The 285564-nt window shown below is 38.0% G+C and overlaps 12 protein-coding genes and 1 non-coding gene across 21 annotated transcripts; 8 read left to right on the top strand and 5 right to left on the bottom strand.

Annotated features, from left to right (window-relative positions):
- Positions 1-9797: 9797 nt before the first annotated feature.
- sumo3b (small ubiquitin like modifier 3b) lies at positions 9798-13703 on the bottom strand. Its single transcript, XM_059499800.1, has 4 exons — positions 13547-13703; positions 11403-11531; positions 11215-11286; positions 9798-10662 (listed from the first exon to the last, which is right to left on the bottom strand). The coding sequence occupies exons 1-4, from the start codon at positions 13565-13567 to the stop codon at positions 10600-10602; spliced, it is 285 nt and encodes a 94-aa protein (XP_059355783.1). The 5' UTR covers positions 13568-13703; the 3' UTR covers positions 9798-10599.
- Positions 13704-14336: 633 nt separating this feature from the next.
- Positions 14337-17233, bottom strand: pttg1ipb (PTTG1 interacting protein b). The gene is made up of 7 exons (XM_059499799.1): positions 16981-17233; positions 16198-16250; positions 15953-16061; positions 15565-15667; positions 15300-15365; positions 15131-15177; positions 14337-15015 (listed from the first exon to the last, which is right to left on the bottom strand). Exons 1-7 carry the CDS (start codon positions 17072-17074, stop codon positions 14972-14974), a joined length of 516 nt encoding a protein of 171 aa, XP_059355782.1. The 5' UTR covers positions 17075-17233; the 3' UTR covers positions 14337-14971.
- Positions 17234-22793: 5560 nt separating this feature from the next.
- Positions 22794-95617, bottom strand: myo10l3 (myosin X, like 3). 2 transcript variants are annotated; one of them, XM_059499797.1, is made up of 40 exons: positions 95324-95617; positions 78819-78917; positions 65788-65946; positions 64540-64727; positions 63332-63466; positions 63100-63238; positions 62899-62983; positions 62664-62770; positions 62198-62327; positions 61111-61229; positions 59308-59454; positions 59111-59211; positions 56933-56999; positions 55688-55780; positions 55287-55355; positions 53006-53088; positions 50411-50519; positions 49266-49346; positions 45726-45850; positions 45360-45474; positions 39417-39523; positions 38025-38468; positions 37870-37903; positions 36151-36987; positions 32983-33106; positions 32601-32844; positions 32357-32452; positions 32107-32200; positions 31960-32015; positions 31678-31820; positions 31318-31512; positions 31079-31236; positions 30548-30671; positions 29702-29999; positions 28713-28920; positions 28244-28380; positions 27933-28053; positions 26658-27116; positions 26326-26517; positions 22794-24597 (listed from the first exon to the last, which is right to left on the bottom strand). In XM_059499797.1, exons 1-40 carry the CDS (start codon positions 95342-95344, stop codon positions 24493-24495), a joined length of 6348 nt encoding a protein of 2115 aa, XP_059355780.1. In that variant the 5' UTR covers positions 95345-95617; the 3' UTR covers positions 22794-24492. The 2 variants fall into 2 exon arrangements, with proteins under 2 accessions (XP_059355780.1, XP_059355781.1); XM_059499798.1 differs by having other exon boundaries at positions 36151-36984.
- A 12878-nt stretch (positions 95618-108495) lies between these two features.
- Positions 108496-117586, top strand: glb1l (galactosidase, beta 1-like). The gene is made up of 16 exons (XM_059499796.1): positions 108496-108751; positions 109064-109230; positions 109318-109468; positions 111591-111651; positions 111723-111817; positions 112226-112406; positions 112526-112584; positions 112683-112804; positions 112950-112990; positions 113082-113200; positions 114216-114290; positions 114382-114471; positions 114674-114787; positions 116583-116714; positions 116814-117029; positions 117126-117586. The coding sequence occupies exons 1-16, from the start codon at positions 108689-108691 to the stop codon at positions 117327-117329; spliced, it is 1890 nt and encodes a 629-aa protein (XP_059355779.1). The 5' UTR covers positions 108496-108688; the 3' UTR covers positions 117330-117586.
- A 141-nt stretch (positions 117587-117727) lies between these two features.
- Positions 117728-126389, bottom strand: ankzf1 (ankyrin repeat and zinc finger peptidyl tRNA hydrolase 1). 2 transcript variants are annotated; one of them, XM_059499794.1, is made up of 16 exons: positions 126265-126389; positions 125831-125994; positions 125660-125754; positions 123868-123970; positions 123597-123778; positions 123007-123119; positions 122746-122899; positions 120795-121017; positions 120611-120709; positions 120375-120533; positions 120145-120294; positions 119516-119801; positions 119301-119412; positions 118684-118851; positions 118521-118591; positions 117728-118400 (listed from the first exon to the last, which is right to left on the bottom strand). In XM_059499794.1, the coding sequence occupies exons 2-16, from the start codon at positions 125961-125963 to the stop codon at positions 118277-118279; spliced, it is 2172 nt and encodes a 723-aa protein (XP_059355777.1). In that variant the 5' UTR covers positions 125964-125994; positions 126265-126389; the 3' UTR covers positions 117728-118276. The 2 variants fall into 2 exon arrangements, with proteins under 2 accessions (XP_059355777.1, XP_059355778.1); XM_059499795.1 differs by lacking the exon at positions 126265-126389 and having other exon boundaries at positions 125831-126230.
- A 336-nt stretch (positions 126390-126725) lies between these two features.
- si:ch211-167j6.3 (uncharacterized) lies at positions 126726-128564 on the bottom strand. Its single transcript, XM_059499793.1, has 5 exons — positions 128409-128564; positions 128207-128295; positions 127648-127785; positions 127162-127301; positions 126726-127076 (listed from the first exon to the last, which is right to left on the bottom strand). The coding sequence occupies exons 1-5, from the start codon at positions 128529-128531 to the stop codon at positions 126985-126987; spliced, it is 582 nt and encodes a 193-aa protein (XP_059355776.1). The 5' UTR covers positions 128532-128564; the 3' UTR covers positions 126726-126984.
- A 274-nt stretch (positions 128565-128838) lies between these two features.
- trnak-uuu (transfer RNA lysine (anticodon UUU)) lies at positions 128839-128911 on the top strand. The gene has a single exon. It is a non-coding gene; the product is annotated as a tRNA-Lys (tRNA).
- hce2l2 (high choriolytic enzyme 2-like 2) lies at positions 128854-131035 on the top strand. The gene is made up of 8 exons (XM_059499349.1): positions 128854-129189; positions 129263-129314; positions 129389-129451; positions 129759-129908; positions 130001-130118; positions 130202-130380; positions 130463-130544; positions 130625-131035. Exons 1-8 carry the CDS (start codon positions 129121-129123, stop codon positions 130755-130757), a joined length of 846 nt encoding a protein of 281 aa, XP_059355332.1. The 5' UTR covers positions 128854-129120; the 3' UTR covers positions 130758-131035.
- A 626-nt stretch (positions 131036-131661) lies between these two features.
- hce2l1 (high choriolytic enzyme 2-like 1) lies at positions 131662-133810 on the top strand. The gene is made up of 9 exons (XM_059500780.1): positions 131662-131763; positions 131849-131900; positions 131982-132041; positions 132122-132265; positions 132355-132472; positions 133070-133248; positions 133323-133404; positions 133592-133716; positions 133797-133810. Exons 1-9 carry the CDS (start codon positions 131704-131706, stop codon positions 133808-133810), a joined length of 834 nt encoding a protein of 277 aa, XP_059356763.1. The 5' UTR covers positions 131662-131703.
- A 2333-nt stretch (positions 133811-136143) lies between these two features.
- On the top strand, positions 136144-156166 carry si:dkey-230p4.1 (centrosome-associated protein CEP250). The gene is made up of 23 exons (XM_059499792.1): positions 136144-136286; positions 136952-137105; positions 137204-137341; positions 138600-138677; positions 138751-138821; positions 138904-139069; positions 141264-141370; positions 141962-142210; positions 142423-142603; positions 142690-142833; positions 143024-143172; positions 144056-144205; positions 144345-144501; positions 145762-145908; positions 146102-146211; positions 146695-146848; positions 147645-147838; positions 148147-148274; positions 148391-152460; positions 154429-154632; positions 154707-154766; positions 155358-155429; positions 155510-156166. Exons 2-23 carry the CDS (start codon positions 136965-136967, stop codon positions 155735-155737), a joined length of 7098 nt encoding a protein of 2365 aa, XP_059355775.1. The 5' UTR covers positions 136144-136286; positions 136952-136964; the 3' UTR covers positions 155738-156166.
- A 1410-nt stretch (positions 156167-157576) lies between these two features.
- Positions 157577-224025, top strand: bmpr2b (bone morphogenetic protein receptor, type II b (serine/threonine kinase)). Of its 3 annotated transcripts, none has more exons than XM_059499790.1 (13): positions 157577-158461; positions 188925-189113; positions 193345-193515; positions 209148-209258; positions 209349-209440; positions 209548-209778; positions 213660-213774; positions 216582-216742; positions 216910-217057; positions 217826-217962; positions 218396-218568; positions 219521-220827; positions 221823-222473. In XM_059499790.1, the coding sequence occupies exons 1-13, from the start codon at positions 158383-158385 to the stop codon at positions 221960-221962; spliced, it is 3054 nt and encodes a 1017-aa protein (XP_059355773.1). In that variant the 5' UTR covers positions 157577-158382; the 3' UTR covers positions 221963-222473. The 3 variants fall into 3 exon arrangements, with proteins under 3 accessions (XP_059355773.1, XP_059355772.1, XP_059355774.1); XM_059499789.1 differs by lacking the exon at positions 221823-222473 and adding an exon at positions 222482-224025 and having other exon boundaries at positions 157578-158461; XM_059499791.1 differs by lacking the exons at positions 157577-158461; positions 221823-222473 and adding exons at positions 167067-167215; positions 222482-224025.
- Positions 224026-226472: 2447 nt separating this feature from the next.
- Positions 226473-267164, top strand: fam117bb (family with sequence similarity 117 member Bb). Of its 2 annotated transcripts, XM_059499787.1 has the most exons (8): positions 226473-227252; positions 236971-237140; positions 248303-248395; positions 250273-250386; positions 263373-263516; positions 263658-263892; positions 265142-265265; positions 265442-267164. In XM_059499787.1, the coding sequence occupies exons 1-8, from the start codon at positions 226619-226621 to the stop codon at positions 265698-265700; spliced, it is 1773 nt and encodes a 590-aa protein (XP_059355770.1). In that variant the 5' UTR covers positions 226473-226618; the 3' UTR covers positions 265701-267164. The 2 variants fall into 2 exon arrangements, with proteins under 2 accessions (XP_059355770.1, XP_059355771.1); XM_059499788.1 differs by lacking the exon at positions 248303-248395.
- Positions 267165-270905: 3741 nt separating this feature from the next.
- carf (calcium responsive transcription factor) lies at positions 270906-277298 on the top strand. 4 transcript variants are annotated; one of them, XM_059499784.1, is made up of 14 exons: positions 270906-270992; positions 271593-271698; positions 272026-272199; positions 272398-272509; positions 272632-272749; positions 272907-272988; positions 273202-273391; positions 274219-274339; positions 274421-274564; positions 274655-275147; positions 275235-275304; positions 275653-275765; positions 276588-276873; positions 276995-277298. In XM_059499784.1, the coding sequence occupies exons 2-14, from the start codon at positions 271636-271638 to the stop codon at positions 277030-277032; spliced, it is 2004 nt and encodes a 667-aa protein (XP_059355767.1). In that variant the 5' UTR covers positions 270906-270992; positions 271593-271635; the 3' UTR covers positions 277033-277298. The 4 variants fall into 4 exon arrangements, with proteins under 4 accessions (XP_059355767.1, XP_059355768.1, XP_059355769.1 ...); XM_059499785.1 differs by having other exon boundaries at positions 270920-270992; positions 271625-271698; XM_059499786.1 differs by having other exon boundaries at positions 270954-271698; positions 274655-274909; positions 274991-275147.
- The last annotated feature ends 8266 nt before the right edge of the window (positions 277299-285564 follow it).

Below are 285564 nucleotides of genomic sequence, written 5' to 3'. Positions count from 1 at the left end.
ACGACCTCAGGACATAACCGGACTGGCAGGAACATTTTACATGACTTTAACTTGACAGGCAGGAACACCATCTACAGCCTTGACTCAACTGGCAGGAATGACCTCTGTAGGTCTAACAGGACAGGCAGGAACACTTTACATGGCCCAGATGTGACCAGCAGGAACAACACTTGAGAACTTGACAAGACAGGAACAATCTCTATGGCCAAACAGACAAAGTAGCTTGGGGAAACCGCTGAAGGTTTGATCTCTGGACACTTGACAACATCTGTGGACATGACAGGAGTAATCTCTGGACACTTGACAACATCTGTGGACATGACAGGAGAGATCTCTGGACACTTGACAACATCTTCTGGACACTTGACAACATCTGTGGACATGACAGGAGTGACCTCTGGACACTTGACAACATCTGTGGACATGACAGGAGTGACCTCTGGACACTTGACAACATCAGTGTGGTTCGTCACCTCTCGCTGAAGGCTATCCAACCGTGTGAGGAGTTCGAAGACTCGGGCACTAAGAGCGTCCACATCCTGCGCAATATGAGAGCCAAGCGAAGTGGATCAGATCTGAATCCATAATTGGCCAGACTGTTCTGTCAGGAAAAACGGGCTGGGTTCAGTTGCAGGTTTACACAGAGCTTTATTGAAAGCAGATGAGACAAGGCAGATGAGTATTGTTCCACAGTTTAGCTCGTTCGACAGCCGAGACCCAGATAAATGAGAGCTGGAATCTTCTAGGAGTACTGCATTCGTGAGAACAAGAGGCAGAGCAAAACAGCAAAAGACACTGGAGCCTAAAGACAAGACAAGACAAGGTGAGTACACAGACCAGCTCGAGCAATTGGTAAGAGTTACAACAGTCTGGCAATAGACAAAGAAACACAGGGTTATTAAAGGGAAGAAATTAGAAGAACATTGAGAACAGGTGGCGAACAATTAAGGTTAACAACGGAGAAACAAGGAGGGCGGGGAAAACTCAAATCAAACAGGCAGACGCAGTGAGCTGTCAAACCATCCAAACACACATTCACAACCCCAAAAGGCAGGTGATTAGCCCCGACAGTCATCAGTCCGAGATGCAGACAAGCATGACTCCTAAGTGATTGAGGTGTTTAGTTCTTGGATGTAATACTGAACATAACAGTCATCATTTACTCGACTGAAATCGCAGAGGATTAACTTACGTTTGGATCTGAAAGTAAAGAGCCTTGATCTACTTAAATGCGTTTATGTTCGTGCACGAATCAATCATTCATGATCCAGCCTCACCTACAGAAGCAGTGAGTATAATGTATTTTAATGAATCATTGCAAATCACCTTTCCTAATGTGCTAATTAGGAAGTTTCACTATGAATGTGGCTGAAGTAAACAGTCCCTCAGAGAAAGATAAGGGCGGGGTCAGCAGAGCTCATTAGCATTAAAGGAAAATTCCACAAACCAGCGTGTTTTGAAAAGAGCTGTTTTTTACAGGGTAAAAAATTGTTTTTTATACTACCATTGAGAAATTTTAAACAAACTATGTTACAGACTTTTCATTAAGAGCCTTAAGAATCATATAAACTTGTGGAATGGGCATTATATGACCCCTTAAAGACTTGTCCACACCCTCCTAAAATGGCTCGTTTAAACACGCCCCCAAATGTCTACGTCACTGTGAAGAAAGATTTGCATAATGCCACCCAAATGTTAACACAAAGAAGGAAGGCATAACTTTTATTCTCGCTGTAGTATTGTTGTTGTTGCTGCCGCTATGTCGCGGAGACGCTGTGTGTTTCATTGTGAAAGTAATACTACTTTCGTTGGTCTTCCAAAAGAGGGCACAACTAGAAATCAGTTGTTAAGTTGTATTTACAACACTGTTCCAGAACAGTTCAACCCAAATATTCAGATGTGTGCAGTGCATTTTGTGGAGGACGAGGACTGTTTCCTGAGAGATTAGCCTACAATTTTAGCTGTTCGGACTCACAGCCTGTAAGTATGTTTGCATATAAGAACTTGCCATTGTTGATGCAAATGCAAGTTTTGAGCAGTGTAGAGTAGAGCTTGTTGTTTATCATTTCTCCGGTCACAAATGCAGACATGGTTTTATGTTTACACAGCACGATACACAATGCAATGCATACAAAGACATGCAAGTCATTATAATCAGTAATTATGTCCCCACTGGATGCAACAAAAGCCTAGTTTGTAATGGGTTTTATTGGTTTTGTCTCGTCACCGGGACATGGCATCACAGTATGGCGAGGGGCGTAACATTTCCATCACATGCTTGAGGCATTCGGCCAATCACAATGCACTGGATAGCTGGCCAATCAGAGCACACCTCACTTTTCAGAACGATGAGCTTTGTAAAAATCAAGAGGAGAAACAATAATGTACATTATGTGAAAAATAATGTGGTTTTTTGACCTTAAACCGCATAAACACATTGAATTACACCAGGGTTATTCGAATCTTGCCCTGGAGGGCCAGTGCTCTGCAGAGTTTAGCTCCAACCCTGATCAAACCCAGATACCTGTGATTTTCTAATGATCCCAAAGACATTGATTAACAGGCTCAGGTGTGTTTGATCAGGATTGGGGCTAAACTCTGCAGTGCACTGGCCCTCCAGGGCAAGATTTGAAAAGCCCTGCATTACACCAAATGCACAACATGATGTTCTTTTTTAGCAACATAATATGACCCCTTTAATTTATTTTAAAAACTAATGTCTATGTGGGACATTTAATTTGAAATGTTATTTGATGTTAAATAATTTTTGCTTTTAAAAAATTTATGATCAGCTGATAAATTTAAGTCTTAATTAAATAATGTTCACTATGCATTTTAAAACATTGCATTACCTGACAGTGATATAATCCTGTGAAGTAGCTGCCAGCGATAGAAAATATCTGAGATTTGTGTGTCTGTTTAGCCACCAACCCAAAGATAAAATAGATATACATTTAAACTGAGCAAAATCATAACTTGCATGATGAAACTCTTAAACATGTAAAAATACAAATTTTTGAACAACTTTTAAAATCGAAGGGATTGATCATCCAAAAATGAAAATGATGTCATCATTTACTCACCCTCATGTTGTTCCAAACCTGTATGAGTTTCTTTCTTCTGTTGGACTTTGGAGGTCAATGGGGACCAGCAACCGTTTGGTTACACACATTGTTTAAAATATCTTATTTGTGTTCAGTTGAAAATTGTGTGTGCCTCAGTTTCCCCTACATTTTATAAAAAATTATACATCAAAGCACTACGGCAATAATAAGAACACTCTGTGCCCTATTCACCTGTGCCGTATTTTGTCTTCAATTTCCTTCCTCAAAGCTGCTCAGTCTTATCTGAAAATCTGTCATGCATTCTGAAGGTGTGAAAAAGACATAGATTACACTAAAAGGAAACGAGAAAAGTCTGATTAAAATAACAAACAATTACACAAAAAACTAAATACATTACAGTAAATCTAATGCAAGATATTGCACACAGGGTCAAACAGTAATCCAGTCTTCCATGTTATTGTGTTAGAGATTGACTTGATAGAAAATGTTCAAAGGAGAATAAAACAGAAAGCACAACACAAGAGAAAATTATCTTACAGGGTCAACATTAATCTGCTCTCTTTTGTTGATGCTGGCTAAAAAACTCCTTACAGGTTCTGCGCAGCGATGCCAAAGATAAATTGTGTGTAATACAGCATAATGGATACAACTCTGCCATGTAAACATACGTCAAATAGTGTTAAGTCCCAGCAGTTAACCCCTAAATAATTAGGAAACTAAAACCATAAGAGATTATACAAAAAGCAGCAGCAGTGAAGCTCATTTCTTCTTTTCTATGGAAGTAGGAGCTCTTACATTTCTGTTTTCGTTTCATTATCAGTGTGAGGAAGAATCCTGGCGTGTTTGGGCAGGTGAATAACCGATCAGTGCATGTGAGAAATGACAGCTACTGTTTGCATTTGAACATCTTCTGCCCTCTGGAGCGGAACACCCTACAACTGTGACATCCACAATCTAAATACAAACAACATTGTGTTCTTATTTTACAGGCTGGACAGTGAATAAAAAATAAAAAAAACAACCAAACTTCAAGAACACTCCTAACATTTTCTATTAGTTATTTTCTTTACATAGTGACAAAAACTATTAAAAGCAAACAGTGGATTTATCGTTCAGCCTGAGGGCTGTGAGGTCAGCTGGCTGTGATATTTCCCTCTAATGCATTGTAAAAGGGCAGCTAATAGTTGGGCGGCTACATTGACACTCGCAGTAAGGCTGTAATCAGGAAGGGAAGCAGCCCCAGTCATTACTGTTGCTCTCTGCCTCAACCAGTCCATCTCACCTACTCATTAACCCTCCAACTGACCACCTGACCTCAGAAAACACCCAAATGCCTGAGCCTGACCCCATGACTGCATGCATGAGGATGTCATACTCTTATTATATGAGACACAGCGGATCTAATGACTTCAGAGAAACATTCGCATTACACTTCTATTGATATGAATGATTGTACTAGTAATGTGTGGCATTTTTTAAGATAGCTAAATGAAACGTTTACATACATAGAGTTTGTTTCAGATTTTTTTCTGAATATCAATATTTGTTATATTTATTTTCTTGTGGTGTCATGTGCTTTGTTTATGTAATTTTGGCTTTTTCTACATTTGATAATTCAATCAACCTCTAACAGAGAGTTTGTGTGACAAATGGAAGCTGCAAAGGATATTAGATTTTACAAAAGTTTGGACACTTCAAGTATAACCTTGGTTTAACTCTTTGCCTTTTTTTTTCAAAGACTAAAATAACATTTATGTTTTGGCACAAGTTGTGTCCTGTGTCTATCACATGTATTCTCGTGTAGTATCCAGTGTACAGACAGAGGGGAAATGTATCAGATATGCAGCATCTCTGTCAGTGGCTTCATTGTGTGATCAATTCTTTTGTATTCTGAGCTTAAAGTGTCATCTGATCCAAAGAGCCACAAACAATCAAAAACTATCAGCACTATGGCCCAGAGCGATAAAGGTGGGTAACTAAGAATCACTCTTTAAAAAGTTTAAAATGGGGTTTTACAGAACCTTTATAAGTTCCACAAAGAATGTCTTTTGTAAACCTTATATTGACTGGTGCTTTAAACAACCCAGAAACTACACTGACCTGAAGAACCTATTCACCTCAGTTTTAACATAAGAACAGGCCTTGCTATTTTACTTTGAATGTGCGAGGCTTTCAGTGTTCCGGTTCAAACACTTCCCTGGCAATTTTTTTTTATTGTGTTAAGATTTTTTTCTGAAGAAAGGCAAACATAAATTGTGATGAGAGCCAAAATATTAAAAGTAATGGAAGAATAAAAGTAATACACAATTGTATCTAACTTTTGAAGTTCTATTTTTTAAGTTTGCATGCCTGTATCTCCAGAAGAGTTTAAGATGTGTTGATATCCTTTCAGTTTTTGGTTCTTAACATTTCTTTTGGTATCTTCATTTTTAAAGGCCTATTAGGTTCAGTTGTAGACATATTGGGATCTCAGTGTGGCTCCATGAGTAAACTGGTAACTTGTACACATTTTAAATGAGGTAAATTGGTAACATTATTAAGATAATGAGATGAGAAGGATTGTTTGCATCAGCATGCTTTATGAAGAACAATAGCATATTTGCATAGCCTGATTTTATAATTCATCTAATTAATAACAATGGAATCCCCACACAATTTACATGGTTTAGCTGTGAGCTAAATAAAGCAGTATTTACATTTCAATTTGCACTTATATCAAAGCTGTTTATTGGTCTCAATGTGTCTACATTAAGTCTGCATAGGGATTCAAGCAGAGAAGTCCCACTGTGCTAATGAGTGAGTTCACAGTATGCTGGAAAACACCTCCCCCTTACACTGTAACACATTTTGCAACAGAGAGATCAGAGAGGAGCAGCAGAGAAGTGTGTTTATCTCAAGTATTTAACTTGAAGCACTCAGTAATCCCCTCTAAAGGCGGATGAATTACCTCCTGACCTGCCCGTACATGTGGAGAGTCAATGAGGGTACAAAGGGACATTTACCATCCCAAAGATTCAGTGGGAATGTCGCGGTTTGGAAACATTATTCATCTCTCTTTTTGAAAGATTTCATAAACATTGTACAGCGAGGTTGTTTGATTATACTCCCTACACAAAAATCGACTTCATTGTCTTTTCACAATCCCATGTTGACATGTTTTGCCTACATGATTGTTTCTCATTCCCACTCTTGAGCCACAACATGACGGCTAATGCTAATGGTAAATGGATAAAAAAACGTTCACTGGAAGGTTCTTTGGGGCACAGAAATGGTTCTTCTATGGTATCACTGTGAAAACCCCCCTTTGGAACCTCTGTGATTTCATTTTGCATTACAACATTTCTAAAAATAAAGGTTCCAAATGCAGGTTTTGATGTCATAGAAGAACAATTATGTGCTCCCCAAAGAACCTTTCAGTAAACAGTTCTTAAAAGAACCATTTTTTTTCTTGGGGTGAAGAGTAATTTGATCATAGCCTTCCGCTATAAAGAACCTGTGATGGACAGGTTCTATGGATGTTAAAGGGTCTTCATGGAACCGTATGCCAATAAACAACCTTTATTTTTGAGAGTGAACCAAAGACGAAGTTGCTAGTTTTTCCATCTTTGCACCTTAAATGTCAGTCGCTATTGTCTATATTTCCTTAGATTTGAAATCACAGTTCAAATCTGTTCACATATTCTCATCCTAGGCCTGTGGTCTTTCAGTTTTCATGCTGTTTGGAGGCTTCTGACAAAGGCCATGTGATGAACTGCGTTAGATAAAAGTTGTCTTCAATGGCAGCAGGTGAAGGGCTGCAAACCTCTTACAGCCCACATCAAGGCCTAATAGGATATTGACTCACATTAAAGCGCTGAAGAGCATGTTGGAAAATGCCACGACATTCTTTATCCCTTCATCTGAATGATGGTGTTATTTGATATGTGCAGGTGTTTGTTACACTTATAAAGATTAAAACTTTAAGGATACATGCTGGTCTTGTGGAAAGCATCAGTTAGCGTAAACAGAATGATTATGCTGGATTCACATTCGAAAATCCAAGTGTGTTGCTTATATTTTCACTATTTGCACATAATTGACTCATAGATATGATTACAGGACTGTCACTGTCCATGTGTGTGTGTGTGTCTGTTTCGGTCTCTGAAATGTTTGTCCCCAGAGTCTCTGGTGCTGCTGTGGTAAATTGGAGAGCAAGGTCTGATCTCACATGAGGAATGCTGTTCTGTGTGAGCTGATGAGCGGTTCGCTGGTCTGATTAAAGGCTCCCGCCGCTCTGATGTATCTCACGTGTCAGACAACCATCAGTCTGGACACAGACATAAACATGCTGACCTTATTTCAGCTATTGTGTCATGCATTCAACAAGCCATTTAAGACAAGTGTGAAAAAACAGCAGTGTATGTGGGTGGGGGAGTTTTGTGTGAGACTGAAACTAACTTGAATACAATTTTTACTGCATTTAAAACCAATTCTGTTTTGTATCTTTGTTTTTAATTAATTTTCTGGTAATAATATTGATGCAATTACTGATCCAAGAAATGGTTCAGTGGGAATTTCTTGAAATGGAATAAACTTTTAGGGTTAGTATAAGAGAAAAAAGTAACTAAAGCTACCACACTACTAGCATAACTACATTTTCAGTTGCGTGACAGTATAAATATTGTACACACACACACAAAATTGTTTCTTCAGCGGTTCTTTGGGGTGGTTAATGTGCTATATAGCACCACTGCAATACAAAGAACCTGTTAAGCCACTTTATAGTTCTTTAACTCTATCTTAATTATTTAGTTTAGCTGAAGAAAGAATTAAAAACGACATTAAAATACATTGTATTTCCTGAAAATAACAACATTTTTGCCCCCAAGGCCTGGAAATATTCCAGGGCCCCCACATGAGACTTCTTGACCTCAGAAAAGCTTAAAAGTGATTCAAAACAGCTTTTGCCTTTGTACTAAATCCCCATTCATAGCAAGAGTGCAGCAACATATCCAAAATCTGGGGAGGAGAATGGGGTTCCACTTATGGTTCTGCTGTACATAGCACCATTTGAAAAAGGTGCTATATAGCAGTTAAAGTGGTTCCTCTATGATTACGGGCCAATTAATCACTTACTGCTATTTAGCACTATTTTTTTAGAGTGTTAGTGTAGCGTTCAGAATTCCAGTTAATTCTAGTGAGTCAGTTTGTTAAATTTGCAAAAATGATTCACCTTGCCCGCTTGGACAAAACACCTCTTCTGTGTCCATGTAGTATCAGGCCTCAGAGTTATGTAACACGTCATTACACACATTTATCTTCCCAGTGATTATATCAGCAAATCATTCCCCCTTGCCCCTCATATTCTCCCCAAAACACCTCAGGGTAGAGCATCACAGAGCTGCTGGTGGTTATCTGCTACTGTAACTCTTTGGCTGCTCACCATGCGCTGAGGGGCTCTTGAGATGTGAAGAGCCGTTGGATCAGGGAAACATTGAGCCTGATAAAGTGTTTCCTGTGTGGAGGAGCGCATTATCTGCCCTGCTGGAGGAGTTATCAGATGGTTATCAGTCTGTGTCTCAGCCTCTAGATCAGGCAGGGTGGCAGAGCTTGGGTACTGGGGCGGCAGATAGCATCTATGGTATAGCTGCAATACATGCTATGAATACATGTAGGATTTGTCCTGACGTAGGATGGGATCTTTTGATCTTCGACTTGTGTCTCAGTAAGTAGCCTACAGCAGATGGTATTGATGGAGTCGATATTTCAGTTTCAGCGAATCGTGTTTATAGTAAATCTCTTTACCACGCATTTCAATCCTAATGTGTGTAACGAAAGAAATAGTTACCCAAAAATGGGTAATACCCAAAAACTAAAATCCTATTTTCTCCTGTAGCTCTCAGATCTCATTCATGCTTGTGCATATTCAAAATTGGCATTTTGAGTTTGGTTTAAAGACACATGAGAACCAAAATTGTATATCACCTTTTTAAAACTGTATAGGATTCTTGAATTTCCATTCCTTGTCAACTCATTCAAAGGTTCCCAGCTGAATACATAAATGAAGAAGAAAGCAATGGATGAACTGACCATTTAACGGTCAGGCATCAATGCTTAAATTCATATGTAACATATGGAACACTTATTACCCTGAGGTATGAAAATCCATAACTAAAACATGTCACACTTGTTTTATGATTCTGGGGCTCAGACTTTTACAGATCCACAATAAAGAGCTTTCTCTAGATTGATCTATTCTGTGGCATTGTCAAACATTCACATCACAGTAAAACTCCTAAAATTGCAATCAAAATTTTACAGTAAAGCAAGACGATACTATATTAATGTTATGTTTATTCTTTATGAATGTTAGCCACATTTTGTTGTTGTATTGTAGCACTGGAGATTACTTTAAAGAAAAAAAAAAGGATTCCAGGATTCAAAGAGTGTTGTAAGAAATTCCTGTTAACTTAAAAAAAATAATTCTACATATGGCAATTTGTTTCCGTATAAACTAGACATTGAGAGAATCAGTGTGCTGAACTCATTCAAACAATAGACTCTTACTAATACTGTTCCATTAAATGCAGTGGCAGAAATTTTAGGATTCAGTTGGTAGAAAATATTTCAGAACTGCATACAATCTCTCTCTAAAAACTAAGGAAAAAAACCCTGCAGTTACTCCATCTAGTGGCAAACCATTGCAATCTTGAACTGACCTTTATACAGCCTGAAGAACAAGACAAATGCACATCAGTATCAAAGTATATTTATTATTTACAGTAGTAAATGGCCCAACATAGGATCGTCTCCTCACCCAAACAGCCCTGCCATTCCTATTACATATTGATTTTGCTTGAATTCACTGTGGAGTTGTAATTACACCAGTATAGAGTTTAATACTGTTGATTTGCCAGAAGGGCTAAATGAGAGCGATGTGTCTATATGACATATTTGCAGAGGGCAAACTATGAGACGATAAAATTAAGGGGAACACTTAGTTTAGATCATGAAATTCATAGCAAATAGCAAACTTTTAAAGACATATGCATCAAAGCTTTTAAAATAAAAAAAAAAATGTACCACAACCACAATCTAGATTTATCAAACCTGAGGTTTCAGAAAAACACAATGTCACTGTTCGAAACGGTTCATAAAAAGGTTGTCTTAAAGTTTAGTTGTTTACCGCAATTAAAGAAATTCTGGGACTACACTAAGGTCACAAACACCCTCTTTCACAAAACTTCCCTCCTTGTATGTAAAAATTGATGGGGGAGGTGCAAACATACATAATACAAAAACATATACAACAGGCATACAATCTCCAAAAGGGGTAAAAAATAAAAAAACATTAACTGTCAACTCAACTTAGTTCAGGGACAACATTGCAAAAACGGAAACGTTTAACGGTCTTTAGATGATTCAAAAAAATAAAAATTAAAAAGAAGAGAGAGAGCGCTATTAACTTAAACAGATTTGATTTCCAAAACCTTTTCCATTTCAGCCCTGAACTGCAGTGGAAGTGAAGAGGAGCACAAATAAACCAGCTTTATCTTTAGCAGGTTCCTCCCGTCTGCTGCTGGAATACATCGATAGTGTCCTCATCTTCCATTTCCAGCTGAAAATTCACAAAAACATACACGGAGTACATTTACAACTGAGGCCTTATAACAGTTTGTGTGCGCCAAGCTCCAGGTATGCAAATACACTATGACAAATGCAGTTTTTTTTTAAGCAGTTTTTATGGATTGCTTAAATTTAATAATTTTTTTTTGGACAAAGTCTGCATCCTCGATGAGAAATTGAGGTGATTAAATATTACTGAAAACAAAAAAGGAAAATACAGTCCACATAGCGAGACACCAAACATGTTTATTCAAAAAATATTACTAAAAATAGTGTGAGTTGTGATGTTCGACTCTAGCTGTTTGTGCTCTCATTATGACAGCACCCATTCACTGCAAAGCAGCCACTAGTGAGCAAGCGAGACAGCGCTAAATTGATCCAAATCTGTTCCAATAAAGGAAGAAGTCTATATCTTGGATAAGGCCTCAGGGCAAGTGTATTTTCTGCAAACTATTCAGGAAACCGTGAACTATTCCTTTAATCGGTTAACATATTAGAAGCTGCTAACATCTGTACCAACAAATTCAAAAATAAGAGTGCAAACCTGTGCAGGCGTATCAGTCTCATTGATCGGCTGACCATCAAACCTGAACCTAATTTGCCTGATGGATAAACCCTGAAAGAAAACAAAAAGTTATAGATCTGCTGCATATCAACATAACGTCAAATGTGCAAAGCTTGGTGTGTGCAGATGTCAGGGTGACCGGAGCTCAAGCTGCAGTCTAGCCTCACCTGTCTTTCGCAGTAGGCCTTCATCAGTTTGCTGAGGGGGGTGTGCCTTTTAATTTTGAACTGGACCACAGATCCATCCTGACCCGCCACTTTCAAGTTGATGTGGTCGTTTTCAGTCTTCACACCCTCCTGAAATGAAATATGCAGTGTGTGTGGTGTAAAAGGAACACTCCGACTTTTTTGGACTTTAGCTTATTCACAGGATCCCCCAGAGTTAGAGAAGTCCATACATACCTTTTTCATTTATGTGCGTTCTGCAAGTGTTTTTTGACGCACCCACCGCTAGCCTAGCTTAGCACAAAGACTGGATGTAAATGGATAATGGTAGCATAGTAATCCCAATAAGTGACAAAATAATGCAAGCATTTTCCTATTTACATGTTGTGATCTGTATAGTGACAGCGTGTACAAATAACAAGGCTATAGGAGACAGACTATTTTTAATCGTATAAATACTGGGAACTATATTCTCACTAAGCGTAGGAGTGATTAGCGCAGCACACGAGACGCCCTGTTGATGGTTCCGTAAACAAAACAAACGTGACTAACTAGCTAGACGTGACTCGTGATCATGGCTGACTTTGAGGAATTGTCAGACTCAGAAGAATTTTACTGTGTATCAAACCAAGATCTAGAACCATATAGATTTGAGCCAGAATACACAGACGAGGAGTTACGAAGCTGTAAGACAAGAGCTGTAAGACAAGAGCTGTAACAGTGCCGAACATGGCACTGTTACAGTATGGCTAATGTTAGTCATCTCAAAACATAACGGAACACTTACCGCAGCAACAGGTGATCCAATTTGTCCTGTCTTTATTATCGATGGGATGGCTGTATCCTTTAGCACACGTTTCATGGTCCGTGTGGCAACTTGCATTTTTTCAAAATAGTCGTCTACAGTAAAATGTTCAGAGCAAACGAAATACTTCGTGATGGTGTTTACAGGTGTGTTTGGATCTATACCCAGAACAAGTAGCCATCTATTCATCAGGTCAGCGTTTTTGGTTGGAATTCTATGAAACATCATAGTATTACCTAGTCTCCCCTGTTTATTGTCGAAGCTCTTTACAATACAGCGAACACCCATGATTGTAAACTATAAATTTACTATCTAGTAATTGCTGTCTCTATTAAGTTACTCCAACTCTGAGCGAACTCTCTGCTCCTCACCACGGCGCGTCTCGTGTGCTGCGCTAATCACTCCGCCCAAGTAACGTTAGCTGTGCTCCTACGCCTAGTGAGAATATAGTTTTTATACGATTAAAATGGTCTCTGTCTCATATAGCCTTGTTATTTGTACACGCTGTGACTATACAGATCACAACATGTAAATAGGAACATGTTTGCATTATTTTGTCACTTATTGGGATTACTATGCTACCATTATCCATTTACATCCAGTCTTTGTGCTAAGCTAGGCTAGCGGTGGGGGCGTCAAATAACACTTGCAGAACGCACATAAATGAAAAAGGTATGTATGGACTTATCTAACTCTGGGGGATACTGTGAATAAGCTTAAGTCCCAAAAAGTCGGAGTGTTCCTTTAAACAAAGATGAATCATGAACATGCACTGTTGTGAAGGGTCTTAGTCACACATCAGGTAATGTTAGATAATTTTAGTTAAAACCACCTAGTGCTTTATATGCAGTCCCTGTATTAAACATTAACGTTAGATGTTCCTGTGATACGGAGTACAGAGATGAACAACGCGATAAAACAGCCAGACTTGCGTCTATATCATCAGCATGTGTTAAAACACTAACGTTAGAGTTATTGGAAAAAAAGGACTGCGTAAACAACTGTGCGACGCTTTCGGATGCAACTGCGTTTGGCGCAAAGTTGAAGCAACTAACGTTAACGAATGAAAACCAATCTGAGCACCTCGTTGATGCTGAAACGAAGCAAAATACTGCCGATTTCATTGTTAGCGACAATAAATGTATTGATTCTCCATCTAGTTGGAAGGATTGCTCAGATACATGGCCATATGCAGAAAATGCGCAAAATCTTTGTTGAAAACCTCTTTGTTTCCGCGCATATTAAGTGCAGGATCCCGGCAATCTATAATCACACATTATAATCACATCAAAATACACCCCTACGCGCTGCAATAGCTCGGAGCACAGAGACATGCATGTACCTTTGGCTTCTCGTCTGACATTTTTGTAGAAATTTAGGATTCTCCCGGTAGATCTGGATGTGACGGTAACACGAGTGCTGTCCTCCCCGCGCTCTGCAAGAAAGCGCAGACTGGATTCCCACGTTTGATTGGCCCGGGTAAAACCACGTGACGCCTAGCAGGGCGCTGTAGATCCAGAACGCGCAAAATCAACTCGTCCATTTTATTGGACAGTATGAAACCACGTGACCAATCCTCATGTTCTGGTTAAGGTCTGAGGTTAAAAATTACTTTTAATTATGAACATAATTTCACCATGATAATGTGTTACTTTTGGTTGATGAAGCAACGACTAAAACACATTTCTTCCTTCTTTAATAGGCCCTTTAGCAATGTCTTATTCTAATTTTGTTTTAACTATTTGTATATACACACACACACACACACACACACGTGTGTATTAAACATTTCTACATGTACTGCATTAGGCTAACAGGCTTGTCATAGCATTTGCATATTATTGCTCTTACAATGTAAATTTATTGTGCTTCTTTGGGGTCTCATGCATAAAAAAACAAAAACATGATTAAACATGATATACATTTAAAAATGTAAATATATATAAACTACCTTTAGTTTATTATAACTAAAATATTAAAATATATAATAAATTAACTGACATTGCTACAAATTTTTTTTGATGTTTAATGTTTCAAAATTACTAACAATATGATTTAAGTCAAATCTATTTAAAAGCAATTTAACATTTTAATGATGTATATTTGCTTCCTGTTTATGGTAAAATATTCACTTTTATTGATAGCTTTCTCACATTTTATTGGACTTTTGCAAATTGCACTGACAAATCACCCCTTTGGTAAATACAATATAAGCTAGTGATCAAAACATTCAAAAATGCAGCACATAGACAATTTATATTGAAATGCCAACAAATTAGCAAAGGCATGGACAAATCGATTTATCAATTTGAAATGTGTGGGACATTAATCTATAAAGCGCACTTTATTATAGCACATTTTCTATATGCCCTAGTTTAATCAGAGTAAAAAGCTACACAGCTAAAATTAGCTAAGGCTAAATAAAAATAAATTGTACTGCCAACTAAAAGTCCAATGCAAACTCAGAAATCAACATGTCTTGCTTAATTTGGTTGATGCTTATTTGGGTTTGCAAATGTTATCCATGAACTATATTTACAAGGCTTCATATTGTGGTTTGCTTAAAGATTCATTGAAAAATCCAGGTGTGAGTTAATTTTAATTTCAAGCCAGAGAAAAAGTATGTTTGTGTGGTCAGCAGCTAACTGGTAAATTCAGTGTCTTTCAAACTCAAAAAAAAAAAATGGAGTGCTGGCTATGCAGGAAACCGTGTTCACTTCTATAATAGGTGTGAGGTAAAAGAAAAGACAACATCATCACAAGTTTCTTAGCTGTTCTCAAATCTGGAGTACTGGTTATCCTTTTTCAAACCTAAAACAGAGTAAGCAACGATAAAACTATGAAACAGTGTAATTACTATTTATCAGTGAACTATAAAGCGAATACAATTTATTTTATATCATATATGATGAAAGGGAAGTCTTACCGTATTTCAATCTCATTTCTTCATGTCTCTGCCTCATCTCTGCTTTCCTGCATTCAAATAAGAACTTTTTTCTTACTGGCCACTATTTCATCAAAACATCTCCACAGTTCTTAAAATAATCAAAATGTATGCAATTTTAATACATTTATTTTCTCAAAACATATCGTACCTCTCCTCTTGACGGAACTTTCTCAGATGAGTTTGTCTCTCCATTCGCTCGTCACTCCTTTTAGACCTTTTGAATTTTCAGGAGAAATTAAATGTAACAATTTTTTACATGTTCCAAAATTTAAGTGATTTGTTATTAATAATTAATAGCAGTAAATCACAATATATTTTCACTGACAAGAATACATTATGAAGATAAATTTGTACAAATTAATGGCTGATGGTGATGTCACAAACTCTAACAAGTGCTGTTTTTTTTATCTTACCCAATGTTTTCACATTTACAGCAGCAGAAGCAGCAGACAAATATGGCGATGATGATCACCCCCGCGATCACAGAGATGGTAATGATGAGTGTCTGGAAATTCACTGAGATTCAAACAACACAGAACAGATGAACGTTCTTGTGCAAAATCTCACTGCTTGTTCTCAGTCACAGGCAATAAATGTAAAGGTTAAACTGGCCTTGACATTTTACAAGAGTGTAAAGGTAATAAAGTGACAATCAAGATAAAGCTGCCATGAACTATGAATGTGACATATAAGAAGCTCTTCTTGTTTTTACAGTTCATTTCTTAACAAATGCATACAATACATCCATTAATAGTGTAAAGAGATGGCAAGATGTATCTTGTATGTCAGAGGCAGTCTTACTCCAGCATACTCCCCATCGTGCTTCTGAGAGCGCACAAACACTGTGAGAGGGCAGGATGCTCTTCACTGGATAGTCAATGCATTTCTGGCTTGAGATGCACCACAAACACTGAAAAAGAGATTTCAAAAGAAACGCATTACACACATTTTGTTTCACTAATTATTGCTGTCTGTGGAACAAACAGATTTTAGAAGTCTGATGATCACAATTGCTGACAGTGAATAAATAACAAATGATATCTTACCGAAACAATCATCAGACATTCTTCACAAGTAGTGTTGGTTTTTATAGTGCAGTCTGTGAAAATAACAGTTTGATATCAGTGACAACTGATTTTAACCATATCACTATTATAAATCTCAAACATTTTCTCAAAATTGATTTCAATATTTGAAAATCTAAACCATATGAACTCAGAAATCAGCATTGGTGAGATGACCTCTCTTATAAAACTCTTATACTGAACACAATATTCCTTTGTTTTCTAGCCGATCATGTGATTTAAAAGTCTCTCTGCCTAATAAACCACAGGAAACTAAATCTCAGTTTACCATGGTTACGGGTTACAGTTGACTCAAAACATTTTTCAAACACAACTTTAGACGTATTTTTTTAAAAGTATTTCAACTAGTAAAACGCTGCTTGGGGTCCAGATTTGTTTTACTGAGCCGAGTCATATGATCACTGCTTGAAGTCACTTCCAAGTTACACTGTCGTTAAACAGTTTGGTTATACATGACTTATTATTAAAACGTAACAATTTCCAAGAAACAGACGCTATGCTGGACGATTAATTCAATAAATGTCTGCTTGCCAGACAAACGAACTGCAAAAACATTGGCTGCGTTTCCTCGCGAGCTGCCTACACCGAGAGCATTTAGTCATAATGAGCGCGTTCTGAACCGATTGCGTGAAATTAGTTGATGCCCAAAATACCATCCAAGTACATTGTAAAGCCACAGCCATTGTTTGACCATATCTACGGTTAAACAGCTTGTAAACACACAGCAGTATGGATGAAACTTACTTGTTTCTGGACTTGTCGTCTGACCAAAAACTATCACAAAGCAGAAGACAAAGAAAACAAAAGTAAAAAGTAAAAAAGTCCGAGTTTGGATCATGATTGCAAACGCAGCGGATCTGTGTTGATTTCAGGCCTGGCTGCTGGTCATGTGTTGCTGGAAGCACTGAACGACGACTTTTACAAGATCCTCCCAGTTTCGAATTAGTGCTTTATGGTTAAGCAGGATTTGATTTGAGGCGCTGATTTAGTCGTTGTTTTCCTGACAAAGACTAATGTGGGTTTATTATTAAAAGTAAATTGCAGGCAAAAGTAGGCAACATTCAAATAAAACATGACGTCATTTTGGCTCCTAAAACATCATATGAAAAGTAAGAAAAAGAGTTCTGACTTTGAAAAACTTTTTTCTTTTTTCTGTTTTGCACTACTTTAGCGACCCGAATGGACATTTTCTGCTTATGGTCATTTGTTTAATCAACACTTTGGTAATACTAATTAATATCTATGTGTATAATAGTTCTCAATCAGAGAATGATCTACTGATTGATGCGATAGAAGATAAACTTCTGCTGTGGCTTAATCCATACCCAAATGCCTTAGTTTTCATTGGTGGGGACTTTAACCCTTTCATGCATGAATTATGATAACCTCAGGATTTTTTCCGTATGTGTTCTTATTGCTCTTAGAGCATGAAAAACAAGAATTGATTTTTTTATTTTTTTTTCAGAGATCTTCAGCGGTTATGGTTTCAACTGAAGATATACTATATTAAATACAGGTCCTTCTCAAAAAATTAGCATATTGTGATAAAGTTCATTATTTTCCATAATGTAATGATAAAAATTAAACTTTCATATATTTTAGATTCATTGCACACCAACTGAAATATTTCAGGTCTTTTATTGTTTTAATACTGATGATTTTGGCATACAGCTCATGAAAACCCCAAATGCCTGTCTCAAAAAATTTGCATATTTCATCCGACCAATAAAAGAAAAGTGTTTTTAATACAAAAAAAGTCAACCTTCAAATAATTATGTTCAGTTATGCACTCAATACTTGGTCGGGAATCCTTTTGCAGAAATTACTGCTTCAATGCGGCGTGGCATGGAGGCAATCAGCCTGTGGCACTGCTGAGGTGTTATGGAGGCCCAGGATGCTTCGATAGCGGCCTTAAGCTCATCCAGAGTGTTGGGTCTTGCGTCTCTCAACTTTCTCTTCACAATATCCCACAGATTCTCTATGGGGTTCAGGTCAGGAGAGTTGGCAGGCCAATTGAGCACAGTAATACCATGGTCAGTAAACCATTTACCAGTGGTTTTGGCACTGTGAGCAGGTGCCAGGTCGTGCTGAAAAATGAAATCTTTATCTCCATAAAGCTTTTCAGCAGATGGAAGCATGAAGTGCTCCAAAATCTCCTGATAGCTAGCTGCATTGACCCTGCCCTTGATAAAACACAGTGGACCAACACCAGCAGCTGACATGGCACCCCAGACATCACTGACTGTGGGTACTTGACACTGGACTTCAGGTATTTTGGCATTTCCTTCTCCCCAGTCTTCCTCCAGACTCTGGCACCTTGATTTCCGAATGACATGCAAAATTTGTCCAAATGTCTGGAATCGGTCCTTCTCCACAATCTTCCTCAGGGTCCGGTCACCTCTTCTCGTTGTGCAGCGTTTTTTGCCACACTTTTTCCTTCCCACAGACTTCCCACTGAGGTGCCTTGATACAGCACTCTGGGAACAGCCTATTCGTTCAGAAATTTCTTTCTGTGTCTTACCCTCTCGCTTGAGGGTGTCAATGATGGCCTTCTGGTCAGCAGTCTTACCCATGATTGCGGTTTTGAGTAATGAACCAGGCTGGGAGTTTTTAAAAGCATCAGGAATCTTTTGCAGGTGTTTAGAGTTAATTAGTTGATTCAGATGATTAGGTTAATAGCTCGTTTAGAGAACCTTTTCATGATATGCTAATTTTTTGAGATAGGAATTTTGGGTTTTCATGAGCTGTATGCCAAAATCATCAGTATTAAAACAATAAAAGACCTGAAATATTTCAGTTGGTGTGCAATGAATCTAAAATATATGAAAGTTTAATTTTTATCATTACATTATGGAAAATAATGAACTTAATCACAATATGCTAATTTTTTTTAGAAGGACCTGTATAAGACAATAATCAAACAGATAAAGTATGTGAATTTAACAAACTAATCAATACAATTATATCAAATCATATGAAAACTATAAAATATATACAAAAAAATATAAATGCGAAATATTGCAAAGGCTTCGTACAGCTTTATACGAGTTCCACTTTGCTTATCTTTGATATTAGAACATGAGGACATGATTCCATCAGAATTTTTTACTGCCTGTCAATGTAAAACTGTGGAAACCACTCAGACGCTCCCTCAAGTGCACCAGAGTATGGATATTTACCCTTATTAGCTGATAATTCTGATTATATTCAAGATGGACATGCACATTTCTATCATAGCCCTCTGAGAAAACCTAGCGATACGTTTTTTCAATCTCATCTGAAATGATCAGTGTTGGGGTAATGTGTTACAAGTAACATGCATTACCTAATCAGATTACTTTTTGATCTAACAAGTAAATAACTACAAGTAATGTGCATTACTGTCACGCTGTCTGGTCTCTGTTTCCCTGAGTCTCCACTAGTGGTCTCACTTCCCCATAGGCACCTCACCGTAGGCACTACAATTCCCACATAGCCTTGTCCCTTCATCACAGTAATTGCACTCCTGTTAATTGCACTCAGGTGTCTTCACTTGATAGTCATTACCCTGCCTATATTTACCGGTCTTTTCGGTTTGTCTTCATGGAGTCCTTTTATTCCGTCACCCAATTTCCTCGCCTTCCGATTGTCCTCGTCTTTCGAGTTTCCTGTTCCCTTTCTTGTTCCTTCCCTGTTTGTTTATTTTTGGATGGATTTATGGTTTTGACCCCGGCTTGTTGGATGCTGATTTGGATTACCCATTAAAACCCACACTGCAACAGGAACTCTTGTCTCCTGCGTTTCCCTGGGTCTCCTGTCGTAACAATTACCTAATCAGATTACTTTTTGATGTAATGAGTAAAGAAACCCATTACAAGTAACATGCATTACGTAATCCGATTACTTTTTGATGTTATGAGTAAGGAAACGCATTACAAGTAACATGCATTACGAAATCAGATTACTTTTTGATGTTATGAGTAAAGAAACACATTACAAGTAACATGCATTACGTAATCAGATTACTTTTTGATGTTATGAGTAAAAAAAATGCATTACAATAACGTGCATTACAAAATCAGATTACTTTTTGATCTACAACCCGAATTCCGGAAAAGTTGGGACATTTTTTAAATTTTAATAACATGAAAACTAAAAGACTTTCAAATCACATGAGCCAATATTTTATTCACAATAGAACATAGATAACATAGCAAATGTTTAAACTGAGAAAGTTTACAATTTTATGCACAAAATGAGCTCATTTCAATTTTGATTTCTGCTACAGGTCTCAAAATAGTTGGGACGGGGCATGTTTACCATGGTGTAGCATCTCCTTTTCTTTTCAAAACAGTTTGAAGACGTCTGGGCATTGAGGCTATGAGTTGCTGGAGTTTTGCTGTTGGAATTTGGTCCCATTCTTGCCTTATATAGATTTCCAGCTGCTGAAGAGTTCGTGGTCGTCTTTGACGTATTTTTCGTTTAATGATGCGCCAAATGTTCTCTATAGGTGAAAGATCTGGACTGCAGGCAGACCAGGTAAGCACCCGGACTCTTCTACGACGAAGCCATGCTGTTGTTATAGCTGCAGTATGTGGTTTTGCATTGTCCTGCTGAAATAAACAAGGCCTTCCCTGAAATAGATGTTGTTTGGAGGGAAGCATATGTTGCTCTAAAACCTTTATATACCTTTCAGCATTCACAGAGCCTTCCAAAACATGCAAGCTGCCCATACCATCAGAGATGCTGGCTTTTGAACTGAACGCTGATAACATGCTGGAAGGTCTCCCTCCTCTTTAGCCCGGAGGACACGGCGTCCGTGATTTCCAACAAGAATGTCAAATTTGGACTCGTCTGACCATAAAACACTATTCTACTTTGAAATAGTCCATTTTAAATGAGCCTTGGCCCACAGGACACGACGGCGCTTCTGGACCATGTTCACATATGGCTTCCTTTTTGCATGATAGAGCTTTAGTTGGCATATGCTGATGGCACGGCGGATTGTGTTTACCGACAGTGGTTTCTGAAAGTATTCCTGGGCCCATTTAGTAATGTCATTGACACAATCATGCCGATGAGTGATGCAGTGTCGTCTGAGAGCCCGAAGACCACGGGCATCCAATAAAGGTCTCCGGCCTTGTCCCTTACGCACAGAGATTTCTCCAGTTTCTCTGAATCTTTTGATGATGTTATGCACTGTAGATGATGAGATTTGCAAAGCCTTTGCAATTTGACGTTGAGGAACATTGTTTTTAAAGTTTTCCACAATTTTTTTACGCAGTCTTTCACAGATTGGAGAGCCTCTGCCCATCTTTACTTCTGAGAGACTCTGCTTCTCTAAGACAAAGCTTTTATAGCTAATCATGTTACAAACCTGATATCAATTAACTTAATTAATCACTAGATGTTCTCCCAGCTGAATCTTTTCAAAACTGCTTGCTTTTTTAGCCATTTGTTGCCCCCGTGCCAACTTTTTTGAGACCTGTAGCAGGCATTAAATTTTAAATGAGCTAATTAAGTGGATAAAAGTGTAAAATTTCTCAGTTTAAACATTTGCTACGTTATCTATGTTCTATTGTGAATAAATATTGGCTCATGTGATTTGAAATTCCTTTAGTTTTCATTTAATTAAAATTTTAAAAACGTCCCAACTTTTCCGGAATTCGGGTTGTAACAAGTAATGCATTACAAGTGTCATACATTATGTAATCACATGACTTTTTTCGATGTCAATGAAAATTACATTCTAATAATATAAATACATTTATTTACAGTAAAAAAAGTCACTGCAGATTAAGTTTTTAAGTTTCAAAAACAATATTCACATTATAATTTTTAATTGTAGCTGAAATATAGCAATTGATGCATGACGTCCACTACAGTGGACATGTGATTAATCAGAGTTTTCTCTCAATCTAAAATCAAAACTTGGAAAATTTTACTGTGATATGACTCATTAGATATTGCTTGTGGCTGCAGTATTCTTAATATAAAATAATTCTTATTTTTTTAATATAAAGTATATAAATATATAAATATATATTAATATATAAATAATCTTATTTATTATATTTATTTATATTAGCTTCATAGACAAAACGTCTGTTGTGTAGGAGAGCATATAAAAGAAAAGATTGATATCTGAGTAAAACATGACTTGAGAATTTACTGTCCAAAGATATTTTTGAACAGTAGTGTGCAGTAATCATTTTTCAAGCGAAGACATTTTGTGGTCACATCTTGCCTTGCACTGGAGAATCGAAGGCTCTTCAGGACCCTGACTCCTACTGTAAACATCTCTGATAGAAACAGGCTTTCAATGGATCACTATTTCTTCATAGGGAACAAAACTAAAATCCACAGCAATGCACTTTGTTCATCTTTATATATTCATCTTTAGATATTTTGTAACAAAGATGAATAGAAACCAACTCAGAAACCAAATATTTGTATTACAAGAGACTTAAATTAATGCTAGATGTAATGGATTTTATATCATGTGCATGAGACTGTGGGAAAGCTAGGAAGAAAGGAAAACAGGTAATTTTATGACACTTTTAAATAATCCAAACCAATTGGAATTGAAATAATTTATTAAACATTTTGTAAATCCAGTTACAAAAAAAACTAACAAAAAAAAAATCTTTGATTTTCATCCTCTACACAAACTTGAATATTATGACTCTAAACTAAAGATGATGAGATGCACTCTGGCAGTGAACTGACCAGCAGCTCACCAGATTTATTAATGGAGCAATCATGAACAGGACTTTGAATGAGGTTGTGGTAACACATAAATGAGTCTCTGATACCACAGTGACATCCTCCATTCATATTATCACTGTGTTACATCACTGATGTAGGGAGTCTGTACACGACATGCCATCAACATCACCATCCACACAATGACACTAACACTGAATAAATACCCAGCCCACCCATAATTATTCACTCTCTTTTAGGCACACAAAATCATCCTTCAGTTACAAGTATGCAGGCTTCCTTAAAAAAACATTCTTAAGAAAAAAGACAAGCATATTCCAAACATCAGTCTGAAATTTAAACTGAAATGGATCAATTTATCTTGAAAGTAAGAATTTAAAACTGACCTACTGTGTGAAATAGCACAGAGTCATAGCTTTTCTAAAAATATTTGTACAGCGGTATTCCACCAATTTCCTTTCAGATCTTTTTGCTATAACAACCAAAACACTGCACTGAAATGTTGAGATATTGCTTGTCTTTATACTGTACCTGAGCTTAACCCAGAAGGGGCCGTTCACATTTGATTTTATGTAAACATGCACTAGACAGACATGTTTGAATGATGTGTTTTACCTTGCATCTTTTGAGGCATCTCGCACGATACAGCATTCTAAAAAAGAGCAAGACGTAGAGTCTAGAGGCATGTTTAAAAAATTTTTTAGAACGCTGTGTCATTATGAGACACTGCAAAAGACGTGCCACATCTAGCGTATGTTTACATACAGTATAGAAATACATAATTGAAAAAGCAGTGCAGTTGAATGCAAAAAACGCTTTCTGTGTGAATAGCCCCTCATGCACAATACACAAGAGAATGCATGGATAAAAATGGCAAGACGGGTAAAAAAAACAACTTTTTCTCTCAACCCAAGAAACAGTAACAAAGAAAGCCATCTAAATGACACAAATCTGCACAGACCAGCCCTTGTGTGGAGTAAGGCAAATGGACAAGTTTTGACATGGCTGTTGAGGCCTTCAGTGTGTGCAATCATCTCAGGCTATTAGTCTTTGAAACCAAAGCTCTCAACAAAACATTGTTATGTGTGTAACATTTAAAACTGTGTTTTGATCTTTCCTCTCCAAAGAGTGTTCGAAACTGAAGCTGGGCAAAAGCAGAAAGGAGCACGTTGAAGCATTCAGGACTTTGAGGTACTGGCGATGAACATTTGCTGGTCAACTAGTACTGCACCACGTACTAACCAGACGTGATGGGATAAAGGAACGAGTGCTTAATTTAGCTTGGATGATTGACAGGACAGTCTGCATGTAGCCCCGCCCTCAGTGGAATCTCATTGGTCCAAAATGTTACTGTATATTACAGATCAATCATGATATGTTGTAATAGGGGTGGTTGTCTACACACATGCAGATTAAAAAAAAAAAACATGTTTGTCTTGTAACTTGTTCCTGTATCATCATCTTATATTCATCAATCCACATCCCTGCTGTTGAATTAATTTTTTCATCAGTGCGAAGGAAGTCTCTCTCGTCTTGATTGGTCAGCACTCATCACCTGATCCAGTTGCTGCCAAAGCTGGCCACTGATCTGACACTGCATCGTTTCTTCACTATCATGTTGATGTAGGCTTTCATTATTTTGGTGATCTCTCCAACCTGAAAAAAGCCACGGTTTATTCACAGTGAACAAAACTGAAGAAAGCAAACCAAGAAACACTTCTATTCAATTACATGTTGATTATGTATAAAGGGATAGTTCACCTCAAAACTGAAAACTATGTCATCATTTAATCGCCCTCATGTCATTCCAAATGACATGTGAAAACAAAACCTTGAAGCTTCAAAATTGTGAAATAGTTCTTATGAATCAAAGGTTTAATCCAAGTACAAACAAAATCATACAGCACATTAAATGTGGTGAATGGAAGCTCAACTTGAGAACTAACCACACTGGTTCTTGTGGAAGCTCAAGCGTGCTTGTTTGACGTGTAAGAACAAATCTTTCTGTAGTACATGTGAGTTTCCGTTTACTGTATTTGATGTGCTCTATGTATTTGCATTGATCAGTGTTTCAATGATGGGGACAGAAATTTTGAAGATTAAAGGGATAGTTCACCCAAAAATCAAAATTATGTCATTAATAACTCACCCTCATGTCGTTCCAAACCCGTAAGACCTCTGTTTATCTTTGGAACACAGTTTAAGATATTTTAGATTGTCCGAGAGCTCTCAGTCCCTCCATTGAAGCTGTGTGTACGGTATACTGTCCATGTCCAGAAAGGTAAGAAAAACATCATCAAAGTAGTCCATGTGACATCAGAGGGTCAGTTAGAATTTTTTGAAGCATCGAAAATACATTTTGGTCCAAAAATAGCAAAAACTACGACTTTATTCATCAGTCTTCTCTTCCGTGTCTGTTGTGAGAGAGTTCAAAACAAAGCAGTTTGTCATATCCGGTTCGCGAACGAATCATTCGATGTAACCAGATCTTTTTGAACCAGTTCACCAAATCGAACTGAATCATTTTAAACGGTTCGCATCTCCAATACGCATTAATCCACACATGACTTAAGCTGTTAACTTTTTTTAATGTGGCTGACACTCCCTCTGAGTTAAAACAAACCAATATCCCGGAGTAACTCGAGAACGAGTCAATCGTTCGTTCGTTATCTGGCTCTGCTCGGTGTTCATCTTCAGTTCTCTCTTCACAGCAGTTCAGTCAGTGTACTGTTTGAGTAAATGAATTACTCCGGGATATTGGTTTGTTTGAACTCAGAGGGAGTGTCAGCCACATTAAAAAAGTTAACAGCTTAAGTCATTTGTGGATTAATGCGTATTGGATACGCAAACCGTTTAAAATGATTCACTTCGATTTGGTGAACTGGTTCAAAAAGATCCGGTTACATCGAATGATTCGTTCACGAACCGGATATGACAAACTGCTTTGTTTTGAACTCTTTCTCACAACAAACATGGAAGAGAAGACAATGCTGAATAAAGTCGTAGTTTTTGCTATTTTTGGACCAAAATGTATTTTCGATGCTTCAAAAAATTCTAACTGACCCTCTGATGCCACATGGACTACTTTGATGATGTTTTTCTTACCTTTCTGGACATGGACAGTAGACCGTACACACAGTTTCAATGGAGGGACTGAGAGCTCTCAGACTAAATCTAAAATATCTTAAACTGTGTTCAGAAGATAAACAGAGGTCTTACGGGTTTGGAACGACACGAGGGTGAGTTATTAATGACGTAATTTTGCTATCTGGGTGAACTAACCCTTTAATGGGTTTGGAACGACATCAGGGTGAGAAAATGTCAGTGATAACAGAATATTATTTTTTTGGGGTGAAAAATCCATTTAAAATGACATTTGATTACCTGAGGTGTCTCAAAGAACATGTCCCTCCCGTCCACGGTGATCTTGTATGTGCTGGCGTGGGGAGCTCCAAAGAAGACAATGTGTTCATAGGGGAAAGTCTCCAGAGGTTTGGCCTCTCCTCGCTTATACACAGACACGTTCTCGGCACTCACGCTCAGCCAGAGATCATGAGGGAAACCACCTTCTTTACACTGCACACAGAATCACAACAAGCATCAGATTAGCCAATCCTGGATTCAAAATGCATGTTAATGTCAAGTGTAAAAGGGGGCACAGAGAGCTTTTTTTACCATTTCAATGAATGTAATCATCTCACATCCCCAGTTCTTACCTCCACATCAAACAGTGTTGATCCATACCCAGGCCACTCTTTAATGATGTTCATGTATTTGAGCATGGCTTGATGCTGATCCAGACCATGCAGCCGACTCCATTTCTCCATAATATTGGCTCTGGTGGCTGAAGTCTCTTCCTTGATCCACATTTCCATCATTTGTTCCTCCTGCATACTGCGCTGCTTCTTCATGGTGCCTGTCTTCAGCCCTCGCCTCAGCGTACCGTCCAGGAAGCTCGTCCTCCTCCTTTCCAGGGTTTGTCCTGATCCGGCTGCGCCTCCTACTTTGGTGAACTGAAGTATGCGGTTGCGCAGACGGCCGGTGGGGTAGACGCTGTCCAAGCTCCAGTTCACCCGAGACACATCCCCATACAGGTACTGCAGACGTAAAGCAGCCAGGTGCTGGAGGGTGTCCTCGTGGGCAGGAAAGTGACCGCTTATTAAACTTTCATGAGCCTGGAGAGATGGAGATGGAGACTCACATCTGACGACTTCTGTGTTTTTCATGCTTACAGATACCAAATTTTGAGAAAAAAACACTGCTAAATAGACTAAAATCAAGTGCAAAGGTGCAATACATAGAACAGAACTGAATTACAGGGGCTAATGTTTAGCATGTTAGCACTGTTAGCTAGTTAGCACTGCTGCTGGTAGATGCTGTAACCTGTAACACTTCAAGTATCTTTCTCCAATGATGACCATTCAGAATATGATTTTTTAAATTGAAACTCTATAGAAAGTGATTTGAACAGAATAAAGGCAAGAAGTGAAAAAATGAATTTCACTTCTTCAGCAACTTGCCCATGAACAGAGAATCTTTTTCTATTCCATATCTTAAGATGTGACTGATATCAGAAAATGTCACAAAATGCAAAATATTCTATGCACAGAATCAATACTGTTGATGCTAAAACTAATAAAATGTTTCAATTTAAAATTAAAACAAAATTAAAACAAATCTGAAATAAGATAAAATAAAACAAATATATATAATAGAATTATTAGTCTTATAAACAGCATAAATTAGAAATATTTTGGTTTATTAGCAAATAAGCAAATAAGTTTAATTGCTAAAATTAATAAAACTTAAATAGCATAAAAATATATATTTATATTTTAAACTAAAATTAAAAATATAAAAGTATTAAATCAGTCCAAGAAACCGCCAGTGAGCTGCATGGGAATGGTATGGATAGTTTCTCCAGGTATTACACACCTCCATGATTGACTTGAACAGAATAGAGGCAAGAAATTAAACTATAAATGACTGACCTGCTCAAACATGAAGACAAACTCCACTCCTTCCTTGGGCATGCTCTCCACATCCAAGAAACAATACAGTTTGAAGTACAGCTTCCATGGGCCGTCTACCTCCACTTCACTTCCTGCCAACCTGAGAAACAACCACCACCACAAACAATCGTTTTTGTGTTATTTCAGATTGGTTTTAGAGACTTTGGAGATTACATTTGAATATTACAGCTTTAATAACCAAGTGATGACACATGCATTTGGCAGCGTTTTGTAGGAACAGAGTTTAATTTCTGAGAGTGAACAGGCGCAGCTTTGTGATGTGATTTTACCTCTCGAACTTGGCAAGCACATCGGCCACAATCACCCTGCTCTCCACGGCCCGGTCGATTGAGTTGTTATGCTCGAACAAAGCAAACATGTTCCTACTGTCCTCCATAGCCAAGCCTCGGATCAGTTTCTCAACCACCTACACAAAGAACAGAAACAAACCTAAACACTGTCCGTCAGCATATTACACCACACATTCACACATTCCTGATTAAGAGCAACATAATATATATCTAGGCAAGATTTGTTCATCTGCAGTTTTCTGTTCTCTGTTAAAGCTCAGGTAGACTTTTATCCCCTCAATAGCCAGAGCTGAAATCATTATCTGTTATATCATTCTGCATGAAAAAGCATGATTACATTTGTAGGTGCAAAAGTGCAGTTCTGAATATATCTGATTATTCCCTTAGAACTCTGGGTTGTTGTATTATAAAATGTTTTATGATATTTCTGTCTGTTAGCATCCCTCACCTCTCCTGCTGTTGTGTGAGAGTTGATTGAAATCTTGCAGGAGCCTCCACCATGGCAGTAAACGGTGGTCGTCATCTCACGTCTCTGCAAAAGAGCGATGATCTCCTCTTGCGAAGGCACAAACTCCCGCGCTTTCGTCTTCTTCAGCGACTCGCCAATGAACACAACGAACATCTCTATTTCTGTCCCAGGGAACAACTCCTTTATCCTAAAAAGTCATGGAAATCAGAAAATATTCATGGCACCAAATGCAAAACGTTCTGTGCTTAGAATCAGTGTTGTTATTGCTAACTAAAACTAAAACTAATAAAAAATCTGCAATCGAAATAAAGCTGAGATAAAACATAAATAAAGATTATTTAATTAAAATAAAGATTAAAATTGTAGATGTAAAATTAGACAAGTTTTCTTGGAAACTATTTGAAATTAATAAGTTTAGTACAATTATTAAGCTTACATTTATAAAAATTGTTATTAAGTTAATAGAAATGTCAAACTAAAATTAAACTGAACTGAAAAAATAAACATAAAAGCCCATTTGAAATATGAATAAATATCATTATAATATATTAATAATATAACACTAAAATAAAAGTCTTTAGGTAAAATACCCCACAATTTTTAAGTTTCTTACAATGCTGTAAACTGATTGCTCTACGGAAAAATTCTTCATTTTTTGTCAAAACATGTCATTAACATAATTCATACAGATCAAATGTTGTGTTGCCACCCAACACAAATCCAGGATGGTCTATGTCACTGTTATAATTTTCAAAGGAAGCAATGAATTTGATTATTTTGGCTGATGTACAAGGGCTTGGGCCCGGCAGCTTTTCCCAACATCTTCCTGTATTTTCTTCACAAAGTGCACCACAATCCTTCATATATATGTTAAAAACACTAAATTCTTTATTAAAAGACCATGAAAATCTATGATTTAAAGAAAAGAAAAGACAGTAAATGTCATATTCAAAGAGCATCTACGACACCTTTTCAGGTGGAAGCGGAGGTATCTGAGGATGCCGCGGCTCGGAAGGAAGGTGCAGCTCATGCAGGTGAGCAGATGCCAGTGTGCACGGTTGGCAGGGCTGTTGGGCTGAGGCACGTGATTGGTTTGTTTGATCAGCTGACAGTACACTTCATCTCTAAGCTGCCGCAGATCTTGACATGTCTGTAAGATGCCTTGAATGATGGGCATTGGGTCTGACACAGCTTCCATCTCCTGTAATGAGTTAAAGATTTTGACTGCCTCATCTTGCAGGCTGGTGTAGCCTTTCTCCTTTTGCACTGCAGGAAGTGGGACAGAAAGAGCAGACAGATGGAGAAAGGGACACAGACACAAAGGATCAAATCCAGAGTTCAAAAAATAAAACTGTGCGTCACTGAGCAAATAAATCATCAGTGAACAATCCAACAATAGGGCCAAAATATGTCAACTGTATGAATGTGTGTGAACGATTAATAAAGGAATGCTAGTAAATAAACAGTAAGATAATATGAATGGCATAAGTGGCCTGCTCTCAATTGCCACAGATTATAATTTTGTCTTTTAGTTTGTAAAAGGGTAGTTGACATGCAATGACATGCATTTAAAAAAAAAATAAATAAATAAAAAAATAATAGCACTTCAGCTTATTTAAAAATTATTTACATTTACGTATTTATAAGAGGCTTTTATCCACAGTGACTTCATTTTCAGAGTCTGCATTTAGGGTACACATTTTGTTAGTTCATTACAGTACAGTTCATTCTCTGGGAATCAAACCCATGGCTGTGCTGTCATCACTATGCTCAGCTGAAACACAGGAGTAGATCAGTGTGAAGGAGAGACTCACAGCTGACATTGACCTCTCCGTACGGTAGAGGCAGCAGGGGCGAGTGCAGAGGGTGCTGCGTGTATCTCAGGATGGGGTTCCTCCAGTACATCTGCTCCACAGCCTCCACATTAAGACTGCTCTCCTGCACAACCATGAAAAGAACAAAGGCATTAGGGTTTGTTTATTCATGTAACACAATGCACATCCACTGATTACTGAAGATGGAAACACAGCACACAAAGGAATTCTGAGCTACATTTACATGACTGAAAATGACTCAAATCTGTTGCATAAATGTAGAACAGAAGCACGCAGAAATAATCAAATAAATAGAGAAATTAGAATAAAATAAGAGAAAACAGTCTGAGTGAACAGCACACAGAGCACCCATCCGTGTACCTCACTTAACACTACAGTTTTTGACCCTGAGGGACTGTCGGGGTTCGAGAGGTATCGGCTTCCCCAACTGAAACATGATTGTTAAGAAGATGAAAAACCTTACTCCATGTGGAATCGTGAATTCAATTTGATTTTTTAGGGTGACTGTACCTTGATATCTCGGATGAGTTGCTGGGTAGGTGTTTCAATGGGAACCTTGCTGTCAATGGCCACCTGAATGGCTGAAGCCCATCTCATGGCCTCGTTCAGTAGTTTGGTGTAGAGACGGTAAGAATGCTTTCTACCATGAACTATTATGTTCCAGTAACCTGTGGTGAACAGAGAAATTTAAAAAGGTCCAAAGATCATTTGAAGAAATCTTGTTTTGCAGAAGAAATGTGTGAACTCACCTGTCTCCTTGTAAACTTTCTCATCAGGTTGAACAACCGAGCAAAGGCTGTTGAGCACCAGTGTTCCCAGTTTAGAGGCGCTGCGCTCTGATGATTTATAATAATCCAGTGAGTTATTGGTCAGAACAAACCAGCGTTTCTTTAGCTTGAGAGATGTGCTCTTCCCACTGGACTTCATCTCTTTATGCAGCCAACCTGAAAAATTCAATAAAATTGAAATAAAACAGTGCTTGTGCATTGAGGACATGAATGACACCCATTTTTAAGTTTTTTTTTTACCAGGATTCGTTATGACCTCAATGATGTAGCAAGTATAGTGCTGGTAAATCTCTGTATCCTGTACAGACCGGTCTTACTCACCTCTCACTATGAACTCCTGGCCGTCTATTCTGGAGTCTCCTTTAGGCTTCTGCAGAAGGCCGATCCAGTGGTGCATTTCCTCAGGTGTGTCAGTGTTGCAATGGATCACACGGTTAGCAGTGATTATAACAAACGAGTTTGGCCTGGGGAAAATAAATCTTGTGAGTTTAAAAGGAAATGTTCTAAAATAATTCAAAATCAATAGGTTAAATATATATAGTACGGATGACACAGAAAATGTTATGTTTCTGGAATAATTTTAAGCTTGATAACACGCATTACCTGTCTGGATTGTCAGAGGCACATACAGAGTCAATAAGCCCAACATCCAGTGTTCCCTGAGGATGAAACGTCACATGAAAATATAATGTACATGTCACCTTTACATCACTTACAGGTGCTGGAAGTTAGATTAGTGTGAACACTCACGACTGCGTTCTTGGGGTTAGCTTGTTCGTGCTGCATCTGCAGAAGCTGTTCTGGAGTGGCACTGTGGACGCGGCTCAGCACATTGAACCAGCCACTGCAACACAAGCATGACAGGTATTAGGCAACAATACTTAATAAGTTTTAATGCTCCACAAGGGGGCACAACAGATGAATAGGAAAGTTGCACACATTGAATAAAGTCTATTGATCAGGCACATTGGAATAAAATACATATACATTTTAAATGTACCTTGCATCCTCAGGAGATTCTGCATAGATTTGGTAAGTCCTGTCCTCTGTCACAATATTCAGTGCATTCTCCTTCTCATGGTTGTCCACAATCTCCCTATGGGAAACACCACAGATTATCAGTCGATGAACATTAGAACAGTAAGCCATCAAATGGTCTTTTGCTTGTAAACATGAGGCAGACAGCCAGTTGCAGCAGCTATGCATTGCCGTTTGAACCAAACATCTGGGCACTGAGGTCTTACTTAGCAGCTCTGATGTCAATGGTTCCCTTCAGTTTCTCCTCACTGTCGTTCTCGAAATACATGAGTTTCGAGTCTCGGAGGACGAACCAGCGCATCTTCCAGTTCCTGCGGGACAGAGTGGACATCCCTCCACCTTTCTTGTACAGCCAGCCTGACTTGAGAGAATCCTGCTTCGCCCTGAACCACATGAAAGTCTCGTCTTTCAAAACACACCAGCGCCTGCGCCACGGGATCATCAGCCCACCTTAAAAAAGAAAAATAAGAAACGGCGCAATGAAACATTCATCTACTCTATCCATTGATACATTCAGTTTGAGCAATATCATCCAGTGATATAGCCATTAGCTAAACAGTAAGCAAGTAAATGGTAGGAAACACTCACTCTTCATGTACAGGTAGCTGTGGAAATAAGGAGGTCCACTTCCGTTTAGCAGATGCACTCTACCATTGGACACCTCCTCGTCTGTGTCCACATATCCATCATTCTCGTCATTGCTGTCAATGAACTGTGGGGGGAAAAGGATTGTGAATGTCAGTAAAAGGCTTGTACTGTACCTCTGTTAAAAAAAGTACAGACTTTACATTGTTACAAAATATTTATATTTCCAATGCTGTTCTTTAGAACGTTCTATTTATTAAAGAATCCAAAAAATATATCATGGTTTCAGACCCCAACATTTTGAATGCCAATGTATGTTTTGGCTAAAAATGGTTACACTGTAACCGTACACCCTGGAGCATTTTGCGTTTGCTGCAGTACGACATCTGTATTGCACAGTCTAATCCTACTAGTTAATGCAAACAAAAAGAGCATGACATCAGTAAATATCCTCCCATTGTTAACTGTCATGTCAAGTTTCACATTACACCCAAACAGAACCCGAATCAGGTTTCTGAGTTCAAATATTCTCCAAGAGTCAACAATCAAGCTGCTGCAGGACTGTGTTTGGAGCAGGTGTGACATGCATTGGCTAATCGTTGCACATTCTGGAAATACCCCGAAGGACAAAGACTCAATATATATCAAATCATATTCACCTGATCCCCTCATGCTGCTTTAGCAAATAAAACATGAATAGCTACAAGAAATCCAAAGCAATAATGCATTCATTATGGTATTATGCCAAGTTTAAAGGTCTTAAAAGAATTAGGACAAAGTGCTGAGTGTTTTTGTTTTGCTCCAGGCAATACCGGATCTCACTACCCTGACACTAAACTGTATAAATGTGATGAAATGCATATTCCTTTCATTCCAAATGCCTTACGAGGCGTTCACACTTTGCAGTGACAAAGCAGCTGGAAGTCGCTCATTTTAAGTGAAAGGCCACAAAGATGTTAAAGATGCCACAAAGATTAGCAGATCACAACTTTCTCAAAATCTCTAATCTTTAGTGACTACTAATGGACGTACAGACAGTGAAACGAACATGATCCAACAAAAATTGTGTAGAAACACAACAAACAACAACAGCCAGATTTGTAGGTCAACTAGTTGCCCATACTTGTGAATGTCAAAATTTAAGAGCAGCAGTGCTGTAAAGGAGATTAACTTATTCACGTGGGTTGTGACGCGCTGACTGTTAACATGCTGAGTTGGCACCAATAGCCTTCTGGGCAGCGCGCTGACATATTGCACCATTGCACAATGGGCATCCCGAGTTTAAATCGAGGATCTTTTCCCGTCCCCCCTCTTTCTCTCTCTCTCTCTCCCAGTTCGCTTCCTGTCTCCTCTACACTGTCATATCATAATAAAAACTAAAATGCCAAAATAAATCTTTAAAAAAAAAACATGCTGACATGTTGTCTTTAAAATCATGCCCTTTAAAGCACTGCTCCTAAGGCAATCCAAGCAGTGGTCAGACACAAGAAAAGTGATTCAGTTGTTACGCTAAATACATACACTGAAAAATAAATGTCTAATTAAGTAACTATAATATGGAGCCCCACACATGGCATGCTAAATTGCGTGCAGTATTTACCATTTTGTTGCCTCGGTTTAGAAATTATGCCCACGATTTACTTATTCGTTTCCTCGATTTGCTAAATCATGCACACGATTTATAAATCGAGAGAACAAATTAGTAAATTGTGCGCATGATTGGCAAATCAAGGGAACTAATTCGTATACTGAGGGAACAAAATAGTAATCATATGCACGTTTTAGTGCATCGAGGGAATTATTTCAATGAGCACAATTTATTTATTTTTTCCTGTCTGTGATGTGTGGGGTTCCGTACTGTAAGTTGCCTTGCCATATATAGCGAAACCGTAAAAAGGTTTAACATGTTGTACTGTGAAATACTGTCAAATTTGTTTGTTTTTTTTCCAAGTAAAAACACCATACCATATAAATACTTCTGGTGAGAAAAAGTAAAAGGACATTCCCAGATGTCCCTGTGTGAACTCACATAAGATTATATTTTATATTTATATTATAGTTATTAGTATAGTGTTTTATTTTGTCACATTTCCAGTCGTTTAGTTAATGTTTTTTGCATTACTTTAGTTTTGTGAGTTACCTTGATGTTGTTTTGTCTTTGTGTGTGTGACCCTGTGCACTCTCTCTACAATTATTAGTCATGTTTTATAGACAGGCCACTTACTTTGAACTCTGACTCATCATTTGGTTTTCTGTTTCCACTTGCAATATTATGGCGGTTATTGGTGTAAGGTATTAAGCAGATTTTGATAGTTCTAGTAGAATCACTTGAAATATAAAATTATAGGATATGTAAATTATGATGTTTGTTACAACTCCTGTTCTGTGTGTGTGTGTGTGTGTGTGTGTGTGTGTATATATATATATATATATATATATATATATATATATATATATATATATATATATATATATATATATATATATATATGCAAGTGTGTTTTGTCTATTTTATACAAAAGATACAATGCCATCCCATAATACCTGAAACGTTGCCAACATATTACACTTCTGGCAACCAAGCCTGCCATTTTCTTACAGTGTTCGTTTCCATGTGATGGAGGGGGAAGAATGAGATGGGAGGGAGAAAAATGCAATGCTTTTTCTTGCAAACATGTGCATCCTAAAAAAATAGCAAAACTAGTGCATTTACCTAAAATTAGGGGTGTGAATTGGCACTGGTTTCACGATTCAGTTCGATTACGATTATCATGTCAACGATAAAGTGCAGTGTACTACTTCAAAAAGTATTTAAATGTTAACAAATGTATACAAATTTACTTAATTTATAACCCATAATAAATAGTACAGTCTTCAAAACTAAAACTTTCTGGACAGCTCTAATATACAACATAAAATCAAATAAATATAAAATAATTTTAAACTCGCATGACTGAAACGCGTATATGCGAATGACGTCATAGGCTATAATCGATTAAGGTCTATTACTGCATCAATGCAGAATCGTCCACGTCTGCAACGATTAATTTCAACACCCCTACCTGAAATGATGCATTTGTTCAAAAAAGCTCTGAAATATACTGATGTATAGTGAAATAAAGTGGCTCTCAGTGTGAACGCACTGTCAAAGTGTGAAAAGAGTGAACTCACTGAGTCTGAACTTCCTCTAAAGGAGTCTGTGCTGTTGTAGGTATAGGAAGATCTATGTAGCACTTCCTCGTCAGTGAGGTGTCCGTCATTAGTACTTCCTGCATCCCCACAGCTCCCCAGCGCCTCCTCAAACTCCTCTTGGTCATAGTCCGACTCAGTGTCGGGCAGAATACTGAAGCTGGTTTCCTCCACTGGCAGTACAATCTCTGTTACCGTCTTCCTGGTGTTTTTATACACCACTCCATAATCTCCCGTGGTTGATGGCAGTGCAGCTGGAGGAGGGGGTGGAGCTGTAGTTGGAGGAGGGGGAATGTCTGAGAGTCTGTTTTGTTTGATGGAGGAATTGGATTTTGGTCGCTCCATCCGTGCAGGTGAGGATGTGGCCACCAGACCTTCAGCAAAGGCTGGTGGTGGAGGTGGAAGACTGGAGAGAATCTCTTTGTCCATGGGCATGGCAGCTGGGAGAGGGAAGTCAGGGAGTGGGATACACTCGTCCTCTGCGTGGAAGCCTTCATCCACCTCTTCCTCGGCCAGAGGTGCGGTGGTTTCTGACGGGTCGTGAAGGTTCTCCTCGCTAGAGAGCGACTGCTCCAAACCTCCGAAGTCTAGCATCTCCAGGAACTCAGTGGCCACACGTGAAGCCTCTTTCTCCAAGCGGTAGATCTCGGCGTCCCTCTTCTGCTGCAGGTCGTCTCTGGAGCTGTCGTTTAGCAAGGACACCCCTTCGTCTCTCTGTCTCTGCAGCCGTTCAATCTCTCGCTCCAGCCGCAGGATCGCCTCCATCTGACGACTCTCCTCTTCAGACGAGTACTGGCACAGGCTTTGGGACACGTCCTTCTAGAATATAGGGGAGGGATAGTGAGGACACGCCAAATATATAAAGTTCTTTCTGTCAATCCCAAAAAAATTTCAGATTCAATGAAAAAGCCCAATGCTTTAACATACACTATGGTTATTCCATGGTATTTTTTTTTTCAGTTTTGGTATTATGTAAACATCATGCTACATGAATATGGTAATCATTCACGTATATGAGTTAATGATATATTGTGTATTCATGTAAACTATAATAATAATAAAAAAAATCAGTTTGAAAAAAATATCATGTATAGCATTTCAAGAAAAGTTTAAAAACTCTAAAAATGTATTGTATGACTATCATGTAAAAAGAAATACAATCTTTTCTGTATATTTTGAAAATGTTAGTGTAGACAACTTTATTATTTCCAAAATGTTTTTAAAATATATTTTTCAAGTTAAAAAGTTAATTTAATTAATTTATTAAAAATACTATTAAGGTTTTGGGGATGTGCACCACATGACATTTTACAACCACAACTAACCTGACCATTTCCTAAAAGGGTCACTTTATCTGATTTTTGAGAGGCAGCTATCTGTATGATATATATAAAAAAAATAAACAAGAATTCTGCATGTTGGTCAGACCATTTAACTTAATAAAATAAAATAAAATAAAATAAAAATTAATAATCTACATATTAACAGGCATTGAAACAGTATTATAAAAATACTCTTACAAACTAGTTTCTCAAGAGGCTCTTTTTTAAAATCACCCTTGGATTTACCATTGTACTGTGATTTTACTACAGATTTTTTGTAAGTGAAGACAGAGATTTAGGATAATGCAAGGATATATCTTTCCAGGTTTTAAATCTCTCTCATAAGAATATAAAATCAAATGTCCAGTAGAAATAATACCTTGTGGTTGTGATGATTTTTCTCCACTAGACTCCTAATATGAGGCAAAACAGGAGAGAATCCTTTTAGACAGGGATTAAGCACAGTCCGGCAGCCAACACAGATTTTGGATGACCTAAATTAAAACTCAAACATTTGCCCGGATTGCGTTTTACCTGCTGTGCCCTGCCTCTCTATCCTCCAGTATCTGTTTGCTCTTCAGCTCTTCCTGCCTCCTGTTCGACTCTTCCTCTTCCTGCTGTATCCGTAAAGCCTCCTGTTCCTCCTCTTTCCTTCTCTGTTCCTCTTCTTGAAGCCTCTGTCTCTCCTCCTCCTCCCTCTTTCTCTCTTCCTCTTGTCTTAGTCTCTCTTCCTCAAGTCTCCTCAGCTCCTCTTGTCGTCTCTTCTCTTCTTCCTCTCTTCTGATTCTCTCCTCCTCTTCTCTCCTCTGTTTTTCCTCTAAGAGCTGCCGGTAGAGCCGTCGAGCGATCTGTCCGCGGATGTGTTTCTGGAGGACCAGGGCAGCGGAGCGGAAACGCTGGAAAGCTTGGCTCCAGAAGTGAGCGCGGTAGTTCTTTTGGATAGTGATGGTGCTGGTCCGGACTTTTTTATAGTTTTTTCTGGGAGAAGGAGAGTTGCAACATTAGAAAGCAAGCCTTTGAGGCTTCACCAGTGATTAGTTGACAGGATATAACAGTAATTATGAGTATATTACAGCTATTACTCAACATAATAAACAACTCTGTCATTAACACATCAGTAACTCATTTAAAAAGCAATCAGCATGACAAATATGAAAGAGGGTCATTAATATAAAACACTCTGGCTAGTTGGTGTCTGTGATAATAAAAGACATTTGATCTGTGTGAGCAGCTGTGCAACAGTTCTCATACATTAAGACCAGGCCACCTAAATCAGAAAATCTCAGATCTGACCTTTAATGCTAGACTTATACTAAACAAAGCCAAAACAGACACTTCAGCAATCCCCTAAACGACAACAGTAAAAGCAACCTGTTCGAAAACATCTTAAACTGGTTTGCTGGTCTTAGCTATAGTTCAAACTGGTCTCCAAGCCTTTCCCAGATGGTCTTAGTTTGTCAGCCAGATGTTTTTACAGATTAATCAGTTGACAAGTTCCCAAAATCCCTTCAAAAAAAAAAAACCCAGTAAAACTAAAACTAAACCACCATGGTTTAAGCATCACTTCTGAAACACAAAGTTGCATGTAAACCGACATAAAACCCCTGATTATGCCAAGACTGGCAAAAAAAAAAAAAAGATAAAAAAAACCATGTAAACAAATTCAGCCAGTATTGGCAGTGAAAAGAGTCTTCCCTCATTTATTTCCCTGCACTTTCATAATGATTCTAATCCACTTTGCATTGCTCTCAATTCACTGCTTCAGGCAGCCCTGCTAAATGATTTTGCTATGCAAACTTCCATCTCATTCACATATTCGATTATAGCAATCAAGTAACTCAAGTCACAGCCACAGTCTTTGGTAACTCCCCCGACCCCATTCAACAGAGCGTGTTTATACACAAACACATACAAAGCTGCACTAACCTTGCCACATAACTTAGTATGTGGGCCCGGATCACCATACCAGCCGCTGTGCGCACCTCCTCTCTTTCCTTCTCCAGCCTCTGCTCCAAAGCTTCCTTCAGGAACACCTGCAAGGCACCAAAGAGGAAAGACAAGGAGAGGGAAGTTTAGGTCAACTGATGGTTAACTCTCTCCAGGCGGTGTGAAGAGCACGTCTCCAGTGTGCTCAGCAGGCTACAGGCTACAGGGAGCTGAGCTGTGGAGCTCTGCCATTGTGCTGAAACCACAGCGCTCTGATTTCCTGTTACTGCTGCTGCTCGGGCTATTCCAGACAGACTGATGTGCACAGAGAGAGAGAGAGAGAGAGAGAGAGGAGGGGGAAAGAGTGGCTCTTGGCCAAAGAGCAGGCCACACCCTCACTCTCTCTCTGTCTCAGAGACAGAAGACATGAAGGTTTAACTCTTTACTCACTGACGCTGACTCATAGAAGAGAAACCTCTGAAACACTGGTGAATTAAAGGGATGATCTGCATAAATTCCTTCATAATGAACTCTAAATGTAAATGAACATTTATACTAAACAGTACTGGACATTGAGTAGTGTGACTCCAATTGAAAAAAGTTTTATACATTAAGGGATAGAGCAATCAAATCTCTGTCATCATTTGCTCACCCTAATGTTGTTCCAAACCTGTATGCATTTTTTTCTTCTGCTAAACACAAAAGATGATTTTAAAGAATGACCAAAACAGTTGATGGTGGCCACAGAACAAAGAAACTCGTACAGGTTTGAAACAACATGAGGGTGAGTAAATGCTGACAGAATTTTTATTTACAGGGTGAACTGTCCCTTTAAGTAATAAAATGACTTTTACTACAATGGTTTCACTCACAATAAATAAAAACTGTACTCAACATAGTTCAAATTTTATATTGTGCAGTTCACCCCTCTCAGTGTATTTCACTTGAAATGGCATGACTCGCTGTTTTTCACTGATGGTCGAAGAGTATCCTCACATTCATTGGCTGCCGCCTCTATAGATATGCTAGCAGAATTGTGTATCAGGTTATTTGAATAGAACAAATTAGACAATAAAAACACATTTTTTTTTATTATCCTTATCCAACAGAGACAATAGGAGAACTCAGTAAGAAAGAACATCAAAGGTAAAAAATATATATATACAAATTAAAATAAATCCTGAGTAGTGATGCCCAAGTTGATTTTCACACACCTTTCCACAAAAATAAGCTGGATGGTTAGATCATACAAGACTACAACAACTACTTCTAAATGTATGCACTGTCATAGTATGCACTGTTTTTCAGGAAATCTTCTCAATTAGTGTGCATGTTTTGTATTATGACTATAACTTGGACAAAATATATCCTCCATGTTGGCACTGTCATATGATCTACAGTCTCTGTTGAACGCCATTTATGAATGTGATGACTTCTTTCCCATGACTTCATACACACAGTAGGGCTCAAAAGTTTAGGGTTGGCACTATTTTTTGTTTGTTTGCTTTAAATGTCTTAAATATTTTAAATACAGTAAAACATTAATATTGTGAAATCTTCCTACAGTTTTCTATTGGAATACATTTCAAAATGTAATTTAATTATACGATGCAATGCTGAATTGGCATCATTAGGCTACTCCATTTTTCAGTGTCACATGATCCCTCAGAAATCATTCTATGCTAATTTGCTTCTTAAGAAACAGTTATTATTTATCGATGTAAAAATAAAAATGGTCATGCTTAGTAATTTTGTGGAAACTGTGATTATACCAACATGAATTGTCCATCAAAACCTGAGCTGAGTTGTTGCTGGTCACCTAGCATGGTCTTCATGCTTGAGCTGGTTTATACTGGTTAAGCTAAAAAGAAAAAGATTGATGGGAACACCAGCAAAGCAGCATCCGATATACATTATGTACTATAATGTACTTTCTGTACAGTCTATATATGGTGGCATTACCAGAATCATGAACACCGCATCATGTCTGGCCTCCCACAGATCTTTTAAGCTCATTGTGAGATTTCCTGAAACCGACGACCCAGATGTTCCTGTAATCAACGTCGCACAGCTGCAGACACACACACACACACACACAGGAGGAAGTTTCCTCGTCCACATCCTTCCACCATCCCATCCCCAAAAACCCTGAGCCCCGATCTAGGGATCACACTTCCTCAACACACAATCAGCATGGATATAATTACACACAGGTTGGTTTGTTTTGAGCAAGGAAACACAATCTCAGACCCCTTTCTTGATCTGAAGCCCCTCCCCTAACCTCCACCTCAAATTTGACACTCACGAAAACACCACGAACAAAAGCCAGCGCCACCGCTTAACAGGACCTGTAGTGAACACACATTCCCTGCTGATCACAATCACACACTCCTGAATGAAATCATAAAAGAAAACAGACCTCAAGCCATGATAACAACTATAACGACCCGCCGAACACGTACAGCAATGACGGCCGCAGTCATAGGTCACAGGCTGGAGCTTTGACTCCCAGCCTAGACTTGCTGGAATACATTAAACTGTTTTACACAAGAGAATGTATTTATATAGAAACATGAAACACATGTGTGGAACATATGTGTAAACACTGATCAAACAAACTCCTTTCAGCATTGCCTGATGTCTACTTCTAATAACGCTTCATGTGGCCCTATTACGACAGAATCCCAGAATCCTGACTACAATAGATCCCTGACTGAAAAAGACAAGAAGCACACAACCACCTATTCCCAACAGAACACAAGCTGGATATTAAAGATGGGTGTTTTTATTTAAATACTAAATAAGTGCCATATCTTTTATGTGTCTACCAATCTTGGCCCATGCTGGTTTAAGCTGGTTTATTGCAGGACCAGCTTAGCTATGCATTTCTTCCACAAAACTTACAGGGATAATATTTAAAAGAATGTTGGTAACCAAACAGTTGATGGTAGCCATTGACATCTATAGTATTTGCCAAATACAAAATAAATTGTTTTGTGCTCAACAAAAGGAAGAATCACATACAGGTTTTGGGCGATTTGCGGTTGTGTAAATGGTGATGGAAGTTATTTGAAGTTTATTTTTATTATAATGGAAGTACATATCCGCTTAGATAGCAGGACCTTCGAATGACTTGAACAAAGGGGGGCTGTGGAGTCCAAAGATTTGAGAAGCATTGCCAGACATGTTCTGTTCTTACTGCAAACAATTAATTGGCACACATTATTTCTAAGAGAGAATGTTTGTTTCCATATTCTTTGTTCAAAATGTAATAACTTGCTCTGCATCTCTATTGAAGTTAACCAATCGCCAAATAGATATTTAGGCAAACTCCCATAGATTAGGCTATATTTTGTAAATATCTAAATTTCAATATCAAGTTAATTCCCAATAGATACAAACCAGTTCATGACCTAAATTTTTTTCCCTCGCTGAATAGTTTGTTTCCATGAAAGCAAAACGAGTCAGGAAAGCTGATTCATGTTGACACTAAACTAGGTAAGATATCCTGTGTGAATATCCAAAACACAACATACTGTATGCTGGGAGCCAATTACACTGGTATTTTCAGAATGGGATAAACATAATCAACTGGTAACTGAGGGGAACAAATGCATGTAGGCCTGTTTCACAGACAGGGCTTAGACTAAGCCAGAATTAGCCCATTGTTCAATTAGGACATTTATGTAATATTTCATAAACGTGCTTTAGAAAACACATTACTGGTGTGCATCCTGAGCCAAAAGAAAGGCACTGATATATTTGAAGATCAGTCAGTGCAAGTTTCTTTCAGTTGACACAGCTCAGACTTACATTTTAGACTGGGACTGAAACCGGGGGGTAATGTTTTAGTGAAGTACTGTGTTGGGTGATCTGTAAGAGACTTTGAACTGTGCATTTTGGAATAAGATCTATGCATGGTCCATTAGACCAGATTCTGTCATGAAGACACCAGCTTTCTATGCGTCCATTAAGGGCAACAGGCTATTTAACAAGTATGATCATGGAGCCTGGTGGAGCAGTGAAAGCTGTAGGTTAAAGTAGCTGACCTTGAGTACATGACGTGCTGAGAACAGTTTGGAGCCATCCAGCTCTGACCCCACTGCTCAGAACAATGAAGCTATTTTACAGCTAAACAATTTGTAAAGCATGAGTCTATTCAACAGGGAGCGAGACTGCTTGTCCAGTGTGTGTATCTGAATTAATTTGTTTCACTGTCTTTATGCATGTGCGTGTGGGAGACAGAAAGCTAAATTCTAGGAAAAGGAGAAATAGTGCATTACGTTCAATCGTCTATTGAGGCCAATGATGAATTCAGATAAATTGTGCATTTCATGGCACATACCATCTGAAATTTTGCCTTAATGCTCCTTAAGTAGTAGAGCCTAACTGTGTACAGAAGTCATCTAATTGTTTGGTTTGAATTGGTTTTCCTTCATAATAACCCACATGGCATCTCATGACCGAAAGGAGCATTGACAGGTCATCACTGTTTCCATCTCAAGTTATTTGATTCAGGAGATCATTTCTCTGCTCCAAATAAAACCAAACCTAAAAACAAGTAATCACAGCAACACCGCATTAAGACCCCATCAAGCTTACAATGTGACCCCTGATAAAGAGATACCCAAATAAGCTTTCAGGAAAGCCAGAAACCACAAGACCGCAAAGGAAATAACACAGAGCATGCTGGATTCAATTAATTTAAAGAAAAGTGGTCTGAATCAAAGCACGCAAGAATGCCTTTTATTTACAGTGCCTTCCTGTTCCTTAGAAACCTCAGAGCTCCGCTTACTGTAAAAACAGACCGACTGAACTGCCATGCTTAATGTGTGGCAGAGACTGACTAAGGAGAGTGAATAACTGACTGATTACAAGATAAGAATGAATAGACACTGTTGAACAGAGAACAGAAAGTATTCTTTTCAGAGCTGCTGTGCTCCTGTTGCCAAACGCCCTTGAAGTGCTGAACTCTTGTTTCAGACCGGCTAGATCGGGATGAGTCATTTCAGTAAAGTGAGGGAGCGCAAAACTCCTTACCAAGATGTGGAGAGGGGTTTTTTGAGAGGGGTTAGAACAGAGGAAGTATGAGGAAGAAAAAGGAAAGAATGTAAAAAGGAAAGACAGAAAAAACACCATAAGACTGAAAAAATCCCCTATGAAAGTCCAAAAGTGTATCATCTGTGTGCTCGCTACAAAGAAGTCCCTCAGAGTACCATACTGGCAAGAATACGTTTGTGAATCCTTTGAAAATATCTGGACTTCAGCATTATTACTTATTAAATGTGTTCTGTCACAATTACAGACAAACACTAGTAACACAAACACTGTGTGATTGTTAAACAGGGCAGGGCAGTGTGGAAAATATAAGCGAATGACTAATTGGAGTCAATTAAGGAAGTGAGATTGGTAAAGTTAAAACATTAAAATAAAGGCACAAAAAACATGACTTCGACTAAATATATTCTTCTCAAGAATGACGGGTTAGTGTGAACCATACCTCGATCACAAAGGCTTTCACAGGACCATAACGAAGCATAACAGAGATGCACAAAGCTGAAAAAAGCAACAACTTGGATGTTCATTCATCCATGGTAGGATTCTACAAATGCTGAACATTCTGGACTGTTGCCACTCTCGCTAAGGCTGGGTTGACTATAACTGTAATATAATTAAGATCAGACCACATAATATGAGTTAGCAATGCAGAAATCTGGAAGTTTTCAAAGGGTTCACAGACTCTCCTTGCTGTAAAATGCCATGGTAATTAAACACTGTAATGTTAACACTGAACACTGTATGGTTTTTCCTTTTGCATTCAGATATAAATTCAAACGAATTTCAAAGAAAGTCTTTGCACTCTTGCACTGAGGTCTAGCACTGATTATTTATACTGGAACTTAAAACTATGTGTGTGAACATGTGTTGGTCACGCAACCGCACCTTAGTCTTTCCCAGCTGCCACTCTTTCTTTGTGACGTCATACTTCGTAAGCAGGTCTGTACATTTCTTCCTCTCGTCCGCCGTGTGGTTTTTGTCCCTCAGGATCATTGTGTATCTGCACAGGAAGTGGGCACAGTTTGAACACACATACATACATTCCACCTCACTCAATTCACTGCAAGAGAACAATGTACTGATAGATTCAGAAGAACTTCCCCGGTATTGTTCATTATGATTTCAAGAACTTTAACTTCACATTACCTTTCCAAAAACTGTGAGAGATCAAATATGTGCACCTGGAGCAGATTTTGTGCTTCTAACTGTATTTTGATGGACTGTCAGTGGTTTGTTGGCGATGTAGCTCACCTGCTGAGGAAGTCTTGGAAGGTTCTCCGTACAGGAAAGCCTGCTCTACGGATCTTCACTGTCTCCAGCATTCCGGAGTAACGAAGCTGATTCAGAACCACATCTGCATCAAATTTATTTGCGTTCTGGAAGAAGATCGAAGGAGATGTCCATCAGCACTGGCATCAACCGGCTAAGCCCAATATTACTTGAAACTGAATGGACCAAAACTCAATATTGAACAGTGGTCCTATTCCACTACTAGAAGTTAACATGAAATAGTGTTCATTATAACACATCTGATTTCTGTAAGCTGATGCAAGATTTTCTATTGGTTCTATGTATTGCTCTTTTCTCATTAGCAGTTTTTTTAAGATGAAGATGATGGATTTTGTGAGGTTTATGCTTAAGAGAAAACTGGGTAACACTTTACTTTATGCCTTAATGTATAATGCATTATAAAGGGTTATTAAAGGGTATTATAATTATTCATAATATGCTTTGTAATACATTATATCTTGTTGTAAATAATTTTAACAGAATTTACAATAGATAGTGTAACAATTAATTGATAAGTGTTATAATGTATTTACTGTGGTTACAATTATTCACAAAACAGTACAATGCATTAAGGTGCATTACAAGGCATAATTAATGCATAAAAATACATAAAGGCTCATTGTTAACAAAAAAGGACAAAAATCCCAATGGTATATTTTACAAAATGCATTCTCTGATAATAAATCTTAGTAACTTCTCTTAATTTAGTCAAATATATATATTTTTAAAAAGGCAAAAATACTGCTATAAAACATTGAAGAAAATATTTTTTTGGTAAGGGGAAGGAACTGAAAAGTAAGAGGGCTTGGTGATGTTTCACTGTTGCTGATGAAAGATTACAAAGACAAACATTTTATCTTCGGGATAACAAAGACCGGTTGAATCTTTTTCAATCTGACCAGGAATTTTTATAGGATCTATTTTGGTTTCATTCTGACTTTAACCATGACTTAAGCATGAGATAACAGAGATATGCTTGTTTTGATTTGTCACATAAAGAACAAAAGATTCCTTTGGGCAGAAAAAGGGGTCAAACACCAACGTCAGCCATGGGAGCTCTAAACTGGGATTTGATTATGTCTATTGTGTGAGGTGTTGCGTCATGTTTAGTGGCGATCTGTAGCTGGATCAGGAACGTCAGTGCCTGGTGTTCAGCTGCTCCCACACTGTCCTGTCTCATCAGGCCGTTTGATCGCTATGTTAGAGAGCGGGATTCGTTGTTGGTGGCCTGGACATCTGGTGCGTCTTAACAGCATGTTCCACTATTGCCATGTCCTTCATTTCAGTCAGCACAATCTGAACTGAAATGATCACGTCAGGCTAATGTGACAAGAGACTGAGGTGTATTTCTGGTCTGCCTTTGTAATTTGGACAGTTAACCTGGGTCAGGCATGAAGTATGCAGTACCACAGTTGTCTTTAAAGGGGCCCCAAAGTGAGGTGGGATGTGTTGTGTGGCATAAATGATAGAAAAATAGGTGTGGAATGACGGAGGAGGCCAGGCGCCAGACAAAGCCACAGCCGTGGTTCCCCTCCCTGAGGACAGTTATCACAGTTATATACAACAACCCCATCAGAAAAGCCAACCTGATCCTCTGCCCACTGAAACGAGAGTCATCTATGAATCAATGCAATCATAATGATTCCAGTAAATGAGCATTATTACAGCTCGATTGTGTCACATAATAAAGGGTAGAGGCTCTGCGTAATTTTCTGGCTGTTATCTCTACATTCCTCTGCTGCAGGTCAGGAGTGTGCTACTCCTCTCCGTGCCGCTGAAGTGGACAGCCGTGACCTCTGACCCCAGCACAGACAGGTTTGGGCTGCAGGAATGTGCTGGCGGTGGGGATGGGCCGCTCCAATCTGAGCAGATCAGCACAGTGACTCTATGTGCAGAGTGCTGCTGGCTGTACAGCTCCTCACAATGTGAAGATGCTAGATTGTCCTGTGTAGTTTCACTTTAACATAAGTAGAGGCCACTGCACTGATACTAATGATTTCTTAATCAGTCGTTTTTGACATGTTTTCCATGAGAAAAAAAAGTATTTCATTCGAAAACTTTATAAAGTTAATCCATTATAATTTCTTATGTTTGTGTGATTTCACCATTGTTATCCATCAGTTAGATATTTAATTCACATTTTAAGTCGTTGACCAGATTAACATTTCACTGAAAATTGCATTCTGCGTATAGAGTAACTGTGCATGTAACTAATAAAAATATCGAATCATAACATAAATCAGAAACAACATTATATACTGAAAACCAGTTAAAAAATTTGCCAGAGGCATATAAAACAAAATATGCTCATATTAAAGACACATTCTTTAAACACAAGTCTTAATATCTTATGCAGTGTTGCTTAAAGAAAATGTATCTTGTATCAAAACATTTTAGAAATTTTAAATTTTAGAAAATAAGACTTTAAAAAACTAATTTTTTTATTTGTTTGTTTGTTTGCAGGGGTTAAAAGTTTAAATAGCTGAATAGTTCACTTAAAAATCTAAATTCCCATTCATTCACCCTCATACCAAACCCATGTGGATTTTTAAAATTCATTTAACAAAAAAAAAAAAAGAAGAAATTGCTAATTATGTTCAAGGTGTTATTTGCCTGGCAATGAAAGCATATAGTGACCAGAGAAAGCCGAGCTTAAAAAAAAGTCACTGACAATCTCTCACATAGCTCTCAAATCTCATTTGCATTTATTTCTGCAAATTCAAATTAGGTGCATCAATATTTGGTTACGAGACAAGCAAGAACACTGCTGCTTGATGTTACTGACGCTAAACATTGCGGAACACATCTTGATGTGCCGGTATGATTATGCACATGCTTGAATATGATTCTGGAGCTACAGTGAAGGGGAAGGTTATTGGTGAATTGCAAAAATTTGGGTCTGTTCCACCAATAAATCTACTGTAAATGTGCGATCACTAATTGTCATTAACACAGCTCAAATCAAAGTAACTTTCAAGTGAAGCAGCTTTCTGTTGGTCAGTTTTTTTATTATGAACAAGCTGCTTTAACGTCACTTTTGGAAAATTTTCATGTTTTTATCAGCTGTTTGGACTGTCATTCTGATGGCACTCATTCACTGCAGGGAATCCATTAATGAGCAAGTGACGTGATGCTAAATTTCTTCAAATCTGTTCCAATAGAGAAACAAACTCATAGATCTTGGATGGCCTGAGGGTGAGGAAATGTTTAGCAAACTTTTATTTTGGGGTGAACTATAAGTTGCTCTTTGATTGTTGAAATATTTGGAAAGCATGAACATTCATTCAAATTTTCTTCTTTCGTGTTTGACAGAAGAAAGACAGTGAAACATGTTTGAAACAACATGATGGTGAATAAACAATGATGGACTTTCATTCTGGGTTGAGCTATTCATTTGAAAATTACGTTTTATAAGAATTCTTTTATTTTCTGGTTGATTCAGTAAAAAAAAGTAATATGCTTTGAGTGTGATATGGTTAGTACAAAAAGTGTCAATCCTACCTTCTCCATGTTAGGTTTGATGCAGCGCACAAAGAAAGGGTTGGAGGCACTTAAAGTGGCCATCAGTGCATGAAGAGAGTCCTGAAACACACAGACACAATAACACTAAATTACAGCCCTGCACAGGAAAGTAACAGCACCAAAACTGCCGTTCAGCAACCACAGCTGCTATTTGCTTGTCTGTCCCCTTGGCAAACACAGACAGTGACAGGGCTAGTATTTACTCGGTCACATCAAGGACCCTTCAACCTGGCACTCTGTCCCACAGTCTCAGACTGAGAGGCTCCAGTTCGGCTTTAATGACAGCGGAACAGGGGAACATGCACGGACCCTGTCAAACCCTTGTGCCTGGTTTGTGGGTAATCCCCTGGCTTTAAGAGCCACACTACAAGGGCAGCTGTCAAATCCCCTGCAAGGCAGTTATGACATGCAAAGCCCCGTAACCCCGCAAACGGGTAGATATACAGGGACATAGACAAGAGGACAAAACACACACACACACATTCATGCAAGGTACACACAGTCACACATGTGCAGGAAAATAAACAAAAAAATCACATATTTTAGCTCTGTTTCAAAACTTACTGAGCTGCCTTACTTACTTCTGCCTACTAAGGCAGCTGTCTTTTAAGGGAGCATCCTTAACCCAATAAGTAACTGACTTGAAACGTTCAACATAGGCTGCAATTCCTCGTGCCACACAAAAAGGACTTCACACATGTGATTTAACAACTGATTTCAATAGAGTGCACTTTCTAGAGTTTGATGTTAGCAAGTTGCTAAGCTAATAACACAATACTCAGATAGAAGTACATAACACATAAATGCTGAATCAAATAATCTATTTTTAATTACACTGAACTGTTTTGCAGATTTCTCACAGTATTAACTGAAATATGTTTTTCTTCATCCATCATCATGGATCTATTTTTTCAATGAGCGGTGTATTCTGGGAGTAACTGTTTATGTGAATCACGCCTTTTAACTTAATGAAAACTAGATATTTTATTATGTCTATAATGCCTTAAAATGCTAGGCTAGGTTTTAGGGCAGAACACGTCTCACAGCCTTCTTGTTATGATTCTTTATACGGTTGTATAAAAACATCAGATGGCACATTTATAGTATATCATCGATTGTCTCACCCTGAACTGAGAGCTGACGGTGGGTTTGCGGCGGGCAGTGCCCATCTTCAGAGTCTCGTCTCCATTCCTGCTACCAACACGCTCATACAGGTCATAGATGAAGTCAAGCCTGAGAGACACACACAACAGAGACAACATCTCTTACAAACATCATTCATATCAGAAGAAATGGAGATCAGCAACAACTGCTTTAGGGTAGCTGGATTTTTAAGTTCGAATTTAGATGAATGTATTTAGGAAAGTGTATATCTTAGACCCAGCAACTTTTTAAACAGCTTTTTGCCTTCATTACATGATTTTAAATGGTCCTTCAGTGTGTCAAATTTATTTTTAACTCTTTCCCCACCAAATACAGAATTTTCTGTTTCTGTGTTTTCCACATGCTTGGGTACATACAGTCATGGCCAAAAATATCGACACCCTTGGTAAACATGATCAAAGAAGGCTTTGACAATTAATCTGCATTGTTAATCCTTTTGATCTTTTATTTAAGAAATTCACAAAAATCTAACCTTTCATTTGGATAATAAGAATTTAAAATGGGGGGAAATATCATTATGAAATAAAGGTTTTTCTCTAATACACGTTGGCCACAATTATTGGCACCCTTTTATTTAATACTTTTTGAAACCTCCATTTGCCAGTTTAACAGTTCTAAATGTTCTCCTTTAATGCCTGATGAGGTTATAAAACACCTCACAAGAGAGCAGAGACCTTTCCTTCATCCAGAATCACTCCAGACCCTTTAGATTCCCAGCTCCATGTTGGTGCCTCTCCTCTTCAGTTCACTCCTCTTTTTTCTGTAGGGTTCAGGTCAGAGGACTATATAGCAGAAGCTTGGTTTTGTGCTCAGTGACCCATTTCTGTGTTGTTTTTGAGGATTGTGTTTGGATTACTGTATGGTTGGAAGATCCAAACATGGCCCATTATAAGATTTCTAACAGAGTCAGTCACTTACTGATTTTTTATCTGATGGTATTTGATAGAATCAAAGATGCCATGTGTCTAAACAAGATTTCCAGGACCTCCAGCAGAAATATAGGCCCACAACATAAAAAATACAGCAGTATATTTCATTTTACACACGGGGTACTTTTTATCTCTGTGTTCACCAAACCCATCTTAAGTGTTTGCTGCTAAAAAGCTCATTTTTTACTTTCATCTCACCATAGAAGCCATTCCCTTTAAAGTTCCAGTCATGTCTGATAACTGAATATGCTGGAGTTTGTTTTGGGATGAGCTAGGATAATTTTTCTTGAAGCCCTCCCAAACAACATTTGGTGATGTAGGTGCTGTTTGACTTTTTTTTTTAAGATTTCTGAACCCGAGACTCAACTATTTTCTGCAATTCTCCTGCTGTGGTCCTTGGAGAGGCCACTCAAACTCTCCTTCTCACCACACATTAGGATGATATAGACACACGTCCTCTTCCAGGCAGTTTCATAACATTTTCTGTTGATTGGAAAATCTTAATTATTGTCCTGATGGTGGAAATGAGAATTTTCACCGCTCTAGCTCTTTTCTTAAAGCCACTTCACTAATTTGTGAAGCTCAGTTATCTTTTGCTGCACATCAGAAATAGGTTCTTTGGTTTTTCTCATTTTGATGGATGATTAAGGGAATTTGGGCTTTGTTTTCCCTCCTCTTTATATTTCTGTGAAACAGGAAGACATGGCTGGATAATTTCATGTTTATAATCATGCTGGAGTGCTCAAAATTGTGAATATGAATGGGAATATACAGAGATATTTTACTCATAAGAATTTCTAGGGGTGCCAATAATTGTGTCCAAAGAGTATTTGAGAAAAACATTATTTCATAATGATATTTCCCCCCATTTTAAATTCTTATTATCCAATGAAAGGATACATTTTAATGAATGTTTTAAATAAAAGATCAAAAGGATTAACAATGCAGATTAATTTTCATAGCCTTCTTCGTTCATATTTACCAAGGGGCAGATATTTTTGGCCACTACTGTATTATCTATATCTCCTGAATAAGTCTAGAATGTGCCAATCAAAAACACAAATGAGGAAGATGCAGAAACTAGTAATCTTGTTTAAATGCACATGCATGTGAAAAATAAATAAAAAAAACAATAAAAAGCATATAAATGAAAACTGCCTAATACTCGAGAGTGAAATGTTAATCCATGAGTGGCAAAAGACAGCACAAGCTTTGGGGGTGCTGCATCTTAGCTTTTATCATTACACTGAACATGATCCAGACGTAGTATTTAATAAAATACAACTTTTTGCTCAAAATGATTTTTTTTTTATGAAACCTGTCTACATTCAAGTGTTGATAAAAAAGAATGTTTGAAGCTAGAATGAAGTAATATTATGGATAAAATTCCATGTAGTCTCTTAATTCAAATTTATTCATAAAAGCTTCATTAATGAATGATTTTAGATGCAGTATAGTATCACAACCCATGTCACAATGCTCAAAATATTTCTTAGCAATAGTTTTTGTAGTATGAGAAGCACCATTTACAGTTCATATATACATTATTGATCTCATGACAAGCTAAGGATGATAGGATCCACAGCACTGCTTAGAATAACAGAAACAAAGTGAATGATTTGTTACCTGCTGTCCTTCAGCATATTGAGAATATCATCTCTGAATGTGTCTCTGTTCTTCTCTAGAATGCCACGCACATCATACAGTACCTGACACACACAAATACAGTTACTAAATACATGTTCAATGACCTAATGATCATGCATACATTTATTTTATGGATGGAAAATATATTTTTAATTATAGATTATTTCATGTGTCTGTCCTAACATTTCAGCTGAAGAGAGAGGTTGATCGAGCTGCCGCATTTTAATGCAGTCACCTGTTGAGTATTACTCAGTCATGACCTCCGTGGCAACAGATTCCTCCACTGATCTTAACACAATGAAATAAACTCCTGAGCTGTAAAGTATGCAGCATCCACAACACATGCTGGTGGTATTTATAACGCCATCTTGATAATTACAATCTCTCATTTAAACAGAGAATTCATCCAAAGCTTATAGTCTAATCTTTCATTTGTGTTGGCCTAGAGAGCAGATGCTAAAGATATTCTCCACCTGAAAGCATTTGAAAGACTGGATACATATTGTGTGAAACATGCATAACATTAGACAGTTTGCACACAAGACTGTGGTGAAGACATCAGGCAAAATTAGATTTTTATACATAAACAATATATAAAAATCCTTAAAAGGAGATTGAGAGCAAAACTCCATGAGATACAAGTCTTAATACCCTATGCAATTTTAGATGTTTTACTGGAAAGCATGACTGATTAAAATGACTTTTTTGGAGAAGAGAGAGAAAGTAAAGAGTGAAATGCAAGTACAAGCGTGAATTAAAACTGTCAGGAAAAAAGAAAAGGCAACTAGAGAAGGAGCTGGACAGCATGCCAAATGCTTCTCGTGGGAGTGCATGTTAGGCGTGTGGTTTCCTGCACATTAAACTGTGGAGGATTCGTGTGGTGCCCATGGTGAAAGGGCAAACCAGCTCTTCACTTTCCATCTCTCTCTGTGCTTTTTTCAGCATACTGTTCTGACTGTTTTCTCTCACTCTCCTGAAAAGACTAATTCCTCTCTTAAAAGTATAGTTCACCCAAATATGAAAATTCTGTCATCATCTACTCACCCTCAATGGGAACCACCAGCTGTTTGATTACCAGCAATCTTCAAAATATCTTCTTTTACGTTCAACATAAGACAGCAACTCATACAGGTTTGGAACGGCATGAGGGTGAGTAAATGACAGAATTTTCATTTTTGGGTGAACTATCCCTTTAAAGTCTGAAACTGGTACTGTAGATGATGAGAGAAGGAGAAGACTGGGGAAGTCCAGTGTCACACCTGTGCAATAGTGATATGCAGGGATATCAGCCAATATTTGAGATTATAGGTCTCAGCAGAAATGGTCATGCCACCTGCTGTTGTTTCCAAAATGAACTGACAAACTTGTCTATGAATAATGCACATTTTATGTTTTACATTTAGTTTGAGTACTTGATTTATTAGCATTACCCGAGGCCTTGTGGCTACAGCTGGATCGAATACTCAGAACAACAGCAATCTTGCTCATATGACATTTTTTAAACATCTTTATAGTCAGTAAATATTGCGTAAAAGTAGTGTTAATTTATATTCAGCAATTTTGTGTACCATATTTTGTATTAATAGGTTATACTATTTTAGCCTATCTACTGCAGTGTTACTGTAAAACACAGAATAGTGTCACACTTCCACATGTGCATACATAAGTCTATATATGTGTGTGTGTGTGTGTGTGTGTGTGTGTGTGTGTGTGTGTGTGTTGGAGTCTGCCAACTCAGATGTCAATTAAATGCATTTAAACTGTTCTATAAATTTTGGCAGACCTTATAAAATCTTTCCAACCTCACAAATAATGCACCACAAAACCAATACTGTAAAATACTTTTGCTATACACTGCAATTTTCTTCTTCATACCTGGCGAGACACACTATAAATTCTAAGCTGCATCTTAAAAAAATTTTTGTTTCTCTCACATTTGTCAAACACTTGTTGACAGTTTACTAATAGTAAAATTTTTAATAGTAAATTAATTAATAGTAAAAAAAAATTGTAAATGCAAATGTTAACTTTAAAAAAATAAAATAGAAATAAAATAAAAAAATATTGCTGGACATTAGCTGAAGCACTAAAATCAAACACCACTAACTTACTAAAATTAAAAGTGAAATAAAAATAAGCTAAATATATATTTTTTAAAATAAAGTTTAAATAAAATTAACATTAAAACTGAAAAGAAAAAAGAAAAGCTGATTGAATAATATAAAAGTGCTAAAATAACACTGCTTGTTGATGTAATTACCTCTCCTGCATAATGTTTAATACCAAACTGGTGATCTGCCACTCTTGGTTTCACATAGTAAGGGTTTGTCTGCAGAGATAGAAACACATAGCACATTATATTTCATACTGATTATATTTGCAGTGAGCACACACAGAGGTACTTCAGTCAGGGCATACTGTATGTGTGTTCTCTGAGGACACACTCATTGTTCCTGCGCCCTGAGGAAAGCCTGCTCACGTTACTGTATTGTGCATGTGCATGTGAGAGGCTGTGGGGGTGTGACTGGGTGTTGCCTATTGGCTCAGCGCTGGCCTTTATCAGTGAGTTTAAAGAAGAATTAACTCTCTGTGATCTGAAATGAGATGGGGGAAAGAAACGCATACTGTATGTCTGTGAGTGTTTTCAAAAGAAGGACTTACGGCATGCCGGCTGTGGAGTTTCTCCAGCAGGGTGTAGTCCGTGCCTTTAGGGAATCTGCTCTCTTCATTGATAAGAGCCAACATGCCCAGTTTCTGAGGAAAGAGCACACTGATCTAAGCACACGCTCTCTTTGGCTCTCCACATTAACCACAGGGGTCTAGTTTGTGAGAGATGTTAATTATAATCACTTTAGTGGTGGGCCATCATTCTAGTGTCAAATACTGTCCCTCAAATTACACTAATATTTACTTGTAATGTCATGTAGCTTCAAGTCAACTTCAAGTTGCTGATGGATTTTTTTTTTACATATTGCCCTTTTTAGCCACTTGATATGGAAGCCCTGAGAGCATATGGGTCATACATCTTTTCGATTGCAGCTGGAACATGCAATTCTTTCTGAAACATAATATGCAATAATTTGCAATCTCTAAAGATTTCAGTGTTGAACATTCAGAATCTGTTTCTCTCCTTTTTTTGTTCATGCAAATTCACTGTTTTAGAACGTTTTGGAGATTTATGCTAATTATAATGAAACACTGTCCTGACCTCTTAGAGATTAACACCATTGTTCAAATGATTGGGTAAGCAAGATTTTTTTATTTATTTATTTTTATGCTCACCAAGCATAAAATAATTGCAATAATTGGAGCAAAAACACAAACAAAAAACAAGGGGGGAAATTATTACAATTTAAAATGCTCATATTTTAATATTTTATATTATAATTTAAATATTCACTGTCATATAATCTTTCAGAAATCATTCTAATTTCTTATTTAAGAAATCATTTCTTATTATTATCAATGTTGGAAGCAGTTGTGCTGTTTGATATTTTGGTCGAAACTGTGATTTCTTTTTAGGATTATTCTATGAACAGAAAATTCAAAAGAATTTATTTGAAACAAAAATATTTTGCAATAAAAAAACATTCATTTGCATTAAAACACTATGTAAATGAATATAAAAAAAATTTAAAGTAGTAAGTAGTGTAAATGATGCAGAGAAGAGACAGCATCATCACCTGTATGAGCATCATGGCTAAACTAGACATGAACCCTAATTATTTATAGTTTTTTTTTTATGATTGACAAAGCCTACAAATCTTCCTGAAAAAGGAATGACTACTGGAAATGATAGTTTGAAATTCTAAAATTGCTCATGTGCTAATAGTTATCAAAAGTGGAATGGTTTCTAATGAGCACTGCGTGGTCACAGTGAGAGCTGATTAAAGGTCAAAAGGTCACCTTTTCGATCAGATCCAAACACTCTGCGTTGTCCATCCAGTCGATGGCTTCCCAGTGTATCCCCTCCCTGCGCAGAGACACAAGAGAACCTCTTGAGCAACATCACAACACTACAAGTACACAAAGGTGGTATTATCCTCAGGGTTCATGTGATGAAATGAGCTGTGACCGGGCTCTGCTGACCCCCCTCAGCCATCACATTTCAACACAAGAACACAACTGTGTGGGAAAGAGGAGACCCATTCACACATCTGGCAGAGTGCCTCCATAGCCACTACAGCAAGAACAGGCTGAGAAACCCGCCCTCAGTTCATCTGCTATCTCTCCATCACTTTACCCTAAAAGAGATCACAGGATATCATGATCAGGTCGCACCTCCACCCTTCTATGCTATTTCACCCCGTTGTGTCCTGAGCTCTCTGCGACACCTGATAGTGTGAAGCTATGTGTCTACAGACGAGCCTGTATGGTACGCTTTGGGTTTCACGCAGCAATTTCATCTCCTGATGATGATGTAACAGTGAGGAGTGAGGACATAACGTACGCAGGGAGGCGCACGCACACAAATGCTCGGACAACATGTTGCAGTTGTGCAGTCCAGTCGTATACACTTATCCTTGCATTACTGTGGGTCAGCAACAGTCCTCAGTATTCAAAATGTGTTGTTATTCTCAGGAGTGGACTTAACATTTAAGCGAGGTAAATGGCCGCTTAGGGCCTCAGGGAATCAAGGGGCCCCATCTGATGGGGCAAAGCATATGTGCAGCACAGCAGTTTAGCCATCACTTTATCAATTTATCACAAACATATCTGTTGATTTCTTGAATGCAATGAAGTTGCTGAAGTGCTGAGTTCTGCAAGCTTGGGAATCCTCTCATTATGACGAAGTGTACAGTAGATACGATGTAAATAAGAGATTCACTGTGAAGTGTAGAGGGCTTATTAATGGATCACAATGAGATCACAATGAACTGAAGTGAGTGACAGCTTTTGATTATATGAGGGGGTGCTCTTTGCGTGCATTCTAGGCTCTATAATACTGTCTAAAACCAGATATATTAACCTCAGAGAGGAATCAAAATGTTTCAAAATGACTCTCTTGAATGATTTTCCTAGGCACGCCAGTGCAAACTGCCACACACTTGTATAAATGCACTAATGCAATCCAGTGAGTTGCATGGGATAATTTTATGTTGGTAAAAAGATTGAAAAAGTTTTTAATTTAGTAAAAACATTTTTATAATGTCTTTATTTGTGATCTGATAAAAAAGGTAGCATAATATGGCTTTAGAACCTCAGGTTGACTAATTAGGGATAAATAAACTATAAAATAGAGTGAGGGCAAAAAAAGGGTTAGGTGTAAAAGAGCAGTTATTGTTTTGGGGCCCCATACCTGGAATTTGCTTAGGACTCACTAAGTCCGCCCATGGTTATTAACTATAACCAGTGTTGGGAAGGTTACTTTGGAAATATCACTGATTACATTACATAGTTACCCTATTTAAAATGTAATAAGTAGTGTAACTATTTCAATTATTCTATCAAAGTAATGTAACTGATTACTTTTTGGTACTTTTCTAAATTCTTACCAAAGTTTTCAAACGTTAAGCATTTTCAAACACTTAAATCAGGCAGGGTTATCCTTACGGTAGCACCTAACATTGATTACTGGAAGACATCAAAATCCTTCTTCACTTGAATTAAGATTACAATCATTTTATTTTAATGTGCAACCACAAAAAAAAAACACTTTAGCACCTCTTTTAACATTGAGATTGTTTTGAGGACAAGTCCAGATTTAAAACCATAAGATATAGTTTAATAGTAATGATACTGTTTTTAGATCAAATCTTTGCATAGCTATGACAGGAAACACACTGTGCCCAACTTCCAAACTATAGGCCTATAGTATGCGAAAAATAGTTTTTGAGACAGTTAAAAGCATCAAAGTGTGCATGTGATAAACCTTTTACTATGCCATTAGACCAGTCTAATTTTAAGTAACTGTTTAGATCTTATGATCACACATAAACCTAATATGGCAATATGGAGTATTAAAGACTCATTATTTAGCACTCATTATTTAGGTCAAAATCAGAGAAATAAAGCTCTTTTTGTTGACAGAACTCTTCCAGGAGCAGGGCTTTAGTGCTCACCAGGGTCACTGACAGGACTCACCTGTTATATTCAAGCTGCTCCAGGGAGAAGATGTGCTTGTTGAAATACTCCTGGAGCTTCTCGTTGGCATAGTTAATGTTGAACTGCTCGAACCGGTTCACCTAGAGGGGGGAAAAAGTCATAAAAACATGACAACATGCCATCGACAGACAGTCTGGCTGGAACATTTCACCTCTTTGCACTCAACAAACTCTCACCTCGAAGTTTTCAAAGCCAAAGATATCCAAAATGCCAATGGACTTGAAGTTGTCCTTTCCTTTGATTTTCTGGTTAATTCTGGCGATGATCCAAGAAAAACACTGGGAATACAATGCCATGGCCACAGAGTCCCGGGAATCAATTGCCTTTGGAAAGCAGGGCAGAGAAAAATATTAATCTAGAGATATTTTCCTTTAGTTAGCCTCCAACAGCGCAATTTAAAACCACAATGTCAACAAGCGATGCCTCTAGAGATTATTACAAAACACCAATATGTCTGTTTGAATTTCAACATCGTGAACCCCCCCCAGTTAATTTCACATTATGAGCTGAATCTGCAGGGTTGTTATTATCGTTAATTGTGCACGTCTTTAAACGTGCCTTAAGTATGAAGTTTGAAAACAATGGATGTCTTTCCTGATTTATAGCTGAGATTGGATACAATAAAGTGACCCCAATAAGTATTTGGACACTTAAGTCACATTTAAACCAGCCATTCCCAACAAAGTAGTATGATTTTAATTATGCTCTGTCTTTAGTTATGCTCAGAATTAAGAAATAAAAAAAGAACTTGTTCACATTAAATCTGATAAACTACACTGGTGCAATACTACACATACAGACTGCGAGAAATTACTTTACACAGTCAATGCACTAAAACCGGCCTACCAATTCATTTCGCAAAAGTGATGAAAAATGTGGAAGCTCTTTGCTTCTGGAGTTTCAGTTTAGCTCATAAACCCAGCAATAACCCTGAGCTGCTATTACTGGATTACAGATGGAGAGAAAGTTAATACCCACAAATTAGACTCTGCTATTCCTAAGAACGCCAAACTCCCGTCTATTGTATGAGCAACACTATAATTCATCAGTCAGAGACACTTCTGCCTGATTCTGAACAGTGTGCTGGCTCCATCAGTAAGACCTGAAAGAATGGCTGTTTGTGCAGGATACGGCCAATGGCAGCTGTTGAGGTCCTGACCACTGTGTTAATGCATTATGGGGAAAGGAGGAGGAGGAATAAAGGCCCCCATTAAGACGTGGCACTGCTTTATGACTGCTGACACAGGCTGGAGTTAGTGGCCATTGTCTTTGTTCATGAAAAGATTGCTTGTGTGTTTCTACCGAGTCGGTCACAAAGGCCAGCGTCCGTTCTACATGCTACGTGGGTTGGGGTCTCTTTATTCTTCACATGCATACACTTTCCCCTCATCAGTCATCCCATAAACCGGTTTTAAATTTAAAAAATCAAGCCTTTTGATTTTGGTTCCTTTGCGGAAAAGAGGAATTCTCAAGCACTGGTGCTACATCGACTGTTTCTTGTGTTTAGCGTGCATATTTGTGTAATAGACTGCCCCCATTAGGCGGCTGCTAACCGCTGTCTCCACATTCGGCCTCTATTGTGTTGCTTCTCATGAGATCTTTATCACCGAGTTATTATAGCAGGAATCCGAGGGGACAAAAAAAACAGGAAATGGTACCAAGTCACGCAAAGACGCTTTCTACACAGGCGTATGGGTGTGAGCATGTTTTTAATGACAGTCTGTCAGTAAATCTGGGGTGAGCCTGGGGATGCAGGGAAACATGTGTCTGGACACACTGAGGGCACAGCACAGACATGCCAGGACATGATACAACATGAAGGTTAAAGCAAACAAACCAAAAAAAAAGCAAGCCTTTGCCAAAATGTAAATAAACCAGATTTAAATAGGCAAATGCATAGCTATATCTTATTTCTAGACAGACGTGCCTATATATACTATACAACATCACAAAAAAGGACGGATGTGCTGGTTCCTTACCTGTTCTACAGTGAGAGGTGAGCAGATCTCTTCTCCTCTCAGGATCATGGACCGCTGAGTCAGAACCTCAGACAGCTGAAAGGAGTCGAGTCCCAGCAGATCACTGACGACGCTGGCCACTGTCATTCAAATACACACCACGTATAAGCCTTCACAATGTGTAAAGTGTTTGTGCATACACAGTTAATGATGATCTTCAGTGGGTATTATAGTTTCACGTAAATATTCCATCATATGATATGCAAACTTTTTGTTTATGTATCACATATTAAACAGTCAACATGACACAATTACACATTTCAGTATGCATTGCATTCATAAGATAAAGAACTGAAATCAAACCGACTATGATTCAAAAATTTGTGGTCAGGAAAAAATAAAACCTTTGTTAAGCAATGACCCATTAAACTGATCAAAAGTAACAGTAAAGACATTTATAAAATTACAAGAGATTTCTATCAAAAAAACTATTCATCCTAAATGAAATGCTTCATGTTTTCCACAAAAATACTAAACATTTTAAACATCAACGATAATAATATAAAAAAAACACAAAATTCATTGAGGGCCAAATCCACTACAGTTTTAGAATTATTTCTGAAGGATCGTGAAACACTGAAAACTGGAGTAGAATTCAGTTTTCCAATCACAAGAATAAAATATATTGAAATAGTAATTAAACGCCTAATTTAAATTGCAATAATAACCTTTGGTCTCCATTCATTGTGACTGCATGTAAATATGCAACCAGTAGATTTGAGTAATTAATGACAGAATTGATTTTATTTTATTTTTTATTTTTTAATGAATCAACAGTCTTTTGGAACTGCTCTAGCTTTAAGACGGATTAGTGAGTTTTCACCCATATGAAGTGCGGTTATCAAAATGAATTCTGACATGTTGTAGCATGCCTCCACACGCTCCACTCAGTGAAGGTCTTTACTCTTAGCTCCTGACAGATAAAATATAAGCTGATATTGTGTGTCAGGTCTACAGGCAGTATTTAATAGATCCTTCCCCTATGCTATGCACTACGATATCCTTCCACAGAAGCAATGCTTCTGACAAATGCAGATATGCCTCAAACCTCCTTTAGTGGTGATCTGAGCACCCCCTGCAGTCATGAACTCGATGTTGCCGATCTGTAAGACCCCAGAGAGAAGCTTGAAGACATCATGGATCTCTTCCTCAGTGAATTCCATCACCTTCAATGCTTCCTGTAGTAAACAGAAGAATATGTATCAGAAAAGGGATCTGGACACATTATGCTAACTATGATCACAAAGGTAATTCTTACTTGACCAACAGATATCAATTTAAAAAAAAAATTATTTCAAAAATTATTTCAACCTAAGTCCTTTCAAACAAGTTACAGATAAGAGATAATGTGGTGCCCTCTAGTGGAAATTTATTAAAGCCCAATTTCATGGCATTAAAGAGACCAAATTTGACATTTTTGTCATTTACTCTTTCATGTTGTTCCTTGTTTTTTTTATGAGAAAAGCAACTGTTTAAGAGTCGAGAATGCTGCCAGACATACAGTATTGACTCACCATCACACTATCATAGAGGTGCTTGTCATCCAGGCTTCTGTCTTTCACACAGCCGGACTGGTTGAGGTAATGATACGCCTCGGGGGAATCAGCCAGCATGTACATTTCTGATAGAAAGAACACAGTGTTAATCTTCAATGGCCAAAGAGAAAAAAACAAAGGTTCAGCTTGTGTAAAGGTGAAGTGTGCAATGCCTGTGCCTCCAAAACATAATGAAATAATGCTAAAATCTCACCTCTGTGCTCATACTTAGCACCTGACAACAATGCATAGAAAATATGGAAGTTCCTCTCTCCCGGATTCTGCCGCACAACTCGATTCTGGAATGTAATGACACTTTTAAAACACAATGCATTTAATATAACTGCTTAAATGCATGGCTATAAACAGTTCTTTTTAAAATATATATATATATATATATATACATAGAAGATACCTTTTCAAGTAAATAATCAATAATACAGCCACCCTGGATATTTCCACTCTGAGAAAAGTGAAGCTGAATGAACTTGCCAAAACGACTGGAGTTGTTGTTGTAAACGGTTTTTGCATTTCCAAATGCTTCCATTATTGGACTGGAGTGAAATAGAAAAAAAATGGGTGTTAAAATGGAAAGAGATACGACAACATCTGTAAGAACAGAGCAAGTGTGATAGAGCATGTATGACCTGCTCTGTACGATGGCCTGCTCTACTCTGGTGGTCCTCTCTGAGAGCGGAGAGCCTGTGGAGTTCTGACTCATGACGGACAGGAACTTCAGCAGCAGTTTGGTGCTCTCTGTCTTCCCAGCACCACTCTCTCCACTGAGAATACAGATGCATGAAGCATGAACATAAAACACTGAGAATACAGATGCATGAAGCATGAACATAAAACACTGAGAATACAAATGCATGAAGCATGAACATAAAACACTGAGAATACAAATGCATGAAGCATGAACATAAAACACTGAAAATACATTTGCATGAAGTATGAACACATTTTGTCTGTGGTTATTTGTTTTCGAGAAAAGTTTCTTATGCTCACCAAGGCTACGTTTATTTGTTAAAAAATACAGAAAAAACAGTCATTTAAATAATAACAGCTGTTGTATTTGAATTTATTTCTGTGATGGTAATGAAGATTTTTCAGCATCATTGCTCCAGTCTTCAGTTTCACACGATCCTTCAGAAATCATTCTAATCACTACATCACTCATTACAGCCTTGTATTTAGTAATATCTGCTCCTGAATGGTGAATGACGGTGAATTCTTTCACTATTTATTTTAGCCAAACTTTGTTCGTTACTGAGGAAGTGCACAGTGGATGGTGGGTCAAATATTCCTCTCCAATTCCTGTGAAATTATATATTTATATATACTTGTTCTATGTGCAGTTCAATTACAACTATGCAATCCCTCACAATACTATTAACTCTCTACGATTTAAGCTTTTGATTAATATGGCCAAATACAATGTGAAGAACACTTCACACAGCACTATTAGGCAATTGGACCAACCCACATTCATTCTTCTGATTCACGTCTTCTGATTCCAAGCTGCCACTAAGCAAATAAAAGTGAACTCTGACCTCCATGCCAAGATGAGTTATGCAATAAACCTTGCAGTATAAATCAAACATAATCCATTTCTAGATTCAGCAGTCACACTCTGATTGGATTGCAGTCCTATGGAATAGCAAATGACCAAAACACCCATGCACCTCAGTCATCTTCTGTGCATTTGAAGTGCACAAATCATCAGCAGCAGTCTAGTGAGCTTTATATGTAGATGATCTTATTAGCTGTCTACTAAAATTACAAATTAATTCCATTCCAATCTGATAATAATGTCTTCAAATTAAGCAACTTAAAATGAGCCTTAAAACATTACCTGATGAGCACACACTGACTGTCATGTCTCTTCCACAGACAGCGGTAACACTCATTGGCCACAGCAAAGATGTGTGGAGGTAGTTCACCCAGGTGATGTCTGCTGTATACATCCACTGCCTCGGTGTCATACAGACCTGATATCTGCTTATAAGGGTTCACAGCCGCCAGGATGGAGCCAATGTTGGTCTGCAAGGTAGAGTGAATGAATGACAATGAGAAAAACATACAAGCTTGATCTTACACTGAAGTTTAACATGGAAAGTTCAGGATTTATTTTGTTTTATTTTATTAATGGTTCAAAAATGTTTTCTCGTAGACATATTTAGCATCAAATGGATTCACCACACGAAAGATTTCTACAGAATTCAAATGCCTGTTATTTCCAAAGTTGTACAAATCCACCGACTGCATGATCAATTGTTAAATATTTTGGGCTTATGTAAATATATATATATATATATATATATAATATGCCATGATAATTCCAATATGTGTTCAAAATTGTTTTGACAATTCAGGAAATAGTAAAATGATAATAAGAATTATTAATGCATATGAATAATAATAAAACATTATCAAAAATGATTTCCATAAAGTATGAATTCTAATTAGTTTCAGGCAGATACAATTATCATCAGAAGAAATACAGATTAGAAGACCACGTAATGAATTTTATTTCTAAACAATTTTTTAAGAACAAAAATACCACTAGCAGTTTTTTTTTTTGTGAAGGAAAAAACTAAATGGATAGCCATCAATAATTGCTTAATTTATGCTTACAGTTATTGATACACAGGAAATTCTGCACAGATTAAACACCATTAAGGTTCATGGAACAAAGTTCTTTTGAGGCACAAGACTTCTCAAAGCACAGACTGTTCCATTGTTTACGTGAAAACACTGCAAAGTCCAAATTCCCATTTGAATGTAATGAAGAGAATTAGTGTGTGTTTGTCTGTGGACCTACTTAACCAAATTTTAGAGACACATTTGTACCCAGAAGTGACCTAATTTTGATAAACCCTCTTTTTGGGGACAGTACTCATTTGTAATAAAAAAAAGTTATAAAAAAAAATTATATATATATATATAAATTATTGTAATTAAAGTTTAGTTTTTTTTTTCGTTTTGAATTGTAAAAATGCAGAATTTTTTTTCTTAGGGTTAGGGTGTGGATTAAGTTACAGTGTTTATAACCAGCTATACATACAAACAAGAGAAGTCTATTTTTTTAAAAGAAGCTTACATAAATGAGGTCCTTCTGGTATCGCAGGAAGAGGTTGTGCATGATGGCGGCCTCGTGTAACTCGGCCAGATTGGACATGTCCTCCACTCCACTGATGCTGGTGGGATGCATGGGGAAAACCTTGAGCCTGTTCACCTCACCCTGATCCAGAGTTATCACCTTCAACACATAAAATCACACATTCACTGTGACTATCAACACACACTGTCAACAGAGGAACAACTGTGAACATTACTTTTAAGTGTTTTCAGATTAACCAGAAAGCGTACAGTTCAGTGAACACATGATTGACATAACTAAATATTAATTCCCAAATGACACAATAGGAATCCGAAGTGTGAAGAAATAAGCTGTGATTTATGCTGCTATGAATCAACAGTGCGCTCAGGCAGGTCTCATTTACCGCAGTGTATGTGTGAGCCTGTAGCTTGTTTTACTAATGCGTCCGGACCTGCTCCATCTTTCAGCCAAGTTTTCACATTCCTGAAACCATACCCCCCATGACATCCTCACAGCACTCCTCTCACTTTCACTGTCTTCCTTGGACACGAAACATTATGTGAGATTACAAGGCTGACATCTCCTTTACACATCACATTTGAAATGGTTCTCTTTTATCTACCTAACTGACATTGAGGATTTCATTTTTTTTTTTTGCTGAATCATACAGACATTATCTAGTGTATCTGTCATTTTACACTGATTTATAAGCAACCCACACACTTAGGTTTGCCTTAAGGTTATATATGCAAGTATTTGGGCTAGATAAACCTTCAAGTAGATGTTTAAATAATTGCTCATATTATATCAGAATCTAAATTTATGAGCAGATACCAGTGAATGTTGGATTAGGCTACAGTACAGACAAAGCCATAATGATACCTGTCTTCCGGACAGCAAAAGTCAGATATTTAGGGGGGAAAAGTGTAATAATTGGAGCTTGCTAAATTGTTGTTCGTGTTTAAAGTAAATTTTTGAGACCCTGGAGCACAAAACCAGTCTTAAGTCGCTGGGGTATATTTGTAGCAATAGCCAAAAAAACATTGTATGGGTCAAAATGATCGATTTTTATGCCAAAAATCATTAGGATATTAAGATATTTAGTAAATTTCCCTATCGTAAATATATCAAAAAATTTTTAGATTAGTAATATACATTGGCAACACCCTCAGATTCCAGATTTTCAAATAGTTGTATCTCGGCCAAATATAAGAAAGCTTATTTATTCAGCTTTCATGTGATGTATAAATCTCAGTTTGTGAAAAAAAAATGTTAAGGCCCTTATGACTGGTTTTGTGGTCCGAGGTCACATTTAAACTTAGGGGAAAAAATTTTATTTAACCATGGCACTTGTTCTGCACCGTTTCTGCTCAGTGTTGTTATTGTTAACAAAAAAAAAAAACGATTTAAAATCTTTTTTTTTTGTTAAATGAAATAAATCAGAAATTAAATAAAATATAAATATTATACCATTAAATCAAAAACGTTTACCTTTAAAAAATAAAATAAAAATTACCTCAGCAACTAAATGAAATTAAATAAATTTAAGTCCTAAAATTACTAAAACTATTAGCTAAATAAATAGCTAAAAAATAGAAATATATAATATAATAAAATAATAGAAAAGTTCATTAGAAATACAGATAAACATAAAAAACATAAAGTACTAAAACAAAATTAAATTACAAACTGGAAATCTAAAAATAAAAAGAAAATTATTTTTAAATATTGAAAATATATTTTTTAAATATCTATATTCCTTAAATTTGTGTAAAATGTGTTGGATGTGTTTTTCTTGTAACTGAGATGGATGATAAATCCATTAGCAAAGAGTGGCACTAAAATTGAATGATGTCATACAATAACGATCTTATCATTGTGGCTCGTCAGGTCCGTCTCCAGAAAGATGAGCTTAATTAATCAGACAAGACAGGAAGGAAACAGCACTTTGACAGAACACCCGGCCCCATCTGAGCTAATGTGATCTGTATGGAGATACAACAGGCAAAATCAATGTGTCGTAACACCTGAAGCTCTGTTTACCATATAAGAGTTGCGGGTGTGAATCTGTGAACAAGTTTCTTCACTAATTCACTCTAGAAAGCACTATTATAATGCTTCATTTAAGTATAATGAAGTAATTGTTGCAAAAGCAAAGCAGCTCATAGATGTGTGAATGTGTCTCAAAGTTTATGTTATCACTGTGTGACGCCTCGACTTTAAAACCAGACCTGGAATCTGCTGTCTACAGGTAATTTCTCAACACAGCAGGCCACCAGACGCACTCCGGGTCAAAGTTCACACACAAAATACTAGATTCAAGCCATGTGATCCACTAGCAAGCATCCAGCACAGAGGTCAAGGATGTTTAAGCAAAAAAACATTCCCGCTAGAGACGAATTCCCCAAATTCCTGTTCATGAGATGCTTGCTCCCACCGCTAAGGCCAAACAAACAGCCTGGACGTTGGAACAACACTCGGTAACATGACAATAAATGTGTCTCGACCAAACATTCACAGGAGGAGGTGAGAGAGAGAGAGAGAGAGAGAGAGAGAGAGGCTGTCATTACGGGTGGGTGAGCAGTAAAATGGCCTTGTGGTTGACTCAAGAGCATGGGTGATGGACCATCCATAAAAATGGTTCTCCTAAAAATAGGGTCTCCTAAAAACATAGTCCACCTAAATAAAACATTTTTACCAAAAAAAAAAAAAAAAAACGGGAAAACTAAATGAAACCATTTACATCAAAATAAATAAAGGAAAATTAACTACAAAATAAACTAAAACAAATAACAAAAATACACTAGCTACCAGTAGCCGCTCGCATCAAATTCAAGGCACTGATGCTTGCCTACAAGACGACCACTGGCATGGCACCAACTTACCTAAACTCATTGGTTAAATCTTATGTGCCCTCCAGAAGTTTGCGCTCTGCAAGTGAACGACGCCTTGTGGTGCCATCCCAAAGAAGTTCAAAATCACTCTCATGGACCTTTTCCTGGACTGTGCCCAGCTGGTGGAATGACCTCCCAATCTCAATTCGTACAGCTGAGTCTTTACTCATTTTCAAGAAACATCTAAAGACTCATCTTTTTCGCCAGCACTTAACCAACTAATACTAGCACTTTTCCTTCTTTTCTTGTCTTTTCCTTTATTAAAAAAGAAAAAAAAAACACCTGGCTATGCGTTCTATACTAGACTAACTGAGACTTGTCATGGCACTTGTATACTGTTGTTGTTCTCTTGTTGACCTGACTGCTTGTATTGTTCCCATTTGTAAGTCGCTTTGGATAAAAGCGTCTGCTAAATGATTAAATGTGTCACGGTTCGTGAATGCACTGTCTCCAGCTGTAGTCATGTTATGTCATGTTGATTGGTTCATGTGGGTGTTGCCACTGATCGCCTGATCAGCGGCAGGTGCATCTCATTCCAACCGCCTATTTAACGCCCTGTCTTTCGTCTCCTGTTTGTCAGATCGTTGTTTGAGGTCCTCGTGTAGATGTCTGTTCATGCTCCTGTGTTCCTGTCTTTGCTCTGTGTCCTGCTTCAGTCTTCATTGGATATTCACAGTCGTTCACGGATTATCACCGCCGATCACCGATCTACCATCACCGCCATCGCTACCAACGCACTCAAACCACCTACCCACCTGTCTGTGCTGCCATCGTGGTTCCTGCGTCACTCACCAGCATTCATCCATCATATTCCTGTCAATAAACTACCTTTACTTGCATCTGCCTCCTGTCCTCCATTGTTAGCGTCACAGAACGATCTGACCCACATGGAGGCAGCGAGTAATCAACCCTCCTCCCTCGAAGCTTTCCTCAGCGCCAGTGTTCGGAGGATGGACTCCCAGGAGCGGACTCTTAACGACACTGGTCGCGCGGTTCAGGCTTTAGTGACGCAGGTGTCCGAGCTCACCCAACAGTTCCAGCTATTACGAGCTCCCACTGCGCCACTCACACCGCCTGTTCCACCAGCACCATCGGAGGCCCCCTCCCAGCCGGAACCACGCCTCCCGATTCCGGAGGCGTACTCAGGTGAACCCGACTATTGTAGAGCTTTCCTTAACCGTTGTGATATGCATTTTGCCCTCCAGTCTAGAACGTTCGCCAGTGAGAGGGCCAAGGTGGCCTTCGTCCTGACCCTGCTCTCTGGGAGGGCGGCATTGTGGGGAACAGCGGTGTGGGAGAACCAGGACCCATGCTGCGCCTCGTTCCAGGCGCTCTCTGCCGAGATGAGACGGGTCTTTGATCGGGCCGCCGCAGGACGGGAGGCGGCCAGGAGGCTGGCGGAGTTACACCAGCACGAGAGATCCGTCTCGGACTACTCCATCGAGTTCCGGACCCTGGCGGCGGAGTGCCATTGGAACGAGGAGGCGCAGTGGGACATGTTCCTGCATGGGCTGGCTGACCGCGTCCAGAGGGAGATCTACGCCCTGGACCTTCCCCCGTCGTTCGATGGACTCATTGAGCTGGCCCTTTGGGTCGACGCACGTCTGGCACGGATGGAGAGGAGGGGGCTACTCAACACCCCATCCAGGGGACCGGCAGACGTGCGGTTCAGCGGCGGGGACGTGGCCAGCCCCGTCTACGATCACGAGCCCATGCAGGTAGGGCGAGCTCGGCTTTCCCGGGAGGAGAAGGAGAGGCGGAGGTCCCTGGGCCTTTGCCTTTACTGCGGGGGAGCCGGACATCAAGCCCACGCCTGTCCGGTAAAAGGCCAGGCCCGGTAGTACGTATGAGGCTACTATCGGGTGGGATCTCCGCCGAGAAGACCTCATCATCATCATCATCATCACCATCATCTTCTACGCTCCTCCCGGTATGGCTGCGGTGGTCAGCACAGACACATCACTGTCAGGCACTACTGGATTCCGGGGCAGAAGGTAACTTCATGGACAGCACATTAGCCCACAAGCTCCACATCTCCCTCAGACCTCTTCCGCACCACATCACGGTTCACGCCCTCACTGGTCAGCAACTTCCCACCATATCATACATCACTGAAGACATTACACTCATCACCTCTGGCAATCACTCCGAAACCATCTCTTTTCACATCCTTGACTCTCCCCTGGCACCCATTGTCCTCGGACACCCTTGGCTCCTCCTCCACAACCCTAGCATTGACTGGCTCTCTAACTCCGTTTTGTCTTGGTGTAAAAGGTGTCATGAGTCTTGTCTAGTGTCTGCCTGTCCGTCTGTGTCTGTGTCTGTGTTGCAGGAGGAGGCGGTGGATTTGTCTAACGTGCCCGCTGAGTACCTCCATCTGAAGGAAGTGTTCAGTAAGTCTCGGGCTGCTTCTCTTCCTCCGCATCGTCCTTACGACTGTGCCATAGATTTACTATCAGGTAAGTCTCCGCCTAAAGGCAAACTCTATTCACTCTCTCTGCCAGAGAGGGAGGCTATGGAGAAATATATTTCTGATTCTCTAGCTTCCAAATTCATCCGCCCTTCCTCTTCTCCTGCGGGGGCGGGGTTCTTTTTTGTGGGAAAGAAGGACGGATCTCTGCGACCTTGTATTGATTACCGGGGACTGAACAACATCACGGTAAAGAATACTTATCCTTTGCCGTTGATGTCTTCGGCCTTCGAGAGGTTGCAGGGAGCGTCAATTTTCACAAAACTGGACTTACGCAATGCGTATCATTTGGTTCGGATCAGGGAGGGGGATGAATGGAAGACCGCTTTTAACACCCCCAGAGGGCACTTTGAATACTTGGTTATGCCCTTTGGGCTCTCCAACTCCCCAGCGGTCTTCCAGGCACTCGTCAACGACGTGCTGCGAGATATGATCGATCAGTTCATTTATGTCTACCTGGACGACATATTGATTTTTTCCTCTTCTCTCCAGGAACATGTGCAGCACGTCCAACGAGTGCTTCAGAGGTTGCTAGAGAATGGGCTTTTTGTCAAGGCGGAGAAATGCGAATTTCATGCACAGTCAATTCCATTTTTGGGGTATATCGTGTCGACTGAGGGAATACGCATGGATCCCGAGAAGGTTAAGGCTGTGGTAGAATGGCCAAGCCCAGATTCCCGTAAGGCCCTACAGAGGTTTCTGGGGTTCGCTAACTTCTACCGGCGTTTTATTCGCAACTTCAGCCAACTAGCCGCACCTCTGACCTTCTTGACCTCCGCCAAGACTGCGTTCAGGTGGTCGGACACAGCTCAGGCTGTGTTCACCAAACTGAAGAGCCGTTTCATTTCAGCCCCTATTCTGATTACCCCTGACCCTACACGTCAGTTCGTGGTGGAGGTCGACGCATCAGAGGTGGGGGTAGGAACGGTGTTATCTCAACGTTCTCCCTTGGACGACAAGGTCCACCCTTGCGCGTATTTTTCATATCGTTTATCTCCGGCAGAACGAAATTACGATATTGGTAACCGAGAATTGTTGGCAGTTAAGATGGCATTGGAGGAATGGCGACACTGGTTAGAGGGATCGGGGGTTCCTTTTATAGTATGGACTGACCACAAGAATTTAGAGTACATTAGCACCGCCAAGAGGTTGAACTCCAGGCAGGCTCGGTGGGCACTTTTTTTCGGACGTTTTGACTTTACTATCTCGTACCGCCCGGGTTCCAAGAATATCAAACCCGATTCTTTGTCGCGTATTTTTGACCATTCCGAACGCCCGTCCACTCCCGAGTGTATTTTTCCTGAGACATTAGTGGTCTCCACTCTCACATGGGAGATCGAATCGAAGGTCAGAACGGCCTTAGAAGGGGTAACGCCTCCGCCCGGGTGTCCACCGAACCGTTTATTTGTGCCGGAGGGATTAAGGTCCAACGTTATCCAGTGGGGACATTGCTCGAATGTAGCTTGCCATCCAGGGGTTAACCGTACTAGATTTTTAGTCAAGCAACGATTCTGGTGGCCACTTATGGCTCGCGACATTCACAGTTTTGTTTTGGCTTGCTCGGTTTGTGCCACTGGTAAGACTTCCAATCGGCCCCCTGATGGGTTACTCCAACCGCTGCCGGTTCCTTCGAGACCCTGGTCCCACATCGCTCTAGATTTCATTACCGCCCTCCCGCCCTCCCAGGGCAACACGGTAGTTTTAACCGTGGTGGACCGGTTCTCGAAGGCGGCCCACTTTATTCCCTTGCCCAAATTACCTTCAGCCAAGGAGACAGCGTTGACTGTCGTAGACCACATCTTTCGTTTACATGGCCTCCCGATTGATGTGGTTTCCGACAGGGGACCCCAATTTGTGGCTAAATTTTGGCAAGAATTCTGTAGACTACTGGGAGCGACTGTAAGTCTGTCCTCAGGGTTTCACCCCTCAGAGCAATGGTCAAACCGAGAGAGCCAACCAAGATTTGGAAAGGGTGTTGCGATGTTTGGTCTCCAAGAATCCTTCCTCCTGGAGCCAACAATTGTCTATGGTGGAGTACGCCCACAATACCTTACCAGTATCAGCTATGGGCCTATCTCCTTTTGAGTGTAGTGTAGGTTACCAGCCACCTATTTTTCCTAGTATGGAATCCGAAGTTGCGGTCCCCTCCGCTCACGCCTTCGTCCAGAGGTGCCACCGCACTTGGACCAGAGCCCGTGAGACTCTACTCCAAGTGGGGGCGCGCACCAAGGCCAAGGCCGATCGCCACCGGTCTAGGCCTCCCGTATACGTCGTGGGTCAAAAGGTGTGGCTTTCAACCAAGAATATTCCTCTCCGGTCCGTATCTAATAAATTGGCTCCCAAATTTATTGGCCCGTTTACTGTCACCAAGATCATTAGTCCGGTGGCAGTCCGCCTTAAACTCCCTCCTACGTACAGGAGAATTCATCCCGCCTTTCATGTGTCCAAAATCAAGCCCGTATTTCATTCTCCCATTAATCCGCCTACCCCGGTCCCTCCCCCGCCGCGTCTCGTAGATGGGGAGACCACCTATTTGGTAAATCGTATTCTGGACTCTAGAAGGAGGGGACGCGGATTTCAGTACTTGGTGGACTGGGAGGGTTACGGTCCGGAGGAGAGAAGTTGGGTACCTGCTAGGGACATCCTGGATCACTCCCTTATCGATGATTACAATCGACAGGTAAGAGATTCTGGGGACGCCAGGAGGCGTCCTTAGGAGGAGGGGTACTGTCACGGTTCGTGAATGCACCGTCTCCAGCTGTAGTCATGTTATGTCATGTTGATTGGTTCATGTGGGTGTTGCCACTGATCGCCTGATCAGCGGCAGGTGCATCTCATTCCAACCGCCTATTTAACGCCCTGTCTTTCGTCTCCTGTTTGTCAGATCGTTGTTTGAGGTCCTCGTGTCGATGTCTGTTCGTGCTCCTGTGTTCCTGTCTTTGCTCTGTGTCCTGCTTCAGTCTTCATTGGATATTCACAGTCGTTCACGGATTATCACCGCCGATCACCGATCTACCATCACCGCCATCGCTACCAACGCACTCAAACCACCTACCCACCTGTCTGTGCTGCCATCGTGGTTCCTGCGTCACTCACCAGCATTCATCCATCATACTCCTGTCAATAAACTACCTTTACTTGCATCTGCGTCCTCCATTGTTAGCGTCACAAAATGTAAATGTAAATTTGTAGACAAAAAGAACAATTACAGAAAAAACAAATATACTATAAAGATTTTTTTTTTTAAATAAAACATATAACTATAGTGGTCATATAAGAAGTCAACTAGATAACTAGATACCTGCTGCTATTACTAACACTATAACAACTCTGTTTTTAAATTTTATTTAAACGTATTTATTTACTATTCTTTTAAATGTAATTTATTTTATAGTCTAATATATAAACAGCCGTTCAAACATTTGGGGTCCATAACTGAAATAACAATTACAAAATACTTTCATTAAGCAAGAATGCATTAAACTAATCAAAAGTTACAGCAAATATATTTATAATGTCACAGATGATTTCTATTTCAAATATATGCTGTTCTTTCTATTGATCAAAGAATCTTGAAAAAATAAAAATTAAACAGCACAATTTTTTTCAAACCAAATTCACATTTTTGAATGATTTCAGAAGGATCATTTGACACTGAAGACTGGAGTAATGATGCAGAAAATTCAGTTTGCCACTAAAATACATTTTAAAATATACTGAAATAGAAAACAATTATTAATGAATTAACCATTTAAAAAATGTCATAATTTCACAATATTACTGTCACACCCCATTGGACTTTTGTTGTGTTTTCATTCCTAATGTGTTCTGTGTGACCTAGTTTTCCCTCATGTCTGATTATTGTCATTGGTTTCAGGTGTGTGTCATTAATTACCCTCATCAGCCCTTCTATATTAGTTGTGTTCAGGTCACTGTTTGTCATCCGGTCTACTATGTCCCTACGTGTGCTCCTGGTCTGTCCTTGCTTTACCTTTGCGTGGATTTATTAAATAATGTTTGCATTGCTCATCATCGTCCTTTTGCATTTCAGTCCACTGTAGTGTGACAATTACTGTTTTTTAATCAAATAAATGTAGACTTGTTGAGGATAAGAGACTTTTCTCAAAAACATTTTTCAAAAATCTAACCAACCCCTAACTGTTATAACTAGCTAAATTCAAATGAGACCCTTATGCCTGATAATTTGGCTCTCAAAGGAACATCTCATATGTGTCATCTCATTGTCCTCTGCTTCTGTGACATCTCACTGATGTCAGGCAATATGGCTTATGATCGTGTAACACAATTAGAGGGACATGACAACTGACTAAGCAGCATGGCAGCTACAAAGTACAGTGAACAGGGAAAATGGCCTACAACGCAGATGAACATTTAAAAGATAATGGAAGCTATCATTAAAAAGAAAATACCAATGCTGTCGTTTGTTCTGAGCTTAATCTAAAGCAACAATAACAGACCACATGTTACAGAACACAACCGAATTGTCATTATATTTGTGAGAATATTTCAAGACCTCAGTAGAGTGTACTTAACGTCTATGATCATCTATTCGCTCCAGGTTATAGTGGCCTGCTGTGCTCAACAAATTGACACATGGCAGGGAGTCAGCTTGCCATAAAGCCATTAGCACATTACAGGCATTCAGACGGGACAATGGGTGTCAGTGTTGACAGTGTGCCAGGAAACAGGAACATCACCTCTGGTTGCTAAGCAATGGACCAGCCCTGGGAGTATTGGGAATCCTGATGATGGGGTCATCAATAAAACATGAGGAAAAAACAACCACTGCAGTCAGTTTGAAAAATGATGCACTATACTAGATAAATAAATGGAATTTCCTGGAGTTTTTATTTGTGTTCCAGTATGCAATCACTGGAAAAACACTACATTTCCAGTGGTTTAGCTGCTTCCATTGTCCATGCGGGTTTATCTCTTTTCCTCAGCAGCAAGACTTCCTCAGTGATTATGCATTAGGAATTATAGTGAATCTTCATTTCATTTTGCATGACTTGCATGAGAAATGACATATCCCTTCCTGTAAGTATTGTACACTTCAAGTCCTAGCATTCAATAAATGCTTTCATGGTCTTCCAAACACTAAGTACACATACAACATCAATCCACTTGCGTGAGCAACAACACCCTCCCCTAAATGTGCAGCCATCTGCTAAATCCATTGATCTAGAGTTATTAAGCACACAATCAATGTTTTCCTAATGTGGCCTTTTCACTGAGGGCAGCACCGCTGACTTGTGCACCATTGTGACTAAAAGAAAGCACATAAAAAAGTACTATCTGATAGAATGAATAAATATTATCTCTACAGTACATATTGGAAGGACTGTGTTAAAAACCAAGCACATATAATTTTATGATGTAATTAAAATATACTAATAGTTAATATACTAATTAATAATAATAATAAAAAAGTGTATATAAATAAAATTGTTAGGTTTTAAGTGAAGGTCTGTAATTAAAAAAGTAACTGGCATATTTGATTGTCTGCTCTTCCATGCAAGTGTGCTGCATGAGGCTTTGTGTTTGAAAGACCACACCCTGCTGTATTATTGAGCATGGCCTAAATGAATATGCATGATGTGGGTGGGGTCTGGAGGACAGAGACGGCCCAGTAATGAGCAGCTGAAATGGCTGTACTCTTCACAGGAAGCAGTCTTCTCTCATCCCATCCGCTGTACCATTGCTGAGTCGCACCCTGCCCAAAGTAATCCCAGAAAAACACAGGGTTTGCTTTACAAAACACTAACTACAGACTTAGTGAAAGCCAGGAGTATATAATATGTTGCCAACTGTGTTAAAACCATTTTAAGTCTAAAATTATTACAAAAAATTGCTTTATTGTACAGTATTGATACATCAGTCATTATTCAATTTTAGATAAAAACAAAGATAAAGACCAAATAGATACAGTGACAGAATGATAGACAGCGATAGCTAAAATGATGGTAGATAGATATATAACATAATATATATAACTATAGAATGAATGTTTGACAGGATGATAGATAACACAATAGATGAATAGATAGATTGTATGGCTCTGGTCAGAGGAAGTTGGTGTGTCAGTCTCTCCACACCTCACCGAACTCTACTCACACACACACACACAGACACACACACACACACACACACACACACACACACACACACACACACACACACACACACCCTCCTGATCTCTGCTGACCCTTGCTTCACCATGCAATTTTATGAGTCAGGTGCTACACTGCATGTTGGGAGCCCTGTAAGAGTCTAACTTGCAGTTTGGGGTGTTAACACTTGGAAATGAGAAATAACTTTTTTCATGATCAGCTGTAGTTGGTGTGGTCTTCGAATCCCTCTCTATGGTCTATATGGTCACATAATGTATACTTGGCTGAATTTGGACTGAACAGATAGACAGATTGCAGAGAGTGGAAGTCATTTATGTTAATGCATATAGAAGAATTTCAGTAAGTGCAATAAATCCAGAATTTTAGCAAAATGGTCCATATATTCTGTCAATATGTTACAAAGAACCAAATTTTCCTCTAAATTTGGCATATAAACTGGACTAAAGATAGAATACAGAACACAATAAATAATGAAAGAGATCTGAAAGAAATCTCTTATGCTCACAAAGACAGCATTAATGTGAGCAAAAATACAGTAAAAAAGTAATACAGTGAAATATTAAAAAAATAATTAATAATTAAATTTAATTAAATGGGTTTATGTATTTTGAAAATTGATTACTATGATGGCCGTTACTTCATGCTTCAGTGTCAAATGATCCCTCAAAAAAAGCTCAAAAAACATTTCTTATAGTTATCAATGTTGAAGACAGCTGTGCTGCTTAATATTTTTTTTGGAAACCGTGATATATTTTTCTCATGATTCTTGCAAAAAAAAATGTATTTATTTGAAATTTAAATCTTTTATAACACTATAAATTATTATTTACATTACTTTTGATCAATTTAATGCATATTTGATTATTAAAAGTACTAATTTCTTTTAGATAAATGGTCCCCTGACTTTTTCAGTGCATAAAGAGACAGATGTATAGAGAGAGAAACAGACAAAGATAGACACAGACTGATGGAGAGGGAGATTAAAGATGTATCACCTGAAGTATGCAAAAAATATTTAAACATGAGCTAAACAGTATCACATTCATACATTCTGAAGAACCAGAACAAAGCATACAGGCTACATGTTAACACATCTGATAAATATATTCTGACCTGCATTCTCATTGTGCTATGAGAACAGGATTTCCTCCAGACACAAAGCTTTAACAGAGGGCCATACTGATTAAACACACTGGCTAAAATTGGCTCGTTTATGGACATTCCTGCTATTCATATCAAAGGTCCTTCAGTTCGGTGAGAAACTGCAGATCCGACAATGCATACTATAACCTACCCACACTATCTCACACAACTATGTTTATCTCTCTCAGACAGATGGGCAGTCCAATTTATCAAGAATATAATGCCAAAAACAACTGTTTAGTCATTAGTAAAGATGGGATTTGGATATTAAAGATCTTAAAATTAAGGTTTTGTGTGAATCTCTTTAAAATAGGTGAAATACTCCTTTAAAGAGGTTTCCTAAATGTGTTTTCAGCAGACGGTCTTTCTTACTTCTCCATAGTCCGTGGTGAGGATGAGGGTCCGGTCATCGCAGCAGCTGACGGTGGAGGGCAGGAGCTGCTCCTTATCCCGCACCCACACACAAGCTCCCTAAAAGACAGACAGACTGTATGAAACACTAAACACAGCAAACCAATCAAGAGCAGCCATAAAAAGGCACAAGTATTAAAGATACGACCTAAGATGGCAGACATTTCCTTCCTATTGCGGCTGGTACAGAAATTAAATATGTATGTTTATGGAGCATGCAGGCAACATTATGTGCTTCTAAAAAGAGCTGAGGACCGAACAAGATGATACAGAGAGAATATCACTGAGCAATTTCAATTGATCCAATAGAGAGCAGTGATCTCAACCACAGCCCATCATGGTCTTTAAAGCACCACAGCCATTCTAGCTCGCTACGCTTTCATTTCATAGACATACAGTGGTGAATCTGACTGGGAAAAGCTCCCTCCCAAAGGGTTTAAACGCACTTTGTGGGCACATGGGCATTACAGAACTCTACTCATGCCAACTGCACATGCTGCAAACCAAAGTAAAGCCCTTTGGCAGCACCAAAGCCTGTACTTGTCTCTGTGTAAAAAGAGATGGTTGTTTCTCATGGAGCCTTTGCTTGTGCACTCGCCACCAGAACAGGGAGTTTTGAGTGGATACCAGCACATTGATAAATAGTGTCTAGGGTGCTCTAGATGGTTGCTTACTGGCTCTAAGGCAATAAAATCAAATCCCAAGTCTGATCACTCTGAAATGTAATAGCAGACTTGACAAAACTTTTTCTGTGGACAACCCAAGTTTGTTCTTACAATTACAATCAATGGGGTCCAGAAAAATATTGCAACAACATACATTTGGAATGAAATTAAGGTAAGTAAATGCTGACAAAATGTAGATTTTTGTTCAAAATCTCAGATGATGAAAACAGCTGCAATAAAAGGGCGGTCTAGCTATGCTTTTGTCTAATTGTGTGGCATGCTTTAAACAATGCCGCCAGCTTCCATGTTTTCAATCGGAAGGCCAAGAATGCAGAAATGGAGATCATGTAAAAACAGGAAGACACAAGTCTGGCTGCTAAGACCACTAGTCATTTCCTTCTGTTGTGAACCCGAACACTGTCCTAAGAGCTACTTACACCAAGGACGATAACAACAACTATAACTATAAAGTTTAAAAAGAGTTTTAATTCAAAAGGAATAGGGACATTAATACCACAACTATAATAATAACAACGCAAAGGATTCATGTTGTTGGAATCAATTTCAGTAAAAAAAAAAATTCAGCTGATGATCGATAAAAAAAAAATTTGATCGCCAATCAGCATCCACCTGACTTTAAATAGCTTAAACATTTAAAGCGACAGATGACAGAACTACTTATAATAAACAGAATAACACAAATATAGTTTGAGTTATCTTTATAGTTATCGCTCTTGGTGTAAATGGTAAATTAGTGTGTATGGTGTGCCAGGTTCTGATGGCCCTCACGTTTACTCTGACAGGCATAAATCTCCACAGCGTGGCCATTCAGACGGCCAATGGAGTGTTGAGAGAGTAGTTTGTCCAACAGCACATGAGAACCAAAGGATCAATGGGAGCGGATTCCACCAGGAAACCCAAGCCCCAAGGTCAGAGCTCAGAGATATCAATCCTCATTAACTATTAATAATGACCTGACATGTGCAACAGCACTGGGTCCAGTAGGCAGCATGTGCAGGCACACGCACAATATACATCCACTCTTTTCAAAACACACGGTATGAAGATGATCATAGACATATGATACACTGGAAAGGAGATGTAGATTATAATGAGGCCAGACATATTCTAGGCTTCAAGAGGAGGCATTCATTGAAGGCATAGTTGACCCACAAATTAAAATTCTATCATCATTTACTCACAATCATGATGTTTCAATAGCTATTTAAACCCATTTTATTTACTTGCCTTCTGTTGGAATCAAATGGGGTAATTAAGAATGTTCATGCTGCCTTTTTTTTTTAAATAATTGTCAAAAATAATTGGTGGTTAGATTTCAGTTTGTTTATCATAAAGCTACTGCATGACATCATATGACTCGGAATATAGTGCACAAGTTTTATGCACTTCCCTGACATTTTGTGGTGCTTTTTGTCATTTTTGGAGCTTGAAAACACCTGGTCACCATTCAATTCTATAGACCTTTTTCATAGACTATGATGATGCTGATGATGCATCTACACAGTCTACAGTTACATTTTTTTTATTTTATATACTTTGACTTGCATTAAATTACAGAAAACAAGTTTACACTGCTGTGTATGTATTTCTACAAAGATACTGAGATAGTGATGCAAAATGATGGATCTTTCTCTCTTCTGACCACCATAATCAATCTCTCAATATTTCTTTCCTCTTTTGGAAAGTCATAAAAACATCTCTTTTACTTTTGGAAGAAATTGGAACACACACAAAAAAATCTTCTTGTTTACTACTATAGAAGTTTACCTTTGATTCATCATCTCTTTTCCATATGTGCCACACAGCATCATGTCCTGTATCAACAGGATCTTTTTCAGGTTTCAAAAAAAGCCTCAAAGCCTTGCTAAATGTAGCACTTATGCTTTGGGGCTATGGGACTGATTTAAAAGGGCTTGAAGAAAAGAAGCGGTGGGGAGGTTAAAAGTGCATGCTAATGTGTTCCTATTGTTTGACGAGCAGAGGAAAAAAGCCAACATTCGAATTCTCTGACATGTCCAATCATCACATATGCGTGAGACTAAATATGACTACCTTCATTGGTTAATGTGTGCCATAGGCGTTCACTGACAACAAACCACCTTTACTTTACAGGAATACAATTAAAACAACTAAAGGGCATCATTTTATTGAGCTGGAATCATGGATCAGATGAGAGAGATCAGCCAGGTCTGTGACTGGCACGAGAGGAAAATTACTTAAGCACAGGACTCGGAAAAGCTGCTTCACGTGACCTGACCAAACTGAATTACATTTGAAGCAGGGTCTACAGATTTTTTTTAAGATCAGATGCCATTGTTATATAATTCTCATTTGCAGCATTTGCACTTTATGGCACATGGTGTCATTGAATTACTTGTGTTTAATCTCATAGATTAAAGGAAGTAAACATAAGAGCCTTTGCAATAGTTGATTGAGTGCATTAAAAGTGGTTGGATTATACAATCTTTTTTGTGTTTAATTGACAAAATAATAAAATATACATGAGAGTGCATAAGACCATTAGTGCATAAGACCGACTCAAAAACTAACATACAAAAATATGATAGTTGCAAATTAAGATAAATCACATAATAGATAATAATCCAGCTGTATTTACCATAGATAAATGGGTATTGTGGGTTGGGCACTATAACGATTACTACCTATCAATAATAATAATAATAATAATAATAATAATAATAATAAAAACTGGCATGGGAAGAACTAATGTATTAACTTCTTCATGATTCAGATAGCTGTGGTTCAGACTGCTGAAATCTATTTTTATGTGGTGGAAGAATAAGGATTAGCTTTCATGGAATATTCAAGGATAATCATAATGTTTCCCTAAGGAATGCTCAAATAATTAATGTTAGACATTATGAAAAAACTGACAATTTTTTTTATATAAACATGACCATGTGAACTTGTCCATATAATCAAAATTAATACCTCAATGCAACTACTTTTCAAAGCAGTGAGACTGAGGATTTTGCCTGGTGGATGATAAAACTTGAATATTACATATCTCAAGTTGTATCTATAGGGAGCAGATTATCATAGAAACTCTTTGACTTGGGCTAGTAAACAACCACCCTAGCAATTGATCTTTCAAGTCTACAGAGAGAAACACAGCCAAATAACAGATGCTCTCTACTCAAGGACACTCAATGTCAAGCAGCACCAAAACATCTGACTTTTCCCCCATGACCCCATTTAAAAGCAGAATGGACAGAGATAAATTACAGTTATAGCATCTGGCCAAGTACAGCTATTGTGCTCAACAAACCTCTTTTTCCAAAAACATTACCATGTTTTACTGCATTACCGTGTAATGATTTTTTCAATTATTTTTTTGCCATGCTGAAACAGCAAACAACGGGTTCTTCCTTGAGGTCCTGTATTTCATATTTATTTTGAGAGAACTCAAAGGAGAAGAAGAACTCTGAAAGTCTTATAATATCCCCACTATAATGACAGCGTTTAAGACCAGACATGTTTCCACTGGCACTGCTGCAAACCGCGTGATGTCATCGATTATGCGGTGAGGTTAACAGATTTTCCAGAAGCGAGCTCCATGATGCATGCCTCTGAAAGCACAGCAGTGTAAACCTGCTTTGTGCACGGGGAGTATTGTATAGGCAACAGATGGTCACAGAAACACAAACCTCCTCCACTTCCATCATTTCATCCCCTCCTTCCCCCACCTTTCCATCACCTCGGCCATCTCAAAGCAGAATGGTCATGCTCGGGTCCCAGAGGGCAGCTGAGCGGAAATCCCGCAACAAAGGCCATCTGGGCAACTGCAAAGCAGGGTTTTGTCTGTCAAACTGCAGCGCACATGCAAACAAAATAACTCCTTCATATCATATTGCATTATACAGTAGTTGGAGACATGAATCAGCTCCTTTCAGCTGGAACGCCAGTGAATCGATTAGATATTTGACTAACATACTGCTCTGCAGTACATAGCATATCTTAATAATTTTATGACCAATTCATCTGTTCATGGGTTTCTTTTTTTTTACTGTTTTGATCTTGTCATCTTAATCAGAATGTCATAACTGAATCTTCCAGTGAAACGACAGACTACTCTTTGGATTCTCCAATCATTTAGTCAAAGCTGATGAAGTTGATGAATTAAATTCAAAGGATCTTAATACTTAACAGTAACTGTTAACTGCTAAAATAATCCCTTGCCCTTTAAAACAGAAAACACAGTTTAAAACGCTCCGTCACTCTGAACCGTCACAAAAGGCTACTATTACCTCTGTGTTTAATGGTGCCAAATTTGGAGGAGATTTGCTAATTGATGAGCCTCAATCATTAATGAGACTACACAGTGCAAGGTGGCGTGTCTGTTTCTCCTTGTGGCAGGAAGCCCAAGACCAAGAGTATCGAGTGATCCAATCAGCCCAACAAAAGAAAACTAATCAACATCCACAAAATGAGATGTTATATGGCAATTAGTCCGAAGCTAATTAATTTTTTTCCACTCACACTATTACTTAGCCTGGGATGACCGAATATGCATGAGACAGAGGGACAGAGAACTTGCCTTAACTACTAGACATTTTGATTGAGAAAACTTGTTTGAGAAGAACTCCTGTGGACTTCACAAATATCATAAAGAGTCTTGTAGAAAGCAGCTGGTCACGCAAGATTACAAAGAGATTTCTACACACTGTTTAGATCTCAAACAGTGACACTTATTCAGATTATCATAACAAATACTGACACCTCCGCTGACCTCTGGCTCTCCTTCAGTGCAGCTGTGCAGATGTGAAGAGCTCTTCACATTCCTGAGGGCCTCAGCTATACTGAAGAATGAACTGTCTGAGGAAACTCAATACTGACTGATACTGCTACAGACATCTCAACGAGTCTTGGTTTAATCTGTAAATTGCATAACACTATGCTATATTGAATTATCTTGAGACAGTAATAGAGCAAAAAAAGCACCATGCAAAGCATTTCTTTGAATTCATTCCAACAAAACTTTTCTCCATCATTCATTTTCTCCAGACTTCCAATGGTCCAACTGTTAATTTACGTTGCAACATGGCAGATGACAGTTCAAAGCTAACAGAAAACTGCTCTTTTGTATTTAAAATCATTCACTAGTCACTGAAAAGATTTAAGTTAAGTTGCAGAAACGTGTCCAGGATCAGGGATTTTATCTGAGGAATACTGAGTGACAGAAATGAAGAGAAATTGGCCAAGAAATGAGTGAGATTAAGGGTTGGTATCTGATTAGATGGACTGAAATTACTGCTGACCTTACAGGCTCAAGTTTAAAGTCTTCCAGATCTACATATGTGATTTGAAGAGTGTTGACATACCCTGTAGGGTTGGGTTAGGACAGTCAGCAACTGCCTAGCGCAGTGGTTCCCAACCTTTTTCAACTCGCGGCCCACACAACCACACACATATGTTTGCGTGGCACACTTCAAAAAAATTAACTGATCCCGCTATTGTTGGGTAAATAACTAAGTACTCAGAAGCTAGATTGTTAACTGTATTTATTGAATGAACTAGGCTGTGCGTTATGAAAAAAAAAAAAAAACCTATCGCGATTTCTTTGATCAATTTTGCGATTGTGACACACACCGATATGCTTTTACAGTCATACATGCATTCAGGATTAATTTGAAACCTATTTCCATAAGAAAACCAATTAGAGCTTTATCAAAAAATTGTAACGTCTCTAGAACAGACATAAGTCAAAATTATCACTATAGTAAAGATGTAACAAAATGTATAGACTTATGGCAAAAAAAGGGACTTTGGGGCCAGGGACTTTTTTTTTTTTTTTGTGCGGAGAGAGTGTGCGCTACAATTAATGAGCTCTAGGAACAATGCATGGCAAAAAAGAAAAAAAAAGTCCCTGGACACGGGATTTTTTTTTTTTTTTTGCCACGTACGTGTCTCCTCTCACTTTAACTGCGTCCTGTGCACTCACAACTCTCTTTATGCTCATGTGTTAGATATTAAGTATTTTCACATGTTTTTATTTCTAGCCTTTTACCGCGTGCAGTGTGAACGCTCTGATCTGTTAACATGGGCTCAGAAAAAAGGTGCATCACAGACAGAGTGTGAACCTGGAGTTACAGGCATATGCCCAGTCTGTTCTGTTCTCGCGCTAGGCGCAATGCATTCTGATTGGATCGGATAGCATACTGCAGAAGGTCAGGGCCGCGAAAAATTTAGCTATAAAGCGATTTAGAAATCGCGCACGCTCAAATCGTGATTTTATGACAATTTCTATTAATCGCACAGCCCTAGAATGGACTGGAAATGAACAGAAAAAACTCGGGCTGGCGCCGCTCAGCAAAACGGGAAAAGCAGATCCAGGCAGAGCTCGGCAGCGGGTAGATAGTCACCGGAGCAAGCAGTCAGGAGGAAACACAAAAGCCATTTATGCATGTTTGAATTTGTTGTTCTGTAGCATATGCAGCAAAAATATCTAAGATAAATTGGTGGTTTATTCTTAAACCAATCAGCGAGCTCGAATAGTGGAAGCATACAGTTTAATATTTATTTTTTGTTATTTAATTATATATATGAAATGATGTTATGTTATGACTTAGACATTTTTACATATATTAACAATATTATTTCTTTTAATAGTAATTGGCGGCCCACCTGCAATACCACCACGACCCACTAGGGGGCGGCGGACCACAGGTTGAAAACCACTGGCCTAGCGGATTACAGAGATCAACTAACGTGTTTATTAAATTAATGAATTTCATGAACTGCCTTTTTTTATTATTTTGTACTGTTCTCTGAGGTCCACTTATGTTATCAATATTTTTACATAAAAAAACTTTTCAGTCTTGTTTTTACCCCCCTCATCAGAACGCTCTGTTTGAATAGGCATGGCAGATTGGTGGGCGGGGACACTCAGGCAGTGATGTAGAAGCAGGCGTTGATTTTCTACTGTGGAGGCGGTGTTTAGCCACACTATTATATCATAAAGTGGCACATTCCACAACCTGTCATTTTGGCAGAATAACTTGAATATAAGCTGTTTTTAGACTAAGGAGAAAGTTTTGAGTTCTGAAACACACAGAATATTTTTTATAGCACAATGACCTCTTATATATCAATAGATATATTAGAAATTTGATTTCTCAGTTCATGACCCCTTTAAGATTTTTTAGCTTTCAGATTGTAAGTGTTTGAAAATGTGTGAATTTATAGCTGTAACTAGCTATCAAAGCACTTATTTATGTAACAGATTCACTTGTTTAAATGATGAAATGCACACTTAGGTATACACTACCATTAAAAGGTTTGGAACCAGTAAGATTTTTAAATGTTTTTAAAATAAGTATTTTATGGTCTCCACTATTTTTAAGTAGCCACTGCAACTCCAGGCTTCAGTGTCACATGATCCTTCAGAAATCATTCTAATATGCAGATTTTGCTCAGTATTTCTTATTATCATTGTTGAAAACAGCTGTTCTGATTAATACTACTACTACTTTTTCAGAATTATTTGGTGAACAGAAGCTTTGAAAGAAAACACTTATTTGAAATGGAAATATATTGTAACATAAACAAAAATAATACATATTGTATGTATATTTATAAACATAAACAACATAAAAGTATCTTCTGTTTTACTGGCTTCCTGAAGAAAAAATTCATTCAGTTAATGTAATATTCAAAACTACTTTTTGACACCTGCTCAATAGTCCAACTCTGGATTCAATTAAAATACATGACAAGAGCAACTGGACCACACACAAGACTAACAAAAGCCCAATCTAGTGCAAGAGGGGAAACTGTACCTTAGGATGCCTACTGTATGTCACATGTTACTGCCAAGTGAAATCAAGACAGCGCTCCCTACCCCGTGTCAACCTCAACCTCCCCAGACCTGCATGACATCATGCAAGCCAATGAGAGCTTTGCCTCGCCTCAAATCAGGGTCCCAGTCGAGATGGACGTTTAGCATCCTGTTGAATAAAATTCCTGTTGATGAGCTCAAACATTGGTAAATTCTGGGACAAATTTCAGGAATGATTTGCAGCAAGCACCCTTACGTCATGCTCGAGCGATACATTTACAACATTAAGAATTTAGAACATGTAAATTCACAGATGAATTGACAGTATAGAGAGAGTCAGAGAAGGAGAAGTGTTTTGTAAAGGATCAGATAAACATCACCAGGCTGACAGCAGTTTGAATAAATGATGGAAGGTGCAGCTGATCAGAAATTAGCTAATGGAGAGATCCTGCCCCAGGGGAAGGACACTGACTTCCCCCAGACCAGACGAGAAACAGAAAGAGTGCTATTAGCATTAAGAGATTGTGACACTTAATGGTATTAACCTTACAACTGAGATGTTTGACTGATTTGCATAAAGCAAAGAGACAGTGATTAACAGTCATGACAGGTTTTATTGTACTAAGTAAATTAAACTTGTGGATGAATACTCCTACACAGTAGACAGTGTTGTTTACAGTACAGATATGTTAAATTGGATCCATTTTTTTAAACCAACTATTCAAACTACAAGTTATATATATCCAAATGTATTTTTCTCTTCAGACTGCAGCTGCAGGTTTAGTGTAAGCTTGGTCATTGATTATGTTTTTAATGAGGCCAGTATTTAAATCTGAACACAGGGAGACAACATTACAAAAAGAAATTAAAGGGAATATGTAAAGTTTGGTGCTGCAGGTACCACAACTAAGCAAGCAATAAAGACTTTAGAAAAGACTGGTTGTGTAACTTCAAGAGCGGGACGAATACCGGGGAGAACTTCGTAAATTCATAGTGAAGATACCACTGGTGATGTACCGAAGAAAAATCGTATTTCGCGGCGGCGGTAGATTATCAAATTTTCAGCATTAAGAAAAAATGTGTTTTAAAGTTATAAAGTCTTAAACAGTGTCATAAGTGTTTGACTGTACAATTTATTTTGCCACGTTTATCGCTTAGAACTAAAAAAAAACTAAAACTATTCCAACATCCTTTATACATCAGCAAATAACAGCGATGGTGCCACCCAGGTCGTGCTACCCACTGAGAGCATAATGAGAAGTGTATTTCTCTGATGGAGGAGATGGTTGGGGCTCCAAAGCCTCAAGCTAAATCTGCTTTGCCACATCCAGTAATGCAAACAGCTAGCTTGCTGATCATCTAATGATGACTATAACTAATTTAAACACCATTTACAGACACATTTAAAGTCACATAACTTAGGTTAAAGTCATTTCAACTTAGGTTACACAACAATGCAGAGTGTCTCAATTAGGGTAATATAATACGGTTGCAGTTTAATGGGACTCAAACTCGTTTTTTTAAACCTGTGACTGTATTCACAGATGTCTCTCCATGATGTCTTAATCACAGGGCAAAACTCGTGCTAACATAGGAAACTCACCATCTGGGCTGGATAAACAATTACATGTTGAGTGTTTTTTTTTTTTTTTTTTGTTTTTTTTTTACTCAAGATGGTCTCCAAGTAAGCAAGGATTATGGATATTTCTTTCTATTAAATTGACATACACCTAACAAATAAAAATTCAGCCTTTGTTCATCTTCCAAATAAAAATGTAGAGATTTCTTTCCTCAAAAACATTATACTTCTTTAAAATGTTTATAAAACATTGTAAAAGTAATCCACATGAATCGAGTAATCCAAGTTTAACACAATCACTTTATATGATGAACATAATCATTTAAGGCTATATAATTTTCACATGTAAAAACTAAAATGCACATACATAAAACACATCAAATATGGTCAACAAAAGCTCAAAAGTGCTTGCTTGATGCATGAAAATCAATGACGATTGTTTTTGCATAGCATGCATTGCGTACACATTTCTTTAACTGCAAAACTACCACGGAAAATAGATAAATCCTGTATTATATAGGCTTTATATTCAAGCAACATTCATTTTTCATAACTAGCTTAAAACATATCCGCCATGGAGTCCAGGTCAAGTCAAAGGTGGTGTGCTAGCATTAACATAGAGTTATATTCCAACTATTATGAAACAAATCATTGTGAGGTCAAAGCAGGTTTGACATTAAACAAGCTTAAATTGAAGGATGATATTACATGTCAGCTGTGCAACGGCTTAATCTCCTTAGAGATAAACCCCTAAAACATTTAAAAATATATATTTATTAAAAAAAAAAGAGATGAGTACAATATCTAAGCAAACATGGTAAGATAATAGATAAATATCAATAAAAAATGTCAAATAAATGTCCTGCCCAATTAACCATACCCAGCATCTCGTCTGTCTTTTTGTAACCTGTGTGTATAGACCTCAGTGAAAATGAGGCCTTCCACGGCCACCTGTGAATCTTTCTGGGGTCTGGTCAGGGGACTGTCTCTTGTGAACAGATACAGCACAAGAACTGATTGTGTTATTCAGAACCTTTAAAGCCTGTCTGCTAAACCTGTCTGCTCTCTTTGCCCCGAGCTACAGCCGCTGACAGGGGCACATAAATAATGCTGCACCGTCACCAGAAGGACAGGAAGGATGGGATGGTACAGCTATCACGAAAAGGTGGGTCCACCTGACTAATTTATTGGTCCCGAGTGGGTGATAATTGTACAGATGCTCTATTATGCCAAAACATTTCAAGATTCCTCTAAGGGTTTGTTTTTTCATGCACTCTTGCAGGTCTAAATAGCAGAAAGTGATCTCTGCTTACCCTGCTTTTTTTTTTTATTTAAGCATGACTAGTTCAAAAAACAGAAAACAAGAAAACAAATGACAGTCTACAATCAGATGACCAAAATGAAATTAAGCCTATATGATCATATTTTGGAATTATTATAATGACTATTTTCATATGAAGCCATTCTTCTGGTGCCACACATACAGTGACTACAAAAAAAGATGATCCACCAACACTTTCCACCAAAAATTCTCTTAACACGACAACCTTCAATAGTCCTCAAGGCTTGAATGGTATATTGGCACAAAGTGGTAACTACTTCCACATAATTTGCCCCTTAGGCACAACAAAAGCCTTTTCAATAAGCTCAATTTGGTGTTGATGGCGAGGATCCAGGGCCACTGTACCTCAGCAGGGGGCAGGAGCGGCGGCAGATGGAGATACAACTGCAGAGGTATAGTATTAAGAAATGAAGGGGGAAGGGGTGCAGTGCACACATGGCCAGGCCTCAAAGGAGATGACAGAGGAAGTGCTATTTACATGCACACGCTCTTTAGAAGGCACTGCAAATTGTGTCTAAAAAGAATCAGTCCTGTACAATGCCATAGCCTTAATAGTGTTTCTGAAACAACAAATTTGAGTCAAAAATTTTTCCTTTTTTTTTTTTTTTGAAAAACAAAGTGCTATGTACGTACACTGAATGCATCACAGACAAGTCTAGTGCAAGTCTACACCTACTATATTCAGTAGCTTAAAATTGCTGCTATGTCTTAAACAAATAAACTTTATAGAGCTCACCAAAAGGGATTTATTCTTACTGAGTCATACTTAAGACTTCTTGAGCCATGGATATTATGGTTTACTGCACAATGTTTCCAAAAGGGCTCCAAAACCGCCATGCTGTGATTTTTGGATAAAAAACAAGAATGGCATTTGCAAATTTAGACAGCTATGGTGCTTAAACTCCATAATGAACAAAAATAAAACAACAGATTGGCCTCACAAGACCTATTAAGCCCACAAACTGAACAAAGAGTTGGATTGGGGTGAATCCATCTGGGTTTGTGTCCAGATGCACACTACAACCTAATAATCATGTAAAAAACTGGTCACAAAGAATAAATCCTGTCAGTATCCATGCATAAAAACCGTATAACAGACAAGCTTTAATAAATAAGGCAGTCCTGAAAATAAGCAAGCCTTCCTAAAGTCCAGGCCACAGTGAAAGGGATTAATATGGCCTTGTGGGATTGCTGGTGTACTCATATAGCCCACTCCTGCTCAAGTTTGGATCAACTAGCAATCCGGTTTGAACTGAAATAACTCCTGCACTTGTGAGAGGACGATACATAATTCTTCACATCAACCTGTAGCATGACGAAAGCACTTCCTGAGCACATACAGTCAATCCTGTGACTGATTAGTCATAATAAGAGATTACAACAATGCAAGTGGGTGCCTTAGAACAGACTTATTATTGATAATAAACAAGCAAACATATTGATATATGGATACTCCTTAAGAAAAGATGTACCCATGAAAGGTCTGATGAACAAAATAGGTGTGGCAGAGAACAGGAACACAAAAATCGATTTTATTGTTTTGTTCTTCCTGTCTAGTACACCCAACAGAGCAAAAAGGAAAAGCTACGATTTCAGCTGCCATCAACATCTCAGCACCAAGATGTTGCCTGAGGAAGTCAAAGTCACAGTGAGAAGAATAGCGTGAAATCCAAACCAGAGGTACTTTAAATCTAAGAGCCATGGGGCGACTAGGAGGCATGGCTAGGAATCTCGGGTCAGGGTTAAAGAGACTGAGATCCTCAAGACAGGAATGTATCTGGAATCCGGTGTTGGATGTGAGACACTCTTTTGAGAGACATTTTAAAAGTAGGAATTCCTTTTTTAAAGCAGGTCAGCTGTTGTTCCAGGCGACATCATCACTGCATCTATCCCTTTTTTAGGTTGCTCTTCAGAAGTGGACTTTGTGGGTATTTTTAACGTAGCTGACACTAAGCTGGAAATGTATTTGTGGTTCTGTTAATGAATGGACACATGTGCTGTTTGAGGAATGAACTACATTCCTCAAATCAGTATGCGAATGAGAAATATAAACATTCCTGCACACTATGGATGGGCATGATTGCCCATGTAACTGCTTAATAATTTTCTGACTTCACAAAACAATTTCATTTCTATATGCAAAAACATGTCAAAAAGGGGCCTCGTTTTTTATTTTGTGTTTAGTTATGGCATCATTTCCAGCTGTATCTTAGGATCCAGTTTGCCCAGTTTCCTTCAACATTATCCACTTTATCTCACTCCAGTGAAGAGGGTGTTCATATAGGATTTCTAAAACATAGTCTATGCAAACCTCCATTATTTAAAACAAAAAAATAGCAATATTTTGATTAATTTATGGTAAGCCTGAATGTTGGTTAAAGGGTTAGTTCAACCAAAAAGGAAAATTAAGCAATAAATTACTCTGAAGTCATCCTAGGTGTATATGACTTTCTTCCTTTCAGACGAATCCAGTTGGAGTTTCAAGGTGTCTGATGTCACTCAGTGGGTGTTGCACTCCATCAGTCCAATAGAAGTTTAATAAAAAGTGCATCCATTAAGAAAAAGCTTTTTAATAAAATTATCTTGGACTGATAGAGTGCAACACCCGCTGAGTGGCATTAAACAGCTTGAAAGATCAAAGACAGTTTTTAAAATAACTCTGACTGGATTCATATGAAAGAAGAAAGTCATATACACCAAGGATGACTTCAAGGTTAGTAATTTATGGCCTAATTTTCATTTTTGGGTGAACTAACCATTTAATTGACCAAAACATTGCTTCCAAAATTTCGTAATGATGCAAGTTTGATTAATGTGCAGGATGTATCATTTTTCATTTTCATTGTATAGGTTTTAATTTTTCAATCCAATACACCTATGAATTATTCAGTTACAAGGCAGTGTATGTTTAACTTATGTAAGAAATAATTTGAAATACAATAAAGGTGAAACTTCCTTAAATATGGTGTAAAAAAGTACATAGCAGAATTCAAACTTGAAAATATCCAGCTGAAATGGTTTTTAATCAAATAGTTTTCAAGGGCTGAAATCATTGACTGAAACATTAAGCACTTCTCCAGTTACACATTTTGACTGTGCAACCATCTATTTTATGCACATAACATGGTTACGCTCCAACACGTAAACATGACAGCAGTTCACTGCCAAAAATGAAAAAAAACAAAAAACAATGCAAGTTTCTAAAACACCCTATATACACACTGTTCCAGGGAAACACAGGGTTAACTCTCACTTTAAAGCCTTGATGAGACTATCGTGGGTGGGAGTGCTGAATGGAACGGGAAGCCCATGCTTCATAAATCTCTCCATGTGGACGAACTCACTAGTCTGTCTGGGAACAACCAAACTTAGTCATAAGGATCAGTAGGCATGGACAGGTAAGCTCAAGCAGAATGATCTAAATGACGCACTCTGAGTGTTTAATAGTCTAGTGACTCAGCAGCTGGCAGAGGAAGGATGAGGGCTTGTCTGAAGGAGAACACCACTTGGAGGGGAAGCTAGGGATTTGGCAATATCATTATGCCTGGTCCCAAACGTGGATTCAGATGGAAAGGAAGGCAATGCTTTGACATATCAGTGAAACATAACAGCGGAAATGTAGCTTAACCCTGAATTACAAATCATACAAGCAAAGTGAAGAATCTTCAGGCCAAACCTCAGAAAAAAATCCAATCTGATTATCAGACACATTGTTTAAATATTTCCAAACCAACTCATGCCTCAATAATTCTGATGTAGATCTGAGTAAAAATGCTTTCAGTGTTTCAGATTAATTAAAGCCACACTGGCCGTTGCATTGGCCAATGAATGGGAACTTCCTCCTGACAGCAGACCATGTCTATAAATAATCATGGAATGTTTGCGTTGCTACTTCTAAGCCTCATCATTCCGGCTGCATCCATGCATGTGGATCCAAGCTTTTAATCTTAGATGTGTCTCAGACCCTTTCTGTCCTCCATCCCAGACAGATGTTTAATTACTCTTCTCATTTAGGCCTGCTGTTGTCCTCCAATGCTCTGCTATGAAAGCCCGACTTTGTGACTTCATATCTCACAATACAACATACAGAGTATGTTACTCTGTATGATAAAGTAAAAGGGTTGTGTGGAAAACAGCTGCCTATGTACAGCTGAGGTACAAAGAACTATTCTTTAATTAGACCACCAAAGTTAAGAGAGAATAACACATGCAGTGCAAAAATTAACTGATTAAACCTGACTACAACTAGGGTGTGGGCTTTAAATGTATTTATTTTGTCTACCAACTCTATGTCTACTCTATGGTGGTCTGAAATATTGGAAGGGGGTTTATACGGCTATCTAAATGCTATATAAGTATCTATTTAATACTGCTGCCGTGGATCAGTGCGATGTGTGTGAGGTCTGAGCTTTCATTGCCAGCAGGTTTGTTCTCATGCTGACACAGAGACTGAAGAGCAAAGCAGACAGAGGGAGGCATGAAACACATCCTGGGGGTCTCCACTGGGGCATTTATGATCATTTTACACTGGATCAAGATGTTATTTGGTTCACTGCTTCTCTGCAAGCGCTAGTGATCTTCAAAGGCAGTGATTTGGTGTTAAATAACCTTTGAACCGGAAATTAATGTGAGTGGGACTCCCCATTTTTTTCTCACCTGAAGTGACAGAGGGTCCTAACAGATTTAACACATAATAATGGAACACAGCAAGTATTGTTTACACTTCATAGACCATGTTTTTATAGTCACCTAATTCAGCAAAAAAGGACTGTACAGCAACAACAATTGACACAATTTATATATTTTCCATTATATACATACATACACACACATATATATATATATATATATATATATATATATATATATATATATATATATATATATATATATATATATATATATATATATATATATATATATATAATGTTTTGATTCAAGATAATTTTGCAAAGTGATCAAAACTTGATGTAAGCTCAGCAGCATCCTTTGAAAGGCAGAACCATCACAAAGGAAACAGGGAGAGATGGTTCCAGTGAAGTGTTCAAGTTTTCCACCCACCTCAACAAAGAAGGTATCCATCTGTATTAAGGTCCTGTCCGGTGTTTGGTGCTCAGGGTACCACTGACTGTAGAGATGCTCTTCATTCACGCGGTTAACATACAGCTGAAGTTCCCATCGCACCGTCCATACAGTAATTCCTCTGAATAAGCTTAAAGCTCTCTTAAGACACTCTTGACAAACTGCCTGGGAAGCCGCTATGAGGGCTGGATTGTGTCTCTTGTGTGTATTAGAAGAAGCTCGCGTTTATCCCAGCGGCGGTCCGGCTCGTCTCGCGCGGCGTGTGCTTCTGTATCTTTGTGAAGAGAAACACAAGAGGCCACCGGCTCATTTGGGTATGACTGCTGGGGGCGGGGCTTGGCAGCGACACCTCGCCCACTAGACACACCCGTGTGAGAGCGCTAGAGCTGCATATAACAGAGACTCCGAGCTTGTAGAGAGTTCCTAACATATAAAATAAAGTGGTCTGGCACCAAGATCTTTTTTATTATTTGATCAGTACTGAAATGCTTTGTATAGACTAATTGTAAAACAAAAAAGGCGATTATAGAGATGGTGACCCATACTCAGAATTCGTGCTCTGCATTTAACCCATACAAAGTGCACACACACAGCAGTGAACCCTATAACACTAACACTAATATATATATATACATTCTTCTTCATTTGTTTAAGGCAGAATAGAGATTTTGCAATTGTCCTCAGAAATTGTCCAAACTTATTTAGACATATATAATTATATTAATACTTTTATGGTGAAAAATTCAACATTACTCAGGACACAATAAATTGTGGATTTTCTGAGCATTCCAATAGAGAGAAGAAGAAAAAATGTCCAGGGAATTCTATTTTGGGAAAAACCTGGAATGGCTTTGACCCACTTAGTGCCTGGATCACCACTGTCCTCTTTGGAAAGTCACTCAAATTTAAACTTACTACAAATTTAAAGATACATATTGGTCATCATTTTAAAACATTTAAATATAAATATTAACATATGCCAGTTAACAACTAGCTATAACATATGCATTAAGGGATTTATGTGTAAAATAATAATAATATCAAATCAATATTTTGGAATGGTTATGAATAATATGTTACAATGAATATATTCAGGGTCCATACCCTGACATTCTGTCAGTATCAATAATGAGGGCTACTATCTCAGCTTGTTTGACCCTTACAGTGGGGTTAATTATATTCAAGTGAGCTCCTATGAATCTCTATTAGGAATTCCTCTCAAGTCACAGACTGAGGGAGGTCTGTCTGTATGAATGTGTTACAGCTGCTCTTGCTGTAGGCACTGTGCTATGTGACCTCTCTCATTTAGGTTAGCTTTCTATCAGCTGGGGTTGCAAGGACAGAGAAAGGCCAGAGCAATATTAAACTAGGTTTAAACAATGATAAACTGAACACAAGGTGTATGCAAAATAATGTTGCACGTTGTAGTTTTTCATCACTCATTTGCTGTGCTCATTACTCTGGGAGTTTTGGAGATGGCATTAATGTTTTAAAATGACTTGGATCCCCAAACTAGAAGTCTGAATACAGAAGTACTTCGATAGGCCCAAATTTAACTGCAGCTCTCCTTGAAAATGTATGTCCTATAAACTTTTTAAGACATAAAATTAGATTTGGTAAGATAAGAATCAATAGAAATGGAGTCAAGTGGTTCTTCTGGGGATAAAATAATGTCCTCTCCCAAACTCCATTCTGTCTGATCCATAGCTTTATATTCAAAGTGCTCTATCATAAAAGCACTCCGTAGGACTGTGGAGGACATTAATCTCTGATTGAGTGGTCTGCAAAAGATGTAGAAGCCTAAAAGATTCAGTTCAGTCGTGAGTATTAAAGGGAATACAATTTATATAGCAGGCTTAATAAGATTTTTTTTGTAAACAACTATGACATCCGACATCTTTATGTACTTATAAAATGAGAGAGTGAAAATTGTAAGACATTTAACTAATGTTTCTTGTTTAATAACTTACCAGACAGGAAGTAGTTACTGCTTCTGATCAAAGTCGATTCAGAATATTTAGCTCTGTCTGTGACAGACTTGCCTGCATAAGCAAATAAAGAGATGCTTTATATTAAAAAGAGCTGAATACAAGAGTTGACTCTCAAAATAGGTGCCTGTCTAGTAAATTGTGCATTTATCAGTTATTAAAGAAATTTTTGGTTCGCTCAAAATTAAAGCTTTTTGTAAAACAATTACTAGCCCTCAGGCCATCAAAGATGTGGATGAGTTTGTTTTTAATTTAGCATTACATCACTTGTTCACTAATAATGGATCCTCTGCAGTGAATGGGTGCCATCAGAATGAGAGTCCAAACTGCTTTTTGAAATGTCATAATAACCCACAAGTAATCAACATAACTCCAGTCCATTAATTAACGTATTGTGAACTGAAAAGCTGCATGTTTGTATATGCACAACAGGGGATGGACTTTTTCAGCTGGAAGATTAGCTATTATAGACAATGGGCTTGTATGTTTGCCATTTTAAAGTTAAAATGTCTTGATGGATTTGTTTATTACAAACATGCAGCTTTTTTCTTCACAAGATGTTATCCGATGAACTGGAGCCTTGTTGTGGATTATTGTTATTATGTTTTTATCAGCTGTTTGGACTCTCATTCTGACGGCACCCATTCACTGCAGAGGATCCACTGGCAAGCAAGTGAAATAATGCTACATTTCTCCAAATCTGGTGAAGAAATAAACTCAGTTATATCTTGGATGCCCTGAGGGTGAATAAAATGTTGGGTGAATTACTCATTCAATAAGAGCTCAGCCACAGTCATGTGTAAACTACAGAGAACATGATCTGTTTCAAGTCTTTAGCTGTTTTTCACGGCATTCTCTTGTATTTCTGATCCAGGTTTAACCAAACATGTTTTTATGCTTTAATCCCAGTCAAACTGATTACTTGAGTATGCAGTGAAGCTCATTACCTAGGTTTATATCTAGCTCTGTTCAGACAATCAGACTTTATTCTATGCAGATTTCAGATCTCTCTAACATCAGTGCAAACGCCTTTCAATTTGTGTTTGCTTTAGACTGAGGCATGTGGCTGGTATGAGAACGGCATCAGGTGCCGGTGACAGATCCCAGAAGAAGGAGATCTGTTAAATGACAGTTTCATGCTAAGCTGCTGATTAGTGCGATTCTTTTGTATTGCTTTATGCTAATTTACCCCTGGAAATAATTTATATATAAATTCTATATATAAAAAGTGCTGTTTCTTTATGTAGTATTTCATATTACAAATGAAAAGAAAATCTGAATGATCAGTTTCAACTCAAGTGGGTTATTATGACACTATCAGTATTCAAGGATGCTGTACATTGTTTGATTGGATGGGTTGGTGTTGTGTTAAAGTGGTGCACCAGCCCCCATCTATTTCAGCAAACACAAAAGAAAGTAGATTTGTAATTAGTCTCACTCCATTTCATAACTTAACCTGGTTCAGCTGTGTGGTGCGCATGCTGAGATGCATTATAGAAAATTTCAGGTCACCAAAGATAAAGTCTTGTGCAATACCTGAGGTCAGACAAAGAGCTCAGACATAGGCAGGCAGTGGGGTGGCTGCTACTGGCTAATCAGAGCGGCCCATGAAGAAATGGGGGAGGGGAACAGACAGAGAACCTGGCAGTGTTTCTGTAGCCCCGCCCCCCATAGCCCTCTGGAGAATATCTTCATTAACCAGCACCAACTCTATGTGATACCTGCAGTCATTTTATCATTTCATATACAGATTTCAGAAAAGCGTGTTAAAATGAGAATGTGTCAATAAAATGTGTGAATAAATTTTTTTGCATCATGTTGTATTGCTCTTGTGAAAATGATACTTTGGACCCACCTCTGATTTTTTACTTTGAAATAAAAATATAAAAAATGCTGGATGAGACCAATCTAATTGAAAGTGACAGTTGATGACAGTTGATGACAATTTTCTGTTTAAAACACTTTTGGAAAATTTAGCCAAAATGTTTTATACTAACAACATTTTTATTAACACACAATTATTTAATTATCAAATATATGTATATATTATATAATTATTCAATGATGTAATACTTGCATATTGATAAAAAAAAAATTCTTCTAAATAAATAAAAACCAACACATTTTTAATACAAATTTGATATTATTACTGTTTCATTCAGTATTATTATGATTGTCAGGTTTCAGATTCAGCACATTACAGAATTCACACAAAATCAGTTTTTAACAGGTTCATGCACCTAACTTTATTATAATAATCAGTAGAAAATATAAACTTTTAATAAATATGTTCCAGATAATATTTTTATAATTTTCTTTAGCACAATGACAATATAAATATCAGTTATTTATTTATTTATTTTTTAATGTTGCCTTTATAATATCACACTTTATATTTTTATAAAATAGTTGGTCAATTGGCCTTGACTCTTTATAAATAAAAAAATGTATATATTTTAGTAAAGTCATCATATTTAGGGCTCTGGGCATGAAAACGTTTGAAAACCCTGGCCTAGGACACAAAAAAAGCAAGGATTGCAACTGAGATGCCCTCAAAAAGAAGAAGAAAATAAAAAAGGATGGTGCATGACGCTCCTGATCTAACATACCATCTCTGTGAGAAAAACAGAACAAAGCAACTACCATTGGAGCTGTCAGAAGATCCCCTACAGGGCCTGAATAGGCCTTCTGTGTGTCAGTAGACAACAGTGTGTCTTCTCTCTGACACACACACACACACACACACACACACCGTATTCAAAATCAGCATAATTAGTGCAGAGTAAATGTCAGCCATCAAAATATAAAAATGCTTATAGTCTCTTGTAGGGCTTTTGCCACATTCACAGTTTGCGCTCTGATTTGACATCAGCTGTTCTGCTCTGGCATACCATGTATACAGATACCAGTTCTGAAGTCAATTCTGTCTGTCTGAGAGCTTGTTTGGCACACATTCTGTCTGTCTGGGAGTTTGTTTCAGTCCCCTGACCCTGAGTCAGTTTACTTGCTGCCAAAATTGTAGACATAGCATCTGCCAACACAGAAATGTATTATGCCCTGTATTTTGACAGTGATTTCTTGTGGATTAATGGCAGTCTTTGTAGCAATCTAACACTCAATCAGGCCCGAGGCAAGATCAATTAACCCTTGGCTGAAAGCATCAGATCTCAGTTAATGGGTCGAAAAAGGGGCATATATGATGAAGAGCAAGTTAGATAAAGAGTCTTTCTAAAGACTCTCAGTTGTTGTACAATCACTGCATTATCACATGATCAGGCTTGTGGTGATTATATAAAAACAAAATGGCACTAATGCCTTGATGCAGCAGCTGATCAACAGCACATGTATTGAGCTAATGTCACAACCAATGAAACATCAGATAAGGGCATGCACTGTCGCCTTGAACATAAAATCATATTAGAGAGGACACACAACCCCTGTTTCGATCAACAGTACTGTAATGACTGTCTTGGGGCGATTACTCTGAACACCATGCTTGTGTACTATTGTATTATTTTGACTTGTGTCTACTACTGACATAAATTACACACGTGATGTCTCAAAAATCAAAAATTCCTTAAAACTCATTTTACAAGTTCTCCCATCCGTCTCGGTAGAAAAATATATTTAAGCCATTTTAACAATACCTAACAAAACCCTGATATTTAAGCCATTTTAACAATACAACCTTGGCAGCTATAGTTCTCCTGTGTGCCCTGCAGTGCCTCACACTCCAGTCCAGTAGGTGGTGGAAATGTGCTATTCTTCTTCTGGTGTTTTAGTTGCATTTCACAAACCAATGTAAGGACTTGCTCCTTCAAATTTTATGTCCTTACTTCCATCTTATGAAAGCAGGTTTTAGCCACCTACCCTCGACCAAATATTCATTAAAATACCAAATTTCTGTGCACCACAAAAGAAGAAAGTGTGAATGGCAGATTTTCACAATGCACTAGACATCACAATGCAAAAACAGTAATCTAGATGATCTCACTCATACTTTCTGCTCAAAGTCATCATCTATTTACTGGGCAAGACACTTACAGGACACTAATGCTAAGTGAATGAACTCATTTAATTGAGCCCTCTGAATTGATGGATCTAAATTGTGCAGATCTTCAGCACTACAACATGTTAGAAGAACATTGCATTTTGTGTTGTGCTACCTAATAGGTGACATAAAACGTTATGAATTTCAGTTAATATTTGTGCTTTCTAAAAACATAGTGAGCCAAGTAAGCACTACTTACTTCATTTTAGACTATATGATACAGAACTGCATTAATTCATGGTGTAGCAGACAACCCAGAATGCATTGCAACAAACTCCATGATGGTGGTGAATTGTTAGAAATGTAAATTATAAGTTTTAATTAATTCACAGTACTAAAGTTTTGCTGTTAATGAATTAAAAAGTTGAAAAATGGTTCAAAAACACTGCAATGTCAGACTCTTTATTTTTTTTATTTTTTTGACATTTGTTGGACTGTTGTCAGTGTCCAAATCAGTCACTTGTGAGGTCCCTGATGATTAGGGTGCTGCCTTAGAAGACAGCTGCCCTACTGTAACTGTATGGTAGGAAACAAACCACTCACAAGGTTTTGTAACAGAGCTGCTATATACTTCATAATATAATCAGGGTGGAAGGCCAAAGAGGAGTTTAGAAGGGGGCAGGTTTGTGTTGGTTTAACCATCATCCTGCAGTGCATGAGAACTTACAAAGGCGTGGAATGCAGAAGATCGTGGGGGGCAACAGAGGGGGGCTTTAAATGACCTCACAGATAACTGTGCTGGAAGATAAGGAGAAATCCTGCTGTGGACCAAGCAGTTCCAGAACAGGCCTGAAAAGTTCAACATATTTTGAGTTCTTCTCATTTATGAATGTGAGGGAACTTGGGTTCAATAGTCTTGCGAGGCCATCACTAATGTTTGCTGTAACATGATGCTCACTGCAGCCATCTCACATCAACATACACTATAAAAAGAGGCACATCGACCACACAAAGCACTTCAATGTTCCATAAATGTACACAGACACAAATCTCATTTATTTTCATTTTAAAGCCCATCATAATAGTATTACAAAGCAAGCTGATCTTCTACTTTTTATATCCTAAATCTAAAAGTTATCGACCTTTTGACAGTTTGGAAGAGTATACTATTACTGTTCGCTCAAGATAGCACCTAACAGAAATATGTTCTAAGATCGTCTTGCTAATGTTCCCATTAAGTTATAATAACATTATGCCTGGATGTTCTCTGAATGTTCCAAACATTAAGTTTTAAGTTTCTTGGTTATTCTAACGTTAGTGGAAATTTCCACTTCATTATTTTACAAAAATTATGGGAACCTTACTTTTGAATGTTCTCTGAACAAAAAAAAACCACACATTTTATGAGTTTCGAACCAAACCATTTCAGAATGAAAATAAAAACATTCCATGAACAGTGAATTAATGATGTTTTATTGCTATTGTTTTGAGAACATTATTAAAGGCAAAAAAAAATTAAATTATCATTTTGAGAGAACCGTGCCAGATTTTCCTGTTAGTTGGGATAAAGTTTTGTTCCGCTCTATAATAGTTTGTTTCTACAGTTACAGAATGATTGAAGAAGAAAAAAACTCTTCTCCAGAAGCCTCTGGGGGGACTCATTGTGAAATATAGTAACATACCATTCCTCATTCTTCAAAACAAGCAAACAGTTAGACACAAACATTTTCAACATGCACAACTTATGACTCATTATGGGAATCTACTGAGCAAGATATCAGGGTTAAACATGAATCCCTTCAATGTTGTGTTTATGAGTACTCACAGGAAAGATGACATTAAATAGTCAATGGGAGGAATTTAGAGACATTCATCGATGTGTTAATAGAGTGCAACATGATCCATGGCACATGCGGTGTGTAAAACTGATGCCACATGGTGCTGTGATTCATCAGGCCCTATTAACTTTGGTCACTAAAATGGCAAAAATGTTCACTGTTGAGAAATCCGGAGGAGTTCGTCTGGTCAGGCGGTTGATGATTTTGAGATTCCCAAGACTGCTGGGGGTCACTGACATGATGCTCTCAGGAAGTCAGGAGGATGACAAAAATATTTGGTTTATGTTGTAAAGAACATAATCAGAATAGAATAATTCATCAGAGCTGTCATTTCACAAGCTCTGACTCAAGCAAATCCTCATATAAAAAGAGGCCTTTTCCGGAAAACCCCTGGAAATGCAGCTGTGACACACATTATAAATAGTGAGCAATTAAAAGAGTGCTTCGTGTTCATGTATGGAAACAAACTAACCAAAATAAACAAGAATCAACAAAGAAAAGAACATGAATTTAAAATACTATGGGCCTTTAGTGACAGGTTCACGTATTGTATTGATTTGTCTCAAAAATAGACAAAAATGAGGTTTAAAAAATACAAAAGACCATAGGTCAGTTATTTAGGACAAAATAATAAAATTTCAAACCCAGCATTAATTGTATTAATCCAAAGCCATTCTAATTAGGATTACCATGTACCCCTTTAGAGGATATGTATTTCTGTATCCTGACAGAGAGAGGACCTGACTCACAGCCAAATCATCTCAAAAGGCTGACTCATTTATGCTTTACTTATTAAACAAACACTACTTAGACAAAAAGAGCCATAATGACACACAGAGAATGTGATCTCAGTCTGTCCCAATCTGTCATTTGCACTAATAGTATTAATAAATAATACGTTTATTTAGATGCAAGTGAAGGGAGGTGAGTACGGGTTGGTTTAATTAGTGCCTGAGGGATGCTTTCCCTACAGAGAGCCAGTAGTCCCCTGAAGAGAGAACTTCAAAACTGAGATTCATCTTACCAAACTAAATGCTGCAAATGTCGCAACCTAAACACCCAACAAAGTTAAGAAATAGATTATTGTTAATTTAGAAAATCTGTGTAATAAGTGTCATAATTATGCTGCAAATTCAATCGCTGTTTGTTATTTGATATTACATTAATGCATCTTCATAATTACAAATGTGCAATAACACATATTTAAATACATTACATACAAGTTTCAATAAAAAAGACATTAGTAATTGTCAGTACATTCTGCACTTTAATCATATTTAAAAAAACAATAGAAGTAATCATGAAACTTAAGTGGGTCAAAATGCACTCCAAACATCATCTCATATATTATAATATAAACTTAAACTACAATAAATGTTCATTTAATTACAGTTAACATGCAAATAAGTGTCTGAAAGCAATGTACTCAGTTCACACTTTTTTAAGTTTTCTGTAATAAGTACTAAAAGTGTGCTAAAGTGTACTTCTTTTTCACAAGGCAGAATAATCCAAATAAGCGAAGACATGCTGATTATTTTATGTCACACAGAATTACCTTCATTTGCAGATATAAATACATGTTTGGTTAAAGTAGATATCCAGAATAATGTCTTTACACAAACCCAAATTTTGATTAATAGACATAATGACAGCTGTCTTCAGATTTAAGAATCTGGAATATTTGTTTAATCTGATAATGGCAGTCAGGTATGTATTTACTGTACATTTACATTTATGTAATTGGAACATGACTATATTCTGGTTAATATTGGAATATTCCTATGTAGTGAGTACAATTCATGCATGTACATCTACTCAGTTTAGATTAGGCCTATGTATAAAATCATAGAGTAACTAATTAAACTAAGTGACAAACATCTTAACACTTGAAAACATAAATGTTCCCTGTTCAGACTGAGTGTGTGTGTTAGTGTGCGTTAAGATAACACAGGAGGTATGTGTGTTTGCTTACTCAGCTCATCAGGATAATGACTGCATTACTGCCTAACAGCATTATGCTTGGTTTTCAAAAGAATGCCTTTAAAAGCCAAAAAGACTTGCTCTTCTCACACATGGGGTCGTTTAACCCTCCAGTACATACTTTATGGGAACATGGGAGCAATCCGTAAAGCTATTTTAAATTACAGCATCTGCCTTCCTCTTTAAGTACAACCCGAATTCCGGAAAAGTTGGGACGTTTTTTAAATTTTAATAAAAGGAAAACTAAAAGACTTTCAAATCACATGAGCCAATATTTTATTCACAATAGAACATAGATAACATAGCAAATGTTTAAACTGAGAAAGTTTACAATTTTATGCACAAAATGAGCTCATTTCAATTTTGATTTCTGCTACAGGTCTCAAAATAGTTGGGACGGGGCATGTTTACCATGGTGTAGCATCTCCTTTTCTTTTCAAAACAGTTTGAAGACGTCTGGGCATTGAGGCTATGAGTTGCTGGAGTTTTGCTGTTGGAATTTGGTCCCATTCTTGCCTTATAAAGATTTCCAGCTGCTGAAGAGTTCGTGGTCGTCTTTGACGTATTTTTCGTTTAATGATGCGCCAAATGTTCTCTATAGGTGAAAGATCTGGACTGCAGGCAGGCCAGGTTAGCACCCGGACTCTTCTACGACGAAGCCATGCTGTTGTTATAGCTGCAGTATGTGGTTTTGCATTGTCCTGCTGAAATAAACAAGGCCTTCCCTGAAATAGACGTTGTTTGGAGGGAAGCATATGTTGCTCTAAAACCTTTATATACCTTTCAGCATTCACAGAGCCTTCCAAAACATGCAAGCTGCCCATACCGTATGCACTTATGCACCCCCATACCATCAGAGATGCTGGCTTTTGAACTGAACGCTGATAACATGCTGGAAGGTCTCCCTCCTCTTTAGCCCGGAGGACACGGCGTCCGTGATTTCCAACAAGAATGTCAAATTTGGACTCGTCTGACCATAAAACACTATTCCACTTTGAAATAGTCCATTTTAAATGAGCCTTGGCCCACAGGACACGACGGCGCCTCTGGACCATGTTCACATATGGCTTCCTTTTTGCATGATAGAGCTTTAGTTGGCATCTGCTGATGGCACAGCGGATTGTGTTTACCGACAGTGGTTTCTGAAAGTATTCCTGGGCCCATTTAGTAATGTCATTGACACAATCATGCCGATGAGTGATGCAGTGTCGTCTGAGAGCCCGAAGACCACGGGCATCCAATAAAGGTCTCCGGCCTTGTCCCTTACACACAGAGATTTCTCCAGTTTCTCTGAATCTTTTGATGATGTTATGCACTGTAGATGATGAGATTTGCAAAGCCTTTGCAATTTGACGTTGAGGAACATTGTTTTTAAAGTTTTCCACAATTTTTTTACGCAGTCTTTCACAGATTGGAGAGCCTCTGCCCATCTTTACTTCTGAGAGACTCTGCTTCTCTAAGACAAAGATTTTATAGCTTATCATGTTACAGACCTGATATCAATTAACTTAATTAATCACTAGATGTTCTCCCAGCTGAATCTTTTCAAAACTGCTTGCTTTTTTAGCCATTTGTTGCCCCCGTGCCAACTTTTTTGAGACTTGTAGCAGGCATTAAATTTTAAATGAGCTAATTAAGTGGATAAAAGTGTAAAATTTCTCAGTTTAAACATTTGCTGTTATCTATGTTCTATTGTGAATAAAATATTGGCTCATGTGATTTGAAATTCCTTTAGTTTTCATTTTATTAAAATTTAAAAAACGTCCCAACTTTTCCGGAATTCGGGTTGTACAAACTCTATGCATTGTCTTACATTCTGTGCAGCGTGTCTCTTTATGGTGTTCAGCAGATGGTGTCAAACAATGGCTGTGGTGTGGCGTATGTGTCAACACCATTAGATCAGCCACTGTTTATTTGGGTGTCTGGGCCAGCAGTAAACATTCACAATCATGCAGCACAAGTGAAAATTTGTGACAAGTCACTTCACCAGCCCACCTGCTCCCATTAAAGCAGCAGAAGGAAATACACATTTACGTGGTGCAGACAAATATTGGTATAAATGATACATTTTTCTTTATATTGAAATGAGTAGGCTAAATCCTGTATGTATATAATCTATGGAAGCCATTTTCCATTCACTAGAGAAGTCACTCTAGTGATAGTTACATTGATAACGTGCTAACACCACATATACAGCATAAATTAACATTAGTATTACATTTGAGATAGATTTCACAGAACATAAATGTGGGATTGCTGACTATAGTAAGTTAGTTCAGACTCACTTACAGCAGCCTCTCATTAGAGGACGCTAAAGAGCACATGAACGAATGCAACTTTAGTCTTCTATCGTGTAGTGTAGCGCCTCTTAGTGTCTGAGGCCAACCATTGAAGCTCTGCTTATAAGACATTTAAGTTTACACAATCAAGAGTGTACATCCAAGGTAATTTAATATCTAAGAAGCTTATTCCTGAGTTGCATTTATTATTTGTAAAAAAAAACAAAAAAAACAAAAAAAAACACACTACACTGGTTGTCAACCTTTTTTATATGATATGCCCTCTTTTGTGAAGCACAATTTTGAAGGCCTGTTTTTTTCTGCCGTACTATGACAATTATACTTGATTCCAAACTTTTTTATTAACAGAAGTAGACACTGTTTACATAATAAAACATTTAATAATAATTGATTTTGTGATTTCAGGAGATACATGAGTCTACTTATGGATGTTCCTTAATAAACAAGGACGATCTTGAGGAGAAACAGAAAACAACTTTTTAGATTTTTTGTCCCCTTAGAAGTTTGCTGAGGACCCCAGTGGGCCCATCCTGGTGGGTGAGAACTAAACTAAACTGACTTTAAATTTTAAAAGTTTTAAAATTTGAATTAGACCTTTCATCCGGGCAAACTTACATACATGATACAACAAAACTTAAAGCTATCCCAGCTGCAAAAAAAAAAAAAAAGACTAAACCAGACTGAACTGCTGGTCTGAGCTGGTGTCAGACCAAGTCTGGTCAGGCTGGTCTGTTTTTGGCACAACATAAAAACTGTATGACCTTTAGGAAAAGGCAGCAACAGCAATATGATATTACATTTATTTAAATCTTCCACCAAGTTTTGCTCACTGAGCTACTGTTTTGTTACGGGTGTGCATTTGTGGCTATTGCATAGGTTCGTCCATCAGTTTAGCCATGTAATTATTTATTTATTTTTAATACACTTCACTAGCAGTGCAAAACAGTAAAAGTAAAACAAGTTAACCATCTGGTTTATTATTACTGATGAAAAGTGGTCACTGAATCGCCGATTTGTTCAGGCGGACTTTAGGACCCAGACTATGGCTAAGTAGAATACAATCACATGACCGTCATGTTCAAAGAGAAGAAACGCTGCAGATCTATTGACCAGAGAAAGTGGACCGCTTTATGCAAATTGACATAACCGAAAAGTTTGAGCAGTTGTAATATTATTTCCTGAAACGTTACAATCACGCGCTGCTATCATAATGTCAAACGGAAGAGCGTTACAGCGTTGATTTAGAGATGAAGTCACAAATTACTTTCGTTTTATCAAGTCTGTGCTTGTTGCCAATAGTTTTTGTGGTGGTAAGTACCTGATTCACGACTTTCACCTCTACACATTGTGTTTAATTAGCTTTACCAACCCAACATTGTATTTATATACTTGGGTTCCCATGGTCATAGAAAATCTGAAATATCAGTGAAATTTTAATATTTACCAGACTTTAAGCCTGGTAAAATAATTATATAGTGAATTTGGATTTTTATTATTATTATTATTATTATTTTGTATCATGCTCATTGTAAATACAATCTCTATCAAAATGAGAATAGTTTAATGGAATAGTTTGTGTATTCGTTTGCACATTTTTGACTATGTGCCATTTCTGTTTTAAGGCAGATTCACGCTCATTTTCCATCGACTACAAGAACAACTGCTTCCAGAAGGATGGAAAACCATTTCAGTACATCTCAGGAAGCATCCACTACTCCCGCATTCCTCGGGAATATTGGAAAGACAGGCTGCTCAAGATGTACATGACTGGACTGAATGCTATTCAGGTGTACGTGGAACAGAGAAACAGTGCAAACCCTGTGTACACACTTATGTTATACATCTTGCCAAAAATATTTTGTCTGTTTTCATGCAGGTATGTGCCATGGAACTTCCATGAGACTGTGCAGGGGGTGTTCAACTTTGCAGGAGACCGAGATCTTGAGTACTTCTTGAACCTGGCCAATCAGACAGGCCTGTTAGTCATCCTGCGTCCAGGGCCGTACATCTGTGCAGAATGGGAAATGGTGACTGTTACTTACTCATGTTGCTAAATTTGAATGTTTTTGCAATGTGGTATTTTACAATAAACCAATGGGTGTTATGTATCGCTGCATGTGATTATGAGAATTTGACTTTTCAGGAAGTGTGTTTTTAAAGGAATAGTTCACCCAAAATGTTTCGTTATCTTGTGATCACCCTTATAGCATTCTAAACCTATTTGACTTTCTTTCTTCCATAGAACACCAAATAAGCTCTTTAGTAGAATGTTCATGCTGCTCTTTTCCAATCAATCTAAATCAGCGGTGACTCCAAAAGTAGCATAGTCGTCTCCGTAAGTCATACAGTAGGGTTGTGTTAGGAAATACCTAAAATTAAGTGAATAAATCAGGAAAAAGTTTGATTAGAAAAGAATTAGAGATATAGAAAATATCTTATTGCTTAAAGGCTGTAATACACACGCTTAAATAAATTTTAAAATCTGAACAGTGCATCATACACTTAATGACTGAGGATCACTCACTAGACTTTCATATCGTTCTGAACACACACACTCATGCCAAAACATGAAATATGAAACCAATATGTGCTCTGAAAATCATCAAAATGTCCAGTGTTTAATGTCATCTGACTGGATGAATAAAGCTGTGTTCCTCAGTTTTATGTGAAATATGTCAACGCTGACTGCCAAAAATCTAGTTTGGCAACTAGTGTGACTGTAAATTAGGGCAAAGATTGGTGCAAAAGTTGTGTAGTGTTTTCTAGCCTTAAGAAAACTTTGACAATAGTGCATAAATAATATGGTTATTGGTCATTTTTAGACCTTGACAGACCCTGGTCACCATTCACTTTTTATTATAAGGAAAAGAGCAGCATGTACAAAAGAGAGAAGAATTAAAGGTGCAATTTGTAAGATATTTGCAGTAAAATATCCAAAAACCACTAGGCTAGTGTTATATATTTTGTCCAGTTGATTACTAACAATATCTCTAATGTTTTCAACTACTTGTAAATTATGAGAAAATTCCCATTCTAAACATTAACACGGGGCAGTGCAGTCGCCAGTCAATGACGTTAGTTACCCTTTGTTACCGCCTTTACTGACGTAGAAACCACATGACAACAGAGTTGTGGACAAATGTGGAAGTAGTGTCTAGCGTCCAGCAAACCACTAGCTTGCTTCAAGCAGTTCCTTGTTTACTTCTTCTTGCACGTTTTATGGTGGATTGTGTTACTTATTTATGGAACATAATTGCTTTTTACTGTCTGCCACTGGTTCTGTCAACAAGGACAGCTCCCGTAAACTTGTGTTTTACTCGACAGGTGAGTTGTTTTTATTTGTATCTTTACAGAAAACGTATGCTATTATAACGACCAACAAGATTAGTATTATGGGGCATGTAGGCCAAATGCGGGGCATCGCGTCTCTAGACCCGCGCGAGGACCGGTCTGATCCATAGTCTGATCGCATCTTTGCATTGACTTTGTATGTAATCTACTCGCGCAAATCGTTGAACTCGCATTTGAAAATTATGACATCAAGCACAACATTTATAAAACTTTACTTCATCCATTAAATCCATGATTTATCTTTCCGTCTGATCGATGGCCGTCAGCGGTTGGGTAGACAACAAATCCCATCATCCCACGCTCCTTGGCGTCATCAAACCACGCGATTGTTATTGTTTTGGTAGTGCGCCCTCTCGTGGCAGGTCCTACAACCTGTACCTTTAATGACTATTTTTGTTTGAAGACTACATATAAAATAGCTACCAAAATAAATTTTGGTAACTGCAGATTGACTAAAAGTTGACAAAAATACATTGACTTTTTGTCGACTAAAACTTTGAAAGACTCAAATGACTAAAATGTGACTGAGAATAAGCATTTTCATCCCAAGATAAAGACTAAGATGAAATCCAAAATTCTTGTCAAAATTAACAGTGCATACATTCTCTTAAATAAATGTGAAAGAAAAAAAACACTGGTTTTGAAAACACGTGCATGAGTAAATTTTCTTTAAATTTTATCATTTGAATGAGAATTTGATTCATGATGCTATTGAGAATTAGTTCTGGTTACAGCACAAAAGACAGACTTGTGATTGTTATTTTGTGAATAAATTGTGGGTTCTTCTCTGTCCGATAGGGTGGTTTGCCTGCCTGGTTGCTACAAAAGCCGAACATTATCCTTCGTTCTGCTGACACAGGTAACGTCTGGAGGAGACATGACTTCACATAGGCCAGATCTGTCTTTAATGGTAGTGTTTGTCTGTTTCAGAGTATTTGAAGCCAGCAAGTGACTGGTTGGCTGTGCTGCTCACTAAGATGAGGCCCTGGCTTTATCAGAATGGAGGAAATATTATCAGTGTGCAGGTACAATATAGTGCTAAGTTAACATACAGTAAGTATACAAGCATTACCAGACACATCTGTCCAATGCTGCGTCCTCAGATGAGCGGGTCAGTCCCTCTAGTTGAACCCGATATGACGTTCTCAAGGACACAATGTTGACAGCTGGGTTAGAACCTACAATTGGTTTGTTACCAGCCGAGATATTTAACCACTATGCTGCTCCACCCAGAAAAAAAATTTAAAATAATATTTACTGAGTATGCAATAATAACAAAGAACTTATTACAGTGACTGATGCTCATGTTTGTAGGACCGAGAGCCCATACATAGTAATTATGTTTGGCGTTGATATGTAAACAGTGCTTTACAGTATATACACAAGTATGGCTCTTTGGCTGTGAATATTTTTTGCTTTTTTTCCCTTATCAGGTGGAGAATGAATATGGCAGCTACTTCGCCTGTGATTACAACTACATGCGGCATCTACACACTTTGTTCCGTTTGTTCCTGGGGGAGGACGTCATCCTCTTTACCACGGATGGGAATACGGATAAAGAGATGATCTGTGGCACACTTGAGGGCTTGTACGCCACTATAGACTTTGGCACAGGTAAGGTCAACTGAGGTCACTTGTGTCTGACCTGTGCAGTCTTTTTAAGAAATTTTAACTAAATTTTTAATCCATGTATGCATATCCAGTGTTCAAAATGTAATTCTTTTCCCCTTCAGACACCAACATTAGTGCTGCCTTTATTCGACAAAGAAGGTTTGAGCCTAAAGGCCCACTGGTAAGTAAGATGTTTGAGAGAGCATTCATGTTGTGATTGTTTGTCTCTCGATTTATCAAGCTGTAGGATTTCCAGTAATTGATGTGTCTTGATTTCAGGTGAATTCGGAGTTCTATACAGGCTGGTTGGATCACTGGGGTGATAAACATGCTTCTGTGGACACCGTCAAAGTGAGCAAAATGCTGGGAGAGATTTTGTCCATGGGTGCCAGTGTGAACATGTAAGTAATGCTTTCTATAGGACAATGAGTGTAAAGCCATTTGATTCATTAGATGTTATCAATTAAAAATAACTCGCTTTCATATTAAAACTTGGCTGTACCTCTGATAATCCAACTCAGATAAAGAGTTTTTTTCTAATCACAGGTACATGTTTGAGGGAGGAACAAACTTTGGTTACTGGAATGGTAAATCTATTATCTCAGTATACTTGTTCCCTTATCATAGACAATATGTGGTAATGTAGTCATCTTAATGTGTGAATGTTATCGTTCATAGGAGCGGATCATGATACCAGGTTTCGGTCTGTGGTGACAAGTTATGATTACGATGCACCTTTATCAGAAGCAGGAGACCCCACTGACAAACTGCTTGCCATTAGAGATGTCATTAAGAATGTAAGAACGTACATATATTAACACTGAATGCACATGTATGACAGTATCCAATTTACACTTGGCACTGCTGGATGTGTGACTGAATTACTATTCAGAAGTTTGTGGGGTTTTTTTAATTTTTTTTAAGATTTTTTTTTTTAAATCAGCGAAAACAGTAATTTTGTGTACTATTATGATTTAATATACCTGTTTTCTATTTAAATATATTTTAAAATTTTGTTGTTGTTTTTTCTGTGATGCAAAGCAGAATTTTCAGTATCATGTAATCATTCAGAAATTATACTAATATTCTGCTTTGGTGCTCAAGAAACATTTCATATTATTATCAATGTTGAAAACAGTTGTGCTGCTTCATAATGTTGTGGAAACATTTTTCTGATTTTTTTGATTAATAGAAAGTTCAAAGAAGAGCCTTTTTTAAATATAAATATTTTATCAATTTATAAATAAATGTTCACTTTTGATCAATTTAATAAACCCTTTCCGAATAAAAGTATTAATTTCTTCTAAAACAAGTGATATTTAAATCTCTGAAAGGTGGTGTATTACTTTGTGATAGAAAGGACTCTTGTATGTTATTCAGATGTAAGACTCAAGCAGGAGAAAATTATGATGCAGTTTTTGCTGGACATTAAAAATAACACTACTATTTACTCTTGATATCGATAATCCACTTTAGACATTCTACTAACTAGAAGTAACTATTTAACTACATGTCAACTAACTTTAATTTCCAACAACAGTAAATGTCCTTCCAAAGATACTTTTAGTAAGTAGTATGTCTGTTGAGAGACCATCAAAATGAAGTGTATAATACCCTAAAGCCTGGTAGTTGACATGTAGCTGCAAAGTTGCTTCTAGATAGTGGACTCCAAAAAAAGAAAGTGTTATAGTTATATACAGTTTTGTTCATAATGCTCAACCGCTAGGTGACCAGCTAGTATTTGTAACCAGCATATACTGAATACTAAAACAGACATCCATTCTATTGTATTAATAATATGTGTGTTTTCAGTTCCGAGACATTCCAGTTGGTCCCATGCCACCAGCCACCCCAAAGTTTGCTTATGGCTTTGTCACACTTCAGAAGGTGTGGATATTTCACATAGCAAAACCTTCTTTATTTCGAAGATTTCTTGGCCATACCACCCTGCTTTTTCTGTTCCCATTTTCTTTCATAGGTTGGCAACATTAGCAGCTTGTTGGATACGCTGTCACCCCAAGGTCCAGTACGATCTCAATATCCTATGACGTTTGAAGAGATTAAACAGGTATGATATTTAAAAGAACTTAATACGGTCCATAAACACTATTATAGCGAATTCATAATTTGTGTTTAGCCAACCAATAAAAGCCAGTGTTGTATTTCCTCATAAATGGCTGTGGATGTGTATATATGGTTTGGGCTTTGGAGGCTGGTCTTGGTTAAGTGTAAAAGCTGGTCTGAGCTTGTGTTATGTCAACTGTGTGCAGTACTATGGCTTCATGCTTTACCGAACGACACTGCCACAGAATGTTCCCGAGCCGACCCCTCTCATCTCGCCCCTCAATGGCATCCATGATCGTGCATACGTCTCTGTGAATGGGGTGAGCACACCACTTGTTTGGGTCACGCTAACACAATGTTTTGTTCTCACCATGGTTAGTCAGACACTATAACAGTGTGTAGAACTACAGTGTCCCACTGCTCAGTTATTTTTGTTCTAGTGTAAACATTTTTACATATGAAGAAACAATCATTTTGAAAATATGTTGATGAAGACTTATCAGGAAAAGGAATTGTAGAGTATAAAGTACATAAAGACATGTCCATAAAGACGTACATAATGTGATGAAGATGAGGCAGTGAAACAAAAACAAACAAAATATATATATATATATATATATATATATATATATATATATATATATATATATATATATATATATATATATATATATATACTAGATGGATTCCAGTTAAACAAAAGTGCCCTGAAAAGTGGACTTCACAGGGAATTCTGCCATATTAAGTGCCATTCCAGTCTGAAGGAAACGAATGTTCAGTTCAAAAGGCACTGCAAACAGCATAGCGAATAACAGAACATCGGTTTAATCATTCGTTTAATCTCCATCAATACCTAGTTCAACCACTCAGTGTAAATCCTACATACAGCACCTGTTTTATGGTGTCTTCTTTATCTATACACCTTTTACCTGTTTATTTATTATTCTCAGGAAGGTAAGGAAAGTCTACCCTGGACAAAACTATAAGCATTTCAAAAATACTTACAACTTGCTCAGCAGACTTCCCTGTGGTCAGTTCTTACTTACGGCTATTAAATTACTACTCTTGTAGACAATAACTTGTCAATAATAAAATACAAGTTTTATTAAAGTTAACAAAAGTTAGATCAAAGTACAATAGTAAAGGTACAAAATCAAGGTATAATCAGCTGGTATCAGGCGTAGAGGGATACTGTGCTTGTTCAGTATCCGTCCATTGAGTCTCTCTCTCAGTCTTTTATACACAGACGTCGAACGCTGGAGTGCTGCCAACTCCTCTGCTGAGGCTTTCAGTTGTTTCCGTCGCATTGCTTTAGCCCTTTTCCTCTTCTTTTTCCTCTTAACCATTTGTGAAATACACCTTAACTACTATATTGTCCATTTATCATAAAAACTATTTCTAATACATAAGTGTTTCTACTCTAAATCAGTCACTACATACATTTCATGCAAGTAAGCAGTTTTCTTAATGTTAGTGAAGTTACACAATACATTTTCCATATAGCATTAATCACAGGGTTACATCTTTGTACTTAAGCAAAAGCATTATTACTACTTAGGTTACAGTACATCTGTTTATAGCAAATTTAGCATTAATCAAGACAGTACAATTGCAAAATCATCATCTCCATTAACACACCTTCAATTATAACAACCCTGTTTTATACACAGCTATATATTAAATAAAAGTATGGTTATTTCTATTGTTTATTTATAAAATAAATCATGTCTTCATACCTCATACTCTTATAATGTGCACAACTCACATTTTATGATTGTTGATGTTCCGAATGAGTGCATTATCAAGTGCACATCAACTGACATCCTTTGCTCAGGGAGCAGTGAACACTACATTGGGACCCTAACAATTAGAACACAGCTTCTGAGTGTACCCTCAAGAACAAATTAAAAATTATCTTCACAAAACCAAACTGCTGATCACTTCAGTTTACATAATTAAATGGAGAAAGATTAACCAATATGCGGACTTAAGTTATATTCATGTTTAAATATTTATTTAGGGCCTACACTTAAAACTCATCCTAACCATGGTTTTGTTTGAAAGGCAGATGTTTGCCAGAAAAGATGGTTTAGATTGAAACTTGTCTGTGAGCAGGTGTACCAGGGGCTTATGGAGAGGGACACTGCACTGGTGATGAATGTTACAGGACAACAAGGGGATCAGTTGGACATACTCGTGGAGAACATGGGCAGGGTTCATTTTGGCAGTTATATCAATGATAATAAGGCAAGTTAACAAAATACGGCATTGTTCAAGATTTGCTAATATTCCCTAAACCAACTGAGAAAATTTAATTGATAAAGTATATAAAACCCCTTTTTCCAGGGTCTCTTGGGTAACCTAATTTTGGGCAATGATGTGCTCACTGATTGGTCAATCTATCCACTGGACATTGACACTGCTGTGGCCAATGGCTGGCTGAAGGCGGCTCACTCAGGGTCAGCGATGGAAGCAGGAGACGGACCAATGATCTACTCAGGAACCTTGAAGTCTACAGGCCTCGCATGGGACACTTTTGTAAAACTTAATGGATGGACTAAGGTAAGTCGTATTTTTTTGTATTATGAAGAATATCTAGTATTTGTTATCTTGAGCAACAATGTGGCAGTTTTGTGTAATTCTGTTTTTCTCTTTTAGGGTCAGGTGTGGGTAAATGGAGTGAACCTGGGAAGGTATTGGCCCCAGCAAGGCCCCCAACAGACACTATATGTCCCCGGACCTTTTCTTAGTGCCACTCAGCCAAACAACATCACAGTGCTGGAGCTAGAAAGAGCTCCTTCGCACAGAAGAATCCTGTTTATGGACCGGCCTCAGCTGAACAACACTGGACAGAAGACATGATCATAGACTCAAACAGTGAGAACCAGTTTCAGAATAGCTCCATCATCTGTGCTCAAATCTATCAAGTATTACAGAGAAATACAGCCATTATAATGCAGAACACTGTAATATTTTGCCACATTTGCCCAATTTATTGGTCAGTTTATTTCTTTAGAACTGGTAAAAATGCTCATGTTTTTCCACACCAAAGTGATGAGGTTAATTTTAGTACTCTGACAAATCTAATAAACCAAGACCTTGATGTGCATTAAAGTTTATCTGCTTTAAAAGATTATTTAAATCTCAGTGTCATAACTCCATATTCAATGGGTATAATATAAATGCATTTAGTCACTTGGAAATAAATTAAGCAATAAGTAATGAATAATAGATTAAAAAACAAAAAACAGTGATCCTGGTCTTAATTTCAGTGACTGTAGCATTCTGTGCTGTCAATCAAACACCTTTTTTTTCTTTATCACAAATCATGCTAGTTTAGAAACAGTATTACACCAAAAGAATCATATCAGTTATGATTTCAACTGTACTTGTACAGTCTAAACCTGCAACAGCCACCAAACAATGTGAAAGAATAAACTTCAACAACATTTTTACCTTACACTGTAAAACATAAAACGTGCCATGATTTTACTTTACAGTTCTGAATTAACTATGACTTTTAGTGAGCTATTATCCCTGAAGATATAGAGGTTTTTTTTTATCACAGTGGTTGGCCTGTGTAATGATGGAGTTGAAAAGTAATACAATATTTATGAAAGAGACTTGTGAATCAATCTTAGAAATCCTTCTCTTCTCTGATGTAAGGTAATTTATCATAGTCTTGTTATTTCCAAAGATAACTGTGAAATCCTTGATATGTTTCTTGTCAAATCCAGTCAAGTCCCAGATCATGTCAAATGAAATATGGCACCACACCTTCACGTCCTCTAATGCTGTGTGGTAAGAGGTCAGGGCCGGGCGGCTGCATTGGCTTTCCGGTGGGCTTGGACACAGCGAGGAGAACAGAAAGAGTAGTCCAGATATTCAAAAGGAATCTTCCCCAGTAATGACTCTCCACACTGAAAGCATCTCCTTTAAAAACATTTTTATACTAGTTATTACAAAACTTATTTTTGGATTACTTTAATGATGAATTGCATAAAAGACAGATTTTTCTCCATAGATATATTATTAAATAATAAAAGGTAATACCTGATGGTGGAGAGTGTTACTCCAGTTGTAGCCATATGTTCAGCCAATCTCCTCTCTGCAGCCAGAGCTCGCTGTGTGACATCAGAAATATGACATAATCGGCCAAATCACAATAGGTCATCCACATAAGAAGTACAGTAAGAGGAAGAAATTAGGTAGTCACCTTCTCTCTGTCACTAAGAGCTATGAACCTCCTCTTTTCCTCCTCTTCTTGCTGCTTCTTGAGTTGCTCTTCCTTTTGCTCTTTCCCTCTCTGTTTCCGTGCTGCTTTTTGGGCTTTCTTCTTCTCTGCCTTTTTGGACTCAATTTCTTCAGTCAGCGGTCCAGGCACCTTAAACGTATTAAAGAAAAGAAAATACAGGAATAAGTGATAGATTTATTACTTTGGCTTGCAAAGACAAGGCACCTGTACATACAAAAAGTAAATAAAAAAATAAAAAACAATAATATATAAAAAGAATGTATGACATGTTATTATTGTGTATATATATTTCATAATTGTTTATGTTATAAAAATATATATACACAATAATAACATGTCATACATAAATTATTAAACTTTTGTTATTAAATCAAGTGCAGGTGACAGACAACTAGTTTTATCTTCATTATCTAATTATTATCTCCAAGTAAAAACTTTTTAAAAACATTTTTATTTATTAAAATTTTTTTTTTTTTTTGATGGAAAATTAATATCATTTTTATTTGTGGTCTCCAAGCAAATGAAAATATTGTTTCTATTTGTGGTGTTGCTAGTCATCATAAGATGGATTGGTCTACCTGTGCTTTAGTGTAGTCATACTTCTGAGGGTGTTCAGCCATGTATTTTCGAAATGTGTTGCGGGTATCTTTTTCAGCAGCCACGCCATATGGAGTCTGTCCTTTCTTATCCCTAAAAAAGACATTGAGCACTATTTAGAACTGATCAACCCATCCAGCCACATGAAAACCTGCTGCTGCTAATTGATTATTAGAATGATTCTGTATGTGCATACTTGCTAGCAGGATCACTTCCTTCATCCATTAACAGTCTGATGACTGATTTCTGTCCAGCTGCCGATGCCACATGCAGTAAAGTAAAGCCTGCCGAGTCTATGGGCTTGTTGAGAAGACATGAAACCCTTGAGGTAGGATTCTCTTTGGCGTTGATCTCTTCTCTATCCTTTTCCTCTTCCTGGTCCTCTGGTAGTTGCAGGAGGGTGCGTAATGATTGGATGTCCCCCATTTTACAAGCAGTGTAGAGAGCGTCCCTCAAACTATATTCCCAAGACTCATCCACTTCTTCTAAAAATAGATTGTTTTTTTTTTAATACCTGGTATTTGAATTTATTTTAAAGTGTAACTTGTTACTTAGGGGTCAAAGTATCTTCAGTATCACATGATTGTTCAGAAATGATTCTAATATACAGATATACAGAAATACATCAAATTTTCCCACGTCATTTGATTGATTTAATGCATCCTTTCGGAATAAAAATATTAATTCCTTTCTTAAAAGAAAAAAAAAAACACTTCTGATATTTTGTTAGTGCATATGACCCTTCAGAATTATTTGGACCGTGTTGCTGTTGCAGGCTTTGCAGCAAACTGTGAGTTAACTGTTGGCTCAGCATCAGTGTTTTACCTTCTTCTGGCTGATGTTTCTTGCCTTTCGGTTTCCTGCTGCTCTTTGACTTTCTCTGCGTCTCTTTATAGTCATCTTCACCTTCCAGTTCACCTTCTTCCAGTTGTTTATCATCTGCCTTTTCTTCAGTTATTTCTATGTTGCTAGAGTCTGGAAAACAAGATGTTAATTGAATAATCTCCTCTATCTTTACTAAAAGCATTTCACTTTTCTTCTGTATAGGTCTTTACCTTCTCTCTTCTCTTTCCGTTTCCTCCGTTTCTTCTTATTCAGCTGGACCTCATGTTCTCTGAGCTCCAGAGTGCTAAGTGTCTCCTCTACTGTCTCTAACATTCCCGAATCTTCCTCCCCTGAACTTTCCTCTTTTCTCTCTTCTCCCTCTGTAGGCACTGACCACAAAACAGCCCCTTAATAAGTATATTTTCAGAAACACAGTATGTAAGACACATTTAGGGTTCAGAATTACCATTGATGTTTGGGACTGGATGACTAACAGGTTTAGGAGTTTTCTTCTTCCACACTCTCTTCGAAGGACTGAAAATACTGGAGATTTCAGTGTCCTTTTCTGAAATGTAACAGACAACCATATTAAAAGGAAAGAAATGAACATATAAAATACATATATGACATGGTAGCAAATCTCAACTTACGATAAATGTGTAGAGTTGAAAGGAGATCAAAAACTCGCTGTATTTCTCTAAATGTTGCTCTACGGGTGGCAAATGGAAGTTCCCGGACTCTCTGATCTTTTTTGTCCAGTGGTGCTCCACGACCTCCAAGAAATATGGTCTTATTGTAACTCGGTGCTCGCAGGAAGATGGCACTTGCCTCCTTCAAATACTCAGCCCAGCTTTCTAAGATATCATGAACATCCTGGTTAAAAAAGGGCGTAAAAATCAATAACAATTCCAGACATATGAATTCTATGCAAGTTAGTGTTATTCAAGTTTATATATATATATATATATATATATATATATATATATATATATATATATACACACACACACACACACACACACACAGGTCCTTCTCAAAAAATTAGCATATTGTGATAAAGTTCATTATTTTCCATAATGTAATGATAAAAATTAAACCTTCATATATTTTAGATTCATTGCACACCAACTGAAATATTTCAGGTCTTTTATTGTTTTAATACTGATGATTTTGGCATACAGCTCATGAAAACCCAAAATTAGCATATCATGAAAAGGTTCTCTAAACAAGCTATTAACCTAATCATCTGAATCAACTAATTAACTCTAAACACCTGCAAAAGATTCCTGATGCTTTTAAAAACAGTAATGTCCCAGTCCCAGACTGGTTCATTACTCAAAACCGCAATCATGGGTAAGACTGCCGACCTGACTGCTGTCCAGAAGGCCATCATTGACACCCTCAAGTGAGAGGGTAAGACACAGAAAGAAATTTCTGAACGAACAGGCTGTTCCCAGAGTGCTGTATCAAGGCACCTCAGTGGGAAGTCTGTGGGAAGGAAAAAGTGTGGCAAAAAACGCTGCACAACGAGAAGAGGTGACCGGACCCTGTGGAAGATTGTGGAGAAGGACCGATTCCAGACCTTGGGGGACCTGCGGAAGCAGTGGACTGAGTCTGGAGTAGAAACATCCAGAGCCACCGTGCACAGGCGTGTGCAGGAAATGGGCTACAGAGAAGCAGCACTGGACTGTTGCTCAGTGGTCCAAAGTACTTTTTTCAGATGAAAGCAAATTTTGCATGTCATTCAGAAATCAAGGTGCCAGAGTCTGGAGGAAGACTGGGGAGAAGGAAATGCCAAAATACCTGAAGTCCAGTGTCAAGTACCCACAGTCAGTGATGGTTTGGGGTGCCATGTCAGCTGCTGGTGTTGGTCCACTGTGTTTTATCAAGGGCAGGGTCAATGCAGCTAGTTATCAGGAGATTTTGGAGCACTTCATGCTTCCATCTGCTGAAAAGCTTTATGGAGATGAAGATTTTGTTTTTTTCAGCACGACCTGGCACCTGCTCACAGTGCCAAAACCACTGGTAAATGGTTTACTGACCATGGTATTACTGTGCTCAATTGGCCTGCCAACTCTCCTGACCTGAACCCCATAGAGAATCTGTGGGATATTGTAAAGAGAAAGTTGAGAGACGCAAGACCCAACACTCTGGATGAGCTTAAGGCCGCTATCGAAGCATCCTGGGCCTCCATAACACCTCAGCAGTGCCACAGGCTGATTGCCTCCATGCCACGCCGCATTGAAGCAGTAATTTCTGCAAAAGGATTCCCAACCAAGTATTGAGTGCATAACTGAACATAATTATTTGAAGGTTGACTTTTTTTGTATTAAAAACACTTTTCTTTTATTGGTGGGATGAAATATGCTAATTTTTTGAGATCGGAATTTTGGGTTTTCATGAGCTGTATGCCAAAATCATCAGTATTAAAACAATAAAAGACCTGAAATATTTCAGTTGGTGTGCAATGAATCTAAAATATATGAAAGTTTAATTTTTATCATTACATTATGGAAAATAATGAACTTTATCACAATATGCAAATTTTTTTAGAAGGACCTGTATATATATATGTATAAAAAACAAAGGGTTGAAATTCACCTTGTGCAGCGCTGCCTCGTTGTAACGTCTGAGGGCCGCCCCTGCTGATTTAGGAGCGTGGCTGCGGTTCTGAGAGTCCCTCAGTCCCTGTGCGGTCCCTCGCTTCGCTCTCACCGTGTACCGATGAAACGTCTTATGCTGCACAATCTCTTTTCTATGTGTTAGATCAATCAATTAGGGAATAGCATTTACTTAACTAATTATTAAGCCATTAATTAAAATGTTTGTGGTAATAGAAAACCTTCTGAACTTTTCACTGACCCCTTAAAAACCGCTCCAGCAAAGTGTCCACCGCCAGTCATCAGAATGACCCAAATAGTGTTGATTGATATTTTCAGTAAAGAGGAAACCAAGTCTTTTTCATTGTCCTGAGTCTTAATATGAGAATAGAATCAGATGAGACTGAAAGAAGAAAGTGCTGCAGGCATGACTCCTAAAACCTGGAAATGACTTATAATTTTTGAACTTCTGGTTCTATCGTCCTAAAGTTAATGGGACCAAAAGTCAGTGTTTTTGTTTAACTGCCTTAGATGAGGTCTGTATGCTTAACACAGGCTCAAGATGTTTTCCCATCTTTTTCTATGATGCTCAGTTGTGGTTTTTGAAGCTTTTTCGTGTCTAGAAAAAGGTGGGTGCTAACAAGTAGCTAAATAGGACTAAAGAGGCATTAAATATCACACCAAACAGGAAAACCCAGCTTAAGGTCCTATTCTGGTCCTGTACGAAACTGTTTCGGAAACAGTAAACCGTCTCTGAAAATAATCTGTTGAGTGGGGATTCTTCTTAGCCAGCATTCTTATCATTTAGGTACAGACTAACAAATCTTAGAAATGATGGATCGATTTACTCACTTTCTTGTTTTGCAGAACACAGCGATACAATGACAGGTACTGTCCCTGCATGTTTTGAAAGATTACTTTAGTAGAAAGTCGACGTGTGAACTGATCTGTGTCCAGAGCACTGTCTGTGCCTTCAGGGCCCACTTCATCATCCTCACTGTCTGAGTCTGTACCCGAAATGCTTGAAATATCACCTGTTAACAGGAAGGCAGACAGGAAGATTACGCATTATGCAAAATGGCACAGTTCATCAATAAGGTTGTATGTGCATACAGGACTCTACCTGTGCCAGTCTTCTTCTCAAACTCCTCCACTGTGACCACTGATATTCCTTCCAGCCGCTGTTTTAGGTTGAAGCGGTGCCAGTCAAGTTTGTAATGCTCCATCTGATAAAAGAATGAGACAGCATTAACATACATATTAAATTCCTTTCTTTCCCCTCACACAAATCTATAACATGACTTCAGAAGACTAGCACAGTAGTAGTAGTTTGGCATTTCCCAGGTCATTCCAAACTTGTAAAAGAAAACCATATGAGTTTGGAATGGCAAATTCATTATTCAGTATGCAAATAAATGTTTAAAAGGTATATGCTTTTGTTGAAGCTATCAGTGGTGAAATATGAAACAAATATGATGACCTTTGTGATTACAGGTGCATCTCAAATTAGAATATCATGGAAAAGGTCTTTATTTTTTGTTATTTAATTCAAAAACGCAAACTATTCTAGATTCATAGCACACAAACTCTGAAATAAATTTTGAGTTTTTTTGTTTTAATTCTGATCTTTGCGACTTACAGCTTAGGAAAATTTTAAATTCAGTATCTAAAAAAAAAAATTCATTTTGAGCTTTATTAGTTTAATTTTGAGTATAAATGCTAGGTACCTCTTGGCCTAGTTTAGAACATGCAACCACAATTATGTGAAAGACTACTGACTTGACAGTTGTCCAGAAGACAATCATCAACACCCTCCACAAGGAAGATAAGCCACAGAAGTGTGGTATGAAAAGTGTACAAGCAACAGGGATAACCACAGCCTTGGGGAAGATTGTCAGGAAAAGCCGATTCAAGAACCTGAGAGAGCTTCACAAGGAGTGGACTGAAGCTGGAGTCAGTGCATCAAGAGTCTCCACACTCAGACGTCATTAGGAAAAGAGATACAGCTGTAAAATTCCTAGAACCAAGCCACTCCTGAACCAGAAAAAAAAAAAAAACACTAAAAAAACATCCGAAGCATTTCACCTGGGGTAAGGAGAAAAAGAGCTGGACTGTTGCTCAGTGGTCCACAGTCCTCTTTTCAGATTAAAGTACATTTAGCATTTCATCTGGAAATCAAGGTCTGGAGTCTGGAGGAACTTTCCAAGTGGTTTGCTGACCATGATGTTACTGTGCTTGATTGGCCAGCCAACACACCTGACCTGAACCTCACAGAGAATCTATGGGGTATTGTGAAGAGGAAGATAAGTAACATCTGACAAACAATACAGAGGAGCTGAAGGCCGCTATTAAAGCAACCTGGGCTTCAATAACGCCTCAGCAGTGTCACAGGCTGATCTCCTCCATGTCACGCCACACTTAAGTAGTAATTTATGCAAAATGAGCCCCAACCAAGTACTGAGTGCATAATTAAACCAGCTTTGGACATCTTGAACATTTCTGTTTTGTAAATCTTTTTTGATTGATCTCTGAGAATTTTTTTTAATTTTCCTAAACTGTAATAACCATCAGAATTAAAACAAAACACTTGAAATATTTCAGTTTGTGTGCAATAAATCTAGAATATAAGTTTGCTTTTTTGAATTAAATAACAAAAAATAAAATAACTTTTCCATAATATTCTAATGTTATAGATTAAATTATAGATCAGAGTATTATACCCTTTTTCTTTCAGTCATTTTCAAATACATTCTTAAAAATGCGTACTGGGCAAAGCTGTGGAAGAAGTGGTCAGACATTAGCACACTTGTAAGCAGGTTTATACAAGAAACTAACTGAACTGCAGACATTTAACACATAGGGTTAAAGGTTTTACTACAATTGATCGTATCAGCACTGTAATCATTTACTCATACCTGCTCCTCTCGACTGTCAAAAGGACACTGACAGGTCAAGCAGAACATCCTATCAGACACCTCACCGGCGGACGAGGTCTTCATCGAGCCAACATCTGTCAGGGTTAGAGAGTAACACTGATCAAGCAGCCGTGTGCGATCTCATGACAGCAGTCAGTCTGGCTCTCTTACCTTCACTGGACGCGATAGCAGAGGGCTGGGGAGGTTCAGGGTGGCCCATCAGTCCAGACACCTCTCTGAGCCCAGCGGTCACCGTCTCATCCGCACACAGCGAGAACACACAGCGCTGCTCCGGACATGCCATGATGACTCCGTCGATAAACCAACGCTATCACCTAAATACAGCGAGAGAAGAGCGGCACGTGGGGAGTTTTACACACCGAAGAACAAATAAGTGAACTTCACACGAATAAACACAAAAAAATTCAGTGTCGGGACTGCCGAAAAACCACGGAGCGATGTCCACATTCTTCTCAATCTGACAGCTGCTTTCCTTCTAGAGTAACAACTGATTCAGCACTTGCATTGCACATATAAAATGCTGTTCTGACGCTATAATTCAGCTCACTTAACTATTAGTGATCACCGTTAATGTATATATATACCTTCTTGGCAAAATCATCAGTGTTTTATGGTTGGAATTTATACGTTCAATCCACGCAAACTGAAACGAATCTTATTATATTACACACGTGCTTGTGCTCTACGGTGGCCGACGAGTGTCAGAAAACTGCAGCGCGAATTGGTCCCAAGACCCTTGATCCCAAAGACTTCCAAATATGATGACGTATCCTTGTAATTGTATCCCTTTTTCTTAAAATTGATTTTTTTCATGTAAATAACTGTGTGAGAACAAACAGTGTTTATTTTAAAGACAGCATTCATTTTCAATTGTACTAAAGCCATGAATAGCCTATGGTTCTTCACGCTCCCAAAAATACCATCCCAAAGTTTTACAGAAGAAAGAAGAAAATACATAACACCATGAGTGTAAGTAAATGATGACACATTTAGGCAATTTATTTATTTTCATAATGCCTTTAATATATATATATATATATATTTAATCTTCAAATTTCACCCAGGAGAAGTGCCTCCAAGTTAAAGTTTAAAAACTTAAGCACATTTGTTTGAGTTTATCATTGCCAGAGGTCAATCTTTTGAATCTTTACACTTTTTTCAGTATAGTGACTACCAAGGAACATTTCAATTGTTGCATCAAAAATTTTTTAAAAATAATAATTCACCATATTTTCCCATGTTTATTGCAGCTTGGTTGTACTAGACATAAAAAAAAATTTAGTAGCACTTTTTTGATGTTGTGATCACTTCCGTGTTCCTCTTTTTCTCACTGGCTTTTCTGTAGACTTACTCTGGCTGGAAGAGTTTGGTTGAACTGGATTCTCACCCTGTGAAACTGCGGATTGAGACCAGTTGAATATAAAAACATTCTGCATCAGTAGACTTTAAACTCTAGCTAGAGGTTACTGCTGTAGCTGTACCTTCCTCTGAGTTTGCAGAAGCATCCAGCAGTGCTTTCCTCAGCTGCTCACGTTTGAGCTTCAGATCACACTCCTGCTCCAGCAGGCTGCTTTGCTCCTCCTGCAAACTTCTCAGAAGAGCTTGCTTCGACTCTATGGTACTGTAACAAAATAACGTTGAAAATTTCTTGCTGTAATTATGAAATAAAAATAATTATAACAAACTCCCAGTTTAAAATATAAAATCTAAAAATCTAAATTTTTGGAAACAGGTGAAAATTTCCTGAACTGTAACTTTCACCATTCAGGATAGGTGCGTATATCATCCAATCATTTGTTTTTTGGGTTTAATATTGAAAGAATTAAGTAAATGAGAAAACGACTCCTTTTACAATCTTACAAAATCGTATAGTGGCAAATTCGATTTAACAAGGAACAAGACAAATATTTCTGAAGGATAGAACCACAGACAGCTGGTAGTTGAGCAGTTTATCTGGATAATCAAACCTAGATAGAGTTAATTCTTCCAGCTGATTGGCAAGGCTTTTCTTCTCCTGCATCTGAGTGTCCAGCTCAAGCAATGCATTCCACAGGCCTTCATCCATCTGGACCATCATCATCATCCTCCGGTCCATCTCCTCTCTGCTACAATGATATTATTAGAAGCTGCCTTCTGCAATAGAAAGGCCACCTACAACCCTGATGTATGTAGCTAAATAATAAAATTACTTAATAAATTACATTATTATTTTTATAAGTTGTTTTGTAGACTACAGTATTAAATATATATATATATATAAATAAATGTGTGTGTGTGATATATATATTATAAATATAAATGTGTGTGTGTGATATATATATTATAAATATAAATGAGTGTGTGTGATTTTATATATATCTATATATATATATATATATATATAAAACATACACACACACATTTTTTTTTAATTCCTGAGGTAAAATGATGGCATCCAATGATTTCCCAACTATGTTTGCGTCATAAGTAACTCAAACATGCTGAATCTTCATTTCATACAGATAATAATGGCATAGTATTAATTACCATTTGTTAACGTCTTGGTTTACTTGCTCCACCTCGTCTTTAGTAAGCTGTAGTTCAGTTTTGGCATCCTTGAGTTGTTTTAACAAATCCTGACAGTGAAAAAACAACGCGTGCGTCAGTCGAACTCATATGAAGTTTAGCATTCGTATATTTGGTTTGTTATATGTGTTTATAAGCACGCACACGTGGCCGCGAGTCTCACCTGTATTTCTTTATCGTCCTGGAAGGTGATGTTTAAAGAGTTTTGTGGGGTCTCCATAACGGCAAAGCAAAACGATTTCTCGTAACCAGACGGAATTATCTGTTTGATTACCAAAAGACACATCTAAGTTACATTGCAAACTGCAACTCATTAAATGCCCGATCAGTCTGATTGGATGACGTTCAAACTAAGCGTCTTGGAATTAACGTTACTATAAACACAAAATGACTCCACATAGTTTTATTTTATATTGGATTCTACATATTTTCTGTTGAATTAAATCTAAACATGATTTAATTTACCAGACTGTTTCAAGTCAATAACGGATCATAAGAATGATAGCAATGCGGAAAACATGAACAATAATTTCTATACACTTTTAATGCACCCTGATCTTTTATGATTTCCGCTTGAAACAGTACGGTTAAGAGCCCGGATAGCTCAGTCGGTAGAGCATCAGACTTTTAATCTGAGGGTCCAGGGTTCAAGTCCCTGTTCGGGCGAAAAAGTTTTATGAACTAAACAAAATCACCGACATTACACAATGAAAATAGTAGTTAAATGTGTGCAAGTGCATGTGGCAATTAAAAACAGCGTAAAGAAGAAAAACATTTGGTTGGCCACTGAGAATACACATTATGTAACAGGAAGCTGGTGAAGAGCCCTTAAAAGGCAGGCAGCATGAATTTAGACTGCATATCTCAGTGCACTCATGGAGTACACACTTGCTATCATACTGCTCTCCTTCTTAGCAGGACCATGTTTGTCCCTGCCTGGACAGGTAACTGCATATCAAATAAGTGTATATTTAGTTGGTTTTTTTATCAATCAATTTTGATTGCATTTTCTTGCAGATTTCCTCTCGGTCAAATTTTGGAGCAAGAAGACAAAGAAGAACCTACTCTGGTAAAGTGTGTTGTATTAATCGACATTATTCATCAAAAATGTATTATATTTAACAGTTTTATAACTTTCTCCAGATGATATAGAAAAAAACACTCCGATTGCAATGGAAAGGATCATAGACGTAAATGACTATCAAGGTAAAGCTTTGCACAAGCCTGTAAAGATGTAAATGTTTTAACCTCTATATCTTATTGTAATATCCATACAGTCTAAAGCTTCTAAAAAGGAGTTTTTACAGTGTTTCCATAGAACAACAATCTTATTAGTATCCATTAAGAACCTTTCAGTAAACAGTTGCACTATTTTTCTTCGTGTGAAGAACAGTACTCGAAAGAACCCTTTTTCCACTATAAAGAACATTTTGTGCAATGGAAAGTTTCCATGGATGTTAAAAAGTTTTCATGGAACCACAGATGCCAGTTAAGAACCATCATTCTCTTTCAGGTGTCATTTCTGTGGATGGCACCAACCTCAGAGAAGGAGATATAGCCGTGTCCAGTAGGAGTCACAAGAACTGTTTTGCCAGAAGCTGCCTGTGGACCAAATCTATAGATGGAAAAGTGTACATTGCATACTCAGTGTCTCATGCATATAGTAAGCAGGAAATTGCAAACACATTGATTTTTCATAAACAGTGCCACAGTAACTAAATCTTTTTATTTGGTTTTGATTGTTCTTCTGCACAGGCGAGGAAGACGTGGAGAACATTAAGAAAGGCATGAAGCTCATTGAACATGACACTTGTGTGCGATTCGTGCCCAGAACTCACCAGAGGGACTACCTGGATATTCAGCCCAAAACAGGGTATTGATGAGATTACTCTTCAACGGCTTCATTACTTGAACATTCTGAGTGTATCTTCTAATTTTTGATCACTGATACTGTAGGTGCTGGTCATATCTGGGAGCACGTGGTGGTAGACAAACCATTTCTCTTCAGACACCTGAGTGCACCGGGTCAGGGGTCACTGTCCATGAGCTAATGCACACCCTGGGCTTTGTTCACGAACAATCCCGAGCTGACCGGGACAAGTATGTCACCATCATGTGGTCCAATATATGGCAAGGTAAAGTACCATTCATTATTCTCATAGCCTTATACTTAAAAGTCATTTTATCGCTCACTTATTCTTCTGTTCATTGAAATAGACCGGCTGAGGAATTTTGAAAAGTTTAAAACAGACAACCTGGACACCCCCTACGACTACGGCTCTATCATGCACTTTGGAAAGTATGTCTAAATACATTTGAAATGGCAACTGAGGGATATAATGAACTACAGCTATATAATGATATTCTTTGTCACTTCAGGTATGCCTTCTCTGAGGATGGGGAACCTACTGTTGTACCAAAAAGAAACTGGAACGTGAAGATTGGACAGAGATTTGGACCCAGCGACCTGGATATCATGAAGATTAATAGAATGTATAAATGTAATGCATAATAAAACCCATTTACAGTAATGAATGGTCCATTGCATGGCTAAAAGTCTGACATTATTAATGCATTAGTGCTTTTACTTCTTTTAACATTTTAACATCATATTTATTTAAAGGAAAATGGCTGATTGTGAAGATTGCTGATATAAAAATTGCTAATCAACTATTAGGAATATTCTTTTGTAACCTGCTGTTTCAGATATTTCTATATTCTTTCCTATGCTGATTTTGAAATCTTGATGCCTCATGTAAACATTACATCAATAAACATGGTCCATAAATATATTTTTCTCTTATATTTTATTTAAGCTTTCATTTCACTGCAAAAGAATTCTCCACGAGCCAGTTGCAATGAAATAAGTCAAACTGCTGGTTGATAATCATATGAAGTAAAGATTCAGAATCAGCTGATCTCAGAGCTAATGAATATGTACTGAGGTGTCTGTCAACACTATGAATTACACAAGCTGAATTTAAAACAACTGGTTATTTGGTGTAATGCAAAAATGATAAGTTAAAGAAAGGGCGTGGTGTTATTTATTTGCATCACATGTTGCTACAGCATATTATGAACACAGCACAAATGACTACTGAAAATTTTGTTTACAGATTAAAATGAGTTTGAACTCTACACGTATCAATTTTGCATGGTCAGGGCGAATAAGACAAGAATCAGCAAGACTTCAAATTGCCATTATTGTGATCAGTCTTAAAAAAAAAGTCTTAAAAACTGTCTTTCCAATGAATGCTTTCCAAACCTTTCATTAGGAAAATACACGAATATCAAATAATGACACAGGATGTCACACTAACCCTCCATCTACAGCCTAGAGTAAAGATGGGTGGTTCTCGGAGTATATATAGTCTAGCTCCAAGGGCCCTAACTTTAGTTTACATGCTATACTTGATTCTTTCCAGAACACCAGGACTTACACATACGTGACCATCAAGATGCTTTATGTGGGTATTTTTGTGGGACTGGTGTTAGAGTCCTGGTCTTTACCTGTGCAGGTAAGAATGGCTGAATACTACTGCAGTTATGATGATAGGATTCATATCTGATGGATGCCCCATAAATGTATTTATTTTGTATTAGAACTCTTCACTGGTTCATCAGACAAGGCTGAGGTCAAAAAGAGAATATCCAGGTAAATTGGTATTTCGTGGTGAGCAGTGTAGGTTGTTACAATGAACTGGTGTAAATATACCATTCTTAATCTCTTTAACAGAGCATTATGTGAAACCTGAGGACATGAATGCCATGGACAAGATCCTCAGAGTAAATCAACGTATGTACGGTATAGATACAGACGTATATTTACAGGCAATTACCCTTTGAGTGTGAAACGTGGTTATCTTACTCTGCCAGTGTCCAGAGGTTTTCCTTTAAGAGAGGGTGACATCCTGAGTTCAGGATCCCGCAGTGCCATCATATGTTTAGGAGATTCTTGCCGCTGGCCCAGATCTGTTGATGGTTTTGTGTATGTACCGTACATCATCTCTCCAGTATACGGTGAGTAAGATCTATGAAACTGCATGATAGATTTTATAGGTAAAAGATATGTCAAGGTCTTTATTTATATTTAATTTGTGTCTCAACAGATGATATGGACAGAATCACCATAGAAACAGGAATGTTGGACATTTCCTCTGCAACATGTGTGAAGTTTGTGCCTCGCACACATGAAGCAAACTTCCTTAACATCCAGTCTAGAACTGGGTGAGCCCTTTGCATTCATATACAGCCATATTCTATTAGTGTTTACAGGACAATACATAAAGTCTAATCATATGTTATCTATCATCTGTTGTATCTGTTATTTTTAATGTGTCATTATATATAATATAATATATATATAAAAAGTAAAGACATTTTTTAAATGTATAAAAATGCTGTTCTTTGTATTTATCAAAGAATCCTGAAAAACATTTTTATCATAGTTTCCAAAAAAAAAATATTAAGCAACATTACTGATTTTAACATTGAAAATATTAAGAAATATTTGAGCACATTTCAAATCAGCATATTAGAATGATTTCTGAAGGATCATGTGACACTGAAGACTGGAGTAATAAAGCTGAAAATTCTGCCTTACAATCACAAGAATAACTAACATTAAAATATATTAAAATAGAAAACAGCTATTTTAAATAACAATAATAATTCACAATAGTTTAGTGTTTTTGATCAAATAAATGGATCTTTAGTGAGCAAAAAAATAAAAAAAAAAAAAAAACCTTCAAAAAATAGTACTGACCCCAAATATATATATATATATTTTTTTAGTATTATTGTTGTCCACTGTCGCCCCATTAGCTGCTGGTCATATCTAGGAATGATAGGAGGCAGTCAGACCGTGTCTTTGCAGTCTCCAGGCTGTATGTGGTCAGGAGTGGCAGCTCATGAGCTAATGCACGCTCTGGGATTTGTACATGAACAGTCCCGCTCTGATCGTGACCACCACGTTTCCATCCTGTGGGAAAACATCATAGATAGTAAGTGTTTGAAACCAGCACTTATTTTGGGTCAGTGAATTCAGTAGGACAGTAACGCATGGTTCTTTTCCTAGATCAAAGGCACAACTTTAAAAAATATGAGACAAACAACCTCAATACTGCATACGACTATAGTTCTGTCATGCACTATGGGAGGTGAGTATTGGCAATCTACTGTACAGTATGCATACTTCTGCTAAACTATTAGTAGACAATCTGAAATGCACGTAGTCTATAGCTGTTTAAACAGTCCCTTTAACCCAAGAATTTGTTTCTTATAAATGAAGCAATACAAAACAATAGCAAATAATTTGAAGTTAAATGAATACTGATGCACACACAGGTATGCCTTCTCAGAGGATGGTGGACCCACCATCATCCCTAAACCAGACCCGTACATTCCCATTGGCCAGCGAGATGGACCAAGTCTGACGGATATTCACAAAATAAACATTTTGTATAACTGTGGTAGGTATTCATCTTACTAAGGTTTACTAAACTATGCTTCCTGTTTATTCATTTGAATTTTTATTTCATGTGTCCACTAGGTGGCCGTGTGTGAAACAACAAACTTATGAAATGGACCCAACATAATTCACTGGACAAGAGACACATGACTCCTGTATTCACCTTTCCTTCTCATTTTATGATGCGTTTGGCAGTGTGATGTATTTTGAAATTATTTATATTACAGTACATAACAGATCATGTAAAAATACAGTAAATTATTTTATAATACAATATCAGAGGACAAGGGAATATTGTTGTGCTCAGATGAAGGCTGGTTGTAAGTCCAGGTGCGTGAAAACCAGTAAAATGTAGAAGAGACTGTTGATGGTTCGCACTCTGAAAAACTAGACAAAGTCTTTAACAAAAAGAATCAATCATTTTATTAGAGCTCTAATAAAATGATTGATTCTTTTTGTTAAAGACTTTGTCTAGTTTTTCAGAGTGCGAACCATCAACAGTCTCTTCTACATAATACAATATCATAAATTATTTTTTGCAATTGAAATATAACAGAATCCAAAATAAATCAAAGGAAAAATATATGTCAAAACGTGTTTTAGAAATGCAGTCTTTGTGTTCATGTTGTTTTATATGAAATTGGTTTACCATTTTCAGCGAAAATTTAAATGTTATGAGCATTTAATTGTCATATGTTGTAACCATGAATTTAAAAAAATGTTTTTTTCTTACACCTTGAATACATATGTGTGTGTACATTAATCATTATTTAAAAACAAAATTATATTTAGTATGTTTTATGGTAAAGTAGTTGTTTATTCATAGATTTTATAGGTTTTTGGGGAGTCATATCAAATAACATTTTCAACCTGAACTAATCTTGCCATTTACAATGATAAAAAAAAAATGGTGTAGGGTTTACTCTGAAATAATTTTCACACATTACTACATTTCACAAATAATTAACAAGAAATGGCAAGCACTACACTGAACTGAATGTGAAAGTTTCAAGTGGAAAAACTAAAATTGCATTTTTTTTTGTAAAACATACAAAAAAATGTTTTATCAGTGTATGAGGGTGTGCTGGAATCATAAAACACCACCCTGAATTTTAATTCAGAAATTAAAAACATGTTCATCATAACACGTTTATATTCAGGTCATTGTATGTATGCATTGCATTTTTCATGTGTTTTTTAATAAATTAATAGATCAATTCAAAATAAGTGTCATGCTATTGTTATTTTAATCATACATTGAACTTGATAACAAAAAAAGTCACGCTTTTGTTTCAAGGTATAGTTATGTTATTATGTATATTGTTGTGTTATTATTATGAGTAATATCAGAATACAGAATTTAAAGCACATCATGAATGCAAACACAAATCTGTAACTACCTTGGCCAGTGGTCAGATGATATTTACGCAAGCTCCATCGTGTCTTTCTCAGCTTCTAGTGTACAGTCTTGAATTGGAAACCCATCCTACTCGACAGCCTTGACCTTCCCCTCCGCCGTCTCTTTCTGCGAATTCTTGCAGTCACCTTTTGCTTTTCGTTGTCCTGGGTGAGTAAACTTTGCAGGAAGTTGAAGGAGAGGTAGAGAGACAGATATGTAAGAAAAAGATAACAGGACCAGAGAATCAACATGGCATCCAAAAAAAGACACCACTCAGTCAAATGAGATGTAGCATCAGAAATATAATGTAGTTGACAGAATATCACATGGACCCATTTTTAAAGAGAGAGTGTCATATTTCACTCAGTTCTGTTCTCAAACCACTTGAAAATTCTCCTCTACAGATGAGAATAAAATTAAACTGAAAACTCGGAATGTGCTGCAACAAGCGTGCTGTTTAATTCAAGTCCTGTCTCTGTGCTAATCAGCTTAGACTAGATTTTATTGTTCTAAGTGTCATGACACACAATGCTCTATATAGTTCATCCAACAAACAAACAAACAACAGAAATGATTGACTAAAAAGAAAACAAAAACATCTGTATAGCTCAGTTAAATAATTAAAATGATTATTAAACTAAAATAATATATGCTATAAAATAATATAATACTATATGCTATTATAAAATATAATTACATTATTTTATAATGTTATTCATCTGAGAACTAATGAGTTTCTGTATTGTTATTGTATAATCTTGATATAATTATTGAGTATAATCATTCTATCTAATATCAAAAACCAAAACTGTTGCTTAATAGCAGATCTTTTAGCTACTGATTATACATTAGCAAATCTGAAGAGCCTCGACTAGATGTTTTTTACATAGACTGTATAAAAAGGTTTTTTGAGCGTAATATCACGCCAAATGTTCAGCATACAGCAGTAAATAGAACGCGTGCCTCCGCGTCACGTGGTGGCGCTGTTCACAGCACGCGCATTGACGCACGCGGCTTCTCATTCAAAACACTCGACTTAACCGCTTCAAATCCGGATGCTGCTGCAGGAAGGCAGAAAAATAACATCAAAAACTCGCATATCCGAGGTTTTGCGTGTTTTTTTAGACCGCAACACGGAAATGGACACTGTCAAGTAATCCGTGTTTTCAAAAGTAAGCTACTACTTTAATTTGCACTTTACACACAAAAAAGCAAATAAAGCTCTCTGCTACACAGTGATTCTGAACTTTCCGTTACATATATTTTATATAAATATGTCGCGGACTCGCGGATATCTTAATCAGTCATTCAAGTACTTACATACTTTTAAGATTGCACCTGATTGAAAGAACTAAAGTCTGACGCACTCCAAGCTGCCAATGCTGTTAGTTATCTAATTTTACATCATACAGTCAGTAGAGTCCCATAACTGGTCATTTTAGTCTGTAATCGCAGTCATTTAATGCTGGAAAGAGATACAGGTCACCTGCAATCTTCACAGCAGATGTTTGAGTTTCCACCATGCTTTAGTTCTTTATTTTATTCACTGATGAAATGAAAATGTACAATAATTACTTCCTTAAAATATGTTCCTGACCTTATTGTGAGCGAAATTATCAGTCTATGCTATTCTAAATATAGAAAACACTTGTCCCTTCAATCTCTTGTCAAAAAATTCCTCTAACCAATGACCACAGTGACTATTTTTTCACAATCAGAACGATTCCTGATGGGTCTTGTCCTACATTTTTTGTGTGTAACGTTTATTTTGTTTCAGATTGTATAATGATGTTAACTTGAATCATTTCATCTGAATAAATGTTTTTATTTCTCACAGCTGATGGCTGGCTATGGAATCAGAACTGTTGATTGGCTGGCAGGAGGAGAGGGCGGAGCTGAGGGCGGAGTTATCACGTCTGCAAGATGAGTTGGCTGAGAGCAGAGCGGAGAGGGAGGAGCTTGAGTCGCGAGCTCAAGCTTTGACTCACAGGGTGAGGAAGGAGCCAGTGACGTGTCTGGTCCATCAATAACAGAGTGAACACATGGCAAACTTATGATCTGTCTGTCTGTTTGTACCCATGCTGTTTAGCTGTCTCAGACGCTGGACCCTTCTCTGTCATTATCAGTGCGTCTGGACGATGAGCAGCGAGAATGGCGAAGGAAGCTCAGAGAGGGCAGAGAGAGAGAAGCCAGACAGGCTCTGCTCATTCATAAACTTCAGAACAAGGTCTGAACTCACAGCAAAAGTAATAATACCTCATATACTGTAACTCCTTTAACAGTGCTGGCGAAGGTCCCTGTGAGATTTAATCTTTCTGTATTCATGGATCTTGAATTGTTCTAGTTTTAGATCTAAAACTAGAACTAGATGTTAGGTAAAAAATGTTAGCCTGAATGCACTGTAAGTCGCTTTGGATAAAAGCGTCTGCAAAATGCATTAATTAATTATAAAACATTTCAGGAGCGTTACTTAGTGACAGCACGAATGGAAGTTCTGTATTTATAGTGAGTGTTAGCCATTGCATGACATGAACAACAGTAACAAAGTTGAATAAAGTTGGGTTTCATCCTTTTTGACTCCAGTGTCCATAACAATGTTTGAAGCCCCAGATTAAAACAAGCAACTAAACTTAAATGTTAGTATTCCAGAAGTTTGGGCTGAATAAAAACAACAACTTTCTTGATTAATAGTTGTTTTGGCTTATTTCAAAACTAGTTTATCTTATTTTAAGTAATTTATGTCATGTTGATGCCTCCCTTGAAGTTTTCTGAGGTGGGCCCTGGTCCCTTGGTTGGAAACCACAGCTTTTTGCAAATGAATAGTCATGATTGGGTGACTACCAGTAGAAGTGAAGACACTGGGAGCGCACATAGTCAAGGAAAGGCAAGATGAAGAAGATGGTAATATTAGGGTTTCCACAACTTCTGGAAACCTGGAATTAGCGAAGACATTTCCAAAGTGGGATTTTCAGGCCAGAAATGAATAAGGTCTTAAAAAGTTATGGAAAACCCATTTAAATTTTCATAGTAAATATACCATATCCAGTAATATCATAAATACTATTCCTGAATATGATTTCTGTAAAAATTGTATTCAAGTTTCAGAAAAAAAAAAAAACGGGAAAGGTTGTGGAAAATTCTTGGAAAGTGCTGATCTGTTTGATTTACCACTGCCGTAGTACAAGAATATAGTTTGACACATTAAGCATGTTTTAATTGATAATCACTTGTCTTTACTGTTCATGATATCATGCATTGCTATACAACACTTTCCTCATGTTTTTTAACATCAAGAAAAAAGTCTGAACATTTTTTTGTAAAATTTTTATGGCAAGTTGAACGGGCATCTAGAACAGCCTCTACAATCAGCCTGCAATAAAAACACTGTTTATGTGAATGCCTCATTAACCTAACCATTTAAGAGGACCAATCATATTTCAGTTCATACAGACAGTCTCTCAATGGTATGTGCTTATGCATGTCAGTTGTTGGAGTACAGGGCTCGCTGTCAGACTCTGGAGCAGCAGGCGACTAGTGAGGAGCGAGAGCTGAGGATCAGAGAGGTGAGACGAGCAGCAGTCCTCTGTGTTTTCCTGGAGATCTGTGAGCGCCACATTAACGCTGTGCATTTCACAGAGGATGCTGCGGGATGAACGCAGTGACACACTGGAGAGCACCCTCATCAGGCTGGAGGAGGAACAGCAGAGGTGTGGGAGCGGTCTAAATACTATTATTATGTCTTCAGGGCTTGAATTCCCGTGACTGAGTTGTGTTTGTTCACCGGAGCAGATGTTTAGGGCTCTCAGAGGTCAGCACTCTTCTGCGGAGTCAGCTCAGCCAATCAACAGAGGCTAATGAAGCACTGCGGGATGACCTACAAAAGCTAACAGCCGATTGGTCCAAAGCGGTGGAGGAGGTGGTGCAGAAGGAAATCGATTGGCAAAAAGAGAAAGAGGTGAGGAATAAATATTATAAATAATAAAATAAATAATATAATTGTATATTTAATAGGAAAGGTCTAGAGATAGATTCCCAGACAAAAGAGTCAACACACATACTGATTAAATATTTAAAGAACTGGAAACACTTCTTATTGGAAGTTGCAGCAGTGATATGTGTAAATGTGTAAATGGCATGATAAGTGTTTCCACAGAAACAGTTTATCATCCTGTAATCACAATAATTTCAATGTGCAGCATTAAATACAGTTGTCGGTCCTGAAATATGCTGTGTGCATGGTCTTACAACAGGTTCATGAGCTTTTGGTAGTTGCTTAGCAATGGCTCCGTCTCTCTGAGGATTTTTATAAGTGCATTAGGGCATGTGCTGCAATATATTGTCACCAAGCAACTGCCCAATGACACACAAAGTTGAGTATGTGTCTTTCATTAGTGCATGTGAGAGAAAAGACATTACAGAAGTGAGTTTTATTCAGTACTTTTTTAATTCAGTCCTTGTTAAAATAACCTCAAGATTGCGACCATATTTCACATTACATTTTAAGGCACAAATGTTTTAAAATGCACTCTCAGTGGTGTTATCATGCAGTTAAGATGGCATCATTCCGGCGTCTGTGTCCACACTCAGCATTTTCTCACGAATCTGCAGTTGTAAACATCATCATTGGCACAAAAGCTGCATTTCCACTGTCGGGCCAGTGCGAGCCAGGGCTTAAAACGGGCCGGGCGGGGCTCATAGCCCCGGGCCAGTAGCACCAAGGCCAGAATAGTGCAGGGTTTCCACAGTGGAGCCTGAAGCTCCGCTGCTCGTCACTAAAACACGCCCTTTACACGCCTCTCAGAACAACATCACGAAACCCCATCATTTCACCAACAAAGAGAAGTTATCAGAAAACTAAGAAATAAGTCACTGGAACATGCGCGATCACAAAACGAACATGATAAAAGCTGCCGTTTGTTTGCATGCTTTGTTACATATTCAAATTCAAAAGCATCGATGTTTTAACTATAGAATAAGTGATACATTGATCATATTGATTTAATTTATCAGGACTCAAAATTAATCACACATAATACACTTATTTCTAGTTTATTTATTTATTTTTAACGCTTATGAAAATAGCCTGCTTATTCAGTCGAGTCTGTTTCTGTTTATTTGTAGCCACAGTAGCCGTCACATTTAGAATGAATGATAATATCTCTATTTTTATCAAAGCTCTCGAACAAAAAACATTAGTTTTTTAGTGAGTTTTGAGCTTGACTTATTTAAAAAAAGTGTTTAATGCTGGTGTTAAAGCTGTTATCTTTCTGAAATGATCCGCAGCGCAGACTCTCTATTTTTATAAAAGCTCCTGAACAAAAATCATTATTATATTTTGATGATCTGCAACGTGGAGCTAAACTCACGAAGCGAGACGACAGATAAAATGTTACTAAATAAATACACAATTGTGATAGAGAATAAGAAGCTGACGTCTGATTTATCCAAGCGGTCATATTTACCATGTTTACTATGGTAACGTTCATTTTTAGCATGCATAGTCTTTTACATAGCTTATAAATATTTCTGCCTTGTTTAGTGATTATAACCCACATCGGATCAAGTTATTTCAAACACTTGCTGCTAACTATGAGTGAATTTTGAGCTCAACTTATTTTAAAAAGTCTTTAATACCGGTGTTAAAGCTGTTATCTTTCTGAAATGATCCGCAGCGCTGAGCTCTCTAGACGCGGAGCCCCACCTGGCCTGCTTTGGCACAAGTTTTTCGTCGGGCCAAAAAACCCTGGCCGTTGGCCCCGAGGAAGCCCCGGCGAGGCACCATCAAGCCCCGGAAGTGACAGTGGGAATGCGAGCATGCCCGGTTTAAGCTAGATAGTGGAAACGCGGCTAATGATTTCTCTTGCTTAGGCTGAATTTACAGAGAAAGGCTCTGTAAATGTAGCAGGGATATGTTGCTGCACTTGCTGCTTCAGGTTTTGTCATTCTTCGACTGACAGACACCGATGGATGAGTGTTTGTGGCATACACTGACTGTGCTACCACATGTTTTGTACAAACTATACACTTAAGATGATCCACAGTGCAAAAACAGCATGTTCTGGTTTCATTGATACAATATTTTACTTATGAAACAAGTAATTTTTTTATTCAGTTTTATTCAATTTGTTGTATATTTATTTTGAATACAGGCTTTAACAGGCTACATAGGGAAGGAGCAGACCAGGTTGATGTCTCTGTGGGGACGTGTAGTCACTCTCAAACGCCAGTGTCACTCTCTGAAGACGGCTACTGACAAGTGAGGACACAACAAAAAACTCATTTATGCTTTCAGTTACATGATTGATATAGCTTTTTAATATACTGGTTTGCTGCTGAAGAAGCATTTCTGATTATGTTAACAGTTTATAAACTTAAAAGTTAATATTTTTTCATATTTAATGCTTAATATTACCGTAACTGATTAATGTCTCTGCTGTCACTTTTGATCAATTCAAAGTGTCCTTGTTGAGTAAATGTATTTTTTTTCAGTCATACTTTATTTTAAGGTCTGATTCTCGCCATTAACAAACCATTAATTAAGACTCTTGCCTCAATAAACTCCTAATTTCCTGCTCATTAAAAGCTACTAAGGTGGTTGTTAAGTTCAGGTATTGTGTAGAATTAAAGATAGAATATGGTCATGCAGAATATGTGCTTTATAAGCACCAATGAACAGCCAATATGTTAATAATAGACATGCTAATAAGCAACTAGGCCTAGTTAATAGTGAGAATTGGTCCCTATATTAAAGTGTTGCCTTTATTTCTAAAATAACTGACCCCAACAGTAGTGTATGCATTCTCTAAACCTTCTGTTAAGTGTGCATGTGTTGTGTTTTGTGCTACAGAGACTTGTGGGAGCTGAGAGCTGAGTTCTCTCGTCTCTCCTCATCTCTCCTCTCTGTATGGGCTTCTCCTCGATCAGTTCCCACGATGCCCCATGACTCCTCTGTAGGCCACTCCACTACGGTCCAGCCGCTCTCCTCCTCCCAGGGGCCACTGTCTCTTGACGATCTCAGTCATGAACAAATTGGCAAGAGGAAACCAACTGAATTAAAAGCTGACATTGAGTCAGAGACCCTGGAACTCAGGAACAGGTCATCACAGAATTCATGCAACATTAATTCCACTGCATTATTTCAAGTATTCACAATATATTTCAAGGGATTTTTCTGGTGATAAATGGATTTAGAATTCTTATTCATTGTTTTGTTTACACATTTACACATCATTCAGGAAATGTTTACGTATAGTTTTGTGTTCATTATAGTGTTTCAGTATAATGGTGTTATACTTTGATTTTTATCAGAATCACAGAGCTGAATATGACAATACAAGCTCTGGAATCTGAACGGGGGAAGCAGGAGGAAGAGATGGAGAGGAGACACAGGCAGGAGATGGAGAGAGAAAAAGATCAAGAAATGAAGTGGGAGAGACAGATAGAACTGGAGAGAAACTTCGAGTCTGTCAGACATGCTGTCACGACACTGGTCAGTCTGATTGAAAACAGGAAATAAATGGTCCTTATTTAAGTGAAGCATGAATGAACAAATGTGTTCTCTGTCTTTTTGTCCAGTCAAGGGTTCTCAGCTCTCAGCAGATGAGCGGACTGTCAAGCTCTCTGTTTTCAGACGATGTGTCCAATGAAGGACTGTCCTCTGTCCTCTCTGTCATCGCTCAAGCTGAGACTGCCCTACAGTTGAGACAACAGGAAGTACAGGTTGGTCACTGTGAAATCAGAATGGACCCTTTCTGGTCTTATTGTGAACAATTCATCAGTGCATGGTTTCCCCCCCAAAATCAAAATCAATGGCTGTATTGTCTTTTATCTAAATAAAATAACACGTTCTTTAAAAATACTTTTCTTTTTGGCTGATGTAACCTCTTAGTACGGCAAATCTTTTTGTCAGGATGCTCAGATGAGCCTGCGTAGACTTGGAACAGAGAAAGAATCACTGGAGCAGAGAATCATGCAGTTGGAGAGTGAGGGAGCAGAGTTTCAGGAACAGACAGATCAGGGAGCACTGCAGATAAAACACACACAAGAGCTGCTGAACAGGTGAAGAATGCTTGATTATCTCATTATACAAATTCATAGCAATACACTTTTATCTTTCAATATTCCTCAAGGCTACCTTCAGTTTCAAGGTTTACCTTCAATTTGATTAACTGCATTAAATAAAAAAAATGTTGTAATATAGCTAGCTAGCTATAGATAGCTAGCTTAGGTTATTTACAAAATATTTGAACCATATTGGTTATCAGCTAACATGTTTTTTTGTTTATTTTTTATTTAGTGGTACCGATCGCTATTGGATATTTAATTTTAGTTTATCTCCTTTCTTTATCTTTACATTTATTTTTTTAATCTAACTCACTTAAAATAGTCTTAAAAAATGCTTGTAATTTAATAATACTGTGGAATGTAAAAAAAAAAAAAAAAGGTAAATATTTTTCATATTGTATGTTATAGTATTGGAATTCTCAAATTCACTGTGAATGTAGTGGATTATTTTTAATTTGCAGTACTGTTTAAAGGTTTGGGGTAAGATACTTTTTTGAAAGTAATTGCTAGTTTTATTCAGCAAAGTCACATTAAAATTAATCGAAAGTGACAGTAAATGCATGTATAATATTATGTGTATAATAGAAACAATCCTGTTTCAAGTAAATTCTGTTCTTTATAACTTTCTATTCGTCACAGAATCCTGAAAAAAAACTAAGCAAATAGATATATAAAATATAAAATTCATGCTGAAATATATATTTATGTTATGATAAAATAGAAATAAAATATTTTAAGTAAATCTTCCACCAGACTTTTGAACGTTAATGTATTTTTAACAAGATAGTATAGAATTTTGCTAGTGGCCATTACAAATAATTATTGGCTAATTGCTATTGCCCATAATTGTACAACTGACATTGTGTGTGTGTGACAGTGAGAGGGAGATGGTGACTAGTTTGCACAGTCAGATAGAGGGGGCTGAGAGACTCGCCGAGGAGCTGAGACAGGAGAACGAACTCTTGAGACGACAGAGAGAGAAGGAGGAGGAGGAGCGAATCCAGCTGGAGCGAGAGAGACAGAAACGGTATGATTGTCCATCAATCACTGTTTAACATGATGCAGAATTCATTTAGGATGTGCGCGTCATTAGAGCACTATTCAGTCATGCTCATCATGTTTATTCTGCTGGTAAATAACTCTGATAAGGTTTATTTGTAAATCAGCATGGAGGCAGAGATGCTAGAAACCGCTCAGCTGTGCGAGAGGGAGACTCGTACACGCCTGGAGATGCACAGCCTGCAGGGGGCGCTAGAGAGGGAGAAGCTGGACAGAGCACGAGCTGAGCAAGAGGCCTCCAACACTAAAGATTCCTTACTCAAGGTAAACTGATAAGAGTGCCACAAATCAGCAAAACCTTGCCTCTTATATACACTACTGTTCAAAAGTTTGGGATTGGTATGGTAAAAACAGTCATAGTGTGAAATATTACTACAGTATTTCATACTGATTTGCTAAAACATTTCTTATCAATGCTGAAAAGAGTTGTGCAGCTTAATATTTTAGTAGAAACTGTAATACTTTTTCTATAGCTCTTTGATGAATAGAAAGTTCAAAAGAACAGCATTTATTTGACATAGAAATATTTTGTAACATTATAAATGTTTTTACTATCACTTTTGATCAATTCAGTGCGTCATTGTTGAATGAAAGTATTAATTTCTAAAAAAAAAAATTCTTACTGACCCCAAACTTTTGAATGGTAGCGTAACCTTGATGACATACAGTCACTGTCCACTTTATTAAGTACACCTTGCTAGAAAAGGGTTGGACTCTTTTTGACTCTAGCTGCCTTAATTCTCCATGGCATAGATCCAAAAATGTACTGAAAACCAGGTGCTGTTTTGGTCCATATTGCCATGATTTCATCACACAGTCGGCTGCACATCCATGATGTTAATCTCCCGTTCCACCGTTGCTCTTTTGGATTGAGATCTGGTGACTTTGGAGGCCATTTGAATATAGTGAATATAGTGAACATTGTCATGTTCAGTAAACCAATTTGAGATTTTTTCTCATCTTTGTGACATGGCCTATTGTTAGACTGGAAGCAGCCATCAGAAGATGGGTACACTAGTCATAAAGGGTTATCAGCAAAAATACTCAGGTAGGTTGTGGCGTGTAAACGATGCCCAGTTGATACTAAGGGGCCCAAACTGTGCCAAGAGTATATCCCCTACACCATTACACCATGAGCAGCTTGAACCATTGATCGAAGGCTGGATGCAACCACGGCTGCGAGTGTGGATTGTCTGCCTGAAAAGAAAAAATCTGATTTGCCTACAATCTGCAGTCACCTTTCTTCCCCATTCTGATGTTTTGTTTGAACTTCAGCAGATTGTCTTGATCATGTCTACATGGCTGGTGAGTGTATACCATATACATAAGCTAAACAGCTGTGTCAATGCGCCCAAAATCTCACACACTGGCCCTGGGACATCAGGATATTCTGCCTATTAAAATGGACGGATGAAATTTTGTCTGAGTTGTGTAGTTTCCCCATTCTGTTTTTTTTTCACCCATTCAAGCATCTCAATCATTCCTTTATGTTGTCCTCCATTTTCCCTCTCTCCTCCCTTCCAGGCACGGGAGTCATTACTGGCCCTGTCCTCCAGTCAAACCCAGCTCAAGAGGGAGCTGGCAGAAGGTAGAGATGCCCTGGAGAAGATGGCTGCTTTAAATGAAGCACTGGCCAAGGACAAGAGAGAACTCGGTGTTCGTGCTCTGCAGGTCTGGCACGCAGGTTTAGCCCATCTTTAGCATAGATCACTTACACTGCCTAGGGATGTGACCAAATCCCTGCAAGCTGTCACAGGCCTCTTGCCTTTAATTACTTGATCCAGAGCCAGATAGAGTTGCTGGTAGGGCCAGGTTTGGGGATGGAGTGATGAGAGGTGTGATTTTTGTTTTCCTGACCCCTCAGCTGGAGACGGAGGTGGCAGAAGCCCAGGCCCAGATCCAGGCATGTGACGCAGAGATGGCAGGTCTGCGCAGAGAAGTCAAGACCTCGTCACTAGAGGCCAGTGAATTAAGGTGTGGCATTGTGAAACAGAGGTACATATTTAAAAGTCAGCTGATGAAAAGGCTGTAGATATACAGTATTATGAAGTGCTGAGCATGTCATCTTGGAAGCTTCATTATTATAATGATGCAAATGCAAAATTAAAAAAGAATGCATTTCATATATTATAACACTGCTAAACTAAGAATATCCTGATATTGTTTATATTGCCTCTTTGTTATGCACAAGGCGGAGTAAAATATGTTTGTGTAATAGGCAGTTTAAAGTCTGTAGATGAAGTGTGTCTGTGACTCTAAATGGCAGATAATCAGGTCCCTAATGAGCTGGTATGAGTTTGGTAGGAATACTAATGAATACATTGGGCTTTAGATGACACTATAAATGTTCGAGTTTATTTCAACAGCTGTTATATTTGGCTGTAGTATGCTGGCCCTATGTTTTCACAGCCAGTGATTCTTCACTGCAGTTGTGTTGATGATCCCACTGCGTTCCAGGGAACGAAGAGAGACGGATCTGAAAAATCTTCAGCAGCTCCGAGACCGGGAGAGAGAGCTGGAGAATGAGCTGGAGACTGAGATGGAGGAAAGAGAGAGGGAGGTGACTGCTCTCACAGAAGAGAAGAAGAATAATGAAGAAAGGATTGCAGAGGTGAGAAACTCTGACAATACTGACTGCTTGCAGACTAGATTCCGCACACAAGAGTACATTTTTGAAAAGTAAACATTGTGTTCTAACTAAGTGCAAGTTGACAAGTTTCCAAGTAATTATCTCTCTTTGTATGTGTGTGTATTCATCAAAAGAATGTATTTTACTTAATATTTACTAAATATTCAGTTTGAAAACCGGTGCAATAATGTAATAATAAAATAATTGTAAGTAGAACAATACAAATAATGAAATATTGTGTAATTAATATAAAATTGTAAAATAATTGTACAGTTTATTGTTTGCCGAGTAGCTTTGCAATGTAAGGTGAAATGGCATAAAAACACATAAAGACTTGAGAAGACGGAACAAAAGAATAAAAGATTTAATATCAGAATGTATTGTACACACATATAGTATGGTCTCGTAACAGCATGTAATTACAAAAACACAGATTTGCATTAACAAGGAGTGTGCAACAAAGCAACAGTCAGGCATCAAACTGACCAAAAAGCTGACGGTTTGGAGGAAATACAGGTATTTAAACAGTGTTTGGCAGTATGTACCAGAGTCTTATCTTCCATGAAGAGTGACAAGCTGTTGTCCAGTTAGATCTGTAACACAAAACATGACCAACCTACACAAACACTCATTCAATCACAAAGACTATTGATTGAGTCCTGATCACCCTAGGTTTTTCATAATGATGGCGTTTAGTGTATACTATTCTGTACACATGTTCTCCATACTTCTTGTGTTTTGGGTCTACTCATGGAGAGTGATGATGTGTTTGTTTCAGTTAACTGAGCAGTACAGCACAATGTTGAAGGAGTTGCCGAGTGTCCAGGCAGAACTGCTCAAAGCAGCAGAGCAGCAGAGAAGAGCTGAACGAGAGAGAGATGACCTAATTAGAGAGAGCCAAAGACTAGAGGATACAGTATGTTCACTGGAGAGAGAGAAGGAGGAACTCACACAGGTCAAAGAGGAACTCAGGTATAATGAAACTGAGTCTATGTTTCCCATAAAACAACATACTAACAGCTCAGTATTCTTTCATAATAAGAATCCTCATCCTCATAAAGTCTTTTCAAGCTTTATGAGGATATTTTTTGTTAAACATATTCAAACCTATTTTTGTCATCAAAGCGTCATCCTTTTTGTCAGGTTGCTAGGTTGATACCTTTAAAACCAGCATCAACTATTGTATGTTAGATCTGTATAACTAGATCAGAATCAATGTTTTTAACCATATTTGTACCAATCCCCCAATTAGTTCCTAACCTGCCGCTGTCTCTCTTCAGAGGTGTGGTAGCATGTCTCCAAAAGCAGATTTCTCAGGTTCAGGAACAGGCCTCAGGTCTGGAGATGCAGTGCAGTCATCTTCAAACACAGGTGGAAACGCTGACACAGACCAAAGATGTCTTGCAAGGTTGGACTGTTATATTATAATAAACTTCTCATTGACTATTCACTTTAGTGGTTTAATATGTTGGTGTATTTTTGTGTGTAATAAAAATTTAACATTTGTCTCTCCAAATTGTGTAGGAGAGATTCAGTGTCTACAGACAGACTTGGAGAGAGAGACAGCACAAAGAGAAAGGGAAAGAAAAGAATCAATGGAGGAAAGAAGGAAGAGTGAAAGAGAGATAGACAACTGGCAGTCGGAATGCAAGAGGATTCAGAAAGACGTTGAACAAGAATCCCAGAAAAACAAAGTACAAGCAGAAGAGAGCAAAATAGAGAGAGAAAGATGGCAGAAAGAGAGAGAAGCTCTGAATGCAGAGCTCGGCCAGAAAGATGGAGAAGTGGAGATACTGAGGAACAAGATTGATGGTTTGTTAAAAGAAAAAGAAGAGCTTTCAGACATCTTAGATAAAAGAAACACAGAACTTGAGAAACTACAAACGAAATCAGCAGCGGAGCAGAAAACAGCCGAACTAAGACTGAGAGAAGCGTTTGAAGAGATTGAGAGCTGGAAGGAGAGAGAAAATGAGGTTCAAAAGGAGAAAGAAGAGTTAAATCAGAAGTTTATAGAAAGTGTGGAAAGAGAAAGTCAGAACCTCAAGATCACAGAGAGAGAGAAGGCAAAGATGTCTGATCTGCTGAAAAAAAATGAGGATGAAATACGAAAGAGAGGAGAGGATATAGAAGAGTTAAAGTCGAAAGTCCAATCACATGAGAGAACAATTGAGAGTCTGGAAATGGAGTTACAAGAGAAAGAGACCTTGGAGAGTAGATTAGAAGCCCTGGAGAAACACAACACTCAACTGACAGAGAGAGAACTGGAGAAAATAAGAGAAAATGAAACCAAACAAAAGAAAAGAGATGAGCAAGAGAGGGAGAAAGATATGCGGTGGAGAAGACAGTTAGAACAGAAAGATGTGGACTTGATAGAGCTCAAAAGCAGAAATGATGAACTGATGAGAGAGAAGGAACATATCTCATTACTTGTGGAAGAAAGAGATAAAGATGTTGAGCAACTGCAAACTATGTTGTCCACAGAAAAGAGAACCCTTGAACTGCGACTGAAAGAGGTAAAAGAAAATGTGGAGTGGTGGAAGAGACGAGCTGACAACATAGAAAAAGTAAAGGAGAGTGTAAACCGGGTTGCTGAAAGAGAGAAGACTGAACTAAGAGAGCTTCTTGGAGAAAGAGAGGAAGAGGTACAAAAGAGAGAAGAGGTCATTGGTGATCTCAGAGGTAGAATTCAGTCATTAGAGGTCATCATAGAGAAACTAGAGGCCGATGTTGAACAGAAGGATGAGCAACTTAAACTTCTAAAGGAGCAAAACTCAAAGATGAAAGAGAAAGAGATGGAGAAACAAAAAGAGGTGGACAGGAAGCAACTGGAGCTTAAGGAACAGGAGAAACAACTGAATAGAGAATTAGAAGATCTCAGTACCAAAATGGAAGCAGTCATTCGAGAAAAAGAAGACACACTACAAAGGGTGGATGAGAGAGATAGTGAGATAAAAGAATTACAAGCAAAACTTACACAAGAACAGAAGATGTTCGAACAGAAACTTAAAGCAGAACACGAAGAGGTGAACAGGTGCAAAGCCAAGTTAAATGAGATGGAACGAGACCGTATGAACTCGGAAGAAAGGGAAGAAGAGAGAAGGAAAAGACAGGAGATTGAGGAAAGAGATAGGCAGCAGATACTGAGAGGAGAGCTCCTTCAGAAAGAGACCGAATTGAGGCAGTTGAGACTGAAGATTGATGAAATGAACCAGGAGAATGAGGAGGGCAGGAAGATAAGATTGGAGCAACAAGAAGACCTCGAACGCCAAACTGGCCTTCTGCAAGACACTGAGGAGGAGGCACAAGCACTAAAGAAGAGTTTACAACAAAAAGAAAAAGAGGAAAGGGATAGAGTCCACCGTGAGGAAGAAGCATTGAAAAGGCTGAGAGAAAAGCTTCACAAGGCCGAGCAGAGGAATCTTGAAGTTTCAAGCAGTCTACGGGAGACTGAAACGGCACTGGAGAAGGAAAAGCATCAACATCGAGAGAAAGAGGAGAGACTTACGGACTGTAATCAAGAGCTACAACTGGTCAGGCGTGAGCGAGATAAAGAGAGGGAAACTGTTGAAGATATTAAAAAACTTATAGGCGAACAGGGCAAAGAGGTGAAGACGCTAAAGGAAAAACTGGATGAACGGTTAGGAGAGTTGGGAAAGTTGTCACAACTGCTGCAGGAGAGCCGAGGGGAAGCACAAGTGCTTGAATCCAGGGCAGAGAACAGTGAAGAGGAGAAACAAAGATTGAAGAGGTCTTTGAGTCAGACTGAAGATGAGAGGAGGCGTCTGGAGACCCAACTGAGAGATGAAAAGACGCTAGGAGAAAGGCTGAGAGCCAGGCTTGAGGATCTGCAAAAAGGTCAGCACATCCTAATGGAGGAGAAGACGGGACGGATGGAAAAGCTTGGGGCTCGAGTACGAGAGCTGGAGGAGGAGAGAGACCATCTCTCGGCTGAGCTTCGCAGGAAAGAGCGAGAGATTGAGGCTCTGAGAGATGAAACGCTTCGAGAGAGCCGAGACAAGGACAGAATAAGCTCTTTGCTGAATGATGCAAAAGAAAGGAAAGAAGCTCTTGCTACCCAGGTGGATACTTTACAAGAACAGTTGGTTAGGCTTTCAAGAACCAAAGAAGAAACCAGGTCAAAAAACCAGGAACGAGAAGTGCAGAACCAGAAGATACGAGAGGGCCTGACTGCAGGGCTTCAGGAGATGGCGACTCTGAAGGAACTGCTAGAAGAGAGTCATCGTGAGGGAGAGAGACTTCGGTCCATGATGCAGGAAAAGAAGGACGAGTTGGTCCGAGGCAGAGAGGAAGGTGTTCGAGCAGCACAGATTGAAGCCAAAGATCTTCTACTTAAAGTCCAGATGTTAGAGAAGCAAAAACAGGAGCTTAGGACTGCCCTTCAACTCCAAGAGGAACAACTTAGGACGAAAAACGAGGAAGGTTTGCGAGAGAAAAAACAAATGCAGCTAAGACATGAGAAGCTAGAAGAAGAACTGGAGACCATGAAGACCGTAGCAGATCAGAGAGAGGCTGAGCTGACCAGAGCAAGGGCTAGAACGGACATCCTGGAAGATCAGAGGACTGAACTCAGCTCTTTGGCAGCAGAAAGGACCAGAGAAGCAGAGGAACTGAGCTACAGATTCAGAGAGCTGAGACAGGAAGTGGACAGAATGAGAGAGGACAGAAGAAGAGAGAGTAAAGACTGGGATGAACTCAGACTAGAAAATAAAGCGAAACAAGGGGTGTTAGAGGGATTGGAGCTCCTCCGAAAAACAATAAATGAAAAGGAAAAGGAGATTGAATTAATGAAAGAGAAATATGAAAATGAAAAAAGAAAAAGAGAGAAATTTCAGCAAGCAGAGGATCAAAACATAAGACAACTAGAATTATTATCAGAGAGACTCAAGGACAAAGAAACTGAGCTGGAGAGTATTAGAGAAATGGCATATGAAGAACAATCAGCAAAACTTAGATTGCGGGATCTATTTGAAGATGAGAAAAGAAATACCGAGATATTGAGGGGAAAAATAGAAACCTTAGAAAGAGAGAAACAAGAGCTTGAGACCAAAATGGAAGAGGATTTAGAGAATCTGAAAAGTGATCTTAGAGAATCTGAAAAGAAAAACAATGGAATAAAGATGGATAGTGGCCATGGTACTCTATCAGACTTCCTAGAGATAAATGCTGAATATCAGTCTCGTGACAGATTGTTAGAGACAGACACACTTAGAAAGGACCTTACAAAAAAGGAACAGGAAATCGAGAGATTAAAGACAAAGGCTCAGACCCTACAGACTGAGGTCAACAGACTGCAGTCCACAATAAGAAATGAGAATGTAAAAACCGGACCACCAGGGACTGGGGAACAAATGTCCACTGTCCTTTTAGAAAAGGAAAAGGAGGAGAGGGACAGACTCCTCAGAGAAAAGGATATTGAAGTATATGCTCTGAAAGAGCGAGTTGAAGAGCTGAGTAAAGACAGGGACCGTGTCAGGACGGCTCTAGAGAAAACTGAATCCACGTTGATTTACTACAAGGAGAGGCTGGAACAGCAGGAGCATAAGAGAAAGCGGGCAGGAGCTGATACATCACAGGTCAGTAAGGCAGAGACATCTTTCATTTAAAATACCAAGCATAAAATTTGTCGTTATGGCACACGGATAAAAGTACATATTTGTGTATTTGAACTGGTATGGCATTGGACTCTATTCAGGCACTTACTGGTGTGGATGCAGCTAAAGATTTCAGTTTCAGAACATCAAAATGAATTTTTATCAGTCAACCATAATTTGTGTATTCTGTGACCAAAAATGTCCAGAAACACTGGGCTACAGAGGAAGTGAGTAGTATTTGGCTGGTTAAAAAAAATTACTGAGTGCACCTCTATAGATAAATTAGTTTAAAGGGGTCATATGATGTTGCTAAAAATAACATTATTTGGTGTAATGGAATTTTTTTTTTTAAATTATTTTCCACATAATATACATTATTGTTTATCCTCTATGCCCTGCCTTTCTGAAACGTGACGTTTTTTTACAACGTTGATTGGCCCAATGCCTCAAACGTGTGACAGAAATGTTACGCCCCTCACCATACTGTGATGCGTATCCCGGTCAGAACACCGGCACAACAAGACAAAACCAATAAACCCATTACAAATGAGCCATTTGTTGAATCCAGTGGGGACATAATTACGGAATATAATGACTTATGCTGTATTTTTACTCGTGTTGAATCACGCCGTGCAAACATAAAAGCATGGGCATGGACGAGTCTTAACTTTTATAAAGAATATCTCTTTGGATTTGAGACTTTAGTCTTTGCAACTTTACAGATCTTCTTTATGCACCAAGAGCTTGTAACACTCCAAAGAGAAAGGTAAACCAGAAACTGCATCATATGACCCCTTTCATTATCTAAGGCTAGTATCTGGAACTCTCAGTTGAGCAGGGATTGTGATCCTAAAATAATATAAATGGACCATTTTCCTTCCCATTCAGAAGTTTAGGTCAATAAAGTTTTTTTTTAAAGAATTGAATTAACAAGGATGCAATAAATTGATCAAAAGGGGCAGTGAAGACCTTTATAATGTTACAAAAGATTTATGTTTCAAATAAATGCTGCTCTTTTGAATGTTCAGGAATCCTAAAAAAATGTGTCATGGTCTCCAGTATTAAGCAGCACAGCTGTTTTCAACGTATTGATAAAGGTGTTTTTTTTTCTTTATCAGCAAAGCAGCATATTTGAATGATTAAATGATGCTGAAGATTCAGATTTGCCATAACAGGAATTAAATAACGTTTTAAAATATCTTAATATTAAAAAGTTATTTTAAAATGTATTCATATTTCACAAGATTAATGTTACTGTATTTTTGATTAAAACAGCCTAAGTGATCATTATAGACTTCTTAAAAAATAAAATATTATTCTATATAATATTAACATTTTATAAAATATCTATTATATTTTTATAGAACAAATATTACATTAATATTACACTTTGTTGATAATTTAGTTGATCAGATACTATTTTAAATAAATTATGTTCTTTTAAACTCTGTTATTCTATTTTTTTTTATAGGCCCAAACTTTTTAAACAATAGTATACATTTTGTAGCTTCTTTTTTTTTTTTCTCCTGAGCTCTACTTTCATGTACCAAAAGCAGATATTTGCTATTATTTTTCTCTCCCTTTGTGTCCTAATTAAATGTGCTTTTGTTGCTACTGTGTCTTTAAGACTTCTTTATGTACATGATTGGCTATCCTTTTTGAATGTGAAACAAGCAAAAATGCCCTTACAATGTGACTGAATTTTGAGTAAGCTGTTGATAAAATGTAAACATGACTAGTCATGGTTGTGATATCAGCTGTGTGGCAATTTTGATTTTGAGCCGTTTTAGGCTTAGTTTCCATAAATGGCGTGAGTGGACTGATGAGGAAGCTTGTTTTGAACCATAGAAAATTTACTCTTTTAGTTCAAAAAGTGATGTCAATCTGTTTCTCATGACATGTCCCCTTTAAACACTGCATTGAATTTTTCGTTTTGGGCAATATTGATAGGAGAAAGAGCTTGAACCAAAGGCCCAGTCCGTAAATGAAGTGGAGACAGACTCTGCTGTACAGGGGCGTCTGTCAGCGATGCAGCGGGCCGTGGCACAACTGGAGGTGGAACAGAACCTTCTGCAGAAGAAAAACAATCATCTGGAGAGGAAGATTGAGAGACTACGAACTGAGCGACAGCATCTTAGAGAGACGCTGACACAGGTGTGTGCACGACTCACAAAGAGACCATAGTTTATGAAGCATCACGATTACTGTGTATATTTGGCCTTCACCAGGTTGAGCTGGAAAGGGGGAAACTGAGGCATCAGCTGTCACAGACAGAAGCTGGAGTTCTGGTAAGATGGAGAGAATACATTTGCAATACATTTGTGTTTTGTTCTGGTTGTCTTTCCGTGATGGATTGTATCAGAAGTACCCAATATTTGTTAGTAGAATTTATATTCATTTTTAGTACAATATATTTTTGTTAGCTTTAACAGCCAGTGTTGTTTTATACTTTTATAATATTTATTAATATTTTGATTAGCTTTGAAGTTTCATATATTTATATTTTCATTTTTCATTTTAATTTTTTATATTTTTAATTTTTATGTAACATTGCTTGAGTTGTTTTATTAGTTTTGTTTGTTTTTCTTCTGTTTTCTATGTTAATAGTTTTATGCAGCTTTACTTATATTTCATGTAGTTGCCAGGGTAACATTTATAATTTTCATTTTTTTTTGTTATCTAATAGTTATCTAATATTTGTTTTATTTTTATTTTAGATGTATTTCATTTACCGAAAACATATATAATAGTTGTAGTTAACAATAATAATGCTGTTAGTAACATGTCAATTTCAAACTTTTTAATTGCAATCGGTTGTATTATGTGTCTTTTAAGTGTTAATTGCTAGTGAAAAGCAAAAATAATCTTGTGCTGTATAGGCCCTGTCAGATGGTACTGAAAAGGAAGAGCTTGTGCGTCTCAGAGTCCGAGGCAATGAGCTGGAAGAACAGGTTCGTTCTAAACACTTAACACAACAGTTGATTTGTATTTTGACATGTAACAGCCTCAAAACGTAAACTTAATTTTCTAGGTTCATCGTCTTCGTCTCATGTTGGCCGTGGACCATCAGCAGAGGGCAGAGTTCATAGACCGCTCTCTGAAGAACAGCCAGAGTCTGATGTCCCTGAGACAAGATCTGAACGAGTCTCTAGCTGCGGTGTCCCAGCGGCCCGTCCCCTCAGTGCTGGAGTCAGAGACACAGAGACTGGACAGGAGCATCAGAGAGGAAGAGCTGCGCTTATCTCTCAGCCAAAGCTAAAGATATAAAACACTGCTTTATGTCTAATGACTATTATATAGTTATTATATAGTTCATTTAACACTATATTTTTGCACTTAATATTAAGTAATTCTGGATGTGAGCCTACGATTTATTTCACACTCAGGGTCTGTTTTACTATTACTTTACATAAAAAAAAGCATTTATGTATGCTGTAAATCGTTCTTAAAATGCTAATCAGCTACAAAATATCATCTTAAGGCAACTATTTTAACATTTGGCAAAGGTCAGGTTTACGTCTGTCAGATAATTTACAGATAAAAAAAGCTTTGCAGTGTTTACAATACTTTTCATAGCTATTCTGTCAGTATTATGTGTGCAATATAAGCAATCAGTTTGATGTAATGTAATACTGTGGGTTCTTTTTTTATCTTCATTTTTTTTAATAAACTTGATTCAAAAGTACATGTTTGGATATCGAGAAAACCCAGGGTACTGAACTTGATTCCCAGGGAATGTATAAACTATTAATGCTGTACACTGAAAAGTTGCTTTGAGTAAAAGCGAAATGCATAATGTAAATACTTTTACGATATTTGTTACAGCATGCATACCATCAGATCTGTGTGGCATGTGTGATGGCATCTTTTGAAAGTCAGCGTCTTCAAATCAATTACAGAGCACTTGAATTTAATGACAGGATTATGTAATTTAAAGACTCTCTAGCTCTTGTGAGGCCTTGTTGCTTTACCCCATATGAACTATTACAGAGTGTTGGTCACCAGGGGGCGCTGTTTGTATGGAAACATTGTGTGGTTTCAAGTCACCCACATAGCTAAACCTTCCCCATCCTTGTCGTAGTCTAATCTTGCTCAACTTTGGCAGTTTCAACCGCAATCAGAGTACGCAATTCATCTTCAGAATACCAAATAAACAAATGACTAGTAACCTTTGCTTATAAAATGTACTGGCAAGTCATCTGACTGAGACGGACATTGTCGCCTATGTGGGTGAAACTGATGACGACATGACTAGGTCATATTTCATTTTCAAAGTAAAAAAATAAAATAATACTAAATAATTTTATATATAAAAATATTAGGAAAAAAAACAAACTTAACTCCTACTTTTCTGTTACCCACACATAGGCTACATAACTGTTTGCATATTAACTACTGCATTGTAATCACTGCGTAATTTATAATTAATAAAACAAGTTTCTGCCAAAATATCGTAGTTAATATAGACTACATAATTACGGATTACTACTGGAAATTAATCATAGATAATTATGGGATTCAAAAAAAGATATTTCCTCTGGTATTTCACATAAATTATGACAACGTTACTTGTTTTCAAGCTTTTGTTTGTTTGTCAACAAACTGGAAATGTTTATATGAATTAACCACGATTCATTTTCTGAATTGCTGAAGATCCGAGATTCTCATTCTGCATATGTTCTTCAAAAGAAGAAAAAATGGTAGTCATCGAGAGGGAAAAAGTAATATTTCAGTTTATATTTTATTTTCACAAAGTAAAAATGACCGTGATAGCTCAACGATAGAGTGATTACATATAATATTTATATAGGCCATGTATAAAACTATATCCCTGGTTGTTTGGTTTGAACCATTTTTGTTAGTGTAAAACCAAATGACCTCAGTTGTAGTAATCATGAGTGCAGCAAGTGAGGTGTTTTTGGCGGAAACTATTGTAACCATAGGAAAATATATTTGGGTGAGAGGGGAGAAAGAAAGCTAGACAACTTATAATTGAATTGGTTTGTCAGAGAGAGAGAGGGAGAGAGAGGGAGAGAGGGGGGGGGAGAGAGAGGGAGAGAGGGGGGGGGGGAGGTGGAGGAGGAGGACTGGCTGCCCTTCATCTGTCTGCTCAAGGCGGAGCTGAAGTTACCGAGAGCGGGCGCGGGAGCTCGACGTGATCCGCGGGGCGATAATCATCCACACCGGGGGAAATGCGCTAATTTACCCGAGCAGAATCTGACCGGCGATCAGTTCACCGACTGCTCGGTTTATTAAAGGCCTCTGTCGCTTTGGATCGGACTCAATGTTGCTCCTCTTCGGCCGCTTGAGCCGACCGACGGGCTCGACGCCTTCTGCCGTAGATTTGTTTCATTTTAGAGAATTTTTTTTGGCGTCAATCCATGAATAAAGCCGGGAAATGTCGGACATGTCATCAGCTTGTGAAGCTTAACAACGACTGAAGCGGACTGACAAGAAGAAACCTGACCCATATTAAGATAATGTTACTGCTCGAGCATCTGGACCAGAACCAAATACACCGATACTAAATCTCGTTTATAAACGCCGATAACAACTGAGACGCGATCGCTGCAGGTTTTGAGACCTCTCTAAAAACGGCTGAAGAACTGCGAGGAAGTGGATCACACACACTGCATGAAGTATAATCTCTCAAACGCCAAGCCAGCATGGAGAAAATGCGTTTGTAATCTGTTTTTCAAAGCACACACTAACCCAAAGGCGTCTAAAATCATGCACTGCCTCCAAACCTTCATTTGCACGGCTCATTTCGGACTGCTCCTTCCGAGCACACGAGCTTGAACTTCGGTCGATAAAGAAGAAGAGAAAAAAAGAAAATCTTCTGGAACTTTTTTTTTTTTTTTTTTGGAGCCGAACACATCCAGAAGCACCAGGACCATCATCAGGATGAGAGTGCGGATCCTAAACCGAACATCAGTGCTGTCACTGGGGCTGTGCACATTGCTTCTGCTCAGTGCTGTGGCTGGTAAATATAGTTCAGATTTACATTTAACTTAGATAATATGTGTCCATATTACAAAAGCCATTTTACATTATTTGTGCACGTTGTTCATTAGAATCATGCGTTGTAGCATGGACGCTGTAATGAGAAGTGAACTGAATCTGAATCGGTTCACTGTACAAATGTGAACTGTCAGAAGTATCTTGCTTCCTGTTGCTTCGCTGGTTCATTATCTAGAGACGTGTTGTGTTGAATCTAGTTTCAGTGTAAGTATTATGGCTTGAAGAGTGTCTTTCGTGAGTTATTCTAATCTAGTTAAACTAAAGTGGATTTACTTTGAATTGGTCAAAAGTTACACAGCAGGTGCTACTTAGAAATAAAGGTTAGAGCTAATAAACCAAATATTATTTCTGCATATATATGCATAACTTCCCTCGGTTATTTTTACACTCTTAAAAATAAAGGTTATTTATTGGCATCAGTTGTTCTATGAATAACCTTGAACATCCAAGGAACCTTTCAAATGCAAAAAGGCTCTTTATAGTCGAAAAAGATTCTTTCGATTTTTAAAATGTTCTTCACTGAAAGGTTCTTTGGGTAACCAGAAATGGTTCTTCTATGGCATCACTGCAAAAACACCCTCTTGGAACCTTTATTTTTATGAGTGTACAGTATTTACGTTCACACATATTGTAGAGCAGGTTTTATAATAGGTTAATTAGTTAGTGTAGTCTTTACCTCAGTACTGCGGTGAGCTGCATTTCCCCAAATCATTGTAAGGGTAAGTAGATCGTTGAGTTGTGGTATTAAAATACAGTGATGGTATCAGATGGTTATTGTTATGGTCCATGTTTCTGAATTATTACCTGTATTATGGTATTTACACACAATTTTGCCATGGTACTATCCTGGCACATGCCCTAAAATCACTGGACTCTTATTTTGTCTGCATTTTGAGTTTACATTTTTGAATGCAATTAATGCATCAGGAAAAAGAAGTCTCCTGGTATAATAATCTACACTTGTAGGTTCATTTGAAGAGAAAATGGTGATTCATGTTTTGATAGTTTGATGTCATTGTAATGACTTTACTGGTGTTTTTTGTCTGTTTCACTCTATTTAAACTCAATAACTCTGCCCTGGTCAGTAGTTACACAAGCAGATGCTTTTGGGCATAATAAGAAAAAAAAATGGACGGTTGGTTTCATAATCAGATGTTTTTCAGGCTGTTGGATGTCTGTTTTATACACCGACTGGACAATTTTATTTTGTATGAAAATCCTGGCAGTGGTGTAGTGCAATATCAAATTGAAAATAAGACCGTGTATATGGTAAATCACAGACATTATCAGAGAGTGCATTTTGTTGTCTGTTTCTTGTTTCTTGCTTTCATATGGATCAGATCGACCATGCTGTGTGTCGGCCATTAGAGCCTGTTTACCATGTTGTTATGGATATGCAGTTAGTCATCAGATCAGAAGCATGTGATATTGTACCATCGATTGTTTTGAGACCCTTGAAAAGCCTCTAAAACATTGCGGGAATGTGGTAGATGGAGATTATTTTCCCATGTTGTGTGCAAGAATTCATCCAAGCCTTTTCCCTAATTAAGCAGCGAACACAAGACGTACAGAGTTTGTTGGTTAGTTAGGGTTTAATGTGTGCTAACTTCGCTGCTGATGGCTGGGAATGTATTTTGGTTTCAGCCTTGACCTCGATGAGATAATGGTCTCTCTCTTCACTGGTACAGTAGATTAGGGAGAGGAAGGGAGGAGAAGAATACAAATGTCAGTTGTGTTCTACCCCTTAAAGGTGCACCCAGTCATCGTAATGAATCTAGATCATTTGACAAAAATGTTTAAAATGTACAATTGCATTGGAAAATATTCCAGTCATATTAAGCCATAAAAATGTTTCAGTGTCTAAAAAAATATTAAGCAGCACAACTATTTTCAACATGGATAATAATCAGAAATGTTTATTGTGCCCAAATCATAATTATATTTTACTATATATTCAAATAGAAAATTGATATTTTTAATTGTAATAATATTTTATAATATTACTGATTTTACTGCATTTCTTATTAAATAAATGCAGCCTTGCTGAGCAAAAATGACTTTTTTTAAAATCATAAAAAATCTCCCAAACCTGAACTTTTGATCAGTAGTGTAGAAGAATGTAAGGAACACAACAAAAGTCAACCAGGCAGCTCTGATGAGAAACAGAAAAGCCTGTCAATGTTGATTTGTCTGTATAAAGTCCAGGACCACTGGGACAAATAAGAGCCAAAAACATAACCCAAACACTGATGAGTGCATTTTGAAGTTGAATGGAGAGCATGATTGTGAGAAAGAGAATAATCCTATTGGGAATTTGCAGGATTTATATACAGCATATGCATTTAAAAACACAGGATTTGTAATTGCACAAAGCACCACATTTTTTATTTGATTGTGTCACTTTTACATTACAATACTGTAAAGTAACTAAGATACAGTGATCAGGTTAAGTGTAAGATGGCAATACCATGATCCATGTATATGGTACTTCAAAGAACTACAGTCCAGTGGTATTGCAATGATGTTGGTAGGGCTATTTGTTTTGTCAGTATTTTAAATGTTTTTGTCTTTGAATACAACAAGTGCGTCCACAAAACATCACCCATTATATTAATCCAGACAGTTTCCGGCCATGTAAATAACCCCAGTATTATTTTTGAGAAATGGAAAAGCTCAATTCAGAGGCTTTTTATTTTTTTATTTTTTTTATGAGTCACCACTTCAACTATGATTTTCAGTATCATCTCCGGTCTGATAAACCCCCAGGGTGGGCACACTGATATCAATGGCACATTCACATCGCCTATACCTATACAGTGCATCTCTAGAATAAAAGCTTCTTAACAAATTCCTTTCTGCGTCATCGCCATACTGAATCTCCTTAGCTAAAGTAATCCTTCTGGGGTTACATATTCCACCATCATCTGTCCAGCAAACCCACATGTCCTGTGAGGAATGCAATTTCAGCTTTGCGGTTGTGACTACAGAGGTAAGACCACACAAGGAGGTTACAATGGAGACAAACACTAATTAAAAATGTGGTCTTGTCCAACCATGCAGGTGAGCCGGTTCGAGGGCTCATCACAAGCTCATTTTAAAGCCGTTAGGAGTTGCCACAGTGATTTAGATCGGAGTTAGACTGGGGACGGGTAGTTAGTTTCACTTGAAGGAGTTTAGCGCCTTAATGTGCTGCCTTTAGGCTTGGGCCCAACCAGCAAGAGGATGTTGTGTCGAGCATGGAAAAGATTAAGATGAAGGGTAGGCTGTGCTGTGTTTGAGAGTCATTACCCCGTCTGTGACCGCTGTGAGAGCATAAAGCTATGGATCTTTTGCCACTCTGCTAAGCCCATCAGCACTCATTACTCACACACGCTCACATATGTGTAACATGGCCATTAAGTCTCTGGCAACAGTTCATATGCAGTATTGGCACTTTTTAGAGACAATTTATGAGATTCTAGCTGGGCCATGAAGAGAGATTTTGTGTTCTTGATCAAGGACGTTCTGTGGAGCATCCAGTACTTTGCATCAGTTGCTAGATAATGGACTGTGCATGAAGTTAGAAACACATCTTGACCTTACGTCTTATCTTGGACACCTCGATGCTAAACTAGCAGCTTATTTTATTTACAGTTGCTGAATTCCTCAGGCTTTGCCATGTTTATTGTAGCTTAAAGTTCACAATGTTTTTGGTTTCAATTACATTCAATTTTTACATGACTTTATCCAAACTGACTTTGAAGTTTATAATAGGATTATAATACAAGTTTGTAATACATTTATTATACACAAACCAACAATATTAGCAATTGTGCTAATGTTTTTAACTTGGTGTAGTACTGTACATGCTAACACTGTGCTTTTTGAACACGTATCATGACATTTTCATTACGTGTACCATGACAGTACCTTGTTGATGTACCATGAAAAAATATATATTTTTTTTATTTTTATTTTTTTACAAATATCATGACAGTACCATGTTTTTTGGACATTTACCATGACCATGTTTTTTTTTTTGGAAATGTACAATGATGACAATAACATGTTTTTTTGGCAGGAAACTTTGTATGTCCATTTGTTCTCAAAGATACCTTGGAATAACCATATACAAATAGTTGTACAAGAATATGATGACAATCATCATATCATGGGTCTTCGGGGGTCTGCAGTGGCTAATATATTTTTATTCGTAATCTAATTTTAATTTTGTTAAACAAAATTTAATAGGCTATTATTGTGTTAGCCTTTAACTAAATTTTTAAAAGCATTACAATTTGAAATTAAGTTAATATTCCACTAAATATTTGTATCTACTATACAAACATTATTTTAGGCCAGGCATAATGATAATTTTATTCAGATTCATTTCAGATAATTTGTATTCAAATATAAGCCTATGAGTTATGAGTATGAGTTCCTTGCTTCATCTCTGTCTTTAAAAAAAGTTGTACTCCCCCTGATACGCTGTTGCTACTTGAAAGTGGTGCTCTGGTTTGCACATTTCTTTCTTTTCATCACGCAGAAGGGGTTAACATAAAATTGCACACGGGGACGTGTGACGTTGGATCCCGTTCTGTAATTACCCAAATATATGATTTCAAACGTCTGGTTTTAATATCGTCTCCTTTGAGGTTTTTTGTCACTCTAATTTGAGCGTTTGATGAGCAAAGATAATTATCTCAGCGGAAAAATAAAACGAGCATAAATTAGCACAGACGTGACTGTGTTTGATATTTCCTCATTTTCTTTGAAACACACCGTGGTCCAACCGCAGCGGTGTGTTTGTTGCCCTGTGTCTTACGTGTTACCCCCCTCCCCGTCTGCGTCTGCAAGCTCAGTCGGCCTTAAGGAATTTGCCCGTCTGTCTGTGGGGGAGGGCAGGAAGTGGGAGTTGGCTGTCTGACTCTGTCAAGCATTTCCACGTTTTTTGATTTGTACTCTGATAGCGCTTCAGTATGGGTGCACTGTGTGCATTGCGTGTGTGCGGCGGCACTGCTCAGCACAGTATTGCATGTCATGTCAGCTCGGCGTTTGCCTTTCATGCTGCGAGTATCACATATATATACAGCTGTCTGTAGTGTGACAGTTGAAAATAAAGCAGCAAACGTATAGATTTTCTGTTATTGAAGTTTTCTTTTTTGAAATGCATTTCCACTTATTTGTGTGTTTTGCCGTTAGTGAGATGGGGGTCTAGAGTGTGTAGCCCTGTACTAGCAGGATTTAGACTAAACAATGTGTCTCTCGTTGGCTCCAGAGCTAGGCGGCTGAGTAGGGGGAGGAAAAAGAGAGAGAGAGAGAGAGAGAGAGAGAGAGAGAGAGAGACATTCCCTTGCGGTGACACTGAACCCCCCTCACACATTTACACAGCTGAACTGATTGAATCTGAGACCCCTCCTCTGATAGTCTCCCCCTCTTCCAAACGCAGTTCACACTAATTGAAAAATCATTTCACTTGAGGAATGTAATGTGGCCCCTTTGCAGTTCTCCACATTGCTTCGGGGGCAAAACACCCTATTCCAGATCTCATTCCGATCTTGTTCTTTTTATGCGCCTCTAATCGCTTGGTTTCTAAGCGCTGCTTATTTCTGTGTTATGATTTTCCTTGCTTACTCCCGTCATAAAACTACAACTCCGTTTTATGGCATCTTTGTGGGGTTTACAGTCCCTCAGAGTTGGATGGCGCACACTGTGGTGGGTTAAACACACACCAGTGGCTTGATGTGAGCCGATGCTCACCGCTACATGGTTCTGGCAATTCTGCACCATGCTTTCTACAGTAACTGTAATTGTTTTTACATCTACCCTGCTTGATAAGATATATATAGTCTTTGTGTAGTGAGAGCAACAGGGGTGCAGACTGTTTAGTCTTGCCAAGTGTTGACTGTTGTTATTAAAATTGGTACATGTTATAGATTATTATGAAACTTAGTTTGCTCATTACCGTCCGTCCTGCATTTCATGATGGTATTTGGCATATTAGCATGATTTCTGTAGGATCCTGTTCCACAGATGATGACTGGAGTAATGATGCTGAAAATTCAGCTTTGCCATCACAAGAATAAATGACATTTCTATTCAAATAGAAGATGGTTATTTTAAATTGTAATATCTTACACAATAACACAGTTTTCACTATATTTGCAGCCTTGGTGAGCATAAAAGACTTTTTTGAAAACATAAAAAAATCATACCTGCCTCAAACTTTTGAATGGTAGTGCATGGCTGTGTGGATGTTTTCCATTTGTGTTGGTGTGGGGTTTTTTCCGCATTTTTTATTTTTTATTTTTTTATTTTCCAACAATCCAAAGACATGCATTGGAAAAAATAAATTTCCCTTAGGCGTGTGTGCATGTGAGTCCTGAAATGGACTGGCCAGGGTGTCCAGGGTGTTCCCCCAGCTCACAGTGCATGTCAGAGCAAATGAGAATCATGGGGTCAAAGGAACTGCCTGAAGAGCTTTGAGATAGAATTGTGGCACAGATCTGGCAAAGGTTACAAAAAAGTTTCTGCTGCACTTAAGGTTCCTAAGAGCACAGTGGCCTCCATAATCCTTAAATGGAAGACGTTTGGGACGACCAGAACCCTTCCTAGAGCTGGCCGTCCGGCCAAACTGAGCTATCGGGGGAGAAGAGCCTTGGTGAGAGAGGTAAAGAAGACCCCAAAGATCACTGTGGCTGAGCTCCAGAGATGCAGTCGGGAGGTGGGAGAAAGTTGTAGAAAGTCAACCATCACTGCAGCCCTCCACCAGTCGGGGCTTTAGTGGCCCGACGGAAGCCTCTCCTCAGTGCAAGACACAAGAAAGCCTGCATGGAGTTTGCTAAGAAACACCTGAAGGACTCCAAGATGGTGAGAAATAAGATTCTCTGGTCTGATGAGACCAAGATAGAACTTTTTGGCCTTAATTCTAAGCGGTATGTGTGGAGAAAACCAGGCACTGCTCATCACCTGTCCAGTACAGTCCCAACAGTGAAGCATGGTGGTTTTTCAGCTGCAGGGACAGGACGACTGGTTGCAATCGAGGGAAAGATGAATGCGACCAAGTACAGGGATATCCTGGATGAAAACCTTCTCCAGAGTGCTCAAGACCTCAGACTGGGCTGAAGGTTTGCCTTCCAACAAGACAATGACCCTAAGCATACAGCTAAAATAACGAAGGAGTGGCTTCACAACAACTCCGTGACTGTTCTTGAATGGCCCAGCCAGAGCCCTGACTTAAACCCAATTGAGCATCTCTGGAGAGACCTGCAAATGGCTGTCTACCAACGTTTACCATCCAACCTGACAGAACTGGAGAGGATCTGCAAGGAGGAATGGCAGAGGATCCCCAAATCCAGGTGTGAAAAACTTGTTGCATCTTTCCCAAAAAGACTCGTGACTGTATTAGATCAAAAGGGTGCTTCTACTAAATACTGAGCAAAGGGTCTGAATACTTAGGACCATGTGATATTTCAGTTTTTCTTTATTAATAAATGTGCAAAAATGTCAAAAATTCTGTGTTTTTCTGTCAATATGGGGAGCTGTGTGTACATTGAGGAAAAAAATTTACTTAAATGATTTTAGCAAATGGCTGCAATATAACAAAGAGTGAAAAATTTAAGGGGGTCTGAATACTTTCCGTACCCACTGTATATATATATATATATATATATATATAATGGCCCGTTCTCTAATATAAAGGTGTACATTAATTGTCTAGTGTTTATCAACACTGTGATGTTCACTGTGCTTCTGCTGTCATTCTGATCGACTTTAGAATTCACACAGGATAGAGTAAAATTCCAATTAGCCTATATTCAACACCAGTAAACATTTAGTTAATCTAATAAGCTAAATTTGGCAGCGATTTAATATCAAAGCAAGTACCAGCACCTATTTTTTTCCCCTTTGAGCACTGAGATGCAAACACTCAAGCTAGCTCACATTAAAGTGCATTGTCTCTCCTCTGGCTGTCTGCCACATTCAGTCCATCGCTCTGTTCCTCTTCACCCCAGCTGTCTTTGAGCACCGTTGCGCCAGCTTTCAGAACCACGCAGCAGTCGTGAAATAACAGATGCAGCTTTGATTAATTGATTTGTTACGTCGAAAAGTGCTTAAAATTGCATTTAAAATGTGTGGGTTGTACAAAATGGCATAATATTTCTAAGTGAGTGCTTTTATTATGTCAAGCACTGCCATTTGTTTTGCACAAATCAAGCAGAGACGAAAGAAATCTCCTTTGGACTTACATTTATCGCTATTCCTCTCCTGCACTGTGCTCCTGTGATGAAGTTGATTTGTAAATACCTTTGAGTTAGACGAAGCTGGGCATTAAGCAGAATTTACCTCACAAAGTTGAGCCGCATTGCATTAGGAAAGCTTGGTGAGTGTCATAGCCACTCCAGTGCAGGGAGGGGGACCCGTTCTCTTGCCAACAGCGCCTACATGTCTGGGTGGTGAGAGGCAAGTGCAAAGCAGAGCTCTTTGGATGGGAGGTGTATTTGTAGAGGGGTATTTCAAAACCCTGGCACGGCTCTCTCGGTGGTCAGAGGCTCAATTCCGAAGCTTTTCGAGCTGCCCTCCGCCACAGTCACACGGCAAACCTGACGAGCAAAGCCAGTGGAAAAAGTGAGGAGCAGACAAACCTGTCAGCCGTTAAACACCCCTGGTCTGGTTGTCGTGTAGTTGTCGGTGCATGAAAGGACTGGGCTGCATGTTAATGTGGCTTCATTTTGAGGTAAATTTTGTATAACCTTTTTTTAAAGAGTTTCTACTGAATTATGGGCACACTTCATGTAGTTCTCTCACGTTCTTGTGAGGTTTGTGAGCAAACATGCTTCTTCCCCGTGGAAGATGACTGTTGACATTCAACATCAACATTAGCTCTGCCATCAACGATTTATGAATCCCAGCAAGCTGGATTCAAGATAATTTGTGTAGTATTTAAGTTTTAATGAGATACAAGTTCAGCCGGTGAAAAAATTTGGTTGCCGCTGTCAGGCCCTCGTGGGATTAATGTTGTCTGGACACAGTCGTGCAGCTACTTTAGAAACTAGGAGTTTGTAGACATGAGTAGCCCTAATGGTATGTGTCCTCTTTCCACAAGTTATGTCTTAGTCAAACCAATGGCCAAAAACAAAAGTGAAACTAAAACGTCAGGCAAGTCATTGATGTCAGGAGGGCACATATTTTAAAATCTAGCTTAAACAATAGTCAAGATTTTTTGTATTCATGTTTGTTTCATAAGGTTTGGAACACATTTAATAGCATTTTCAACAAAAGTTTTCATTGGCTGGCAAAAAATGTCATGGGGTGTAACCATCGTGTAGAAAGTAGTAATATACAGTGGCATGCGAAAGTTTGGGAACCCCTTGCAGAATCTGTGAAAATGTGAATAATTTTAACAAAATAAGAGAGATCATACTAAATACATGTTATTTTTTATTTAGTATTGTTCTGAGTAAGATATTGTACATAAAAGATGTTTACATTTAGTCCACATCACAAAAAACTTCTGAAATTATTAAAATATCCCCATTCAAAAGTTTGGGAACCCTTGGTTCTTAATACTGTGTGCTGTTACCTGGATGATCCATGACTGTCTTTCTGTTTGGTGATGGTTGTGCATGAGTCCCTTGTTTGTTCTGAACAGTTAAACTGAGAACTGTTCTTCAGAAAAATCCTTCAGGTCCTGCAGATTCTTCAGTTTTCCAGCATCTTTGCATATTTGAACCCTTTCCAGCAGTGACTATGATTTTGAGTTGCATCCTTTCACACTGAGGACAATTGAGGCACTCAAACACAACTATTAAAAAAGGTTCAAACGTTCACTGATGCTCCAGAAGGAAACAAGATGCATTAAGGGGTGAATACTTTTGAACACGATGAAGATGTCCAAATTTTTCTTATTTTGTTGAAATATAATATTTTTTCAATTAAGTTCTGCCATTCGTAAGCAACAGAAGATATTTGTATGTTTCCCGGAACACAAATTAAGTACAATTTACCTTGATCTTCAAGTTCCAAAAGTTTTCACCCCCCAGCTCTTAATGCATCTTCTTTCCTTCTGGAGCATCAGTGAACGTTTGAACCTTTTTTAATAGTTGTGTGTTTGAGTGCCTCAATTATAAATAAAAAAATAACATGCATTTAGTATGATCTCTTATTTTTTGAAAATTATTCACATTTTCACAGATTCTGCAAGGGGTTCCCAAACTTTCGCATTCCACTGTATATTATATTTACTTTTTTACGTACATTTATTATTATTATCATTATTATTAATTCATGAATTATGTTTTTGGGTCGCACCATGTGACATTTAACAACCTGAACTAATCTTGCATCGTCATGAAGAGTTCTAAAGATTATATTTTAGAAGAATTATGGACCTTGACAAACAGTCATGAGGGTCTGCAGGAGTCCTTTCTATGATGTAATTTCCTGTTTTGTTTTTTCAGCCTTCATTTGGTATGTTTTTCAAATAATAATGACCAGTGAAGCAGTTTTTGTTGCTCTATGAAATTGGCCTAATATGATTATTCATTAATCATCTGCATTGATATATTTTTTGCTCCCGAAAAGTCAAAAATTAATTTTAATTATTAAAGATGTGTATTCATTTTGAATGACTTTATTATTAATCCCAAAGGGACGTTCAAACGTCACAGCAGAGCTCACCACACAATAAATAAATGAATAAAATAAATAAAATACTGCATTCCATACAGCACCCCTTTGTTTCAAGCATCAAAGTACACACTACTCCATAATTAAGTTACAATATACACTTAAAATTCAATATCAGTCATCTAATATGTCATTGATTATACAATCTAACAGCTGTTAGTAAAAATGATTTTCTATATCAACTTCAAGTCATTATATGTATGTAATTTAGTTTGAAGTAATAGATTGAAAATAAACATCACGTCATTGACCTATGCAGTGTATGACTTGCAGCACAGTTGTGGTCTCTTTTGTTTGCATTGTCTTGAAGCCGTATTGTTTTACAGGGCCTTGCCTGCTTTGTCTTCTGTCCATTCGTGTAGGTGTCCTCTCCTCGTATCTCCACGTCCAGCCATGTGGCTTGTAAGGAATGTGGCGGCACTCATGTTTCAAGGTCCTTCACCTTGTTAATTAGCTTGAGGGTGTGCAGGAGTGTCTTTAATTACTGTGTCTCTCTGTAATTGTTGAGAAAAGAGCCAGTCGCTTAGTGACACTAACTGTGGTCATCTGTGCTAGCTGTGGCTTTCTTTTTTATGAAGTAGGATCTTCTCGCAGTAGGTTCCCATAGTGACAGCGAAGGCCTGTGGTTTCTGCACGTTCAGCGAGTTTTAATTCACTCTACCACATTCACAAACCTCCTGATCCTTTATACGGATAATCTTGGACTTCCTCATTGCTGGTGGTAGGTAAACAAGCCTGAAGATTGCTAATCTGGGCCTTGCGATGGTGTGTGATGGATGGAGACGAAGACCGAGTCGCCATCTGGCTGAGTAGTGGTCTGATCTGCATGGTCTTAGTCCATCTACTATTCAGGAAATAGGATTAGAAAGTGCAGAATCTCTTTGGGATTTACGTTACTGCAAGCAGCTGATCTGAGATCTGTTTCAATGTTTCTCTCATGATGGAGATTTGGGTGACATTGGCAAAAAGACACAAGTGTCTCTTCTCGACCAAACGTACAGAACAATGCAAATGAAGCAATGATGGATGCAGCAACGAATACATAAAATCTATAAAAGGTGGATGATGAAGTGAAAAAAAACGGTTTCATTGATCAGATGAATAGGCCTGTGTCACATGGAAAAGCAATGCCACTTTGCAGTAGTGAGAAATGCATTTAAAAAGTAGTTACTGAAAATGAAAATATATTTTTGCTTTTTAAAATGTCATTTTTGAAATATAAAATATACATTCTAAGTATTAAAATATACAAAAACGTTGCAGATTTCTTAGTCACATACATGTGTTTTAATGGCTTAATGTGCAGTCACATTGTTTGTCAAATTTTCGCAGACATAATCTAGTCCACATGAGTGGGAAGAATTTGCAATGGGTTCAGTTTTTGTCAAACTGATTTGCATTGTTACCCAACATAAAGCTGCTTGGTTTGAAAGTCACATTTTAGTGAATGGTGCTTCTTCTGTTGACAATAGCCTTTTTTTATCTGTAATATTTTGTCAAAATGTGATGGCACCTTTAATGCGAGGAATGTTCTGTAGAGGTGTGTGTCGATACCTGGAATTCTGGAGAAAAAATGTAAAACAATATCAATCACTTAGGGTCATTTTAGTTTTAATTTAGTTCCAATCATGTATTTTGTTGTGGTTACTACTACAAATATCTTCCAACTAGTGAGGAACTCACCATATTCTTGCCAAAGCCAATATGTATTTGTTGCTTGCCGAGTGTGAACAGTCTCACTCTCATGTCTTAAATCTGTCTTCATTTTGACATAATGATTGCCATTGTCTACAGAGAGCCAGCACAGACTCTTCCCTCACCTGTGATCCACACAGGAATCCACTGCTGTTTTAGGTCATTGTAATGGTGGAGTGTGTTGAAGACTGCAGTAGCTGTGAGAACAGAGCGGCATCTGAGGGGCTTAAGACTGTGCGTCTCACCCCTCCCCCTTGCCAGACCACCTTCCTCAACCACTGGATTATTCCAGCATTATAGTTTTGTAGTTCCTGTATTCAACAATCAGCAGCAAATTGCAGATCTCATTGTAGTTGGTTAATATTCAGATGTTGGGTTTGCTATAATGTCATTCCTCTATTGCCCGTTCTATTTTAAAGGTGCATTTTGGCACTACTGGGAAAAGGTTTACCCATTAGAAACTGAAGTGTCTTTTTGTGAAAAGTCATTGGAGTATTTTGCCATGTTAAAATGACATGACCTTCACTAAATGTCAGAGAGAATCCTCACGCTCATTGACGCTAATAAGGTAGTGTTTGTTTGCTGAAGTAAAGAGTGAAAATTAAACAATGAAAATTGGTTTACCAGCAGAATCAATGAGAGAATCAGCGCCCATATAGCTGAAGAAGCAGAAAAGTGTAAACATTACACAAGGTGGGATGATTTGATGACAGAGAAAATCCTCTGAGAGTAGTGATGCTCAAGTTGCTTCTTTTTGTTGAGCAGTTAAGGAAATTAATTATTATAGACACTCTGTAAAACTCACTGTAATATAATTTACAGTACGGCCGCTCCATATACGAAGAGTACGCAGTTTGCGTAGGGAACCAACTCCCAGGGATGCACCATCCCAGTTGCCCGAAGCGCCGTTCCCCAATATTTGCATATTTGCAATATAACTTAGGGACCGTCATGCAATATTGTTATACACTTTTCTAACGTCAATAGCAATTGGACGTAATTTCTTGGACAATTTATCGTCCAGCAAAATTTGTTATCGTGACAGGCCTAGTAATCAAAGACAGATTCTATGATGGTGAGATCAGATCTCCATTTGGAGCACTGGCTGTTGTCAGACTGCTTGTGCATTCAAAAATCTCACTAGGTTATTATTAAAATTAATGGCAAAATGAATGTTAATGTAAACTGAAATTTCCTACTGACACACTACAGCAAAAGACAGAAATAACTGGCTTAAAACCCTTTTTTGGGGTGAAAATACTAATGTGCCTAAGACTTTTGCACAGTACTGTACTTTACAAACAACATTGTTGCTACTTTATAAAGAATGACCATACAGTCATTCACAGAACTAATTAAAGACAGTGACAGACAGCACTCATCTCTGATTGACAGAGATACAGTAGAAACATTATGTGTGGTTTTGTATTAAACAATGACCCAGATCGTGAAGTACATTTATTAGCCTAAGAGTAAGGGAAGCTTGGGAAATGAGAGCATGCAAAGGAAGGTGTGATAGCTATGGATTTATTTTAAATATTTTTAATTTTCTTTAATGTATCCACAGTTTTTTGTGGCTTTTTTTTTAAGCATCGGTTCAGGCACCGTTTAGGCATCGGTAGCATTTTAAAAGTATGGATATGGCACCGTTATCATTGAAAACCCAATCGATATCCAATCCTACAGCAGATGGGAGTTCAGTGTATAACATTGTGGTATCATCAGAGCTTAAAGTATTCAAAAAACAGTGATGCTATCATGCTAATGCTAGCTAAACAACTAGGAACTGAATTTCCTTTTAAAACCTATTATGATTTACTCTGTAAGCTAGGCTAAATTGTTCACTGTAATCTAGTAGTCTGTTTTTGGAATTATTATTTTTTATTATTACCTAAAACCAGAAGATTTAGTTCTGAGAGAAATAAAAACATGCTATTTTGTAAGAGCTGTAGCCTACTGGTTAGCACGTGTACCCAAACACATCGACTTGTTCCTCACGTGCAGATAACAGAAGTTTGAATTTGATACGAGTCAACGTTATCGTGCCACTTATTTGTATGAACTACCACTGTCAAAGAAAGTCTCAAAAAAATTTAGGAAGGCCAGGGTTGGTCTGTGCTTCATTGATGAAAAAATGGTCAAAGCTCCTTTTGCTCAAGCTGGAGATAATAAAAGTTAGAGGAAAGAGAAAACTGGGCTTGAAATGAGACAAGGTGTTGAAGTGAGGAAGAAATGTAACTTGTGACTCAAGCGCTGTGTGATTCATTCTGTTTTCCACCATTACTTGTTTATTCCCTGTGTTTTGATCCTCTTCTCCATCTCTGTTGATAAGCTGAGCCCTCATTGCATTGGGCCGCTTTGCTGCTTTTGTGCTATTCAAGTGTGTTTATGAGGTTTTTGTTTATTTCTCCAGCTCGCGGTGGAGTGTGTCACGGTCTACGTACGTCATCCCGCTTGCGATTTATGTTTGCTGCACTGGCGCCGATCACCACGTCTTTGTTCTTTTGTGTGTCGTGTGTTTGTTTAGTGTGTTTTAGCAGTGGCATATGCTGAGCTGCTAATGTAACGTCACAAACGCTGAATGTACGTGTCTGTCAGTGTTGTAAATAAGCGTCAGTAGACTGCCTGACAGTAAGTCACTGTAGTTTCTGTCTGTGGGGCCAGCAGGCCAGCCAATGTTTTCTTCTCTTTTTTTCTATCCTCTCCCCCTCTTTTTGTCTTTTTTTTCATGTCCCAAATGGCATCTGCAATGCTGAGGGGAGTCTCCAAATACTCATTAGTGCATTACTGAAATCTGAAAGTCTGCCAGCCACTCAGACGCGAGTCGGTGCAGTATTCCTTGGGAACTTACAGGGAGCAAGGGAAAGAGGTGGGGAATTAGCGCAAAGGAGGACCAAAAGAGAAAAATTATGTTTTTTTTTCTTGTTTTATTGTTGAGTTTTGTATATCTGCAGGCGCTATTGGCTGTAATTATGATCAAGATGAGGTGCTGTATGGTGCCGTTGTGCTTTAAATGACACGGCTGAGCTTCTTTTGGTCTCGACTTTTTCCCTTTGACTTTTTCTACTTCCTCGTCTCATTGGCACACATGAAATATGAATTGGCAGGATTAAGCCTGCGTCTTGCCCATTGAAAGTTTGACAAACGACGGGTGTCTGAGAGTGTGTTTATGTGAATATTGAAGGTGGGCAGGGTGTAAAAAGGAGCCCGGTGTGTTTGTGGTTAAGGCACTGGCATATAATCAGATTCAGCGTCGTCAATCAGGAGGAGCAGTCGCTTGCCTTGAGATCACGTTTCACACTGCAAAAGGTGGGCTTTTGCTTCTGGGCCTGACGCAGCTGCATATTAAACCTGCTCTCTCTGTAGAGTCTCATCTCTCTTCAGACCTAATAGTAGCCAATCATTTTGATAATAGGCTTTGACTCAGGCAATATTACAGATGATGTGTGATGATTTTGGTTCACTGATATGTGAATTATTATTATGTATAATATAGCTTCTTTATATATTTGGTAAGAAAAAAAGCATATCAATTACAATGGAAACTCACTAATTGACTGGTCACCCATTTATTATGTGGATTTGGGTTAGATTAGTAAACCATCTTGAGCATGATTCATTGAGGGACTGGCATCTGGATCTTTACTTTTACTGCCTTAATGCATCGCATTCCCTGTGCTGTTATCATACATACTTCCTATTCAAGGAAAAGCACAGAGGCTCATTGTCTCCACTATAATATGTGATAAAAGTATGCTCCTGTGTACATTACTGCCTGCCAATAAATCACAACGTCATAATTGTATTTTGCAGTAAAGCTCGTCTGATTTCATTGCAACCTGATGTCATCTGTCATCGTGATTCTGTCTCGTAAATATGCTAAGGAAACTGTCCCAACAGATGTATCGATGTATGTCTTGACTGTCCACCAGTTCTCTGCGCATCATCAGCAGTTCTCCTGGCTTTCATTGTCTTGAACACAAAATGCTGCTGTGAGCCCATTTAGCATTTATTGAGGAGCTAAGAGCTTTGGGATGGGTCCGAATCTAGGGCTATTGCCCCTGCTGGGACCCTTTCTTTCCCTCTCCAAGCCCCTCAAAGGAAGGGAAAAGGTGATGCTTTGCATGTGAATGTGCAACTCGGCCTCAGATGTGTAAATAGCAGGCTGAGAGAGTTGCTTTATTCTAGCGAACGTGATTTTGGAGGCTCTACTCGGGTTTTGGCTTGGTGTCATTCAGATGTAGGATTGGACTATAAATAGTGGCTGTCCCACAAGAGCTTAGCTGACCTTCTACTTTTCAACCGAGCATTGTTTTATTGAGCCAAGCTGGTGGCCTTGGGACAACGATTTGCTGTCATGGAAGCGCAAGACGTTACTGCTTCCGTAAATGGCAGACCAAAACTTTCTAAGCTCAGATTTGTGGTTTTAGAGATGAATAATTGGTGAACTTTTATGTGTGGATTTGACATATTACAGTATTTATGCATTATGAACAAATAAAAAATGTAACATTTGAAATTAATTTATGGGATAACTGCTTATTCAACTCTCTAGTTGGAAACTAGTGTTAAGTCTTGGTATGTTGAAATGTTTGGCATTGAAAACTTCTGTGCATCTACAATCCTGGTTGTTGTAGGCCTAAATGCAGCAGCTGACAATCAGGATTCGTTGCTTTGACTTATGGTTGCTCCAGTAATGGTGTGCTCCTTCCAATAATGCAATCAGCTGTGAGGTCCAGGTTCTGTTGAGCAGATGGATGAATGGAGGGAAAGTGAGCCGTGTCCAGGCGCTGGAGTGTGACCGACAAGGAGAGCAGGAGCTGTCCTCTATCTCTACTCTTACCATCAGTCTCGAACCCTGTCGATATCCAGCCTAACTGACCGTGGCTCACATAGAGACAGTTGAGCATGTACAAGCTCATGTCCGAGCATGACTTTTATTCTCAGATCATCATTTTTAATTAGACCATGGGCTGTATGAGGCAGGGTGAAACTAAATGAAGTTTCAGACTGCTCTTTCTGCTCATCACCGTCAGTATGTGTTATAATAATCATTAATTTACTTCCTCCCCAGTGATAAATCTTCCTTATTAAGAACTTCCTTCCTTAATGAAGCTTAACATAGCCTCATATCTAGGGTTATATATATATATATATATATGTTAATTAATCTCTATACATGTTGCAAAAAAAAACAAGGCAGAATGTAGATGGTAGTTAAAGCTATTTACTGGGTCAAAGACGCGATAGTCTTTTTTGTTCTGTCAGTTAATTTCTTAAAGCAAACATTGAAAATGTAACTAAAGCATGCAGTGACTTGATCTATGATAAGCATGTGTTTAATTTATGAACTAAAGTTAATTTTGAATTTTTTTGGGATGCATAAAGTCATAAAGATCAACTGTCCTCATATCTTAATAAAGAAAAACAAAGCATGTTAAAAAAGAAATTCTTCAAAAGTAAGTTGTAAGAATTTTGCATGATTGATTTTTTTATTTTTTAGAAAGTTTTAAAGTATCAGATAACTTGAATGAGAAGGGAAAGGGTAGTTCATATGGTGGTAAATGTAATATGACATTTATGAAATCCATTATATTTGTGAGAAAAAAAAATTTGAGAACATAATGATTTGGATGTACTTAATGTGTAAAGAAGATATTATGTTTAATTTAACCTTTTATTGAAAATAAAGAGTTTTAAAGTGAATGTAATCAATTCAATTTTATTTGTATGGCGCTTTTTACTGTAATATAATAATATAAAGCATTAGATTGCACTACAAAGATTTGGGTAAATGTATAGGCTATGTGTTTTCTTTATTTAAAGAAATAAAGTGATCAGAAGTGACAGTAAAATACATTTATAATGTCGCAAATAGGGATGTGCCAGTATCAAATTTTCCTGTTGCGGTTAATTGATAATGCTTTTATCACGGTATACGGTATTATCACGGTATTGAAATTTTGCTTTAAAAGGTGGTCATAATACAGTATAACAGGTTAAATAACTTTTTTTCTTATAACAAAAATAACTAAACATTTAAAACAATAAAGCAATACAGAAAAATATATAAAACTTAATTTCTTTACACGTTAAAGTGCAAAAGAACTATAAAAACCAATAGGTATCACTTTACAGTAAGAACTCATTAGTTGACCTTAGTTAATGCATTAACATTCAAAGCAAGGTTATTTATATAGCACATTTCGTACACAATGGTAATTCAAAAAGAAAGTAAAAAAAAGTCATGAAGAAAAATAATCACAAAAATAAAACAAGCAATTTAAGAACTTGAAAATGAAAATGATTTAAAAATGGACTTAAAATGAATTTAAGACAGTTTAAAAATAGAAAATGATTTTACATAAAATACAGTGCAATACATAAAATATAGTGTAATCAGTTCGGACATCGCATAGTGCTCATTCAATAAGTGCACAGCTAAACAATGACTAATAGCTACATTTACTATAGAAGTTATTAATCTTTGTTAAAAAAAAGTCTTAGTTTATGTTAGCTCATTAAATAACACAGTTGCAGTTCATTTGCAGTTTATGTTAACTAATGAAGCCATAATGTAAAGTGTGAATGAACAATAAAAGATCAAAACACTTTCAAACAATATCTAGGGCATTTATAGTCCAGATTAAAAAATAAAAAATAAAAAATGAATGTTTGAAAATAAATAGCCTATTAAGTCTAAATATTTCAGTAGTTGGCTCTTTAATAAACACCATAGGGAAAACACAAATCTGAATGGTTATTTAAAATTATTTAAATATGGTTTAGAAAGTAACAGCTGCTTTATTTACTGTGTTTACAGGGTAAGGGCTGCATTTAGCACCATCTGCTGTCAGAGAGTGAATGTGCTTTCATTCAGCGTGTCTCTCACTTGCTCCTCCATGTGCTTCTCATGCATGCTTGTTTACATCAGAGTGCATGCGCTCTTTCAAGCAGCAAACAGCGATGTTGTGCATTTTATGCAGTAGATGGGAATAGTATTCTTAAAATGCATTCCAAATTCTGAATAATTTGTAATGTATATTTATTCACGGTATTTAGAAGTGCTCACGATAACAATATCGTGCATATTAATCACCGCAATATATCGCATTACCGAATACCAGCACAAGTCTAGTCGCAAAATATTTCTGATTCAAATAATTGTTATTAATTTAAACTTTCTATTTATCAAGTGATCAAGAAAAAAAAAAAGAATACAAATTCTTTTGAACAGTGTAGATTTCGAAGAACTTGACAAAAATGTTTGATTGAACTTACTGTCATTACCTGCCCCATTTAGACATTTCTTGTGTGAATGACTACTACTGCCATCTAGCCAATGGAAAAAGGCGCGTATTGTAAAATACTTGCTGCAGGTGGAGCGTTTGAGGACATGTCCTAGTAGGAGTCTGACTGTTAGAGAGATTTGTTTGTAGTGCTAAGAGCGTGACTGCGACATAACAGGGTGTGTGCGTGCCTCTGGTGGCTTCCCACAGGTGGGCCGATAGAGGAGGAAGTGTTTCCTCGTTCTCTGAGAGATGTAATCGATTTAATTGCGTCTGCTTCTGTTGATTCATACTCGTTAAACGCTCTTCTTGGACCGCTGCCAACTCCATTCAGTCACCCAACTGAGAAAAACAGCCACAAGAGAAGGTTCATGTGAATGTTTTACAGTTGTCGCACTAATTAAAGGCGTCTAGTTTGACGAGATGACTCAAGGGCAAGTGCACTGTTCAAAAGGAAAGCAGGAACATGTCTAGTTCCTATGCAAACCAAGAGGAAAAGGTGTAAACGACTGCAGCCCTATACCAAAGTTTACTTTACTTTGTTTCCCAGTTCTCGGTCTGCTTTGCTGTAAGATAGCATCTTCACTCGCGTCACTCACAGGTTTTACATACGTGAGATTGTGTATGTTTATGGTGTGCGTGTTTAGTCTGCTGCTAACGAGACTCGACTCCGTTAGACCCAGACTCTGCTGTGTGATGTCTGTTGCCTAGGTGATGTGCTGGATGATGGGACAGCATGCTCTAGACAAGTGCATTTATTCTTCAACCCTATTAAACAAAAAATAATGTTGTTTGTTACTGACAAACAACCGTATTGTGATAATGTACCAAACATTTCATAGTTCAAATGTCCAATGTAGTTCGCATATCTTTGCCTTTTGTAAATAATTTTTTTTTTTTAATTTGACAATTTTTTACACTTTAATATTTTTTATTGTATTTTTTTTAACTTTCATTTTAATTAATTTTTTTAATTTAATTTAATCAGTTACATTTATTTCATGCTTGAATTTAATTACATTCCTTTTTTTAATTCAGTTGCAATTATATAATGTTTTAATTAAATGTGTTTAATTTATTGTTTTAATTCTGCATTCATTTAATGTTTTAATTAAATGTTTTTAATTTAACAGCATTTAATTTGTTTTAAACTGTATCTTATTTTAGTATTTAATTATTCCATTTGATTTAATGTCGAAAAGAATCCAGTTGTAAATTAAAGAAGTAATTACTGTTTTGAAAATAGGTATGACTGATTATGTATAGAAAATGTTGAATTGGTAGAATAATAGAGTTGGTTGGACGTCATTATCAACACGCAGACCTAATCACTGGTAAGTTTATTTATAAATCCATCTTGGGTTTAGCTTCAAGCTTCTTGAGCTTATTCTCTGCGCTAACAGAAATTATACATTCTTTCAGTTATAATTGCACGAACTTAACTTAGAAAACAAGCTTTTCAGTTTGCAGCGCCCAATGATTGGAACTTTTTACAACACTACTTGAAGACAACTTGCAGACCTTAGTATCAATGAACAATTTTAAATCCTTGATTTAACGAGCGGTTAAAGGAAGAATTAATTTGTGAATGTTTTTAATTGTTGTCGAAACATTGTTTTGGTGCTGCATCTTGGCCAGGTCACTTCTGTAAAAGAGATTTTTGAGCTCAAAAGTTTTACACTGTTAAATAAAGGTCAAAATAAAATATTAGACATTCAAGACTCGCTCATTCATATTTATTGAAAGAGGAGGAGGAACCAGTTTGTGACTTGGGTATGATTTTTTTTTTTGAGTAAAACATTTTAATAGAATGTCCCATTTTGAATGATATTAGACAGCATTTTTACACAAGAAATACATTAAAAGACATTTTTTTAAAAGGTGTCTTAAGAAAAAAATGTAAGAATTTTTGTCATTGATCAAATTGAAAGATTTTATATGATTTTTATCAGTACTACTGTTAATTTGTATGTGTTTTTTACAGCAATTGCTGCTTTAGAAAATTTTATTGTAAATGTATTAAAATGATAACGTTAATGTTGTCATGAATTTAGCCATTGTTACTGATATGATGTTGAAACATAAATAAAATTAAACGTCGAGAGTGTAAAAAATTAGGCTACATCATATTAGTTTGGAGAGTGGTATGATATCTAATAAAACACTGGGACATTTTACTGTTTGTATCACTCTGCTTGTCTGTTTTTGTGGTTATTATAGACCAGAGTATGTTATTGGAAGCAGATTTGTATTTAGATTTTTAAATTAATTTCTTTTGTTTCTTTTGGGCTGTATGTGAATTTTTCAGAGCAGCCTGATTTTTTTTATTTTATTTTTAAAGTCCCCCGACAGACAGACAGACAGACAGACAGACACTGGGGTTACAATGGCCAAAGCAGCTTTAGGACCCCCTGGTGTTAAGGGAGAGCCGGGTGCGTCAGAAAAAGGGGGGGGGGGGTCCAGACAGACTTAGCTGTTCCTCCACTTAGCCCCCCCCAAAGTCTGGACATAGATACAAGCGCACACACACAGCATTGTACACATCTCCCACCAGCTGTCTGGACACTAGGCAGTAGGATCTGGTCAGAGGTCATGATTGTTTATTAGGTTGAGTGTTGTTTTTTGTGAGTTTTAGGTCAGAGTGCCCTGTTGCATGGCGTGTAATCCCTTCTCGCATGTGAAATACACTAATGGCTCCCGTTAGACCAAGGGTGGGCAACGTCGGTCCTGGAGTGCCAGTGTCCTGCAGAGTTTAACTCCAACCCTGAAAAAATACTCACTTATCAGTAGCCTTAGTAATCCTGAAGACCTTGATTAGCTTGTTCAAGTGTGTTTTTATTAGGGTTAAGGCCCATTCACAGTAAGCACGATAACTATAAAGATAACGATAAAGATACAGTTCTAAAAATCGTTCTCAATATTAAAGAATAGCGGAGTCCACACCACAACTATAACGATAAAGGCAAAGAGAAACGATATCGTTGGAATCACTTTCAGAACGATTTTTTTTCCTGATGAACGATAAAAACATTGCCAACCAATCAGAATCAATCCTGCTGTAATGAGCTCGAGAATTTAAAGCAGCAGACGTGTGTCCGCAGACAATATCGTTCGCTGGTGTGGACGCTAATATCGTTATCTTTAAAGTTATCTTTATAGTTATCGTTCTTGGTGTGAACGGGCCTAAGAGCTAAATTCTGTAGGACAGTGGCATTCCAGGACCGATGTTGCCTACCCTTGCATTAGACTATGCCAACAGACTGAATGTCTCCCTTAAAGTGACATCTGTCCATTTAGGAAACACTTAGTCATGGTAATGGCAGTTTACAGGAAACAAACTTCATTTTGGAATCATGTCCATTTTGTTACAGAAAAAAATTAAATTTGCAATGTTATGGTTCCTTCAGGGTTGGTTTTGTATTCTTGGGATTGCTTCGCTGTATTGCAAGGGCCATTCGGAAGGAGGAATTTTGTTTTGTTCGGATGATTAATGACTGACTTGCTGGTCCCTCTTGTTTAAACATCTCTGTGTTCCTCTGCAAGCGACTCTCTGCGGGCCAAACATGAGACTGCAGTGACTTCACTTATGCGGGTCAGATTTGTCCTAAGGAAGTGGGATTGCAGGGAAAACCTTCCTCTCTCTCTCTGTCTGTTTGCAGTGATAGAGCCACAGGCGGAAGAGCTGTAGTGTAATGCACAGCACTAGCACTCTCATTCCTGGAAGTCAAAGTCTGCAAACTCCTGAGGAATGGCAACAAGACTCCCAAAGGGCCCAAAACAGCCACTGCACACTAATATCGCATTTATGAAAGCATCATCAAATGCCTGCAGAAGCTGGATACAAATTGAGTCTGTTTTGTGGTTTGAAGCAGTTATTTGTAATTATTTTACACTGTAAAACCTAAATCTGTAAAAATAGCAGACTGGGACATTATCCGTTCATTTTAATAATTAATATATTTTTTTCTATTTCATTTAAATTTGATCACAGTCTCAAAAATTCTCTGATGTCACATTGCAGTAAAAACCTGCAAAAATGCATTTGGAAAAAATGCCAAAGGGTGCAGAGAAAGCTGCAGTGGGGGAAAAAAAGTGTACAAGCCAAAATGTCCAAAGTGCTTCGTATTAAACACTTCAGAGAAAGTCATTAGCATAAAGTTTTAAATGGACTAGGTTGCCGCAACAAGGCTTTTTATTTTTTATTTATTTATTTTTTTCTAACAGTGTATATCATTCTTTACGTAGTCTTCAGTTTGCATATATGCTTGAAGGAAAGCATTGAGTAAGATGTAAGATTTGTATCAAAGAAATAATCAGCATATTATTGGACTATCAGAACCCTGTTTTAAAACCAACTCCGCAACCACATTGTTGTCTAGCATCCATCTACATCCATTCTGCTTTCAGATTCATTCGGCTAATCTTATTGAGATGACCGTGATATAAAGCAGATATTACTGGTAGCGTCCAGGGATGGGGAGCTGGTGTCCTGCAGGCGTAGATAGATAAGCTAAATGTCCTGGACGGGGTGGATGAGATTCTGATTATTGTTAATAAACTGAGCAGCACTGCAAGCTCCACAGTCTCTGCTCAGCTCAATAAAATGCTCTCTGCCTGGTGTTTTGCTAATTAGGCCTATCTAAAAGGCCTGTTTTTGTTTCGGAAAGCATATAAAGCCAGATAGCGTTGACATTAAAAGCTTTTTAAGATAACTTTTCATGTATTTTACATGTTATGACCCTACAGCTGAATATCTCATGTGTTTGGTGAGCAGCCGTGTTCTACTTCAGCTTTGATTAAATGTGAACACAGAGATACAATGAACAGTAATTGTCCTGAGCTAAAGAGACAAAAGCTGTAAAGCAGTAATTGTATTATTTTTTCCGATTTGCTGTTCCTTGCAGCGAGTCGATGCCCTTGTCCCAGAGGCTCAGTAAATGTTACTTTATGAAACCGCAGGTCCACATAAATTCCTACCTGTTAAACAGATTTGTCAATTTTCTCTCCTGTGTTTGATCACTGCCTTGAGCTCATCCTGATGAATACATGGCTGTGTAATTGCTGTTGCAGCCAAATTACTTTTTTGATTGCTTGTGTGAGCAACTGCTCGGTTTAGGGATCAAACTAGGATCAAGTACTCCAACTTCAATGTATACTAAGGCTTATGAGAGTTATGGGAGTGAGGGAATCTCCATTTTTATTGCGTCTATGACGTCTGTTTATTGTGTTCTTAATGTTTAATGTTGTATTCTTATAATATTAATATAATTTTTTTTAAATAGCCAATAATAACGAGCTGATAGATAACTGATTAAAATTTTATACTGTTTTGTCTACATTAATTTCAAATAAAACACTAAAATCAATGAATTCAGTGAATTCAGGCATCACAACAGGAAAGTGTAAAATATGGAAATAAATATTGAAATGTGAACATTTAACAGTGTGAGCATTAAATGATGACAAAGTTAATCTAAATGTAAAATATTGTAAAATTGTTCATTTAAATATCCAATATGGCTAAATAAGATCTGTAAAACCGATAAGTTACTGATCTTGTGCATCTATTTGTCCATTTGATTTTCTTAAAATTTTCTTTGATTTTCTTTCAGCATCCTAACCATACTGGCACACCCAACATTGAATCAGCCAGTAATATGAGGCTGGAGGCGGGTCTATCTGTTTGACTGACCAGTTGCAGATGGAAATCAGTCATTATTTTTGCATTTCTGTTTGATGATGCTAGTTGCACTTTACCTCCAAGTTATCAGTTTTCATAATGTATTATATATTTTTTGGAATATGAATCATGCAGTATTTTATGCATATTTAAATGAAGCATGCAGTACTTACACTGATCTAACCGTGGTATTGAGGAGCAATTTATGGTATTACCTTTGACTCACTGTGGTCTTACTACAAATACCACACTTTAACTTCTAAACAAGATCTACGGTATCGGTTTATAAAGAAAAAAATCAGGCAGCCTACCTTCACTTACTATAGTACAAGGACATTTTATTTTACACCAATATGCCACTTAATCTAACTGCCTGATGGTCTTGCATGGTTCTGCTCTGCCAGATGGCCCTGGAATTGCTGAACCATCCTCCTTCCTTTCATTCGGCCCCCGAGTTCTCCTAGGCCAAGCTGGAGTGAGGTTTCTGCTGGTGCCCCCTCCAGTGCCTTTCTGTATCTGAGAGCCAGCCTGACAGCTTCCCTGTCCATAGAGACATTGGCAGGAGATGGGGCCTGTGCCAACCTCTCAGATAATCTACTCGAAAGGAAACGGCCACAAGCCCTCCGGCTCTTTGGCAGACGCAGCTTCAGCTTTTGGCCTCAGTGGAGACATGATAAATTAATCACGATTTGTACTCGGCTTAGATTCGTGTAGTCCTTTACTCTGATGTATTCTTTATAGAAAAGCACAGTTTCTTTTTCTCTTTTTTTTTCTGGTGGCAGTTGACAAGTGAGTTACAGCTGTTGTGGAGTGCACCAGCTTTTTTGACTGCACTTTCCCTTTAAAATGAAGATTGGGAGGTGGGACTAACACAGACTGAAGGTCTCTAGTAAGGCAGAGTTGAGTGTTATCTGGGGAAAATTCTGGCAGGCCTCCAAGCGGCAGCTCTAACCTTGAGCTGGTGCACAAACAGTAGCAGGGAAGAGTCAGGCTGGTACAGACTGCCTCCACTGCCCCCAAAAACAATCCCACAATCCCCCTCTCCCCTCCTCTTCACCCACCCTCTTCCTGGCAGAAAGCAGAGCACCCTGCCACCTAGAGGTGGATGAATTTTCTTTATTCACTGTCCCGACCAGACAAAAATAAAGAGCCCAGTCATTTGGAAGATTCGACGATGCCTGTCTTGCATGTCCAGATGGAACGGAGCCAGTTGGTGAAAGCTGAATTAATCATGGTATGAGGAAAACACTTAACCAGAATGGTCTCATCCCAGATATACTGTGCAGGAATGAAAGGTTCAGATAACACCGTCAGACCTATTTAGGAGGAAATATAGCACTTGAGATTTTAAGGGAAAAAAATAAATAAATATATATTGTGTTTTTAATTTTCCAGTCCCCCAGTGTGTCTGGATGACTATTGGTCACATGCTATATCTTTTACATCAGACACTTTCAGAGCTGATGACAGAGACATGAGCTCTAGAACCTCAACAAAGTCTACACTGATGCAACAAAACTAAATTGTTCCCATAATAATCAACAGTGTTGTAATACACATAGCCAGTGTGGCATGATATGACGTGCCTTCAGTTGGCAGACACCTCTTTCCTATTTTTGTCAAGCTACACAACCACCCCATCTAAAATAAAACCGTATCTATATGTGTATTTATGTATGTATGATATGTGTGTTATATATTATTGATAAATTTTATTTGAGCTTTCCTGGAAAACCTTTGGAAGTCAGCCTATCATATTAAGACATTTGCCTTTGTGAAAGTGTTTCTTGTTTAGTGTTCCAGATGCACGATTAGGGAGCAGAGTTTGTGCTGTCCCTGGAAATGAGTCTGAGCCTAGATACACTCTAGCCCCTTTCACATTGCACGTTGGTCCTGGAAAATTGCCGGAGTGCTTTTCTGTGTGAATGCAAACATGTCCCGGGTTGGGGACCTAGTAACATTGCTGCGCTCAGTCCCAGAATGAGCTCTGTGTCAATAAAAGACAGAACCAATGTGTAAAGGGAGTGTCGTAGTGGTGCCGCACGTTATCGTGCAACTCTTTGCTGGGTGTTTTCAAGGCAGATAAACGTTTGCGATGAAATTTTGTTTTTATCTATTGCACATATTTTATGTATAGCACATAATTTTATGTGGGTACAGGGTTGGATATTCTCAGTGTTTTTCAGTTGTATGTGATGGAAAGCCCATTAATTTTGGGAATGGGAAAAATTTGCCTAACACAGGCCAGAATCTAGCCAGACCAAGACTGAAAAATCTGCATAGATCTCTTGCAGGCAAAAGGGGGATATAACCTTATGGGAGTTTCCTGCGCAAACCTCTGCCTGTATCAAATTCATCAGTGTAGAAGAAAAGAGCCGAAACACAACCAATGTAAAAATGCTAATAAACAGAGATTGTGTCTGAGTGACCTGCTCTAAGGTTTAGTGTCCTGCTGTTTTTCTCAAACACTTGAACTCTTAGCCAATTACGGCCTGATGCGTTGCTTTGGAGCCAGCCAAAACACTACAGTGTTTTCCTTCAGCGTGTGTTGCTTTGTGATTGGATCTGAAGGCCCTGTTGTTGGCTGCTCTTGTTCCTCTGCACCCCTGTGTTTTGGGGTCAAATTACAGGAAACTGTCGCGACTAATGACCGGTCTCACTGACTAAAAAACAAAGACGCAGCCTAAAATACACAATCAATCATGAATGTGATATTACACCCCGGTTCTCTCTCGTAACTGCGTTAACAAAAGTGCTCAAAGAGGAAGAGGATGTGAGCGTCATCCATTTGGCTCAGCCCTCATTACCGTTAGTTGAGACGGGATCCTCCATCTTTACCCTGTAATTGGGAGGCATCTCCAAACCATCAGTGGCCCTTTATGGCCCCCAGTGGAGCTCTGTGTTTTGTCTTCAAGAGGGGCTCACAAACGGAAACTATTTGTTTCTGTCCAAGCCGCTGAGGGACCGTTTTGCGCCTCAGTCTCGGGTCGAGCAGCCCTGTTTTAGATTAAGGGTTGGTCAGTATAATGAGGTGTCCTGCAGCGTCAGGCATCCACGGCTAGGCTGAGGACACATTCATCCGTGCTCGCGCTGCCACTTGCTGGTGTGTGTGTGCAGCCGGGATACAAACCGGTGCAGCCATTTCAGGCTTCACTCTTGTAGAGGAGCAGACAAAGACCTCCCCCAGGGATATACAGCGGCAATTCACTCTCTCTGGACTCGAAAGGGGACGCGGATACTGGCGATGATGCTACCAGGGGGCTTTTTTCCCATCCCAGCTCACTTGTTTGAACGCTGAGAATACAATAGCCAAGATCCGTGACTTCACCAAGCCTGTTAAATGAGTGGCATTATGATTTTTCCCTCTCGGTAACTCAGACACTGGCCTGATGATTTGCATGACAGTACTGGTTCGAGAGAGAGGATTAATTCATTGGATACAGTTGGGGTGAGCACGGGCCAGCTGCAGCGGAGATTGAGAAATGAGGGCAGTCCCGTTGGCTTGGGCCCTTATCTGTCATCATGCTTGTGTGTTCTCTAAATACACGGGAGTGCTCAAGGGGTTCGTTTTCTGCACGTACGCTCAGCGCGCTGTTGTTTCCCCCCTCCCTTCCCTTGTTGTCATGACAGTGACTTACGGGAAGCTTTGTAATGGAGTTTTTTGGGTGGTGCGCATTGTGTACACGTAAGCGAATGTGTACGTGGTTGGATGGAGGAGCAGCAGGTGCCGTGGAGGCCCCAGGTGTTCTGTTGTTTGGCTGCAAGCATAAAGCCATCGGACCGTTTCAAATCCCCCCGTCCCTCCTATTGCGTCTGATTAATCAAGGTTTAGCTATCGATCAGATTTAAGCATCCACATTCATCCTGATTATCCTCCGCACAGAATGAACTCTGCAACTTCCTCCAGGCAGAAAATCATTTTGTAGGACTGAGAAAAGTCAAGTAGGCGCACGGATTTCTGCATCGATTTTGGTGGAAATCTGTGTTAAAGATGAATTTACTGAGCTGAAAGTTTATTAAATTTATCAGAACATTTAATAAGTGAACATTGTGTAAAACATTGTTTAGTGATCTGGCTTTGAAGTATGTGGAGTTTTTTTAAGGTCTTTATTTTGTAAAAATTTGTAAATTTGTAAAAAGATTTGTAGAACATTCAATAGTGGAAATTTTAATTGTCAGTTTATTGCTGAAAGTATAAATATAAACAGCATTTAATGCAGTACAATTTTCTGAAGAAGCCACTAAATATATATATATATATATATGGTGATCTTAAAATGTTATTCACTTGTAATGTTAGCCAACAGGTTTGGAGATTTTGATCTTTTCCCATCACTGATTATCAAAAAAGAAAAATGGTGGCAAATGAGCATGCTTGAAGGGGCAAAATGATTGGAGAAGTCCTATATATGTGACCCTGGAGCACAAAACCAGTATTTGTAACAATAACTAAAAATACACTGTATGGGTAAAAAAAAAAAAATTTAATGCCAAAAACCATTAGGATATTAAGATCATGTCCCATGAAGATATGTTGTGCATTTCCTACCATAATTATAAGTAACATGATAATTTTGATAAGAACTTCATTTGGACAACTTTTAAAGGTGATTTTCTCAAAATGTGTGTGTGTATATATATATATATATAAAAAAATTTCACCACCAAGTATTGGCCAAATATTGTTTATTCAGCTTTCAGATGATGTATAAATCTTTATTTTAGAAAATTGACCTTTATAACTGATGTTGTGGTAAAGGGTCACATATGTCCAATTATGAATATTGTGTTAAAAATTGTGAGCTCCAAAAATGCTATAAAAATAAAACCTACATGGGTGAATTGTTTACAATAAAATAACATGTAATATGCATTTTGAAAATACATTTCATGGTGACTTTAAATATGTCTACATATATAATAGACACCAAGATGCCTGCCATGTGGCCTGACATGTTTTAAAGGGACTGTTATAAGTAATGATCACTTTGCTTTTCCGTAGTGTGTATGTAGGACTACAGGAAGTGTTCCTGATGGATGTTGTGTGTTCTGTTAATAATCTCATCTCTTTTTTTTATTTTGTGTCTCGGCAGCTGCTCAGAGTGAGGAGAGAGAGCGGGAGTGTGCTTTTAATGACCAGCACCAGCAGGTGGATGAGCAGAGCGTGGCTGCTGACTGGCACATAACCAGAGAAAATAACACCATCCTGTGCAGTAAGAGCAGCCGCTGCTATGGCCTGTGGGAGAAAACACATGACGGAGAGATCCGCCTGGTCAAACAAGGTCAGGATGAACTCAAACACACAAAAACTTCTGCATATAGACTTATGAGGACTGTGTGTGGACAGTTTTTCTTAAAGAGACAGTGCAAGCATTACCTCCATGTTGTTTAAAAGTGTTCTACTATTATATGCTAAGCTTTTTACTCACTGAAAAATGACAGTATACTAGTTTATAAGAACATGAGAACATTTTGACTAAACTAATCGTAAACTAATAAATAGGTTGAATGATTATGTTTTATAACATTCAGTAAATTAAACAAAAATGTTTTATAATTCAGAAATCTTAATTAATAAAAGCTTTATTAATATTCATGATTTCATTCAGTGGCATGTTATCCCTCTGAGGTCTAAGGGTATTTTTGGGGCCTGGAGAAGTTTTGTCATGCCCTGACATTTGTGCTTTTTTCAGTTGCTTATAAACATCTAAATGGCTAAATCATTCAGAAATTCTTTTAACAATCTTATTTTCTGCAAAAAAAAACATCATTTATTGTAATTATTATTATCATTGTTATTATTATTATTAATATTGAAAAGAGCTGAGAATATTTTTTCAGGTTTTTTTGGGATAAATTGAAAGAACAGCATTGTTTGTTACATTTGTTACATTTATATTATTTACATCAAGCTTTTGAATGGTATAGTATTGTATATTGTTATTGAAACTTCATAATGCTACACTTAATTATACTTTTAGTCAGGAATTATAGTTTTGAAAAAGTCTAGTAAAATGTTTACACATTATGTGAAAACTAGTACAAGTGTATAAATAAATAAAAAGAGACTTACTCATGTTTATGATCTCTGTTTGATCTCTGAGGAAATCTCAAATCCTGAGGTAATCCACATCACATCTTTTTGGGGTGAATTATGTCTTATTACTCTCATCGCGAAGCAAACAGTAAAATAAATTTTTTTTTGAAGAACAGTCTCACTGCGTTGTTTTCTGTTGAATGGGTGGATAAAAAGCCGCACGCTTCAGTGAAACATTATCATTTCAAAAGCGTGTTCAGCGCGTGGGCGTTGTCCAGGGATGGAAATTAACTTTTTTGTTCACCGGCCACTGTGGCTGGTGGATTTCAAAATCTACCAGCCACTTAATGTTTTTACCAGCCACTTTTTAACCGACAATTTGTAACTGCATGTAAAAATTAATACTACAAGATCTACAATACTTAAGAAATACTGACATTTTCTCTTTCAATGATGCTCAAAAATGCTGCTTATCTAGGCAGCTTACTAGGTTTTGAAACAGTTGACTCTTGCTGAAGTAGCTCATTCTCTCAACTCAACTCAAAACCTCAACCGGATGATACACTTCACTGAACTTTTTTAATGGACAGAAACATTTTTGCGATATTTTAAACAGTTTTCGTATGCATTAGGGCTGTGACGGTTGCCGTGACAACCGCGTCACCGCGATGGTCGGTTGCTACCGCGGTTGTCTACTGCCACCGGCGGTAGTGCACGTGACGTCACAAACTCTATAGCAAGCATAATAAAAAGTTTTGTATATAAGTGTAATAACTGTAATAGTTGCAAATTCTAAGTCTAGGGTTATTAACAAATTACCTCAAACACAGCGTTTCCTTTAGATATGCAGATTTGAGCGCAGGAAAATACAGTTTATGCATTCAGCAAATTAGTTTAGTGTTGGGCGATGGATCTTGTTGGGAAAGCAAATACCGCATCACCGATCTGGAGTCATCTGCATTCATGTCATCCATCAGCGTTTGCACAAGTTCTCGTGATCGCAAACGCTGGCTGGTCAGGTTTGGTGAGGCTTTCTCCAAACTGGCCAAATACAAACGAGACAGCGATGAATAAACGATGGTAACAAGAAATATGGCAACGATTCCGATTTCAAAGTGAGCGCATGCAGATGAGGAGTGGCGGAAGAGTAAACCGGACGCAACACAACCGCGTTGCGACAGGTTAAGTCGGTCTAGTGTCTATACAGGACATTTGAACTCAGTGTCAGTAGCCTACATCACAGACTGGACAGGGATTTATCATGTCATGTTGTGCTACATCCAGTGTAGCATCACTGATTATGAGTATTTTGTCGCGCTGCGTCGCTCGCGTCCGTTAGATAGGGGGTATTTAACTTTCTTATTTAGGCTACTTTCTTGTTTAACTGAATTATTTCTTTGATATTTATTTTAGTGTTTTGCAGGTGGCGTTCACTGACAGAAGTGCTCAAATAAACACTAACTGACGAGTTAAATAGGATGTGTTAGAGGAGTGAGACAGTGCTGGGCTGATTTCTAGACGTGCATACATATAAATATATCCTGTATATAATATATATAAAATATATTACATGCATGCACAGTTTAAGTCAGCTTTAATCACCTTTTTTGGTAATTCCATGAATTAACTGACCACGACACTGCTTACACATAGTTTATTTCGCAGTTTGATATGAAAGGATACGCACAAAGGAAGCGCGCGCAGCCTTTGAGCACAGGACCGTCCGCGCTCGCTTAACTTGCACCTGATAATAAAGTGAAGTGGAGCGCGTGTCTGAAATGTCTCCTGTTCAGTCATTCTGCGACTGAATAAATTCACTTCTTGTCTTGAGAAAAAGTGACGGAAGCAGCAGTTGTGAGTGGGTGGCCATCCCCGCCCCTACGTAAAATAATTTGAATACGTTAAACTGGAAAAAAAGTATCGCCTTCGTTAACGAGCAAATTTTGACACTAATATATTTATACGTATATATATATATATATATATATATATATATATATATATATATATATATATATGTGTTTTTTTTTTCTTCTTTTTTTTTAATCTTTTTTTTTTCAAACACCGCGCCACCGGCGGTTGTTGGTCCATGACTACCGCGGTGGTAAAAATCAGCCACCGTCACAGCCCTATTAATAATGTTGTATTTAATTCCAAAAGAAAGGATTCACTCGCAAACTTTTACGCCGTCGACAAATGAACGCATGGCGTTCTTAATACATCGTTTTTACGCGTCTCATCATGCCTGAGCTGTCAAACATGTGTAGCGATACAATGTTGTTTCTACAAACACAAATGAACAGCGTAACAACTTACCAGCCACAGAGCTAACTTCTGAAAAAGTACTTGAAGACTGGAAATAAAATGCATCCCCCGGACAGCAGTTATTAGACAATTAAAATGTTGCTTGGTCTGTCTTTCGGTTGCGACATTCAGATGGTAGGGTCAGAATTTGGCGTAAAGAACATGAAAGCATGGATCCATCCTGCCTTGTCTCAGTGGTTCAGTCTGGTGGTGGTGTAATGGTGTGGGGGATATTTTCTTGGTACACTTTGGGCCCCTTCGTACCAATTGAACATCATTTAAACGCCACAGCCTTCTTGAGGATTGTGATTGCTGACCATGTCCATCCCTTTATGGCTACAGTGTACACATCTTCTGATGGCTACTTCCAGCAGGATAATGCACCATGTCACAAAGCTCAGATCATCTCAGACTGGTTTCTTGAACATGACAATGAGTTCACATTACTCAAATGGCCTCTAGAGTCACCAGATCTCAATCCAATAGAGCAGCTTTGGGATATGGTGGAAGGGGAGATTCGCATCATGGATGTGCATCCGACAAATCTGCAGCAACTGCGTGATATTATCTTGTCAATATGGACCAAAGTCTCTGAGGAATGTTTCCAACACCTTGTTGAATCTGTGCCACGAAGAATTAAGGCAGTTCTGAAGGCAAAGGGGGTTCCAACCCAGTACTAGCAAGGTGTACCTAATAAAGTTGCCAGTGAGTGTATAATATACATTAATTCATTATCATGCTAAGATTCATAAATTTTATATATAGTGTGAAAGTGTGAAGTGACATTCAGCCAAGTATGGTAACCCATACTCAGAATTCGTGCTCTGCATTTAACCCATCCGAAGTGCACACACACAGAGCAGTGAACACACACATACACTGTGAACATACCCCGAGCAGTGGGCAGCCATTTATGCTGCAGCGCCCAGGGAGCAGTTGGTTGTTCACATGCACTCCCCCACCTACAATTCCTGCCGGCCCGAGACTCGAACTCACAACCCTCCGATTGTGAGTCCGACTCTCTAACCATTAGGCCACGACCACGACTTTTTTCCACAAACTGCATACTTTAAAATGCGAACACCCATACAAACAGAAATGTTTTTCATCCCCACACGTTCTTACAGACTTTGTATCTCATTCACTCAACCATCTGCATCCCTTCTTTGCAGGCTGTTGGACTTACATTGGTGACCAGCAGGACTGCCATGACGACCGTTGCGTGGTTACCACCACGCCGTCACAGATCCAGAATGGGACCTACAGATTCTGCTGCTGCAGCACCAACATGTGCAACGTCAACTTCACAGAGAACTGGGTGCCCAGCCCCACCAGCACCACCCGTAAGTCCTACAATCACTAAACAGAGCACTTAATCATCTCTAGGTCACATCTGAGTCAACGCCCATATTAGATTTCTGTGACGGAGTAGAACTGGTCTTGCAAGATCCATTGTCATCAGTCTCATGCTGATCTCTGTAACATTTTTGTTTGAATATGTTTTGTCAAATCATCAGATTACAGTATTTGATTCCACATTTATAATATACTGAAGGACCCTTTAAGATGATAATTGTCATATTAGCTAATTTCTACAGCTTCACTGTTAGTGCCAGTTTAATTTTTGTAGTATAAGCACTGAAAAGGAAAAAGGTTGCTAAAATGAACTTGACCGAGAGTAACATACTCAGTTACTAACAGTAGATTTCGTATGTGTGGGTGACTGTGATTTTTACTGTTTAGAAATACATTAACGCTAACTGTGATAAAAAAAAATAAAGAATGTGGTGAATTATGGGATCGAGTGCTATTCTGGTTTAACTGATTGTATAAATCACATTGTGTGTATTGGACTCTGTTTTGTTGTCGTCTTCTAACTACTGTATCGACTGTGCTCTGGAATGCTGGATAAGAAAACAGTAGTTTAGTAGTCGTATTGACTTCTCTGTAGTCTATTGAAGGTCAGCATCCTCTCGTCCATGAGGTCACGGCTTTTAAAAATGAATGCCCACACATTTTTGGAAAGCAGCTCTCTATTGTATTCCCAAGGATTTTTGAAATACAAGTATATCTGTAAGTGTCTCTGTGTTTAGTTTTTAGAATTAGCACCTGATCAGTTTTCAACATCACAGTAAGATCTGACTGTTGGCCCTTTAAAAACATATCCCATGATTCCTAAGTCATAGGTGAACTCTGTAGGTTGCCAGCTATCATTCTTGTACGAGTTGTTTATGGATCTACATTGAAAAACCAGGAGTTGAATCTCCCAAATATCCAACTGGCTATTTGAAATTAGAAATCTAGACATTATCTTTCGAGTTATCTCACGTTGAACACTGCAATTCCACCAGTCTGTGAACTATAAGTAGAGTGTCTGCTCCTCCTGATAGTGTTCCTGGTTAATAAATACTCTGTGTTTTGCTAGAGTGCGGCTCAGATGAACTCCCGCTTTCAACTAACCCATGCAACCTTTCATTTCCCATCCTCGCTGTCCTAGAGCTGTCTAATGCCTTACCGCAGGACAAAACCCCAGCTTTACCTCCTTCTTTGTGCCCTCTCATTCTTTTGCTCACCCTCTCAGTTCTTTTTCTCCTTTTGTGTTGCTTTTGAGAGTGTATCTAAAGAAAGTGCCGGATGGCCCTGCTAAAAGGATAGAAATGAGTCACCACAAACGCAATCAAACAATACAGCAAAAAATAGAGTGAAATACGAAAAAAAAAATCAATGGCTGTCAGACTTTGTAAGAGTGAGTTATTTGCATGCAGCTTCGCTTCTCACACCTCTTTTCAGTGCACCTCTTCTTTTTTTTTTTTTTTTTTTACTGTTAGTCTCTTTTTTTCTCTTTCTCCCCTAGCACGACTTATCAAGCAAAGAGCCTTGAGAAGCGCGTTTTGATTCGGGGAATAATGAAAAAATAAAAGGTTTTAGGTTTCTCAAAGCCATCGCTAATGAATGCATGTTTAAACTTTGAAGGCTTGACCCTGGAAATCAACTTTGCACAACAACATTCAAATTAATCTGTCTCTAAAGTCAAGATGAGAGGTTGAATGTATTAATGCAGGGGAGGGAGCCCCATGTTTGGCGCCATGTCTGCGTGAAGAGGCCACAGAGTTTGAGAACTAAAGACTCAATGTCAGCCAATCTTTTGTCTGATTTCGCGTGTTACCGGGCAGACTGCCTGTGCACATGTGTCTTCTGTATCCTTAGACAGCACTGGACCATTTGTCCCCTCACCTCCACCTCAGAGCTGGTCAAACACTGTACACTGTATAGCAGCAGGGTGCAAAGCGAGGCCATGCTCTACATCCAAACCCCTCCTCTGTGCTGTCTACACAGAGCGAGAGACAACAGACTGACATTATCAGCAGTCTGCAGCACATGTGAATGAAGTCTGCGGTCTTGTGCAAAATGTAGCACTTGCACGGTCACTTGCATTGATGGACGATGTCCACACACGCTCGCTGATGTGTTCCTCGTTGAGTGTGAGGTAGCTGACATTCTCACTTTTTATACAATCCATTTACCAATATTTTCACCCCTCCACCACACAGTTCCCGGCACCGGATGTGTTATTCGGTAAACACATGTTTTTTTTTTTTTTATAGGTAAGTGAAGTGCAGATTTGGAAATGTTCCCTCACCCCACTCTCTTACGCTGGAGAGCTGCTGTGGTGACTCATTTTTATTTTTTTTTAATTTATGGCAGCTTTTAAGCTCTTTGAAAATGGGGAAAAAAAACTTGCTTTTATAAGCAGGATTTCAACAGGAGGAGGATGTCATACCAGAACCAAAGGCTGTGACGGGGAATTATTTCACATTTAATCCTGTAGTGTAGCAGACGTGAAGGTGTCCTCCATTCGAACATATTCCTGGGAATGATGGTAATTGTTTGCACAAGTGTCATTCCAAGAGGGGAATCTCTTTTGAATGACACCTGCTTTCCAACCTGTGTAATCTGCAGAGTGAGCGACAGTTTAGGAAGATTAGGGTGGCACGTTTTTTTTCCTTCTCTAATGAGAGCAGAAGGTGGAAAAACACGCTCATTCTACAAACACACAGATTTAGATGATGCTCACAATTTACACTATCAAACGTGCTGTTCTGCTGCATCACAGGTACATTGTTAGCGTTTCCGTGCGTGTGCACACCTGACTTCTGACTGTGATGAGCAGTGAGGCTGTGGTGGAGCCCAGCTGTTCTGACATCAACACAATCCACTCCTAAAATCTCTGTGGGTCACACTGCTGAACTATTTTAGTTTATATGTTTGACATGCAGTATGAGATTTACAGCACAGACTTTCATGCTGGAAGGTTTTACAAAGATTAAATGCATTCCTATTAGTTTAAAAGCTTGCACTGAGAACATCCAGTATTTTTGTAGTTTTTGTTTTTTTATCTGTTGGTTTTTGCATGTTGTTTTTTTTTAAGATTTGCATGTTGTTGTTTTTTATTTAGTAGCTTCCCAAGCTTCTGTTTGCTGGGCCAAGTTATATTTATTTTATTTTATTTTATTTTATTTTATTTATTTATCTTTTAAAAAATGTTTTCTACTCTGACCTGTAAAGCATTTTCATCTGCATCTATCTATCTGTCTATCCCTCTATTATATCTGTCATTCGGTCGTTCTGTCTACTATTCAATTTTCTATTGTTCTTTCTATTATTCTATCATTCTGTTTATGTTAATGAACATCAGTACAATGACAAAATGCACAAAATCTTTATTATAACAACATTGCTAAAGGTATTGCTGAATTATAGCATCATTTACTGAGTCATGTCGAAATTAATATTTGAACCCTGCCTTTTCTTTGCTGAGTGAAGGATAATTTATTTGTACAAAATTCCTCAAATGCAAATCTGAAAGAGCCATTCGATTTTTATTTTATTTTTAATACCAAAAATTTTAGCCATCAGATATATATTATATATATATTTTAGTTCTGAAGAGTTGATTTGCAAAAAACGATAACTCAACAATTTCCAACAATCATGTTTTTCATTGTGCATTCCAATTAATCTCAATCAAACTGCTGTTGGGTTATTTTGATTAGGTAAAAAAAGAACTAAAAATACAGCTAACTAATACAATAAAAAAACCTAACATAATAAAATGTTTTCAAAAAGATAAAAAAACATAGTTATCTGTTTTTGCAAATAAACTCTTCATATATTCTTGTGGATTGTATCTTGAAAATACTTTGCATTCACATCATAGTTTTGATTCAATGCAGAAAAAAGTTAGCAAACTTCCACTGCATTTATTCAGACTTTTGGATTGGTACAGGGCTGTTGTTATCTGCAGAAGAAGTAGCAGCACACATCTGCTAGTCTCTGGCATTGTACTTCACTGATTTTGTAAGCCATACACCTGCTCAGAAAATGTGAAACACTCTTCTGCTTTCAGAGTCTCACACACACATTCACTGCAAGCTTCATTTAGATGGACGGTGGGATCTCCCAGCTGAAGACTGTGAACGGAGTGTGAGAAGCCTCTGATCGATCAGGCATAGATTAACCTTGGCAGCTGTTTTAATTGCAGAGGGGGAATGATCTCCCAGACACACACACACACACACACCTCCCCTACCTCTCCTCTCTCCCTCCTTTCACACCTCTTCTCCCTTCCCCCGTTTTACACTTTATCCTCCTCTCCGCTGTTCTTCATGGTGACATGTATAATGGCTGATTAAATCTCGTTTTCACACAAGCTTTCTCGGCCGCTGTAGTTTATATTTTCCTTTTCCCCTCTCATTGTTCTTGATAAAAAAGCAGCCACCCTCTGTTGTATATTATTTTGTAGCACTACCCCACAAGAGACTGTATTCTGAAATGATTTTGCCACAGTTTAAGGCATGTTGTTAGCCTTACCACGTCCTTCCCAGAAATTGTGTGGCAAGTTCCCAGAAACACGTAATTATTTTGTTCACTCTAAATGCAAAAATGCTGCAATACACAAAAGGCACAATACAGGCAGGATATCAGAATGGGATTTCATGGTGGGTGCGGCTACGCTGGCGGGACGTCACAGTAATGAGAATTTAACTGTCATTAAAATGTCAGTCTGTTACACTGTGTCCTAACCAGGCACAATGAAAAGACAAATGATAAAATGTGATTTTAAAATCTTTTTGTCCTAAACAGCCAGAACAAGTAACACTGTCCTTTATTATGATGTGAACCAGTTTTGTTATTTATGACCAAAGCTAAACATTTTTTTATTATTATTTAAATATAAATATTAGATAAATTAACTTAAAATTAATTTTAAATAATTTCAAGTACTAAAATGACTAAAACTGGAACTAAAAATAAGTGAAAGCTAAATATAAATATATATAAAAAAATGTAAAAAAAAATTAGTCCGTTAAACAAAACCTCAAAAATGAATGAAATTTAAACTAAAATAAGCCATAAACTAATCAAACTGACAAAAACACATGAAAACTGTATTAAACTTAAATTGACATTTAAAATGAAAACAAAATTGACAAAAGCACAAACAAAAATTTAATTAAAATATATGTTATGAATTGAAAAAAAGATAATTGAAAATATTAATATATAAATAATACTAACACTGGTGTGAACTATCACTGGTGTGTAACACTGGTGTGAAAGAAGATTATTTCTTATTTATCCAAAAATGGAAATTGTGTCATCATTGACTTACCCTCATGTTGTTCCAAACCTGTATGATTTTCTTTCTTCTGTGGAGCGTAAAATAAGATCTGAAAGTCATACAGGTTTAGAATGGCATGAGGGTGAGTAAATGATGGAAGACTTTTCATTTTGGGGTGAACAATCCCTTTAAGATGAAATCAGAGCCTTTCATGGCTCATCCGATTAGAAATCCTTTTCAGAGCTTTTCTGCTTCATATGGGTCATTAGCGCATGTTTGTGTTCATTAGAGGTGCATGTGAGTGTATGCTGAGGCAGATAGCTCCATCATTGTTTGTTTGAGTGTGTTTGTGGCATGTTTGTAGGTGAGACTAGATGGCCAAGAGCCTAGTGACAGGGCAGAAGATCTGCCAGCCATCACATCAGGCTGCTGCTGCTGCTGGATTCATGCCGTGTGACTTTGAGCAGTTGTTTTTTGTGTAGAAGATCATGTATTGAATATCTGCCCCCGGGACTAACAAATGACGGGAATTAGTATTGAACTACTCTACGTGATGGAAAATTAAGGAGATAAAGTGTTCTGGATTTCTTCACTATGGTTGTGAAGATTGGAAACGTGGTAAATGTAGATGTAAATGCTTAACCAAGTGTCCAATCCTCAACATGTAAATTGAGTTTGTGTAGCTAGAAGTGGTTTTGATCACATTTCTGGCCTAGGAGAATGTGGAAAGCACTCATAAAGAGGGAGAAGGAGGTGTTCTCTTAATGTCACACTGATTCGGCTGGAGGAACGTGGCGGTGGTGTAAATGATGGGACTGTTATGGAGGCCGTTGTCGTGGCTCCTGGCTGAGACACAGGCCGACTGTCTGATTCATGGCCGTGTCAGCACTCTCTCCAGTTGGGACAGGGGTCACAGAGGTCAACAGATCTGGGGTCACAGGGTTCACGGTCACAGACGTGCAATCTGCTGTGAGAAACCTGAGCTCACCCTGCACATCAGTCTACAGATGTCTAGACACTCAACAGACCCGCCTTCTGATCGAAATCAGGAACAGGTTTTAATTTGAGACCCCATGACCTGACAAGTGCAGTTTTTTTATCCTGTGTTGGCGTATTTTCTACTTACCCATAAAATTGTTCTGAAAAATATGGCTTATGGGGCCTTTAGGAGCATTGTTAAAAGGGACTTAAAGGCATACTCCACCACAAAATGAAATCTTTATCGTGAATCACTTACCCCCATGTCGTCCCTAACCTCATTTGTCTTCAGAACACAGTTTAAGATATTTTGGATGAAAACCAGGAGGCTTTTTACTGTCCCATAGACTGTCCAAGTAAATTACACTGTCAAAGTCCAGAAAAGTTCGGACAGAATAGTCCATCTGCCATCAGTGGTTCAAACGTAACCTTATGAAGCGACGAGAATACTGTTTGTACACAAAAACCACTGAAGGCAGAGAATTTATTCTGATGATGTCTTTCATTCTTTTCTGGACATTGACAGTGTAACTTACTTGGCAGTCTATGGGACAGTCACAAGCCTCCTGGTTTTCATCCAAAATATCTTCAATTGTGTTCCGAAGACGAACTGAGCTTTTACGGGTTTGGAACAACATGGGGGTAAGTGATTTGATGACAACATTTTCATTTTGGGGTGGAGTTACCCTATAATGATTCATTCAAACTGTTTTGAAATGGCATTCAAATTTATACTTTGACAACTTTTGCTGTTGGCTTTTTGAAATCGTGATCCAGTCTTCCTGACTTTCTGATATTAATGACAGTTAAAGAGTTAGGAGTTTGAATTCTTGATATTTCTATTCTTTTATCTTATATCAAAAAGCTCTCTGTCAAAATGAAACATTTTCCGCACTTACATCTGTATTAAGATGTCATGAAAAACCTGATAATATTAGAGAATTTTACTTTAACTCTAACTTTTAGGCCTGGAAGATTTATCAAATTGTTTTAATACATTTCTATAGTGAATACCGTACAACATTTTCTAGTTATGCTTATCTCAAATATTTAATTGATATATAATATTTGTAATATATTTCTACAGTGAAAATACATGTTTCTAGGTATATTTAAACTGGTAATTTACTATTATATTTGCTAGAAAATCTCAGTCTGATTTTATTTTATTTTCATTTTCTATTCTTTATTTTGTTTATTTTATTTTATTTTTACTGAATGATGAATGACTTCAAAGGTCATTTAAATGTAGTGGTCTAAAGGTGTGTGAGCTCTGCTCCATTTATCGTCTGTGTCTCGTGTGGTTAGTCCAAGTGTAGCAGGAAAAGCAGATCCTCCTGCAGCATAGTCAGATAAACTGGGCTCCTCTCTCTCTTCCTCAAACCCAGGATTGTGGATGCTGTGTTATGCTAGCTTAACTTGAATCATAATGAACAACAAAAGGACCATTCTCGGATCATCTTGAGATGCCTCCGACTCCACCGATGCAAAATCTGTGGCCAGTGCTGTAACTCACTTATGCAAACGAGTCTGTTTTTGTCACCATTTCTCTTTTTTTATTGAAAATCCAGTCACTCTCCATGAGCTTATTTGTCAGAGTGGTATGAATTGCAGCGGGCTCAGACGGCCAGGAATTATACAGCAGTCGCCATGAATAAAAAGTGAATAAAGAGGAACACTGAATCAGCGGTGAGAGGATTAAAGCCATCCGTATGGAATGAGAAAGAAACACAGAGAAGGAAAAAAAATCATAGGAAGTGAAAGTGGGAGAAAGGAGTAGGTTATCCACTGAGGAAATGCCTTTTTGACTCAGTCGCTGCCAAACTGCTAACTGCCGGAAAGTGCCTTCCTGATAGGCGGAAAATAGCATCAGAGAGCCTCTATACAGCTGCTGTTACAAAGACAATAAAAGCCAAAAATCAAACAGAAAAAACTCCATGTCACAGTGGGACCAGATATCCCTGTAATGTTTGGAATCCTTCATCCCATTCATTTTGATGGTCGGCACACATTCCCGCTGGTTGTTTGCCAGTCAAATTGTAATTGTATCGTCATATACCGTAATATTCCCAGCCCACACTTTTGGCAGGTCAGAGTAAATGTCTCGGAGTAAATGTTTAGATCCTGAATTATTATTTGGATATTCAAACATTTGTTCTGATAATGATGTAAAATTTGCATTAGACTCAAAGTTTAGAAAAACTGTGAACTTCCATACTATATAATTTATTACACCCGTGGTTTTCAACCTTTTCCATTCCAAGTCTACCTATTGTCCACGAAAATAAAAATCTCTATATTATAAAATAATTTAGAGCTTAGAAAAATGTACATTTATATTAAAAATGCCCACTGAGTTTTATTTTAATTAACATGACATTTCCAGCTCTAGAAATCACATTAAAATGAATCTAAAATGTAGGTTTTCCAAAACCCTGTTTCTTCAAAATAAAAAATAATGGTAATAATAAATAAATTACATAAAAAAAAGAAAAAAAAAACAATTGTATAAAATAAGAGGTTGATTTTTGATCATAAATGTTGATTTTAGTTTGAGAACTACTTGAGGATATAACGATTCTGGACCTGCGAACCGGTTGAAAATCGATTCAAATATGTGTGGATATTCAAATCGGTTGAGATGCTAAACAATCAACAATTCAATTAAGAGGTAGGAGTTTAAATGAATGTATGTCTGAGGGAAACTTACTATCTTTAGAAAAGTTTAGATGTTATATTTTTTACATCATGCCTCTGTATAATACATATTAAAGTTCATAAATGCAACGCTGCTTTGTTTACAGTGGAAACCAAGGAAACGCTTTCAGCGCCACCTGCTGGCAGAGATTGAATCTGTGTCATTCAGCTCGCCTGATGTTTCGGTTTCATGCAGATATTTTTTTATATGTAGATTCATATATTTGTATGTATATTTATTGTATAAATTTGCAAAAAATCATTCTGTTTTTGCTTCAAATTTTGAAATAATACAATCTAATTTAGATTAAAAACTGCTCATGTTGCATGTATGCTGCATCTTTGTTTGGATAATGATTAAAATGCAGTGGTTGCCTCTAATTTTAAATGGAAAGAGCACACACAAAGCCTTATTTTGTTTATATGAAGAGATTTATTTGTGTTACTTATTTGATTTAGGCCTTTTTTTAATTTCAATTTAGTTTTGTTATTTATATTTACATTTTGCAATTTTTATCCAAAACGATTTACAAATGAGTACAATAGAATCAATCAAAACCAACAAAAGAGCAATAATATGCAAGTCCTATATTAGTAAATTACTGTGGTGTTATATTTCAATTTCACAAAGAAATGTGCAGCGTTTTGTCCAAGCAGTAATAAAAGGACACATTTAAATTTATAATTTGTCTTAAATCTCATTTTGTAAAAAAAAAAAAAAAAATCATGATTCGAATCGAACCATGACTTCAAAATCATGAATCGAATTAAATCATGAGTTGAGTGTATCGTTACACCCCTAGAACTACTGTTTTGCCGTGTTGTGTCATTCAGTGATGCAGGACTTAAATTGACATTTATTTTTCTTATGAGTAGAACGAACCACCGGTTTATTTCTGCTTCCCGTGATTTTTATGCGAAATGTATCCGCTTTAAAAAAGTTATTGTTTGTGAATAATAGGAAATAAGAACATTTTAAGGATTATCTTAGTGAAACCCCATACTGATTGCAGGTGGAGCACTTTCCAGTTTGATTATGGGGTGTTTGTTTGTATTTGTTTTTTTTGTCATATGAATCATCTTTGTGTACTGTGGTCAATGCTTTTAGGTGGAAATCTCTGCGAAACAGACATGCAGACTCTCGGCAGTGTATCTGTCATCTGTTGTCTTCATATTGCTCTGTGAAATCGGTTTAGTTTTTTGCTGTACAAGAGCTCCTGCTGATATTTTGTCTGTCTCTTTTGTCATCTCACTCTTTCTCTCTATCTCTCTCTGTCTTTTCTCTCCCTCTTCCAATTTTTGTGCTTTATTGCTAAGACAAATCACCAGGCCCAGATGGAATCCTTTCTTTTTCATATTTTCTGCATCGATTTTGAGGAAAAATCTGTGAAGTGGATGAGATATAATGTGTTAAACTGAACTAACATGCGAGTGCCACGGCCCATAGACACTATATACTAGAGTGATATGCATTTATTGATATGTGAAAGCACAATTCTATTAGCCATAATGTTTAATAAATAATTACTCAATAGGCAAAGGATGTGTTGAACTTTTGTGAATGGCGTTCCAAATCCGTGGGTATGGATTCATAGCTTAGAAATCTTTGAGTTGAAGTCCATAAGGAGAAAATGAATTGGGCAAAATCTTCCGGACTGCTGAAAAACTGGGCGGCCATTGTTCTGCTGTAATGCAGATAGAGTTGTGCCGTCAAACTGATAGCCAGCAGTTTGTGTGTACGTGTGTGTCTGTAAGAATTAAATTCCACAACAGCATGTGCCAAAAACGCTGTAGTTGTGCTTGCGCTCGCCAGATTGAGTCCTTCATTTTATTGTGCTGATGAGTTGTCTGCCAGCGGAGCTGTGAGCAAACAGGCATCTGCTCATTTCCCTTAATTAATTTATTCATTAGCTTTGCCTCTTTTAACCTTAACCTTTACATAGTGAATGGCAGGAGTTGGAGGGGGGTATGGGGGAGATCTAGTTTGCTTGGTGAAACTCTAGTCAAATAATAGTGCAGGTAATAGAGTCTGATAAAGGCTAATAATATGTAGTGAAATTAGGACTGTAAAAATGTCTGGTATTCATACTTGATTAACATGGCCAAAAGAATGCTAAGAATATTGCAATATCTAAAAAAAAAATAAGAATAATCAGTCAGTCATCTTTGACTTTATTTTGTGTTTATTCTTTTTTGGTTAATGAATGACACTCAGAATACAAGTGTTGGGAGGCAGAGAGAGTTTTTGTTACCGTAACTGTACAGAAATGTACAAAATATGCCCATTTTTACTGTATTGTTTGTCATATTTGTGTGCTCTATCACTGATGGAAATAACTGAAATAATTTGGTGAAGTGATATGGAACTATAATGCATTCGACAGACCAGGAGCTACGTATAGCTGAGCGTTTCCTGGAAAATAACTGCACACTTTAGATCATTCATCAACCAATCAGAATCAAGCATTTCACCAGCCTGTGGTATTGATTTTATTTAAATCACAGCTTTTATGATTGGATAATTGTCTTTTAGTTTCAATCTTTCTGAAAATCGTTTGTCAAATCGTGCCTTGTTTGTAAACCAGGGCTAAACAGGCAGTGATGTAGAAGCGGGCGTTATTTTCTTCTACGGAGACAATGTTTAGCCACACTATTACATCATAGAGTAAAAAAATACGTAAGCTGTAGTTTTGGCAGAATGGCTTAAATATAAACTGTTTTAAGAAAACGTTTTGAGTTCTGAAACTTACAGGATGATATTATCGCACAATAACCTCTTATGTCAAAAGATCAAGGGATTTTTTTGTTGCTCAGTTCATGACCCCTTTAAATATCAGTCTATATTGTGACATCTGTATGCAGTGTGAATTTTTGCCGGTCTCTGAAAAACCTGTTTTTTAGTGTGTTACTATGCAGTTGCTATGGCTTTCTAGGTAGTTGCTAGGTGGTTTTTGGGGTGTGTGGCTCAATTCAGAAAAGCCTATCTCCATTAATGCCGCAGTTATATTCTGGCCTATAGCTATGCCTTAGATCGGAAGTTAATAGTGGTTAAATGCAGATTGCAGTCATGTTGTATTTGTCTGGCACATGCTGATGTATTTTGTCAGGCTCCATCACTCTCTTCCCCACCATCCAACTCTGAAAGCTGAATGTAGGCCAGAGAATTGCCATTGAGTGGCTTTTGTTGTCCTCGCTGGTGGGGGGATTCAGGTAGTGATGTTAAGTCCTGTTGTGGTAATGGCAGCATGAAAGTCTGCCCGCTCATGAATGACTCCCATTAGAGTCTCGCTGGTGTCTCTGAGCCGGCAGTCTTTGAAATTCTCCCACACAGGCTGTGTATTATGGATGGGCTGCATATCTTTGATGTCTGTTGGAAAGACCCTGTGTGGTACCCATAATCATAACATGAGACATAACATATCATTCAGTGCTTCTAAAATCAGTTTTTCAGGTTAGTCTTGATTTAAAGTATAGCCTATGTCCCTCTTCATTATGAATTTTAATGTTAGAGTTTTGTTTTTCTCTTTGCACAAACTGATCCGTATGGACTATATGTCGTTCTGTATTAAAAATAGGTCATCCAAAAATGAAAATTGTCATAATTTACTAACCTTCCAAACCTATAAAATTTTTAGCCATTTTTGAAATTATATTTTTAATATCATTGTTACGTACTTGTAACAAACCATTATTTGAAAGTCCACACAACCAAAACATTTCTTCAAAAACTTCATAAAAAAACACTGTCTTCTGAAGTGATGTGATCACTTTATATAATGAACAGATTTAACTTTTATTTATTATTATTAAAAAAAATTATCAACAACACACATGCATAGAGCACATCAAATATGGTCAATAGAAGCTCAACCATGCTTAATCTGTGGGAACTGATAACGTTTGTTCAAAAATGGACTGTGAAATAGAGCTGGACCCTATTGCTTTTCCATTATTGTATGAATAAAAAAAAGTTCATCAAAATATAGTTTTTTGTGTAAGTGTGTGTGTGTGTGTGTGCAGCAGAAGAAAGAAAATCAAACAATTTTTAACAACTTGATGACGCAAGTAAATGAAAGCTTTTAGGTTAATTATCCATTTAAAGTTTGTCAACTTAAAAAAAAAATATCCTGAAGTTTCTTATTACATCAGAGCCATAGGGGGAGGGACTTTCTCACTCTACAGAGCATTTGATTGGATAAAAATCAGTGTAGTATTGTCGGTGTTAGGGAATACGCTAGCATATAGCTAGATGACTTCAAAGCTAATACACATTGACTAAAAACAAAACAAACAAAAACATTATTTGATGGAGCTTAGTAATATGTTTTTGTATTTTTAGTTTTGTGTTTTTAACCTTTTAACTTTAAAAGCATCTCAGTGCAGTGTCTTTACTCTTATACAGCACTGAGACAAATAGACAATAGATACAAATTTAGGCAGGACCTATTTATTGCAGGAAGGTTGTGACTGCGCACGGTTGCCAGGCATTATGAGTGGGAGATGGTGATTTTGCAGAAGAGTTTTGGTTACCCAGGGAAACTGTATCTGTTCTGGTGCTCGGTCTGAAAAAATGTGAAGGACAGGAGAAATGAAGTGCATTATTCCAAGTTTCTCCATGAAGGACAAAACGTGACTAGAGAAAAATTTAACTCGACATCAAACTCCTATGGAATCATGGGAGGGAGTCAATCAGTGTGTCAAAAGCCATTATAAAACTCTCATGGCAGTAACACACACAGTACAGTAAAGATCAGATGCTATTTGTTCTTTATTATACAGTTATTTTATGATAAGTGGATCATAGCCGTGCTTGGTTATGCAACATAGAAATACTTTTTGACATATATTGTGATACTTAATTATTGGCGTATACCATGGTATTTTATGGTAATTTTAAAGAATGCAATAGTAGAACCCTTGTACGTTTCCATGATTCTGTAATATTTCATACATACAGAATATGAAATAAGGAGATGTGAGAAAGGAAGGAGAGCTCTCGTAATGGACAGGGAGCTGGAGGGAGACATACAGGAAGTATAACAGGATTGTTCGTAGAGTCTGGAAGAGGGAGGGACGCTCAGACATTCTGCCTCCGAACTAAATGCCGCCGGCTCCAAGACATGTAAACAGTGTCTATGCATATGTGAGAATGAGAGTGTTTTCTTTTTCTGTCGATATCTATAAATGCCTGTGTTTTATCCTCTGAGCATTAATTTATGAGCGTGGCTATATACGAGTGTGTGTGAGAGATTAGTTTCCAGAAGCGAACACCAGCATGCAGTCTGACGCACTGCTGTGGATTAAATCTCATATTTATTGATCTGTCTTGAGAAACTCAAACCTTTTTGAGCTGTGTGGTAGTGTAACAATGCAGGTCTGGTGCCGTTCTAGCTGCTGCAGTGAACCTGGGAGGGTCCAGCAGCTCAGAAATACAGGCAGAAGTGTAGATTTGCATCTTTGCTGTGTTTTTCCATGCATCCGCATTCATTGCCTTGAAGATAACCACAAATAACCACATTTCCTGTGTGCATCAGATCACAAATTCATTTAAATATGTAAGCATGCACAATATTTTAAGCTCGATTTCTTATTTAAGCATAATCTTATGGCAGTTGTGTGAGTGGGTTTGATTTTGAAGCACTGTCCTGCCGTTTCAAGTGTTTGTTCTCTTTCTCTCGGCTTGAAACTGAAGTCCATAGCTGTGGTTTTATCATTCCCACTCATCTTTCTGTCTCTTTAGCTCTTTTTGTGTGAGAGCGGCTTTCTTGCCTCAAAGCTCTCACTCTTGTATGCAAGGACATGTCTGTGTCTGAAGCAGAGTGAGAAAGTGAAAAGAATCAAAAGCTGAAGAAAGCTAGTGCTGAGTTAAATTGGACTTTTGAGGCTGTATGGCTCACACACTTGACAGACCAGAACGATTTCAATCATTCTGATAGATGATGCTGAATTCACTTCCACCTGTGATGTTGTTTTTTCAGTTTCCTTGAACAGAAGTTAGTAGGATTTCTTTTGGTGAGTGGACTGTTAGATTTGAACAGAAACTGGTGGACAGTCTTGCATGGACAGAAATTGCATAGTAAGGGCAGATATTCGTGAATTCTTCTTAACCTTTATATAAACAGGAAGTCACATTGAGGTTAAAATGAGTGTGGACTCATCTTATACAAACTATACAGTACCGATCAAAAGTTTTGGGATTGGTATTTTTATTTATTTATTTTTAAAGAAATTTATACTTTTATTCGGTATGATTACTCACTAAATTTATCAAAAGTGACAGTAAAGACATTTATTATGTTACAAAATATATTTCAAAGGACTGTTGTTTTTTGACTTTGTGTTTTTAGATCTTTTTTTAACTTTGTAGATTCAGCTTTTCCATTAGAGGAATAAATTAAACTTGAAAATAGAAAAACGTTATTTTAAATTGTAATAACATTTCACATTTATGCCTTTAAACCCTCTGGAATATCTTGCTTCCTTAACTTTAATTAAAACTGCATTTCTTTACAGCATGATTTTGGGTTGTATTGATTTATTTTGTGGCAATTATCAGCATGTTGATTCTTTATTCAACACGTAAATTCAAAAGCTAAAATGAGCTTAAATGCAAATAATGATTGAATGTCTAACAGGCCACTCTTTCTCTTTCTCCTTCTCTCTTTTCTCTTTCTTCAGAAGAGCAGCAGCCTTTACACAGGGATGAGGCCATCTTCATCGCCCTCGCGTCTGTCTCTATTGTAGCAGTCTTGATTGTGGCGCTGTTCTTCGGCTATCGCATGATGATGGGTGAGATGCAGTACTCTTTGGTAAAGGAAGGTCACGTGTCATATTGTTACAGTGTTGTGATGCATTGTGTGCACACGGTGTTTATTACAGGCGAGTGTAAACAGGGTCTGCACAATATGGACATGATAGAGGCCGCACCGTCTGAACCATCTCTGGATTTAGACAGTTTAAAGCTTCTGGAAGTGAGTTCAACTTTTCTAGCTGCCACCAAATATGTGCACATGATTATATTTTGATTTCAAATTGTATTGTAATGAACTTGAACCATCTGTATTTGTTTTTCATGCAGTTGATTGGTCGAGGACGCTACGGTTCTGTCTATAAAGGATCGCTGGATGAACGCCCAGTCGCCGTAAAGGTTTTTACCTACGCCAACCGGCAGAACTTTGTGAATGAGCGCTCCATCTACCGAATCCCTCTTCTGGAGCATGAGAACATTGCTCATTTTATCGTTGGCGATGAGCGTCTCACGGCGGATGGGCGGATGGAGTACCTGCTGGTTATGGAGTACTACCCTCATGTAAGTATGGATCTGGTACAAGCCTTCTTTTCTCTCATCCTTAAAAGTCATATATGACACAGCTCTGGTGCCTGCTTTGTGTAGTTTTCCACATTTTACCTTCATCTGTCCTTTATTCCTCGTCTCTTTGTTTTATTGGTTTCTACTGACTATTTCTATCAAAGTCTGGAGTGGAATCGAATGTCCTGGCGCTCTCCGGTCAGGTATTTTTATCCATGATTCAGATGGATTTCCAGCAGGCAGCAGGAGAAGGTTGACTTGGATGTCAGCTTTGCTTTTTAGTTGTGCCTGTTCATCTTTCTCTCTCTGTCTGACTGGCTCCTATTGTTTTCATTCACTTATCCATTTGGCATTGCAGTCAGAGAAGGTGTTTTTCTGGCCGTTTTAAAGACAGAGGTGAATTCGCAACAGAACAGATGTGCCACTTTTGCATTTCAGCACAAATTTCTCTGTTGTATTCTCTAGCCACATGCAATCAAGTTAGCAGTTAGCATCCCTCGACAAAAAAGCAATAGGATTTTTCCATTGGCTTTTGGATAATTGCAGAAAATAAGCTGTGTGACTGACAAAAGTTTATGATATTTACACATTTTGTTCAATGGGATAATCTTCGCTGATGAACTCAATTATGAATTTTGAAGCCTAAATACCATTGCAAAATACAATAAAAAGTAAAAAGCTTAAATTAGACATATATTGCATAGTTTGAGTTAAAATAGTTTCTTGTTAGCAACCCCCATTTTCAGCATGTAAAAGCTATTAAAAAAGTCACAAGTGAGATATTACTAATGTATTTTATTTCATACAACTAAACATGAAAACATATTATGCTTGTTAACAAAAAAAATTAACATTGACTTCAGGACGATGGAACTGGAAGTTCAAAAGTGCTAACTTGGTTTTGGGGTTTAGGACTCATTCCTGCAGCACTATATAGCACTGTATGTAAATTAAGTCATTGTCATTTTTTTTTTAAAGTGCAAATTTAATTTAGAACAAAGGCCGTTTTATGTCATTATCTGTCTTATGCACGTTTATGCTGCTATCTAATTTGCGTAATTGCAAACACAACATGCAAATAAACAGACCTATCAATGGGCACAATTCATTCTTAATTCCCCCCCCCCCCACAGCTTTCAGAAAACACGCACGATAAAGCACCGTTTACACCGAAAATGATAACTATATAGATAACGGTAAAGATAACCATATTAGCGTCCACACCAGTGAATGATATCATTTGTTTATTCTAAGCGCACGAGTCTGCCGCTTTAAATTCTCGAGCTCGTTACAGCAGGATGGATTCTGATTGGCTGTCAAGTTTTTATCGTTCATCAGCTGGAGAAAAATCGTTCAAGTGATTCCAACTATATTGTTTCTCTTTGTCTTTATTGTTATAGTTGTGGTGTTGACTCTCCTATTCTTTATTATTGAGAATAATTTTTAGTACTACATCTTTATCATTATCTTTATAGTTATCGTCCTTGGTGTGAACGTGGCCTTAACAATAGCCCAGCATTCTTTGCAACATGTTTTCCTGTAAATTCCTGTTTGACATGTTATAACTCAAAGGTTTGTCTGCAAGTGCGCCCGTTCTAGCCACCTGGTCTTTTGAATGGCAGTGTGGAATGAGACACACCTTTATTGTGTCTGACTGCAGACAGACAGTGCTCTGTTGAGACATCGCTGTGTTTGCTCTTGCCCTCTTTCACTTCTGATGAATGAATTATATAATGAATGAACTAGCCTAAAGACAAAGTACAAGAAGAACCCTTGTAGGTGAAAGTTTGTTTCCTATTTAGACATGAATTGATGGTTTGCTTTAGGCTGAATCGAAGAACTTTCTGGATTTTTCCTTATATGCTCTACCTTTTGAACTAATATGGTTTAAAATAGGCATTTTGATATATGGCAAATGATATAATAAATGATATGTTGGGTATTTTGAGCTGAAACTTCACAGACACATTCTGGGAACACCAGAGACTTATATTACAAAATTTTTAATTCCTAGACAGCATTTCATGCAAAACACCATCCCAAAGTCTGTGGAGGAAAAAATCATACTGTAGAAAGACAGAAATGTCATTTGAAGCTGCTCAAGGTTGAAAAACATGAATAGAAAAGTTAGATAAAAGTGTGTGTGTGTGTGTGTATGTGTGTGTGTGTGTGTGTGCTCTCTATTATTATCCTGTAATATGCTTAGCAACATGCTAAAGTCAGACTTCGGTGAAAGCAATTTTGAGTCAAGTCTACCATGCACTTCACGTGAGGAGCCATTTTTGATGTTTTGTGTGGTACAAACATCCTCTGAAACATCCCTTATAGGTTAGGATGTCAGTTAGGATGCTGCCTGACTTCCATGTCAGTTAGGATGCTGCCTAGCAGCATACTAGCTTTTGAAGCAAAGTCTGTGTGTGTATCAGTCAGTGTTCTGTCCGTCGCACGTCGTTAGAAAGACAGAATGCCTGGACCAGTGTCCGGGGATAACATCATTTTCCCTGTCGCTATGGTGATATGGAGACTCAGGCAGGGCTTGAGGGAAAGCGATTGGCTTTTATGGCTCTGATGTACACTTACAGGTAGATAATCATTCCTCTACCCAGAGCGCCCTGTAGTCTGTTAGTTTTCTCTTACACACCCGTCCATCCTGGATGACCGGTCAAAAATCTCTTGATCTATGTCCTTGTTAGCGATGCAGAGCCAATTCGCTGTTTTTAACATGCACTCCAACACGGCATGATTAAAACATTTCTAAAATGTTTTACAATACAATTTAAATATATATATATATACGTATTTTATTTATTGTTAATTTTAGTTAAGTTGTAAACATATTATATTAGGCAACCTTATTATATTTTGTTGATTTTATAAAAAGTTTGGTGTCTGTTTTACTTCTATTGTTACCTTATCATAACACATCTTATTTATGTTTTATTATCTTATTTACATTTAAATATTTGTTTTGTGTAGGACAACTGCGTGCCAGGTTCTTTAATTTAGAAATGAAAAATGCAACAATGCCTGTATTCTAGACTAATTTGGCCACTGGATTCATCGACAAACACATCTATGATTGATTACAATGCTCAACCAAGTGCAGAAAAATGTTGCAAATAAAATATTTTATTGCGACAAGAGTGAACCAAAATTAAATTCTGTAATCATCACTTCATTCACATTTGTCGCTTTCTATGTCGCATTATTTCAGGAGCTTGCCATCAGGACAGTGACCTTAATGAGATTACAGTTCAAAGTTAAACGCAGCATGCCACAGTGACCGTCAACTAATAAACAACTATTTGACCCACTTTTTAAATTGGCTCACAGTATGACAGTTATTGATATTTCTACAACATGCATAATTACATCCGCCTCTCTACAGCACTGCATGTACTGTATGTACAATAGCTTCCTGTTGAACCCATTAAATCTAATCTACAGTATTACTTCTGTAGTTTAGTTCGGGAAAAATCTCTGTTATGTGTACAGCACTGTTTGCTGTTGCTGGTAGTTTTAATTGCGTTGCCTAAATACCCCAGAGGCAGTAATTAGTTGCAGGCGGCTTTACATTCAACTTTGTTGAAGCACCAATTCATTATTCAAGAGCTTCATATCTGCTCTGCAGAGTTTTGAAATGCTGATGTTAAAGCAATGATGAGATGTGCAGGGAAAAAAGCAGCGATATTGATGTGGATAGATTGTTATTGTAGAGCAGTGTTAAAAGCACAGTTCTTATTTTCTACAAGCGAGATGTTACTGCTACTGCAATAACTACCACATCCATGTACTTTCATGACCCTTTAAGTGGTGTGTTTCAGCAGTTACAGGCTCTGTGTGTGTGTGTGTACTAGTTTAACTGTATTGTGTGTTTGCAGGGCTCTCTGTGTCGGTACCTGAGTCTGCACACGATGGACTGGGTGAGCTGCTGTCGTCTGGCACATTCGGTGACGAGAGGACTGGCCTACCTGCACACCGAGCTGCTGAGAGGAGGTGAGGGTCACCTCTACATCTGTGCACACACAAACTTCATTCTTTCTTTCTTTTTCAGCAGCTTCAGGTATATTTGGCTGCCCATTCAAAGGAATGAAGCCTACTTGCTGTAAACAAATTGATATCTTGTACATTTTATATGTCAAATGAAAGAAAAGAAAATATATTTTGTCAAACCTTTTAAATGTCAAATACAAAGAAGAAAAATACTATGTCAAAGGAATATGAGCATGACTGGAATTAAACAAAATAAATTAATAATACTTGAGTAACGGTATGAATGAATAAATTCATAATGAATATATTGCATGAATATTAAAACATAACCATATTTAAAATTTGCATCCATCAAGCAGGGATGCATTAAATTGATCAAGCGTGACAATGAATATATTTATAATGTTACAAATATTTCTTTCAAATAAATGCAGTTTTGTAAGTCGTTCCTTTTGTGAGTTGCTTTGGATAAAATAATCTGCTAAATTAATAAATATGAATGTTTTTAACTTTGTTTATCAAGAATCCTGAAAATATGCTTTCCAAAAATATCAAATCAGCATATTAGAAGGACTTCTGAAGGATCATGTGACACAGAAGACTGGAGTAATGATGCTGTAAATTATAAGAAAGTATATTAAAATAGTAATCAAATTGAACAATATTACAATTTGATTGTATTTTTGATCAAATAAATGCAGCTGTAGTGCATATAAGAGACTTATCTAAAAAAATAAATAAAATCTTGCCCTCAATTTTTCAACAGTAGATTATATACTTAAGATTTCAATCCAAGAACATTGCAATTCAGTTTGTTTCTGCTAGTGGTGGCTGATTCACCACAGGTGTGATGGGCATAGAAATTAGCAAAGTCTCATGGGAGATATAAATCCTAACACAAGGCTTTTAAGTTTCGCACCAGCTTGCAGTTTGAACATATAAACGTGCGTCATCTGACCACTAGGAGACTTTAAAGATGATCACAGATTCAGAATTCCCTTAAAAGCTGTTTGATGTCTGACTTCAAATCTTCAAATAAGAAGCAAGTACTTATCTTTCCATTTCGATGTCAACAGACTTTGCTGTTTGATTGGCATATAATTTAGCAGAAGTCTGGTGGGAGATATAAATCATAACATACCCTGGAGGCGCAGCTGTGGTTATAAGATACATGACACGCATTTTAATAAATTCATGTAGAAGAAAAATAGAGGCTGAATACAGTATTGAGCAAGGTGAATGTTCTGGTTTTCTGTGTGTGCTTTCTTGCACTTGTTTCTTCAGTGAATGGGTCTTGAGTGCTGTAGAGACAACACTCTTAGCCTTAGCTTAGCAGGAATGTGTCTCTAACCACATGGGTTAAAAAAAGCTGTGCGAATCCACTCAAAGAGCCAGTTGACTGCTCTGCTGCATCACATAGAAGCTTCCTTCTCTAATCTGCACATCTGGGTCAGACAGAACGTTTTCTGGAAGATGAATGAGACACTATTCATTATTGTATTTACGATTTGTGTCTTTGTGTTTAACAGAACTACGGCGTGTAGTTAAGAATGCAGTCGCTCGAGATTCTTGGCTGCAAAAAGCTTCTTAAATGTATAAAATTAGATTAAGATGGACAGTTTGAAATATGACGGTTACCCAAGACGTTTTCCATGGAAACTGGTTTTCAGTTCAGCATGATGATCAGTGTTGTTGCTGTTTTTTTTTTGGTCTTAAAGGGCCAGCGTGCAGTGCAAAAGAGAAAACACTCAGCTAATTTGTGCGTGGTGCACCTCGTGTTTCTCTGGGTGCTCCTGTAGCATCGCCAGAGGTCTGCAGACAGTCTGCTCTCATCAGACCTCAAGTTCATTTCCCACTCGGCTGTCTCTGACCCTACCTTCATTAAAAACTGATCTCAGAGCAGCCGTTCACCAGCTTCCTGCGTATGTCGTCATTACGAGCAGATCTCCGTACAGTCGTGCTTCAGATTGCTCAGCCGCTGCCCTCGTTACTGGCTGAACTTTAGAGCCAGACAGGCAGCATGCGTGTGGAGGATGGGGGAAGAACTGGGAGAGAGGGCATTCATCCTGAAACTATTACTCCCATCATGTGCTTCTCTCAGCGCCATCTGCTGGCTGTGTTGTGCAAGTGGTTTGTAGAGACGTCTCAAAAACAATATGTGACCCTGGACCACAAAACCAGTCAGAAGTCACACAGCAATAGCCAACAATACTTTGCATGGGTCAGAATTATCGATTTTTCTTTTATGCTAAAAATCATTAGGATTTTAAGTAAAGATCATGTTCCATGAAGATATTTTCTACTATAAATATATCAAAAGTTAATTTTCGATTGGTAATATGTAAAATATGTAAAATTTTGTACAACTTTAAAGGCTTATATATATATAATTATATATAATTATATATTATATAATTTTTTTTATTTCTCATCCTCAGATTCCAGAATCTCATAGTTGTAAATATTGTTCTATCCTAACAGACCATACATCAATGGAAAGATTATTTATTCAGTTTCAGATGATTTTCAGTTCAGAAAATTGACCCTTATGACTGATTTTGTGGTCCAGGGTCTCTTATGGTCAGTGAAAATCACTTTTAACATTCACTAGTTTATTTAATTTGTATAAACGTATATGCATAAAAAACCATTTAAATGTTTGATAAAAAAAAAAAAAAAAAATTCTGACCTTATTCTAAGGTTGCGTTTGATCAAAAATACAGTAAAAACAGTGAAATATTATTACAATTAACAATAATGGCTTTCTATTTTAATCTGTTTTAAAATGTTATCAATGTTATCTGTTACAGATTTATATAAACCCGCCATTTCACACCGGGATCTGAACAGCCGTAATGTTCTGGTGAAGAACGATGGCACGTGTGTGATCAGTGACTTTGGCCTGTCCATGAAACTGACGGGAAATCGTCTCGTACGGCCCGGTGAAGAGGAGAACGCTGCCATCAGTGAGGTCCGCCCATAAGCACTCGCTTGACTGGAATATTATAACAGTACATTATTGTTAGTGCACATGACCCAGTTATGGTCTTGTTGGTAGTTGGAAGTTTCCAGAATTGCTGATCCAGACCCACCATAAGAGCACGTCTCCCCTCACACCTGTACTGCTCTGCTGTCTAGGTGGGCACAATCCGCTACATGGCGCCAGAAGTGCTGGAGGGAGCGGTGAACCTCAGGGACTGCGAGTCGGCTTTGAAACAGGTGGACATGTACGCCATCGGTCTCATCTACTGGGAGACCTTCATGAGATGCACTGACCTTTTTCCAGGTGAGGACCACAGCTCTGCACAAACAACAGGATGTGGATATACTGCTTGCTAAGCAGAACTGGCTGTAACATGTAACGTCACAAAAGTACATTTTTATTTATTTTATCCACTTTTATAAATGACAGCTGTCAATGCTAACATGCTTCCATGGTATAAGTATGGTTTAATGCACAACAAGGAGGCAAGAACATCCCAAAACAAAACGCCTCCACCTTTTTATTATATGAAAGTGTTTATATTACATGTAAAATGTAATATTTTATAGCACAAAATGATTGTTCTCCTCACATAGACTTATGGATTATGCATACTAGGAACATTGCTCACAGCAGGATGTCCGACCGTATTTGTCTTGATATTTTTCATTAAAAGAGGATTTTTTTATTTTTTATTTTAAGCAGTGCTTTGATGATGGTAGCAGAGATACTTTGGGGTTTGGGCTGAATTTAGAGGTGAAACTTGTGTAGGGAGTGTAACGGTACGCTAACAGCATCCTCTCAGAGAAGTTGTTTCTTAATTAAGCCCTGTCAAAAGAAAATTGTCCATCTGGTTGGTGAGTATCTTGTTGAGCATCTTGACCCATCCCTAAGCTTAACCTCTTATATCCATAACCACTAGGCTACAACGTTGGGTTACAACAAACACTGTGCTCATTATGTTCATGAAATATGAGTGTGCCTCATCTCATTGAGTATTTTTCAGTTAATTCTAGTGAGTGCAGGCTTATGGAGGTCTCTACTGACTGACTTTACTTTGTTTTTTTGAAGGGGAGGCAGTGCCAGATTACCAGATGGCCTTCCAGGCCGAGGCAGGGAACCACCCCTCCTTTGAGGACATGCAGGTGATGGTGTCCAGAGAGAAACAGAGACCCAAGTTCCCCGAAGCTTGGAAGGAGAACAGCTTGGTGAGTCACTGAGGCAGTCTCATTCTGTTCTTGTGACAGGAAGTGGTCAGATTATTGCTGCAAGTTCAGCTGAAGCTCTTCATACAACAACATAGAAGACGACTTATATTCTGTGCATTTTCACTCTCTGCTGAAAAGACCATGAAGTCAGAGCCGGTTGATACTGGCCAAACAGGCTGCTGACCAGGCTGAATTAGTTTCATTTAGTGAACCTGGTCATGGTTAGGCTAGTTAACCATCCTGTTGGATGCACCCGCAGATATCAGCACACATTATACACTGGTCTTTGCAGTACAGTGTGTTTACAACAGAATCTCAAGTGATTCAAGCATGATGAAATCGAACATGATGAGCACATAACAATGTTGTGGCAACCACCGCAGTAGTTTTATTATCGCTGTGTTTTTGACACATTGACTCTCCTCTGTCCCAGGCCGTGCGCTCTCTCAAGGAGACTATGGAGGATTGCTGGGATCAGGACGCAGAGGCTCGTCTGACAGCGCAGTGTGCAGAAGAGCGTATGGCAGAACTGCTGCTGATCTGGGAAAGAAACAAACCCGTCAGCCCCACCATCAATCCCATGAGCACAGCGCTGCAGAACGAGAGGTCAGAGCAAACCTCACACACTCTCACAGTCACTCCTGACCAGCTCGTCAATAAATGAGGGGAACGTGTGCTTATTACACACTTAATTGTTCTTGACTGGGCTTCATGTAATTAGATTTTTTTTGCCTTGCTCTCTGCCTTTTCTACGTAATGTGAAGGAGCTGTAAGCAATTTATCATCGAAACTGTGCCTGATGTCTTACATATTTTACTGAATTAGGTGTTAGGTTCATAGATAATGTTGCTAGGTATAATAAGTGAAATAATTAACTTTTAATTTTTACAAAATAGTATCATAAAAAATAATATACAAAATATTACAAAATATAAATTGTATTCTTTAGGGTATGTAAGGTATGAACATAATTCTTAAAATATATTATAATGTTATAATAATGTTATTGTTATATTAAAAATGAAGGCTTTTTTTTTTTAAGTTAATAGTCGTGTAATTAGTGGGATAATGTACTGTCAACCAGCAAATATATATAAAAAATCATAAATATACATTATAATTCATAGATAATCTAGCTGGATATTATAAGGGGATAATTTACTGTCGGCCAGACCATTTTCTTTTTTTTTTTCTTTTTTTTAATATAATGAATAATATAATGAATAATGATATGCAAATTATGACATAATAGGGTAATTTATTATGTAGGGTATATGTAAGATATAAACATAATTTGTATAATATTATAATAATGTTATATTTAAAATAAAATAAAAATTATTTGGTTAATAGCCATGTACAAAGTAGGATTATGTACTGCATGCCAGCAAATATAACATAAACCACTTCAGGGTCATTCTGGATGGGCTCCTGATCACCCTGTCAGGGTTTATTTTGTGATAATGACCTGTACGTTATCTGATATTTACAGCACCTTTAATTAAATGGACCATCTGTTCTCTGGTTTGACCCCTGTTCTCTCTCTCTGTTCTTGTAGGAATCTTACTCACAGTCGCAGGGCTCCCAAGGTGGGCTCTTATCCAGATTACTCTTCATCCTCTTACATAGAGGATCATGAAGGCATGGTGAAGAACCTCCCAGGTGACGTCTCCACGTCTGGCACATCCTCTGTGGGTGGCATGGGTGTGAGCGGCATCAGTGGCAGCGTGGCGGTGACAGGAGAGAAGAACCGAAACTCTATCAACTATGAGAGACAGCAGGCTCAGGCCCAAGCTCGGCTGCCCAGTCCAGAGACCAGCGGCACGAGTCTGTCCACCACAACCACTACAACAGGCCTCACGCCCAGCACCATCATGACCACCATCTCTGAGTCAGGACACTCGGAGGAGGCCGGAGCCCGGGGAAGTGTACCAGTGTGCCTTCAGCTCACAGAAGAGGACCTGGAGACCACCAAACTAGACCCCAAGGAGGTGGACAAGAACCTGAAAGAAAGCTCTGATGAGAACCTGATGGAGCATTCGCAGAAGCAGTTCAGCGCTCCTGACCCGCTCAGCTCGGGCAGCTCCAGCCTCTTGTACCCGCTGATCAAACTCGCCGCAGAAGTGACCGGAGGATCAGGAACTGGCAGCCAGGCTGATTTCGGGGTGGGCGGCAGTGGAATGGGTGACACTCCTACAGCCATGTTCCCTCTTCCCAAACAGCAGAATCTCCCCAAGCGGCCCACCAGCTTACCTCTCAACACCAAAAACTCTGACAGGGAGTCCTCGTCGTCACGGTTGAAGTTCGGCAAGCACAAGTCCAACCTGAAGCAGGTGGAGACGGGCGTAGCCAAGATGAACACTGTAGTAACAGTCGAGCCACACTTGGCCACCGTCACTAACAATGGGCCCAGTGTCCGCAGCGGTGTTGGAGTGGTCGTTGTTAATGGATATGGTGGGGGCAGTGGCACTGGCTCATCTGATCCATTTGGGAACACCAACCCAGCCGGGCCACAGGGTGACGGTGGTGCACCTCTGCTCCAGAGCCAGCTGAGTGGAGAAGACAGCCGCCTCAACATCAACTCCAGTCCTGATGAACACGAGCCCCTGTTGAGGAGAGAGCAGCCAGCAGCACGTGATCACTCCGGTCGCACCAACTCCAATAACAACAACAGCAACATCCACACAACCGCCATGATTCGTACCTTAGCACCTGTAGACACCCCGATGGAGACATTAACCTGCCCTCCGGGGACACCAGATGGAAGGGATGATGGGGTTCCTCTGAGACGGCATAAGCCCAGGAGACCCGAGCGGCCAAACTCACTGGACCTGTCAGCAGTATCCCAGGATTCTTCTCTATTGGGTAAGATCAGTTTTAGTTTGGACCTGAAGTCCCTAGGTTTTGAAATGCCTGGAATAGGTGTCAATGCTGTCATAGGTGCTCTCCAACGAAAATGCTGTTCCAGAATTTTGGTAGCAACAATTTTTTTTTTAAATACTTTTATTTAGCAAGGATGCATTAAATTGGTTTAAAGTACAGTAAAGACATATAGAATTTCACAAAATGTTTTTGTTTTAAGTAAATGCTGTTCTTTAGAGCTTTCTGTTCTACAAACAATTTTGAGAAAAAAAATGTTTACAAAAATATTATGCAGCACAACTGTTTTCAACATTGATAATAATAATATATCTTTCGCAGCAAATCAGCATATTATAATGATTTTTGAAGGATCATGTGACAGCCTGGAGTAATAACGCTGAAAATTCAGCATTGGCAGGAAGCAGGAATGAATTACATTTTAATTTATATTCAAACAGAAAACAGGCAGTGCAGCCTTAGTGAGTCTAACGGTCCTTGCACACAGAGTTCGAAATTTTTGTATGTTTTTTTCAGGTTTTTTTTTTTTTCGTATTCGTCGTCATGTCCTAACAAAATGCTTATGGATGCGAAAATGCAGAAAAATTTATCTGATCCTAATTTTTTAATGATGAACGAAAGTTTCAGAGGCAGTGTGTAAATGTGATTGGCAAAACGTAAGGTTGTATTGAATTTTTTAACGTGCGAAAATTTCAGAAGAGAATTTCGAACTCCGTGTGCAAATACCTTAAGAGACTTTAGCATTAAAAAAATCTTACTGACCCAAACATGTATTTTATCAAACATACATTAAAAACAGTAATAATTTGTAATATTATTAACATTTAATATAACTGATTAAATCAGAACTTTCAATTTAAACAATTAGTGATATTTGCTTTTTTAAATAATACATTATTGTTATCCAACATGAATTACACATAATAGAGATTATTGGAGCATAGAGTGTTATTTTAGAGAAAGCTGTATTTCCAGTGAAGTCTTAAATAAATCAACCACCATTGGTATGCTTGTACCAGCCGAGCTGTGTTGTGATGAGTTTGGAGACAGTCTCAGACCATCCCTGATGAACAGCGTCCCCAGGAGCTGGCGTGCGTGTCAGCCTGGCTGTAAACAATAACCACCCAAAACAGGACGCCAGGCTGTTTTCCCATCTGAGCTCACTATATCATGCTTTGCTCAGAGCACACCTCCACAGAAGCTAAACATTTCGTAGAAAAAAGGATGAGTGACTAATCATACTTTCTCTCCCACTCTCCAGCTCTTTGTGGTGGAGTGTTTAGATGTTGAAAAGGAAGGAAATTCCACTGGATTGATAAGAATCCAGAAAACATTTGCCCTCAGTTGGCAGCGGCGATAAAGATTGATGCTAACAGACAGATGCGAGCGTGATGACGGAGCGGAGACATGAACCGCTCGAACCTGATGATTCAGACTGGAGCGCACACAGAGAGAGTTAGTGTGGGAAAGGTCAACCACAAATTTGAGTGTGCTGAAATACTGCTCTCTTGTGCTTCACTGGGCGGGATGTTTGGAGCAGCTCTGCTAGTATTCCCAATAGACACATTGCAACACACAACTGTTTTTCATTGAAGTATCAAGGATGTCTCTTAAAACATGACCTCCTTTTCTGTTTTAGATGAGGTCGTGTCTCAAGAGGGAAAAGCCGGATCGGCAGAGAAGATTAAGAAGCGTGTGAAGACACCTTATTCTTTGAAAAGGTGGCGTCCTTCTACATGGGTCGTCTCTTCAGAAACGCTGGACGGAGAGGTGAATAACAACGGGCACAGCCAGCAGACAGGGATGGCAGCGACTGGAGGTGCTCACCCAAGTTCTGGCCAATCGAAATCCAGCATCGCTGTGTTCCTGGTCAGCGGTGGAACTGCGACCACCGCTCTAACCTCCGACCCGCCAGATATGACCTGCCTGTGAACTCGAACGCAGGAGGGGTTCGTCTATGGTATAGTGCTCAAAGAACTGATCCAGCTAATGACCGAAAAGAAATTCGCAAAACGTTTTTGGAAAGCCGACTCCTGAAGGGACGTAATTTGGCAAGCACTTAACTTTTGTTGAACTTAATCCGACTTGTTTTGAAGAAATCGCTTTAAACCGAACCCAGCTATGCAGCAACATTGGCATTAAATGCTTCCAGTTGTTTTTGTTGTTTCTTTTTCGATAGTTTTTATGGTTGTTCTTTCATTTGTTGCACTTTTATTTTTCTAAGCAATCTTAAACACAAATCCTCCGACCGTGTCTGGTCTTAAAACTGAAAAACGTAAATGACAATGTGTTGATTTAACAATCATAGTTAATTAGGCGAAATTCAAATCATGTCCATCTAAAGAAAACAAAAAAGGCAGTGGTCTTTAAGACAGGGTTGACTTCAACTCTAATACCGTTTACCTACAGTACATTCATATGTTTTATATTTGATGTATGTCTCTGTGTACTCAGTTTTTTTTAATATATATATATTTTGAAATGTGCAATAGACTTTAGCTTTGAGGTGCTCCATAAGACAATTTCGTTTTGCTATGTGTTTTTTGCCGCTTTTGTTTATTTTATTTTAATATCTCGAAGGACTGCACTTAGCAGTGGCAATCCTGTGTCCATTTGGCAACCCCAACTGCAAACATCGAAACGTCCCACAAATGACAATCCCGCACCTTTTCACCAATCCCACCACTCTAGAAAAGGGAAGTAAACAGAAAATCTTGGGGTGTTTGCTTTAAATACTGGACTTCTCACAAACTTCAACCAGGACACTTGGTTTTTTTTCCCCCTGTTACACTACAAGTCAGGCATCAACCTGGACTGTTTGCTGGCAATCATGCTTTCTGAAGACACTGAATAATCAAGTCCATCTCTGCACATGCTCAGTGCAGTTTTACCTCTTTGGAAAGTGTATGTAAATGTGTGTGTATGGGTCTACTTCTGCTTTACTGAGCTCCTCGGATCACCGCTGAAAAGGCGTCAGTCAGACAATACTATCCACTACCCATCTCTGCCAGGACAGTGAATGTGCTTCAGAAAGAAAAAAAACACACATATACGTACATACGCCATGAACAAAATATATACAGTATGTACAGACTGAAGCTCACGGCTTCTTTACTTCTGTTTTAGCCTTTGTTAAAATAAGCTGACATGATAGTGTACAATAACAAATCATGATTTTATCCATTTTAGCTGTTTCTGAAGTTATTTTTCTCTTTTTTTAATTTATGTAGTACCCAGGGCCATCTTCATTCTCTGGGTTTATTGTTCTCATGAAATCGAATTGGTAAGTTGTTTATAATCATGTAAATTTATCTTATTTTAATTATACTTTCAAACAAATACATCAGAAATGCATGTAGTTTTATCCTACAACTGCTGCCTTTTGTGGAAAACTGTGGACACGAGCCATTCAAATAATAACATAGTGATGAGGAAAATTCCCATTATATAGCAAGGCCCTGCTTAGCTTGAAATACCAGGAAAAACGAAGATAGCACATGTTTGATCAGAGAGCCCTTATTGGGCTTGTATGCGTTTTCCATAACGTGTGTGGGGATTAACCATGATTTGCCACAAGCCAGCATTATCTTTGGACTTTGTCCATTCCAGAGCGGGGAACTTTCAAAAAGTCATCTGATTTTTCCCTTCCACTGGCATTTTCTGTTGGAAAACAAGACGATGCAGTGCAGCTTAGTTTCTCACGCCCTCTTTTCTGAACCAATCAGCGCTTCAGTCTGACTTTTTTTGTACATGTTTGTAATATAGGCTAACCTCTGTGGTGTAAATATATACGGTGCATTTGTATGCACATATCTGTTAAAAATTAAATTAAATTCAAGCATTTAGCAGACGCTTTTATCCAATTGATATTCAAGCTATCAATTTTTACATATCATGTGTTCTTGGGGAATCGAGCCCCCAACCTTGCGCCTGATAGCTGAGTGCTCTACCAATTGAGCTACAGGAACATGTTTTGCTTTGGGACCAAGAACAACGCTAAATCACTGTGAGATAAACACAGTAACGCCATACTGTTCTCAGCTAGATACGTCAGTGTGAATGCTGGAGAAGATTGTGAACTGAAATGAGGAATAATAGCCTAATCAAAGACTAAACAAACCTCCAGTGCTAATTTGACTGGAATGAACAAACGTTTATGATTTAGACTAAAGCGTTGAAGATAAAACATTGATGAAGCCGAGTCATTGGCCGTGTAGTTTGTTCAGGAGGACTGTCCATCTGCTACATGTTAATAATGCAAGATGTTTACACCAGAGCCTTTGTCCAGGTTTACAGCACACTGTTGGATGCTGAATCATTTACAGATATTACATGCCTTGTTTTTTTCTTGAAGCAGGTCTTTTTTTTAATTCAGTCAAGTTGCAGGAATGTTTTAACTAAACCAAGTTGTACTCTTGCATTTAAAATGAATCAGTTAATTGAAACCTACATTGATTGGAACTCATTAAACTCGCAAAACCAACAAATGGCTAACAATGTGCTCCCTAAACACAAACTTTGAGTATCGGCTGTATTTTGGGGGTGCGTATGAGTGAATAAATGAAGGGTCTGTGTTGACGAGCTGCTGGTTTTCTTTTTTACTTTTGAGTTCATTTTGAAGCTGAAAGTCTTCATTTGGCCCCTGCGTAGATGGATGTTCAAAAAAAAGCCACTGACATGTTTTCTATTACAGCTTGTAAAGTAAGCACTTTGAGAAAAGGAACAAATGATAACTCATGCTTTTAGTCTATTCAGAAAATGTTTTAAAATGCCATTTAGAAAATGAAGCTTGCTGTACAACCCTACATTACTTCGTTGATTAAAGATTATATTAATGAAAACCTTTATATGATGTTCACTTGTCATTTGTTTCCTCTTAACCGGTCAAATGTATAACTAATGGGATCGTTTATAAACTACTTACGCTGACGTTTAATTTGATTAAGTGGCCACATGAGGGTGGTAAAGGCATCCACAATATCATGTATAAAAATCATGTGTCCCCACACAACCGTTTCCATTCACGAAACAGCAAATCATTTAGATAAAAGTTTAACTTTGATGTGGGCACAGATACATAAATAACATGGCATTAGTGAGCACATGAGATTACTCCTTATAAAGAAACTAAATGTGGCCTTTTCGAAAAGAAAGAAAGAGAGAAAAAAAAATTTCAGAACAGTGAGGAAAAGCTTTGTGAAAACTGAATGAAAACAAGCAAAGGAAGGAACAACTTATTTATGAACCAGTTGTGGGAAAGTGAATGATAATTTAATATCTATTTATCATACTTTTTACACAAATATAACTACTTACCGAAAAAACATGAATTATAGACCTTAGTGTATTTTTTTAAACACTTGACTGTATCAAATATAGTAGGTTTAAATATGGTCACACACAAGACAATGAAACATTCTGTATAAATCATAATTATCTTGTTTGCGAAACTTTTCCTCGTTTTACTGCGTGCATTATAATCAAGTTCACGGAATCAAATAATCCACGTTCCATCCAATCAGAAGTTAAGAGGGGTGAGCGAACAGCCAATCAGAGTGGACGAGGCAGAGCTCCGGATCGAGTTGACGGAGCGTGGCTCTGATCTCTGTCAGTTTACTTGAGCTCGCGAGACGGCTTAGTTGCGCCGGTCAGAGAGCAGAAAACAGACTTTACATGGAGTGACAGGGTCACCAAAAAACATTAACCACCTCAGACAGCCTTAAACGAACTTTTAAAGTGTTTATGTCGAGTTTTGTGTCATTTCCCGGCGAACGAAATGTCTCAAAGAGTTCGCAGAAACGGATCTCCGACGTCTAGCTGCAGCGGCGCGAGCGCAGGGAGCCCGAGCGGACCCCCGGGGATCAGCGCCGCTGGAGGGGGTTTACTGGGTCGCCTGCTGCCCATGAAAGCCACGGTTCCCTTCCAGCTGAAAACGCAGACACAGCACCCTCTACAGTCACGGACAGTCCTCTCCTCCACCGGTAACGGTAAATGCCACAGCAGCCGGAGCCCCACGCGATCCCTCTCCTCCTCTTCTGCAGCCACTTCCTCTGCGACGTGCTCACAGTTCGTCGCTGTTTCCTCCGCTCCCTCCTCATCTTCTTCTTCTTCACCATCTTCATCCTCATCAAGAACTAGTCCCATTTTTGCTGTGCACGCGTCAAACCCCAGAGCGTCCCACGCGCAAGTACCTGTGCCATCCTCGTCATCATCATCACCCTACACAGGTGCGCACCTGAGCCCCCAGTGCTGCAGCTCGGATACTTCGGCTCTTACTTCTCATCTGTCAGCCTCTCCGTCTCAGTCGTCGACGCTGTGCTCTTGCAGTCACAGGGCCAGACCCCTCCAGACCCCTGAACATGACAGACTGTCTCCGGAGAGGCTCAGTCCCAGCTCACCTGTCTGCTCAGGTAAATCTACAGTCTAAAGCTGTCGATTTTATATGAGGCCTGATGTTTATTTGAAATCACTGTGGTAACTTGTAAACACACATAGTCCCTGTGGTTTGCGGGGGTTACATCCGCTTTATTAAACTTTCTGAAAGTTTCACAGCCCAACCCTTGACAGGGTTATAAGCCAAATAATGTCCCTACTGTCATTTGAGATGCAAGAGAAGATCGCGAGGCTCACTCTATTACAACTAACTGTATTAAAACATGCCTTATGTCAAATGATTTAGAACAGTAATTATGACAAACCTGCTCATTTTCAACACAAACTGGGAGATTAATCAACCACAATTAATTTTCTGAAAGCCAACGTTTTTGAACAATTTAATTCAATTACACTGTTTTTATACAGAAAAATGTAGACAGTAATTTTATTGTCATTTGATTTTTATACATTAAAATAACTTTTATTTAATCCATGAAAATTAAATAATTAAATTTAATCAGTCTGTCTAATGTCTTACATAATCTCATTAAAATTCATAAATATTTAATACAATAACTATTGAATAAATATATAAAAAATAATTTAATGAATCCTTTATAATTCAATCTTTATGTATTAAAATAAACTTTATTTTTATATGAAAAAAAAATAATACATTTACATAATTAACTGTTTCCCACAGAATTAGATTCTATTTGCAGTGGTGTGGTGTTTGGGGACCGGGGAAGGGGGGGGGGGGGATTAAGTTAAATATATAATATATATATATATATATATGTGTATATATCATAAATATATCATATATTTTTAGTGACAAGTACACATTTCCATTGCCAACACTTAGTGTCAGAAACCTTAAAGGGATAGTTCACCCAAAAATGAAAATTCTATCATCGTTTACTCACCCTCAAGTTGTTCCAAACCTGTATGAGTTTCTTTGTTCTGTTGAACACAAAGGAATATATTTGGAAGAATGACAGAATCAAACAGATCTCGGTCCCCATTGACTTCCATAGTAGAAAAAAATTTATACTATGGTAGTCAATGGGGATCGAGATCTGTTTGGTTACAAACATTCTTCCAAATATCTTTCTTTGTGTTCAGCAGAACAAAGAAACTCATACAGGTTTGGAACAACTTGAGGGTGAGTAAACGATGATAGAATTTTCATTTTTGGGTGAACTATCCCTTTAAAGACATTGCTATTGCTACATTGCTATGGCATTGCTACACTTTCTATGCTATGACTGCTCCACAGACTTCTTGTTGCAAATTTTGCTCACACACACACAAACCTGGACCTGGAGATGGAAACACACCCACCCACACAACACACACACACACACACACACTCAAACTCACAAACTTACTGACACACTCAAACACAGGCTCACACACTCAAACATTCAAAAAGACTCACACACATACTCACACACACAGACTCAGACACACACAGGCTCACACACACACCAAACTGGACCTGGAGGTGGACACACACACACACACACACACACACACACACACACACACACACACACACACACACACACTGGAGATTGAGGTGGACAAAAACCAACACACACCAACCTGAACCTGGAGATAATAATAATATAATGTCTAGTCTGGTGGCTGTGATATATATAAACCTACCAACGTCCGTTGCCATGATTTTTGGAATGACTGATCGCGAGAGGAAAAAAATTACGTTTTAGTCGGATAACATCGGTTAATGGAAACGCCGTCATTTCGCAGTAGTTGTTTATCGATATTTAGAAAAAAACACTAAAGTTTTGCGCGAATCTGTAATGGAAACGCGACAGCGCTTAACATAGACTAACTTCTCAGAGTTATGTTGAGCAACAGTGTTCTTTACTAACCATTCAACTCCGGATTGATTCTGGAATCTTCGCTGGGGAAATAAGCATTAAGCACCGGTGTTGTGCCCAATTTCGACCCCCTGACGAATTATTACCCCCCTTGCTCAAGTCGCTACCTGATTGCCTAATCCTAACCCCTCCCCCACACCTTACCCTAAACCTACCAATACTATGGGAGTAATATTCTGGCGGGGGCCAGAATTCGGCACTACACCGGCAACAATCCGCCCTCTAACTAACGCATGCTCATGTTTTGATTCAGATCGTGTTCGAAGAGGAGGGGCCAGTCGTGCGTGCCTCCGTTGTCAGTTTGTGAGAGGGAGGGAGCAAGCAGCGCGCAGCTCTACAATAAAATACAATTGTACCCATATTAAATAGTTTAAAAATCTGAATCAATCCGTGGCGGTCAGTGTTGATATTGTGGCGGGCCGCCACAAATTAACGAATGTATGGGAAACCCTGATTAAATACAAATACTTAATTGTTTTATTTGATTTTATTTTAGCACCCTTTGGTTTTCTAAGGCCCCTAGTTACCCCCTGTTTGAGAACGCTTCATATTTTTATTTTATGTATCACTTATTTTACCAGGATAGTCCCATTGAGATGCAAAATCTCCTTGCAGGGAGTCCTGGACAATATAGATACAGAATACACATATTGGTTGCTGGGAGCAGATGATAACTGGTAAACGTTATACTTTATATTAACATTAAGTGTCCATTAACAAACCTTATGGGCACATGTATAGCCCAGTCAACTAAATATGTTTCTTATGAGCTAAAGGTTAATTTGTTGACAAAAATAGATGGTGTCAATGACATAATAAATGGATGAGTTAGAGCAGATAATGAAGGCGGTACGTGTATAGAAACTTCACAAAGCATCCCAGGATACAACTCATGAAGCTGGTAGAATGCAGGTAAATGGTGGCTTCATTGAATAAGTTGGAAACAAAAGATTTTTTTTAAACTTAATTCCCATGTATTTGATGACCATATTATTCAAAACTGTGGAAGAAGTAATAATGGATGGGTGTCTCGAAATGCTTGACTGAATAGCTTGTACTTGAAGCTTCATGATGAATCAGGCTCGTTGAATTCTCACTAATGTACTGTATAGCTAACTAGTAATATGTTAAGCATTATATCAGGTAACAGGAATTATACCAGGTAACTTTGGTGTTTATTGCAGAGTATTTCAAATGTCTCATTCATAACATAGCTTATGGGGAGCCGTGCTGAGAGAAGGCCGGTCTGGCCGCTGTGGTTTGGGTGGCCGCTTCAGAGGCTTTGTTGCAGACTGGTAAGAATGCAAATGTTTGGTGGTCAGTCACTGGTTTGACCCTTTGACTTTCAAAGGTTTATTTTGTGATCAGTTTGCCAGCAAGTGTTGCACTGCGTTTTGGTTACTGTAACTGTTTGAATTGGCATTATGGTACCACATATTTTCAGAATAAAATGTAATTTCCGCACAAAGGAGGTTTAAGGGGAACACATTTACACATATTTTCCACTTTTACTTGCATAGATTCAGCCCGTCGGTCCCAAAATATGTCTGACACACAAGGATTTTTTTGACAACCAGCCCTATATATTGTAAAGTAATTGATGGTTGAAATGTAAGCAGCCACAGATCATGAGGTTATCTGCCCCAAAAAGAGTGAAAGATAGTTGTTGTTGGGTTGGGAGTGTCATTCTTTGTGTCTTGGCCAAGACCCAGCTCTCATTGTTTTAGTAAATTACCCATGATTCTCTTGGAACCTCCTCAAACAGACTCTGAAGTCGTGTGTTTGTCTTAGTTATGTTTCTGTGTTAGTCCAATAATGACATGATCTGTCTAAATAAGAGGACAACTGGTCTTGGGTCCACATTTCACTCTGGGTCAGAGACTCATATGGCTGTTGGAATGCCCTTGTGATTACTGTTTTTAGTCTCCTGAGCCATGCCTCCCCTTTTCACCGTATCCTACTGAAAACACTCCACTCTGGTATGTCCAGTAATTTTCCAGATCACCAGACTTGCCTAAGATCCCATGAAAGCCAGAGCACACTAAAGGGACAGAAAAGAGATGGAGGAAATTGGGGAATTTTCTAGCCCTGTGCAAAACTACATATTTTCCACATCTCACTACTAGTAACTAGTCAAGTTTGCAAACACACAAGGTTTACATATAGGCTCAGTTGGTTATGTCTAAAAGGAAAGTAAACTGTTGAGAGAAAACGGATGTATGTCTGAATATTAGATTCCTGCAGCTCTTAAATTGACAGTACTAAACATGCTGCCGTCATTAAAGGGATAGTTCAACCTGAAATTTAATTTCTGTCATTATTTACTCACTCACATGCTGTCCCAGACCTGTATTCATTTTCTTTTCTTGTGCTGAACACAAAAGAAGATATTTTGAGGAATGTGGGTAACCAAGCTGTTGCTGGTCCACATTGAATTTGACAGTAGGAAAAAAATGTTGGAAGTCACTGTGGACCAGCAAGTGTTTGGTTTTCCATGTTCTTCAAAATAACTTTTATGTTCAGCAGAAGAAAGAAATTCATTCAAGTTTTAGAACAATTAAAAAAAAAAACATTACAACATTATAATGTACTGTATGAAAAAACTATATTTATAAAATTTGCTAAATTTGACATTTAACAGTTTCTTGTATAATGTATTTAAAGGGTAAATTTACTCAAAAATGCTAATTCTGTCATCATCTACCAACCCTCATGTTCTACCATTCTACCAAAACTTGGATGTTCCAAAAAGTTTATTAAGACATTGTGAAAGACCTTGACACACTGCGCTTGACTCTTAAGAAGAAGTGGATTACACTGCTTTACAATGTTTTTCTGAAATTCTTTCAAGTGTCAATTGTTTTGGACTTTCCAGGGAGGGATAGAAATCTCTCAGGTAGGATAGTTCACCCAAATATGAAAATTCTCTCTAATTTCTCCCCCTCATGTCTTTTCAAACCAATAAGAACTTTGTTCTTCTTCAGGACCCCAATTAAGATATTTTGATGAAATCCAGAGCTTTCTGACCCTGCATATTAGACAGTGGTTCAATCATAATTTTATGAAGCTACGAGAATACTTTTTGTTTGTGCAAAGAAAACAAAAATGGTGGGTAATTAATGACAAATTTTCATTTTAGGGTGAACTATCGATTTAAAATAGCTTAATTTGTGTTTTAAAGAAGAATGAAAGTCTTGTCGGCTTGAAAACGACATGAGGGTGCATAATTGATGACACAATTTTTTGTATTTTTTGCGTGAACTAATCCTGTAATGGTAGGACAATTATGGAAATAGTACGAATGGAAATTAAAGGGTAAAAAAACTGCACATTTAAATGTATTGTGGAATTACAACAACTCATGATTATTAAGAATTATGTCACAAACGTAATGCTCATGGATGGTGCAGGATGTTTTAAAAAAAAAAAAACAATGTGAGTCATGAAGCAATAGCCAAAGACATCCGTCTGCATGTGTATGACTGTTTTAGAGGAACTTCTCACAGAGAGATTTGTCTTGCAACTATTGTTGACTTCTCTGACAAACTAGTCAGTGTCCTTTTTAAAGTATCCAGGTGTTTTTCTTTGAATGCATTTCTTAATGTTTCAGTTCATTGTTCTCCGGATTAAACAACACCATTGCTCATAGCAGTGCAGCGTTGCAACAAAGTTGGCATTTACTGGTGTGTGTCTCAGAAGCTTTGCTCACGCTTTTGAAGATTTCCGTGAGGATGTTGTTCTTTTGCTCTTGGCTGGGGGTTTAACAGGGCACACCCCCAGTCTTTTCAGAGAGGGGTGGTATAGGCAGGCCAGGACGAGACCAGGCTGATCTCTCTGTCCTCACAAAGAACACTATTAGGAGTCAGGTCACTATTAAACCCTTTTACTTCAGCTGCAGGCCTCTCCTTCTGCTTGGGTTTGTCCATTTTGAGCTACAGTGAATATATCATAATCCTGCAGGTTGAGACATTTCTGAGAAGATAGTTATCTGTATCTGTGTTGACTCAACTGTAGGCGTATTCATGGTACTGTTTATGAATTGCGGTGACGTTATTATTGTTTAAGTCTGGTCAAATTCACTCATTTTAATAGACAAAAGTCAAGAGCACAGACTACCCAAGGACGCGGCTCATGGGCCACTGTGTGCTGGATCTGCTGAGTGAGATGCAGAATAGACACAACACAAGAACCTACTGTACATAGACAGGGATGATAAGAGAATTCACTGCTCAGTAGTGCATCATAGCATCTCTCATATGAGTCTATCAGAGAGTCTGTCCTCTGTGTGCCATGCTTGTTTATGTGCATGCATTTATGTGTATGCAATTATGTAGTATACTTTATATAAATATATATATATATATATATATATATATATATATATATACACACACACACACACACACATACAGCTTTTTTCAGTCATTTAGGTTTAGATCAGTGCACTGTTAGGTCAGAAACAAACACTATGCAAGAACGCAAACACAGATGTCAGTGTTTGGCAAATGTATTGCAAGCATGTGGTCCTGTTCTAAATACTTGCCATGCATTCCTGCGTTACTGTGAAACCTCGATATTCAAAGAGACTTGATGTCTATGTCAGTTAACTTTAAATGTTATTAATAGAGACTGACCAATGTATTGATATTTTTGCCCAATATTTAACATTTCCTAGTTATATTCAGTTAAATTTTTTGAGGTAAGTTTTTTTTTTTAAAGAAATTATGGATTTTATTCAGCAAGGATGGATTCAATTGAATAAAAGTGACAGTTAAAGACATTTGTAATGTTACAGAAGCTTTCTATTTCTAATAAATGCTGTTCTTTTGAACTTTTACATTTGAAAAATCCTTAAAAATGTATCACTGCTTCCCAAAAAACATTAAGCGGCACATCTGATTTCAACTTCAAATCATCAACATCATTATAATTCATTTGATTAATATTAGTATTTTCATACCATATTTAAAGCATTTTTTTATTGTACAATTTTCAAAAGCATCAGTAAAACCATTACTATTAGTTGCAAAAGATCAGTATCGATATCTATTGTTAATTTTTATTCAGGTAGCTAGATACATATCAAGACAAAACTTACTAAGATTATTTTCAAACTATACTTTGACAGAAAACTTATTGTTGAACACATCTCTGTATGCTAATAGAGCATCACAGTCCCGCCCACAGCCGGTGCCGGAAGTAAAAATTCAATACAATTTCTGCATTGACATTTGGGAAATAAGCCATAAAAACGTAACCATACATGGTAGACTTAAAACCAGCTACGGCTGTACTAAGCGATAGTATATGCTCATATAAACGCCAAAAGTTCATGGGGCACTAACCTTGTTTTGAGATAAATGCCTTTTATTTGCGATGTCTTGGATAAGTACTTCATTACCCACAATCCTGAACAATCCCACAATCCCACAGTGATGCATCTGATTGATGGAACTCGTGTAACTGTCTGGTTAAACCCCGCGAAGGTCCGTGAAGACTGAAGATCATTAATAAAATAAATAAAATAAAATAAAAACCTGTGTTGCGTTTTTGCACGGTAGACTTATCAGTGCAATCATGAGCTCCTTGGCTGCCATGATGGCTTTTTTCAAGGAGGAAAACAAGTGTTCAAAGGGGTGAAAAACACTTTAGATAGGGTCATGTAACGTTAGTTGAGTGTACCATGTCCGAGGGTCAGCTTGTGGGTTTAGTAAGGGCCAGCATGAGGGACAAGACCTACAAAGTTTTGGTGAGTTTTGCAGGGAGGTTGGTAACGTTAGTTAGCATTATCGTCCACTTTAGCCAGGCTACTGTAGCCTTCATACGGTATGAGTCATATCAAGCATTTTATGAGGCCACTGTCAAAACAATATTTAGCCTAGGCATACCTTTTTGTGCATTTACTGAACATTTGTGTAATGGCAACGACATGTGTTGACTACTTAGTGGTGATTTCAGTCAGGTACAAAGCACTGCGCCATGTTGCTGACGTTATCGTTAACCGATTTCAAACACGCACACAATATATAAAATACACGATGATAAATATAAAAATCAATACACAATACCTAAATAAAAAACTATTTATTTACATGATTAATACTGAAAGAACTGCTATTACTGCACATTCACTATATAAAATAAAATTCACTGGAGGAAAAAGTTTGTTAGATTTAGTTTGTTAGATTTGGAAGTCGCTCAAAAGGTTCGTTCGTGGCTGTGGGCTTCAGTCGAATTCAGTGAGGCGCGGTGGTTTATGGGATGAGTAGTTCCTTCGCTCGAAATGAAAATATGTACACAGTCTTGTACCTTTGACTTTTTTTGCATTTTCTCTTACTTTTTTCACGCGAAATGATATGTTGTATGCTTATGAGTTCAGTCGTACAGCCGTAGCTGGTTATCCTCAGACATGCTCTAAAACTCGTTAGATACGGATTTTTCCGAAAGTCAATTGGAGAAATGAATGGGAAATTTACTTCCGGCACCAAAGCTCTCTCGGGCTGTGGGCGGGACTGTGATGCTCTATGCTCACTATGGCGCCCCATGTGGCAACACTGAGAATATGGCGTATATTTATGTTGTTTTATGAATTGTGTTCTGAAACAGATTTTCATTTCAGAATTCAGAATTTATTAATCTGTTAAATTGAGCTTGAGTTAGCTAAAAGGTTTTCCATTCACATTGAGTTGAGGGTTGTTTCGAGGCCTTGCACATGCCCTTATTTTCCTAGTGAGTGTAAGCATACCATGTGGAGATTGCAACTTGAGCTATGTAGCCAATTCCTCTGTCTTACTCGCATGACTTCCCCCAGAATTCCTTACAGGTTCCCCCTCTTTAGATACTCTCTCACTTTCCTCAATGTGTACAACACACAATAAAGTCAAGCCAGCACTATATTGAAAAACGTAATGCAAGATCCCTGTTCTTCTTTTTGTAAGACTGGAGTTTTCTGTAGTTTTGTCTTAAAATGTCAGCAGATCCACCCAGCAGTGAAGAGTAGTAGTTGTTTTATTACTGAGTTGAGTGTTCACATTCCCATTGGACTGTTGGAGGCAAACAAATGAAATTGTTCCCTTCTGATTTGCTTCCCTGACACACACACACACACACACACACACACACAAAAAGACTGATGTCACCTATGCGGCGAAAGAGAATGGGACTTTCTTAAAAAACTGTTCTGAAAAGCACATATGCTGTACTTCCTGTGTAAAATCCCTCACAGACGTCGTCTCTTTAGAGTGGTACAAAACAGCAAGCTGCACTTTTTTACTGTACATCTGCGCTGTGTATTCAATAGTGTGAATTTACATAAAAGAGTAGTCTTTCAAAGACTCAGAATGACAAGAGAGGGAGAGAAAGCCATCGATTGTGTGCTATAAAGAACAAATGAGAGAAAAAGAGAGCTGAGAGAATAGTGAAGGGGGCAATTACTTGTGGAGACGCACTAAATGTAGGTCAAGACACGCGGGCCTCTTCCTCCACGCCAATCGAGCAGTTAATCAGCTTTAGCTTTATTAAAAGAGCTACTGGACACCAGACTAATTCTGTCTCAATCTGCTGGGTTTTAGTATTCATCACCACCAGTCCAGCGGACATTTACACTCAAGCTGGTGTAATCTCAAACACACACAGCCACACACTTGAGGAGCGTCTCTGAGCATTTACTGTGATGACGCATTGTGTTCATAACATGCCTCTAACGTATGTTGTTCTTCTGTTTCCCTCCCATCTGTTTTATTCTACCCCACACGTCTCGTTCATATACTTTCATTCGACCCCTGTCTCTCCTCCCCATCCTTCCTTCCTCTCTTTATCTCTTCTGTGCTTTCTTGCTGTCTTGCAGACAAGCATAGACTTCCTGTGGCAGGGTCTTGGTGTACCACCAGCAATAACGGTTGCATTCGTCGCACCTCCTCTTTGGACACGCTCACAGCCCCTTACCTGTCTGGACACTGGCCCCGGGAGGCCAACCACGCCCCTTGTGCCCCTTGCATGAGGGACAAATCCACCCAGGTGAGTTACACCAGTTGTACAAAAGATGTTATTACCCAGTTCAGAAACACGTTGTACATTATCCAACATCTTACACCTCCCGTCAATCAGCCATTAATTTCTCTCCAAAAACTTTCCACTCAATGCTCTCCGACATCAAATACCTACTTGCAGAGACACGTGTTTTGCAAACATCTTTAATTATGCATTACCGTTCAAAGGTTTGGGGTTAGTAATAGTTTTTAGTTAGTCTGTATTTTTTATTTATTTATTTAATGTTACTTTTATTCAGCAAGTATGCATTAAAATGATCAAAAGTGACAAATGATCAAAAAGATTTCTGTTTCAAATAAATGCTGTTCTTCTGAACTTTCTATTCATCAAGGAATCTTGAAAAAAATAATCAATCACTGTTTCCACAAAAAAAAAAAACTGTTGTTATCATTTATAATAAGAAGAAATGTTCCTTGAGCAGAAAATCATCATATTAGAATGATTTCTGAAGACATTGAAGACTGGGGTAATGATGCTGAAAATTCAGATTTACCATCACAGGAATAAATTACATTAAAAAAAAAATTCTAATAGAAAACAGTTAGGTTAAATTGTTAGAATATTTAAAAAAAAATGTACATCACTAAATGTTTCAAAATCAAACTATGCAATATGCATCACCAGTCTTTGACTATTGTGGGTCTGTAGTGCAACACTGAGTCTTAAACTGAACGCTCAACTGATCTGTCATATTTACTCACCCTCATGTCGTTCTAAACTTGTGTGACTTTCTTGTTTCTGAAACACCAAATGAAGATTTTTGTGTGTGTGTGTGTGTGTGTTTGGTCACTACAATGAAAATCATTAGGGGTCTGACTTTCATTGGATTGTATAGACAAAAACAGTTCTTCAAATGATCTTCTTGTATGTTCTATAGAATAAATAAAGTCATTCAAGCTTGGAACAACATGAGGGTGAGGAAATGATTAAAAGTTTGGGGTGAACTATCCCTTTAAGGCAAGATGAATTTAGTCTTGGTTAAATAAACAAATATTACAATCAATCAGTCTGTATTAAGCTTGAGTCATTGTTTGCCAGTAGAATAATGCTGTAATTGCACCAAATCAAATACAAACTTTATTAATGGATAAATGCAAAATAAACACCTCTCAAAACAAACCATCAGTCTTGTACCTCTTTTGTGATGAGTGCGTAGGCCACACAGATGTGTTGTCACCTGCATGCTCTTGCCTTTATTTCTGACTAGCTATTAACATCTACTCTGGGATTTTAATGTTGTTTTTCCACAGGTCAAAACACTGACGTTAATTAAGCATTTTACAAAAGAACTGAATTTAACTACAAATAAAGAGAAGTATAATGTGAAAGTTATTATGCATGAAATAAAATCGAGAGTGGAGAGAGAGAGTGAAAAGGAGGAAGCCTGTCCCTGGTTTGTTGAGAGATGAGAGGAAACTGCGGCATATTTCTGGTGAAGGCAGAGCGTCCACCATCAAGCTGCATTCTTTCCTGAAGCTGCCTGTTTTTTCCAGCTTGTTTTTTCTTCCAGAAGCATCACAGGGCCAGTACATATCTGAACATTAACAAAACATTCACTCACTCACAGAAAAAAATATTTTTCTTAATTATTTATTGCTGTCATTTTGACAAATGAGTTATTGATGTTTCTGATTTTATGAGTGAAGAGGGATATATTAAAAAAGAAGTGATGTCAGAGGCATGGTGTTGATTAGGTCACTCAAACCCATACAAAACAGCATCACAGATTATACGCCCTGGTTCTCTAGGATCTTCACTAACCCTCTCTCATCAAAGCCTGAGCTTATGTGTGTGTGTGTGTGTGTGTGTGTGTGTTTCCTCTGGAGATCCCAGACCTCCACCCAGCTCTTTTTGTCAGCAGTGTGCCTATCTTACAATGAGTGCAAAGGGGAACTTGGCGAGTTGGAGGCGAGTGTGGAATTTGGCCGACATTTGCAGAGCTCTCTCTATCTCCCTTGACCATCAGGCCAAAATAACCAGATCTTGGATCTGGACAACGGGGTCAGTTGCCAGGGAGCTGAGCTCACACCTAGTGACCAAACAACAACAAAGAATGAAGGCCTTTGCTGCTCTCTCTGAGAAATATGCAGCCACACACACACATGAATGCGCTCTGTGTGAATCTGTATACACCAGCTGTAACAGATTTATAGCCAACACAGGATCAGCAGAGTGTGCGTTCTGTAACATAGAGGTTTTGTACTTCTATGGACTTCACAACACAAGTGTTGAAGCTGCTAGATCCAGTGCTGTAGGTTATGTTTCATGCTTTGTCAGACGCCCTGAGAAAATCATGGGAGGGGAAAAAGAGACAAGTTCTCCATGAGCCTTCTGCCACGGTGCATCATAATTACAATAATAAAGAAACCTGATCAGACACGCACACTAAGCTGTTCTCTCAAGAACCAGATCTGAAAACTTGCTCATTTAAGATAAATGAGTGCTGAAATTACATCAGCTCACACCCTTGGGGAAGAGCCTGGATCCTTGGAATGAAATCTCTGAAACGTTTTTTATTGGGAATGGTTTTTTACTACGTAGCAACATTCCTCATGGTTATGGACTAGCCCTCCGGGTGTCTGATGGTGAAAGGTTACTACTCATTTTTGAAGCTTACAATGAGAAATGTGACTCTACAGAGGGAATTGTGAGGAAATACATTGTCATACTACTTTTAGTAGTGCTTGTTACGGCAAGCTTCAGAATCACTATTACTGTTGCTCATAGGTAGAGTTGGACAAACCCTTTGGTATGTCACCTTTTGAGCTGCTAACAAGATTGATATCTCAAATAGTGTGACTTAGGGATAGGAAACCTGAAGAATATATTGGTGCAGATTCCTAACTTTTACGAGTAGTAATTTTTTTTCTTTACTTTTTATTTAAAAAAATCAATATGTTAAAAATAAATAACAATTAAAACAATTCCATATGGTGAGATAATTTCAGTTAATAAGTTCAACACTTTTTTAAAGTCTTTTCAAAGGAAGTAAAAATTCAATACATTATTTAGCCTTACTATGTTAAATATCTATAGTAAACAAAGAAATAATGTGAAAAGGAACCGACCATTTATGGAAATGAATGCCCATATTACTAGTATCTTTTCTAATTTCTGTGACTTCTTGTTCACCTATGCTGCTTTTTAAGTATTTTTCCTATGTAAAAATGCTCTAGATCTAATTATTACATTTTTTTCAGCTTTTTCCACAATTTTAAGATGCCACGTCAAGTTAAAAGTAGTTCAGTTTTGAAAACATGCCTCAAAACCTTGCGTTTTTTCCAATCTGCTGCACTGTGCCTCACATCTTTAAACTCAAGAACACATTCTGTGTGAATGGCCTCTCTACAGATGTTCACACTGCAAGCTTTAGTGCTGAAGTCTGATTTATTGTTCAGATCTTTTAAATTTTATTATTTAATTTTTAAATGTGTTCGATATCCGATTTGAGCGTGCCGTGGTTATGGTCCCGAACTGATCCACATGTGCAAAAGTACAAGAACAAAGACACCGAGCAGCTCCTTGCCATAGGGAATGGACACTGAAATCATTGTTTACACATTCACATATACAGTAAGCTGACATGCTGAGGAATCACAGGCGGGCAAGGAGGACACAGATAAGGATAAAGAAGGACGTTTTTGTAGTTTTCATAGTTTTACCTTAGGTTTTGCTTGTATAGAGCTATCACCATAATACTTACACATCCCAGTCTCTTCACTGACTGCAGTCATGGATGTCTTCCATATATAGTGAGTGACCAAAGGGCTACCGCCAAGTTAAATCCTTTTACTCATTTACAGGGTTCAGAATGCCATAGCGACTTGTGGGTGGGCTCCTTTGACTAAGCAACCACCCAAAACACCCCTAGCAACATGCCAACAATATCTTATCAACCCCCTCCCCCACCCGAAGAACATTGTAGAGTCATGTTTGCACAGGAAAACGCCACTTGCATTTCCATGCCATGTCTACATGAGCATCCTTTCACGTGTACTAAAGACCACACATTTTTAGACTTGGTTTTGATATGTGTGGAATGTGTGAACTATCAGAGAGCTATCCATTTGTGAAGACAAATATGTGCATGTGGATTCCTACCTCCATTTAACAACCACATGGATTTTCTGATGTGAGGAATGTTTTTAGGTCAGAAAATATTGAGTGGGATGCATCTGTGCTGTTGCCAGGGGGATTTCCTTTTGTAAGGTTTACAACACCATGTACCTGTGGAAGAAAAGCATTAAACTTTAACAAGTGTCCACGTTACTGCGATCTATTCGTAGCCGTGCTCACACTTGGCTCACAAACCTCAGTGGCCCTGCCAGCTTTGTTACTTTTTAACAACAAAGTTCTTTTTGTCATGATAATCCCCTTCTGCACTGACAGGCTAAAAATCTGAAGTATTTTCCAACACTGGTGTTCAGTGTTCAGAAAGCCTGTGGTAAATTTGGCACTCTCTCAGTAACAGGCCTTGTGTTCAAGTCCAGCTGAAAGAGAGACAGGTGAATACTGAGTAAGAGCCTGTCCGAGGGGAATTCACCACTCTACGAGAGCTCATAGGGTTACAGAAAAGCTTAGCTGGCAGATTATCCAGACAGTGCTCTGCTCTCCAGTGAGGACCTGAAACTGCCTTCTATCAGGGTTTAATGTACAGTGGCCCCAAACGATGTTTGGAGACTAAAGCTAAAGCTACACTTAAAAATATCTGAATGTCACAGCATTAGCTATCGAATTTTCAGAACATAAGTTATCGGGACTTTTTTTGTGTCAATAAGAACTAACACTTTTCAGAGCCATTTTTGCTAGTGTCGAATGCAAATAACATTATTATTTATAAACGTACACTTTTTAAACAAAAAGTGGGTGTTTTTGACAATAAATGTTATGTTCTCCAAGGCTGCATTTATTTGATCAAAAATACAGTAAAAATTTTAATATTGTGAAATATTATCATAATGTAAAATGTTTTAAAATCTAATTCATTCCTGTGATGCAAAGCTGATTTTTCAGCAGTCACTACTCCAGTCTTAATGTTTTAATGTCTTTCTTTTTTAATGCAAAATGGTTGATAATTATCTTGTCTTATTTAAGTACTGTATGTCAGAATTGTTCGAATACAAATACCTTTCTGTGTGTGATATACGACAACGGGCCCTCACGTGTCAGGCAGGACATGCAAATACTATGATTTACGTAGTGGAATTGGGAATTTCCCTTCTCTCTCTCTCTCTTTTTTTTGTGAGGAGTTCATAGGAGAATTGATCTGCTGTAAAGGTGGTGTGTATTTTTGTGACATTTTGTCCTTTTGATTCCCACCATCGTTTTGCATATTTTTTTTTGTACTATACTCCAGTGACTTTGCTCATGAGTTTTCACTGGCTGACTGGGGTTACATCACACACCTAGGGCCTCCACTCATGACCTGTGCTTCAAAGCGAGTCCAAACACAGCACCCCTCTGTTTATAAAGAGCCCTTTGTTTCTGTGTTAATCTGCTCTGAGCGTGGGCCCTACTGTAACTTCAACCCTAGAAAACCACACTCGTGCTTCCTTTACAAAAATGTAATTTTTTTTTCTGTCAAAATACCACACTTCAGTGCGTCCTATTTTAAAGGATGCATCACCATGATACCACAACCATGGTAATACATATAAAAAAAAATCTTAGTGTAACTAACTATGACTTTTTGACCAAAATAATTGGTACCTTATTGGTTATTGACCAGTATTGGATTTTTTTATTTTTTGTTTATAAGTTTCAGTTGATATCAAATCAAACTTCTAATTATAAAAAAAAAAAAAACTAACCACTAATAATTGAATAACACTGTTAAATGTGAGCTATATTGAATCTAAAAGTTCATACTGTACAATATAAAGTTGTGATGCCTAGACATGTAGCATTTAAATTTAAATGAGTTTTAATTTAGACAAAGTATAACATTTTAAGTTCAGTTATTGGCCATAACATGAATATTTATTAGCTTATTGTCCAGTATTTCAATGCAAGTGCTTACTGTGGTACATTTTTGCAGCAAGTAAGGGCTGTACTGATGTGTCGTCCATCTGGGTGCAGAAATAATATCTGGTTGAGATTTGTAGAAAAGACGAGACAAAACACATCGTGTTTGCATGCCAAATCCGTGGCACAAACTTCTAAATTGGACTGACAAACTGCTTGTGTATCTGTAAACACGTGTGAAAGCGAGTATCACACGGACCTTGAATGTCCTGGCAGGCCTGAGCAGACAGATGCTCCTCCTCCTCGGCAGAGGATCCCTCTGTGCAGCGACCCCACAGCTGCTGAACAGAGCTGTGTTTGTGTCTAACCAGCCTGCTCCGCTGGAAATCTTAAACTGCTGGGAAGAAGGAAGTGATCCTGGCAGTTGGCTGCAGCTCTGAGAGTGAGTCAGGAGCTGGGCGGCCCAGTCCTGCACTCAAACACAACAGAATCAGTCATGGAGCTGAACTGCTGTAGAGCAGCACAGCTGAAAGACGACACACACACACTTGCAGCAGCATTCAGAAAGAGATGGGCTGTTTGTTGTCTATCTTAAAGCAATCAACTAAGTAGTCAGACTGAGCTATCACAGGCCCGACTAAAGTCACAGTCGTAAAATATTCTGGGACAGTGGAGAGGGCATAAATCAAGATCGGAATATTGTTTTGTCCGATCAAAATTGGACAGCACTAAATACTACTTTCACAATACATTGCAAAGCAGATTTACAGAAAATTAAGTTTCAACAGAAATATTAAGTAGAAGCTTGTCAGTGGTGACTGTCAAATTGATGTTACATATGGCAGAAATATATGGTAAAATTCAGTTAATGATGTAATCAAACAGATGATGAACACTGTTAAATGAATACTCCACTATATTTGAAAATAGGCTCATTTTCCAACTCCCCTAGAGTTAAACAGTTGAGTGTTTCCGTTTTCGAATCGATTCAGACGATCTCCAGGTCTTGCGGTAGCACTTTTAGCTTAGCTTAGCATAGATCATTGAATCTGATTAGACCGTTAGCATCTCGCTCAAAAATGACCAAAGAGTTTCTATATTTTTCCTATTTAAAACTTGACTCTTCTGTAGTTACATCGTGTACTAAGACCGACGGAAAATGAAAAGTTACAGTTTTCCATCGGTCTTAGTACACAATGTTTTTTAACCTTAGGGAGTGTGATGGATTGTAGCGTGGTAGAAGACAAGTAAGGTGCATGCAGGAGCTAAACCATTAAGGGCCTTGTAGGTGAGTAATAACATTTTGTAACTGATACAGAACTCAATAGGTAGCCCGTGCAGAGACTGTAGAATTGGGGTAGTATGATCATATCATATTTTCATTATTTAATGTAGTTCTTTTATTTTTTTTATGGATTTATTGAACTTATTTTAATTTCTTTTTCATATTAATTTCATTTGTTTATCGTATCATCGGAGGCAGATGTTCATACCGAATGCCAACAAGCCCATGTGATGCAAACTAGAACTGAATGCCACACCATTACAAAGCGCTTGGTCACCATCTACTTTAACACACACATGGGAAAAGAGGAAGCCTGCAGGGAGCATGAAATCAGAGGAGGAGGTAGAAAAAGCAGAAGTGTATAAAGGGAGTATGCAGTGATGAAGAGGAGAAAAAAAAGAGATGAAGAAAAGAGGGATCAGACCGAGATGAGTGTGAGGAAACCAGCCGAACAATAGCGAGAGAAGCGGAAAAGAGCTATGGAACAAAGAAGCACATGCACGGATTAATTAAACAAAGAAAGAAAGGAATTTAGAGGAATAATAAATGTTGGGGAGGGGTAGGAGAGGTACACCCGGGCACAGGAGCCACCGTTCCTCCGGCTCGACTCGTGGAGGTTCACACACAGGGCATGAAGTTAATTAAGAAGAAAAAATGTATCCCACTGGCTCGTTCAGCCACATCTTGCTTTCTCTCTCGTTGTGTCTTTAGCTTTGTTTTTGTTCTTTTAACTTGTCAGAATTTTAACATGTCTGACATATTTCTGTGAATGCTTCCTATTCATATATAAAGTCAGCATGAAATCAAATTGACTGATATTCTTTCATGATTTTATTGTGCTATAACTTGCTCCACCTCTGCAACACCTTTCCTTTTTGACTGGCTTCATCAAGGCCACTAATGTTGTAATCAACAGGTGTCAGAAGAGTTTCAGAGAAAGATTTGTTCTTCCCTATAAACCCTGGTATGTTATGTCAACTTTTCACAATCCATTCTATTTGTATAAAATGAAATCCCGCCCTACTTTTTCCCCTTCTTTTGCTCTGAAATCCATAAGACACTTCATCTAAAGTGTGGTGTTTTCCTTTAAAACACACACACACACAAAAAAAAACTATTAGTTTTAATTCGGATGCATTTCTGAGCGAAAAGTGAATGTTTAACTATAAATATATAATGCAAGACAGGATTAAGAAAGTACAGTTAAGGAACAGTTAAGAAAGTAATTTTGCTGTAATATTTTCTTTAAACCATGTAAGAGGTTTAGCTTTGATCATATACACTTGTGTGTGATGTCCGCTGACGTTAAGTGTTTGTTTGAAGGGAGTGTGAATTGGAACGAATGTCTTTTAAGTGTTGAGAGACAGAGCCTCAGGCTGTACAGAGAAGACTGGTTTCCCTGCACATGTTTATCACCATTTGCGCCAAGGACTAAGAAAGTGTGTCAATGTGTGTGTCTCCCTGATAAATGGACCTGCTAATTAATGGTGTGCGAGGATGCTTGCATGAAAACAATCTGTTAAACATGGATGAATTTTGACACCAGTAAGGAACAAAACAGGATTGCGGTTTTAATGTCATGATGCACGTCACAGAGAAAAAGAGCATGTTTGCTTGTTAAAGTGCATTTGATTGGTTGAGTTTTGACAGCTAATGCCTTGGGCTGTTTCCAGTGCCATAGATTTTATTTTTTTCTTTAGTGTTTTACAGTTTTGGCTCACACCTTTAAGTGATTGAGAGAGGCTGAGGCAACCAGATTACTTTTCCATACCTCCTCAACATAAGATCACGCCCAGTCTCTGCCAGATATCTAAATAAGGCCATAGCTGTCCGGTAATAAATTTCCATACGGCGTTCTGAGTGGAAGTTTGTGAACTTGCTAGTACAGACACGTTGAGTGTATTGGCTGTAGAATGATCTAGAGTTGTTGATGGTGTAAACCCACAAGCTGAATCTCTGGCTGCACTTACCCAGAGGGGAGGGACAGAGACGAGAGGTTTCCAAACAAATCTTTGAGTGTGTGTTTGTGTTTGTACTCATAGTGAGGTAATATGTACCAATAAGTGATCAGAGTGCATAAGTAAGGCCATGGTGTGCACATAGGCCTACTCACAGCTGAGTGATTCTAATGACTCTCTAGGCTGACGTTGACTTCTGATTATTAAAGCTGTAGGAAACTGAAGTGTTTCCCAGTTGTGTGTTAGCAACTTCGAACTACCAAAAACTACTTTTTATCACAGAATGCTGTTTTAATGAAGTATGTCACATGTTTGAGGAATGTTGTTCATGTTTTCTGCTCTTATTAGTGTTTCTGATGACTTTTTTCAGTTCTCTGAGGGCAAGTTGGAATTAAAACCCATGCTACATGCAAAAAACTTACTGTTTCTTCATTATGTGATATGTATGTTCATAGTTTACAGTACACATTTTCTTTACCCTACCCATGGAATACTAGAATGATTTACTGCAATTGATAAAATATGCAAAGAATATAGAATCTCAAAGTGCAATGCGAACAACTTAACCTTATATTCCAGTGTGACAAAATGCCAAAATGAATATACCATGATTGTTAATGTCTCTTTCTTGGCTTATTATTTACACTAAACTTGCATTCAAATTTTTTATTTTGATTGTTTTTCCAAGATGAGAGCTGGATTGCCACTTGTTGAATTAATCTTGACAAACAATATAGCATTTGTTTGAAACATTTATAGTTGCATAATATGTCCAGTTCACATACATTTTAAGTTTTTTTAGAAAATGTGCATGCAGTAGATTTGTGATGCATCGGTGACCACATGAGTAATTAGCTTATCTTCAGCATTGGTTAGATTGGGAGGTTGATAAATCAGACAATATAATGGCTTAATGCCTGTTTTCATTTGAAGCATGCTTTTCGAAAATATAGACAGTGTGTGTGGGTGTGTATACAGCCCTGAAGACATCACCCGTACCTGCTCTTGTTGCAGTGTTTGCGGTTATCTTTTTAAAGAGCTGTATCACAGTTGAGATGCAGAGACTTCACTCAAAGGAAGCTCAAGCCAGCCGCCCTACGCCCTTGTGTGCCTCTCCATACTTGTCTTTGGCAACACCAGCTGTTTTTTTACATTTAGGAAGGAAGTTTGCAAAGAAGTTACACCAGCCTTTTTCTGTGTAAAGATGAGCATTAAGCAGTTTGTATACAGGATGGTGTCCTAAATTAGATTCACCATCCCCCGGCTTCATGCCTTTTCTGGTGTGCATGTGTGGGTGAGGGAGATCTCTCCTGTCAGGGGTCTTTTTGTGACATTGTGCATGAATGAATTTAAAGGGCAGGCCAGACAGCCCATTGATATGGTCATGGAGCATGGAAATCTGGTTTGTTTTCTTCTATTTTTTCAGTTTTTTTTTTTTTACAGTAAAACACTCTTTATAAAGGTGTACAGAGCCCAAAATTAATTGGCAAAGTTTTATTTGTACTATATGTATATAATATTTGTAGTCGAAACATCATGGTTTCATTGTCTTGTTTAGGTTTTTTTGGCTTAATGAGAAAAAATAAGAGCAAAAAAAAAATCATCACATCGAGTTCTGGCAAAAACAACAACGTTCTTGATAAACTTCTGATAACTTTTCCACTGACGTCAAAGACGTGCACGTCAATTTGATTTATGTGACACACAAATTCATTTAAACCTAGTAACATTGTAATTCCCAACGTTACAAACTAAATGGCAAGCAGCCCAAATTTTTATTGTCAGTTGGCTTTGGCGAGTGTTTATTTTGGACAAGAGTCAAAAGACTGTATCAGCATACTCACGAGTCAAGAAACAATGCAATGCTGTCATGATCAAAACGTATTGTTGTTTCATGACGGTCTCATGTGTGTCTCCCACAGACCCCCAGCGCCTGGGCCGATGAATGCGAAGAGAAGAAGAGGGGCTGTCACAAGCGCTCAGCCTCCTGCGGCAGCTCTGACCAACTAAAAGAGGTCAGGACGCATTTAGGGTCTGATCTCCTGTCCTCCCCCGTGCTTTGTTCCATTCAGCAGAGGCAGGGCCGGGGCTGGACCCCCTCGTTGTTTTTATCTCCCTTGTGTGAGACTGTAGATGAGGAGAGGGTTCAGCAACAGGCTGTCGGGGTTGGTGTGGAGGGGAAGATGGAGGCTGTGTCATTATCATATTATTGGCAGGCTCTAGTGAACCAGAAACAGCCTGGTGTCACCCTCCCTTCCTCCTGTTTGTGTGTGCACCCTTCCTTCCCCTGTCACATCCTCCAGTGGCTTCATACACTGTTCTCTCTATTCAGCTTGTCTTCTTCCTCTCCTCCACCACTTTAAGGGTCTCCTCCCTTCATATGTCTCTGCTGTGCCCCTTGAGTGCCAGGCTTTCACAGACGTCTGTACACACATTATCTTCTGCCACTCGTTATCTCAACTGCCATCTCTCACCCGCTCAGTCGACTCTAAACATGTGTGTGTGTGTGTTCTAGTGTTCTACTTCATAGTTAATCATTCTTTAAACAGTCAGCAGGTCATGTGTGCACTCAAACACGCTGTAGGCAAATCCGATGGAGACCAAGTGAGCTGCCTTACCTTGACAACGTTTAGATATATCATAGAAGATCTGTAATGGCATATCTTGCTTGATCTGAATTGTAAGGCAGTAGACAGAAGGTTACCCTAGAATGCACTGCATTGCATTATTCTTTGCTGTGCATTAGGGAAAAAACATGTAAGATATAGGACTGAGTGAAGAAAATGTTATTTGTTTATTCATTACTAAATGGTATTCCAAGAATATAGATCTGTAAATTTAAATGTCTTGTAGGAATTAAAAAATGACAACTAACAGTCTCTACTTGGAGCCATTCAGGGATGGATGGTTAAGTACGTGCATAAATATATGGGTGGGTGGGTGGAAGCATAGATCGATAGATAGCTAGATGGGTGGATGGATTGGATGGAGGAATGGATAGATGAATGTATAGGTAGATGATGGATGGATAGACATATACGTAGGTGGGTGGATGTGTGAAATAATGGATAGTTAGGCTTGTGGATGGATGGAAGTATGGATGGGTGGGTGGATGGATGGATAGGTATGTACTAGGTGGATGCATAGATGGATGGATGGATAGCCAGATGGGTGGATTGATGGATCAGTAAATATATAGATGGAAGTCTAGGTAGGGGAGTAGGTGGATGGATGCATGGATGGATAGGTAGGTGGATGGATAAGTAGATGGATGGATGGAAGTATGGATAGATAGATGGATAGATGGGTATGCAGGTAGGTAGGTGAATGGATGGATAAGTAGATGGATGGATAGATGGACACATGTAGAGATATATATGGATAGATGGATGGATGAGAAAAATTGAATGAGAGGAACTGAAATTGAAAAAACTGTAGAGCAACTATTTACTGACTTGAGGCTGGATTTAAACTTGACATCTGATCCCATCTGTACATGTATTGACTTTCTTTCCATAGGCTGGGGTAAAGAGAGAGTGAGCGGGAGGGTGTATCTGTTTTTTGTTTAACAGACGGATGTTTAGAAAGGAAAGAGTACAAATGTAATTTATCATAAGTGATTTTGAAAGCATGTGTTTGGGGTGGAGAGAGGGTTTGGGTGTTTATTGGTGTATGTAACAAATTACTTGAATGCGGTGAGGAATGTAGTGCCATGAGACAATCAACAATACCATCTGACCAGTTTAATAAGTCATAACATACAGAACAATTAACAATAAACCCTGATGTTTTCACCCTCAATGTAGTTTAATTATATCCTGTCTTATATTTAAACAAGAGATTTTAAAATGATCCTGTCCTGACAGTCTCTCTCTCTCTCTCCATGATTCAGATTGTGAAGCTGAGACAGCAGCTCCAGCGCAGTAAACACAGCAGCCGTCACCATCGTGACAAGGAACGCAAATCTCCCTTCAATGGCAACCTTGCTGTTTTCAGCCAATCACAGGTGAGCTCTTTCTCATTCGCTCTGAACCCAGAAGACCCAGTGGAGAAGGTTACCTGGGGTGGTGTGGTGATGGTTACCAACAAGAACACTGTTGTTTTTGAGTTTCTTGCTTTAGTTTTTACCTCTATACCAGTGAATCACAAACCATCCGTTTTTTTGTTTGTTTGGCCAAATTTAATAGTGTATATATTTTAAATGGTAAAATTTTCAGTTTTTGAAGTGTTATGCTCTTAAGACTTTATTTATTTGATCAAAATTACAGTAAAACTGAAATACTGTGAAATATTATTATAAATTAAATGAACTGTTTTATATTTATTTACATATTTTTAAATGTAATTTATTCCTGTAACCGAATTTTCAGCATCATTACTCTTTAGTGTCATATGATCCTTCAAAAATCATTTTAATATGCTGATTTGCTTCTCAAAATTCATTTCTTATTATTAATGTTGAAAACTGTTTTCAGGATTCTTTGAAGAAAAAAATCCAAAGGAACTGCATTCATTAGAAATATTGTGTAACATTGAACATGTTTTCACTTTTAATCAATTTAATGTGCCATTGCTGATAAAATTATTAATTTATAAAAAAAAAAAAACCTTACTAACCCCAGATGTATGTGTGGTAGAGTACATTATTTACATTTATTAATTTAGCAGATGCTTTTTTTTCTTTTCATCTGAAAAAACAACAACTTAACTTTCCAGTAATCGTAGATATCTTACACATTCTAAAAGCCATGCAACTCGTGTGCATCCTCTGCCAGTCATGTCTGCCGTATTAATGATGCATGAGAGAGCCGAAGACTATTTATTGACATAAGTGTAGCACAGTGCAGTGAGTGGACTAAACGCCATATAAGCAGAAGAAGAAACCAAACACAAATGTTGTGTATCATCAACACAGCAGTTTTGAATGTGACAAAATGATTTGGTAACTAGAAGTCATCTCCCTTTTCCCCTTTATAATAACTCCCCACACTATAAGCCACTGAATTTCTGCATAGTTTTGCCACGTTCTCTGTTTCACTCATTCTCAAAGCATGTGAGTGGGTAAGTGTGCATACCACTGTGTAAAAGCGTGTCATAGTGTGTGTGTGCGCTTGCACTTTGGTCTTAATTGGCAAAGCCAGGTGCAAGCTTGCAGGCTGTTTCAGAGTGAAAGACCTCTCTTCACGAAGACAGGAACAGTGAATAAATTACTGCGGCCTGCTGCTTGGCCATGTCTCCCTCCCTCCCTGCCTCCATCCTTTTCTCGCTCTCACTCTGTTTTGTGTTTGTCCATGAATTAGTCCAGCATGTGGTGAATGTGCCGCACGCCTGGTCTTTACTGTACTATAGCTGCCAGCCAGTCAATTAAAGGCCACACTCTGTCCGGCCTGCTGGATGTGTGTTTTTGGGGCCCGTTGTGCGGCTGGGGCTCTTTTTTTTTGTTTAACTGCATGTGGCGGGCTCAAGCACCATCTGTCGTCTCACTGTATTCATCTTTTGTATTTAATCCTCTAAACTGTACTCAGACTCTACCCCTATGTTGCACAAAACACCAGACTATTCACAGCTCAACCTGAATTGGACAAGAATACTGATTTGACCGGTGCAGTCAAACTAGACATGTGCCGGTATTCGGGAATGTGATATATCATGATAATGAATATGTACGATATTGTTATCATTAGGGATGTCCCGATCAGGTTTTTTTGCCCTCGAGTCCGAGTCATTTGATTTTGAGTATCTGCCGATAATGAGTCCCGATCCGATACTTCTATAATACATTAAAAAAAGAATAAAGAAGAGTGAAAAAACAGATCCAAGATGTTCAATAAATTACATTTTGAAATATATTAAAATATAAAACAGCTATTTTAAATAGGCTAGTAAAATATTTCAAAATCTTACTGTTTTGCTGTACTTTGGATCAAATAAATGCAGGCTTGGTGAACAGAAGGGACTTCTTTAAAAAAAACATTAACAAGCTTACTGTTCAAAAACTTCTGACTGGTAGTATAGGCAACTTAAATTTTTTCTCTAATTTCTAGCTTTAAATTGGCTTAGAAATCTATAAATGCTGGACAATAACAAATAATAATGATTTGTTTATATACTACAAACACTGTTTATCACATAATAATGCAGAATAGTTTCTATACTGTAATAAATGCTATGTCAATTAGCACTGCATTGTTCAATTACTTTATTTATCACCTGCTGGAGATGACTTGAAAAACAATTTATTGTCTTGATCGTATATTAATGTCTTCGTGTTTGCATAAGTTTCTGTTTTCCTGTGAGCACCACAGCATACCTGGACGCTTTTGTCCATATTAGGAATATCATGATATCAGCGCGAGAGCGTGCTCCGGCTTCGAGTATGAATGAGACACACACTGCATGAGAGTTTAGCGCTCTGTGATGTTCATCTCGCTGTATCCTGAGTCCGAATGAAATATCAGGTCATGCGCAGACTATCATGTCTCTTTGAGTTTGAATCTATATTTATTCACACCAGCTCTTGAAAACAAAGTGATGTCATGCCGCACGCATTGCTGTTTCTGTGTGGAGTCAAAAGGGTCTAACTCTGTGCCACCGTGTAACTAAAGATGTGTTAAATATTAATGAGAATAATATATAAATATATATATATATATATATATCCGAGTCCTGATCGGGAGGTAACGTCCGATTCCGATCGAGTCTGAATCCACGCGATCGGGCCCGATTTCCGATCACGTGATTGGATCCGGACATCCCTAGTCATCATGGGCCCTTGGAAATAAAGATAATAATTATTTATTACAAGTTATTCCCGAATTTGGAATGCATTTTAAGAATACTTTTCCCATGAACTGGTAACAATGCACAACACCGCTGTATGCTGCGTGAAATATGCATGCGCACTCTGATATAAACAGCAGATAGCGCTAAACATAATAGAGCTGAAACCCCGTAGACAAAACAGCTTTCTGTTTCTGAAAGGTTTAAATTATTTAAATAAGCATTCAGATTTTTATATTCGCTATGGTGTTCATCACCGCGGCAAACACTTCGACTTAATATGCGATTTATTTTCTAACTTTTTTTTACATTTTAATCTGGACTACAACATGCTCTAGATATTGTTTGAAAATGTTTTGATTCTTTATTGTTTGGTCACACTTTACATTAGGGCTTCATTAGTTAACAGTAGTTAATTCATTAGTTCACCAAAACTTCTAAAAATTCATTAATCTTAGGTAATTTCGATATTTAATAACACGTTGTTAAAATCAAAAGTTGCAGCTGTGTTATTTAATGAGCTAAACATGAACATGTAGTGTATTTTTCTACAAAGATTAGTAACTTCTGTAGTAAATGTAGCTATTGCTCGTAAACAATAATGGATTAACTACAGTTAACTAATGAGATCTTATTGTAAAGTGATATTGGTCTTTATAAATGAATTATACTGCACTTAAATGTTTATTTTTTATTTTTTTTATTTTATTAAACCTGTTATACTTTATTATGACAATACTTTTTTTGCAACTAAATTTCAATATCATGATGATACCGTATAATGTGATAAAAACCTTTGCAATTAACCGCAACATGAAAATTTGTAGGGCTGCAACTAACGATTATTTTGATAATCGATTAATCTGTCGATTATTTTTACGATTAATCGATTTATGTACTTATATTTTTGTTTTGCCCATTTTCCCCCCCAAGTAACTTATTATTAATGAGTCTTTATCATTCAACAGACTTTTTAGAGATTTTAACCATTTTGCATTGTCATTTCCTCATCAAAAACATACCTGGAGTTGTGTTTTATTATGTGCTAGTAATCCTTTGTCGAACTCTTCTGCAATCAAAACACTGACCCATACGTACTCTAGCAAATTTCACAAGGAGATTTCAAATAATGTTTTTACCATGGCAGTCCTTAGGGCTCCTAAAGTAGTTTAACATCCCGAACAAAGCTTATTAAGTAATCTTTCAGAACATATTTTCACTAAGAATAAGAATAAAACAGAATAAAATTGCAGTACATTGCATTTTATTATTATTTTTTTTTCCTGTAAACACACAACTTATACCTGGGAAACAGCTTCATAGCTTATGCTGTGAAATTGTAAACAGTCATTCGAATAAAGTGCCAATGGCATGAATCCTGAATGGAACTCACATTTTAAAGTAAAATCCATCATAAAAAATGTATTGAAAAAATATGAAAAAAAATGGACAACAAAAAACTTGCTGTGTGAAAAAGAGCAGTGAATACTTAGAAAAAAAAGTGCATTTCAAATACATTTAAACATTTACTTCTCTCATTCAGTCATAATTAGGCTGCAAGACTGAATTATGAACTGGTAAACGAAAAACTGATCACAGAACATGTTTGTAAAGCTTTAAATGTTAACTGTTAAAAAGCAATGTTATCAGCTTTTACGACTAAAAATCTAAACATTTGCAAACAACATTGTACTGGAGAATCTGAACATATAAAAGTCAGTTCAGTAGTGCAAAGTTTAGAGGTTACTCTTTTTTTTTTTGAAGGCTCAAAGTAAAGTACTCCCACACTTTGGATGACTTCGTTCGATTAGTTTTATCTTCCGCTTTTTTTTCTTTCTTTCTCGAGCTTACTCCACTGCCGTCTGCCTCCACCATCACGCTGAATGCTGCAGAGACGCTGTTCGGGAAGCACGTGACATAAAACGAGGCCAGCTATTGGCTATTCACTACTTCTCCTGCTGTACTGGCTGAGTAAAACCTCCGGTGGCTCATTACTGCCACACTTTGGTCACCGCAGATTTAAAATAAGCATGAAATGAGCCACTTACGGCAAATAAAAGTTATTTAGCAACTAATCGATGACTAAATTAGTTGACAACTATTTTAATAATCGATTTTAATCGATTAAATCGATTAGTTGTTTCAGCTCTAAAAATTTGAGACCGGCATATCCCCAAGTCAAACACCTTACAGAGTCCCCACTCAAAGTCCATGTTCAGAATGGAATACTAGCTTACTATTCATTGAATGTGTAGTATTCTGTATACATCGTGTTGCCTACTTTAAAAAATAACTTAGATATTTGGTAGTACAATGAATCATTGTCACATGACCCCATTATATCCTATGTATAATTAGTGGCATCCAGTTATTAACTTTATTAACTTAAATTCAATTTGGTGAACAAATGTCTCAACATTTGGCTTTCTGGGTCAAATAAGGAGTCAGAACAAGGTTGTTTGCATTGCATTATGGTATATGGCAGCCCTTTGACAACATTGATAATAATAAGAAATGTTTCTTGAGCACCAAATCAGCATATTAGAATGATTTCTGAAGGATCGTGTGACACTGAAGACTGGAGTAATGATCAAATAAATGCACCCTTGGTGAACATAAGAGACTTATTTCAAAAACACAGTAAAAGAAACTTACTGACCCCAAACATTTGAATGGTAGTTTGTGTCAATCGATATCAGTTATAGATAGATAGATGATAGATAGATTTTTGGTGCGATCTGTGAGAGGTTCATGGTTTCGGCCCCTCAAGACCAAAACTTTTCTCTCCCCTCACTCGACCTTGCTTGTTTTCTCACAGCATAGCCTCAGTGTGAGAAAACATATGGAAGTGCTAATCTGCTATTCCAGGAACCCAGACTACCATGTGATCATTTAACTATACACAAACACACACTCGCATCTGTAAGCGCCGTCCCCTCCAGCAGATGTACGCGGGGTTGATTGAAGGATGTATCATTAGTCAATGCCTTTTCATTCTGCCTCCAGATTCCTGTAGTTCTCTTCATAGCAGCCGAAGTGGAGCTGCATTTGTCTTTTGAAGGTTTATTTATTCAGAGAGTTTCTCTGCTGTGTATTAGCCGTAATTTGAAGCAGCTGAGGTTGAGTTTAGAGCCGGAGAGATGCCCAGGCCTGGTAATTATAACAAGCATGGATTTATTTGGACGTGAGGTGAGAGGGCATGTTTCTGGGCCTCAGGCTGAGTGGCTGTGAGGTTTCTCTGCTGGGCCATTGGGGTCGGGTGCCGCCCAGTGGGTGATGTAGACTGTAAACTCTCTCACTTCCATCACATGAACTGTCTGTAATTGCTTGATGATCGTAGGCACTTTAGTCTGACCAAGTTCAACCCCCAAATTTTATTGTAAACCTCAATTTTTTTTCTGTCGTCTTCTTCCTTTTTGTCTTGGCACTCTGATGTAAAAGCACTTTCCTAAAGAACACACACAGCGTGACCTCTGTCGAGGGGGAGGGATGTGTGTGTGGGTGTGTGTCGTCTCAAGGGCTGCGTCGGGTATACATGGGGGTGTTCTTCCCATTATGTGCATGGAAAGCAGCTAAAGATGAAGTGGCAGTCATGAAAATGGCATTCTTTCCAGAAATAAAAGCCCTGAAGAGGGGGAATAAGAAAAGAGTAGGAATGAAAGTTGCATTTGAAGACCTTTATGAGAGATCTGGCCATAAGTTCAGCAGCTCCATGAGAAGAAAAGAAGAAGAAGAACATCAGAGGAGACACAGAAACATGGGACGAACAGCTGTGGAGATGTACACATCTTCTACAGGCTTGGGATATGCTTTGTAACAGAATCAACCAACTTTATCAATAACTTTAGAGTAGATGCCATATTTGTTACAAACTAATACAAGTTGGTAGTAACTGTCCAGTCTGTGTTATACTGTCATATACCCGTGTGTCAACAGTTCATCTCTAAATACATTAAAACATGTCATTTCATTCATGTTAAAAGTTAATGTGGTGTCCACCGTGACTTAATAACAATACATCCATCATATAAGTCCTCTGTTACTCCCTAGATGTAGAGTTCTTGCATATCCGTTTAATGGGCCTCATTCATGAAACATCAGCAAAATGAATAGCTGTGTAAATCGTTCATAAATCCGTTCTTGTGTAAATTGTCACATTGAACTTAATCTTTCCACAAATCTCCAGTGGACAATAAACAACAAGTTTTGTGAAAATGAAGCATGACCTTGGACCTGAAGTTATGAAATGTTAAGCAGACTCTACTTCCTTCCCTCACAGCCTCATTTTGGCATTCTGACTCAAATTCATATCAATTACCTTCTCGATTTGTACTCCTTAGCCATGCCAGGTGTATAAGCAGTATGTCAGTAACTGTGAGAATGTGTCTTTTCACACAAATGTCCAGTGGACAAACAGCTCTGGAGTGCATGAGTGGTGCATGTGGAAAGGGGTCATGAAATGGACAGTCAAAATATCCTTGATGTTTACACATAAGTGGTTGCTCAACAATACAAATATGCAACTGCAAGTCTCATAGCTCAAAGATTTCAAAGTGTTCCACCTTTACAAAACATATTTGAAATCGCCCCAGTCATTGTCACAATTTTTCTCAACAATTTGTCTTCAATATGCCGCTGTTTAAAAAAAAAAAAAAAAAATCTTGTATTAAAAGCCAAGTTATTTCCAATTATTTTGTCCTTAGATGCCAGTAAGTACATTTATTTATAACCTTCAAGAGTGTTTGTATTAAATTTCAAGCCAATGTTTGAAACTGTGACCGAGTGTATCATCATATCATCATTTTTTAAATACATTTAATATAGTTAATATAATACAATATTAATATAATATTCAAACTTTTTGGTGCAAAACATATTAATTGTATAAGCTAACCTTTTAAAACACAAAAAAAGATCTGAAAATGCATTTCATGATCCGTTTAAGATAGCATGACACATTACTCTACTTCTGTCCGTTGTTTTGGTTCACATTATAAAAAAAAAATATATATATATATATATATATATCCATATGTGATGGATTGCAGGGTAAAGGCCAATGATACAGGATCCAAACACAAACACACACCTACTAGCTTTGTTCTCTTTCTCCTCTGCTCATCTTTTCTGTCATGTGCTGTGCTCGATGATCAATAATTAACATTGATCAACAACAGCTTTCTGGGCTTGACTGGTGTTTTTGTGTCTGAAGGATTGAGCACATCTTTTCCTGCATTCTTGCCATTCTCTGTGTGGAGTCCGCAGTGCCTGCTAGTGTCAGAAATGAGGAGTGCAGAGGCAGTCTGTGTGCTGTCCCTGGTGCATTTGGAGGAAATGATGAAGCACGCTTCTCAGCTTAGCTTTAGTTTGATCACATTCCGAAGTCTTAGATTTGGACTCCATTAAAGCGACATTTCAGTTTAAATACAAATCGATCAACAGAATCAACAGAATCTGAACCATGTGTTTTTGTTCTCTGTCGATTTTCTTTAACCATTTTGTATAAAACCTACTTTTTCATCAACAACAAAAAAAACTGATTGTTTTTGTGGGGGTTGATGAATTCGTTGGCAGTACTTCTGATGGATTATGTTTTTTGATCACTTGTGACTTGTATTTTTCTAACCTATTCACACAGTGACCACAACAATAGAAGCTTCTCGGGTTTTGTTTGATCTGAGTTTTTTTGAGTGGTTCTGAACTTTAATTTTTTTGTGTTGTGAATCCAGGGAGACAGAAGAGATGCTTTGTGAGTCATTTGAACTTGCGTGTGGCTTTGGAGGGGGTCGTGCTTTTATGTCTCTCCGTTAGGCACTGGTCAACAACTTCAACCCCATGAATCTCTTGTTTTTATAAAGACCACTGAGGCCAAGACAGGCTGCCGTGAAAGTGTCCAGTATAGCTATCGAGGCCTGGAGACCTTTCAAAGGCATTCTTCTGTCTCTTGTTTTAAAGGCAGACTGTGGTAACCAATACAGGCCTCCATACCAGTGAAGAAAGTCCCTTTACATGCTGTCGGGAAGACAACTCTTTTACTGAGGCTTCAAACTGCATTTCCATGGACACTGAGTTTGTTTAATCCTTGTAATTTTGGTGCCATTAAAAGCAACAGAGAAACTTAAGTTGTTTATATTTTCTGTTTTATTTCAGTCCACATTCACCCCTCAACTGCAGTTGAATTTTAAGGCGGCATCCCAACCGAATTGAAGCCTCATAAGTCGAATAATTTGGAACGTGCTACGTAGAAACTGAAACTATGTAGCTGCTCACATGAAGCTCATGAGCATTGCAACTCCTGGTTAATTCCAGTAGTTTAGCATAAGCACATGTTGCTAAGCTAATGTTGCAGTACTTAAATAGAGTGCAACAATCAGGTTCTCTAGGTAAAATCCCATTAATTTTCTCCATATAGGGAAATAGATTTCTAAAAGGTATATCAGATGCAAAATTCACTTTTACACTTTTATTTTTTTTAATAACAGAGATAAAAGAATGACAAAGATACAGATTACAACTACACATAATATACAAGTAAAACAAACAGTGCTTTATTTTCAGGTACAACAGGTGTATTTAGCAGGAGCATTCAAGAATTTGAATGAACAAATATAAAAATAAAATACTATATTCAAGATTCAAGATTGTTATTCGTCACATACACAACATAATTATATAGAGCATATATAACCAGCATATATGAACTGATTCCTAAAGCAACTGTATAAAATTTCTTCAGTCAAAAGCAGTGAGTGATTTTTCTCTTTGTGTTTTGTTGTTTTATTAACGTTAAATAGTTCACCCAAAAATAAAAATTCTGTCAGCTGTCTGTCAATTATGTCACAATGTTTTATTTTTATACCACCATTTACTCACTCAAAAGTGGTTTTAAACATGAATGAGTTTCTTTTTCTTCTGAACATAAATGCTATTTTGAGGAACGTGGAAAACCAATTAGTTACTGGTCCACAGTGACTTCCAAAGTATTTTTTGCTACTATCAAATTCAATGTGGACCAGCCACTTTTTTGTTTACCCACATTCTTCAAAATATCTTCTTTTGTGTTCAGCACAAGAAAGAAATTAATACAGGTTTGAGACAACGTGACAGTGAGTAAATAATGAAAGAAATGAAATTTTAGGGTGATCCATCCCTTGACAGTATTGACAGTAGGCTGCATGTTTAATAGGCCTACTGTCCCTTTAAGACCTGCACGCATCTAATACAGAGGCACTTATAAGTTTTTGTCTCAACTGTTTACTTTCATTTTAGACATAACCAACTTGAGTCTACATGTAAACCTTGTGTGTTTTGACAGTATTAGTGCAAAAGATAACTTAGTTCAATAATCAGGCGTTGTTTGACAGGCTTAAGCGCGTGTGCTTATTGTGTATGTGGCGCTCAGAAAAATCACAGGTCAGACATTTTTATCATCCACAATCAAAAATCGTCATATTGCACACCCCTAATATATATATATATATATATATATATATATATATATATATATATATATATATATATACACATAAAATATATTTAATTGTATTTTTATATTATATATTATTTTAAACATTTGTTTTTTTTTTACCCTGCAACATTTTTCACACTCTTCACACCTCTGGCTGTCAATTTCTACTCTTTTCTACTCCTGCGGTTACTGCACCATAATTGAAAGATCTTATGTAAGAGGCTTGCGTCTGTGGTCAAGAAGTTAGCATGGGTTTATAAGCAGTACTGTGTGGCCTCTATAGACATCACTTTTTTTCTGATTTAATGTTGTTCAGTTGCTTTGACACAATCAGTTTTTTTGTTGTTGTTGTTTAAAGCGCTATATGAATAAATAAAGGTGACTTGACTTGACTAAACTTCTGAGGCAGGTTTCTTCTGTCTGAAGATGACACCGGTCAGATCAGTGACGCTGACAGTGTGGGAATGACCCGGGGTCCATGAGTGCCGTGTCCTCCTTCAATTCAGGGCAGGTCATACATTATTTCTGTTAATGTTACAGCACGCCACTGGAAATCTGATATGTAAACAAACATTTGCCGCCTAGCAACTGCTCTCTAGAAAGTTGCTAGGAAATCAGAGAATTCACTTAACTTTATTGTTAACTTATTGTTTCGAGGTCACCTCGAGGGTCAGGGTGTCTCTCAGCTGTTTCCTATCCTGATGAGCAAATAAACAACCAAAGCACCCAGAAGAAAAGGCTCCGGAGAACTTTTATGTTGAAACAATATGATGTCCGACCAAACGCACACATGCAGGCTGGAGCAGTAGTGATGGCGCATGTGAGTTTAAAGCTTGGCTCGCTCTATTGAGATGTTAATGAAGCAGATCTGGCGTGCTTTAAGCGAGGGCCACCGCAGGGCCACACTGCTCTCAGCAACGTCCTGCTAATGCCCTCACATTGTTCCCTCGTACCCTGAGAAAGAAGAGGGGGAGGGCAGATGGTGTGCACAGCACTCTGTTTTTAGAAAGGGGTGGGATGGAGAAACACACTTGGAGAAGAAAGACAAAACAAGAAAAGAAAAGCAAGGGGGAGAGAGAGAGAGAGAGAGAGACGGGGCAGATATGATGAAGAGACAGGAAGGAGGGGGTCCAAGAGAACTAAAATCCAGAGCATGAGCCGAGACGGAGCGCTCAGTAGAGAGGGAGAGAGACCGGTGTACCAGGAGGAAGACCGGACCCCCTCTCTGACAGGATGACAGGAAGTGGACTTTCAGGAAAGGTGAAGTTTTCGTTCGCTCTCTCACAGAAGACGTCATAAACGGCAGCTGTTAGCATACTGTAGATGTGCATGCTGATTTAACTAAGCATGTTGTTTGCATGTGTCACTGTATCTCGCTATGTGTCCTGGTTTAGTTGTGAGGTTGCTTCAAAGACATGCAAGTGAGGATAAGAAGTCGGCCAGCGCGACGGGGTTACATAACTCACTGATCTGCAGAGGAGACCAACACGCTGCCTTGCAATGTGTCTGTGTGCTGCGCTGTGATAAGAAGAAACTCTGTTAGTGTTTAGCATCATATGGAAACTGAAGTGTGTGGATATTCCGCTGCTGTGTGATGCTGTTGCTGTACGTTTTCACACAGGCAGTGCTTCCTTTCAGTGACATATCTGTTCTCATTTTGAAGTCGTGTCACTGTTACGCACAATGCACCCACACACACCAACCACATGCACACTTTTATCTTCATTGCTGTCCTGATGCTTTTAGTTGACCACTCAGTTACAAACTTGGGGGAAAAACGCACATGTGCCTGTTAGTGCTAAACTGGGAGAACAAAAACTTACTTCCTCTTATATGTGTTTTTATTTTGAATAATATATATAATTAAACATGAAATAATATATAATTTTTAAGTATTAAAAAATGCTTTATTTTTGATTAATAACAAAATATATAACCATAGGTAAATATAACCAGAACTTAATTGGGAAACAAAAAGTGATATAAAAAGTATATAAAAAATATATAATATATAATATAAAACAAGTATATAATATAATATAATATAATATAATATAATATAATATAATATAATATAATATAATATAATATAATATAATATAATATAATATAATATGTTTAAAATATAAAAAAATATGTATTATAAATATAATATTAAATACATTATATGTTAGAAATGAAATTCTGTAATGTATTTTTTTGATAAGTTACATAAGATAAAGATAAAAAAAACTAAGAAATTGGTACAATTTTATAATATATATTATATTAAAATAGAATAATATAATAATATAAAAAAATTTAAGTCTAGAAAAAATCGAGAAAAAAAAAAAAAAGGTTTTATTAGGAACAAAAATATATAACCTTAGGTTAATATAACCAGAAATTAATGTAGGAGCAAATAGTGACTTCCTCTTTTAGTTTTTTGTATTTATTTATATTAACATTACTACTGTATTTAATAATATAGTATGTTTTATTAAAAAATATGTAATATTAATATAATATTAAATTAAAAGTATATTAGAAATGAAATTCTATAATGTATTTTTTTTATTAGTTGCATAAGTTATGAGGTAAATATAACCAGAAATTAAGCAAAAATGTTCTAGCTCATATTTCCCACATGAGCACCATTGAGTCTAAGCATATGCACAAACCACTGGGTCAAGTCTCCAACATGATCTGCATTAAAACATCACATTATAGCAAATAATCACACTCTTCACTCTCTCCTGTTCCAGGCTCCTATTCCAAAGAATGTCCTGATCTCTATTCCCATCTCCAAGTCCTCCGTCTCTCGTTTCCGGAACAGCGTGGAGGGGCTGAATCAGGAGATCGAGCGCATCATTATCCGAGACACAGGAGACCGAGAGGAGCAGCTTATTGTGAGTGTGCCTGACATGATGCTGCAAAAACACTCTGCTACATAATCTGGGGTCCTCACAGAATCCACTGAGTGTGTGTATAACTAAAGTTTAGTTTCTGTGTTCTGTTGTGTATGGTCGTTACACTTTTTCCTCTGGCAGCCTCAGGAGGCTCCGGATGGGCATCGGGCTCCTCCTCCTCTCTGCCAACGCAGTGCCAGCTCCCGCAGCATTGACACACAGACGCCCCTGGGCATCGCAGCGGGCAGTAACCACAGCAACTGCAGCAGCCGCTCTCAGTCCATCTCACCCACGTTCCTGAACATGCCAAGTGAGCCCTGCAGTGATAGTCCATCTCCCCACGAGGACGAGACTCTGGCTGATGGCCATGAGAAAGGTACAGCTCACATATTTTCACACCCACATACACACTCAGGGCTGTTCACATGTCCCGAGGCCCACACAGAAACTGCACATGCATCTTCTGCATTGATTGTGTGAAAATGTGCTGGACGGATTTAAACATGACGGGCTGGGCTGACGGTGCTGTACTTTCATTAGTAGCTGTAATAACTGATTGATCATCCACAAACCAAGTAGGTTTACTTTACAATGTTTGGTTTCGATGTAATAATAATATTTTAGCAATTTGCACACTGACTGTCATCCATACATCTCCATTTGTGAGGATTATGATAGTTTTGTACAATGAACTATGCAGACTGCTTAATTTTGGTCTGTGTTGACGCGCAGATGGACGTCATGGTGTAATGAGAACGAGTCTGAATCCATGTGTGGGAGTTTATTAAGGGCAGTGTCAGTAGACAGTAAAGTGAAAAGGGTCAGGAAAAAGGTCCAAACACATGTATCAGTCTGATTAGGCAAACTAAACAAGGGGAAGAATCCAGGTAATCGGTGAACAGGCAGAATCATACATGGAACAGGAAGTCAGAATATCAGAGAGAAACACTTGGTAAGGCAGGTAAACTGGCAATACTTCACAATGAGCATGAGCAGCCGCGCTGGCTATAAAGCAACCAAACAGGAAATGACTGTACAGGGAGTGATCGGGTGAGGGCTCCCTCTGCTGGCTTGGCATTACACATGGCTGCTTAGTCACAATATGGACATTGCATTTTTAAGATGCTACATCAATTAAACAATAATACAGCTTTTGAAAATGCCAATTCGCTGCAGTTTATCTAGCTGTTTTTTCATCCCTAGAAATTGAGGATATGATTCTGTTATTTTAGTATTATTAAGATTTTATTATAGTATTTATTAAGTTTTGGTCAGTTTGTTAAGTGGTATTTATTTTATTTTTTTCTATTTAGCTTTATTTAGTTGCTTTATTCCTCTTTTTGTTTTTAAATTCCACTTACTTCCGATAGTTGCCAATGCAACTTTCCTAATTTTATTTCTTCGGCTAATATTTATATTTAATTTCAATGAACGATATTTTTAAATCGTTTTAGTTAACAATAACAACAGTGATCTGGTGGACCGTAATTACACAGGGCTTCCTTAAGACTGACAGTCAACTAATTGTTTAGCTCTTTGTTAAATATTGGACACGTATCATCTCCACTAATAATCCTGTCTGAGCTGTATTGACATCCTTCTCATTTTTTGTGCCATGTTCACAGATCTCGCCCCCAGCTCACCCCTTCCCAAATACGCCACATCCCCGAAGCCGAACAACAGCTACATGTTCAAGCGCGAGCCACCCGAGGGCTGTGAGCGAGTCAAGGTCTTCACAGAGGAAACACAGTGAGTGATGCAGTGTGTCCTGCTCCGCTGCTTTATCTGCTCTCTCCACACTCACTATTGTGTTGCGCCCTGAGCCTTGAAACCATGATAGCATAACATTTACACTGACTTCAAAGCTGAGTCAGGGCTTTTCACTATCTTATCGCTCTCCTCCTCCTCCTTTTTCATCTCCTCAGGGCCAGGCCTCCACGGGAGATCCCACAGTTCCTGTGCCCAGACAGGAACAAGGTCAATTTCATCCCCAAGAGCGGCTCTGCGTTCTGCCTGGTCAGCATTCCCAAACCGCTGATGCCCACACAGGAGCTCAACAACCTGAAGAACCAGAGCGCCGCCCGTCTCACGCCCGAACCCGAGCCGAGAGTCTCGCGAAGAACCTGCATGCTTTCCCAGCAGCCCTCAGGCTCCTCCCCCTCCTCCTGTCTGTCAGAGAGTTAGACACGCCCCTCAACCAGTGTCCCAGAAACTGCGTCCGCATACCCTGCACATTTTTAATAATCGAACATGATTCAAAAAATAAAAAGAGACTCTTAAAGAACAAAGCGGTTATTAATAACAGCTTACGTTGGGTGCAAAGATAAAGCGGTTTCCTTTGCTATGCACATTTTTAGCTTTGTGCTTGTTCTCAAAGAACAAAAGCCAATTTTGGGGGGGTTTGGGTTTGTTATAAACCTATTTAGTTTTTTATTATTCCTCTACCGTTCATAGATAATGAGTGAACCTGAGAACATGTCTCAGATCGCTATGAAAATGAATCTAAATGATCTTTTTTCAGTACTGAGGTGGCTGCATGGATCTGTTTTTGTGAGACACAGTGTATATTTTATAATAGTTTGCACTGGATCACATTATTGAATACAAATGATGCCATTTCAGATGAGATCTAGAGACCTGGTAGTGAATTCTGGGTTGATGAAGGTCTCCGGGACTGAATTGTTTTTTACAGCAGCAGGCCTTCTCTTCTCTGTTCAGTCCTGACAGAAGTAGCAGGGGAAACGGAGGGAACGGTTGGCTTTTTCTCCTCTTCCTTTCTCTCTGGTGGCGAGGAGACCGAAAGGTGCTAAAGATAAGACTAGCGAGTGTGAGAGAGAACGCTACAGGACGAGTGGCCTGTAAATCCCTTTCTTTTGTTTGCATAGTTGTAAAATCCGTTTCAAATGCATATGGGTCCAAACTCTGAACTTCAAACCCAGCAGGGAACAAAGTCAGAGAGCGAGAGGAGGGCAAGATAGGATCTGAATGACAGACGAGATGTTTTCTCACCTCTCGCAATGATCAAGCTGATTTAGCTCGAGGAATATTTGAAAGAAGGACATAAGTACAAAATCAACTGCGAAAATGTAATGCATAAATGTCCAGGTAGTTTACAATTCAGATGTCTATCAAAACATTCACGGAATGTTTCCTGTGATATCCAATGAAAGAGCACAATATTGTCATTTGATTGATTTAATGCATGCATTCTGGGAAATTTCAGTCTGTGTGTGTGTGTGTGTGTGTGTGTGTGTGTAAATCACTAGATTCAAGCTATTAAAAACAGCACAGATTTTCTCTCCGTTTTAAGTGTCTAAATGTCATTTTCATCATGGAGCAGACTTTTCCAAATCTTCCTTATTGAGCATCTAGGCTGATTTCCTATGCTGTAGTTGTTTTTATTGTTATTTTGTATGAAATCAAGTAGTGTCTGAAGAAAGATTGTCATTATATGCAGCTCACTCAAGTGCTTCTGTAGATTTGGCCAAAGAGAACACTTCCTGTGACTCAGTGACCGTCATTGTAGATGGAAAAAAGATGGAATTATAAGGCGACTTCAAGGAACAGTTCACTCAAAATTGTATGATTTTCCCATCTTCTGTTAAACATGTAAGATGATTTGAGAAATGTCTTAAAAAAAGAAGTAAATGGGCATCAAAACTGTTTAGTTCCCAACATTCTTCAAAACATATTATTTTGTGTTTCACACAAGAATGCCACACAGGTTAGTAACGATGATGACAGAATGTTCATTTTTACTGAACTATCCTTTTAATGGGCAACAATAGTATTAATTAAACGATGCGTCATTCACTTCTAGGAGTAATTTAGGATTTTCAGTTTAAAGCAGAAGTGCTGGGGGAAGGTTGTCACGGATGGTCCGCTTGTGTACAGGGTGAGGTTCCTCACAGTTGTTTTGTTGGGAGGCATTTTAGCAGAGTTAGTTTTTTCTTGTTCACTTGTTCTTTTTCATTGTTTGTAATTAAGGTATTGTTTTGAGCTTTAAACAACACACAACGTGAACCTGGAATACTTTAGTGCTTTTACACCAACATTGGTGAATCAGTACGGGACCTCTGTGTTTGAACTGAAAGAATCTCACAGCCTGTGATTGCTATCGTAGATCAGTACTCGGGAATGTAAAAGCAGCAAGCTCTTCTGGCAACGGCACAAGAATCCAAACATTTCTTGCTCAAAAGCAAACTGATAACGTTTTATCAAGCGCTTTGTATATCTCCTTAGGATATGTATTGAAGTAGAGAACTCTCTCGCTGTAGGGCCAATATTACTATACTTTAATATGGGTAGTGGTCTACTCTTTGTAATTAGAGCGGAATATCAGATATTATTAATGTACAGCTTTTTAACGCGGGGACAGAGATGTATGATGGGATACTGTGTTGGGATGCTGTCTGTCTCGGTGGATGTTTATCCATGTACACCATCTCTTGTGTTGTTACGTGTGTATGGAAATCAACAGAATAAAGTTGCACTCGCTCCAAACGTCTGAGGGTGTTATTTGATGTGTGAGTTGAGTTTGGTGTTAACCGTTTTTTCAATAATAAGATGTCTTTGTTGAATGATGTGAAGTACGATTATTAGTTGGTGCCGGAATCAAAGCGAACCCAGGAATATTAAACTTGAATATTTTGAATATTAAATATGAATATTTTTCAGTCCTCGGGCTGGCGTTTTATTTGACTAAATGACTGATAATATAAAGCTGAAATTCATGTGAAGGTTATTAAGCATTATAATGTATCATACTCACTCTATCACATTTTTTCCGTCTGATTACACTACTGTTTAAAAGTTTGAAATAAGTTTTTGGAGAGAGAAATTAATATTTTTCAGCAAGGACACATTAAATAAATCTAAATTTATCAAATAGCCTTGGTGAGCAAAAGAGACATTAAAAAAAATCTAAAACAATAAAATAAAATAATAGATTGTACTAACTCCAACGTAGTATAGGTGTGTTAAATCTGTAAACACTGCACTATTTCAACCAAACTGCTAGAGAAAGATAAAAAAGAAAAAAGATGATGCCAATAGATGATTATTGACCATATTATAAGAACAAATATAAGTATATTTAAATACAATCTCAAAAGTGATCAATTAATTTACATTTAAATCACAAATAGAATCCCTCTAGACATTTTTAATTTCAATCTGGGCCACTTTCATATGTGGACTGTAATCAGCAGTTAGAGTCATCCACTGATAACAGGCTGATGAACAGATCTCCTGTGGAGTTCATGAGTGAACGCATCAGTGTGAGAGTGATATCGAGCTGTGGATGCTGTGGCTCAGGCGTGCTCTTGTGTGTGCAGTAAGTGTAGCTGAAAGGTGTTTGAAATGGTTCAGTCATGCAAACTCTTCAGCCGTTGTCCACTGACACCCCCCTCCCTCCCTCCCTAAATTTTTTTGTAAAGTCTTTTGTGAATGTAGGGGCAAAAATGTTCACACGGAGGGCAGTCCAAACAGGGGCTTTTTCCGCAGTGACTCCCTGCCCACCTCATCCCCCGCTGGAGACAGGGCCATTACACAGCACTATTTCAGGTCACACACAGACATCAATCCCACAATGCATCAGCACCTCATTGCTCATAATGAACCATGAGAAATTGCGTAGTACACTGTAAAATAAATAAATACAACAGGATGTGGTTGCCAGAACTTTACCATAAAAACTGCAGTAGCAAGGATATGCGGGAATATCAATTAACAGATTTTTCACTGTGTACTATAAAATACGTACGTATAATGCATAAGCTGTTGATGGACTTATAGGCAGACGTCTGGCACTCTTTTGTCATTTCAAATTTTATTTATTTGAAACTAAAATAGGAGAGAGGGCTGAAAGAAACTTGTCCGAGGGGAGGCCACATTATTGGATGTGGTGTGTGTTACAGCCTCGCAGGGAGTTTCTGACTGAATGCACAAATATGACATATTTTCAGTGTGCATTGTATATAAGTCTGTGAATGCATCTCCGTGCCGGATCTTTTCTGAACAAACAGCAAATTGTTCTCCCGGTGAGTCTGTTTCTCCGTTCTTGAGCTCAAAATGAGTCTGCTGACATGTTCCATCAAAACCTCAGTGTGAGACTGCGGGGCTGAGTGTGAGAGAGCCGGTGGGATTCCCCTCTGAGGCCCCGGGGCTGCTCGGCCTCTAATCTCACTCCCAGCCTGGGATCACAGGCCCAGATTCCTCATGTTTCCTCATTGTTACAGGCTCAGCTCAAACACCGTCCTGTTAGTTTAAACCTGACAAAGGATCAGCTGCTTCAACAGTCACACAGAATCCTCCAGGTCTGTGACAGCCATGGATCTGCTCCTGTTTGGTTTTTCCAGAGGAATGCACAGAGACTGCATAACGTTTGAGAACTGTTATTTAAGTCTTCCACATGTTCAATAAAATGCAAGATTTGTTAACTTTGAGGGGTGTTTGAAGGGGGAATTCATTTGATTTTATTAAGGTGTAGCACCTCTTACCAGTGAGACGTACAGTATGTATAACAAACGTTCTCATGAACGACATCATGGATGGAAGAATAATATTTCTAATAAATAATAAGTCTGGGCTTTGTGTGTTATTATTATTTAAAATTTAGTTGTTCATTATTAATGTCCAAACATACAGAAAACATTTATATAAGGGAATTTATATATATTTAATACAAATAATACATTGAAATGTTAAATTATAGTCATTTCTGCACTTATAAACCTGTACCTGTCATATTTAAATAAAATATATGTGACCCTGGCCTGGACCACAAAACCAGTCAGTCATAAGGGTCTTTTTTTAAAATGATGAATAAATAGATGTAGCCTATGGTTTGTTAGGATAGGACAATATGAAATTAGGAAATCTGACAATATTTGAAAATCTGACTTCTGAGGGTTAAAAAAAAATCTAAATATTGAGAAAGTCGCTTTTAATGTTGGCCAGATTATGTTCTTAGCAATGCATATTACTAATCAAAAATGAAGTTTTGATATATTTATTGTAGGATTCTTTTAAAGCATGGAACATGATCCTTTCCTAATATCCTAATGATTTTTGTCATAAAACAAAAATCGATCATTTGACCCCCCCCCCCCCCCATTTACCCACAAAATATTATTTTTATGAGTGTTCTGACATTTTACTTTTACTAATCCCATATTTGTAAATAATATTTAGTTTTTTGGTTGCAGTGAAATATAACTTAAGGTCTGATTTTATTAGCAAAATGATTAAAGAGTTATTTCCGCATATATAAACTTGCACTTGTCATATATAAATGAGCAATACAATTTTATGAATGAATGCATCGTTTGTTGTTTCCAAAGAAGGCATAGCCTTTCAAAGAACCTTTTAGAGCTTAAAGTGGAAGAAAGCGTGTGTCCTACGGAAGCCGTGAGGATTCAATCTGATGCGCAGCTGACGCGTTTTTCGACGCGAGGAATCCTGGACGAAGACGAGGTTGAGTAGACTCGTTTTCAATTTTGCGTCGTTCCTGTATATAAAGCCTGGGCTCGACCGTGTCCCGTTCATCGGGAAGCGCTGTCACAGCGCGGTGACTCAAGAAGATGATTTCTGTTCAGTCTAACGCTAGAGCCCTGTCTGTTTTCTGTCTTGTATACGCTGTTTTCATGAAACTGCTGCGCTCGCGAGCACTGATCCAATATGGCGTTTGTTTTAAAATGATGTTAATTTGTCCCGTTTGTATAACGTTGACGGTGTTTATTCCGTAAAGCAGAATTACAGTATCGATATATTATATTACTCTCAAGCATAAAAACACTACAAATTACTGCCTAAAATGAAATATTATTAAGGTCAATGAGTGGTTTCAAAATAATCCATGGCAGATTCTTTTGTTGCTGCTATTCATGTAATCAAAACATTGCACTTAAACTTAAAAATCTGCAGAGATGGCCACTGTTAAAAAGAAATATAGCTTAACATATACTTGAATTAAATGTGGCTAGCTTTGTAGATATCTAAAAAGTTCAGTTTGACACCAGTCAAAATAATTTTCTCAAAAATATTGCACCATATTAATAACCTAAATCCATGCAGACTTGATTTGGAGTGCTGCGTATGTCTGTCAGATTGAGAACCAATGGAGGAGGAAGAGAGAGATGTGGAGGGTGTTTTTCAGTCTGAAGAGAGAGAGGATGGACTGGTAAGGACATGTGTAGACTAGCACTCAATAATCACTGAAAGATATTGTTAAATGAACACTTACACAATCAAAAATTGTCACAATTTTTGTAGGACAATTAACTAACTTTTTACTTAATTTTAATTTTCCTTTTTTTTCAGTTATAAAATGAGAATGAGAATCTCATGCATTTATTATATTACTAAAGTATAATTTCTTAGCCGATTTATGACTTTTTTGACAGTCTTACCAAGATATATAGTTAAATATTCAATAATGGTAATTGTGAATTATCGGGTGTCAATGTTTTGTGTTCAGACTATTTATTGTTACGCTTTGATGCTTTAGCAATGTGACAAAAACCCAAAAGCTGAAGAAAATGCAACTGTACAAGAGCTCGCACCAGTCATTCCAGCCTCAGAAACTGAAGCAGCCAATCAGAAGCCTCCCACTGTCCCCATGCAAATGGACAACTTAATTATAGTTGACCAAAATGGACAACCTATTCAGTATGATCGGTTGGTAAGGACACTACACCGTGACCCATCACCATAACCTGTATTACTCACACTAGATAACAGTCGCCGGATACAGTATGTCAAAATGTAAAACTTTGGCTTTGAGCTTGTGTTCCACCCATGAAGTCATTTTGAGCTGTATATTGAACTATATATGAACATTTTCCCCACACCAAACACAGTAGGATTTTTACCCCCCCAGGTGATTGTGACAGGGGGGAATGGACCATTATATGGTGTCCCATCTGTGTCTATGGGGGCCGCTCAAATGTTACTACCTCATGGTCAGCTGTTGAATGTCGCAAAGTCATCAGGTCATTATTTCGATTATATTTAAATATAAAGATTATTACTTCTGTAATTATGTACTGTATATATATAATAGAGTGAGAGGATTCTTTCCAGTTCTGCCATTTCTTTCCGTTTTGTTAAACAGGTGTCTTTGTGGAGAAAAGACAGCAGACAATAACATCAATAAAAGACAGTGATGGCACTCATAGTGTAGCTGCAGTGGCAGCTCAGAATGTCACTGATATTAAAATTCAGAGGAAAAGGTCAGTATGCACACAATTCTGCCACATTTGACACCATGTTCTGGCTCAATTTAATCATCGGTTGTACAAAAAAGAAACTGCTCTGCTTCAGACAGTGGAGTTCAAGCGTACCTGCATTTATTGATCGTTCTTTTACCTGTCTACTCATGTATTTCAGTCCTCCTGATGTATTTGAGCCTCCAGTGAAGCCACTTCCACCAGGGGCACCAAACTGGGCTCTGAGACTGCGCCGGTGTGAGGTTTGTCTTGTAGAAGATGCCTAAATTAAATTCTTTGACAAAACATTAACTTATGATAGTGTAAACAATTAAAAGTAAAGTGTAATATGCATGGAAATCGATGAAATGTGTAGAGCCAATAACTGCCCTCTGTCAAACAGATTTATTTCCAGCAACAAAACACAACAATATGGCTTGTTAAATCTTTTTTTATGATTGTTTCATGATGAACAGAAGATCGGTGACTCGTACCGTGGTTACTGTAACACAGAGGCAGAGCTGGAAGCCATTCTGCTTCTACACAAGCAGCAGACCCACAGCGTGTTTGGCACCCGTCAGTCTCCCTCACCGGCTAAACCTGCCACCAGACTCATGTGGAAATCACAGTATGTGCCATACGATGGCATTCCCTTTGTTAATGCAGGTAGTTTGGCCCTTTTTGCTTGTGGGATTTATGTTATGACTTTATGTCTGAAAGGTGTTTAGTCATATAGTGTAAATGTTTTTTTTAATGCCAGAATTTAGAAATTCTACATTTTTGTTTTTTAGTTGATGTTTGTTAACTTTGGATTATCTGTAGGCTTGTGGTATTGGTTGAAAATTGTAGCAGATTAAAACTTAGCATATACACTACTGATTGGGGTAAGATAAAAACATCAGCAAGGATGCATTAAATAGATTAAAAGAGACAGTAAAGACATTTTATATTTCAAATAAATGCTGTTCTTTTGAACTTTCTATTTATCAAAAAATCCTAAGGAAATATCTCATCATATTTTCACAGAAATATTAAGCAGCACAACTGCTTTAAACATTGATGATAATAATAAGAAACATTACTTGTGCAGCCAATCAGTATATTAGAAGGTGTTCTGAAAGACACTTAAGACTGGAATAATGTCTGCTGATAAATCAGCTTTGGCAACACAGGAAAAATTATATTTTAAAATGTATTCAGATAAAAAACATTTACTTTAAATTACAATAATATTTCACAATCGTACTGTTTTTACTGTATTTTTACTGTGTTTTAACAAACATTTGAAAAGTAGTGTATATACATTTAGGGTAAACTAATCAGATTATTTATTTATTTATCTTGCACAAAAGAGAGTAGAATTAACATACTTTTTTTTTTTAGATATTACATTTTCATTAAACCTTGATTGAATGCTGTCGTTAAAGATAATGTCGTAGTTTTACATTATGTTTACAAAGTCAGTTTATCTTGATTTTTAACACTGTTTTAAGGAAGCAGAGCAATTGTGATGGAATGCCAGTTTGGTCCACGGAGGAAGGGCGTTCAACCTAAAAAAGGGTCTGAGCAAGAAACAAATCAAAACATCCTCTATAAAGCCACCTGCCCTGCCAGGTACACAACCTTCAGTCAAGCCAAGCACAACCGATAATTTTCTGTGTACTTTATGAAACAATAATATTTGACCGTTTTCAGAATATATATCAAAAAAGTACGAAAATTCTTGGAGTACAAGGTTCCAACAGATCCCAAAGTTGACAAGAAGGTAGTGCGGCAAGAGCAGGAGAAAGCCTTCTTCAACCTCAAGAAGACTTTATGGGATGTTGGAGGCATTGTAAGGTATAAACATCTTGCCAGCACAGTTAAAAAAAAAAATCCATGACATGACCTTACTGCTGGGTTCACTTCACCCGTTTACACTGGTGACAGGTATTACATCCAGCTCCCCACAGAGAACGCCCACCTGTACCACGACATGGACACTGCAGACCTGCCTCCTCTTCCAGAGCAGATCTGCTTCACAGAGGAACAACAAAATGAAGAGGAAGACACAGAGGAGCTGGATGTCCTGATGGAAGATGGGACACCCCTACCCTCTCGACTACACCCGCTCGTAGCAGAGAAGATCTGTGAGCTGGTGGCACAAGGTCATAACGAGGTTTACACTGTCCGCAAGCAGCTCAGGTATGACTTCGATGCTTTCAAATCTCCTCGCTTTCATTTGCTGAACAACTATTTACTGTCGCGTTGTGAACACCCTGACAGGAGGTTTGTGGAACGTGAGATGTTCAGATCGGAGGAAGTGCCTGAGAGACACAATCTGTGTTTCTTTCCCACTGTCATTGACATCAAGAACCACATCCACGAGGCTCAGAAAGCTCTTCAGATGACTACGGGACCACTGGCTACCTCAGACACAGAAGTGACGATTTTAAATATAATGGATAAGCACAAATATGCAAGCTATTTTCTGTATTAAGCCTTCATGTATGTGTGTGTGTTTTTGCAGTGGAAAGCAGATGCTAATAACTTGCTTCCGGAGACTTTGACCTTGGCCCTGACTCCTGCTACTGTGGGCGGTAAAATACTGTTGTTTAAAATTTGAGCTATTTTATTAAAACAATAAATGTTTAATGTGTTATGGCTGGAATGCATTACAGAACATTTACAGAATTTTGCCCCAATTTGCAGTCTGGAGGACTGTCGTTTAGTGTATGATGCCTAGTAACCATTTACAAAGTCAGCAAGTGTGTGATGCCTAGAGTACATAAGTGTACTGTATTCCAGCCTTAAACACTTCAGATTCATTCAAGACAGTATGAGAGAGCGGAGGAAAGTCTTGCTTGAAAAAGAAAGCACCAAACTGTCAAAGTATAACCATTGTTTACCCTGCCACACTATCTTGTGCACTGCTCTTATATTGACAGTATCCTCTCAGAAGGAAGGGCTCCTGGAAGGAAGTGACACTCTTTCTCCAGAAGCTGTGCAGCTCTTCAGCTCTCTCTCATCACTGCAGCCCAAGATCTTTGCACATCTCCAGGTGACCATGTGCTGAACTGATATAAGAATTGCAGTTTTAATTTATTCTAATATTACTTTAAAAATACATCAAAAATGCTATTCAAACATTTAATACAGCGTTTATATCTCTTTAATGATGAGCGTGATTTTTTAGTGTTGAATAAAAATTTTAAAATTCATTTGGGGAGCTGAAATTCATGCTTCAAGATGATTAACTGAGCTGATAATGAAATGAAGAAAAAAGCCATTAAAATAATTTAATACCTAAGAATTTTTTTTAATGCAATTTAGCATACTTTTTTATTACTATTTCTTTGAAAAATATTTAACCAAAACTGCTTCACTGCTTATTAATTTTGACTTTAAAAAAAAAAAATTTCCATTGTTGGTATTTTAATTGATTATGGTGACAACCAGGGGGAAAAAGGCAATTGCTTATTAGTTAGAGTAGGACTGGATGAATGTGATTTCAAATAAACAACTATGGCTACTTTTTTCTACTATCAAGCATGAGTGTGTTTCTGCGGACGTTTCTGTTCTTGTTTCTTAAAATATATATTATAAACCAAAACCTCTCACTACTTATTAATATCTGACAAACGTATGTCTGCCAAATTAAAAACCAACATAAAAATAAACAACATAAAACAGGAAATTATTTCTTAGAGAGGATGCCTGAACCCCCTCATGGCTGTGCATCAAGGTCAATAGGTTTCCAAAAATCTCAGATAATTTGTCTTATTGTAATGACAAGGGCAGGACTAGTTCAGATTGTCAAATGTCATGTGGTAAAACTCCCTAAAACTATCAGATCATTAGACTCTTCTCTCTTGTCTGACAGGCAATCCAGCTCCAGCCTGCCTTGTGTCCCGTGGAAGAAACTGTTCAACCTACAACAGCACCAGCAGAAGCCCAAGAGCTGTCCAGCCCTGCGCCCCCACAGCCTGTCCTGCTGAGTCCGTCCCACTTCCTGCAGTCGAGTCCCAGTGCTGGTGAAAGCACAGCTGCGTGTGACGGCATGAGTCAGCTGGTAAACGTGGCCTCGGCCGCTGAAGGTGACATCACACAGATCCTGTTGGAGGACGGACAGGCCATTCCTGTGCAGGTTGTGGAGCCTGCAAGCATAAGTGAGTTCAAGGGAGCATAGAAATCATCATGATCTCGTTTAAATTTGTATTGGTTTCCATGCTTATCTGATTCTAATCAGGAAAACAACAGGTAAATATATTGTTGTTTCTTATTGTTTAGCTTTGAGTCCCTCAGCGGACCAAACTCCAGTTAAATAGGAGGGTGGATGTGTTGGTGGATGTGTCGGCTGGAAATACAACAGTGGAAAAAGAAAACAACATCCTGAGCTCTTTGATCACTGGAGGATTCATTCATTGTATCATATACAGTATTACGTGAACATGGACTTTTATGCAATATTGATAATGTAGTAGTATTATTTTTTACATTTCCCATTATTGACATTTTTATTTATTATGGTGACAGCAAGAAAAAAAAGGAATTTCTCATTAAGTCTAACTGAATAAATGAGACCAAAATTAAATATTTTTTGTTTCAGAAAACATTTGTTTATTCGCACAAACTATGGCACTTTTTCACAACATTTTTTCCCCCTGCAGGGGAAAATTTCTTCTCTTTTTTTAATAGAAGCCTAATGGATCCTTTTAATGGAATGTAGTATTTTAATGTAGTATTATTTAAATGCAATATATTGCTTATTGCTACTAACATACATAACCTACAGGTGCCAAACTGTCAAGCAAACAAAGAAGCAAAACATCTGAAAGCTTGTTATGTTTTATTCTTGCTTGTTATGCTTGCTTGTTCCAGCAAGGAAAAAATAATATTTGGTTCTTAATCGACTGAGGAAGTGTTCATATTCAGCCAAATGTACTTTACTTTTCCCTGCTATCAGAAGCCTACAGTCCTTTCTCTAGGAGCGTGACGTTAGATGTTGCAGCAAAAAAGAAACTGGAAGGTTCAAGCACTCTCAAAAGCACAAAAAAAATGATTTTTTTTTTTTTTAAATATGGAGATTTGTGATTTTTTTTTCTCACGTTTTCCTTTACCAAGGCACTGAAGGGTGAAACGAGGCCTAGTCGTAATAAACTCGGAACACATACGCTGGCAACACCTGCTGGTCAAACTCGTGTAAATGTAACGAAAATGCAGTCCAAATCTGCATGAAGACATAATCATTCCCTTCAGTAAAAAGATGAATTCACTGGTACCTCCTTGTCTTTTTACCCTCTAGATGCTGTGCATGTTGTGATCTTTCATATTCTACTATAGATTATTAGGAGACTACACAATTAACTCCAAACTGTGAAGACATACTGTACCTGAATAAACCTGCCGTCTTGTTTATGTGTCGAAAGCTACAGTAGAGGGCGCTGCTCACTCTGCCAATGGTTCTCAACCTCTTTGACCCTCATTTCACTCCCCATCATAGTCCACAACATGAATTAATTTTAGTGCTTGGCATATGTAGAAAAATATATACTCTTAATAAAAATGCCCCAATGTTTTAATATTTTATTAATTAACTTTTTCAGGTCTATAATTCAGAAGAAGTGTTTATATGTTCAGATGACATCAAGTTAGACATCTAAGAATATAGGAGCAGTCCAGCAGTTTAACTCACACTGATTCACATGTGACACAGATTGAACACCAACCGAAGAAAATGGCACATAACTAAGACACTAGTTGTGAGAATTTACTGCATGAACAAGAATTACAGCACATCTTTGAGTGTGTCCTTATATGCAGGCTCAACCAAGCGTGCCGCACAAGCCCTGAAAAGTGAAGCCAAAACGTCTCGATCGCCCCCTGGTGAGTGGTCCTAGTATAGGTCATAAACCCCGCCTCCCCATGTTATTCAATGGGACGCGAGACCAACTAAATAATTAAATTACCCTTCAAATATCTTTTTTCCGAAGCTGTTTTTTGTCATTTACTGTAGTTTGTATCACGCTAATGTAAATTCAAGTGTTCGTTTTTAAAATAAGTTGTTTATTAGATAGTTATTTAATGCTCTAAAAACGGTGGTGTGACGTCGTGATTGACAGCTGTGATTGACAGCTCTCTGAGCCAGGAGGCACTGAAGCGTCAACAGGCTTTTTTCATGATCTTCGGAGGACTGAGGAGATTGTATTTACCTTATTTTAACGAGATTGGAGTGGAACGGAGCAGACAGAGTTCACAGGAGCAGGACTCCACTTCCAAAACAGTGCAGATTACGGTATGTGCATTCTGCGAGGGAGAGTGAGGGCGGGGCACAGGGGCGGGGCCGTTGATTTCGCGGCTTTAAGGCTTTACTTCCTGCTTGCTACTGCGCATAGCTACTGCGCAGAACTGGTCCCTAGATCGCTATCTGCGCAGGCGCAAGTCCAAGATGTCAGCGCCATATCGGGACACTGGCGGCTTCAGTTTTGACCAATGGAAGAGAGCGAAGGCGAGTCGTCCATCTTTTTTTTTACAGTCTATGGCTTCAACAGGGTGAAACAGGAGAAAATCCACGGCCGGGAAATATCCTGTGTCAGCTCCAGCCCTCCAGCCTCCACAAAAAGACCCCTGTCAAACTTTAAAGGGGTCATCAGATCTACACGCACTTTTACAAGTTGTATGAACTGAAATGTATGTTGGCAGAGTGTATAAACAACGACCCTTTAATGATAAAAATTTACCTAGTGTTTTTTTTTAATCTACTAAATTGTATCTTTGCCCCTTTATCAAATAAGTGATAGTCAGTGTGACCCCTCCCACAATAGTTTGATTGACAGTACTGTTTCAGCACAGACTGGACTGGCATCTTACCTTAGACACCTTGATTCAGTCCACCATTATTAATAACTCCTAAGCGATTGAGATGTTTGTTGTTGGATGTAATAATGAATATAGCAGCCGTCATTTACTCCCAACATCTGAGACGCTAAAAATGCAGTGGACTTTGTTTGTTTTTGAAGGGGATGGGAATGATTTCCCTTCGCGCGAATCAATCGTGGTCCAGCTTCACCTACAGGAAAAGTGAGTATAAGGTTTTTTTAATGAATCTTTGAAAATCGCTTTTCATAATGTGTTAATTAGCAAGTCGGCTAAAGTAAACAGTCCCTCAGAGAAAGTTAGGGGCGGGGTCAACAGAGCTCATTAACATTTAAAAGAAAATGCTAAAAAAACGGATTTCTCTGAAAAGAGCTGTTTTTTACAGGGTAAAAAGTGCTTTTTACACTACCATTGAGAATTTTAACCAAACTATGTTACAGACTTTTCATTAAGGCCCTAAAGAATCATATCAACTTGTGGAAAATGGCCATCCGATGACCCCTTTAGGTGCTCTTGCAGTGCTGCCCTCAGCCTGTCATAGAGAGAAATCCACTAGACTTCACAAAAGGGCTCATGCACAGTTAAAAATTCCTGTCCAATTTCAGTGTTAAAATTGTAGGCAAATTCCTCTTCCAAACTGTGTTTTTGTCTTGTGTTTTTGTCTCTGTTTTAACTTGTGCAGATAGTAAGATATCTGCTCTGTTTCCGAAATCTAGTGAGGCAGGCACATACTCACATCTTCGAAGGCAGTTGTCTATGTAGGGACTAGGCAGTTTGCAAAGGTTTGGAACATAGTCATTATCTTGCTTCGGATCCTGTAGTATGTTCTCACAGTAGTCATACAAAAGCTGAATTCAGTCCAAGAGATATCAAGACTGTGATGTCATAAGGACCTCGACCAATCAGAAACCATGACTGCACAGGTTTTTATCAGCCTGCCATTTCTCCTCTTCCTGTCTTTGTTTCTGGAGCCATTCCAGCAGCCTTCTCTTCTCCTCTTCTTTCTCTGTCCTTCTCTGTCTGCTTTCTCCTCTCTCTCCATCTCCTCCTACTGTCTTCTTTGTCTCTCATCTTCTTCTCTAATCTTCCGTAACCTGCATATTTGGCAGTGATAGTTTCTTGCCAATGTCTGCGGGATATTGTGTATTTCATTACAGTATTTGTTTCCAAAGAGCATTGACATGTTGCACCTCACTTCCTCTGATCTCCTCCTCTGTTCTTCTTCCAGTTCCAGCCTCATCCTATCTTCTTTCGCCTCTTTTTCTCGCTGTTTCTACTTTTCCCCTCTCTCTCCCTCCGTTTCTTCATAGCTCCAGATGAGGGCGCCCTGCCCTTTAGGTCAGTTTTTGTCTGTTTGGTTGATTGGAACCTCATTGCTGGTGTGATAACATATGAATATGACAGTAACATGACAGGTGATTGTTTTACCAATCTTTATCATTACTCAAAGGAACGCTCTACTTTTTTTGAAAATAGAATCATTTTCCAACTCCCCTAGAGTTAAACAGTTGAGTTTTAAGGTTTTCGAATTCATTCAGCCGATCTCCAGGTCTGGTGGTAGCACTTTTAGCTTATCTTAGCATAGATCATTGTATCAACTCTGCTATTGCTGACCTAACTACACAAACTAGCTGGGGACTATTTTAAGGTGCTTTGTAATATCATTGCACCTGCTGCACCCGTGGTACGGCAGCAAAGCTCCTTGATTATTACGCCCAAATGAGAGTATAGTTCCTAGCCATATTGGCCTAGAGAAAATCACAACTTTTCATTTTACGTCGGTCTTAGTAAAAAATGTAACTACAGAAGAGTCAAGTTTTCCTAAATCCTCAAACTGCTTAAATATTTATACGGATAATATGTATATTTTACATAATGTTTACATATAGACTATGTAATCAGCACATTTAAATCAAAAGATATGTATCTTTTGTTTTTTATATGATTATGTCATTAGCAATGTTTCAAGGGATTGTTTTTTTTCAGCTCGTAGCTGGTTGGTTTGGTTTATATTTAAATTGGCTTGAAAAAGCCAACTTACTGATCTACTATTTAATCTTATTATTATTATTCTTCTGAGCCAAATTAAAACACTATCTCCTCCTAGAGCTTTCAAGCTAGAACCTTAAATCCCATAGACTTTCATTGAGGGGGTACAAACTTTTACAAAATACGACTTATAATGTATTTAAGCTGTCTACTACCATAGCAAACCTTAAAAACTCTCTACTGAGAATACAGCTAAAACCAGCCTAAGCTGATCAGTTGTTTTGGCAAGTCTCCCAAGCTGGTTTTTAAGTGGTTTTGACCACTCTCACACTGGTCTTAGCTGGGTTTTAGCTGGTTTTTACTGAATCCACTGGTTTTAGCTGGTTTTGGCCGGATTAGCATAGAAACATGCTAACAACATGCTAATTACTCACTAATCAGGCTAGAAACATGCCTTTAACATGGTTTTAAAGTGGTTTTGGCCACTGTCACGCTGGCCTTATGTGGTCTTAGCTGGTTTAAGCTGGTTTTCTTTACTGAATAAACTGGTTTTAGCTGGTTTAGTATAGAAAAATGTTAATAACATGCTAGTTACTTGTTAATCAGACTAGAAACATACTTCTAACATGGTTTAAAGTGGTTTTGGCCAGTCACGCTGACCTTAGCTGGTCTTAGCTGGTTTTCTTTACTGAATCAACTGGTTTTAGCTGGATTAGAATAGAAAAATGAAAACAACATGCTAGTTACTCACTAATCAGGCTAGAAACATGCTTTTGACATGGTTTTAATGTGGTTTTGGCCACTGTAACGCTGGCCTTAGGTGGTCTTAGCTGGTTTAAGCAGGTTTTCTTTACTGAATCAACTGGTTTTAGCTGGATTAGAATAGAAAAATGTTGACAACATGCTAGTAACTTGCTAATCAGACTACAAACATACTTCTAACATGGTTTAAAGTGGTTTTGGCCACTGTAACGGTGGCCTTAGCTGGTCTTAGCTGGTTTTCTTTACTGAATCAACTGGTTTTAGCTAGATTATCATATAAACATGTTAACAAGATGTTAGTAACTTGATAATCAGGTTAGAAACATGCTTTTAACATGGTTTTAAAGTAGTTTTGGCCACTGTCAGGCTGGTTTTAGTTGGTTTCTAACTGAATCAACTGTTTTTACCTGGATTAGCATAGAAACATGCTAGTCACTTGCTAGTCATGCTAGCAACATGCTACTCACTTGCTAGCATAGACAGTAAAAGAAATGTACACAGCGACCCCATTGGAACTCAATTGAGACAAGTGAAGCCCATTTTTAGCGATTTTTAGCACTTCCGTTTCTGACGCGCAGACTCAAACTAAGCTTGATGACGTCAGCAACCTGTCTGACAGATGTAAATCTTCTAGTAGCTGTGCGTGCAAACTGCCATCGTTAATCTTGCAGAGACGGCGAGCTTGAGCGGGGAGTTCTTTGGCGTGAGTGAGCAGGAGTAAGTATTCTGATTAATTATTTTGTATAGTATTTTAAAATGTAACGCCAGGGCTTGTATCTATGGGCTTCTCTCTTGACGTCTCCCAGATTGCCTGCGAGCTTCTCCTCCTGTCTGTACGGTAATTTCTCTACTGTGCGACAGAGAGTCGAGTGGTTATGACGCAATAGTTAGCCTATTTTTACAAAAACTGTTTCTACGGGGCCATAATGTAACATAGAAGGTAATGGAGCCCTTTATACATTGTTGTGTATCTTTAGAAATAAATACAACATGCTACCAACATGCTAATCATGCTAGAAACATGCTAGCAACATGCTAATCATGCTAGAGACATGCTAGCCACATGCTAATCATGCTAGAAAAATGCTAGCAACATGCTAGCGACATACTAGCAACATGCTTATCATGCTAGCAACATTGCTAGCGACATGCTAATAATGCTTGAAACATGCTAGCAACATGCTAATTATGCTAGGAACATGTTACTAAAATGCTAGTGACATGCCAATCACTTGCTATGCTAGTGACATGCTAGTCACTTGCTAATCAAGCTAGAATCATGCTAGGAACATGCTAATCATGCTAGAGACATGCTAGCCGCATGCTAATCATGCCAGAAAAATGCTAGCGACATGCTAGCAACATGCTAATCATGCTAGAAACATGTTAACAACATGCTAATCATGCCAGCAACATGCTAGTCGCATGATAATCATGTTATAAACATGTTATAAACATGTTAGCAACATACTATCAATGTGCTAATCATGCTAGAAACATGCTAGCAACATGCTAATCATGCTAGCAACTTGCTAATCATGCTAGAGACATGCTAGCGGCATGTTAATCATGCTAGAAACATGTTAGCAACATGCTAAGCATGCTACAAACATGCTAGTAACATGCTAGCGACATGCTAGTAACTTGCTAATCATGCCAGCGACATGCTAGTCACTTGCTTATCATGCTAGTGACATGCTAGATACCTTGCTAATCATGTTAAGTACATGCTAGTCACTTGCTAATCATGTTAGCAACATGCTAGGATCTTTGCTAATCATGCTAATGACATGGTAGTCACTTGCTTTTAATGCTAGCAATATGTTAATCACTTTCTTTTTTAAACTTCTTAACTTTTCAAACTTTTAAATCTTTTTAAACTTTTTAAACTTTCTACATTTTTAAAACTTTCTGGCCAGGCTTTTTCAAGCCAACTTAAAGTTTGACCACAAACTTTACTACCTAGTTTTATTTTTTTAATCTACATGGGAAAAAAGTTTTGGCAAACCAAGGCTGCTGAAAAAGTAAGCTGACAATGATTAAATGGGGTTTTGTTTCTGGATGAGTGTTATTTAATGAATCGGTTGGGTGAAAAATTCAAATACTCCCTTATTTAGTTCCAGAATGAATTGGTATGCTTAAACAAATCGTTGAATTAATGGTTTTTGACCTATTTATGAACAGTCACTTCTGAAGTAACAATGTCATGATAATATCCTCACCACTAATGCACTGACAGTCTGACTGATTCAAAAATATAGTGGTGTTATATAGCTGTTAAATGAGAAATACTCAACTCATGTCATTGCCTGGCTCAGATTTAGTGGGGTCTGAGGCAGGTGGATGATCGATCATCGAGGTGGTTCTGCTGGAGCTCTGTGAGAGTCTGTGAATGCTGGCATCTGAAAGGCTTTAATAAGTGAGCGCTGCGATCTGTAGTGCTGTAAATTGATCTGGGAGAGACTTTGTGTGCTTTATGTGTGTCTGTAGTCTGTATCAGCCTCCATGTCATGAAGTACAGTGCAATACTCTAATAAAGAAAAATAAACACTACTGTGCAAAAATACGGGGTCAGTAAGATTTTTAAAATGGTTTTTTTTTGTTTTCATTTATCTTATCAAAAATAGAGCAAAATTTTTTATATTGTGAAATATTATTACAATTTAAAATTACAATTACAATTTGAATATATTTTACAATATAATTTATTCCTGTGATGGCAAAACTGAATTTTCAGCATCATTACTCCAGTCTTCAGTGTCACATGATCCTTCAGAAATCATTCTAATATGATGATTTTGTGCTAAAAGAAAATGTATTATTTCTTTGCTGTCACTTTTGATCTATTTAATGGTTTCTTGCTGAATAAAAGTACTAATTTCTAATATATAATAATAATAATAATAATAAATATTAAAATAAAGATATATCTTCAAACTCACCCCAAACGTTTGAACAGTAGTTGACTTAGAATTTTTAAATGAGTTTTAAAAAGGTTTTAAATTATTTTAAACAATTGTTTTGACAATTTTAAGTGTTGAATCATAATAATGTTTAATGATAGAAATGTAAACTATTCACTATGCCTTTAAATCTTAACATAAACTTACCTACAGCAAATGCTGGTTGACCCGTTTTCTTTTCAACCTTAACTATGGAATTCTGGGCTTTTATAGACTCTTACTTTTCTTCTTCAGCCCTTTATTTTTTCGTCTGCAGGTTGAGAGCCTATT

Source organism: Carassius carassius, chromosome 19, assembly GCF_963082965.1.
Source record: "Carassius carassius chromosome 19, fCarCar2.1, whole genome shotgun sequence".
Lineage (NCBI taxonomy): Eukaryota > Metazoa > Chordata > Actinopteri > Cypriniformes > Cyprinidae > Carassius > Carassius carassius.
Note: the sequence above shows the minus strand (reverse complement) of the source record. Positions and strands in the feature narration are given on the sequence as shown.

Excerpts from the sequence above, each read along its gene's own strand:
- sumo3b (XM_059499800.1), bottom strand. The coding sequence starts at position 13,567 with ATGTCAGACGAGAAGCCAAAG. Across the intron at positions 11,287-11,402 it reads AGGCCTACTGCGAAAGACAG|GGTTTATCCATCAGGCAAAT; the intron begins GTGAGGCTAGAC and ends GTTTTCTTTCAG. Across the intron at positions 10,663-11,214 it reads AGACTGATACGCCTGCACAG|CTGGAAATGGAAGATGAGGA; the intron begins GTTTGCACTCTT and ends GTGAATTTTCAG.
- pttg1ipb (XM_059499799.1), bottom strand. The coding sequence starts at position 17,074 with ATGATCCAAACTCGGACTTTTTTACTTTTTACTTTTGTTTTCTTTGTC. Across the intron at positions 15,668-15,952 it reads ACGATGGGGAGTATGCTGGA|TGAATTTCCAGACACTCATC; the intron begins GTAAGACTGCCT and ends TTTGAATCTCAG. Across the intron at positions 15,016-15,130 it reads AGAAATGAGATTGAAATACG|GTTTGAAAAAGGATAACCAG; the intron begins GTAAGACTTCCC and ends ACTCTGTTTTAG.
- myo10l3 (XM_059499797.1), bottom strand. The coding sequence starts at position 95,344 with ATGGATACCTTCTTTGTTGAG. Across the intron at positions 65,947-78,818 it reads TCACCACGGACTATGGAGAA|GTGATAACTCTGGATCAGGG; the intron begins GTAAGAAAGACC and ends TATGTGTTGAAG. Across the intron at positions 57,000-59,110 it reads GAGCAGCTTGAATATAACAG|GGAGGGGATACACTGGGAAG; the intron begins GTGAGTCCTGTC and ends GTCTCTGCGCAG.
- glb1l (XM_059499796.1), top strand. The coding sequence starts at position 108,689 with ATGAAGTCACAAATTACTTTCGTTTTATCAAGTCTGTGCTTGTTGCCA. Across the intron at positions 112,805-112,949 it reads ATGGGTGCCAGTGTGAACAT|GTACATGTTTGAGGGAGGAA; the intron begins GTAAGTAATGCT and ends TTCTAATCACAG. Across the intron at positions 114,291-114,381 it reads GCTTTGTCACACTTCAGAAG|GTTGGCAACATTAGCAGCTT; the intron begins GTGTGGATATTT and ends TTTCTTTCATAG.
- ankzf1 (XM_059499794.1), bottom strand. The coding sequence starts at position 125,963 with ATGGCATGTCCGGAGCAGCGCTGTGTGTTCTCGCTGTGTGCGGATGAG. Across the intron at positions 120,295-120,374 it reads ACGGAAAGAGAAGAGAGAAG|ACTCTAGCAACATAGAAATA; the intron begins GTAAAGACCTAT and ends CTTGTTTTCCAG. Across the intron at positions 118,401-118,520 it reads GTAACACTCTCCACCATCAG|GAGATGCTTTCAGTGTGGAG; the intron begins GTATTACCTTTT and ends ATGTTTTTAAAG.
- si:ch211-167j6.3 (XM_059499793.1), bottom strand. The coding sequence starts at position 128,531 with ATGTGTCTTTTGGTAATCAAACAGATAATTCCGTCTGGTTACGAGAAA. Across the intron at positions 128,296-128,408 it reads AGGACGATAAAGAAATACAG|GATTTGTTAAAACAACTCAA; the intron begins GTGAGACTCGCG and ends TTTCACTGTCAG. Across the intron at positions 127,077-127,161 it reads TTCTGCAAACTCAGAGGAAG|TTTCACAGGGTGAGAATCCA; the intron begins GTACAGCTACAG and ends CTCAATCCGCAG.
- hce2l2 (XM_059499349.1), top strand. The coding sequence starts at position 129,121 with ATGGAGTACACACTTGCTATCATACTGCTCTCCTTCTTAGCAGGACCA. Across the intron at positions 129,452-129,758 it reads AGACGTAAATGACTATCAAG|GTGTCATTTCTGTGGATGGC; the intron begins GTAAAGCTTTGC and ends ATTCTCTTTCAG. Across the intron at positions 130,119-130,201 it reads GATATTCAGCCCAAAACAGG|GTGCTGGTCATATCTGGGAG; the intron begins GTATTGATGAGA and ends CTGATACTGTAG.
- hce2l1 (XM_059500780.1), top strand. The coding sequence starts at position 131,704 with ATGCTTTATGTGGGTATTTTTGTGGGACTGGTGTTAGAGTCCTGGTCT. Across the intron at positions 132,042-132,121 it reads GATCCTCAGAGTAAATCAAC|TGTCCAGAGGTTTTCCTTTA; the intron begins GTATGTACGGTA and ends TTACTCTGCCAG. Across the intron at positions 132,473-133,069 it reads AACATCCAGTCTAGAACTGG|CTGCTGGTCATATCTAGGAA; the intron begins GTGAGCCCTTTG and ends TCGCCCCATTAG.
- si:dkey-230p4.1 (XM_059499792.1), top strand. The coding sequence starts at position 136,965 with ATGGAATCAGAACTGTTGATTGGCTGGCAGGAGGAGAGGGCGGAGCTG. Across the intron at positions 141,371-141,961 it reads CTGAAGACGGCTACTGACAA|AGACTTGTGGGAGCTGAGAG; the intron begins GTGAGGACACAA and ends TTTGTGCTACAG. Across the intron at positions 148,275-148,390 it reads GACCAAAGATGTCTTGCAAG|GAGAGATTCAGTGTCTACAG; the intron begins GTTGGACTGTTA and ends CAAATTGTGTAG.
- bmpr2b (XM_059499789.1), top strand. The coding sequence starts at position 158,383 with ATGAGAGTGCGGATCCTAAACCGAACATCAGTGCTGTCACTGGGGCTG. Across the intron at positions 189,114-193,344 it reads GATCCGCCTGGTCAAACAAG|GCTGTTGGACTTACATTGGT; the intron begins GTCAGGATGAAC and ends CCTTCTTTGCAG. Across the intron at positions 209,259-209,348 it reads CGGCTATCGCATGATGATGG|GCGAGTGTAAACAGGGTCTG; the intron begins GTGAGATGCAGT and ends TGTTTATTACAG.
- fam117bb (XM_059499787.1), top strand. The coding sequence starts at position 226,619 with ATGTCTCAAAGAGTTCGCAGAAACGGATCTCCGACGTCTAGCTGCAGC. Across the intron at positions 227,253-236,970 it reads CAGCTCACCTGTCTGCTCAG|ACAAGCATAGACTTCCTGTG; the intron begins GTAAATCTACAG and ends GCTGTCTTGCAG. Across the intron at positions 263,893-265,141 it reads GGCTGATGGCCATGAGAAAG|ATCTCGCCCCCAGCTCACCC; the intron begins GTACAGCTCACA and ends CCATGTTCACAG.
- carf (XM_059499784.1), top strand. The coding sequence starts at position 271,636 with ATGGAGGAGGAAGAGAGAGATGTGGAGGGTGTTTTTCAGTCTGAAGAG. Across the intron at positions 274,565-274,654 it reads GATGTTGGAGGCATTGTAAG|GTATTACATCCAGCTCCCCA; the intron begins GTATAAACATCT and ends CACTGGTGACAG. Across the intron at positions 275,305-275,652 it reads GACTCCTGCTACTGTGGGCG|TATCCTCTCAGAAGGAAGGG; the intron begins GTAAAATACTGT and ends TTATATTGACAG.